General features: G+C 45.0%; 1 protein-coding gene across 1 annotated transcript; it reads left to right on the top strand.

The window, feature by feature from the left end:
* The first annotated feature begins 91,259 nt into the window (after window positions 1-91,259).
* On the top strand, window positions 91,260-265,889 carry GPR139 (G protein-coupled receptor 139). Its single transcript, XM_073645724.1, has 2 exons — window positions 91,260-91,778; window positions 262,268-265,889. The coding sequence occupies exons 1-2, from the start codon at window positions 91,667-91,669 to the stop codon at window positions 263,200-263,202; spliced, it is 1,047 nt and encodes a 348-aa protein (XP_073501825.1). The 5' UTR covers window positions 91,260-91,666; the 3' UTR covers window positions 263,203-265,889.
* Window positions 265,890-288,358: the final 22,469 nt, after the last annotated feature.

The following is a 288,358-nucleotide window of genomic DNA, read 5'->3' as shown; positions in this document are numbered from 1 at the left end:
CCACTCTGAACTCCACGTCTCTTCCAAGGGTAATTAAAACCGTCTTGTTAAGCTACTGTGACCTCCACGTCTCTTCCAAGGGGCATTAAAACCGTCTTGTTAAACCACTCTGAACTCCACGTCTCTTCCAAGTGGCATTAAAACCGCCTTGTTAAGCCCCTGTGACCTCCACATCTCTTCCAAGGGGCATGAAAACTGTCTTGTTAAACCACTTGAACTCCACGTCTCTTCCAAGGGGCAATAAAACCATCTTGTTAAGCTACTGTGAACTCCACGTCTCTTCCAAGGGGCATTAAAACCGTCTTCTTAAACCACTCTGAACTCCACGTTTCTTCCAAGTGGCATTAAGATCATCTTGTTAAGCTACTGTGACCTCCACGTCTCTTCCAAGGGGCATTAAAATAGTCTTGTTAAACCACTCTGAACTCCACCTCTTTTCCAAGGGGCATTAAAACCGTCTTGTTAAATCACTCTGAACTCCACGTCTCTTCCAAGAGGCATTAAAACATCTTGTTAAGATATTGTGACCTCCACGTCTCTTCCAAGGGGCATTAAAACCGTCTTGTTAAACCACTCTGAACTCCACGTCTCTTCCAAGGGGCATTAAAATCATCTTGTTAAGCTACTGTGACCTCCACGTCTCTTCCAAGGGGCATTAAAATAGTCTTGTTAAACCACTCTGAACTCCACTTCTCTTCCAAGGGGCATTAAAACCGTCTTGTTAAATCACTCTGAACTCCACGTCTCTTCCAAGGGGCATTAAACCGTCTTGTTAAGCTACTGTGACCTCCACGTCTATTCCAAGGGGCATTTAAACCGTCTTATTAAACCACTCTGAACTCCACGTCTCTTCCAAGGTGCATTAAAACCGTCTTGTTAAATCACTCTGAACTCCACTCTCTTCCAAGGGGCATTTAAAACGTCTTGTTAAACCACTCTGAACTCCACGTCTCTTCCAAGGGGCATTAAAACCGTCTTGTTAAATCACTCTGAACTCCACGTCTCTTCCAAGGGGCATTAAAACCATATTGTTAAACCACTCTGAACTCCACGTCTCTTCCAAGGGGCATTAAAACCGCCTTGTTAAGCTACTGTGACCTCCACATCTCTTCCAAGGGGCATTAAAACCGTCTTGTTAAACCACTCTGAACTCCACGTCTCTTCCAAGGGGCATTAAAAGTGTCTTGTTAACCTACTGTGACCTCCACGTCTCTTCCAAGGGGCATTAAAAACGTCTTATTAAACCACTCTGAACGCCACGTCTCTTCCAAGGAGCATTAAAACCATCTTGTTAAGCTACTGTGACATCCACGTCTCTTCCAAGGGGCATTAAAATAGTCTTGTTAAACCACTCTGAACTCCACTTCTTTTCCAAGGGGCAATAAAACCGTCTTGTTAAATCACTCTGAACTCCACGTCTCTTCCAAGGGTGATTAAAACAGCCTAGTTAAGCTACTGTGACCTCGACGTCTCTTCCAAGGGGCATTAAAACCGTCTTGTTAAACCACTCTGAACTCCACGTCTCTTCCAAGGGGCATTAAAACCGCCTTGTTAAGCTACTGTGACCTCCACGTCTCTTCCAAGGGGCATGAAAACCGTCTTGTTAAACCACTTGAACTCCTCGTCTCTTCCAAGGGGCAACAAAACCATCTTGTTAAGCTACTGTGAACTCCACGTCTCTTCCAAGGGGCATTAAAACCGTCTTGTTAAACCACTCTGAACTCCACGTTTCTTCCAAGTGGCATTAAAATCATCTTGTTAAGCTACTGTGACCTCCACGTCTCTTCCAAGGGGCATTAAAATAGTCTTGTTAAACCACTCTGAACTCCACCTCTTTTCCAAGGGGCATTAAAACCGTCTTGTTAAATCACTCTGAACTCCACGTCTCTTCCAAGAGGCATTAAAACATCTTGTTAAGATATTGTGACCTCCACGTCTCTTCCAAGGGGCATTAAAACCGTCTTGTTAAACCACTCTGAACTCCACGTCTCTTCCAAGGGGCATTAAAACCGTCTTATTATGCTACTGTGAACTCCACGTCTCTTCCAATTGGCATTAAAACAGTCTTGTTAAGCTACTGTGACCTCCACGTCTCTTCCAAGGGGCATTAAAACCGTCTTGTTAAACCACTCTGAACTCCACGTCTCTTCCAAGGGGCATTAAAACCGCCTTGTTAAGCTACTGTGACCTCCACGTATCTTCCAAGGGGCATGAAAACCGTCTTGTTAAACCACTTGAACTCCACGTCTCTTCCAAGGGGCAATAAAACCATCTTGTTAAGCTACTGTGAACTCCACTTCTCTTCCAAGGGGCATTAAAACCGTATTGTTAAACCAATCTGAACTCCACGTTTCTTCCAAGTGGCATTAAAATCATCTTATTAAGCTACTGTGACCTCCACGTCTCTTCCAAGGGGCATTAAAATAGTCTTGTTAAACCACTCTGAACTCCACTCTTTTCCAAGGGGCATTAAAACCGTCTTGTTAAATCACTCTGAACTCCACGTCTCTTCCAAGGGGCATTAAACCGTCTTGTTAAGCTACTGTGACCTCCACGTCTCTTCCAAGGGGCATTTAAACCGTCTTATTAAACCACTCTGAACTCCACGTCTCTTCCAAGGGGCATTAAAACCGTCTTGTTAAATCACTCTGAACTCCACGTCTCTTCCAAGGGGCATTTAAACCGTCTTGTTAAACCACTCTGAACTCCACGTCTCTTCCAAGGGGCGTTAAAACCGTCTTTTTAAATCACTCTGAACTCCACGTCTCTTCCAAGGGAAATTAAAACAGTCTTGTCAAGCTACTGTGACCTCCACGTCTCTTCCAAGGGGCATTAAAACCGTATTGTTAAACCACTCTGAACTCCACGTCTCTTCCAAGGGGCATTAAAACCGCCTTGTTAAGCTACTGTGACCTCCACATCTCTTCTAAGGGGCATTAAAACCGTCTTGTTAAACCACTCTGAACTCCACGTCTCTTCCAAGGGGCATTAAAAGTGTCTTGTTAACCTACTGTGACCTCCACGTCTCTTCCAAGGGGCATTAAAAACGTCTTGTTAAGCTACTGTGACCTCCACGTCTCTTCCAAGGGGCATTAAAATAGTCTTGTTAAACCACTCTGAACTCCACCTCTTTTCCAAGGGGCATTAAAACCGTCTTGTTAAATCACTCTGAACTCCACGTCTCTTCCAAGAGGCATTAAAACATCTTGTTAAGATATTGTGACCTCCACGTCTCTTCCAAGGGGCATTAAAACCGTCTTGTTAAACCACTCTGAACTCCACGTCTCTTCCAAGGGCATTAAAATCATCTTGTTAAGCTACTGTGACCTTCACGTCTCTTCCAAGGGGCATTAAAATAGTCTTGTTAAACCACTCTGAACTCCACTTCTCTTCCAAGGGGCATTAAAACCGTCTTGTTAAATCACTCTGAACTCCACGTCTCTTCCAAGGGACATTAAACCGTCTTGTTAAGCTACTGTGACCTCCACGTTTCTTCCAAGGGGCATTTAAACCGTCTTATTAAACCACTCTGAACTCCACGTCTCTTCCAAGGGGCATTAAAACCGTCTTGTTAAATCACTCTGAACTCCACGTCTCTTCCAAGGGGCATTTAAACCGTCTTGTTAAACCACTCTGAACTCCACGTCTCTTCCAAGGGGCGTTAAAACCGTCTTGTTAAATCACTCTGAACTCCACGTCTCTTCCAAGGGGCATTAAAACCATATTGTTAAACCACTCTGAACTCCACGTCTCTTCCAAGGGGCATTAAAACCGCCTTGTTAAGCTACTGTGACCTCCACATCTCTTCCAAGGGGCATTAAAACCGTCTTGTTAAACCACTCTGAACTCCACGTCTCTTCCAAGGGGCATTAAAAGTGTCTTGTTAACCTACTGTGACCTCCACGTCTCTTCCAAGGGGCATTAAAAACGTCTTATTAAACCACTCTGAACGCCACGTCTCTTCCAAGGAGCATTAAAACCATCTTGTTAAGCTACTGTGACATCCACGTCTCTTCCAAGGGGCATTAAAATAGTCTTGTTAAGCCACTCTGAACTCCACTTCTTTTCCAAGGGGCAATAAAACCGTCTTGTTAAATCACTCTGAACTCCACGTCTCTTCCAAGGGTGATTAAAACCGCCTTGTTAAGCTACTGTGACCTCCACGTCTTTTCCAAGGGGCATTAAAACCGTCTTGTTAAACCACTCTGAACTCCACGTCTCTTCCAAGGGGCATTAAAACCTCCTTGTTAAGCTACTGTGACCTCCACGTCTCTTCCAAGGGGCATGAAAACCGTCTTGTTAAACCACTTGAACTCCACGTCTCTTCCAAGGGGCAACAAAACCATATTGTTAAGCTACTGTGAACTCCACGTCTCTTCCAAGGGGCATTAAAACCGTCTTGTTAAACCACTCTGAACTCCACGTTTCTTCCAAGTGGCATTAAAATCATCTTGTTAAGCTACTGTGACCTCCACGTCTCTTCCAAGGGGCATTAAAATAGTCTTGTTAAACCACTCTGAACTCCACCTCTTTTCCAAGGGGCATTAAAACCGTCTTGTTAAATCACTCTGAACTCCACGTCTCTTCCAAGGGGCATTAAACCGTCTTGTTAAGCTACTGTGACCTCCACGTCTCTTCCAAGGGGCATTTAAACCGTCTTATTAAACGACTCTGAACTCCACGTCTCTTCCAAGGGGCATTAAAACCGTCTTGTTAAATCACTCTGAACTCCACGTCTCTTCCAAGGGGCATTTAAACCGTCTTGTTAAACCACTGTGAACTCCACGTCTCTTCCAAGGGGCGTTAAAACCGTCTTGTTAAATCACTCTGAACTCCACGTCTCTTCCAAGGGTAATTAAAACCGTCTTGTCAAGCTACTGTGACCTCCACGTCTCTTCCAAGGGGCATTAAAACCGTATTATTAAACCACTCTGAACTCCACGTCTCTTCCAAGGGGTATTAAAACCGTCTTGTTAAGCTACTGTGACCTCCACATCTCTTCCAAGGGGCATTAAAACCATCTTGTTAAACCACTCTGAACTCCACGTCTCTTCCAAGGGGCATTAAAAGTGTCTTGTTAACCTACTGTGACCTCCACATCTCTTCCAAGGGGCATTAAAACCGTCTTGTTAAACCACTTGAACTCCACGTCTCTTCAAAGGGGCATTAAAATAGTCTTGTTAAATCACTCTGAACTCCACCTCTTTTCCAAGAGGCATTAAAACCGTCTTGTTAAATCATTCTGAACTCCACGTCTCTTCCAAGAGGCATTAAAACATCTTGTTAAGATATTGTGACCTCCCTATCTCTTCCAAGGGGCATTAAAACCGTCTTGTTAAACCACTCTGAACTCCACGTCTCTTCCAAGGGGCATTAAAATCATCTTGTTAAGCTACTGTGACCTCCACGTCTCTTCCAAGGGGCATTAATATAGTCTTGTTAAACCACTCTGAACTCCACGTCTCTTCCAAGGGTAATTAAAACCGTCTTGTTAAGCTACTGTGACCTCCACGTCTCTTCCAAGGGGCATTAAAACCGTCTTGTTAAACCACTCTGAACTCCACGTCTCTTCCAAGTGGCATTAAAACCGCCTTGTTAAGCTCCTGTGACCTCCACGTCTCTTCCAAGGGGCATGAAAACTGTCTTGTTAAACCACTTGAACTCCACGTCTCTTCCAAGGGGCAATAAAACCATCTTGTTAAACCACTCTGAACTCCACGTCTCTTCCAAGGGGCATTAAAACCGTATTGTTAAACCACTCTGAACTCCACGTCTCTTCCAAGGGGCATTAAAACCGCCTTGTTAAGCTACTGTGACCTCCACATCTCTTCCAAGGGGCATTAAAACCGTCTTGTTAAACCACTCTGAACTACACGTCTCTTAAAAGGGGCATTAAAAGTGCCTTGTTAACCTACTGTGACCTCCACGTCTCTTGCAAGGGGCATTAAAAACGTCTTATTAAACCACTCTGAACGCCACGTCTCTTCCAAGGGGCATTAAAATCATCTTGTTAAGCTACTGTGACCTTCACCTCTCTTCCAAGGGGCATTAAAATAGTCTTGTTAAACCACTCTGAACTCCACGTCTTTTCCAAGGGGCATTAGAACCGTCTTGTTAAATCACTCTGAACTCCACGTCTCTTCCAAGGGGCATTAAACCGTCTTGTTAAGCTACTGTGACCTCCACGTATCTTCCAAGGGGCATTAAAACCGTCTTATTAAACCACTCTGAACTCCACGTCTCTTCCAAGGGGCATTAAAATCGTCTTGCTAAGCTACTGTGACCTCCACATCTCTTCCAAGGGGCATTAAAACCATCTTGTTAAACCACTCTGAACTCCATGTCTTTTCCAAGGGGCATTAAAACTGTCTTGTTAAATCACTCTGAACTCCACGTCTCTTCCAAGGGGCATTAAAACCGTCTTGTTATGCTACTGTGAACTCCACGTCTCTTCCAAGGGGCATTAAAACCGTCTTGTTAAGCTACTGTGACCTCCACGTCTCTTCCAAGGGGCATTAAAATAGTCTTGTTAAACCACTCTGAACTCCACGTCTTTTCCAAGGGGCATTAAAACCGTATTGTTAAATCACTCTCAACTCCACGTCTCTTCCAAGGGGCATTAAACCATCTAATTAAGCTACTGTGACCTCTACGTCTCTTCCAAGGGGCATTAAACCCGTCTTATTAAACCACTCTGAACTCCATGTCTCTTCCAAGGGGCATTAAAATCGTCTTGCTAAGCTACTGTGACCTCCACATCTCTTCCAAGGGGCATTAAAACCATCTTGTTAAACCACTCTGAACTCCACGTCTTTTCCAAGGGGCATTAAAACCGTCTTGTTAGTTCACTCTGAACTCCACGTCTCTTCCAAGGGGCATTAAAACCGTCTTGTTATGCTACTGTGAACTCCACGTCTCTTCCAAGGGGCATTAAAACCGTCTTGTTAAACCACTCTGAACTCCACGTCTCTTCCAAGTGGCATTAAAATCATCTTGTTAAGCTACTGTGACCTCCACGTCTCTTCCAATGGGCATTAAAATAGTCTTGTTAAACCACTCTGAACTCCACGTCTATTCCAAGGGGCATTAAAACCGTCTTGTTAAATCACTCTGAACTCCACGTCTCTTCCAAGGGGCATTAAACCGTCTTGTTAAGCTACTGTGACCTCCACGTCTCTTCCAAGGGGCATTTAAACCGTCTTGTCAAGCTACTGTGACCTCCACGTCTCTTCCAAGGGGCATTAAAACCGTATTGTTAAACCACTCTGAACTCCATGTCTCTTCCAAGGGGCATTAAAACCGCCTTGTTAAGCTACTGTGACCTCCACATCTGTTCCAAGGGGCATTAAAACCGTCTTGTTAAACCACTCTGAACTCCACGTCTCTTAAAAGGGGCATTAAAAGTGTCTTGTTAACCTACTGTGACCTCCACGTCTCTTGCAAGGGGCATTAAACCGTCTTGTTAAGCTACTGTGACCTCCACGTCTCTTCCAAGGGGCATTAAAACCGTCTTATTAAACCACTCTGAACTCCACGTCTCTTCCAAGGTGCATTAAAATCGTCTTGCTAAGCTACTGTGACCTCCACATCTCTTCCAAAGGGCATTAAAACCATCTTGTTAAACCACTCTGAACTCCATGTCTTTTCCAAGGGGCATTAAAACTGTCTTGTTAAATCACTCTGAACTCCACGTCTCTTCCAAGGAGCATTAAAACCGTCTTGTTATGCTACTGTGAACTCCACGTCTCTTCCAAGGGGCATTAAAACCGTCTTGTTAAGCTACTGTGACCTCCACGTCTCTTCCAAGGGGCATTAAAATAGTCTTGTTAAACCACTCTGAACTCCACGTCTTTTCCAAGGGGCATTAAAACCATATTGTTAAATCACTCTCAACTCCACGTCTCTTCCAAGGGGCATTAAACCATCTAATTAAGCTACTGTGACCTCCACGTCTCTTCCAAGGGGCATTAAAACCGTCTTATTAAACCAATCTGAACTCCATGTCTCTTCCAAGGGGCATTAAAATCATCTTGCTAAGCTACTGTGACCTCCACATCTCTTCCAAGGGGCATTAAAACCATCTTGTTAAACCACTCTGAACTCCACGTCTTTTCCAAGGGGCATTAAAACCGTCTTGTTAGATCACTCTGAACTCCACGTCTCTTCCAAGGGGCATTAAAACCGTCTTGTTATGCTACTGTGAACTCCACGTCTCTTCCAAGTGGCATTAAAACCGTCTTGTTAAGCTACTGTGACCTCCACGTCTCTTCCAAGGGGCATTAAAACCGTCTTGTTAAACCACTCTGAACTCCACGTCTCTTCCAAGTGGCATTAAAATCATCTTGTTAAGCTACTGTGACCTCCACGTCTCTTCCAATGGGCATTAAAATAGTCTTGTTAAACCACTCTGAACTCCACGTCTATTCCAAGGGGCATTAAAACCGTCTTGTTAAATCACTCTGAACTCCACGTCTCTTCCAAGGGGCATTAAACCGTCTTGTTAAGCTACTGTGACCTCCACGTCTCTTCCAAGGGGCATTTAAACCGTCTTATTAAACCACTTTGAACTCCACGTCTCTTCCAAGGGGCATTAAAACCGTCTTGTTAAATCACTCTGAACTCCACGTCTCTTCCAAGGGGCATTTAAACCGTCTTGTTAAACCACTCTGAACTCCACGTCTCTTCCAAGGGGCATTAAAACCGTCTTGTTAAATCACTCTGAACTCCACGTCTCTTCCAAGGGGCATTTAAACCGTCATGTTAAACCACTCTGAACTCCACGTCTCTTCCAAGGGGCGTTAAAACCGTCTTTTTAAATCACTCTGAACTCCACGTCTCTTCCAAGGGTAATTAAAACCGTCTTGTCAAGCTACTGTGACCTCCACGTCTCTTCCAAGGGGCATTAAAACCGTATTGTTAAACCACTCTGAACTCCACGTCTCTTCCAAGGGGCATTAAAACCGCCTTGTTAAGCTACTGTGACCTCCACATCTCTTCCAAGGGGCATTAAAACCGTCTTGTTAAACCACTCTGAACTCCACGTCTCTTAAAAGGGGCATTAAAAGTGTCTTGTTAACCTACTGTGACCTCCACGTCTCTTGCAAGGGGCATTAAAAACGTCTTATTAAACCACTCTGAACGCCACGTCTCTTCCAAGGGGCATTAAAACCGTCTTGTTAAATCACTCTGAACTCCACGTCTCTTCCAAGGGGCATTAAACCGTCTTGTTAAGCTACTGTGACCTCCACGTCTCTTCCAAGGGGCATTTAATCCGTCTTATTAAACCACTTTGAACTCCACGTCTCTTCCAAGGGGCATTAAAACCGTCTTGTTAAATCCCTCTGAACTCCACGTCTCTTCCAAGGGGCATTTAAACCATTTGTTAAGCTACTGTGACCTTCACCTCTCTTCCAAGGGTCATTAAAATAGTCTTGTTAAACCACTCTGAACTCCACGTCTTTTCCAAGGGGCATTAGAACCGTCTTGTTAAATCACTCTGAACTCCACGTCTCTTCCAAGGGGCATTAAACCGTCTTGTTAAGCTACTGTGACCTCCACGTCTCTTCCAAGGGGCATTAAAACTGTCTTATTAAACCACTCTGAACTCCACGTCTCTTCCAAGGGGCATTAAAATCATCTTGCTAAGCTACTGTGACCTCCACATCTCTTCCAAGGGGCATTAAAACCATCTTGTTAAACCACTCTGAACTCCATGTCTTTTCCAAGGGGCATTAAAACTGTCTTGTTAAATCACTCTGAACTCCACGTTTCTTCCAAGGGGCATTAAAACCGTTTTGTTATGCTACTGTGAACTCCACGTCTCTTCCAAGGGGCATTAAAACCGTCTTGTTAAGCTACTGTGACCTCCACGTCTCTTCCAAGGGGCATTAAAATAGTCTTCTTAAACCACTCTGAACTCCACGTCTTTTCCAAGGGGCATTAAAACCGTATTGTTAAATCACTCTCAACTCCACGTCTCTTCCAAGGGGCATTAAACCATCTAATTAAGCTACTGTGACCTCCACGTCTCTTCCAAGGGGCATTAAAACCGTCTTATTAAACCACTCTGAACTCCATGTCTCTTCCAAGGGGCATTAAAATCGTCTTGCTAAGCTACTGTGACCTCCACATCTCTTCCAAGGGGCATTAAAACCATCTTGTTAAACCACTCTGAACTCCACGTCTTTTCCAAGGGGCATTAAAACCGTCTTGTTATATCACTCTGAACTCCACGTCTCTTCCAAGGGGCATTAAAACCGTCTTGTTATGCTACTGTGAACTCCACGTCTCTTCCAAGTGGCATTAAAACCGTCTTGTTAAGCTACTGTGACCTCCACGTCTCTTCCAAGGGGCATTAAAACCGTCTTGTTAAACCACTCTGAACTCCACGTCTCTTCCAAGTGGCATTAAAATCATCTTGTTAAGCTACTGTGACCTCCACGTCTCTTCCAATGGGCATTAAAATTGTCTTGTTAAACCACTCTGAACTCCACGTCTATTCCAAGAGGCATTAAAACCGTCTTGTTAAATCACTCTGAACTCCACGTCTCTTCCAAGGGGCATTAAACCGTCTTGTTAAGCTACTGTGACCTCCACGTCTCTTCCAAGGGGCATTTAAACCGTCTGATTAAACCACTTTGAACTCCACGTCTCTTCCAAGGGGCATTAAAACCGTCTTGTTAAATCACTCTGAACTCAACGTCTCTTCCAAGGGGCAATTAAACCGTCTTGTTAAACCACTCTGAACTCCACGTCTCTTCCAAGGGGCAATAAAACCGTCTTGTTAAATCACTCTGAACTCCACGTCTCTTCCAAGGGTATTTAAAACCGTCTTGTTAAGCTACTGTGACCTCCACGTCTCTTCCAAGGGGCATTAAAACCGTCTTGTTAAGCTACTGTGACCTCCACGTCTCTTCCAAGGGGCATGAAAACTGTCTTGTTAAACCACTTGAACTCCACGTCTCTTCCAAGAGGCAATAAAACCATCTTGTTAAGCTACTGTGAACTCCACGTCTCTTCCAAGGGGCATTAAAACCGTCTTGTTAAACCACTCTGAACTCCACGTTTCTTCCAAGTGGCATTAAAATCATCTTGTTAAGCTTCTGTGACCTCCACGTCTCTTCCAAGGGGCATTAAAATAGTCTTGTTAAACCACTCTGAACTCCACCTCTTTTCCAAGGGGCATTAAAACCGTCTTGTTAAATCACTCTGAACTCCACGTCTCTTCCAAGAGGCATTAAAACATCTTGTTAAGATATTGTGACCTCCACGTCTCTTCCAAGGGGCATTAAAACCGTCTTGTTAAACCACTCTGAACTCCACGTCTCTTCCAAGGGGCATTAAAATCATCTTGTTAAGATACTGTGACCTCCACGTCTCTTCCAAGGGGCATTAAAATAGTCTTGTTAAATCACTCTGAACTCCACGTCTCTTCCAAGGGGCATTAAACCGTCTTGTTAAGCTACTGTGACCTCCACGTCTCTTCCAAGGAGCATTTAAACCGTCTTATTAAACCACTCTGAACTCCACGTCTCTTCCAAGGGGCATTAAAACCGTCTTGTTAAATCACTCTGAACTCCACGTCTCTTCCAAGGGGCATTTAAACCGTCTTGTTAAACCACTCTGAACTCCACGTCTCTTGCAAGGGGCGTTAAAACCGTCTTGTTAAATCACTCTGAACTCCACGTCTCTTCCAAGGGTAATTAAAACCGTCTTGTCAAGCTACTGTGACCTCCACGTCTCTTCCAAGGGGCTTTAAAACCGTATTGTTAAACCACTCTGAACTCCATGTCTCTTCCAAGGGGACATTAAAACCGCCTTGTTAAGCTACTGTGACCTCCACATCTCTTCCAAGGGGCATTAAAACCGTCTTGTTAAACCACTCTGTACTCCACGTCTCTTCCAAGGGGCATTAAAAGTGTCTTGTTAACCTACTGTGACCTCCACGTCTCTTCCAAGGGGCATTAAAAACATCTTATTAAACCACTCTGAACTCCACGTCTCTTCCAAGGGGCATTAAAACCGTCTTGTTAAGCTACTGTGACCTCCACGTCTCTTCCAAGGGGCATTAAAATAGTCTTGTTAAACCACTCTGAACTCCACGTCTTTTCCAAGGGGCATTAAAACCGTCTTGTTAAATCACTCTGAACTCCACGTCTCTTCCAAGGGGCATTAAACCGTCTTGTTAAGCTACTGTGACCTCCACGTCTCTTCCAAGGGGCATTAAAACCGTCTTATTAAACCACTCTGAACTCCACGTCTCTTCCAAGGGGCATTAAAAACGTCTTGCTAAGCTACTGTGACCTCCACATCTCTTCCAAGGGGCATTAAAACCATCTTGTTAAACCAATCTGAACTACACGTCTTTTCCAAGGGGCATTAAAACCGTCCTGTTAAATCACTCTGAACTCCAAGTCTCTTCCAAGGGGCTTTAAAACCGTCTTGTTATGCTACTGTGAACTCCACGTCTATTCCAAGGGGCATTAAAACCGTCTTGTTAAGCTACTGTGACCTCCACGTCTCTTCCAAGGGGCATTAAAACCGTCTTGTTAAATCACTCTGAACTCCACGTCTCTTCCAAGAGGCATTAAAACATCTTGTTAAGATATTGTGACCTCCACGACTCTTCCAAGGGGCATTAAAACCGTCTTGTTAAACCACTCTGAACTCCACGTCTCTTCCAAGGGGCATTAAAATCATCTTGTTTAGCTACTGTGACCTCCACTTCTCTTCCAAGGGGCATTAAAATAGTCTTGTTAAACCACTCTGAACTCCACGTCTCTTCCAAGGGTAATTAAAACTGTCTTGTTAAGCTACTGTGACCTCCACGTCTCTTCCAAGGGGCATTAAAACCGTCTTGTTAAACCACTCTGAACTCCACGTCTCTTCCAAGGGGCATTAAAATCGTCTTGCTAAGCTACTGTGACCTCCACATCTCTTCCAAGGGGCATTAAAACCATCTTGTTAAACCACTCTGAACTCCACGTCTTTTCCAAGGGGCATTAAAACCGTCTTGTTATATCACTCTGAACTCCACGTCTCTTCCAAGGGGCATTAAAACCGTCTTGTTATGCTACTGTGAACTCCACGTCTCTTCCAAGTGGCATTAAAACCGTCTTGTTAAGCTACTGTGACCTCCACGTCTCTTCCAAGGGGCATTAAAACCGTCTTGTTAAACCACTCTGAACTCCACGTCTCTTCCAAGTGGCATTAAAATCATCTTGTTAAGCTACTGTGACCTCCACGTCTCTTCCAATGGGCATTAAAATTGTCTTGTTAAACCACTCTGAACTCCACGTCTATTCCAAGAGGCATTAAAACCGTCTTGTTAAATCACTCTGAACTCCACGTGTCTTCCAAGGGGCATTAAACCGTCTTGTTAAGCTACTGTGACCTCCACGTCTCTTCCAAGGGGCATTTAAACCGTCTTATTAAACCACTTTGAACTCCACGTCTCTTCCAAGGGGCATTAAAACCGTCTTGTTAAATCACTCTGAACTCAACGTCTCTTCCAAGGGGCATTTAAACCGTCTTGTTAAACCACTCTAAACTCCACGTCTCTTCCAAGGGGCAATAAAACCGTCTTGTTAAATCACTCTGAACTCCACGTCTCTTCCAAGGGTATTTAAAACCGTCTTGTTAAGCTACTGTGACCTCCACGTCTCTTCCAAGGGGCATTAAAATCGTCTTGCTAAGCTACTGTGACCTCCACATCTCTTCCAAGGGGCATTAAAACCATCTTGTTAAACCACTCTGAACTCCACGTCTTTTCCAAGGGGCATTAAAACCGTCTTGTTATATCACTCTGAACTCCACGTCTCTTCCAAGGGGCATTAAAACCGTCTTGTTATGCTACTGTGAACTCCACGTCTCTTCCAAGTGGCATTAAAACCGTCTTGTTAAGCTACTGTGACCTCCACGTCTCTTCCAAGGGGCATTAAAACCGTCTTGTTAAACCACTCTGAACTCCACGTCTCTTCCAAGTGGCATTAAAATCATCTTGTTAAGCTACTGTGACCTCCACGTCTCTTCCAATGGGCATTAAAATTGTCTTGTTAAACCACTCTGAACTCCACGTCTATTCCAAGAGGCATTAAAACCGTCTTGTTAAATCACTCTGAACTCCACGTCTCTTCCAAGGGGCATTAAACCGTCTTGTTAAGCTACTGTGACCTCCACGTCTCTTCCAAGGGGCATTTAAACCGTCTGATTAAACCACTTTGAACTCCACGTCTCTTCCAAGGGGCATTAAAACCGTCTTGTTAAATCACTCTGAACTCAACGTCTCTTCCAAGGGGCAATTAAACCGTCTTGTTAAACCACTCTGAACTCCACGTCTCTTCCAAGGGGCAATAAAACCGTCTTGTTAAATCACTCTGAACTCCACGTCTCTTCCAAGGGTATTTAAAACCGTCTTGTTAAGCTACTGTGACCTCCACGTCTCTTCCAAGGGGCATTAAAACCGTCTTGTTAAGCTACTGTGACCTCCACGTCTCTTCCAAGGGGCATGAAAACTGTCTTGTTAAACCACTTGAACTCCACGTCTCTTCCAAGAGGCAATAAAACCATCTTGTTAAGCTACTGTGAACTCCACGTCTCTTCCAAGGGGCATTAAAACCGTCTTGTTAAACCACTCTGAACTCAACGTCTCTTCCAAGGGGCATTTAAACCGTCTTGTTAAACCACTCTAAACTCCACGTCTCTTCCAAGGGGCAATAAAACCGTCTTGTTAAATCACTCTGAACTCCACGTCTCTTCCAAGGGTATTTAAAACCGTCTTGTTAAGCTACTGTGACCTCCACGTCTCTTCCAAGGGGCATTAAAACCGTATTGTTAAGCTACTGTGACCTCCACGTCTCTTCCAAGGGGCATGAAAACTGTGTTGTTAAACCACTTGAACTCCACGTCTCTTCCAAGGGGCAATAAAACCATCTTGTTAAGCTACTGTGAACTCCACGTCTCTTCCAAGGGGCATTAAAACCGTCTTGCTAAACCACTCTGAACTCCACGTTTCTTCCAAGTGGCATTAAAATCATCTTGTTAAGCTTCTGTGACCTCCACGTCTCTTCCAAGGGGCATTAAAATAGTCTTGTTAAACCACTCTGAACTCCACCTCTTTTCCAAGGGGCATTAAAACCGTCTTGTTAAATCACTCTGAACTCCACGTCTCTTCCAAGAGGCATTAAAACATCTTGTTAAGATATTGTGACCTCCACGTCTCTTCCAAGGGGCATTAATACCGTCTTGTTAAACCACTCTGAACTCCACGTCTCTTCCAAGGGGCATTAAAATCATCTTGTTAAGCTACTGTGACCTCCACGTCTCTTCCAAGGGGCATTAAAATAGTCTTGTTAAATCACTCTGAACTCCACGTCTCTTCCAAGGGGCATTAAACCGTCTTGTTAAGCTACTGTGACCTCCACGTCTCTTCCAAGGAGCATTTAAACCGTCTTATTAAACCACTCTGAACTCCACGTCTCTTCCAAGGGGCATTAAAATCATCTTGTTAAGCTACTGTGACCTCCACGTCTCTTCCAAGGGGCATTAAAACCGTCTTGTTAAATCACTCTGAACTCCACGTCTCTTCCAAGGGGCATTTAAACCGTCTTGTTAAACCACTCTGAACTCCACGTCTCTTGCAAGGGGCGTTAAAACCGTCTTGTTAAATCACTCTGAACTCCACGTCTCTTCCAAGGGTAATTAAAACCGTCTTGTCAAGCTACTGTGACCTCCACGTCTCTTCCAAGGGGCTTTAAAACCGTATTGTTAAACCACTCTGAACTCCACGTCTCTTCCAAGGGGACATTAAAACCGCCTTGTTAAGCTACTGTGACCTCCACATCTCTTCCAAGGGGCATTAAAACCATCTTGTTAAACCACTCTGTACTCCACGTCTCTTCCAAGGGGCATTAAAAGTGTCTTGTTAACCTACTGTGACCTCCACGTCTCTTCCAAGGGGCATTAAAAACATCTTATTAAACCACTCTGAACTCCACGTCTCTTCCAAGGGGCATTAAAACCGTCTTGTTAAGCTACTGTGACCTCCACGTCTCTTCCAAGGGGCATTAAAATAGTCTTGTTAAACCACTCTGAACTCCACGTCTTTTCCAAGGGGCATTAAAACCGTCTTGTTAAATCACTCTGAACTCCACGTCTCTTCCAAGGGGCATTAAACCGTCTTGTTAAGCTACTGTGACCTCCACGTCTCTTCCAAGGGGCATTAAAACCGTCTTATTAAACCACTCTGAACTCCACGTCTCTTCCAAGGGGCATTAAAAACGTCTTGCTAAGCTACTGTGACCTCCACATCTCTTCCAAGGGGCATTAAAACCATCTTGTTAAACCACTCTGAACTACACGTCTTTTCCAAGGGGCATTAAAACCGTCCTGTTAAATCACTCTGAACTCCAAGTCTCTTCCAAGGGGCATTAAAACCGTCTTGTTATGCTACTGTGAACTCCACGTCTATTCCAAGGGGCATTAAAACCGTCTTGTTAAGCTCCTGTGACCTCCACGTCTCTTCCAAGGGGCATTAAAACCGTCTTGTTAAATCACTCTGAACTCCACGTCTCTTCCAAGAGGCATTAAAACATCTTGTTAAGATATTGTGACCTCCACGACTCTTCCAAGGGGCATTAAAACCGTCTTGTTAAACCACTCTGAACTCCACGTCTCTTCCAAGGGGCATTAAAATCATCTTGTTTAGCTACTGTGACCTCCACTTCTCTTCCAAGGGGCATTAAAATAGTCTTGTTAAACCACTCTGAACTCCACGTCTCTTCCAAGGGTAATTAAAACCGTCTTGTTAAGCTACTGTGACCTCCACGTCTCTTCCAAGGGGCATTAAAACCGTCTTGTTAAACCACTCTGAACTCCACGTCTCTTCCAAGGGGCATTAAAACCGCCTTGTTAAGCTACTGTGACCTCCACATCTCTTCCAAGGGGCATTAAAACCGTCTTGTTAAACCACTCTGAACTCCACGTCTCTTCCAAGGGGCATTAAAAGTGTCTTGTTAACCTACTGTGACCTCCACGTCTCTTCCAAGGGGCATTAAAAACGTCTTATTAAACCACTCTGAACGCCACGTCTCTTCCAAGGGGCATTAAAACCATCTTGTTAAGCTACTGTGACCTCCACGTCTCTTCCAAGGGGCATTAAAATAGTCTTGTTAAACCACTCTGAACTCCACTTCTTTTCCAAGGGGCATTAAAACCGTCTTGTTAAATCACTCTGAACTCCACGTCTCTTCCAAGTGTAATTAAAACCGTCTTGTTAAGCTACTGTGACCTTCACGTCTCTTCCAAGGGGCATTAAAACCGTCTTGTTAAACCACTCTGAACTCCACGTCTCTTCCAAGGGGCATTAAAATAGTCTTGTTAAATCACTCTGAACTCCACCTCTTTTCCAAGAGGCATTAAAACCGTCTTGTTAAATCATTCTGAACTCCACGTCTATTCCAAGAGGCATTAAAACATCTTGTTAAGATATTGTGACCTCCACGTCTCTTCCAAGGGGCATTAAAACCGTCTTGTTAAACCACTCTGAACTCCACGTCTCTTCCAAGGGGCATTAAAATCATCTTGTTAAGCTACTGTGACCTCCACGTCTCTTCCAAGGGGCATTAAAATAGTCTTGTTAAACCACTCTGAACTCCACGTCTCTTCCAAGGGTAATTAAAGCCGTCTTGTTAAGCTACTGTGACCTCCACGTCTCTTCCAAGGGGCATTAAAACCGTCTTGTTAAACCACTCTGAACTCCACGTCTCTTCCAAGGGGCATTAAAACCGCCTTGTTAAGCTACTGTGACCTCCACGTCTCTTCCGAGGGGCATGAAAACTGTCTTGTTAAACCACTTGAACTCCACGTCTCTTCCAAGGGGCAATAAAACCATCTTGTTAAGCTACTGTGAACTCCACGTCTCTTCCAAGGGGCATTAAAACCGTCTTGTTAAACCACTCTGAACTCCACGTTTCTTCCAAGTGGCATTAAAATCATCTTGTTAAGCTACTGTGACCTCCACGTCTCTTCCAAAGGGCATTAAAATAGTCTTGTTAAACCACTCTGAACTCCACCTCTTTTCCATGGGGCATTAAAACCGTCTTGTTAAATCACTCTGAACTCCACGTCTCTTTCAAGAGGCATTAAAACATCTTGTTAAGATATTGTGACCTCCACGTCTCTTCCAAGGGGCATTAAAACCGTCTTGTTAAACCACTCTGAACTCCACGTCTCTTCCAAGGGGCATTAAACCGTCTTGTTAAGCTACTGTGACCTCCACGTCTCTTCCAAGGGGCATTAAACCGTCTTGTTAAACCACTCTGAACTCCACTTCTCTTCCAAGGGGCATTAAAACCGTCTTGTTAAATCACTCTGAACTCCACGTCTCTTCCAAGGGGCATTAAACCGTCTTGTTAAGCTACTGTGACCTCCACGTCTCTTCCAAGGGGCATTTAAACCGTCTTATTAAACCACTCTGAACTCCACGTCTCTTCCAAGGTGCATTAAAACCGTCTTGTTAAATCACTCTGAACTCCACGTCTATTCCAAGGGGCATTTAAACCGTCTTGTTAAACCACTCTGAACTCCACTTCTCTTCCAAGGGGCGTTAAAACCGTCTTTTTAAATCACTCTGAACTCCACGTCTCTTCCAAGGGTAATTAAAACCGTCTTGCAAGCTACTGTGACCTCCACGTTTCTTCCAAGGGGCATTAAAACCGTATTGTTAAACCACTCTGAACTCCACGTCTCTTCCAAGGGGCATTAAAACCGCCTTGTTAAGCTACTGTGACCTCCACATCTCTTCCAAGGGGCATTAAAACCGTCTTGTTAAACCACTCTGAACTCCACGTCTCTTAAAAGGGGCATTAAAAGTGTCTTGTTAACCTACTGTGATATCCACGTCTCTTCCAAGGGGCATTAAAAACGTCTTATTAAACCACTCTGAACGCCACGTCTCTTCCAAGGGGCATTAAAACCATCTTGTTAAGCTACTGTGACCTTCACCTCTCTTCCAAGGGGCATTAAAATAGTCTTGTTAAACCACTCTGAACTCCACGTCTTTTCCAAGGGGCATTAAAACCGTCTTGTTAAATCACTCTGAACTCCACGTCTGTTCCAAGGGGCATTAAACCGTCTTGTTAAGCTACTGTGACCTCCACGTCTCTTCCAAGGGGCATTAAAACCGTCTTATTAAACCACTCTGAACTCCACGTCTCTTCCAAGGGGCATTAAAATCGTCTTGCTAAGCTACTGTGACCTCCACATCTCTTCCAAGGGGCATTAAAACCATCTTGTTAAACCACTCTGAACTCCATGTCTTTTCCAAGGGGCATTAAAACCGTCCTGTTAAATCACTCTGAACTCCACGTCTCTTCCAAGGGGCATTAAAACCGTCTTGTTATGCTACTGTGAACTCCACGTCTCTTCCAAGGGGCATTAAAACCGTCTTGTTAAGCTACTGTGACCTCCACGTCTCTTCCAAGGGGCATTAAAATAGTCTTGTTAAACCACTCTGAACTCCACGTCTTTTCCAAGGGGCATTAAAACCGTATTGTTAAATCACTCTCAACTCCACGTCTCTTCCAAGGGGCATTAAACCATCTAATTAAGCTACTGTGACCTCCACGTCTCTTCCAAGGGGCATTAAAATCGTCTTATTAAACCACTCTGAACTCCACGTCTCTTCCAAGGGGCATTAAAATCGTCTTGCTAAGCTACTGTGACCTCCACATCTCTTCCCAGGGGCATTAAAACCATCTTGTTAAACCACTCTGAACTCCACGTCTTTTCCAAGGGGCATTAAAACCGTCTTGTTAAATCACTCTGAACTCCACGTCTCTTCCAAGGGGCATTAAAACCGTCTTGTTATGCTACTGTGAACTCCACGTCTCTTCCAAGTGGCATTAAAACCGTCTTGTTAAGCTACTGTGACCTCCACGTCTCTTCCAAGGGGCATTAAAACCGTCTTGTTAAACCACTCTGAACTCCACGTCTCTTCCAAGTGGCATTAAAATCATCTTGTTAAGCTACTGTGACCTCCACGTCTCTTCCAAGGGGCATTAAAATAGTCTTGTTAAACCACTCTGAACTCCACGTCTTTTCCAAGGGGCATTAAAACCGTCTTGTTAAATCACTCTGAACTCCACGTCTCTTCCAAGTGGCATTAAAATCATCTTGTTAAGCTACTGTGACCTCCACGTCTCTTCCAAAGGGCATTAAAACCGTATTGTTAAACCACTCTGAACTCCACATCTCTTCCAAGGAGCATTAAAACCGCCTTGTTAAGCTACTGTGACCTCCACATCTCTTCCAAGGGGCATTAAAACCGTCTTGTTAAATCACTCTGAACTCCACGTCTCTTCCAAGGGGCATTAAACCGTCTTGTTAAGCTACTGTGACCTCCACGTCTCTTCCAAGGGGCATTAAAACTGTCTTATTAAACCACTCTGAACTCCACGTCTCTTCCAAGGGGCATTAAAATCGTCTTGCTAAGCTACTGTGACCTCCACATCTCTTCCAAGGGGCATTAAAACCATCTTGTTAAACCACTCTGAACTCCATGTCTTTTCCAAGGGGCATTAAAACCGTCTTGTTAAATCACTCTGAACTCCACGTCTCTTCCAAGGGGCATTAAAACCGTCTTGTTATGCTACTGTGAACTCCACGTCTCTTCCAACGGGCATTAAAACCGTCTTGTTAAGCTACTGTGACCTCCACGTCTCTTCCAAGGGGCATTAAAATAGTCTTGTTAAACCACTCTGAACTCCACGTCTTTTCCAAGGGGCATTAAAACCGTCTTGTTAAATCACTCTGAACTCCACGTCTATTCCAAGGGGCATTTAAACCGTCTTGTTAAACCACTCTGAACTCCACGTCTCTTCCAAGGGGCGTTAAAACCGTCTTTTTAAATCACTCTGAACTCCACGTCTCTTCCAAGGGTAATTAAAACCGTCTTGTCAAGCTACTGTGACCTCCACGTTTCTTCCAAGGGGCATTAAAACCGTATTGTTAAACCACTCTGAACTCCACGTCTCTTCCAAGGGGCATTAAAACCGCCTTGTTAAGCTACTGTGACCTCCACATCTCTTCCAAGGGGCATTAAAACCGTCTTGTTAAACCACTCTGAACTCCACGTCTCTTAAAAGGGGCATTAAAAGTGTCTTGTTAACCTACTGTGATATCCACGTCTCTTCCAAGGGGCATTAAAAACGTCTTATTAAACCACTCTGAACGCCACGTCTCTTCCAAGGGGCATTAAAACCATCTTGTTAAGCTACTGTGACCTTCACCTCTCTTCCAAGGGGCATTAAAATAGTCTTGTTAAACCACTCTGAACTCCACGTCTTTTCCAAGGGGCATTAAAACCGTCTTGTTAAATCACTCTGAACTCCACGTCTGTTCCAAGGGGCATTAAACCGTATTGTTAAGCTACTGTGACCTCCACGTCTCTTCCAAGGGGCATTAAAACCGTCTTATTAAACCACTCTGAACTCCACGTCTCTTCCAAGGGGCATTAAAATCGTCTTGCTAAGCTACTGTGACCTCCACATCTCTTCCAAGGGGCATTAAAACCATCTTGTTAAACCACTCTGAACTCCATGTCTTTTCCAAGGGGCATTAAAACCGTCCTGTTAAATCACTCTGAACTCCACGTCTCTTCCAAGGTGCATTAAAACCGTCTTGTTATGCTACTGTGAACTCCACGTCTCTTCCAAGGGGCATTAAAACCGTCTTGTTAAGCTACTGTGACCTCCACGTCTCTTCCAAGGGGCATTAAAATAGTCTTGTTAAACCACTCTGAACTCCACGTCTTTTCCAAGGGGCATTAAAACCGTATTGTTAAATCACTCTCAACTCCACGTCTCTTCCAAGGGGCATTAAACCATCTAATTAAGCTACTGTGACCTCCACGTCTCTTCCAAGGGGCATTAAAATCGTCTTATTAAACCACTCTGAACTCCACGTCTCTTCCAAGGGGCATTAAAATCGTCTTGCTAAGCTACTGTGACCTCCACAGCTCTTCCCAGGGGCATTAAAACCATCTTGTTAAACCACTCTGAACTCCACGTCTTTTCCAAGGGGCATTAAAACCATCTTGTTAAATCACTCTGAACTCCACGTCTCTTCCAAGGGGCATTAAAACCGTCTTGTTATGCTACTGTGAACTCCACGTCTCTTCCAAGTGGCATTAAAACCGTCTTGTTAAGCTACTGTGACCTCCACGTCTCTTCCAAGGGGCATTAAAACCGTCTTGTTAAACCACTCTGAACTCCACGTCTCTTCCAAGTGGCATTAAAATCATCTTGTTAAGCTACTGTGACCTCCACGTCTCTTCCAAGGGGCATTAAAATAGTCTTGTTAAACCACTCTGAACTCCACGTCTTTTCCAAGGGGCATTAAAACCGTCTTGTTAAATCACTCTGAACTCCACGTCTCTTCCAAGTGGCATTAAAATCATCTTGTTAAGCTACTGTGACCTCCACGTCTCTTCCAAGGGGCATTAAAACCGTATTGTTAAACCACTCTGAACTCCACGTCTCTTCCAAGGAGCATTAAAACCGCCTTGTTAAGCTACTGTGACCTCCACATCTCTTCCAAGGGGCATTAAAACCGTCTTGTTAAATCACTCTGAACTCCACGTCTCTTCCAAGGGGCATTAAACCGTCTTGTTAAGCTACTGTGACCTCCACGTCTCTTCCAAGGGGCATTAAAACCGTCTTATTAAACCACTCTGAACTCCACGTCTCTTCCAAGGGGCATTAAAATCGTCTTGCTAAGCTACTGTGACCTCCACATCTCTTCCAAGGGGCATTAAAACCATCTTGTTAAACCACTCTGAACTCCATGTCTTTTCCAAGGGGCATTAAAACCGTCCTGTTAAATCACTCTGAACTCCACGTGTGACACCCCAGGGGTCTGGTTGCCACAGTGATAGAGATATTATGTCTGAGAGCAGGTGGGAGGTCCTTTGGTCAGGGATCCTGTGCATGCCACACCTCCTGCCCAGTCTTGGGAGGGGAAGAACTTCCCCTGTATAAACCCGGGGCTGAGGCAGGGTGAGTCAGACAAGGAGAGTGGAGAAGAGAAGCAGCATAGGAAACAGCAGAGTTACAAGGAGTCAGGGGCTGGCAGCTACAGAGCTCGCCCTGACTAAGAAGATTCTTTACCGGACCCGGAGTCCGAGGCTGTGGGGACTAACTCCTACCCAGCAGCAGAATCCGTCGGGCAGGGGATTTCAGGTCCTCTGGCCCAGAAGCCCGAAGGCACGGTCACACGCGTGGGACCAGCACCGCCATCGTGGAGCGGAAGCCATTAGAAGGCCCCGAGTCACCGGCCATACGGGTGAGCACCACACGGTACACTCAGGGACGTGGGCTACTTACATCAGCTTCTAGCAAGGTAGCCAGAAGAGTACAGTCAGTTTGGGAGGCCTACAACTACGCCTGGCCAGGGGAGATCCCATCTGCTCAAAGACTGACCAGGCCCCGTTTGCTAGCAAGTACTCCGGGAGGGTCTGTCGTTGTTACCAGTAAAGACCCTGAACTACACCGTACCGTCTCTGAGTGATTCCTGCTACCCCCATCATCCACGTCGGCTGCCCTGAGGCCATACCCCTCCCGTTGGGGGTTATACTATCACGCTGCACAATCCTACCACCGGCCTCAGCGGTCTGCCCTGCAGCAGCAGCTTCCTGGCTGCACTCAACGGGTGGCGTAGTCATCAACTATTTACTACTAATAGACTGCCGTCTAGTTTGACTCCCTGGGCACGGACCAGGTCACCGCCACGAGATTACAACCCTCCACGGATCCGGCTCCGGGTAAGCTCCCGCGTGCGCACCGCAGCGCGACACAGGCCCAGGGGCGCGTCAACTTTGGCGTAGTCGGCAGGATTTCGTGCCCGCAACCACCGGGTACTGCGTGCCTGAAAAGCAAAGACTGTTCAAACTTACCAGTGGTGAAGGTTTCCCGCCATCCGGCGCCATCTTCTACCTTCTTCCCGCCATCCGCGAAGTTTTCCCGCCATCCGGCGCCATCTTCGACCTTCTTCCCGCCATCCGTGTTTTCCCGCCATTGGACGCCATCTTGAGGACGCCGCGCGGGAAGAAGAGGGGCGTGGACTCCGAAAGCGCGCGAGAACTGAAGCCCCGCCTCACGTCCGGACGTTGCGTAAGGTCCTGGAAGGAGCCCAGCAGACGCCGACGTCACAGGAGCGCGACGGAAGGTCCTCAACCCTGACGATCCACTGCGGAGCCGCGGCCTACGGAAGAGGATCATCGCAAGGTAGGCCACGGTCCACTAGGGGGGAGGAAGATGTCGGATACGGAGGAGAGCTTCACTGCCTCAACCCCCGCCAGCGCTACCGCTGCTGCAGTTATGCCCTTCACCATGCCCTATATCCCGGGAGCAGCTTGGCTACCCCAGTACTCAGGGGAGTCACATACCCTGCATGACTTTAGAGAAAAGCTGGATAGCCTCTTCCAGGTGTACCTACTCACAGAAGAGCAAAAAGTGAGCATCCTGGTGGCCCAACTAACCGGGGCAGCCAAAAGGGAAGTAAAATCCTGGCCACCTGGGAGGAAGACTGTCGCAGGGATACTAACCCGGCTGAAGGACACCTTTGATACCCGCACCTCAGCCGAGATTAAGCTTAGATTCTACGGGTGCAAGCAGCGAGCGCATGAGAGTATAAGGGACTATGCACTAAACCTACAAGAGGCCCTGAGGGCCATAAAGCAGACCGACCCTGATGGGGTGGGAAACGAGGACAGGCTGTTGACTGAACAATTTATAGAGGGTTTATATTGCAATGCCCACCGAACCCAGTTGCGGGCAATGGCCTTACAGGATCCCCATCTGGACTTTGCACAGTTCAAGGACAGAGCCATCCGGGTGCTCCGAGAACCGGCACCAGGTGGCGTTGTGACCCACAGACGCCCCACTACCACTTACTACCAGGAGGCGGCGCCCTTGTCAGCAGGGCCTGTGGGAGCTGATGCGCAGGCTTTGGACAATGACCCGGCTCCAGACCTACACCATCAGGTCCAAGAGCTAGTTAAGAGCGTTGCTGCGCTAACCCGAACTGTGCAGTCTTTACAGGTTTCCACCCCAGGGAAGATCCAGCTGGCATCCGGACCGGAGGACATCCCGTGGCGTCGACCAAGGAGGACCCCACCGGCCAGAGGAAGACCCAGTGACCGATACAGTGAGGACGGACGACCCATCTGCCGCCGCTGCAATCAACCCGGACATATGGCAAGGTACTGTTCTTTAAACGGGCACAACCTGGGGTAGAGGGCCAACCCCCAGGAAAAAGATCACCAGGCCCATCGAACTGGCGCGACAGATATGTGGGAGGACGTCCAGTCTTGCCTGTGGTACTGGATGGCATTCCCATGAGTGCCCTACTGGACACCGGGTCACAGGTCACCACCATCCCGTACGTGCTCTTCAAGCAGTACTGGAATGACTCGGATATTACCCGCTACCCCGACGACGACTTGAGTATCATCGCCAGCAATGGTCAGCCCGTGCCACAGATCGGATTTAAAGAGGTGACCATCAAAATTGGTAGAGTCGAACTGGCCGCACAGGGACTGATCATTGTAGATATCGATAAACATGAGAGTCACCCAAAAATAACTCTAGGAACTAATGTAATTGAAAATTGTCTTGCAGAGGTGATTTTCCTTTTACAGCAGGTTGCCAAGAATGCCAGCTCCGGCGAGCAGCGGGTGCTCCAGAAAGAGATCCGGGCACTGATGCAACGGCAACAAGTGGAACTCTCCGGCGGTGAGATTGGTAGCGTAAGAATGTGTGACCCTTTTCCTATTGCCATGCCCCCAAAAAGTGAAATGATGATTTGGTGCCGGGCAGCTATTGGTCTGAGAGGTAGAGATTACCAGGCAATGGTAGAACCAGTTTACTCAGACAGTAGGCCCACCATTTTGACAGCACGGGGGGTGGTCAATGTACGCCATGGGAGGGTGCCCATTCGCATAATAAATATCGGGGAGAGGGAAGTGTACCTGCCCCGGTATGCCACGCTAGCCAAATTATATACCACTAATCAAAGTTCTATACAATCTGTGGAACCCTTGCCTCCATCTCACCCGGAGGAAGGTAACGGCTCTAAGAAAGACATGGAGGACTGGTGTCAGCAACTACATTTGGGTACTGACTCCACTCCCTCACATCAGAAACAAGGAGTCTATCGGGTGGTTCAAGAGTATGAGAGAGTGTTTAGTAAACACCCGTTAGACTTCGGGCGAGTCAAGGGGGTAGAACATCGCATCCCCACGGGAGATCATCCTCCCATAAAAGAGAGGTATCGACCCGTACCCCCTGCACATTACCAACACGCCAAGGGGATGCTTAGAGATATGAAGGAGGCTGGGGTAATCCGGGATAGTTGTAGCCCCTGGGCAGCCCCATTAGTTTTAGTCAAAAAGAAAGACAACACCATGAGGATGTGTGTAGATTACCGGAAAATCAACCGTATCACACACAAGGATGCGTACCCCTTACCAAGGATAGAGGAGTCATTGGCTGCTTTAAGATCTGCTAACTTCTTCTCTACCTTGGATCTCACTAGCGGGTACTGGCAGGTTCCTGTAGCAGAGGCGGACCGGGAGAAGACCGCATTCACCACCCCGATGGGACTTAGCGAGTTCACCTGCATGCCGTTCGGACTCTGCAACGCACCAGGAACCTTCCAACGCCTAATGGAGTGTTGTCTGGGCCACAGAAACTTCGAGACGGTCCTGTTGTACCTGGACGATGTCATCGTATATTCCAAGACGTATGAGGACCACCTGAAACACCTGGCGGAAGTGTTCGAGGCTCTGGCGAGTTACGGCCTAAAGGTGAAACCCTCCAAGTGTCACCTCCTGAAACCAAAGGTGCAGTACCTGGGACACGTGGTGAGCGCTGACGGAGTGGCTCCCGACCCCGATAAGATCACCGCAATTAAGGGATGGCCAAGCCCCTCCAGCGTAAAAGAAGTGCGGCAGTTCCTCGGGTTGGTAGGCTACTACCGAAGGTTTATTCCCGGTTTCACCAAAAAGGCAGCACCTATGCAGGACCTCCTGATAGGCCAGTCCCGGAAGGCCAAGAACCAGAAGCCGCCCTTCAAATGGGAAGAGCTGGAAGAAGAGTCCTTCCGCCAGCTGAAGATGGCCCTCACGGGGGACGAAATCCTGGCGTACCCGGATTATAGCCAGCCCTTTATCCTCTACACCGACGCCAGTAACATCGGGCTAGGAGCCGTACTGTCCCAGATCCAGCAGGGGAAGGAACGAGTAATCGCCTACGCCAGCCGAAAACTGCGACCCACCGAAAGGAACCCCGAGAATTACAGCTCATTTAAGTTAGAGTTCCTGGCCGTAGTATGGGCAATCACTGAGCGCTTTAAGCATTACCTCGCTTCTTCCCGGTTCACCGTGTACACGGATAACAACCCGCTGACACACCTGGACACGGCAAGACTCGGTGCCCTGGAGCAGAGGTGGATGGCCCGTCTGTCCAACTACGAGTTCACAATTAAATACCGGGCAGGACGCTCCAATACCAACGCGGACGCCCTGTCCAGGATGCCCAACCTGCCGGACGGAGGAGAAGATCCGGAGGGACTGGAAGAAGTTGAACTCCCTGCGTTCCACCGTCATGGGACTATTCAGTATTCCCACCGGGTAAGGAGTAAGCAGGCTGCTACGTTGAACCCCTTACCCCACTACAACTGGGCGGAAACGCAAGACAGCGACCCTGCCGTCCGACTGGTGAAGGAGATGCTGACTCGGCCGGAGGCTCGCCTTGAACCAGACGCTCCGGAGGAAGCCAAACAACTATGGGCAGAGAAGAGTCGACTGTTCCTTTACAAAGGGAAGTTGTGCCGCAGAATGGTTAACTCCCGGACGCATGAATTACTCTGGCAAGTAGTGGTGCCACGAAGAGACGCAGCCATGGTGATGGAGGCATACCACGACGGAGCTGGACACTTTGGGTGGAAAAAGCTGGAGTTCCTGCTGCGCGAGCGGTTCCACTGGGTAGGCATGAGGGGAACCATCGAGAAGTGGTGCAGAGATTGTGGCCCGTGCAACCTGAGAAGGAAGGACCGAGCCAGCCAGAAGACTCCCCTGCAGTCCATCGTCACCCGGCAACCGTTGGAACTGGTAGCCTTGGATCATGTAAAACTGACCCCAAGCAGAAGTGGCTACGTCTACGCGTTAACCATCGTGGATCATTACTCCCGGTTCTTGGTTGTCGTCCCCGTCAAGGACTTAACGGCTCAAACAGCAGCTAGAGCCTTCCAGCAGCACTTCTGCCGTCCACACGGGTACCCGGACCAAGTGCTGACGGACCAGGGACCTGCCTTTGAAGCGGAGGTCTTTCAGGAATTCTGCAATCTGTATGGCTGCCGGAAGATAAGGACGACACCCTACCATCCGCAGACTAATGGACTTTGTGAAAAAATGAACCAGGTGGTAATGGATCTTCTAAAAACGTTGCCCCTGGAAGAACGCAGTCTATGGCCTGAAAAGTTGCCCGATTTGGTGGACCTATACAACCACATCCCGGTAGGTTCCACCAACTGTACCCCGGCTTACCTAATGAGGGCAAGACCTGGTAAGTTACCTGTTGACCTGGAAATGGGAGTCCTGACCCCCGAGGACACTTCACCAGAAACAGACTGGGACACAGAGAGGCAGCAGCAGTACCGGAGAGTACAGGAGAGCGTGGAGCGAAGTCTCTGTCAGGCTAGGGAAAGACAAGAGAAAATTTACAACCAGTATGCTCCCGCTGTTCCCCTGGTACCCGGAGAGCAGGTCTTGAAGAGGAAGAGACGGCTCCACAAGTTGGACGACCAGTGGGAGAAGGACCCGTACACCGTACTGCCCTCAAGCCACGAGAACCCGAAGGTCTGTACCATCAGTAAAGACGGAGGGGAAACCACAGCCATTGTATCCCGGGACCACCTGAAGAAGTGTCCCGAACAACTGAGGAACCCTGAAGAGGAACAAGAAGACCATCGACCCGTGGAAGAAAGGGGAGATATGGTTAGTACCGTGCTCGGGGACTTTCCTCAGTCTTGGACTCAAGTCAATGGTGCAGTTGTGGTACCCGTACTCACCTTCCTCCAACCATCATCCCAAGAACCTACGGAGCAACGGGTAGAGCTGGAAGAACAGCCGGTCCAGAAGGCAGAAGACTCCACACAAGCAGAACAGGAGAATCAACCCTCTGCTTATAGTGAGCCTGCCGTACCCCTAGTGAGACAAAGAGCCGGTAGACAGCTGCCCAGTTTACCCTTGACAGCTCCTACACCCTGTAGTTCAGGGCCAGACAGTCAGCTCCGTAGGTCCACTCGGGCCACTAGAGGCCAGTTACCCGCACGCTGGAGAATTTAAAGTGTATAAATTGTTTTATTTATGTTTTTCTGTGTCTTGTTGCTTGTGTATAATTTTGTGTTTCTAGTTATTTTTAGGAAACCTTGGTGGATTTACCGGGAATCCTTGTATATAGTTGGAGCGTAACCCAGGATGGACTAGAGACTGTTAAGGACTCGGGGTAGGACAGACCCCTACCTGGTTACGTCTCCCTGTGTTGGTGAAATGGACACCTTTGCTTTTCTTCAAAGACTGCATCCGGTTGCGGACACGCCGTAACCATCTTATGTGTTTTTCTCATAGTATTGTTATTGTTATACTTTGTTATGTTTTTCTAAATGTGTTTAGTCCCGGAGTACTAAATTTCACTAGGGGGGAATGTGACACCCCAGGGGTCTGGTTGCCACAGTGATAGAGATATTATGTCTGAGAGCAGGTGGGAGGTCCTTTGGTCAGGGATCCTGTGCATGCCACACCTCCTGCCCAGTCTTGGGAGGGGAAGAACCTCCCCTGTATAAACCCGGGGCTGAGGCAGGGTGAGTCAGACAAGGAGAGTGGAGAAGAGAAGCAGCATAGGAAACAGCAGAGTTACAAGGAGTCAGGGGCTGGCAGCTACAGAGCTCGCCCTGACTAAGAAGATTCTTTACCGGACCCGGAGTCCGAGGCTGTGGGGACTAACTCCTACCCAGCAGCAGAATCCGTCGGGCAGGGGATTTCAGGTCCTCTGGCCCAGAAGCCCGAAGGCACGGTCACACGCGTGGGACCAGCACCGCCATCGTGGAGCGGAAGCCATTAGAAGGCCCCGAGTCACCGGCCATACGGGTGAGCACCACACGGTACACTCAGGGACGTGGGCTACTTACATCAGCTTCTAGCAAGGTAGCCAGAAGAGTACAGTCAGTTTGGGAGGCCTACAACTACGCCTGGCCAGGGGAGATCCCATCTGCTCAAAGACTGACCAGGCCCCGTTTGCTAGCAAGTACTCCGGGAGGGTCTGTCGTTGTTACCAGTAAAGACCCTGAACTACACCGTACCGTCTCTGAGTGGTTCCTGCTACCCCCATCATCCACGTCGGCTGCCCTGAGGCCATACCCCTCCCGTTGGGGGTTATACTATCACGCTGCACAATCCTACCACCGGCCTCAGCGGTCTGCCCTGCAGCAGCAGCTTCCTGGCTGCACTCAACGGGTGGCGTAGTCATCAACTATTTACTACTAATAGACTGCCGTCTAGTTTGACTCCCTGGGCACGGACCGGGTCACCGCCACAAGATTACAACCCTCCACGGATCCGGCTCCGGGTAAGCTCCCGCGTGCGCACCGCAGCGCGACACAGGCCCAGGGGCGCGTCACACGTCTCTTCCAAGGGGCATTAAAGCCGTCTTGTTATGCTACTGTGAACTCCACGTCTCTTCCAAGGGGCATTAAAACCGTCTTGTTAAGCTACTGTGACCTCCACGTCTCTTCCAAGGGGCATTAAAATAGTCTTGTTAAACCACTCTGAACTCCACGTCTTTTCCAAGGGGCATTAAAACCGTATTGTTAAATCACTCTCAACTCCACGTCTCTTCCAAGGGGCATTAAACCATCTAATTAAGCTACTGTGACCTCCACGTCTCTTCCAAGGGGCATTAAAATCGTCTTATTAAACCACTCTGAACTCCACGTCTCTTCCAAGGGGCATTAAAATCGTCTTGCTAAGCTACTGTGACCTCCACATCTCTTCCCAGGGGCATTAAAACCATCTTGTGAAACCACTCTGAACTCCACGTCTTTTCCAAGGGGCATTAAAACCGTTTTGTTAAATCACTCTGAACTCCACGTCTCTTCCAAGGGGCATTAAAACCGTCTTGTTATGCTACTGTGAACTCCACGTCTCTTCCAAGTGGCATTAAAACCGTCTTGTTAAGCTACTGTGACCTCCACGTCTCTTCCAAGGGGCATTAAAACCGTCTTGTTAAACCACTCTGAACTCCACGTCTCTTCCAAGTGGCATTAAAATCATCTTGTTAAGCTACTGTGACCTCCACGTCTCTTCCAAGGGGCATTAAAATAGTCTTGTTAAACCACTCTGAACTCCACGTCTTTTCCAAGGGGCATTAAAACCGTCTTGTTAAATCACTCTGAACTCCACGTCTCTTCCAAGTGGCATTAAAATCATCTTGTTAAGCTACTGTGACCTCCACGTCTCTTCCAAGGGGCATTAAAACCGTATTGTTAAACCACTCTGAACTCCACGTCTCTTCCAAGGAGCATTAAAACCGCCTTGTTAAGCTACTGTGACCTCCACATCTCTTCCAAGGGGCATTAAAACCGTCTTGTTAAATCACTCTGAACTCCAAGTCTCTTCCAAGGGGCATTAAACCGTCTTGTTAAGCTACTGTGACCTCCACGTCTCTTCCAAGGGGCATTAAAACTGTCTTATTAAACCACTCTGAACTCCACGTCTCTTCCAAGGGGCATTAAAATCGTCTTGCTAAGCTACTGTGACCTCCACATCTCTTCCAAGGGGCATTAAAACCATCTTGTTAAACCACTCTGAACTCCATGTCTTTTCCAAGGGGCATTAAAACCGTCCTGTTAAATCACTCTGAACTCCACGTCTCTTCCAAGGGGCATTAAAACCGTCTTGTTATGCTACTGTGAACTCCACGTCTCTTCCAAGGGGCATTAAAACCGTCTTGTTAAGCTACTGTGACCTCCACGTCTCTTCCAAGGGGCATTAAAATAGTCTTGTTAAACCACTCTGAACTCCACGTCTCTTCCAAGGGTAATTAAAGCCGTCTTGTTAAGCTACTGTGACCTCCACGTCTCTTCCAAGGGGCATTAAAATAGTCTTGTTAAACCACTCTGAACTCCACGTCTCTTCCAAGGGTAATTAAAGCCGTCTTGTTAAGCTACTGTGACCTCCACGTCTCTTCCAAGGGGCATTAAAACCGTCTTGTTAAACCACTCTGAACTCCACGTCTCTTCCAAGGGGCATTAAAACCGCCTTGTTAAGCTACTGTGACCTCCACGTCTCTTCCGAGGGGCATGAAAACTGTCTTGTTAAACCACTTGAACTCCACGTCTCTTCCAAGGGGCAATAAAACCATCTTGTTAAGCTACTGTGAACTCCACGTCTCTTCCAAGGGGCATTAAAACCGTCTTGTTAAACCACTCTGAACTCCACGTTTCTTGCAAGTGGCATTAAAATCATCTTGTTAAGCTACTGTGACCTCCACGTCTCTTCCAAAGGGCATTAAAATAGTCTTGTTAAACCACTCTGAACTCCACCTCTTTTCCAAGGGGCATTAAAACCGTCTTGTTAAATCACTCTGAACTCCACGTCTCTTTCAAGAGGCATTAAAACATCTTGTTAAGATATTGTGACCTCCACGTCTCTTCCAAGGGGCATTAAAACCGTCTTGTTAAACCACTCTGAACTCCACGTCTCTTCCAAGGGGCATTAAACCGTCTTGTTAAGCTACTGTGACCTCCACGTCTCTTCCAAGGGGCATTAAACCGTCTTGTTAAACCACTCTGAACTCCACTTCTCTTCCAAGGGGCATTAAAACCGTCTTGTTAAATCACTCTGAACTCCACGTCTCTTCCAAGGGGCATTAAACCGTCTTGTTAAGCTACTGTGACCTCCACGTCTCTTCCAAGGGGCATTTAAACCGTCTTATTAAACCACTCTGAACTCCACGTCTCTTCCAAGGGGCATTAAAACCGTCTTGTTAAATCACTCTGAACTCCACGTCTAATCCAAGGGGCATTTAAACCGTCTTGTTAAACCACTCTGAACTCCACGTCTCTTCCAAGGGGCGTTAAAACCGTCTTTTTAAATCACTCTGAACTCCACGTCCCTTCCAAGGGTAATTAAAACCGTCTTGCAAGCTACTGTGACCTCCACGTTTCTTCCAAGGGGCATTAAAACCGTATTGTTAAACCACTCTGAACTCCACGTCTCTTCCAAGGGGCATTAAAACCGCCTTGTTAAGCTACTGTGACCTCCACATCTCTTCCAAGGGGCATTAAAACCGTCTTGTTAAACCACTCTGAACTCCACGTCTCTTAAAAGGGGCATTAAAAGTGTCTTGTTAACCTACTGTGATATCCACGTCTCTTCCAAGGGGCATTAAAAACGTCTTATTAAACCACTCTGAACGCCACGTCTCTTCCAAGGGGCATTAAAACCATCTTGTTAAGCTACTGTGACCTTCACCTCTCTTCCAAGGGGCATTAAAATAGTCTTGTTAAACCACTCTGAACTCCACGTCTTTTCCAAGGGGCATTAAAACCGTCTTGTTAAATCACTCTGAACTCCACGTCTGTTCCAAGGGGCATTAAACCGTCTTGTTAAGCTACTGTGACCTCCACGTCTCTTCCAAGGGGCATTAAAACCGTCTTATTAAACCACTCTGAACTCCACGTCTCTTCCAAGGGGCATTAAAATCGTCTTGCTAAGCTACTGTGACCTCCACATCTCTTCCAAGGGGCATTAAAACCATCTTGTTAAACCACTCTGAACTCCATGTCTTTTCCAAGGGGCATTAAAACCGTCCTGTTAAATTACTCTGAACTCCACGTCTCTTCCAAGGGGCATTAAAACCGTCTTGTTATGCTACTGTGAACTCCACGTCTCTTCCAAGGGGCATTAAAACCGTCTTGTTAAGCTACTGTGACCTCCACGTCTCTTCCAAGGGGCATTAAAATAGTCTTGTTAAACCACTCTGAACTCCACGTCTTTTCCAAGGGGCATTAAAACCGTATTGTTAAATCACTCTCAACTCCACGTCTCTTCCAAGGGGCATTAAACCATCTAATTAAGCTACTGTGACCTCCACGTCTCTTCCAAGGGGCATTAAAATCGTCTTATTAAACCACTCTGAACTCCACGTCTCTTCCAAGGGGCATTAAAATCGTCTTGCTAAGCTACTGTGACCTCCACATCTCTTCCCAGGGGCATTAAAACCATCTTGTTAAACCACTCTGAACTCCACGTCTTTTCCAAGGGGCATTAAAACCGTCTTGTTAAATCACTCTGAACTCCACGTCTCTTCCAAGGGGCATTAAAACCGTCTTGTTATGCTACTGTGAACTCCACGTCTCTTCCAAGTGGCATTAAAACCGTCTTGTTAAGATACTGTGACCTCCACGTCTCTTCCAAGGGGCATTAAAACCGTCTTGTTAAACCACTCTGTACTCCACGTCTCTTCCAAGTGGCATTAAAATCATCTTGTTAAGCTACTGTGACCTCCACGTCTCTTCCAAGGGGCATTAAAATAGTCTTGTTAAACCACTCTGAACTCCACGTCTTTTCCAAGGGGCATTAAAACCGTCTTGTTAAATCATTCTGAACTCCACGTCTCTTCCAAGTGGCATTAAAATCATCTTGTTAAGCTACTGTGACCTCCACGTCTCTTCCAAGGGGCATTAAAACCGTATTGTTAAACCACTCTGAACTCCACGTCTCTTCCCAGGAGCATTAAAACCGCCTTGTTAAGCTACTGTGACCTCCACATCTCTTCCAAGGGGCATTAAAACCGTCTTGTTAAATCACTCTGAACTCCACGTCTCTTCCAAGGGGCATTAAACCGTCTTGTTAAGCTACTGTGACCTCCACGTCTCTTCCAAGGGGCATTAAAACTGTCTTATTAAACCACTCTGAACTCCACGTCTCTTCCAAGGGGCATTAAAATCGTCTTGCTAAGCTACTGTGACCTCCACATCTCTTCCAAGGGGCATTAAAACCATCTTGTTAAACCACTCTGAACTCCATGTCTTTTCCAAGGGGCATTAAAACCGTCCTGTTAAATCACTCTGAACTCCACGTCTCTTCCAAGGGGCATTAAAACCGTCTTGTTATGCTACTGTGAACTCCACGTCTCTTCCAAGGGGCATTAAAACCGTCTTGTTAATCTACTGTGACCTCCACGTCTCTTCCAAGGGGCATTAAAATAGTCTTGTTAAACCACTCTGAACTCCACGTCTTTTCCAAGGGGCATTAAAACCGTCTTGTTAAATCACTCTGAACTCCACGTCTATTCCAAGGGGCATTTAAACCGTCTTGTTAAACCACTCTGAACTCCACGTCTCTTCCAAGGGGCGTTAAAACCGTCTTTTTAAATCACTCTGAACTCCACGTCTCTTCCAAGGGTAATTAAAACCGTCTTGTCAAGCTACTGTGACCTCCACGTTTCTTCCAAGGGGCATTAAAACCGTATTGTTAAACCACTCTGAACTCCACGTCTCTTCCAAGGGGCATTAAAACCGCCTTGTTAAGCTACTGTGACCTCCACATCTCTTCCAAGGGGCATTAAAACCGTCTTGTTAAACCACTCTGAACTCCACGTCTCTTAAAAGGGGCATTAAAAGTGTCTTGTTAACCTACTGTGATATCCACGTCTCTTCCAAGGGGCATTAAAAACGTCTTATTAAACCACTCTGAACGCCACGTCTCTTCCAAGGGGCATTAAAACCATCTTGTTAAGCTACTGTGACCTTCACCTCTCTTCCAAGGGGCATTAAAATAGTCTTGTTAAACCACTCTGAACTCCACGTCTTTTCCAAGGGGCATTAAAACCGTCTTGTTAAATCACTCTGAACTCCACGTCTGTTCCAAGGGGCATTAAACCGTCTTGTTAAGCTACTGTGACCTCCACGTCTCTTCCAAGGGGCATTAAAACCGTCTTATTAAACCACTCTGAACTCCACGTCTCTTCCAAGGGGCATTAAAATCGTCTTGCTAAGCTACTGTGACCTCCACATCTCTTCCAAGGGGCATTAAAACCATCTTGTTAAACCACTCTGAACTCCATGTCTTTTCCAAGGGGCATTAAAACCGTCCTCTTAAATCACTCTGAACTCCACGTCTCTTCCAAGGGGCATTAAAACCGTCTTGTTATGCTACTGTGAACTCCACGTCTCTTCCAAGGGGCATTAAAACCGTCTTGTTAAGCTACTGTGACCTCCACGTCTCTTCCAAGGGGCATTAAAATAGTCTTGTTAAACCACTCTGAACTCCACGTCTTTTCCAAGGGGCATTAAAACCGTATTGTTAAATCACTCTCAACTCCACGTCTCTTCCAAGGGGCATTAAACCATCTAATTAAGCTACTGTGACCTCCACGTCTCTTCCAAGGGGCATTAAAATCGTCTTATTAAACCACTCTGAACTCCACGTCTCTTCCAAGGGGCATTAAAATCGTCTTGCTAAGCTACTGTGACCTCCACATCTCTTCCCAGGGGCATTAAAACCATCTTGTTAAACCACTCTGAACTCCACGTCTTTTCCAAGGGGCATTAAAACCGTCTTGTTAAATCACTCTGAACTCCACGTCTCTTCCAAGGGGCATTAAAACCGTCTTGTTATGCTACTGTGAACTCCACGTCTCTTCCAAGTGGCATTAAAACCGTCTTGTTAAGCTACTGTGACCTCCACGTCTCTTCCAAGGGGCATTAAAACCGTCTTGTTAAACCACTCTGAACTCCACGTCTCTTCCAAGTGGCATTAAAATCATCTTGTTAAGCTACTGTGACCTCCACGTCTCTTCCAAGGGGCATTAAAATAGTCTTGTTAAACCACTCTGAACTCCACGTCTTTTCCAAGGGGCATTAAAACCGTCTTGTTAAATCACTCTGAACTCCACGTCTCTTCCAAGTGGCATTAAAATCATCTTGTTAAGCTACTGTGACCTCCACGTCTCTTCCAAGGGGCATTAAAACCGTATTGTTAAACCACTCTGAACTCCACGTCTCTTCCAAGGAGCATTAAAACCGCCTTGTTAAGCTACTGTGACCTCCACATCTCTTCCAAGGGGCATTAAAACCGTCTTGTTAAATCACTCTGAACTCCACGTCTCTTCCAAGGGGCATTAAACCGTCTTGTTAAGCTACTGTGACCTCCACGTCTCTTCCAAGGGGCATTAAAACCGTCTTATTAAACCACTCTGAACTCCACGTCTCTTCCAAGGGGCATTAAAATCGTCTTGCTAAGCTACTGTGACCTCCACATCTCTTCCAAGGGGCATTAAAACCATCTTGTTAAACCACTCTGAACTCCATGTCTTTTCCAAGGGGCATTAAAACCGTCCTGTTAAATCACTCTGAACTCCACGTCTCTTCCAAGGGGCATTAAAACCGTCTTGTTATGCTACTGTGAACTCCACGTCTCTTCCAAGGGGCATTAAAACCGTCTTGTTAAGCTAATGTGACCTCCACGTCTCTTCCAAGGGGCATTAAAATAGTCTTGTTAAACCACTCTGAACTCCACGTCTTTTCCAAGGGGCATTAAAACCGTATTGTTAAATCACTCTCAAATCCACGTCTCTTCCAAGGGGCATTAAACCATCTAATTAAGCTACTGTGACCTCCACGTCTCTTCCAAGGGGCATTAAAATCGTCTTATTAAACCACTCTGAACTCCACGTCTCTTCCAAGGGGCATTAAAATCGTCTTGCTAAGCTACTGTGACCTCCACATCTCTTCCCAGGGGCATTAAAACCATCTTGTTAAACCACTCTGAACTCCACGTCTTTTCCAAGGGGCATTAAAACCGTCTTGTTAAATCACTCTGAACTCCACGTCTCTTCCAAGGGGCATTAAAACCGTCTTGTTATGCTACTGTGAACTCCACGTCTCTTCCAAGTGGCATTAAAACCGTCTTGTTAAGCTACTGTGACCTCCACGTCTCTTCCAAGGGGCATTAAAACCGTCTTGTTAAACCACTCTGAACTCCACGTCTCTTCCAAGTGGCATTAAAATCATCTTGTTAAGCTACTGTGACCTCCACGTCTCTTCCAAGGGGCATTAAAACCGTATTGTTAAACCACTCTGAACTTCACGTCTCTTCCAAGGGGACATTAAAACCGCCTTGTTAAGCTACTGTGACCTCCACATCTCTTCCAAGGGGCATTAAAACCGTCTTGTTAAACCACTCTGAACTCCACGTCTTTTCCAAGGGGCATTAACACCGTCTTGTTAAACCACTCTGAACTTCACGTCTCTTCCAAGTGGCATTAAAATCATCTTGTTAAGCTACTGTGACCTCCACGTCTCTTCCAAGGGGCATTAAAACCGTATTGTTAAACCACTCTGAACTCCACGTCTCTTCCAAGGGGACATTAAATCCGCCTTGTTAAGCTACTGTGACCTCCACATCTCTTCCAAGGGGCATTAAAACCGTCTTGTTAAACCACTCTGAACTCCACGTCTCTTCCAAGGGGCATTAAAAGTGTCTTGTTAACCTACTTTGACCTCCACGTCTCTTCCAAGGGGCATTAAAAACATCTTATTAAACCTCTCTGAATGCCACGTCTCTTCCAAGGGGCATTAAAACCATCTTGTTAAGCTACTGTGACCTCCACGTCTCTTCCAAGGGGCATTAAAATAGTCTTGTTAAACCACTCTGAACTCCTAGTCTTTTCCAAGGGGCATTAAAACCGTCTTGTTAAATCACTCTGAACTCCACGTCTCTTCCAAGGGGCATTAAACCGTCTTGTTAAGCTACTGTGACCTCCACGTCTCTTCCAAGAGGCATTAAAACCGTCTTATTAAACCACTCTGAACTCCACGTCTCTTCCAAGGGGCATTAAAATCGTCTTGCTTAGCTACTGTGACCTCCACATCTCTTCCAAGGGGCATTAAAACTATCTTGTTAAACCACTCTGAACTCCACGTCTTTTCCAAGGGGCATTAAAACCGTCCTGTTAAATCACTCTGAACTCCACGTCTCTTCCAAGGGGCATTAAAACCGTCTTGTTATGCTACTGTGAACTCCACGTCTCTTCCAAGGGGCATTAAAACCGTCTTGTTAAGCTACTGTGACCTCCACGTCTCTTCCAAGGGGCATTAAAACTGTCTTGTTAAACCACTCTGAACTCCACGTCTCTTCCAAGTGGCATTAAAATAATCTTGTTAAGCTACTGTGACCTCCACGTCTCTTTCAAGGGGCATTAAAATAGTCTTGTTAAACCACTCTGAACTCCACGTCTTTTCCAAGGGGCATTAAAACCGTCTTCTTAAATCACTCTGAACTCCACGTCTCTTCCAAGGGGCATTAAACCATCTTGTTAAGCTACTGTGACCTCCACGTCTCTTCCAAGGGGCATTTAAACCGTCTTATTAAACCACTCTGAACTCCACGTCTCTTCCAAGGGGCATTAAAACCGTCTTGTTAAATCACTCTGAACTCCACGTCTCTTCCAAGGGGCATTTAAACCGTCTTGTTAAACCACTTTGAACTCCAAGTCTCTTCCAAGGAGCGTTAAAACCGTCTTGTTAAATCACTCTGAACTCCACGTCTCTTCCAAGGGGCATTAAAACCGTCTTGTTAAGCTACTGTGACCTCCACGTCTCTTCCAAGGGGCATTAAAACCGTCTTGTTAAACCACTTTGAACTCCACGTCTCTTCCAAGGGGCATTAAAACCGCCTTGTTAACCTACTGTGACCTCCACGTCTCTTCCAAGGGGCATGAAAAACGTCTTGTTAAACCACTTGAACTCCACGTCTCTTCCAAGGGGCAATAAAACCATCTTGTTAAGCTACTGTTAACTCCACTTCTCTTCCAAGGGGCATTAAAAAAGTCTTGTTAAACCACTCTGAACTCCACGTCTCTTCCAAGTGGCATTAAAATCATCTTGTTAAGCTACTGTGACCTCCACGTCTCTTCCAAGGGGCATTAAAATAGTCTTGTTAAACCACTCTGAACTCCACCTTTTTTCCAAGGGGCATTAAAACCGTCTTGTTAAATCACTCTGAACTCCACGTCTCTTCCAAGGGGCATTAAACCATCTTGTTAAGCTACTGTGACCTCCACGTCTCTTCCAAGGGGCATTAAAACCGTCTTATTAAACCACTCTGAACTCCACTTCTCTTCCAAGGGGCATTAAAATCGTCTTGTTAAGCTACTGTGACCTCCACATCTCTTCCAAGAGGAATTAAAACCATCTTGTTAAACCACTCTGAACTCCACGTCTTTTCCAAGGGGCATTAAAACCGTCTTGTTAAATTTCTCTGAACTTAACGTCTCTTCCGAGGGGAATTAAAACCGTCTTGTTATGCTACTGTCAACTCCACGTCTCTTCCAAGGGGCATTAAAACCGTCTTGTTAAACCACTCTGAACTCCACGTCTCTTCCAAGTGGCATTAAAATCATTTGTTATGCTACTGTGACCTCCACGTCTCTTCCAAGGGGCATTAAAATAGTCTTGTTAAACCACTCTGAACTCCACGTCTTTTCCAAGGGGCAATAAAACCGTCTTGTTAAATCACTCTGAACTCCACGTCTCTTCCAAGGGGCATTAAACCGTCTTGTTAAGCTACTGTGACCTCCACATCTCTTCCAATGGGCATTAAAACCGTCTTGATAAACCACTCTGAACTCCACGTCTCTTCCAAGGGGCATTAAAACCGTCTTGTTAACCTACTGTGACCTCCACGTCTCTTCCAAGGGGCATTAAAACGTCTTATTAAACCACTCTGAACGCCACGTCTCTTCCAAGGGGCATTAAAACTGTCTTGTTAAGCTACCGTGACCTCCACGTCTCTTCCAAGGGGCATTAAAACCGTCTTATTAAACCACTCTGAACTCCACGTCTCTTCCAAGGGGCATTAAAAACGTCTTGCTAAGCTACTGTGACCTCCACATCTCTTCCAAGGGGCATTAAAACCATCTTGTTAAACCACTCTGAACTACACGTCTTTTCCAAGGGGCATTAAAACCGTCCTGTTAAATCACTCTGAACTCCACGTCTCTTCCAAGGGGCATTAAAACCGTCTTGTTATGCTACTGTGAACTCCACGTCTATTCCAAGGGGCATTAAAACCGTTTTGTTAAGCTACTGTGACCTCCACGTCTCTTCCAAGGGGCATTAAAACCGTCTTGTTAAATCACTCTGAACTCCACGTCTCTTCCAAGAGGCATTAAAACATATTGTTAAGATATTGTGACCTCCACGACTCTTCCAAGGGGCATTAAAACCGTCTTGTTAAACCACTCTGAACTCCATGTCTCTTCCAAGGGGCATTAAAATCATCTTGTTTAGCTACTGTGACCTCCACGTCACTTCCAAGGGGCATTAAAATAGTCTTGTTAAACCACTCTGAACTCCACGTCTCTTCCAAGGGTAATTAAAACCGTCTTGTTAAGCTACTGTGACCTCCACGTCTCTTCCAAGGGGCATTAAAACCGTCTTGTTAAACCACTCTGAACTCCACGTCTCTTCCAAGGGGCATTAAAACCGCCTTGTTAAGATACTGTGACCTCCACATCTCTTCCAAGGGGCATTAAAACCGTCTTGTTAAACCACTCTGAACTCCACGTCTCTTCCAAGGGGCATTAAAAGTGTCTTGTTAACCTACTGTGACCTCCACGTCTCTTCCAAGGGGCATTAAAAACGTCTTATTAAACCACTCTGAACGCCACGTCTCTTCCAAGGGGCATTAAAACCATCTTGTTAAGCTACTGTGACCTCCACGTCTCTTCCAAGGGGCATTAAAATAGTCTTGTTAAACCACTCTGAACTCCACTTCTTTTCCAAGGGGCATTAAAACCGTCTTGTTAAATCACTCTGAACTCCACGTCTCTTCCAATTGTAATTAAAACCGTCTTGTTAAGCTACTGTGACCTCCACGTCTCTTCGAAGGGGCATTAAAACCGTCTTGTTAAACCACTCTGAACTCCACGTCTCTTCCAAGGGGCATTAAAACCGCCTTGTTAAGCTACTGTGACCTCCACGTCTCTTCCAAGGGGCATGAAAACCGTCTTGTTAAACCACTTGAACTCCACGTCTCTTCAAAGGGGCATTAAAATAGTCTTGTTAAATCACTCTGAACTCCACCTCTTTTCCAAGAGGCATTAAAACCGTCTTGTTAAATCATTCTGAACTCCACGTCTCTTCCAAGAGGCATTAAAACATCTTGTTAAGATATTGTGACCTCCACGTCTCTTCCAAGGGGCATTAAAACCGTCTTGTTAAACCACTCTGAACTCCACGTCTCTTCCAAGGGGCATTAAAATCATCTTGTTAAGCTACTGTGACCTCCACGTCTCTTCCAAGGGGCATTAAAATAGTCTTGTTAAACCACTCTGAACTCCACCTCTTTTCCAAGGGGCATTAAAACCGTCTTGTTAAATCACTCTGAACTCCACGTCTCTTTCAAGAGGCATTAAAACATCTTGTTAAGATATTGTGACCTCCACGTCTCTTCCAAGGGGCATTAAAACCGTCTTGTTAAACCACTCTGAACTCCACGTCTCTTCCAAGGGGCATTAAAATCATCTTGTTAAGCCACTGTGACCTCCACGTCTCTTCCAAGGGGCATTAAAATAGTCTTGTTAAACCACTCTGAACTCCACTTCTCTTCCAAGGGGCATTAAAACCGTCTTGTTAAATCACTCTGAACTCCACGTCTCTTCCAAGGGGCATTAAACCGTCTTGTTAAGCTACTGTGACCTCCACGTCTCTTCCAAGGGGCATTTAAACCGTCTTATTAAACCACTCTGAACTCCACGTCTCTTCCAAGGGGCATTAAAACCGTCTTGTTAAATCACTCTGAACTCCACGTCTATTCCAAGGGGCATTTAAACCGTCTTGTTAAACCACTCTGAACTCCACGTCTCTTCCAAGGGGCATTAAAACCGTCTTGTTAAACCACTCTGAACTCCACGTCTCTTAAAAGGGGCATTAAAAGTGTCTTGTTAACCTACTGTGATCTCCACGTCTCTTCCAAGGGGCATTAAAAACGTCTTATTAAACCACTCTGAACGCCATGTCTCTTCAAAGGGGCATTAAAACCATCTTGTTAAGCTACTGTGACCTTCACCTCTCTTCCAAGGGGCATTAAAATAGTCTTTTTAAACCTCTCTGAACTCCACGTCTTTTCCAAGGGGCATTAAAACCGTCTTGTTAAATCACTCTGAACTCCACGTCTCTTCCAAGGGGCATTAAAAAGTCTTGTTAAGCTACTGTGACCTCCACGTCTCTTCCAAGGGGCATTAAAACCGTCTTATTAAACCACTCTGAACTCCACGTCTCTTCCAAGGGGCATTAAAATCGTCTTGCTAAGCTACTGTGACCTCCACATCTCTTCCAAGGGGCATTAAAACCATCTTGTTAAACCACTCTGAACTCCATGTCTTTTCCAAGGGGCATTAAAACCGTCTTGTTAAATCACTCTGAACTCCACGTCTCTTCCAAGGGGAATTAAAACCGTCTTGTTATGCTACTGTGAACTCCACGTCTCTTCCAAGGGGCATTAAAACCGTCTTGTTAAGCTACTGTGACCTCCACGTCTCTTCCAAGGGGCGTTAAAATAGTCTTGTTAAACCACTCTGAACTCCACGTCTTTTCCAAGGGGCATTAAAACCGTATTGTTAAATCACTCTCAACTCCACGTCTCTTCCAAGGGGCATTAAACCATCTAATTAAGCTACTGTGACCTCCACGTCTCTTCCAAGGGGCATTAAAACCGTCTTATTAGACCACTCTGAACTCCACGTCTCTTCCAAGGGGCATTAAAATCGTCTTGCTAAGCTACTGTGACCTCCACATCTCTTCCAAGGGGCATTAAAACCATCTTGTTAAACCACTCTGAACTCCACGTCTTTTCCAAGGGGCATTAAAACCTTCTTGTTAAATCAATCTGAACTCCACGTCTCTTCCAAGGGGCATTAAAACCGTCTTGTTATGCTACTGTGAACTCCACGTCTCTTCCAAGTGGCATTAAAACCGTCTTGTTAAGCTACTGTGACCTCCACGTCTCTTCCAAGGGGCATTAAAACCGTCTTGTTAAACCACTCTGAACTCCACGTCTCTTCCAAGTGGCATTAAAATCATATTGTTAAGCTACTGTGACCTCCACGTCTCTTCCAAGGGGCATTAAAATAGTCTTGTTAAACCACTCTGAACTCCACGTCTCTTCCAAGGGGACATTAAAACCGCCTTGTTAAGCTACTGTGACCTCCACATCTCTTCCAAGGGGCATTACAACCGTCTTGTTAAACCACTCTGAACTCCACGTCTCTTCCAAGGGGCATTAAAAGTGTCTTGTTAACCTACTTTGACCTCCACGTCTCTTCCAAGGGGCATGAAAACCGTCTTGTTAAACCACTTGAACTCCACGTCTCTTCCAAGGGGCAATAAAAGCATCTTGTTAAGCTCCTGTTAACTCCACTTCTCTTCCAAGGGGCATTAAAAAAGTGTTGTTAAACCACTCTGAACTCCACGTCTCTTCCAAGTGGCATTAAAATCATCTTGTTAAGCTACTGTGACCTCCACGTCTCTTCCAAGGGGCTTTAAAATAGTCTTGTTAAACCACTCTGAACTCCACCTTTTTTCCAAGGGGCATTAAAACCGTCTTGTTAAATCACTCTGAACTCCACGTCTCTTCCAAGGGGCATTAAACCATCTTGTTAAGCTACTGTGACCTCCACGTCTCTTCCAAGGGGCATTAAAACCGTCCTATTAAACCACTCTGAACTCCACGTCTCTTCCAAGGGGCATTAAAATCGTCTTGTTAAGCTACTGTGACCTCCACATCTCTTCCAAGAGGAATTAAAACCATCTTGTTAAACCACTCTGAACTCCACGTCTTTTCCAAGGGGCATTAAAACCGTCTTGTTAAATCACTCTGAACTCCACGTCTCTTCCAAGGGGCATTAAAACCGTCTTGTTATGCTACTGTGAACTCCACGTCTCTTCCAAGAGGCATTAAAACCGTCTTGTTAAACCACTCTGAACTCCACGTCTCTTCCAAGTGGCATTAAAATCATCTTGTTATGCTACTGTGACCTCCACGTCTCTTCCAAGGGGCATTAAAATAGTCTTGTTAAACCACTCTGAACTCCACGTCTTTTCCAAGGGGCAATAAAACCGTCTTGTTAAATCACTCTGAACTCCACGTCTCTTCCAAGGGGCATTAAACCGTCTTGTTAAGCTACTGTGACCTCCACATCTCTTCCAATGGGCATTAAAACCGTCTTGATAAACCTCTCTGAACTGCACGTCTCTTCCAAGGGGCATTAAAACCGTCTTGTTAACCTACTGTGACCTCCACATCTCTTCCAAGGGGCATTAAAACGTCTTATTAAACCACTCTGAACGCCACGTCTCTTCCAAGGGGCATTAAAACTGTCTTGTTAAGCTACTGTGACCTCCACGTCTCTTCCAAGGGGCATTAAAACCGTCTTGTTAAACCACTCTGAACTCCACGTCTCTTCCAAGGGACATTAAAATCGTCTTGTTAAGCTACTGTGACCTCCACATCTCTTCCAAGGGGCATTAAAACCGTCTCAATAAACACTCTGAACGCCAAGTCTCTTCCAAGGGGCATTAAAACTGTCTTGTTAAGCTACTGTGACCTCCACGTCTCTTCCAAGGGGCATTAAAACCGTCTTGTTAAACCACTCTGAACTCCACGTCTCTTCCAAGGGGCATTAAAACCGACTTGTTAAGCTACTGTGACCTCCACGTCTCTTCCAAGGGGCATTACAACCGTCTTGTTAAACCACTCTGAACTCCACGTCTCTTCCAAGGGGCATTAAAACCGTCTTGTTAAACCACTCTGAACTCCACGTCTCTTCCAAGGGGCATTAAAACTGTCTTGTGAAGCTACTATGACCTCCACGTCTCTTCCAAGGGGCATTAAAACCGTCTTGTTAAACCACTCTGAACTCCACGTCTCTTCCAAGGAGCATTAAAACCGTCTTGTTAAGCTACTGTGACCTCCACGTCTCTTCCAAGGGGCATTAAAACCGTCTTGTTAAACCACTCTGAACTCCACGTCTCTTCCAAGGGCATTAAAACTGTCTTGTGAAGCTACTGTGACCTCCACGTCTCTTCCAAGGGGCTTTAAAACCGTCTTGTTAAACCACTCTGAACTCCATGTCTCTTCCAAGGAGCATTAAAACCGTCTTGTTAAGCTACTGTGACCTCCACGTCTCTTCCAAGGGGCATTAAAACCGTCTTGTTAAACCACTCTGAACTCCACGTCTCTTCCAAGGGGCATTAAAACCGCCTTGTTAAGCTACTGTGACCTCCACATCTCTTCCAAGGGGCATTAAAACCGTCTTGTTAAACCACTCTGAACTCCACGTCTCTTCCAAGGGGCATTAAAAGTGTCTTGTTAACCTACTGTGACCTCCACGTCTCTTCCAAGGGGCAGTAAAAACGTCTTATTAAACCACTCTGAACGCCACGTCTCTTCCAAGGGGCATTAAAACCATCTTGTTAAGCTACTGTGACCTCCACGTCTCTTCCAAGGGGCATTAAAATAGTCTTGTTAAACCACTCTGAACTCCACTTCTTTTACAAGGGGCATTAAAACCGTCTTGTTAAATCACTCTGAACTCCACGTCTCTTCCAAGTGTAATTAAAACCGTCTTTTTAAGCTACTGTGACCTCCACGTCTCTTCCAAGGGGCATTAAAACCGTCTTGTTAAACCACTCTGAACTCCACGTCTCTTCCAAGGGGCATTAAAACCGACTTGTTAAGCTACTGTGACCTCCACGTCTCTTCCAAGGGGCATGAAAACCGTCTTGTTAAACCACTTGAACTCCACGTCTCTTCAAAGGGGCATTAAAATAGTCTTGTTAAATCACTCTGAACTCCACCTCTTTTCCAAGAGGCATTAAAACCGTCTTGTTAAATCATTCTGAACTCCACGTCTCTTCCAAGAGGCATTAAAACATCTTGTTAAGATATTGAGACCTCCACGTCTCTTCCAAGGGGCTTTAAAACCGTCTTGTTAAACCACTCTGAACTCCACGTCTCTTCCAAGGGGCATTAAAATCATCTTGTTAAGCTACTGTGACCTCCACGTCTCTTCCAAGGGGCATTAAAATAGTCTTGTTAAACCACTCTGAACTCCACGTCTCTTCCAAGGGTAATTAAAAAAGTCTTGTTAAGCTACTGTGACCTCCACGTCTCTTCCAAGGGGCATTAAAACCGTCTTGTTAAACCACTCTGAACTCCACGTCTCTTCCAAGGGGCATTAAAACCGCCTTGTTAAGCTACTGTGACCTCCACGTCTCTTCCAAGGGGCATGAAAACTGTCTTGTTAGACCACTTGAACTCCACGTCTCTTCGAAGGGGCAATAAAACCATCTTGTTAAGCTACTGTGAACTCCACGTCTCTTCCAAGGGGCATTAAAACCGTCTTGTTAAACCACTGTGAACTCCACGTTTCTTCCAAGTGGCATTAAAATCATCTTGTTAAGCTACTGTGACCTCCACGTCTCTTCCAAGGGGCATTAAAATAGTCTTGTTAAACCACCCTGAACTCCACCTCTTTTCCAAGGGGCATTAAAACCGTCTTGTTAAATCACTCTGAACTCCACGTCTCTTTCAAGAGGCATTAAAACATCTTGTTAAGATATTGTGACCTCCACGTCTCTTCCAAGGGGCATTAAAACCGTCTTGTTAAACCACTCTGAACTCCACGTCTCTTCCAATGGGCATTAAAATCATCTTGTTAAGCTACTGTGACCTCCACGTCTCTTCCAAGGGGCATTAAAATAGTCTTGTTAAACCACTCTGAACTCCACTTCTCTTCCAAGGGGCATTAAAACCGTCTTGTTAAATCACTCTGAACTACACGTCTCTTCCAAGGGGCATTAAACCGTCTTGTTAAGCTACTGTGACCTCCACGTCTCTTCCAAGGGGCATTTAAACCGTCTTATTAAACCACTCTGAACTCCACGTCTCTTCCAATGGGCATTAAAACCGTCTTGTTAAATCACTCTGAACTCCACGTCTATTCCAAGGGGCATTTAAACCGTCTTGTTAAACCACTCTGAACTCGACGTCTTTTCCAAGGGGCATTAAAACCGTCTTGTTAAACCACTCTGAACTCCACGTCTCTTAAAAGGGGCATTAAAAGTGTCTTGTTAACCTACTGTGATCTCCACGTCTCTTCCAAGGGGCATTAAAAACGTCTTATTAAATCACTCTGAACGCCACGTCTCTTCCAAGGGGCATTAAAACCATCTTGTTAAGCTACTGTGACCTTCACCTCTCTTCCAAGGGGCATTAAAATAGTCTTGTTAAACCTCTCTGAACTCCACGTCTTTTCGAAGGGGCATTAAAACCGTCTTGTTAAATCACTCTGAACTCCACGTCTCTTCCAAGGGGCATTAAACCGTCTTGTTAAGCTACTGTGACCTCCACGTCTCTTCCAAGGGGCATTAAAACCGTCTTATTAAAATACTCTGAACTCCACGTCTCTTCCAAGGGGCATTAAAATCGTCTTGCTAAGCTACTGTGACCTCCACATCTCTTCCAAGGGGCATTAAAACCATCTTGTTAAACCACTCTGAACTCCATGTCTTTTCCAAGGGGCATTAAAACCGTCTTGTTAAATCACTCTGAACTCCACGTCTCTTCCAAGGGGAATTAAAACCGTCTTGTTATGCTACTGTGAACTCCACGTCTCTTCCAAGGGGCATTAAAACCGTCTTGTTAAGCTACTGTGACCTCCACGTCTCTTCCAAGGGGCATTAAAATAGTCTTGTTAAACCACTCTGAACTCCACGTCTTTTCCAAGGGGCATTAAAACCGTATTGTTAAATCACTCTCAACTCCACGTCTCTTCCAAGGGGCATTAAACCATCTAATTAAGCTACTGTGACCTCCACGTCTCTTCCAAGGGGCATTAAAACCGTCTTATTAAACCACTCTGAACTCCACGTCTCTTCCAAGGGGCATTAAAATCGTCTTGCTAAGCTACTGTGACCTCCACATCTCTTCCAAGTGGCATTAAAATCATCTTGTTAAGCTACTGTGACCTCCACGTCTCTTCCAAGGGGCATTAAAATAGTCTTGTTAAACCACTCTGAACTCCACGTCTTTTCCAAGGGGCATTTAAACCGTCTTGTTAAATCACGCTGAACTCCACGTCTCTTCCAAGTGGCATTAAAATCATCTTGTTAAGCTACTGTGACCTCCACGTCTCTTCCAAGGAGCATTAAAACCATATTGTTAAACCACTCTGAACTCCACGTCTCTTCCAAGGGGCATTAAAACCGCCTTGTTAAGCTACTGTGACCTCCACATCTCTTCCAAGGGGCATTAAAACCGTCTTGTTAAACCACTCTGAACTCCACGTCTTTTCCAAGGGGCATTAAAACCGTCTTGTTAAACCACTCTGAACTCCACGTCTCTTCCAAGGGGCATTAAAAGTGTCTTGTTAACCTACTTTGACCTCCACGTCTCTTCCAAGGGGCATTAAAAACATCTTATTAAACCACTCTGAACGCCACGTCTCTTCCAAGGGGCATTAAAACCATCTTGTTAAGCTACTGTGACCTCCACGTCTCTTCCAAGGGGCATTAAAATAGTCTTGTTAAACCACTCTGAACTCCACGTCTTTTCCAAGGGGCATTAAAACCGTCTTGTTAAATCACTCTGAACTCCACGTCTCTTCCAAGGGGCATTAAACCGTCTTGTTAAGCTACTGTGACCTCCAAGTCTCTTCCAAGGGGCATTAAAACCGTCTTATTAAACCACTCTGAACTCCACGTCTCTTCCAAGGGGCATTAAAATCATCTTGCTTAGCTACTGTGACCTCCACATCTCTTCCAAGGTGCATTAAAACCATCTTGTTAAGCTACTGTGACCTCCACGTCTCTTCCAAGGGGCATTAAAATAGTCTTGTTAAACCACTCTGAACTCCACGTCTTTTCCAAGGGGCATTAAAACCGTCCTGTTAAATCACACTGAACTCCACGTCTCTTCCAACGGGCATTAAAACCGTCTTGTTATGCTACTGTGAACTCCACGTCTCTTCCAAGGGGCATTAAAACCGTCTTGTTAAGCTACTGTGACCTCCACGTCTCTTCCAAGGGGCATTAAAATAGTCTTGTTAAACCACTCTGAACTCCACGTCTTATCCAAGGGGCATTAAAACCGTCTTCTTAAATCACTCTGAACTCCACGTCTCTTCCGATGGGCATTAAACCGTCTTGTTAAGCTACTGTGACCTCCACGTCTCTTCCAAGGGGCATTTAAACCGTCTTATTAAACCACTCTGAACTCCACGTCTCTTCCAAGGGGCATTAAAACCGTCTTGTTAAATCACTCTGAACTCCACGTCTCTTCCAAGGGGCATTTAAACCGTCTTGTTAAACCACTCTGAACTCCAAGTCTCTTCCAAGGAGCGTTAAAACCGTCTTGTTAAATCACTCTGAACTCCACGTCTCTTCCAAGGGGCATTAAAACCGTCTTGTTAAGCTACTGTGACGTCCACGTCTCTTCCAAGGGGCATTAAAACCGTCTTGTTAAACCACTCTGAACTCCACGTCTCTTCCAAGGGGCATTAAAACCGCCTTGTTAAGCTACTGTGACCTCCACGTCTCTTCCAAGGGGCATGAAAACCGTCTTCTTAAACCACTTGAACTCCACGTCTCTTCCAAGGGGCAATAAAACCATCTTGTTAAGCTACTGTTAACTCCACTTCTCTTCCAAGGGGCATTAAAAAAGTCTTGTTAAACCACTCTGAACTCCACGTCTCTTCCAAGTGGCATTAAAATCATCTTTTTAAGCTACTGTGACCTCCACGTCTCTTCCAAGGGGCATTAAAATAGTCTTGTTAAACCACTCTGAACTCCACCTTTTTTCCAAGGGGCATTAAAACCGTCTTGTTAAATCACTCTGAACTCCACGTCTCTTCCAAGGGGCATTAAAACCGTCTTGTTATGCTACTGTGAACTCCACGTCTCTTCCAAGGGGCATTAAAACCGTCTTGTTAAACCACTCTGAACTCCACGTCTCTTCCAAGTGGCATTAAAATCATCTTGTTATGCTACTGTGACCTCCACGTCTCTTCCAAGGGGCATTAAAATAGTCTTGTTAAACCACTCTGAACTCCACGTCTTTTCCAAGGGGCAATAAAACCGTCTTGTTAAATCACTCTGAACTCCACGTCTCTTCCAAGGGGCATTAAACCGTCTTGTTAAGCTACTGTGACCTCCACATCTCTTCCAATGGGCATTAAAACCGTCTTGATAAACCACTCTGAACTCCACGTCTCTTCCAAGGGGCATTAAAACCGTCTTGTTAACCTACTGTGACCTCCACGTCTCTTCCAAGGTGCATTAAAACGTCTTATTAAACCACTCTGAACGCCACGTCTCTTCCAAGGGGCATTAAAACTGTCTTGTTAAGCTACTGTGACCTCCACGTCTCTTCCAAGGGGCATTAAAACCGTCTTGTTAAACCACTCTGAACTCCACGTCTCTTCCAAGGGACATTAAAATCGTCTTGTTAAGCTACTGTGACCTCCACATCTCTTCCAAGGGGCATTAAAACCGTCTCAATAAACACTCTGAACGCCAAGTCTCTTCCAAGGGGCATTAAAACTGTCTTGTTAAGCTACTGTGACCTCCACGTCTCTTCCAAGGGGCATTAAAACCGTCTTGTTAAACCACTCTGAACTCCACGTCTCTTCCAAGGGGCATTAAAACCGACTTGTTAAGCTACTGTGACCTCCACGTCTCTTCCAAGGGGCATTACAACCGTCTTGTTAAACCACTCTGAACTCCACGTCTCTTCCAAGGGGCATTAAAAGTGTCTTGTTAACCTACTTTGACCTCCACGTCTCTTCCAAGGGGCATTAAAAACATCTTATTAAACCACTCTGAACGCCACGTCTCTTCCAAGGGGCATTAAAACCATCTTGTTAAGCTACTGTGACCTCCACGTCTCTTCCAAGGGGCATTAAAATAGTCTTGTTAAACCACTCTGAACTCCACGTCTTTTCCAAGGGGCATTAAAACCGTCTTGTTAAATCACTCTGAACTCCACGTCTCTTCCAAGGGGCATTAAACCGTCTTGTTAAGCTACTGTGACCTCCACGTCTCTTCCAAGGGGCATTAAAACCGTCTTATTAAACCACTCTGAACTCCACGTCTCTTCCAAGGGGCATTAAAATCATCTTGCTTAGCTACTGTGACCTCCACATCTCTTCCAAGGGGCATTAAAACCATCTTGTTAAACCACTCTGAGCTCCACGTCTTTTCCAAGGGGCATTAAAACCGTCCTGTTAAATCACACTGAACTCCACGTCTCTTCCAAGGGGCATTAAAACCGTCTTGTTATGCTACTGTGAACTCCACGTCTCTTCCAAGGGGCATTAAAACCGTCTTGTTAAGCTACTGTGACCTCCACGTCTCTTCCAAGGGGCATTAAAATAGTCTTGTTAAACCACTCTGAACTCCACGTCTTATCCAAGGGGCATTAAAACCGTCTTCTTAAATCACTCTGAACTCCACGTCTCTTCCGATGGGCATTAAACCGTCTTGTTAAGCTACTGTGACCTCCACGTCTCTTCCAAGGGGCATTTAAACCGTCTTATTAAACCACTCTGAACTCCACGTCTCTTCCAAGGGGCATTAAAACCGTCTTGTTAAATCACTCTGAACTCCACGTCTCTTCCAAGGGGCATTTAAACCGTCTTGTTAAACCACTCTGAACTCCAAGTCTCTTCCAAGGAGCGTTAAAACCGTCTTGTTAAATCACTCTGAACTCCACGTCTCTTCCAAGGGGCATTAAAACCGTCTTGTTAAGCTACTGTGACGTCCACGTCTCTTCCAAGGGGCATTAAAACCGTCTTGTTAAACCACTCTGAACTCCACGTCTCTTCCAAGGGGCATTAAAACCGCCTTGTTAAGCTACTGTGACCTCCACGTCTCTTCCAAGGGGCATGAAAACCGTCTTGTTAAACCACTTGAACTCCACGTCTCTTCCAAGGGGCAATAAAACCATCTTGTTAAGCTACTGTTAACTCCACTTCTCTTCCAAGGGGCATTAAAAAAGTCTTGTTAAACCACTCTGAACTCCACGTCTCTTCCAAGTGGCATTAAAATCATCTTTTTAAGCTACTGTGACCTCCACGTCTCTTCCAAGGGGCATTAAAATAGTCTTGTTAAACCACTCTGAACTCCACCTTTTTTCCAAGGGGCATTAAAACCGTCTTGTTAAATCACTCTGAACTCCACGTCTCTTCCAAGGGGCATTAAAACCGTCTTGTTATGCTACTGTGAACTCCACGTCTCTTCCAAGGGGCATTAAAACCGTCTTGTTAAACCACTCTGAACTCCACGTCTCTTCCAAGTGGCATTAAAATCATCTTGTTATGCTACTGTGACCTCCACGTCTCTTCCAAGGGGCATTAAAATAGTCTTGTTAAACCACTCTGAACTCCACGTCTTTTCCAAGGGGCAATAAAACCGTCTTGTTAAATCACTCTGAACTCCACGTCTCTTCCAAGGGGCATTAAACCGTCTTGTTAAGCTACTGTGACCTCCACATCTCTTCCAATGGGCATTAAAACCGTCTTGATAAACCACTCTGAACTCCACGTCTCTTCCAAGGGGCATTAAAACCGTCTTGTTAACCTACTGTGACCTCCACGTCTCTTCCAAGGGGCATTAAAACGTCTTATTAAACCACTCTGAACGCCACGTCTCTTCCAAGGGGCATTAAAACTGTCTTGTTAAGCTACTGTGACCTCCACGTCTCTTCCAAGGGGCATTAAAACCGTCTTGTTAAACCACTCTGAACTCCACGTCTCTTCCAAGGGACATTAAAATCGTCTTGTTAAGCTACTGTGACCTCCACATCTCTTCCAAGGGGCATTAAAACCGTCTCAATAAACACTCTGAACGCCAAGTCTCTTCCAAGGGGCATTAAAACTGTCTTGTTAAGCTACTGTGACCTCCACGTCTCTTCCAAGGGGCATTAAAACCGTCTTGTTAAACCACTCTGAACTCCACGTCTCTTCCAAGAGGCATTAAAACCGACTTGTTAAGCTACTGTGACCTCCACGTCTCTTCCAAGGGGCATTACAACCGTCTTGTTAAACCACTCTGAACTCCACGTCTCTTCCAAGGGGCATTAAAACCGTCTTGTTAAACCACTCTGAACTCCACGTCTCTTCCAAGGGGCATTAAAACTGTCTTGTGAAGCTACTATGACCTCCACGTCTCTTCCAAGTGGCATTAAAACCGTCTTGTTAAACCACTCTGAACTCCACGTCTCTTCCAAGGAGCATTAAAACCGTCTTGTTAAGCTACTGTGACCTCCACGTCTCTTCCAAGGGGCATTAAAACCGTCTTGTTAAACCACTCTGAACTCCACGTCTCTTCCAAGGGCATTAAAACTGTCTTGTGAAGCTACTGTGACCTCCACGTCTCTTCCAAAGGGCTTTAAAACCGTCTTGTTAAACCACTCTGAACTCCATGTCTCTTCCAAGGAGCATTAAAACCGTCTTGTTAAGCTACTGTGACCTCCACGTCTCTTCCAAGGGGCATTAAAACCGTCTTGTTAAACCACTCTGAACTCCACGTCTCTTCCAAGGGGCATTAAAACTGTCTTGTTAAGCTACTGTGACCTCCATTTCTCTTCCAAGGGGCATTAAAACGTTCTTGTTAAACCACTCTGAACTCCACGTCTCTTCCAAGGGGCATTAAAACTGTCTTGTGAAGCTACTATGAACTCCATGTCTCTTCCAAGGGGCATTAAAACCGTCTTGTTAAACCACTCTGAACTCCACGTCTCTTCCAAGGAGCATTAAAACCGTCTTGTTAAGCTACTGTGACCTCCACGTTTCTTCCAAAGGGCATTAAAACCGTCTTGTTAAACCACACTGAACTCCATGTCTCTACCAAGGGGCATTAAAACCGTCTTGTTAAACCACTCTGAACTCCACGTCTCTTCCAAGGGGCATTAAAACTGTCTTGTGAAGCTACTATGACCTCCATGTCTCTTCCAAGGGGCATTAAAACCGTCTTGTTAAATCACTCTGAACTCCACGTCTCTTCCAAGGGGCATTTAAACCGTCTTGTTAAACCACTCTGAACTCCACGTCTCTTCCAAGGGGCGTTAGAAACGTCTTGTTAAGCTACTGTGATCTCCACGTCTCTTCCAAGGGGCATTAAAACCGTCTTGTTAAACCACTCTGAACTCCACGTCTCTTCCAAGGGGCATTAAAACCGCCTTGTTAAGCTACTGTGACCTCCACGTCTCTTCCAAGGGGCATGAAAACAGTCTTGTTAAACCACTTGAACTCCACGTCTCTTCCAAGGGGCAATAAAACCATCTTGTTAAGCTACTGTGAACTCCACGTCTCTTCCAAGGAGCATTAAAACCGTCTTGTTGAACCACTCTGAACTCCACGTTTCTTCCAAGTGGCATTAAAATCATCTTGTTAAGCTACTGTGACCTCCACGTCTCTTCCAAGGGGCATTAAAATAGTCTTGCTAAACCACTCTGAACTCCACATCTTTTCCAAGGGGCTTTAAAACCGTCTTGTTAAATCACTCTGAACTCCACGTCTCTTCCAAGAGGCATTAAAACATCTTGTTAAGCTACTGTGACCTCCACATCTCTTCCAAGGGGCATTAAAACCATCTTGTTAAACCACTCTGAACTCCATGTCTTTTCCAAGGGGCATTAAAACCGTCTTGCTAAATCATTCTGAACTCCACGTCTCTTCCAAGGGGCATTAAAACCGTCTTGTTATGCTACTGTGAACTCCACGTCTCTTCCAAGGGGCATTAAAACCGTCTTGTTAAGATACTGTGACCTCCACGTCTCTTCCAAGGGGCATTAAAACCGTTTTGTTAAACCACTCTGAACTCCACGTCTCTTCCAAGTGGCATTAAAATCATCTTGTTAAGCTACTGTGACTTCCACGTCTCTTCCAAGGGGCATTAAAATAGTCTTGGTAAACCACTCTGAACTCCACTTCTATTCCAATGGGCATTAAAACCGTCTTGTTAAATCACTTTGAACTCCACGTCTCTTCCAAGGGGCATTAAACCTTCTTGTTAAGCTACTGTGACCTCCACGTCTCTTCCAAGGGGCATTTAAACCGTCTTAATAAACCACTCTGAACTCCACGTCTCTTCCAAGGGGCATTAAAACCGTCTTGTTAAATCACTCTGAACTCCACGTCTCTTCCAAGGGGCATTTAAACCGTCTTGTTAAACCACTCTGAACTCCACGTCTCTTCCAAGGGGCGTTAAAACCGTCTTGTTAAATCACTCTGAACTCCACGTCTCTTCCAAGGGTAATTAAAACCGTCCTGTCAAGCTACTGTGACCTCCACGTCTCTTCCAAGGGGCATTAAAACCGTCTTATTAAACCACTCTGAACTCCACGTCTCTTCCAAGGGGCATTAAAATCGTCTTGCTTAGCTACTGTGACCTCCACATCTCTTCCAAGGGGCAATAAAACCATCTTGTTAAACCACTCTGAACTCCACGTCTTTTCCAAGGGGCATTAAAACCGTCCTGTTAAATCACACTGAACTCCACGTCTCTTCCAAGGGGCATTAAAACCGTCTTGTTATGCTACTGTGAACTCCACGTCTCTTCCAAGGGGCATTAAAACCGTCTTGTTAAGCTACTGTCACCTCCACGTCTCTTCCAAGGGGCATTAAAACCGTCTTGTTAAACCACTCTTTGCTCCACGTCTCTTCCAAGTGGCATTAAAATAATCTTGTTAAGCTACTGTGACCTCCACGTCTCTTCCAAGGGGCATTAAAATAGTCTTGTTAAACCACTCTGAACTCCACGTCTTTTCCAAGGGGCATTAAAACCGTCTTCTTAAATCACTCTGAACTCCACGTCTCTTCCGATGGGCATTAAACCGTCTTGTTAAGCTACTGTGACCTCCACGTCTCTTCCAAGGGGCATTTAAACCGTCTTATTAAACCACTCTGAACTCCACGTCTCTTCCAAGGGGCATTAAAACCGTCTTGTTAAATCACTCTGAACTCCACGTCTCTTCCAAGGGGCATTTAAACCGTCTTGTTAAACCACTCTGAACTCCAAGTCTCTTCCAAGGAGCGTTAAAACCGTCTTGTTAAATCACTCTGAACTCCACGTCTCTTCCAAGGGGCATTAAAACCGTCTTGTTAAGCTACTGTGACGTCCACGTCTCTTCCAAGGGGCATTAAAACCGTCTTGTTAAACCACTCTGAACTCCACGTCTCTTCCAAGGGGCATTAAAACCGCCTTGTTAAGCTACTGTGACTTCCACGTCTCTTCCAAGGGGCATGAAAACCATCTTGTTAAACCACTTGAACTCCACGTCTCTTCCAAGTGGCATTAAAATCATCTTTTTAAGCTACTGTGACCTCCACTTCTCTTCCAAGGGGCATTAAAATAGTCTTGTTAAACCACTCTGAACTCCACCTTTTTTCCAAGGGGCATTAAAACCGTCTTGTTAAATCACTCTGAACTCCACGTCTCTTCCAAGGGGCATTAAAACCGTCTTGTTATGCTACTGTGAACTCCACGTCTCTTCCAAGGGGTATTAAAACCGTCTTGTTAAACCACTCTGAACTCCACGTCTCTTCCAAGTGGCATTAAAATCATCTTGTTATGCTACTGTGACCTCCACGTCTCTTCCAAGGGGCATTAAAATAGTCTTGTTAAACCACTCTGAACTCCACGTCTTTTCCAAGGGGCAATAAAACCGTCTTGTTAAATCACTCTGAACTCCACGTCTCTTCCAAGGGGCATTAAACCGTCTTGTTAAGCTACTGTGACCTCCACATCTCTTCCAATGGGCATTAAAACCGTCTTGATAAACCACTCTGAACTCCACGTCTCTTCCAAGGGGCATTAAAACCGTCTTGTTAACCTACTGTGACCTCCACGTCTCTTCCAAGGGGCATTAAAACATCTTATTAAACCACTCTGAACGCCACGTCTCTTCCAAGGGGCATTAAAACTGTCTTGTTAAGCTACTGTGACCTCCACGTCTCTTCCAAGGGGCATTAAAACCGTCTTGTTAAACCACTCTGAACTCCACGTCTCTTCCAAGGGACATTAAAATCGTCTTGTTAAGCTACTGTGACCTCCACATCTCTTCCAAGGGGCATTAAAACCGTCTCAATAAACACTCTGAACGCCAAGTCTCTTCCAAGGGGCATTAAAACTGTCTTGTTAAGCTACTGTGACCTCCACGTCTCTTCCAAGGGGCATTAAAACCGTCTTGTTAAACCACTCTGAACTCCACATCTCTTCCAAGGGGCATTAAAACCGACTTGTTAAGCTACTGTGACCTCCACGTCTCTTCCAAGTGGCATTACAACCGTCTTGTTAAACCACTCTGAATTCCACGTCTCTTCCAAGGGGCATTAAAACCGTCTTTTTAAACCACTCTGAACTCCACGTCTCTTCCAAGGGGCATTAAAACTGTCTTGTGAAGCTACTATGACCTCCACGTCTCTTCCAAGTGGCATTAAAACCGTCTTGTTAAACCACTCTGAACTCCACGTCTCTTCCAAGGAGCATTAAAACCGTCTTGTTAAGCTACTGTGACCTCCACGTCTCTTCCAAGGGGCATTAAAACCGTGTTGTTAAACCACTCTGAACTCCACGTCTCTTCCAAGGGCATTAAAACTGTCTTGTGAAGCTACTGTGACCTCCACGTCTCTTCCAAGGGGCTTTAAAACCGTCTTGTTAAACCACTCTGAACTCCATGTCTCTTCCAAGGAGCATTAAAACCGTCTTGTTAAGCTACTGTGACCTCCACGTCTCTTCCAAGGGGCATTAAAACCGTCTTGTTAAACCACTCTGAACTCCACGTCTCTTCCAAGGGGCATTAAAACTGTCTTGTTAAGCTACTGTGACCTCCATTTCTCTTCCAAGGGGCATTAAAACGTTCTTGTTAAACCACTCTGAACTCCACATCTCTTCCAAGGGGCATTAAAACTGTCTTGTGAAGCTACTATGAACTCCATGTCTCTTCCAAGGGGCATTAAAACCGTCTTGTTAAACCACTCTGAACTCCACGTCTCTTCCAAGGAGCATTAAAACCGTCTTGTTAAGCTACTGTGACCTCCACGTTTCTTCCAAAGGGCATTAAAACCGTCTTGTTAAACCACACTGAACTCCATGTCTCTACCAAGGGGCATTAAAACCGTCTTGTTAAACCACTCTGAACTCCACGTCTCTTCCAAGGGGCATTAAAACTGTCTTGTGAAGCTACTATGACCTCCATGTCTCTTCCAAGGGACATTAAAACCGTCTTGTTAAATCACTCTGAACTCCACGTCTCTTCCAAGGGGCATTTAAACCGTCTTGTTAAACCACTCTGAACTCCACGTCTCTTCCAAGGGGCGTTAGAAACGTCTTGTTAAGCTACTGTGATCTCCACGTCTCTTCCAAGGGGCATTAAAACCGTCTTGTTAAACCACTCTGAACTCCACGTCTCTTCCAAGGGGCATTAAAACCGCCTTGTTAAGCTACTGTGACCTCCACGTCTCTCCCAAGGGGCATGAAAACAGTCTTGTTAAACCACTTGAACTCCACGTCTCTTCCAAGGGGCAATAAAACCATCTTGTTAAGCTACTGTGAACTCCACGTCTCTTCCAAGGGGCATTAAAACCGTCTTGTTAAACCACTCTGAACTCCACGTTTCTTCCAAGTGGCATTAAAATCATCTTTTTAAGCTACTGTGACCTCCACGTCTCTTCCAAGGGGCATTAAAATAGTCTTGTTAAACCACTCTGAACTCCACATCTTTTCCAAGGGGCTTTAAAACCGTCTTGTTAAATCATTCTGAACTCCACGTCTCTTCCAATGGGCATTAAAACCGTCTTGTTATGCTACTGTGAACTCCACGTCTCTTCCAAGGGTCATTAAAACCGTCTTGTTAAGCTACTGTGACCTCCACGTCTCTTCCAAGGGGCATTAAAACCGTCTTGTTAAACCACTCTTTGCTCCACGTCTCTTCCAAGTGGCATTAAAATAATCTTGTTAAGCTACTGAGACCTCCACGTCTCTTCCAAGGGGCATTAAAATAGTCTTGTTAAACCACTCTGAACTCCACGTCTTTTCCAAGGGGCATTAAAACCGTCTTCTTAAATCACTCTGAACTCCACGTCTCTTCCGATGGGCATTAAACCGTCTTGTTAAGCTACTGTGACCTCCACGTCTCTTCCAAGGGGCATTTAAACCGTCTTATTAAACCACTCTGAACTCCACGTCTCTTCCAAGGGGCATTAAAACCATCTTGTTAAATCACTCTGAACTCCACGTCTCTTCCAAGTGGCATTAAAACCGTCTTGTTAAACCACTCTGAACTCCAAGTCTCTTCCAAGGAGCGTTAAAACCGTCTTGTTAAATCACTCTGAACTCCACGTCTCTTCCAAGGGGCATTAAAACCGTCTTGTTAAGCTACTGTGACGTCCACGTCTCTTCCAAGGGGCATTAAAACCGTCTTGTTAAACCACTCTGAACTCCACGTCTCTTCCAAGGGGCATTAAAACCGCCTTGTTAAGCTACTGTGACCTCCACGTCTCTTCCAAGGGGCATGAAAACCGTCTTGTTAAACCACTTGAACTCCACGTCTCTTCCAAGGGGCAATAAAACCATCTTGTTAAGCTACTGTTAACTCCACTTCTCTTCCAAGGGGCATTAAAAAAGTCTTGTTAAACCACTCTGAACTCCACGTCTCTTCCAAGTGGCATTAAAATCATCTTTTTAAGCTACTGTGACCTCCACGTCTCTTCCAAGGGGCATTAAAATAGTCTTGTTAAACCACTCTGAACTCCACCTTTTTTCCAAGGGGCATTAAAACCGTCTTGTTAAATCACTCTGAACTCCACGTCTCTTCCAAGGGGCATTAAAACCGTCTTGTTATGCTACTGTGAACTCCACGTCTCTTCCAAGGGGCATTAAAACCGTCTTGTTAAACCACTCTGAACTCCACGTCTCTTCCAAGTGGCATTAAAATCATCTTGTTATGCTACTGTGACCTCCACGTCTCTTCCAAGGGGCATTAAAATAGTCTTGTTAAACCACTCTGAACTCCACGTCTTTTCCAAGGGGCAATAAAACCGTCTTGTTAAATCACTCTGAACTCCACGTCTCTTCCAAGGGGCATTAAACCGTCTTGTTAAGCTACTGTGACCTCCACATCTCTTCCAATGGGCATTAAAACCGTCTTGATAAACCACTCTGAACTCCACGTCTCTTCCAAGGGGCATTAAAACTGTCTTGTTAACCTACTGTGACCTCCACGTCTCTTCCAAGGGGCATTAAAACGTCTTATTAAACCACTCTGAACGCCACGTCTCTTCCAAGGGGCATTAAAACTGTCTTGTTAAGCTACTGTGACCTCCACGTCTCTTCCAAGGGGCATTAAAACCGTCTTGTTAAACCACTCTGAACTCCACGTCTCTTCCAAGGGACATTAAAATCGTCTTGTTAAGCTACTGTGACCTCCACATCTCTTCCAAGGGGCATTAAAACCGTCTCAATAAACACTCTGAACGCCAAGTCTCTTCCAAGGGGCATTAAAACTGTCTTGTTAAGCTACTGTGACCTCCACGTCTCTTCCAAGGGGCATTAAAACCGTCTTGTTAAACTACTCTGAACTCCACGTCTCTTCCAAGGGGCATTAAAACCGACTTGTTAAGCTACTGTGACCTCCACGTCTCTTCCAAGGGGCATTACAACCGTCTTGTTAAACCACCCTGAACTCCACGTCTCTTCCAAGGGGCATTAAAACCATCTTGTTAAACCACTCTGAACTCCACGTCTCTTCCAAGGGGCATTAAAACTGTCTTGTGAAGCTACTATGACCTCCACGTCTCTTCCAAGTGGCATTAAAACCGTCTTGTTAAACCACTCTGAACTCCACGTCTCTTTCAAGGAGCATTAAAACCGTCTTGTTAAGCTACTGTGACCTCCACGTCTCTTCCAAGGGGCATTAAAACCGTCTTGTTAAACCACTCTGAACTCCACGTCTCTTCCAAGGGCATTAAAACTGTCTTGTGAAGCTACTGTGACCTCCACGTCTCTTCCAAGGGGCTTTAAAACCGTCTTGTTAAACCACTCTGAACTCCATGTCTCTTCCAAGGAGCATTAAAACCGTCTTGTTAAGCTACTGTGACCTCCACGTCTCTTCCAAGGGGCATTAAAACCGTCTTGTTAAACCACTCTGAACTCCACGTCTCTTCCAAGGGGCATTAAAACTGTCTTGTTAAGCTACTGTGACCTCCATTTCTCTTCCAAGGGGCATTAAAACGTTCTTGTTAAACCACTCTGAACTCCACATCTCTTCCAAGGGGCATTAAAACTGTCTTGTGAAGCTACTATGAACTCCATGTCTCTTCCAAGGGGCATTAAAACCGTCTTGTTAAACCACTCTGAACTCCACGTCTCTTCCAAGGAGCATTAAAACCGTCTTGTTAAGCTACTGTGACCTCCACGTTTCTTCCAAAGGGCATTAAAACCGTCTTGTTAAACCACACTGAACTCCATGTCTCTACCAAGGGGCATTAAAACCGTCTTGTTAAACCACTCTGAACTCCACGTCTCTTCCAAGGGGCATTAAAACTGTCTTGTGAAGCTACTATGACCTCCATGTCTCTGCCAAGGGGCATTAAAACCGTCTTGTTAAATCACTCTGAACTCCACGTCTCTTCCAAGGGGCATTTAAACCGTCTTGTTAAACCACTCTGAACTCCACGTCTCTTCCAAGGGGCGTTAGAAACGTCTTGTTAAGCTACTGTGATCTCCACGTCTCTTCCAAGGGGCATTAAAACCGTCTTGTTAAACCACTCTGAACTCCACGTCTCTTCCAAGGGGCATTAAAACCGCCTTGTTAAGCTACTGTGACCTCCACGTCTCTTCCAAGGGGCATGAAAACAGTCTTATTAAACCACTTGAACTCCACGTCTCTTCCAAGGGGCAATAAAACCATCTTGTTAAGCTACTGTGAACTCCACGTCTGTTCCAAGGAGCATTAAAACCGTCTTGTTGAACCACTCTGAACTCCACGTTTCTTCCAAGTGGCATTAAAATCATCTTGTTAAGCTACTGTGACCTCCACGTCTCTTCCAAGGGGCATTAAAATAGTCTTGCTAAACCACTCTGAACTCCACATCTTTTCCAAGGGGCTTTAAAACCGTCTTGTTCAATCACTCTGAACTCCACGTCTCTTCCAAGAGGCATTAAAACATCTTGTTAAGCTACTGTGACCTCCACATCTCTTCCAAGGGGCATTAAAACCATCTTGTTAAACCACTCTGAACTCCATGTCTTTTCCAAGGGGCATTAAAACCGTCTTGCTAAATCATTCTGAACTCCACGTCTCTTCCAAGGGGCATTAAAACCGTCTTGTTATGCTACTGTGAACTCCACGTCTCTTCCAAGGGGCATTAAAACCGTCTTGTTAAGATACTGTGACCTCCACGTCTCTTCCAAGGGGCATTAAAACCGTTTTGTTAAACCACTCTGAACTCCACGTCTCTTCCAAGTGGCATTAAAATCATCTTGTTAAGCTACTGTGACTTCCACGTCTCTTCCAAGGGGCATTAAAATAGTCTTGGTAAACCACTCTGAACTCCACTTCTATTCCAATGGGCATTAAAACCGTCTTGTTAAATCACTTTGAACTCCACGTCTCTTCCAAGGGGCATTAAACCTTCTTGTTAAGCTACTGTGACCTCCACGTCTCTTCCAAGGGGCATTTAAACCGTCTTAATAAAGCACTCTGAACTCCACGTCTCTTCCAAGGGGCATTAAAACCGTCTTGTTAAATCACTCTGAACTCCACGTCTCTTCCAAGGGGCATTTAAACCGTCTTGTTAAACCACTCTGAACTCCACGTCTCTTCCAAGGGGCGTTAAAACCGTCTTGTTAAATCACTCTGAACTCCACGTCTCTTCCAAGGGTAATTAAAACCGTCCTGTCAAGCTACTGTGACCTCCACGTCTCTTCCAAGGGGCATTAAAACCGTCTTATTAAACCACTCTGAACTCCACGTCTCTTCCAAGGGGCATTAAAATCGTCTTGCTTAGCTACTGTGACCTCCACATCTCTTCCAAGGGGCAATAAAACCATCTTGTTAAACCACTCTGAACTCCACGTCTTTTCCAAGGGGCATTAAAACCGTCCTGTTAAATCACACTGAACTCCACGTCTCTTCCAAGGGGCATTAAAACCGTCTTGTTATGCTACTGTGAACTCCACGTCTCTTCCAAGGGGCATTAAAACCGTCTTGTTAAGCTACTGTCACCTCCACGTCTCTTCCAAGGGGCATTAAAACCGTCTTGTTAAACCACTCTTTGCTCCACGTCTCTTCCAAGTGGCATTAAAATAATCTTGTTAAGCTACTGTGACCTCCACGTCTCTTCCAAGGGGCATTAAAATAGTCTTGTTAAACCACTCTGAACTCCACGTCTTTTCCAAGGGGCATTAAAACCGTCTTCTTAAATCACTCTGAACTCCACGTCTCTTCCGATGGGCATTAAACCGTCTTGTTAAGCTACTGTGACCTCCACGTCTCTTCCAAGGGGCATTTAAACCGTCTTATTAAACCACTCTGAACTCCACGTCTCTTCCAAGGGGCATTAAAACCGTCTTGTTAAATCACTCTGAACTCCACGTCTCTTCCAAGGGGCATTTAAACCGTCTTGTTAAACCACTCTGAACTCCAAGTCTCTTCCAAGGAGCGTTAAAACCGTCTTGTTAAATCACTCTGAACTCCACGTCTCTTCCAAGGGGCATTAAAACCGTCTTGTTAAGCTACTGTGACGTCCACGTCTCTTCCAAGGGGCATTAAAACCGTCTTGTTAAACCACTCTGAACTCCACGTCTCTTCCAAGGGGCATTAAAACCGCCTTGTTAAGCTACTGTGACTTCCACGTCTCTTCCAAGGGGCATGAAAACCATCTTGTTAAACCACTTGAACTCCACGTCTCTTCCAAGTGGCATTAAAATCATCTTTTTAAGCTACTGTGACCTCCACTTCTCTTCCAAGGGGCATTAAAATAGTCTTGTTAAACCACTCTGAACTCCACCTTTTTTCCAAGGGGCATTAAAACCGTCTTGTTAAATCACTCTGAACTCCACGTCTCTTCCAAGGGGCATTAAAACCGTCTTGTTATGCTACTGTGAACTCCACGTCTCTTCCAAGGGGTATTAAAACCGTCTTGTTAAACCACTCTGAACTCCACGTCTCTTCCAAGTGGCATTAAAATCATCTTGTTATGCTACTGTGACCTCCACGTCTCTTCCAAGGGGCATTAAAATAGTCTTGTTAAACCACTCTGAACTCCACGTCTTTTCCAAGGGGCAATAAAACCGTCTTGTTAAATCACTCTGAACTCCACGTCTCTTCCAAGGGGCATTAAACCGTCTTGTTAAGCTACTGTGACCTCCACATCTCTTCCAATGGGCATTAAAACCGTCTTGATAAACCACTCTGAACTCCACGTCTCTTCCAAGGGGCATTAAAACCGTCTTGTTAACCTACTGTGACCTCCACGTCTCTTCCAAGGGGCATTAAAACGTCTTATTAAACCACTCTGAACGCCACGTCTCTTCCAAGGGGCATTAAAACTGTCTTGTTAAGCTACTGTGACCTCCACGTCTCTTCCAAGGGGCATTAAAACCGTCTTGTTAAACCACTCTGAACTCCACGTCTCTTCCAAGGGACATTAAAATCGTCTTGTTAAGCTACTGTGACCTCCACATCTCTTCCAAGGGGCATTAAAACCGTCTCAATAAACACTCTGAACGCCAAGTCTCTTCCAAGGGGCATTAAAACTGTCTTGTTAAGCTACTGTGACCTCCACGTCTCTTCCAAGGGGCATTAAAACCGTCTTGTTAAACCACTCTGAACTCCACGTCTCTTCCAAGGGGCATTAAAACCGACTTGTTAAGCTACTGTGACCTCCACGTCTCTTCCAAGTGGCATTACAACCGTCTTGTTAAACCACTCTGAATTCCACGTCTCTTCCAAGGGGCATTAAAACCGTCTTTTTAAACCACTCTGAACTCCACGTCTCTTCCAAGGGGCATTAAAACTGTCTTGTGAAGCTACTATGACCTCCACGTCTCTTCCAAGTGGCATTAAAACCGTCTTGTTAAACCACTCTGAACTCCACGTCTCTTCCAAGGAGCATTAAAACCGTCTTGTTAAGCTACTGTGACTTCCACGTCTCTTCCAAGGGGCATTAAAACCGTGTTGTTAAACCACTCTGAACTCCACGTCTCTTCCAAGGGCATTAAAACTGTCTTGTGAAGCTACTGTGACCTCCACGTCTCTTCCAAGGGGCTTTAAAACCGTCTTGTTAAACCACTCTGAACTCCATGTCTCTTCCAAGGAGCATTAAAACCGTCTTGTTAAGCTACTGTGACCTCCACGTCTCTTCCAAGGGGCATTAAAACCGTCTTGTTAAACCACTCTGAACTCCACGTCTCTTCCAAGGGGCATTAAAACTGTCTTGTTAAGCTACTGTGACCTCCATTTCTCTTCCAAGGGGCATTAAAACGTTCTTGTTAAACCACTCTGAACTCCACATCTCTTCCAAGGGGCATTAAAACTGTCTTGTGAAGCTACTATGAACTCCATGTCTCTTCCAAGGGGCATTAAAACCGTCTTGTTAAACCACTCTGAACTCCACGTCTCTTCCAAGGAGCATTAAAACCGTCTTGTTAAGCTACTGTGACCTCCACGTTTCTTCCAAAGGGCATTAAAACCGTCTTGTTAAACCACACTGAACTCCATGTCTCTACCAAGGGGCATTAAAACCGTCTTGTTAAACCACTCTGAACTCCACGTCTCTTCCAAGGGGCATTAAAACTGTCTTGTGAAGCTACTATGACCTCCATGTCTCTTCCAAGGGGCATTAAAACCGTCTTGTTAAATCACTCTGAACTCCACGTCTCTTCCAAGGGGCATTTAAACCGTCTTGTTAAACCACTCTGAACTCCAGGTCTCTTCCAAGGGGCGTTAGAAACGTCTTGTTAAGCTACTGTGATCTCCACGTCTCTTCCAAGGGGCATTAAAACCGTCTTGTTAAACCACTCTGAACTCCACGTCTCTTCCAAGGGGCATTAAAACCGCCTTGTTAAGCTACTGTGACCTCCACGTCTCTTCCAAGGGGCATGAAAACAGTCTTGTTAAACCACTTGAACTCCACGTCTCTTCCAAGGGGCAATAAAACCATCTTGTTAAGCTACGGTGAACTCCACGTCTCTTCCAAGGGGCATTAAAACCGTCTTGTTAAACCACTCTGAACTCCACGTTTCTTCCAAGTGGCATTAAAATCATCTTGTTAAGCTACTGTGACCTCCACGTCTCTTCCAAGGGGCATTAAAATAGTCTTGTTAAACCACTCTGAACTCCACATCTTTTCCAAGGGGCTTTAAAACCGTCTTGTTAAATCACTCTGAACTCCACGTCTCTTCCAAGAGGCATTAAAACATCTTGTTAAGCTACTGTGACCTCCACATCTCTTTCAAGGGGCATTAAAACCATCTTGTTAAAGCACTCTGAACTCCACGTCTTTTCCAAGGGGCATTAAAACCGTCTTGTTAAATCATTCTGAACTCCACGTCTCTTCCAAGGGGCATTAAAACCGTCTTGTTATGCTACTGTGAACTCCACGTCTCTTCCAAGTGGCATTAAAATCATCTTGTTAAGCTACTGTGACCTCCACGTCTCTTCCAAGGGGCATTAAAATAGTCTTGGTAAACCACTCTGAACTCCACTTCTATTCCAATGGGCATTAAAACCGTCTTGTTAAATCACTTTGAACTCCACGTCTCTTCCAAGGGGCATTAAACCTTCTTGTTAAGCTACTGTGACCTCCACGTCTCTTCCAAGGAGCATTTAAACCGTCTTAATAAACCACTCTGAACTCCACGTCTCTTCCAAGGGGCATTAAAACCGTCTTGTTAAATCACTCTGAACTCCACGTCTCTTCCAAGGGGCATTTAAACCGTCTTGTTAAACCACTCTGAACTCCACGTCTCTTCCAAGGGGCGTTAAAACCGTCTTGTTAAATCACTCTGAACTCCACGTCTCTTCCAAGGGTAATTAAAACCGTCTTGTCAAGCTACTGTGACCTCCACGTCTCTTCCAAGGGGCATTAAAACCGTATTGTTAAACCACTCTGAACCCCACGTCTCTTCCAAGGAGCATTAAAACCGCCTTGTTAAGCTACTGTGACCTCCACATCTCTTCCAAGGGGCATTAAAACCGTCTTGTTAAACCACTCTGAACTCCACGTCTCTTCCAAGGGGCATTAAAAGTGTCTTGTTAACCTACTGTGACCTCCACGTCTCTTCCAAGGGGCATTAAAAACGTCTTATTAAACCACTCTGAACGCCACGTCTCTCCCAAGGGGCATTAAAACCATCTTGTTAAGCTACTGTGACCTCCACGTCTCCTCCAAGGGGCATTAAAATAGTCTTGTTAAATCACTCTGAACTCCACGTCTCTTCCAAGGGGCATTAAACCGTCTTGTTAAGCTACTGTGACCTCCACTTCTCTTCCAAGGGGCATTAAAACCATCTTATTAAACCACTCTGAACTCCACGTCTCTTCCAAGGGGCATTAAAATCGTCTTACTAAGCTACTGTGACCTCCACATCTCTTCCAAGGGGCATTAAAACCATCTTGTTAAACCACTCTGAACTGCACGTCTTTTCCAAGGGGCATTAAAACCGTCTTGTTAAATCACTCTGAACTCCACGTCTCTTCCAAGGGGCATTAAAACCGTCTTGTTATGCTACTGTGAACTCCACGTCTCTTCCAAGGGGCATTAAAACCGTCTTGTTAAGCTACTGTGACCTCCACGTCTCTTCCAAGGGGCATTAAAATAGTCTTGTTAAACCACTCTGAACTCCACCTCTTTTCCAAGAGGCAATAAAACCGTCTTGTTAAATCACTCTGAACTCCACGTCTCTTCCAAGGGGCATTAAACCATCCTGTTAAGCTACTGTGACCTCCACGTCTCTTCCAAGGGGCATTAAAACCGTCTTATTAAACCACTCTGAACTCCACGTCTCTTCCAAGGGGCATTAAAATCGTCTTGTTAAGCTATTGTGACCTCCACATCTCTTCCAAGAGGCATTAAAACCATCTTGTTAAACCACTCTGAACTCCACGTCTTTTCCAAGGGGCATTAAAACCGTCTTGTTAAATCACTCTGAACTTCACGTCTCTTTCAAGGGGCATTAAAACCGTCTTGTTATGCTACTGTGAACTCCACATTTCTTCCAAGCGGCATTAAAACCGTCTTGTTAAACCACTCTGAACTCCACGTCTCTTCCAAGGGGCATGAAAACCGCCTTGTTAAGCTACTGTGACCTCCACATCTCTTCCAATGGGCATTAAAACCGTCTTGATAAACCACTCTGAACTCCACGTCTCTTCCAAGGGGCATTAAAACCGTCTTATTAAACCACTCTGAACGCCACGTCTCTTACAAGGGGCATTAAAACTGTCTTGTTAAGCTACTGTGACCTCCACGTCTCTTCCAAGGGGCATTAAAACCGTCTTGTTAAACCACTCTGAACTCCACGTCTCTTCCAAGGGGCATTAAAATCGTCTTGTTAAGCTACTGTGACCTCCACATCTCTTCCAAGGGGCATTAAAACCGTCTCAATAAACACTCTGAACGTCACGTCTCTTCCAAGGGGCATTAAAACTGTCTTGTTAAGCTACTGTGACCTCCACGTCTCTTCCTAGGGGCATTAAAACCGTCTTGTTAAACCACTCTAAACTCCACGTCTCTTCCAAGGGGCATTAAAACCGTCTTGTTAAGCTACTGTGACCTCCACGTCTCTTCCAAGGGGCATTACAACCGTCTTGTTAAACCACTCTGATCTCCACGTCTCTTCCAACGGGCATTAAAACCGTCTTGTTAAACCACTCTGAACTCCACGTCTCTTCCAAGGGGCATTAAAACCGTCTTGTTAAACCACTCTGAACTCCACGTCTCTTCCAAGGGGCGTTAAAACCGTCTTGTTAAATCACTCTGAACTCCACGTCTCTTCCAAGGGTAATTAAAACCGTCTTGTCAAGCTACTGTGACCTCCACGTCTCTTCCAAGGGGCATTAAAACCGTATTGTTAAACCACTCTGAACCCCACTTCTCTTCCAAGGAGCATTAAAACCGCCTTGTTAAGCTACTGTGACCTCCACATCTCTTCCAAGGGGCATTAAAACCGTCTTGTTAAACCACTCTGAACTCCATGTCTCTTCCAAGGGGCATTAAAAGTGTCTTGTTAACCTACTGTGACCTCCACGTCTCTTCCAAGGGGCATTAAAAACGTCTTATTAAACCACTCTGAACGCCACGTCTCTCCCAAGGGGCATTAAAACCATCTTGTTAAGCTACTGTGACCTCCACGTCTCCTCCAAGGGGCATTAAAATAGTCTTGTTAAATCACTCTGAACTCCACGTCTCTTCCAAGGGGCATTAAACCGTCTTGTTAAGCTACTGTGACCTCCACTTCTCTTCCAAGGGGCATTAAAACCATCTTATTAAACCACTCTGAACTCCACGTCTCTTCCAAGGGGCATTAAAATCGTCTTACTAAGCTACTGTGACCTCCACATCTCTTCCAAGGGGCATTAAAACCATCTTGTTAAACCACTCTGAACTGCACGTCTTTTCCAAGGGGCATTAAAACCGTCTTGTTAAATCACTCTGAACTCCACGTCTCTTCCAAGGGGCATTAAAACCGTCTTGTTATGCTACTGTGAACTCCACGTCTCTTCCAAGGGGCATTAAAACCGTCTTGTTAAGCTACTGTGACCTCCACGTCTCTTCCAAGGGGCATTAAAATAGTCTTGTTAAACCACTCTGAACTCCACCTCTTTTCCAAGGGGCAATAAAACCGTCTTGTTAAATCACTCTGAACTCCACGTCTCTTCCAAGGGGCATTAAACCATCCTGTTAAGCTACTGTGACCTCCACGTCTCTTCCAAGGGGCATTAAAACCGTCTTAATAAACCACTCTGAACTCCACGTCTCTTCCAAGGGGCATTAAAATCGTCTTGTTAAGCTATTGTGACCTCCACATCTCTTCCAAGAGGCATTAAAACCATCTTGTTAAACCACTCTGAACTCCACGTCTTTTCCAAGGGGCATTAAAACCGTCTTGTTAAATCACTCTGAACTTCACGTCTCTTTCAAGGGGCATTAAAACCGTCTTGTTATGCTACTGTGAACTCCACATTTCTTCCAAGCGGCATTAAAACCGTCTTGTTAAACCACTCTGAACTCCACGTCTCTTCCAAGGGGCATGAAAACCGCCTTGTTAAGCTACTGTGACCTCCACATCTCTTCCAATGGGCATTAAAACCGTCTTGATAAACCACTCTGAACTCCACGTCTCTTCCAAGGGGCATTAAAACCGTCTTATTAAACCACTCTGAACGCCACGTCTCTTCCAAGGGGCATTAAAACTGTCTTGTTAAGCTACTGTGACCTCCACGTCTCTTCCAAGGGGCATTAAAACCGTCTTGTTAAACCACTCTGAACTCCACGTCTCTTCCAAGGGGCATTAAAATCGTCTTGTTAAGCTACTGTGACCTCCACATCTCTTCCAAGGGGCATTAAAACCGTCTCAATAAACACTCTGAACGTCACGTCTCTTCCAAGGGGCATTAAAACTGTCTTGTTAAGCTACTGTGACCTCCACGTCTCTTCCTAGGGGCATTAAAACCGTCTTTTTAAACCACTCTAAACTCCACGTCTCTTCCAAGGGGCATTAAAACCGTCTTGTTAAGCTACTGTGACCTCCACGTCTCTTCCAAGGGGCATTACAACCGTCTTGTTAAACCACTCTGATCTCCACGTCTCTTCCAACGGGCATTAAAACCGTCTTGTTAAACCACTCTGAACTCCACGTCTCTTCCAAGGGGCATTAAAACCGTCTTGTTAAACCACTCTGAACTCCACGTCTCTTCCAAGGGCATTAAAACTGTCTTGTGAAGCTACTGTGACCTCCACGTCTCTTCCAAGGGGCATGAAAACAGTCTTGTTAAACCACTCTGAACTCCACGTCTCTTCCAAGGGGCAATAAAACCATCTTGTTAAGCTACTGTGAACTCCACGTCTCTTCCAAGGGGCATTAAAACCGTCTTGTTAAACCACTCTGAACTCCACGTTTCTTCCAAGTGGCATTAAAATCATCTTGTTAAGCTACTGTGACCTCCACGTCTCTTCCAAGGGGCATTAAAATAGTCTTGTTAAACCACTCTGAACTCCACCTCTTTTCCAAGGGGCTTTAAAACCGTCTTGTTAAATCACTCTGAACTCCACGTCTCTTCCAAGAGGCATTAAAACATCTTGTTAAGCTACTGTGACCTCCACATCTCTTCCAAGGGGCATTAAAACCATCTTGTTAAACCACTCTGAACTCCACGTCTTTTCCAAGGGGCATTAAAACCATCTTGTTAAATCATTCTGAACTCCACGTCTCTTCCAAGGGGCATTAAAACCGTCTTGTTATGCTACTGTGAACTCCACGTCTCTTCCAAGGGGCATTAAAACCGTCTTGTTAAGATACTGTGACCTCCACGTCTCTTCCAAGGGGCATTAAAACCGTTTTGTTAAACCACTCTGAACTCCACGTCTCTTCCAAGTGGCATTAAAATCATCTTGTTAAGCTACTGTGACCTCCACGTCTCTTCCAAGGGGCATTAAAATAGTCTTGGTAAAGCACTCTGAACTCCACTTCTCTTCCAATGGGCATTAAAACCGTCTTGTTAAATCACTTTGAACTCCACGTCTCTTCCAAGGGGCATTAAACCTTCTTGTTAAGCTACTGTGACCTCCACGTCTCTTCCAAGGGGCATTTAAACCGTCTTAATAAACCACTCTGAACTCCACGTCTCTTCCAAGGGGCATTAAAACCGTCTTGTTAAATCACTCTGAACTCCACGTCTCTTCCAAGGGGCATTTAAACCGTCTTGTTAAACCACTCTGAACTCCACGTCTCTTCCAAGGGGCGTTAAAACCGTCTTGTTATATCACTCTGAACTCCACGTCTCTTCCAAGGGTAATTAAAACCGTCTTGTCAAGCTACTGTGACCTCCACGTCTCTTCCAAGGGGCATTAAAACCGTATTGTTAAACCACTCTGAACCCCACGTCTCTTCCACGGAGCATTAAAACCGCCTTGTTAAGCTACTGTGACCTCCACATCTCTTCCAAGGGGCATTAAAACCGTCTTGTTAAACCACTCTGAACTCCACGTCTTTTCCAAGAGGCATTAAAAGTGTCTTGTTAACCTACTGTGACCTCCACGTCTCTTCCAAGGGGCATTAAAAACGTCTTATTAAACCACTCTGAACGCCACGTCTCTCCCAAGGGGCATTAAAACCATCTTGTTAAGCTACTGTGACCTCCACGTCTCCTCCAAGGGGCATTAAAATAGTCTTGTTAAATCACTCTGAACTCCACGTCTCTTCCAAGGGGCATTAAACCGTCTTGTTAAGCTACTGTGACCTCCACTTCTCTTCCAAGGGGCATTAAAACCGTCTTATTAAACCACTCTGAACTCCACGTCTCTTCCAAGGGGCATTAAAATCGTCTTACTAAGCTACTGTGACCTCCACATCTCTTCCAAGGGGCATTAAAACCATCTTGTTAAACCACTCTGAACTGCACGTCTTTTCCAAGGGGCATTAAAACCGTCTTGTTAAATCACTCTGAACTCCACGTCTCTTCCAAGGGGCATTAAAACCGTCTTGTTATGCTACTGTGAACTCCACGTCTCTTCCAAGGGGCATTAAAACCGTCTTGTTAAGCTACTGTGACCTCCACGTCTCTTCCAAGGGGCATTAAAATAGTCTTGTTAAACCACTCTGAACTCCACCTCTTTTCCAAGGGGCAATAAAACCGTCTTGTTAAATCACTCTGAACTCCACGTCTCTTCCAAGGGGCATTAAACCATCTTGTTAAGCTACTGTGACCTCCACGTCTCTTCCAAGGGGCATTAAAACCGTCTTATTAAACCACTCTGAACTCCACGTCTCTTCCAAGGGGCATTAAAATCGTCTTGTTAAGCTAATGTGACCTCCACATCTCTTCCAAGAGGCATTAAAACCATCTTGTTAAACCACTCTGAACTCCACGTCTTTTCCAAGGGGCATTAAAACCGTCTTGTTAAATCACTCTGAACTTCACGTCTCTTTCAAGGGGCATTAAAACCGTCTTGTTATGCTACTGTGAACTCCACATTTTTTCCAAGCGGCATTAAAACCGTCTTGTTAAACCACTCTGAAATCCACGTCTCTTCCAAGGGGCATGAAAACCGCCTTGTTAAGCTACTGTGACCTCCACATCTCTTTCAATGGGCATTAAAACCGTCTTGATAAACCACTCTGAACTCCACGTCTCTTCCAAGGGGCATTAAAACCGTCTTATTAAACCACTCTGAACGCCACGTCTCTTCCAAGGGGCATTAAAACTGTCTTGTTAAGCTACTGTGACCTCCACGTCTCTTCCAAGGGGCATTAAAACCGTCTTGTTAAACCACTCTGAACTCCACGTCTCTTCCAAGGGGCATTAAAATCGTCTTGTTAAGCTACTGTGACCTCCACGTCTCTTCCAAGGGGCATTAAAACCGTCTTGTTAAACCACTCTGAACTCCACGTCTCTTCCAAGGGGCATTAAAACCGTCTTGTTAAGCTACTGTGACCTCCACGTCTCTTCCAAGGGGCATTAAAACCGTCTTGTTAAATCATTCTGAACTCCACGTCTCTTCCAAGGGGCATTAAAACCGTCTTGTTATGCTACTGTGAACTCCACGTCTCTTCCAAGGGGCATTAAAACCGTCTTGTTAAGATACTGTGACCTCCACGTCTCTTCCAAGGGGCATTAAAACCGTTTTGTTAAACCAATCTGAACTCCACGTCTCTTCCAAGTGGCATTAAAATCATCTTGTTAAGCTACTGTGACCTCCACGTCTCTTCCAAGGGGCATTAAAATAGTCTTGTTAAACCACTCTGAACTCCACTTCTCTTCCCATGGGCATTAAAACCGTCTTGTTAAATCACTTTGAACTCCACGTCTCTTCCAAGGGGCATTAAACCTTCTTGTTAAGCTACTGTGACCTCCACGTCTCTTCCAAGGGGCATTTAAACCGTCTTAATAAACCACTCTGAACTCCACGTCTCTTCCAAGGGGCATTAAAACCGTCTTGTTAAATCACTCTGAACTCCACGTCTCTTCCAAGGGGCATTTAAACCGTCTTGTTTAACCACTCTGAACTCCACGTCTCTTCCAAGGGGCGTTAAAACCGTCTTGTTAAATCACTCTGAACTCCACGTCTCTTCCAAGGGTAATTAAAACCGTCTTGTCAAGCTACTGTGACCTCCACGTCTCTTCCAAGGGGCATTAAAACCGTATTGTTAAACCACTCTGAACCCCACGTCTCTTCCAAGGGGCATTAAAACCGCCTTGTTAAGCTACTGTAACCTCCACATCTCTTCCAAGGGGCATTAAAACCGTCTTGTTAAACCACTCTGAACTCCACGTCTCTTCCAAGGGGCATTAAAAGTGCCTTGTTAACCTACTGTGACCTCCACGTCTCTTCCAAGGGGCATTAAAAACGTCTTATTAAACCACTCTGAACGCCACGTCTCTCCCAAGGGGCATTAAAACCATCTTGTTAAGCTACTGTGACCTCCACGTCTCCTCCAAGGGGCATTAAAATAGTCTTGTTAAACCACTCTGAACTTCACGTCTTTTCCAAGGGGCATTAAAACCGTCTTGTTAAATCACTCTGAACTCCACGTCTCTTCCAAGGGGCATTAAACCGTCTTGTTAAGCTACTGTGACCTCCACTTCTCTTCCAAGGGGCATTAAAACCGTCTTATTAAACCACTCTGAACTCCACGTCTCTTCCAAGGGGCATTAAAATCGTCTTACTAAGCTACTGTGACCTCCACATCTCTTCCAAGGGGCATTAAAACCATCTTGTTAAACCACTCTGAACTCCACGTCTTTTCCAAGGGGCATTAAAACCGTCTTGTTAAATCACTCTGAACTCCACGTCTCTTCCAAGGGGCATTAAAACCGTCTTGTTATGCTACTGTGAACTCCACGTCTCTTCCAAGGGGCATTAAAACCGTCTTGTTAAGCTACTGTGACCTCCACGTCTCTTCCAAGGGGCATTAAAATAGTCTTGTTAAACCACTCTGAACTCCACGTCTCTTCCAAGGGGCATTAAAACCGTCTTGTTAACCTACTGTGACCTCCACGTCTCTTCCAAGGGGCATTAAAACCGTCTTATTAAACCACTCTGAACGCAACGTCTCTTCCAAGGGGCATTAAAACTGTCTTGTTAAGCTACTGTGACCTCCACGTCTCTTCCAAGGGGCATTAAAACCGTCTTGTTAAACCACTCTGAACTCCACGTCTCTTCCAAGGGGCATTAAAATCGTCTTGTTAAGCTACTGTGACCTCCACATCTCTTCCAAGGGGCATTAAAAACGTCTCAATAAACACTCTGAACGCCACGTCTCTTCCAAGGGGCATTAAAACTGTCTTGTTAAGCTACTGTGACCTCCACGTCTCTTCCAAGGGGCATTAAAACCGTCTTGTGAAACCACTCTGAACTCCACGTCTCTTCCAAGGGGCATTAAAACCGTCTTGTTAAGCTACTGTGACCTCCACGTCTCTTCCAAGGGGCATTACAACCGTCTTGTTAAACCACTCTGAACTCCACGTCTCTTCCAAGGGGCATTAAAACCGTCTTGTTAAATCACTCTGATCTCCACGTCTCTTCCAAGGGGCATTAAAACCGTCTTGTTATGCTACTGTGAACTCCACGTCTCTTCCAAGCGGCATTAAAACCGTCTTGTTAAGCTACTGTGACCTCCACGTCTCTTCCAAGGGGCATTAAAATAGTTTTGTTAAACCACTCTGAACTCCACCTCTTTTCCAAGGGGCAATAAAACCGTCTTGTTAAATCACTCTGAACTCCACGTCTCTTCCAAGGGGCATTAAACCATCTTGTTAAGCTACTGTGACCTCCACGTCTCTTCCAAGGGGCATTAAAACCGTCTTATTAAACCACTCTGAACTCCACGTCTCTTCCAAGGGGCATTAAAATCGTCTTGTTAAGCTACTGTGACCTCCATTTCTCTTCCAAGGGGCATTACAACCGTCTTGTTAAACCACTCTGAACTCCACGTCTCTTCCAAGGGGCATTAAAACCGTCTTGTTAAACCACTCTGAACTCCACGTCTCTTCCAAGGGGCATTAAAACTGTCTTGTGAAGCTACTATGACCTCCAAGTCTCTTCCAAGGGGCATTAAAACCGTCTTGTTAAACCACTCTGAACTCCACGTCTCTTCCAAGGAGCATTAAAACCGTCTTGTTAAGCTACTGTGACCTCCACGTCTCTTCCAAGGGGCATTAAAACCGTCTTGTTAAACCACTCTGAACTCCACGTCTCTTCCAAGGGCATTAAAACTGTCTTGTGAAGCTACTGTGACCTCCACGTCTCTTCCAAGGGGCATTAAAACCGTCTTGTTAGACCACTCTGAACTCCATGTCTCTTCCAAGGAGCATTAAAACCGTCTTGTTAAGCTACTGTGACCTCCACGTCTCTTCCAAGGGGCATTAAAACCGTCTTGTTAAACCACTCTGAACTCCACGTCTCTTCCAAGGGGCATTAAAACTGTCTTGTTAAGCTACTGTGACCTCCATTTCTCTTCCAAGGGGCATTAAAACCGTCTTGTTAAGCCACTCTGAACTCCACGTCTCTTCCAAGGGGCATTAAAACTGTCTTGTGAAGCTACTATGACCTCCATGTCTCTTCCAAGGGGCATTAAAACCGTCTTGTTAAACCACTCTGAACTCCACGTCTCTTCCAAGGAGCATTAAAACCGTCTTGTTAAGCTACTGTGACCTCCACGTCTCTTCCAAAGGGCATTAAAACCGTCTTGTTAAGCCACTCTGAGCTCCATGTCTCTACCAAGGGGCAATAAAACCGTCTTGTTAAACCACTCAGAACTCCACAGCTCTTCCAAGGGGCATTGAAATGTTGTTTTTAACTAACTCTAACCTCCACGACTCTTCCAACGGGCATTGCATTTCCTCCTAATTTTAGTTAGCTTTTGCTTTTCAATGCATAGGCTAACACTAAGGGAGACCCACTCCCCAATAATGGGTAGAAGGTTTTTAGTACACTGTAATCCACTTCTGTTTCAAGGGGCATTGCAGTTCCTCATAATTTTTGGAAAGCCTTCCATTCACTGCTTAGGCCAACAGTGTACCGGAGACCCAGTTGCTATAAATGGAAAAAACGGTTTAGTTAAGGCCCTCTGACCTCTATGTCACTTCCAAGGGGCATTGGAGTGCCTCGAAATTTTTGGTAGGCATTGCACTCACTGTATGCTCTATACAGTGGGTACGAAAAGTATTCAGACCCCTTTAAATTTTTCACTCTTTGTTTCATTGCAGCCATTTGGTAAATTCTAAAAAGTTCATTTTTTTCTCATTAATGTACACTCTGCATCCCATCTTGACTGGAAAGAAACCAGAAATGTAGAAATTTTTGCAAATTTATTAAAAAAGAAAAACTGAAATATCACATGGTTATAAGTATTCAGACCCTTTGCTCAGACACTCATATTTAAGTCACATGCTGTCCATTTCCTTGTGATCCTCCTTGAGATGATTCTACTCTTTCATTGGAGTCCAGCTGTGATTAATTAAACTGATAGGACTTGATTTGGAAAGGCACACACCTGTCTATATAAGACCTCACAGCTCACAGTGCATGTCAGACCAAATGAGAAACATGAGCTCAAAGGAACTGACCGAGGAGCTCAGAGACAGAATTGTGGCAAGGCACAGATCTGGCCAAGGTTACAAAAGAATTTCTGCAGTACTCAAGGTTCCTAAAAGCACAGTGGCCTCCCTAATCCTTAAATGGTAGAAGTTTGGGACCACCAGAAGTCTTCCTAGACCTGGCCGTGCAGCCAAACTGAGCAATCGTGGGAGAAAAGCTTTGGTGAGAAAGGTAAAGAAGAACCCCAAGATCACTGTGGCTGAGCTCCAGAGATGCAGTAGGGAGATGGGAGAAAGTTCCACAAAGTCAACTATTACTGCAGCCCTCCATAAGTCGGGCCTTTATAGCAGAGTGGCCCGATGGAAGCCTTTCCTCAGTGCAAGACCTATGAAAGTCCACATAGAGTTTGCTCAAAAACACATGAAGGATTCCCAGACTATGAGAAATAATATTCTCTGGTCTGATGAGACAAAGATAGAACTTTTTGGTGATACTTCTAAGCGGTATGTGTGGAGAAAACCAGGCACTGCTCATCACCTGCCCAATACAATCCCAACAATGAAACATGGTGGTGGCAGCATCATGCTGTGGGGGTGTTTTTCAGCTGCAGGGACAGGACGACTGGTTGCAATTGAAGGAAACATGAATGCGGCCAAGTACAGAGATATCCTGGATGAAAACCTCTTCCAGAGTGCTCTGGACCTCAGACTTGGCCGATGTTTGACCTTGACAAAGACCCTAAGCACACAGCTAAAATAACAAATGAGGGGCTTCAGAACAAATCTGTGACCATTCTTGACTGGCCCAGCCAGAGCCCTAACCTAAACCTTATTGAGCATCTCTGAAGAGACCTGAAAATGGCTGTCCACCAACGTTCACCATCCAACCTGATGGAACTGGAGAGGATCTACAAGGAAGAATGGCAGAGAATCCCCAAATCCAGGTATGAAAAACTTGTTGCAACATTCCCAAGAAGACTCATGGCTGTACTAGCTCAAAAGGGTGCTTCTACTCAATACTAAGCAAAGGGTCTGAATACTTATGACTATGTGATATTTCAGTTTTTCTTTTTGAATAAATTTGGAAAAATTTCTACATTTCTGTTTTTTTCAGCCAAGATGGGGTGCAGAGTGTACTTTAATGAAAAAAAATGAACTTTTTATAATTTACCAAATGGCTGCAATGAAACAAAGAGTGAAAATTTTAAAGGGGTCTGAATACTTTCCGTACCCACTGTAACTGTAGCCGAACCGCTCCTTTTGGTACAGAAATATATCCTACAAGACATGTGTGGTTGACTAGCCTGATATTGATGTGAATGGTCCCTGTTCCTCATGCTTTCTCCTTTGCCACCACTTCATCCATCATTCATCACCTGAAGCTTTGTTTTAACGGGAGTCATAGAACTGGGATAGTAGCAGGAAAACATTCAGCAATCCTCCGAGGAGGTAGGATATGCGCCAAAACGCTGACCACCTCAGGCCTAGCCGCTACTACATACATGCGCTTGCATTCCAAGGAACAGAAAGCTAAGGAGATGGATGGCCTCATGATCATGAATAATTTACTCGTTGTGTAGGAGGCCGACCACTGCTGCTGTCTACCTTCTGAACTTTGTGTTGAAGCCTGATTGACCCAGGACCCGCAATCCTCTATGTCTGGAGGACGTGTTGCATCCCAGGGTCCATCTGTGTCCCGGCTTCCACAATATGAACTCTGTGTGAAGGTGTCAGTGAGATGGACCATCCCAGGCCACATTCACTTGTCCACGTGTTTGTGGTTAGGCTGTCCTTCCCACTAAATGCACTGGGGAGGGCACAGGTAATGTTTTGGTATGCGCGCTTGTGTATAAGGCGCACCGGGACAAATAGGGGCAGCTGGGGACCGTTTATGGACACCCGGCCGCCCCCAGGCGGCTGGGGACCGTGTGTGGGCGGCCGGGGACCCAGTATGGACACCCGGCCGCCCCCTGACGGCTGGGGACCAAGCGTGGACACCCGGCCACCGGGCGGCTGGGGACTGAGTATGGATACCAGGCCGCCGACGCAGCCATGACGCGGTGGCCAGATTCTGCCTCCACATGCCTAAAAGGCCCAATTTCATGTGCAAGCAAGCAGTATGGTATTGCAGCCTGGGGGTGGGTGGGTGGTTGGCTGCATACTTGTGCTTGCATTGCAAGGAATGGGGGAGGTACAATTGAACACTGCCCTGGGACAAGCACTTGCACGGGGATAGTCGCAAGTCTGCATCTTCTGATGCGGCAAGGATCACTTCTGATGGGCACTCTTTTAGGCAGTGACCTGGGTGTCAGAGATGCTTCCAGGGGTCTTCCCTATTCTGTTCCCATGTCTTTTCAGCACTGTATGCATGTGTCACACAGCACATGGCCAGATAAGGTTGTAAAATGTTAAAATGACATTTCCCGGTGAATGCATTTGTCACAGTTGAAAGCAATACAAAAGTGCAAAAACGCATAAAAAATACTACTTGTGAACATAGCCCAAGGTGTGGAGGAGTATTTTTGTTTTTGGTTATTTATTTTACCTTATACACAAGTCTTTACCCTGGAAAAGAAATTCCTTAACATATTTCACAGGAAAAAAGTTTCACTTTCGTTTTTGTACATTTTATTGTGAGCCCGTAAAAGTGGCTTAATACCTCTGACCACGTTGTTGACAGCAGTGACCTGGGGGTCAGAAATGCTTCCTGGGGCGATCCCCATGCTGTCCCCATGTCATTTGAGCACTGTCACTATTGTTTTGGGCACTTTTTAGGCTTTCTACAGACTGCCGGGGGTGCTGCCGCAAAAATGCTCGGGTCTCCCTTAGACTAACATTGGGTTCATTGCTCGGGTCGAGCACCCGAGTATCACGGTGAGCTCGGCCCGAGCTTCGAGCACCCGAGCATTTTAGTGCTCGCTCAACACTAATAATAATAGTTCTGCTTCTCATCACTTGTCTCATCTATTGCATTATTCCTGTTGTGTATAAATATGTGACTCTTCAGATTTTGTGTTTATACTATGCCTGATGAAGAAACCTGAGTAGTCTCGAAAGCTTGCAATTTGTTACCATGTTTTCAGTTGGCCGTTGAAAAGTAACAACCACTGAGGACTCTCAAATCTTAATATTTTTCTATATTTTTTGTACATCTAGTTATAATAAAGAAATCCCCAAAATAAGGCATTCATTACAAACTCAAATTCAAATGAGGTTATCTTCTGCTAGACTTGTAGGACTCACTATTGAGTCTGGTCCCACAAAAGAATTATCATTGATAGAAAATTGTAGAAAACTGTAAATAATTACATCTTGAACCTTAAGGGGAATCTGTCACCAGATTTTGCTTCCCATCTGAAAGCAGCATGATGTAAGAGCAGAGACCCTGATTCCAGCGATATGTCACTTACTGGGCTGCTTTCTGTAGTTTTCATAAAATCACTGCTTTATCTGCTGCAAATCAAGCAGTTCTCTGAATTCTGAGCTCTGTATAACTCCACCCACCCCACTGATTGGCAGCTTTCTGTGTACATTATGCAGAAAGCTGCCAATCAGTGGTGAGGGCGGGGTTATGCAGAGCTCATGAATATGGAGGACTACCTGGCAGCAAGTTTAGTAGTCATCTAGTGATAATCTCCTGCTGATAAACCTTTTTATCAAAACTGCAGCAAGCAGCCTAGACAAGGTCTCTGTCTCTACATTATGCTGTTCTCAGATTAGATGGCAAAATCTTCATGACAGGTTGCCTTTAAAACTTGAAATACAGAAATATAGGTAAAAGTACAATATACACATACACTGTATAGTGACATTGTAGTTGTAATACAAAGAGTTTCATAATATGTAGGCGAAAAGAAGAAAAAAGGGTTTCCCTTTGTGGATACCTAACAGCTCCTGTGGCAATAATAGCATACAACTTAGCAAATGTTGTCTGATAAGCCATTAAAGGGGAATAATATTTTTTAAATACCTCAGACCCCTCAAATACTAAAAGAAATCCTAATCACCAGTCAGAACAAATGTCTAGAAGCTCCCATTGTAGTGATTACCTAGTCTCCGTTGATCTCTGCTTTTCGGTTCTATTCTTTAACATACTGGAAATAGCCAGAAATACCCATTCAGCCCTTCTGTCCTTTTCTGTGGTATCACAGATGGGACCAGGAAGCAGAGACCAATAGGGACCAGGTAAGTCCCAGAACAGGACCTGTGAGAGTCAGGGAGGATGAGTATAATTTCTTTTACTAAGTTAAAGTAGTTGGAGGAAATTAAACAAAAATATTTAGTAGAACACCTCATTAGGTATGCAGGGCAAGGGTCTTCTTTTAAAGCAGAATCAGTTGTGCATGACTTGTGTGAACGTAGCTTAAAGCAATCTCTGAATAGATTCTACAATAAAACTGCTAAATAGATCTTTTAGACTTAATGAGGCCAGTGTACTTACTTTGAAAATCAATGTCATAATCCTTTATGAAAGTTTAGGTTCAGTAAGAGAAAGTAAGACAGTTCATGAGTCTAAGTTGTTTCATTAGCTAAACCCAATCTCCACCAACCTGGTCTGATTGACAGCTCCTCATTGTCCCTCCTCCCTGCTATGGAAATCTCACAGTGCTCAGTACAAGCTGCAGTTCTGAGACTAGGTGACAAAGATATTAAGTTTAGCTGTGTGATTATGACGCGCCCCCTGGGCCGTGTGTGGGGGAATACCCGGAGACGGGTCTCTGTGTAATGTCAGGGGTTGTAGTCTCCGAAGCGGCGACCCGGTCCCGTGGCTCAGGGTGGTCAAACCAGTGGCGGATCTGTTTACTTGGTTTTTAGTGTTGAAATGTCCGACTACGCCACCCGTGGATTGCGGTCACTGAGAACCGCCGCTGCGGGGCAGACCACTGAGGCTGATGTTGTGTGCGCAGCAGAGGGTAGTATAACTCCCCACGGGAGGAGTATAGCCTCAGGGCAGTGAGTGCAGATGGTGAGGGTTGTGGTGCATGGGCGCAGCAGAAATGACTCAGAGTCCGTGCAGTGCAGTTCAGGGCCTTTACTGTTGGTAATGAAGAAGGCCCTGCCGGGAGTACTGGCTAACATTAGAGGCCTGGTCAGTCTGTGAGCGAACAAGAGTCCCCCTGGCCAGGAGGAGGTGTAGGCCTTCCCGTCTGACTGCACTCTTCCTGGCTACCCTGCTGTAGTCGTGTAGTAGCCCACGTCCCTGAGTGTACCGTGTGGTGCTCACCCGTATGGCTGGTGACTTGGGGCCTTTGGTGCCTTCCGCTCCTCGATGGCGGTGCCGGTCCCTTGCGTGTGACTGAGCCTCCGGGCTTTCTATGGCCAGAGGACCTGAAATCCCCTGCCCGGTGGTTTCTGCTGCTGGATGTGGATATCCTCACAACCTCGGACTCCGGTGTCCGGTTCTCTGCGTCTTCTGCTGGGAGGAGCTCTATCAGCTCCAATCCCTGGCTTTCAGCTCCTGGCTCCTACAGAGCTCCTTGCTCCTCCTCTGTCCCTTCCTCTGGAACTACTCCACCCAACTCTCTAACCCCGCCCCAGATCCAGTTTATAAAGGGCAGGTTCCTTCCCTCCCTGGACTGGGGCAGGAGGCGTTGCACGCAACAGTGCTCCTGACCAGGAATACCCATGCTCGCTCTCAGACATGGTATTTCTACCACTGTGGCAACCAGACCCCATTTACACTTGCATTCACATATTTAAAATGGATTATAATATGCAGACATTCTGACATGAATTGTCAAGTACACCAGCCTCATCAGGTTTAAGAAGTCTGTCTCACTACATTTCCTATTGTGGGTAATAGAATGAGAATAGAATCAGGGGCATAACGATCGCGGTCGTAGAGCATGTGCTGGATGTGCGTCCTCCGGGTCTCTGTGCTGCAATACAAGTCGCCAGCCAATCAGAGGCCAGCAGCTGATCTCGGCACGCCAGGCATTGGTGTCGCATGACAGTGACGTTATGAGTCTCCATAGCAGGCACTTCGATGTGAGCTGCTGGCCTCTGTGCCGGCTACAGAAGAGGACGCCACATGTCTAGGGACCAGGGGAAGGTGAGTAGAATGTTTGGGGATTTTTATGCAGAGGCAGAAAGGGGAACCTATATACCAGAAAGGGGCCAAGGATGGGAGACATATATACCAGGATGGGCGACATATATACCGGGATGGGGACACATATACCAGGAAGGGGGACATATATGAGGATGGGGGACATGTATACCAGCAAGGGTCCCAGGAATGGGGACATATATGCCAGGATAGGGGACATATACCAGGATGAGAGACGTATATACCAGGATGGGTGGGGTCCAGGACTGGAAACATATATACCAGGATGGGGGCATATACATCAGGATGGTAGACATACATACAAAGAAGTGGGACATACATAGCAGGATGGGGAACATATATACCTGGAAGGGGCCCAGGATTGGGGACATATATACCAGGATAGGGGACATATATACAAGGAATTGGCCCAGGATGGGGACATATGTACCAAGGAGTGGCCAAGGATGGAGAACGTATAAACTAGGATGGAGGGCATATATACCAGGATGAAAGACATATATACCAGGAAAGGGGACATATATACCAGGATGGGGAGCAAATATACGAGGATGGGTGCCAGAATGGGCTCTATGTCTTTATAGGATTTAGAAAGCTACAAGGACCAATACATTTGACGAACATGCAGTGGGAATCTAGGTCCAAATTTTGCATTGGGGCCCATCTGACTCTAGTTACGCCACTGAAAAGAATCAGGATACTTCATAAAATTAGCAGCTTCTCAAGTATATTTTCGCTAAGTTTCCTACGTGATTCTGAGCAGAGTGAGGAAAAATGTGAGAAAAGTAATTCTCCTTGATATTTGAATAGTAGATTGAAACGTGTTGGGTGCAATTGTAAGATATGTGTTATGTGCCAACACTTGAAGAATGTGTTCACTGTTAGTACATGGAAAAAGGTGATTTGACCAACTAGAGGCTAGTCTATAGCATATGGCTATAGCAATTCAATTATATGCTGGCATTAAAACCATCTGCAGGAGGAGATTATGCTTAGGTTTAGTAAAATATCCTCATTTTTAAGGCTCGCTCCCCTCAGTACATACAGTGGTGGCCAAAAGTATTGGCACCCCTGCAATTCTGTCAGATAATACTCAGTTTCTTCCTGAAAATTATTGCAATCACAAATTCTTTGGTATTATTATCTTCATTTAATTTGTCTTCAATGAAAAAACACAAAAAGAATTGTCCTAAAGCCAAATTGGATACAATTCCACACCAAACCTAAAAAAGGGGGTTGACAAAAGTATTGGCACTGTTTGAAAAATCATGTGATGCTTCTCTAATTCGTGTAATTAACAGCACCTGTAACTTACCTGTGGCACCTAACAGGTGTTGGCAATAACTAAATCACACTTGCAGCCAGTTAACATGGATTAAAGTTGACTCAACCTCTGTCCTGTGTCCTTGTGTGTACCACATTGAGCATGGAGAAAAGAAAAAAGACCAAAGAACTGTCTGAGGACTTGAGAAACCAAATTGTGAGGAAGCATGAGCAATCTCAAGGCTACAAGTCCATCTGCAAAGACCTGAATGTTCCTGTGTCATCCGTGCGCAATGTCATCAAGAAGTTTAAAGCCCTTGGCACTGTGGCTAACCTCCCTAGATGTGGACGGAAAAGAAAAATTGACGAGAGATTTCAACGCAAGATTGTGCGGATGGTGGATAAAGAACCTCGACTAACATCCAAACAAGTTCAAGCTGCCCTGCAGTCCGAGGGTACAACAGTGTCAACCCGTACTATCCGTCAGCGTCTGAATGAAAAGGGACTGTATGGTAGGATACCCAGGAAGACCCCACTTCTTACCCCGAGACATAAAAAAGCCAGGCTGGAGTTTGCCAAAACTTACCTGAGAAAGCCTAAAACGTTTTGGAAGAATGTTCTCTGGTAAGATGAGACAAAAGTAGAGCTTTTTGGGAAAAAGCATCAACATAGAGTGTACAGGAAAAAAAAAGAGGCATTCAAAGAAAAGAACACGGTCCCTACAGTCAAACATGGCGGAGGTTCTCTGATGTTTTGGGGTTGCTTTGCTGCCTCAGGCACTGGACTGGTTGACCGTGTGCATGGCATTATGAAGTCTGAAGACTACCAACAAATTTTGCAGCATAATGTAGGGCCCAGTGTGAGAAAGCTGGGTCTCCCTCAGAGGTCATGGGACTTCCAGCAGGACAATGACCCAAAACATTCTTCCAAAAGCACTATAAAATGGTTTGAGAGAAAGCACTGGAGACTTCTAAGGTGGCCAGCAATGAGTCCAGACCTGAATCCCATAGAACACCTGTGGAGAAATCTCAAAATGGCAGTTTGGAGAAGGCACCCTTCAAATATCAGGGACCTGGAGCAGTTTGCCAAAGAAGAATGGTCTACAATTCCAGCAGAGCATTGTAAGAAACTCATTGATGGTTACCGGAAGCGGTTGTTCGCAGTTATTTTGGCTAAAGGTTGTGCAACCAAGTATTAGGCTGAGGGTGCCAATACTTTTGTCTGGCCCATTTTTGGAGTTTTGTGTGAAATGATCAATGATTTGATTTTTGCTTCATTCTCTTTTGTGTTTTTTCCTTGCAAGCAAATTAAATGAAGATAATAATACCAAAGAATTTGTGATTGCAATCATTTTCAGGAAGAAACTGAGTATTATCTGACAGAATTGCAGAGGTGCCAATACTTTTGGCCACCACTGTATATGGCATTTGCATGAAAATCTTCTTTCTTTCATTGGTAATTTAGTGCTTCATAAATATTCTGTCCTTGCTATAAATAAAATCAGTTCTCAAAGCACTGACTTCCTGATGGGCATGTGCCTATAGACAGTAGCCAATCCTAGGAGCCTAAGCTCTAATGGAGAGGGAGAAAGCAGTAGCCAGAACAATGAGGAGAAAGAAGGTATATCTTAGACTACCTCTAGATCATATATGTCAAATTCTGGCCCGTGGGCCAAATCTGGCCCGCAGGGTGGTTATGTTTGACCTGCGATACCAGAACTGACACCCCTAACTGGGGCCATTATTCTGTATGGAGGACTATGTGGGCCCATTATTCTGTATGGAGGACTATGTGGGGCCCATTATTCTGTATGGAGCACTATGTGGGGCCCATTATTCTGTATGGAGGACTATGTGGGGCCATTATTCTGTATGGAGCACTATGTAGGGCCAATATTATGTATGGAGGACTATGTGGAGCCATTATTCTGTATGGAAGACTATGTGGGGCCCATTATTCTGTATGGAAGACTATGTGGGGCCATTATACTGTATGGAGGACTATGTGGGGCCCATTATATTGTATGGAGGACTATGTGCTGCCCATTATAATGTTTGGAGGACTATGTGGGACCCATTATTCTGTATGGAGAACTATGTGGGGCCCATTATTCTGTATGGAGGACTATGTGGGGCCATTATTATGTATGGAGGACTATGTGGGGCCCATTATTCTGTATGGAGGACTATGTGGAGCCATTATTCTGTATGGAAGATTATGTGGGGCCCATTATTCTGTATGGACTTCTTAAAGCTTAGTGAGGGTTGTTTTTGGCCATCCTCACTTTAGCCATAGCATCTCTTACCTGCTCTAAGCCACACCAACAACCATTACCCATGCAGGCCATTGGTGCAAATTTGATCTAAAATGATGAATGATGAAATTTACCTCTTTACCATTTTCTATCAGCACACACATTTTGCATTTATTCATATTTCCTCTGAAAAATTACAGAGTAAACTCTATATTCCAACGCAGATAAATGTTGCCTGCATTTTCCCTACATATTAAGAATTCATGCCTGTAAGCTGGGTATAAATATATGGTTAACTGGTTGGTGAGCCGCCAGAATCTCTCTGTAATGCATATTAATTTAGATATTTATTACAGAAGCTTTCGATAGTTTGCTTAGTGTGTTATACAAACATTCTCTCTCAGGGGTGTACTATGGAGGAAACAATATGCTTTCCAACATTGCATAAAAATGAGACATGGTCATAATATGTTGCAAATTTTCATAATTAATAAGATGCCATGTTAGAAAATTTAGTATTTTCTGTTTTCCACCCACAATACGGAGGCGATAACATTGTTTTCTAAAATACTTAGTAACTATAAAATTCACATTACACACAGTCACATTTTTGAAATGTTGAGAGAGGTGCTAATTATCAACAGCTCCCACTCTACTGGACTCAACCCATGCATGGTCTCCATGTAAGGCCTCTTTCAGACGTCCGTTTCTTGCGTACGAGTGCTATCCGTGATATTCACGGATAGCACTCGCATCTATGATGGTCTATGGGGCTATTCGCATGTCTGATTTTTCCTCGGACTGAGTGATCCATGGAAAATATCTCTGACATGACCAATTTGTATCCGATTTTGCTTTTGCAAGGATTCAGCTAAATGGTAGTCGCTGTTCACCATTTTTTCTAAACCATAAAGAGACCATCATAATGATAAGAATTTTTTTAAAAATTCCTCCGTTTCACCTGTCCGGTCCTCTATGCATCTTCATATCGCTTCTGCAAGCGCAAGTAAGATCATGGCGTCATAACTTCATGACGTGCGTCATGACCTTGCGTTCGCTTGTGCAGAATTCTCCCTCATCATTCTCAGACATCCATTGTTTAAGAGAACTGAATGGAACTGTGTTGTAGTTTTAAGCACAATACACTTCAGGGAAAACCCTTGGTGCACAATCGAAGGGTGTATTAGGAGTCAACTCTTAATGATGGAGATGCAACAGCAAAAGTCTAAAAGGCAGACTAGCAAAGGTTCTGGTCTGTCCTATGGTACAGTAGCTTATTGGCTATTGTTGTTTTGTTGCAGCACTGGGGTCCTTCAAATCTAAACAGGTTAACATTTACATGAAGTTTGCATATTCTCAATATGTTGGCATGTGGGAACCACAGTTTAATTTCAAGCTCCAAAAATTCATAAAGAGGTCAATTAGTTTCCTATGAAAATAATCGGAGTGCATCTAAAATTGAAAAAATAAATTAGGATCCCCATTGTGAGGAGGGCCGACACTTATGTGATGGTAAAACCAAAGAAATAAGCCGGAGAATAAGTTGGTATACATGCACTGTGTAGGAAAACGTTCTCACTGTGGCCATTTCAGACAAAACCCAAGAAAAAAAAACAAAATGAGCAAATACCCTGTAGTAAGTAAATGAGTCAATAATAATAGTACATGTAAATAAAATAGGGTACTTAGTTGACATTATTTTGATCAAAAAAGTGTAAAACCAATCCCACCACGACAAGGTGACCCAATTGGGATGGTCCTATCTCTAGTATTAAAACCTTACCTGTCAGCCGACCTTAACATAGATAAGGGTAATGTGATGGTTCTCATTATTGTACAGCACTGTGGAATATGTTGGTTTAACTTAAGCAATATTGTGGAAAAAGCATCTAAAAGGCAGACTAGCAAATTCTCCAGATTGTCAAATGTCATGGTTGCTCATTGCGTATCATTGTTTCCCGGCAGCGGTGGGGTTATGGGTTTTAAACCATACAGGGCGACATCTGAATAAAGTGTGTATATTGTGTTTATGTTTACCTGAAGTTACCCCAGTTCACTCCTTAATTCCAAATAATTATTTAATTCAAAATAATTATAATTACTAAGAGGTCAGAATTTTTTCATAAGCAATTTATCTTTTGTTCTTTTGTGCGTCTATAATATGGAAAAATAGAGCTCTGTTGCAGGTTAGAGAATTATGTGAGAGACGTCCATTGTTGTAAAACACTGAGGAATATGTTGGTGCAATATAAAATGGATAAAAAGTATAACCTTTTCTCGTAAAAAAAAATAGAGAAAATATTTCTTATAAATAAAGAAGAGAAAAAAAAGCATAACGAGCACTGCACTCATTATTTCTGACTCTGTTTTGTGAGATTCTAGATTTATTTTTTGCGAAAAGAAAGTTTTGGACTACGATGCAAAAAAAAAAAAGAAAAATAAAGTCATTTTCAGTGCACTGTCTCTTATTTGCCTAAAATGATCTGGTGAATATTAACATTATCCACATTCAATCTCCAGTATTGATAATGTACATACATAATAACAAAAATAAATTATTGATACGTCGTATATTATTAAAACAAGGTTGTATTATTTTCCAATTAATTTGATTTCCACCGGCATGGGAATATTATAATAATTACAGACATAAATTTCTGAGTAGCAGCGAACAGATGAGTGGGGGATGGTAGCATGAAAATTCATTATCACCACTTGAACCTAGTTGTTCTCCAACTGGTGCAGAGGTGGCTGCTTTCCTGCCTTTCTTCTGACAGCTCACACACACACACACACACACACACGCTCTCTTCTCCCCCACCGATGTTCATATCCACCGCACAGAACTGCTCGCTCATCCACAATTCACTCTATAAATTGGTCTTCCTAAGGACTGCTCAGCTCTTTCCTCCCGAGTGTGAAGAAGCATGCAGCTTGCAGCAGAACCACTGCACTTTCTCTTAATTATTACATTGAGCAGCAGGTGGAGGGAGTCCTGGGATACGGGGATGCTCTGAAGGACAAAGCCGCCTGCTGGAAGAGCAGCTCTCTTTAAGAGGGGGGACCGGCATCTTTCTGATTCTTTCACTTATGCTTTGAAAGAACAGAATCCAAGAAACCTTGAAAAAGCAAGTAAATGGAGCACAATCATATCTACAACAGCTCTCTCCTGTCTCACAAGTATGGCTGTGGATTGGGATATGTACCCGTTATCTACTACAGTCTCTTGCTTTGTCTAGGATTACCAGGTAAGGGGCATATTTTAGATTTTTTTATATGGGGGGGGGGAAATATTTCTCCGGTACGTATGTTTCAGATCCATAGTAACTCTTTGTGCTGTGATAGATAATATCTGCAAGGAACAGTTGCATCTACAGGAGGTTAGAGAACAAAAATGCTAAAGAGATCATTCATTTCATGAAATTCTTCGAATAAATATCATCATCTACCATTTTCAGATTTGATCGGATAAATCGATATTATTTGCATGTTTTTATCTGTGAGGTAGAAAGGATTCTCAAAAATGAGCCTTAGAGGGATTTTACAATATAAGAAGCAGTAAACCACCATCAAATCTGGAACAAGGGGTTCCCATCATCCAGTTTTGGTGGAGATGTGGTCACTCTTCGAGTTATAAAAGGCAACTTTTTATCTGCGAGGTAGAAAGGATTCTCAAAAATGAACCTGAAAAGGGGTTTCTCAACATAGCAGGCAGAAACCACTATTAAGTTTGCATCAAGGGGTTCCCAACCCCAGTTTTGGTGGAGATCTGGTCACTCCTCAAGTTATGAAAGGCAACTTTTTATCTGTGAGGTAGAAAGGATTCTCAAAAATGAGCCTTAAAAGGGGTTTCTCAACATAGCAAGCAGCAATCACCATCAAGTCTAGATCAAGGGGCTCCCAACTCCAATTTTGGTGGAGATCTGGTCTTCAAGTTATAAAACGTAACTTAGTTGCCTAACTACACAAATCCAACTAATGGGTCATAAAAGTTTTTCATTAGTAAAATATTATGGGTCAGGGTCAGGTATTTCTCTCGAATTGCAAAATGACTGCTAGTTTGATAATTTTGATAATTTTCAGTGATATGGTTTAGTAACACTATGACATCTGTGGCACCACAAATCCAACTAATAGGTCATAAAAGTTCTTTATTAGTAAAATATTATGGGTCAAGTTATTTCTCCCGATTTGCAAAAACCCAGTTAGATTGATAATTTTCAGTGGTATGGGTTAGTATCACTATGACATCTCTGCTACCAATAGTATAAGGAGTTACTGCCAGTTGGGTGCCACATGCTGAGGCCCCGGTAGTCACAAGTGGGAGCCAATAATTCATGATAGGCATAATAATCTATCAATACTGTGCATACAAAGACATATCCATTAATTTTATGCATCTAAATGTAAAAAACATGAGCTCTAAGAGAACAGTGGGGTTCCGGATTTGAGATGTTGTTATTACAGTTTACGCTAATATCTTGATGTATTAGTGGGGTAAATGAATTTCTGCACCAGCCATGACATGAAGATTAAAAATCAAGCCCCACACGTTACTCCTTTCAATTTTCTGCTTCCTTGCTCTGAAAGAGATTATGGAGACAAGTCAAGAAAACACCATCCTTGATACGTTTTGCAGAGATCCTATAGAGAAGTAATTTAACCATAGCATCTACAGCGAGCACGCTCCTGATTGCCTTGTACTCACTCATGTTTTACAGTATATTGATCATTTCACACACAATGTCTGAAGTTTATCCCTATCTCAGTGATATACTTAGTTATGTTTTGCTCAGGGATTCAGTCAGTAAACTCCAAAATCTTGAGGAAATTAGATGGACCACATCAGGTCAATTATGTCTTCTCACATGGGTTTTTACCTTGGATTTCTCTTGACTATTTCCAGTCAAAAAATACTTGACGCAATAACCACATAAATGCAGTTGCTTCATAGTCACCTTAGGTGTGTTTGTCCCGTTACTTCATGTCTCTAGAAATGTGGGCCTTTCTTCTATGGTCTACAGGTGGTAGAACATGGTATCTGGGATGGCTGGGTGCAGCAATGTGGCTCAGTGGTCAGAACCTTTCCCTTACCGTACTTGGGTCCTGGGTTCAAATCTCACCAAGGACAATATCTGGAAGGAGTTTTTATGTTCTCCTCATTCGGCCATGGGTTTGCTCCGGTTTCCACCCACATCTCATTTTGACATGGGTTTGCTTCAGTTTTTCTCCCAATTCTCCTCATTTTGACATGGGTTTTCTCCAGTTTCCCTGCACTTCTCTTCATTTAGGCATGGGTTTGATTCAGTTTCCTCCCACTTCTCCTCATTTTGGCATGGGTTTGCTCCGGTTTCATTCCACCCACTTCTTCTCATTTTGGCATGGGTTTTCTCCAGTTTCCTACCACACCCCAAAGAAATACTGATAGGGAATTTATATTGTGAACCCCAATGGGGACAGTGATGATGATGTCTGTAAAGCTCTGAGGAATATATAGGCGCAATATAAGAAAACATAAGAAATAAATCTTCATACACCATGTAGGCCTAATGTAATTGGGGTAGATGACTAACTAATGGTACGGTAGATATAAAAGAGTTGTTTAACTCCTTTAAGTGATATATTCTCCATGTTGGGAGGAGATTCTTTTTGAGTTAACCCTTTAATGATTCACAATTATGCATCTTTTATTATTGTTTGGACCATTGGCTCGTGATCTACAATATGAAGGACGTCATTGTATGTAAAATATCTGGTTGCTTTGACTCTCATCCTAAGAATTTGCTATGCACAGACTGGTTAGTTTTATCCATGCGTAGTATTAGTTCCTGACACTGAAATTTCTCTGTGTGAGATTCCATATTCATCCATTATTACTGATATTATTCTTTCTTCTTCCTGCCTCTGATGGTCACTGCATTTTCAAACAATGTGATCTCATATAATAGACACTGTAGTAAACAGTCTGCAAATCACGTTACATAAAAAATGTTGTTTTACACTACAAAGAGTCGGCCATTGTGGTGTCACCGTTCTAACATTCTGTCCACTGCCTGTTGTCAAGTTTAATTTTACTTTAGCAGCAGAGAAGCAGAGATGGATTACAAGAATTAGGAAGGGCCTTTGTCTCTTTGCTCTTGCACTCCTGTCTGTCAAACTGCATACAGTCTGTCAAAACTGACAGGAAGAAAGTTTTTGAACATAGGGTGCTGGCAGAATACTGATGAAGAGGAAACTCCACTCAACAAGAATGAATGACATGTTTTAGACTATGTGAATCAAAATATGCAAATATCAGAACAGACCCTTTTTATGATTCGGAAATTGCCTCTTCACATCTTTTGCACAGCTAAGTAATGACATCCATTAGAGGAAAGAATTCCTGAACCTGCAAGTAAAAGTAAAAGTTAAGCGAGACAAACTATGCTAATTATGCAGCGCCAGACACTTTCTTCTAGGGTCCCTCTCGGAGACAATTGTACCCAATGTTTCATTAATAACCTAACCAGACTCTACATCCTACATTATTTGCATAGCCCATCCATTCTCATTCACTTTGAATAAGCCACATGCAACACACATACCGTAGGTGTGGTTCTGCAAAAATTGTAGTACTACTTCTGTTAAATAATACAGCTACTAGTAGAGATGAGCGGATTGATCCACAGAGGATAAAGTTTGAGTTGAATTTTGATTCTGAGATTCGATTCACAATTGGCAAAAAAACTTGCCAGGCACCATTTCCCACAACGCAGAAGCATCAGAGAGTGAGAAAATGTCATTTTGTATTGGTGCACAGGCCTCCCTATAACACCCGGCAGCTATCACATCTTACAGATTATCATACCTTATACAGTGGTGGTCAGTACCTGGGCCATCACAGATCAGCGGGGCACAGTTTGTATGTGAGAGTCGTTCTCCAGCTCCAGAGTCACTGGGTAAGTCTCTCTAGTAGAATGTAAGCTCTTATGGTCAGCAGGGCCCTCGCTTTCTCTGTCCTATAGATTGTAAGCTTTTTGGTCTGTGAGGTTCTATTTTTCTCTCTCCTGTAGAATGTAAGCTCTTATGGTCAATGGAGTCCTCTTTCTTTTGAAATGTCTAAGACCTTATGGTCAGCAGGGTCCTCTTATTCTCTGTCCTATAGATTGGAAGCTCTTATGGTCAGTGAGGTCCTATCTCTTTTGAAGTGTGTAAAATCTTATGATCAGCAGTGTCCTATAGGTTGTAAGTTCTTATGGTCTATGGGGTTCTATCGCTCTCTCTCCTGTAGAGTGTAAGTTCTTATGGTCTGTGGGGTCCTATCTCTCTCTATCCTGTAGAGTGTAAGCTCTTATGGTCAATGGGGTCCTATCTCTCTCTCCTGTAGAGTGTAAGCTATTATGATCATTGGGGTCCTCTCTCTTTTGAAGTATGTAAGATATTATTGTCAGCAGAGTCCTCTCATTGTCTGTCCTATAGATTGTAAGCTCTTATGGTCAGTGAGATCCTATTTCTTTCTCTCCTGTAGAGTGCAAGCTCTTATGGTCAATGGGGTCCTCTCTCTTTTGAAGTGTGTAAGATCTTATAGTCAGCAGGGTCCTCTCTTTCTCTGTCCTATAGATTGTAAGTTCTTATGGTCAGTGAAGTCCTATCTCTTTCTCTCCTGTAGAGTGTAAGCTCTTATGGTCAATGGGGTTCTCTCTTTTGAAGGGTGTAAGATCTTATGGTCAGCAGGGTCCTTTCATTCACTGTCCTATAAATTGTAAGCTCTTGGGTTTAGAAAAAAAAAATCCCTATAAAAAATATTTTTGATTTTTTTTACATTGAAAGAGAACCCGATATACTGACCCATAATTACAAAATACTGTAAGTGAAGACTCACTGAGGAGTTATTCTTACTACACTGTAAAATGGTAAATGATCTGCAAGAACATGTAAACTGTGTAGAAGATATATAAATAAAAGGTCCAACATGCACAGACACAGAGAAGGTGATCAGGTGGACCATGTAATAAACTGGACATCACCCTGTAAGATTCCAAATTATCTATCCCTGCCTAGCTGCAGGGTTTGGCCATCTAATCCTAGTAAATGCAATGGCGCTCCAACTCCTCCTTTTTGTAACCCTAATGTATCCCCTAGCTGGTGACTAAGTATTTGAGGTTCACTACAAATCAATTTGCTTAGAATCATTTTTTTTTTAAATTTGCCAAAGCTGACAAATTTAAATTGCCAAACATTTTCCTTATCTGTAATATTTAGATATAAATACATTGGATATTAAAAGTCTACACACCCCTGTTAAAATACTAGGTCATATAAAAAAAATGGTACCAAGAGGAATAATTGCAAAACCAAAGAAATTAGCCTTGCCTTGTGTTAAACGACCTCAATGTGAATAAGGGCAGAGCAGGACTGGGTCCAGACTGAGACACCCATCCATGGGAAGCTATATAGATGAAATACTTAGCTCAAAAAGGAGCCACGTCCTATTTGTAAAAAAAAGTACAAGAAATTACAGCAAAACCAAAATAATGAGCCGGACTATAAGCTGATATAAGAGCAAAATGTAAAAGCACGTTCACACTGTGGCCACTTCACAGACAAAACCCAAGGAAAAAACAAAATTGAGTATGTATCCTACAGCAAATAAATAAGTAAATAGTAACAGTCTTCAAAAATAGAAAAAAGGTAGCACTCATGTCCTTAGACTATACAGCAGGAGAATTATGTAGAAGCTGGACAGACAAGGGCCATTTCGCACTGACCGCGCTTCAATGTGTCTTATCATAGGACCCGTTGAAGCGTGGTCAGCTCAAAACGGCCATCGTCCATCCAGCTTCCACATAATTCTCCTGCTGTATGTTTTAAGGACATAAAATAAAGACTTTTTAAAGAGGACGATGAGTGTCACCTTTTTCTGTTTTTGAAGGATCATGCTATTGGCACTTTTTTCATGGTGAGAACCCGAGTTCACTGCAATCATAGTGTAATCCACCCGTCCTGAACAGGATTTCTTTGCTCCAGCATTAACCAGTCTCTGATGTCGGCTTTTTTTCTTTGTTTGCTATAGTAAATAGTAACAGTACATGCAAATAAAATAGGGTACTTAGTTAACGCTATTTTGATCAAAAAAGCATAAAAGCCATCCCACCACAACATGGTGTACCCATCAGAATGGTGCGATAGGTACACCTTGTGGTGGTGAGATGACTGTTATGCTTTTTTGATCAAAATAGCTTTAATTAAGTACCCTTTCAGAAGTTTTTATACCTTTTAATATCACCCTTAATCTGTTATGTTCTGCTACCAAAGCTAAGGAAAGAGAGGAGATCTGTCCCTACTATAAGACTCAGCTGAATCCCTACGATGTAACAGGGAACCTGATCCTGCGATCAGACCTGATAAAGTCCTAATCTAGTCTGTACGGAGACCTATAGATGTGGGGAGGGAATCCCTACAAGTACTAAGGACTGGGAGGAATATGGGACACCTCCTAACAGAAATAGTAGCAGACAGACGAACAAACAAAATAGATAGAACATAGAGGTCCGTAGACCAAGCAAACTAACAGAGTTAGATACAGAGCACAGGCTAGCTAGGAAGTAGATAAACAATGAAGTCCAGCAAAGCCAGAAGGGCGGAGCAGGATTAAATAGGCCAACAAGGTCATGTGACCAGCAAAGGAAAAAAAACCTAACAGCAAGGTTCTAACAGTACCCCCCCTTCTAAGAGGATCCTCCGGATCCCCTAGGACCAGGCTTATCAGGAAATCTCCTGTGAAACGCTCTGATAAGTCTGGACGCGGAAACATCATCTGACCTCACCCAAGAGTTATCCTCGGGTCCGAAACCTTTCCAGGCCACAAGATACTGCAAACTACCTCTATACCGTCTAGAGTCAAGGATGCGAGAAATTTCATATTCCCCGTCCTCCACCACCGGAGGAACAGAGGCAGAGGCGTCACCATCCGACACAACAGCTTTTTTTAACAGAGAGACATGAAAGACCGGATTAATTCTCCAGGAGGTAGGAACCTCCAACCTAACAGCAGATTGGTTGACAACCTGAAGCACCTTAAAGGGCCCTACAAACTTGGGACCCAATTTCTTAGAAGGAATCCTCAACCGCAGATTCCTAGAGGACAACCAAACCATGTCACCAACAGCGAACAAAACCTCCTGTCGTTTCCTATCAAAGTAGTCTTTAGATTTTCTGTTGGTCTCCTGAAGATTACCACGCACATCCGTCCAAACTCTTTCCAAATCACCGGAAAAATTCTCCTCCTCAGGCACGGCAGATCCCAACTTGGAGAACGACCCAAACGACGGATGTCTCCCAGAACAACAAAAAAAAGGCGAACAACCAGCAGAAGAAGATGTATGATTGTTAAGAGCAAATTCGGCAAGTGGCAGAAACTCAGACCACCCCTCTTGATTGTCTGCCACAAAACAACGCAAGAACTGCTCAACATCCTGGTTTTTCCTTTCTGTCTGGCCATTAGATTCAGGATGATATCCGGACGAAAACGACAAATGAATTCCCAACCTGTCACAAAAGGCACGCCAAAAACGAGCCACGAACTGAGGACCCCTATCAGAAACAATGTCAGTAGGAACGCCATGAAGTCTGACAATTTCCTTGACAAAGGCCTTAGCGAGAGTTTTAGCGCAGGGCAGTTTGACGAAGGGAACCAAGTGACACATCTTGCTAAAACGGTCCACGACCACCCAGATGACAGTAAAACCCTCAGAGGGGGGAAGGTCAGTTATAAAGTCCATAGCCAAATGTGTCCAAGGAGCACTGGGGACCTCCAAAGGACAAAGCAACCCCGCAGCAGGAGTATGTGAGGACTTAGATCTAGCACATATAGTACATTGGCGCACCCACTTAATGACTTCCTTCTGCCATCCAGGCCACCAAAAACTGCGACCCACCAGTCTCTTGGTCTCAGAGATTCCGGGATGACCTGCCAACCGAGATTCGTGACACTCAACAAACAAATCTCTCCTAAAGGTCCCAGGCACAAACAACCTCCCATGAGGAGTGTTAGATGGGGCATTCTCCTGAGCTTTAAGAATCTCATCTTCCAAAACGGAGTCTAAAGCAGCTATCACAACACCTTCTTGTAAAATGTTTTCCTCTTTCTCAGCACCGACTATGGGAGAAAAACTGCGAGACAAGGCATCCGCCTTAACATTCTTAGTACCAGGGATGTAAGTAACGGAGAAATTAAACTGCGAGAAAAACAGTGCCCACCTAGCCTGACGGGCATTCAGGCGCTTGGCAGCATCAAGATATATCAGATTTTTATGATCCGTAAGAACCTGAACGGGAAATTCCGCACCCTCCAAGAAGTGGCGCCAGTGTTCAAATGCGAGTTTAATAGCCAATAATTCCCGATTACCAATATCATAATTCAATTCAGTCTCCGAAAATTTTTTTGAAAAAAAGGCACAGGGATGTAATCCATCCCCGTTATCCTGAGACAATACTGCGCCAACCCCCACAGAGGAAGCATCAACCTCAACCAAAAACGGCCTAGTAACATCAGGCTGCATAAGGATGGGAGCAGAGGTGAACCTCTCCTTGAGATACACAAAAGCTTCAATGGCCTCAGAAGACCACTGAACCGCATCAGCACCTTTCCTGGTGAGATCAGTCAGAGGTTTGACAATACTAGAAAATTTTTTTATGAATTTTCTATAGTAATTGGCGAAACCCAAAAACCTCTGTATCGATTTCAAACCAATAGGCCTAGGCCATTCCTGCACAGCCTGAACCTTAACCGGATCCATCTCAAAACCTTTGCTGGAGATAATGTAGCCCAAAAAACTAATTCTCTGTACAGCGAACTCACATTTCTCCAGCTTAGCAAAAAGCGAATTGTCCATTAATAACTGTAATACCTCACGCACGCTCCGCCAATGAGACTCCAGATCTGGTGAATAAATCAAAATGTCATCCAAATACACAACCACATTTTTACCGATCAAAGGTCTAAGGATGTCATTAATCAGATTCTGAAAAAATGCAGGAGCATTAGTAAGACCAAAAGGCATAACCAGATTCTCAAAATGACCCACAGGAGTGTTAAAAGCAGTCTTCCATTCATCACCCTCCTTCATGCGCAACAGATTGTATGCCCCCTTAAGGTCAATTTTAGAGAACCACTTGGCCCCCAATAACTGGTTAAACAGATCAGGAATCAATGGCAGTGGGTAAGGATTGCGTACCGTAATTTTGTTAATCTCACGAAAATCCAGACAAGGACGTAAACCGCCGTCCTTTTTTTTTACAAAAAAAAATCCAACCGCCACAGGAGACTTAGAGGGCCTAATGTGACCGGCGGCCAAACTTGTCTGTATGTATTCCTCCAAAGCCTTCCTCTCAGGAATAGTAAGGTTAAATAAACGACTTTTAGGAAGAGTCGCTCCAGGGACAAATTCAATAGAACAATCATAGTCTCTATGGGGAGGCAAAACCTGCGATTCTTTCTCAGAAAAAACTCTCCAAAAATCCTGAATAGGAACAGGCAATTCTCCCCTATCCAAAGCTGCAATACGCCCGTTACAACACTTGTCATAACATTTATGGCTCCAGGATTTAATTTCACTGGTAGACCAATCCAGTACAGGATTGTGAAATTTTAACCAGGGCAAACCCAATATTACTGGAGAAGGCAAGTTATTCAACACTACCAAATCCAATTTCTCATGGTGAACACCATTAATAGTGAGAGGAAATTCACTGACCTTGAGAGTAATATTCTTCAAAGGGGAGCCATCCACAGAAACCACAGCAATGGGGGATGATAAAGGTTCAGGTTTTAAATTGAGTTTTTCCATGAATCCCCCATCAATTACATTCAGTGTAGACCCGCAATCAACAAACACCCGAAATTCCATTAATTTTTCCTGAGCAATCGTGGAAGCAGCTAAAAATATACCCTTGGAATTTAAACAGGCAATACGGGCGTGACTGACCATTTTTTTTTCTTTCTTCATACGAAGCTCACAGCCTTTAATCAAATGACCAGATTTTCCGCAATAGAAACACAAGCCTTCCGAAAAACGACGGTCTTTTTCTTGAGAGGGAGGTGCCACCGATCCAATCTCCATCGGTTCACCACTGTTAGTACACACATTATCATAACCAGAAACTGACATAGCAGAGGATTTGCTCTCATTAACCCTTGCACGCAGTCTCCTATCCACCCGTATAGCTAATTGCATAGCCTGTTGCAAATCCTCAGGTGTAGGATAAGCAATTAGCAGGTCTTTAACCCTTTCACTGAGCCCAGCAAGAAATAGACTTTTCAGAGCAGAATCGTTCCACCCTGTTTGAGTGGACCAACGACGAAAATAAGTACAATATTTTTCCACATTACCTGATCCTTGTTTTAAACGTCTCAACTCAGTCTCAGCTGATGCCACACGGTCAGGATCATCATATAATAGTCCCAAGGCAGAAAAAAAACTATCCACTGATCTGAAGCATGTATCACTAGGTTGCAAAGAAAAGGCCCACTCCTGAGGCTCTTTGCGCAAAAGTGACATTATGAACCCTACGCGCTGGGATTCATCCCCAGAGGACTTGGGTCTCAAACGAAAATACAATAAGCAAGCATTTTTAAATGAAAAAAATTCTCGATGTTCACCAAAAAATAAATCCGGCAAACATACCTTAGGCTCCAAGAAATATGCTCCAGGACAGTTACTCATGTGCTGACGGAGCTCGGCCACTTCCAGAGAGAGTCCCTGCAGGTGTTTAGCCAAATCCTGAACCGACACCATGATGGAACAAAAAAAATCTTTCCTTAGAGAATTTGCAGGCTTGACTTACTGTTATGTTCTGCTACCAAAGCTAAGGAAAGAGAGGAGATCTGTCCCTACTATAAGACTCAGCTGAATCCCTACGATGTAACAGGGAACCTGATCCTGCGATCAGACCTGATAAAGTCCTAATCTAGTCTGTACGGAGACCTATAGATGTGGGGAGGGAATCCCTACAAGTACTAAGGACTGGGAGGAATATGGGACACCTCCTAACAGAAATAGTAGCAGACAGACGAACAAACAAAATAGATAGAACATAGAGGTCCGTAGACCAAGCAAACTAACAGAGTTAGATACAGAGCACAGGCTAGCTAGAAAGTAGATATACAATGAAGTCCAGCAAAGCCAGAAGGGCGGAGCAGGATTAAATAGGCCAACAAGGTCATGTGACCAGCAAAGGAAAAAAAACCTAACAGCAAGGTTCTAACATAATCTGTACAAATCCATTGAAAAATAATTTTGAGGTGGAAATAGCAAAATTAAAATAATTTGGTTGCATAAGCATGAACACAATTATAATTGGGGGTGTGATTGTGTTCAGAATTAGCCTATCACATTTAAACTCATGATAAATAATAGTCACTACAAAGCTCCCATCATTTACAGTGATGCTGAAAAACCCCATATAATGTTTAGCGGTAGGATTTTTCTGACATTTTCTTTGTTGAATTTTACATCGAAAACCATAAACAGCTTACAACACAGCAAAGGGACCTCATTGTTGTAAGTTAGGAGTTGTAAGGAGAAAGGAACAAAAAAAATTCCAGGCATTAGATATAGCATGTAAAACTGTGAATATGGTTATCAAGAAATTGCTTAATTTTGGCACAACAGTAACATTACCTAGATCTAGGAGTTCTAAAAACTTGATGAAAAGACTACAAAGTCTTGATGAATATGAAAATTGGTTCAGGAGACAGCAACATTAAAGGAGCTGCAGGATTTTCTGGCAAGTGCTGGTTGTTTATTGCATGTGACAACAATCTCTATTTCTCAATTAAATTGTACAGATTATAAGTGACAGTAAAAATGAAAAAAGTTCTGAAATGATTATTTTTGGTATGAATTTTTTTGCATGATAAAAACTTGTCATTTTAACAGAGGTGTGTAGACTTTTCATATCCATTGTAGATAAATAGAAAATAGATAGATGGTAAATAGAAGATAGATAGATAGATAGATAGATAGATAGATAGATAGATAGATAGACATCAATTATAGACACAGATGGTGCAACATCTAATTCTAAAAGACTTCATATTTATTTCTTGCAGTTTATTGCACGAGGGTGATCAGATGTCCAAAGCAATCATTTTACAGTATGAAGCAATATGTACAATGCCAAGATTACATGTGTTGAATTTTGCTGAACCAAACAAAATAAAATCCTGAGAGCTTTCTAATCTGGGGCTAAAAGTGGGACATGTAAGCGATAAAATGAGAGCTTCCAAGGGCAGATAAATGATGTAACACCAGCGGTGTCATTGATACACTCGTTGGATGTACACTTGCAAGTGTTATCCATAACATACATGTGCTCATATACCTAGCTCATAGCCATTTAATGCAATTAGCTGATTGGGATACATCACTGAAAACTTGCAGAACAGGGTTTCGGAGCAATAACACAGAAGACGTTAACTCGGAAAATGTACACGTCGTGCAATGATGACAATCTGGAAGGCTTTTGTTAGGCGCCTTCAATGTAAGGAATCTTACTTAATTAGATATAGTGTTTAACGTTGCTCCCTGGTTGCCATTGATCACTGGTGTAGTCGCTACTATCTGTAGTCACTTATCCCCCAGGCTTTGTGAAAATAATAGAAATGTGTCTTCTAATCAGCAGCTTGCAATTGGTGAACCTACACAAGGACACGGCTATGCTATAATGCTCACAAGATGAGGGATGTGATGGGCTTCAATCTGCAAATTCTGTTTTCCTAACATTCCAATATTTAATCTTTGTTCAAAGATCTACAGTTCTGTAGTCACTGTGACACTAAGGCTATGCTCACACACAAAATTTCTGCTGAGTTTTATTTTCTGCCTCCAAAACCTGCTCTCTTGGCAGTAAAAACGCTGCTTTCAAAATACCTGTTTTTCTCTCTCTTACGTCCTCTCACGATCCAGATACACCACTATGTGGCTGCTGCATTCCCTGCTTCTGCTTTTATACAGGCTATGATAGTCCCTCTTGAATGGCTGTGTTATACTATGTTCTGTGATAGCTGCAAGGCATTGTGGGATACCACATTTGAGGTCATCTGATGCTTCCTTGGCTGATGCAGTTTTCTACAATGTATAAAATGTGTGTGGCCATTTTAGGCTACTCATGCAAAGCGAATTGTAAATTGTTTGATTTCTCCAGGTTTACCGATTTCCTAAAAAATCAATATGAATTCAATTTGCATTGAATCAATTCAGTCATCTCTATTAAGTTCCTCTTCATTAGCACAAGCCTAGTACTATAAGTGTTGAAAAGTCCTTTGCCCTCAATTCCTAGCATTCCTTGCTCCACAATTGTCTAATGGTTTGCTTGAAGTAAATGCAAGGCTTCTATCTGTGTTATGCCTGTATTTGGTTTGACAAACAGAAAAGAGCATCTCTGCTTCTAGAGACAGATTGTACTTAACAACAGGCAGTGCATAGCAGGCCATATTGCAGGTGTGGACCCACTATAGTGCTTCTAGTTAGTGTCCAAAAAAAATAAGAAGAGTCTACTGCTGTCCCCAATAATATTCCTTTATCCTATTCATCACCTGTGTTAAGGAGGACCATTCATAGTCAGGTTTTCATCTATTGTCATTTACGGCTTCCACTTATAGCAAGCTGTCGTTGCCACTTGTGGAATCTTGTGGAGGACTGTCACTGTTATAAAGGCTTTTGTGGCTGTCATAATTATGAGGTCCGTGGTTGTCAATTTTATGGAGTAATGTATTATCACTGCTATAGAGGTTAGTGGATGTCCCTGTTCTGGAAGACTGAGGCGGTGAATGTCAAAAAGTCCTGAGTCTATCACTGTTATGGAGGTTCTGCAAAAGTCACTATTATGAAGGGATTTGTGACACTTTAAGGGTATTTGGGGGACTAATATTTTTTTTCAATCTATGTATTGCATTGTAGGGACACATTACCTTTTTCTTCAAATTTGGAATAATTAATGACTGATCCACTCTGCCATGTTGCAACTTACTGTGACATCTCGTCAACAGAGCACTTCCTTCTTTTCTGCTCTGGTCTATCAATGGGACATCACAGCTGATGTTACCTTGTTAGGCGCCTTGGGTCAAGAGGAGGTTGTTTAATCTAGCACAAATGCAGGGGACAGAGGACAGAGGAGGAACAACATTAGAACACTGAGCATGGCTGTACACAGCTAACAGGGGCAGAGTAGATAAAGCTTAGGCAAATAAGCTCCCAGAGTCAGGGAAAGCCTCAACAACTGGAAGGGCTGTATGTAAGAAAAGAACTTGCAGCTTCAACCTGTGTGAGAAGGGTAAGCACAGTACAAATACTGAAAAAAAAACACTTCTGGGGACTTTATGGGGGTATTTTGACTACTAAAATGGCATATTTTAAAAATAACTTTGAATATTGGACAACCCCTTTAATATTTTGCACAGGTTTAAAACTAACACCATTAGTTAACCAAAGTTAGCCAAAGACTGTTATTTAAGCCTATAGTTATATGTAAAAGGTGTTCGGTGGTGGGTCTCCATTAGTTAACCAAAGTTAGCCAAAGTTTATAATTTTAGCCTATAGTTACTGTATATGTAAAAGGTGTTTGGTGGTGGGTCCCCATTTCAAAGAAGAAGGGACTAAAGAAAAAATGCTCCATTACTTTTTCACACAACAGTGACTCAAATTCCTGTTGGGTGAATACAAGTTAAGCCGCACATTATCCTGGATGGTTACAGGTCCCATAGGAAGACACAATATATTTGGTATTTGCAAGTTGTGTTAGTAGATTGCTCCACAGTCTTTCACACATATATCAACTTTCATTCTGGAAGGAACAATGTTAACTTCACAGAGACAAACTGCACAGACAAACTGGGTAACAGCCAACAGTTAACCTTACAGACTTCCCAGGGACAGAGATAATTTCCACACATCTGGCCCACTCGCAATACCCTGAGCACTAGCCCCTCAAACAACAACCATTAGTCCACTGATGTTCCAGGACTGAATTATCCAGGGAAGAGAGCTGGTATATCTTTTTTTATATGCTGTGCACTATAGTTGAAGATCCACTCACTCCCAACCTAACTTATATCCCCTCTCATGGATGAAGTCTTCCACATCCCAAACCACTTTGGCTCCTCTCTTGTCTGATGTGTGGCGCCACATAACTCCTAGAGCTGACACTTCCATAACTGACAACACTCTTATATCACCCTAGATATGCAAAGTTCCAAAAGCTATCATTTCTTAAGGCTGAAGATGCCCCAAGACCACTTTATGGTGACAGCAATTACATCATACAATTCACTGTCAGTTAGCTCTATGAGATTCTCCAGGCTATGCTATACCACCTCTCAACTATAGGTAGGCAAAACACTTTAGGCTACCTACTACACTGTTTTTATAGAATTCTCATCATTTTTTCCCAGCATACAGTCCACTAACAAGATAGGTCTCTATATACACACACACCCAGAGACCTGTCACTCCAGGGAAGAGAGTAGGAATGTTTTTCTCTGAAATGTTTCAGCATTTTGGAGTCAAACATACCTGGCTGAGATCATACTGCCCGTGGATCAGGAAGCATGTATCAGCAGTTAGGTTTCATTTAACAAACAGTCATATTGGTAAGACACAGAAAGGGCAGAGACAGACTGCTGTATAACTCGTGCGATGGCCGACACCTCCCCTGACCTGAACATGACAGTATGATGGATTTCTATGCAGCTGTCAAGCTCAGGTCAGGAGAAGTGCCAGCCAGTACGAGGTTTACGATGCGATCCTCGCACGAGAAATACAGCAGTGTGTCTCTGCCCTAAGTCTTACAGTGGTGTTACTAGAGTCCTATGGGCCTCAGTGTAAAATTTGGGCGTGGGCCCCCACCGCCATGATGGTCAGATGTACCCTACCCATATAGCGTTCTAGATCCTATAAAGACTTATGCCAATAATAAACCACATAAAGGGAATAAATATAGTTAAACAAAGACAATATATTATCACCACTTTGTGTCTGAGGATAACTACCATACTGAAAGATCCACTATACCAAGACCAATATACCAATAATATTACATGCCAGGTATATATACCTGAAAACCATGACCGGACCACATATTACCACCATATAGCAATTGAATAATACCACCATAGTGATCATTATCAAAAAAACACACTAAAATTACCACCAATGTCATTATACACATGAGCTCTGTAGATTGTTTAATGTATATGGTAAATCCAGTGACTTACTGGTAACTAGTGTTGAGCATTCCGATACTGAAATATCGTGTATCGACCGATATTCGCGGTATCGGAGTTCTGATACTGAGTTCCGATACTTTTAGAATATCAAATACCGGAATCAGAAGTTCCCATAATGCCTGCGCTCTGCAGTGTTTCTGAAGGATGACAAGCTGGATGGCAGCGCTCAGCTTACTGTACTTGTCATTTAGTGTTAAAGGATTTATTAAAAAAAATAATAGTGTTTTCATGCACTGTCTCTTTAAAAAAGCCGGCCGGCAATTCAGCATCGGTACCTGACAATTTAGAATAGAAATAATAGAGCATCACACATAGATTAGATAGATAGAAACATGTCAGTCACATATATAAGAAGTACAGTGACAGCGTTGATTACTGTACTTGTCATTTAGTGTTAAAAAAAGGATTTATAAAAAAAAAAATTGGCGTGGGGTTCCCCGTAATTTTAGTCTCTAGCAGAGGTTAAGCAGACGGCTGGGTCAGATGTTTGAAGCCTGGGAAGGGGGTAATACCCACGGACCTTCCCAGGCTACTAATATCAGCCCCCAGCTGAATACCTAGCCTTTACTAGCTATTAAAATGGGGGACCCAAAAAAAAATGACGTGGGGTCCCCCCTATTTTAATAGCTAGCAAAGGCTACGCAGACAGCTGGGGGCTGATATTAATAGCCCAGGAAGGGTGCCATGAATATTGGCCCCCTCCCAGGCTAGAAACACCAGCCGTCAGCCGCCCCAGAAATGGTGCATCCATAGGATGCGCCAATTATGGCACTTAGCCTCGCTCTTCCCACTGCCCTGTAGCGGTGGCAGTGGGGTAATAGGGCTGGGGTTGATGTCAGCTTATAATGCCAGCTGACATCAAGCCCAGGTTAGTAATGGAGAGGCGTCTATAAGACACCCCCATTACTAACCCCATAGTGAAAGTTAAAAAAAAACACAAACACCCAGAATAAAGTCCTTTAATTGAAATAAACACACAATTCTTTATTGTTCTAAATTAAACCATACTTACCATCACGCCCATTCCAGCTGAAGCCAATGTCTTCTGCAATAAAAGTAAAATAATAAAGCAACCTCATCCTTACCTTTCCATGGTTCCCAGGACAGCTTCAGCTCTGCTACATTCACATGACAGGCTGGATCGCAGCCGAAAGCTGCCATCCAGCTTGCCATGCCGCAGACACTGAGAAGCGCAGGCATGCTTGCGCTCCTCAGTGTCTGGCTGTGACGGCATAAAGATGAGCCGAGGTCATGTCCAATGAACTCAGCTCACCTCATGCACGTCACTGACAGCGTGGGAGAGTTCTACTGCGCATGCGGTGAGCATGAGAGAATTATCCTGCGCATGCGGTGAGCGCAGGAGAATTTTCCCACGCTGTCAGTGACGTGCATGAGGTGAGCTGAGTTCATTGGACATGACCTCGGCTCATCTTTATGCCGTCACAGCCAGACACTGAGGAGCGCAAGCATGCCTGCACTTCTCAGTGTCTGCGGCATGGCAAGCTGGATGGCAGCTTTCAGCTGCGATCCAGCCTGTCATGTGAATGTAGCAGAGCTGAAGCCATCCTGGGAACCATGGAAAGATAAGGGTGAGGTTGCTTTATTATTTTACTTTTATTGCAGAAGACATTGGCTTCAGCTGGAATGGGCGTGATGGTAAGTATGGTTTAATTTAGAACATTAAAGAATTGTGTGTTTATTTCAATTAAAGGACTTTATTCTGAATGTTTGTGTTTTTTTTTAACTTTCACTATGGGGTTAGTAATGGGGGTGTCTTATAGACGCCTCTCCATTACTAACCTGGGCTTGATGTCAGCTGGCATTATAAGCTGTCATCAACCCCAGCCCTATTACCCCACTGCCACCGCTACAGGGCAGTGGGAAGAGCGAGTCTAAGTGCCATAATTGGCGCATCCTATGGATGCGCCATTTCTGAGGCGGCTGACGGCTGGTGTTTCTAGCCTGGGAGGGGGCCAATATTCATGGCACCCTTCCTGGGCTATTAATATCAGCCCCCAGCTGTCTGCCTAGCCTTTGCTAGCTATTAAAATAGGGGGGACCCCACGTCATTTTTTAGGGGGTCCCACATTTTAATAGCTAGTAAAGGCTAGGTATTCAGCTGGGGGCTGATATTAGTAGCCTGGGAAGCTCCGTGGGTATTACCCCCTTCCCAGGCTTCAAACATCTGCCCCAGCTGCCTGCTTAACCTCCGCTAGAGACTAAAATTACGGGGACCCCCACTCCAATTTTTTTTTAATAAATCCTTTATTTTAACACTGAATGACAAGTACAGTAAGCAACACTGTCACTGTACTTCTTATATATGTGACTGACATGTTTCTATCTATCTAATCTATGTGTGATGCTCTATTCCTCCTGTTCTAAATTGTCGGGTACCGGTGTATGCCGCTGCTGAATTGCCGGCTTTTCATGTAATACATTCTACATTATTCTTAGTTGTTTTCCTTCATGTAGAATTAACCTACAAGGAAAGAAAGGGTTTATTTTCATTCCGATATTTGTGTCCCATTGACTTGCATTGGTTTCCGGTATCGGAATTGGCGATATCCGATATTTTTTGGGTATCGGTCCGATCCAATCCGATCTGATATTTCCCGATATTGGAAGGTATCGCTCAACACTACTGGTAACGCATCTAATTTAAGTCATCTGGTGCAGATCACAATGACTTCTTCCAGCCAGGGCTCATCTCTGCAGAAAGTAACACACAGACATACTGTATATGACTGACCTTTTCTACAGCACCCTCCACACTTTTTCCCCCACTTCTACACTGTACCAGATGGAGAAGAAAAGTGCCATAATACCATCCTGCTGCACCGCACAGTACTAGTATTTTCCTTTTGTTCTCCCCATAGTAACAGTATATACAAAAATAAAATATATTGCAGTAGTGATGTCTCACTTTGTGATCCCGCACAGTATAAATGCCCCCCTCTTTGGACCCCATAATACACATTTGCCCCTTTAGTACCGCTGTGCAATAGTAAAATTTCTCTTTGTGCCCATATTCAGTAATAATGTCCTTCTTTGTGCTCATATGTAACATTAATGCCCCCTCCCTCCTCATTGGCAGCAATACAATAGTAACGTATACCATTTCTGTACACATACAGTAATAGCTTCCACCTTTTATCCCTTGATACAGTTGGAATGTCCAAAACTGTGGCTGCATAAATTAATAATTAATAATGTATAGGTCACAATGGGGAATTTTATTAATTTCCTCCATTGTGGTGTAATAGATCCCCTTTTTTTGGTCCCCATACAATAATATTGTACCCCAGTTTGTCCCACACGGTAATAATATCCCACAATTGGCCTCCTAAAATAATGATGTCAACAACTTACCCCCATAAACAAATAATGCCTGTTTATCATTCAGGCCCCCATACAGTAATTATGTCATCCATCTTTTAATAATTTCTCCTATCCTAACCCCTATCCTCTAATAATGTCTCTCATCCTCTAATAATGTCCTCCATCCTGACCCCAATCCTGTAATAATGTCCTCCATCCTGGCCCCTCCCTGTAATAATGTCCTTCATCCTGGCCCCTTCCTGTTATAATGTTCTCCACCCTGGCCCCTCCCTGTAATAATATCCTTTATCCTGGCCCCTCCCTGTAATAATGTCCTCCATCATGGCCCCTTCCTGTAATAATGTCCTCCATCCTGGCCCCTCCCTGTAATAATGTCCTTCATCCTGACCCTTTCTGTAATAATGTTCTCCATCCTGGTCCCTCCCTGTAATAATGTCCTCCATCCTGACCCCTTCCTGTAATAATGTCCTTCATTCTGGCCCCTTCCTGTAATAATGTCCTCCATCCTGAACACAATTCTACAATAATGTCCTTCATCCTGGCCCCTTCCTGTTATAATGTTCTCCACCCTGGCCCCTCCCTGTAATAATGTCCTTTATCCTGGCCCCTCCCTGTAATAATGTCCTCCATCCTGGCCCCTTCCTGTAATAATGCCCTCCATCCTGGCCCCTTCCTGTAATAATGTCCTTCATTCTGGCCCCTTCCTGTAATAATGTCCTCCATCCTGAACACAATTCTACAATAATGTCCTTCATCCTGACCCTTTTATTTAATATTGTCCCCCAGTTACAACAGTGGACAGAGCCTGCACCGCCAAGCAACATTAGCCATTACTTCTCTTCTATCACCAGCGCCTCCTACAGGATGAATATGGCAGCACCTGGTGACCGAAGCAGACGTCGCTGGCTGAAGCTGATATTTAACAGTAAACAGCTTTAATTAATTGTTTTGTTAGCTAATAGTTACTATATATTGTCATAGAAAGCTTCATATGAATATCTGGAAGACAACCGAAGAGTTCAGACATAATTTTAATTTTTAAATTGAAACACCGTTTGAAAGCATTTCTTAACATGCACCTCCAGGCACATGGGGCGTGCTAAAGTAACCATGCGACACCAAGGGAGTATTGTGCATGGGTCCTATTAATTAAAATAGAACTTGAGTTTTGTGTGAAACTTATCCCCTAATATGTACTGTCCACTTATATACACCATGAATGGGGCCTTTGAGCTTTCAGACACCAGGGCCTGGTACCACTGACACCTGTGTACCCCCTAATAACTATGCCTTAGCCAAAATTTCCATGTTGTTGTAGTGGCAGACTGATCATAATCGGTCATAAAAGGCATTGGATAATTGGATTATTGAATAAGTATAGTACTTGTGTAATACGCTTTCCTTCTATTTTTTTATTTTGTTTGCTTAATGCACACCTTTATTTTCAACAGAAAATGTATTATAGTGCTGAACTTTGCATCATAATAATTTTTCTAAATTGCTTCATAAGAGTTTTTTGCTGGTACCCCACAGCAGGGACCACCTGAGCAGAGGGGTAGCTAGGGGTTCAGATCAGGGGGAGCAAAACTTCTGAGTAGGCCCCTAACCAGGTAACCATGTTTACAACTATGGTGGTACATCCAAATTTTGGATATAGGGAATATAGGGAACCTCAGCAAATGACCAGACTGTTATTAAAAAAATCTTTATACAAAGACCATCACCGATATTACCGCCATATGGAGACCATATAGTGGTAGATACCAGTCCTGCAGAACATCCAAGAGATTATAGTACAGTTATATATAGTGACTTACAGATGATGTTCTTTCTGATGGAGACGTTGACTTTTCCCATCTTTTCAATCTGGCCCAGACCGACATGACAACTTCTCCAACCAGGACTCCTCTGCAGAGTTTAAAACAAAGACACATTTGAATTCTCAACTTTCCAGTACCGTCCCCATGCATTCCCAACCTGCAGATACTCTTCATCCCACTGCTTTGTCCAATGCATCACTCTGCAGTTCTGCAGGGTTCAAGCGACCTGCGGCCTGCAGAACAGATAGCGGTAGTGCGGGGAGATCATGTCTCCATGATCTACCACAGAGCTTGGCTATACATGGCTGATATACACTGCTCAAAAAAATAAAGGGAACACTCAAATAACACAGCCTAGATCTGAATGAATGAAATATTCTCATTGAATACTTTGTTCTGTACAAAGTTGAATGTGCTGACAACAAAATCACACAAAAATCATCAATGGAAATCAAATTTATTAACCAATGGAGGCCTGGATTTGGAGTCACCCCCAAAACTAAAGAGGAAAAACACACTACAGGCTGATCCAACTTTAATGTAATGTCCTTAAAACAAGTCAAAATGAGGCTCAGTATTGTGTGTGGCCTCCACGTGCCTGTATGACCTCCCTACAACGCCTGGGCATGCTCCTGATGAGGTTGCGGATGGTCTCCTGTGGGATCTCCTCCCAGACCTGGACTAAAGCATCCGCCAACTCCTGGACAGTCTGTGGTGCAACGTGATGTTGGTGGATGGAGCGAGACATGATGTCCCAGATGTGCTCAATCGGATTCAGGTCTGGGGAACGGGCAGGCCAGTCCATAGCTTCAATGCCTTCATCTTGCAGGAACTGCTGACACACTCCAGCCACATGAGGTCTGGCATTGTCCTGCATTAGGAGGAACCTAGGGCCAACCGCACCAGCATATGGTCTCACAAGAGGTCTGAGGATCTCATCTCAGTACCTAATGGCAGTCAGGCTACCTCTGGCGAGCACATGGAGGGCTGTGCAGCCCTCCAAAAAAATGGCACCCCAAACCATTACTGACCCACTGCCAAACCGGTCATGCTGAAGGATGTTGCAGGCAGCAGATCGCTCTCCACGGCGTCTCCAGAACCTGTCACGTCTGTCACATGTGCTCAGTGTGAACCTGCTTTCATCTGTGAAGAGCACAGGGCGCCAGTGGCGACTTTGCCAATCCTGGTGTTCTGTGGCAAATGCCAAGCATCCTGCACGGTGTTGGGCTGTGAGCACAACCCCCATCTGTGGATGTCGGGCCCTCATACCACCCTCATGGAGTCGGTTTCTAACCGTTTGTGCAGACACATGCACATTTGTGGCCTGCTGGAGGTCATTTTGCAGGGCTCTGACAGTGCTCCTCCTGTTCCTCCTTGCACAAGTAGCGGTCCTGCTGCTGGGTTGTTGCCCTCGTATGGTCCCCTCCACGTCTCCTGGTGTACTGGCCTGTCTCCTGGTAGCGCCTCCAGCCTCTGGACACTACGCTGACAGACACAGGAAACCTTCTTGCACAGCTCGCATTGATGTGCCATCCTGGATGAGCTGCACTACCTGAGCAACTTCTGTGGGTTGTAGAGTCCATCTCATGCTACCACGAGTGTGAAAGCAAAACCAACATTCAAAAGTGATCAAAACATCAGCTAGAAAGCATTGGTACTGAGTTGTGGTCTGTGGTCCCCACCTGCAGAACCACTCCTTTATTGAGGGTGTCTTGATAATTGCCAATAATTTCCATCTATTGTCTATTCCATTTGCACAACAGCATGTGAAATTGATTGTCAATCAGTGTTGCTTCCTAAGTGGACAGTTTGATTTCACAGAAGTTTGATTTACTTGGAGTTATATTCTGTGGTTTAAGTGTTCCCTTTGTTTTTTGAGCAGTGTAGTTAAGGGTGGTGGTCGCTCCAGGTATGCCCTGTCAAATGAGGAGCCCAAGGCAACTGCCCCTCCAGTAGCTATCCTACTGGACCCGAGGTCTATTCTGTGAGCATTAATGTTCAGCTCATCGCTTTTATCTAATATCTTCAGTTCGGGAGAGAGAGTTGTACAATCCTAGAAAAATTACTATACTGCAGAGTTCCCAATATAAAGAAGGGGGCTGGAGGCAAGTGAAGCTAGAAGGAAGCCCCACATGACTGGGATTGGCCAGGAGGGTGCAATTTTTAAAAGAAAACAAAGGGGTTCAGGATTGGTTATAAGCATGGAGGGGGGGCATTTAAAGGGGGGGGGAGTATATTAAGGAAAGTGCGGGAAAATAATCAGTCCGGCAAGGGAGTCAGAAGAGAAAGTTCCCATCCACCCACCCCTTTTTTCTGGTTGATATCTTCTTGAGTATAGTTGTGAAGGAGTGGTGGTGTTGTGGAAGAAATAAAGCTGTAAAATAGATATGTCTATATTATATATATAAAAAAAAAATAGAGGAAAGGGGGTTGTCGCAGTGGCTTGGTGGGGGGTGGGGTTCTTGGAGTTGGCACAGAAGTGTCGGTGGAAAGAATTTGGTAAAATTACAGGCAGTTTGTTAATTGGAGCGGGGTGATCTGGCATTTGGTTTTGGGCTCTGGACGGGGTTTTACCCTGGGAGCTTTTGGAGCCCTTGAGCTCGTGATGGACGGCTGAGGGTAACATGGTGGTTCGAGTTCGGTTTAATTTATGTCAGATCTATTTTTAACTCCAAGAACCCTCCTTTCTTATTTATTTTATAACACTGTTAATATGTTAATGTTGTTTGTTAATAAAATGGCTGCTGTGGCCAAATTTATCCAAAGAAATACAGATGCAGTGTTTTTATTTGGTGGGAAAAGGTGAGTGCTGGAAGATGGGAGGGGCATTTCAAAGGGTGGAACCCGGGTTGGCCGTACACGGTCATGATTTTTCTGTTGAAAGTGAAGGTACGCTTTAAACGTTAAACAAAAGATTATTAGTTACCATGGTACAAGTAGTCTTAATTAAGCATACAATAATCTCTTCTCCAGATGTTTGTGATGTCATCACACTTTATTATCGCCATTCTTGGGAATAACCTTTGAGTATATTAGGTCTCTGGCATAAACATAATTAAAAGGAAAAGAAATGTGCGCAATTGATGCAATTATGTTTCCCACAATATGCATAATGCATTCCCTGTAAAAAAATCCAATCCAATAATGACGATATCTATACTATCTAGTCCATTCACTACATCTACACAGTGCACCACTCTAATGTTTAATATGGTTATATGACTTAACCACAAGAAAAGAAACCAGTGCTATATCTCAAGGCTCTTAACAGTGAATTCCATATAGTGCAAGGGCTCACCAGGTGAGAAGGATTCGATAAGCCTCTGGTCCAGGTGGGCACACGAACCCCAGGTGCAGTTTCCAGAGGACACGTGGAATCGTGAGGACTAGGACTGACTGGAAGCTCAGGAGCAGATGGACAGATGAATGGGAAGCCAGCAGGATAGAAGCGAGTTGAAACACAGTAGTACAGATAGCATACCAAACAAGGAACACTAGAGTCTCAATCCTATGACACAGGTGAGTGTGTCAATGGGCCTTAAATAGGTCTAGGGAGATGATGTAATTGATCGATGCCAGGCAACCTGCAAAATCCGACCTGGAGCCCAACAGAGGGCATTGGACCCAGGAACGGATGTGTGAGCCTGGGATACCTGGGACAAGTGTGTAACATATAGAAATAGGGGTCATGTGAATACAGCCATACTGTGGATCTGTACAACATCTAAGTTGTAGAGTGCTGAACTACCACACCTGCAGTTTATTATGGGGGCCCTATTATTTCATTCTTTGGCTTGGAATCTGGCCAAGAACCAACTGATTTTTATATTAGGGAACTTTTCACCTTTAAAGTCATCGATTGAAATGTAGAATAAGTTCACCACATTGAGTACTATCTAGTGGAGCACAGAAAACCTTTTTATTTTTACTAAACAATATAATGGACAATCGATCAACTGGTTTTAATCATAGAACTTACCCCATTAGGGATCAGCACATGATCATGAGTTTTTGATTCTATCCCTTCAGTCAAGTCCGACCCTTGGATACACTATACATCAGTTCTCGCCACCCTTCCCTGCTTTCGAAAGCTTACTTAATTTGCTTGATGTTCATTCTTGTATCAATCTTGATGGTATTCTTGATGTCATCCAGCCATAGGGCCTTTGGTCTCTGCTGTTTCCCCTTACCACTGACCATTCCAAGTTGCATCTCCTATTCTAATTGTTACATGCACGCCACTAGGTTCAGATAGGGGTGAGACAGGTTACATGAATTCTTTGGAATCCTGGGGGAACAGTTACTCAGGGACACCATACACCATGTGATGCAGCTTCTCTCAGGCACACAGGGGTATTGACCCTCAGGCACAGACATGTAGGTTGTTTCACTTGCTGACCAGACACACTTGACAAGAGTCCTCATAAATGGTAGAACAGTAGCATTTAATAAGAAGCCGCACAGCCAGTGCAAGTTAAGTCTTATGAGCAACAGGCTCAAGTGGCAAACAGTACAGTTTCCTTAGCAGCACAGCAGTTCAAAGTCTTCCCAGTAGTACAGGACAGCACAGTTCTAATGCAAAGGCACATTAATGAACACAGCATTCTTTACAGTAAAGTGAGATGGAGGAGGGGGGAGGGTTTGCTGAGGGAGATGATCCCTGTGACACCATTTCTTCCAGTCCTTATCTTTCTGCCTGACAATACTCTGCACTGTTAGTACAGGAACTTTACCTGACCTGTGCTTAGCTTTACTCCTGACTTGAATCCTTTTCACTTGCAAGGGCACTTTTGTGAGATACAGAACACACATACCACCTTTCTCTTCGGCTACAGCCAGACAGTAAACAATTTCCCCACAATCCCCCTGGGGCTCTGCTAAAACACTCCCCTTCTCCTATGACTGTGTTAACCCCTGTAGTTGCTGGATGCTTCTGGAGCACAACACTTCCTGTCTCATGTGCTTGTGTTACTTCTAATAGTTGCTGAATGCTTTTAAAGCAACAGCACTACTTCTGCATGTCACAGTCTGCAACAGCACTACTTCTGCTTGTCACATAATGAATTTGTACTCAACCATGTCCAAAATAGGTCAGTTTCTGTCTCGAGATCTTGACTTCCACAGATAATTTTGGGTTTATATAATGAAAAACATCTTTGTTCGTTCATGATCCTAGCTGTCCAAGGGATTAAAAAAAAGTCTTCTCCAGCTCCACAGCTCAAAGGCATAATTTTTCTACTTTCATGAGTATCTGCATTTCACAGGCATATGTCACAATTGAAGATATAATTGAAGTGATGTATTTGTTTGATGGTGACTGAGACGTTCTTGCACTTCTATATTTGGTCCATGCTCACCATGGCTGCACACCCCTAGATGCTTGATCTCTGCTGTTGCACTGCTATTGTGATTAATGAGGGTAAGGATATACAAACTGTTGCAAAATGGTGCAGCCATTGGTCACCTCAGGTGGGCAGAGTTAGAGATTTTGATAGGCTTCACTAGTAGAAATAGAATTTAAAGAGGTTTTCTCAGCTTACAAATTGGGTAAAATTGCGAAGTGTAAGTGACGCGCCCCCTGGGCCTAGGGGTACTCGGCAGCCGGGCCGGTCGGTGGTGGTGGTGTCACAGTGGCGGTGACCCGGTCCGTGACCCAGGGCGGTCAATAAAAGGGGATGTTGAGAAAAGGGGAATTAAAGTTTTATATATGAAACATTTGTGACGCCACCTGTGGTAGGCGGCTATATGGGGCCGCCGCTGCGGTGCAGATCCTCTGGAGCTGATGATGACACAGTAGAGTTGGTTCAGCTCTCCACAGGCAGAGCTTAGCTGCAGGGCAGGAAGTGGTGATGCTATAGATGTTGCTGTGCAGTGTAGTGCAGGGGATGGCGCAGTTAATAATCAGTCCACAACTTAATGGCGGTTTGCTCTTATCTTTACTTGAGTTGGTTAGGCAGACCGGGCACGGGTACTAGCTGGTAGTAGAGGTCCAGGCGGCCTGGAAGCAATTTGGGAATCCACCTCGCCAGGTGAAGTTGGAGGCCTTCCCTTTGCGCTAATCTCTTTGGCCCTGCTGCTTATAGCTATGCTGTGGCCCTCGTCCTTGAGTAAAACGTCTTTGTGCTCACCCGTATGGCAGGCAGCTGGGGCCTTCCTGGAGTGTCGCTCCCACGTGGCGGTGCTGGGCCCTATGTGCTGCTGAGCCTCCGAGCGTCTGATGGGGCCAGGAGACTTGCAGTCTCCTGCCCTCCGGTTTCTGCTGCTGGGCCTTCAGTGCCCCAAAACCTCTGACTCCGGTGTCTGGTTCTTCTACGCTCCTCTCTGGGGTGAACTGTCGTGCAGCTCCACTCCCCAGGTCTTTTCTCTTCTCTGTCCTGACTTCAACTCCTCTCACTAACTCTAACTAACCCCGCCTCCAAATCCCAGTTGCAAAAGAGAGGAGCTCCCCTTGCTGGTCTGGAGCCAGGAAAGTGTTGCATGCTAGTGGGACGGCTTGTATACTTTTTTTGATCAAAAATAGTTCACTAAGTACCCTATATTTAATATGCAACTTTGCTTTACATTTATATATAATGATGGTAGGGTATGAAATATATTTTTTGTCTTTTGTAGGTTTTGCTTCTTTTTGCTAGTGTGAACATGCTCCTATTTCTTGCATGTGTACCATCTTAGACCTCAGTTCACATTGCTTGGTTTTTTGTCTTGTTTGCATTCTGTGCAAATTAAGGGTGTGGCATCCCCTTTGTTGAGCTGATTAGTATATATGTAGCTTACCACGGGCCTAGGTGGTCTGAAGTTGGGACCCGGTCCTATTTGTCTACCCTTTTATATGCATTACTTCAACTTTGATATACAGTAAGGTTTTTAATATAGACAGTGTAGGTACCGTCCCAATTTAAGGTCACCTTGTTGCTGGTGGGACGGCTTGTATACTTTTTTTGATCAAAAATAGTTCACTAAGTACCCTATATTTAATATGCAACTTTGCTTTACATTTATATATAATGATGGTAGGGTATGAGATATATTTTTTGTCTTTTGTAGGTTTTGCTTCTTTGTGCTAGTGTGAACATGCTCCTATTTCTTGCATGTGTACCATCTTAGACCTCAGTTCACATTGCTTGTTTTTTTGTCTTGTTTGCATTCTGTGCAAATTAAGGGTGTGGCATCCCCTTTGTGGAGCTGATTAGTATATATGTAGCTTACCACGGGCCTAGGTGGTCTGAAGTTGGGACCCGGTCCTATTTGTCTACCCTTTTATATGCATTACTTCAACTTTGATATACAGTAAGGTTTTTAATATAGACAGTGTAGGTACCGTCCCAATTTAGGGTCACCTTGCTGCTGGTGGGACGGCTTGTATACTTTTTTTGATCAAAAATAGTTCACTAAGTACCCTATATTTAATATGCCACTTTGCTTTACATTTATATATAATGATGGTAGGGTATGAGATATATTTTTTGTCTTTTGTAGGTTTTGCTATACATAATAAGGCTACATTCCTGCATCTGTGTGCAGTGTCAGTGTGCTGCCCTGTTTTACTGACGCATTGAGCATGTCCTATTCTAATCCTCAATATCGGATCAGAACAGGACATTCTCTGACCCTCACAGATCTCATTCTCAGATCCGTGATTTTCATGGATGTGTGAATGGATCTATAAAACTGTACGAGTCTGTGGACCATCTGATAAAAAAATCTGGCAGCACACGGACATTTCACACAAATGTGAGAATGCAGCCTAAGAGATTTTACAGACAACATTATCACTCCAAGTCACACAGTGCAGATACAGAATAATATTTACATCCAGGCACTTACCGCTGATGTCTCATCTGATCAGAGTCGGTTTCTGCTGCTTCTTCTCCATCTGGTCAGACCTTCATGTCGACATCTCCCAGCCACGACTTGTCTTGTCACGATGATCTCCAGCCTAGAAAATAACAAGGTCACATATATTGTATATATACATGCTCCCCTGAATACAGATATGTACCCCCCTCATTAATATACTATTAGCCACTTAGTAATCAAAATATAAAGTGATAAGCAGCACTGTGCCCCCCATTAACTATAATCTCCACCAGCCAATAATATAAATTATTCAGTTTCTGTGACTCTCCCCAATTAACTGTAAGGCTATGTGCACACAGAAAATATGCAAGGCTTTACAGTACAAACGAAGAGACCCACATCATTGCTCTCTCCCAGCACCCCTGTCATTGCTCTCTTGGTATGTCCGCCCCTGGACTGCTATGGGGCCCTCTCGACTCACGGGCCCCATAGCAGCCGCGTGGTCTGCCGCCATTGGCGGTACGCCACTGCATGCTAGTATACCTGACTAGGGGATCCCTGCTTGCTTCCAGGCATGGCATCACCCTTTGTGAGGGAGGCAATGCCACTGTGGCAACCGGACCCCTGGGGTGCCACATTAGTAAAATCAAACACCTGTTCACTTTTCCTCATCTTAAAAAGCCTTTCTGTTCTCAAGTACAAAGAAATTTTTAATTCTATCATTTACTGCCTGCTGCCAAAGTTACCTGTGCAGAGGTGGCCAACGTAAGGAGCTCAGCGCTTACAAGCTTTTTGTTGTACAGCTTGTGTATTGCTGGATCCAGCTAGATCAGTGCAACGGTACTCCTCCAACGCTGCAGACACAGAGCTGCCTCTGTGTGCTGCGAGAAAGAGCACACAGTTCGGTACGTTCCACCGGTCCGAACTGTCAATCATTAGGAGCACACCACACCCCCAGCAAGCAGGAATTCGGTAAACTTCTGAAGATAGAACAAGGGATTAACCCTATAAAAAGGTTGTCTAAGATTGTTTAAAAATTCCTTAACACCAGCAAATGCAATGAAATAAAAAAAAAATTGTACCAGGTGTCTCCTAAACATGCTGACACAGTTGCCATTTACAAGACAGAAAAAGCTGCATATGACAACAAGTGAAATTTTTATGGTAGCCATTAGTGGGCATTTTGTGTCTGGCAATAAGCCACTCAACTCTATGTTACTTTTTACCCCAATATATTCCACGGTGCCATTCTAGCGGCATCAACGCTACTCTTCCTGGTGTGTGACATGACATTGTTGTGTCAAGTGACCGCTGCAGTCAATCAGCGGGCACTGACAGGCTACAGCCTTTACTATTTCGGCAGTGCTGATGTTTGATGACAGCTGTTGATCGACTGCAGCGGTCACATGACACAACAATTCCACATCAACCACCAGGAACGGTACTGCCAACATTAGTGCTGTTGCATGATGTAAATAAAGATTGTGTGTATTTTCTAATGGGCTCTGAATCGATTAAAGGCGTTGTCTGGTATTAAGCTCTGTCTGTTGTGAGGATTCTCTGGTGCCAGCACCGGGAGTGGAGGACGCGTGACCTCAAGCATGTGATTTGCATACAAACAGTCACATGCCGACTAGATGGCTACGGCCTCGTTTAATGCAACTTAATTAAGCAAGGTTGGATACAGTCTAGTCAGAATGAGACCAGAAGTATGCATAGCGCATACTTGTGGTTACATGACAGCCCGCTCCCGGCAAATACTCATAGCGTATAGTACGCACAATGTGAAGTTTCACAAGTCTGCAGTCACATAGAGTGACTGCAGAGTTGTAGCTTAAGGCCGGACAATCCCTTTAAGCTTAGGTTGTCTCATACCTTTAAATTATATTCACAGGATATGCCATAAATAAGTGAAAGGTACTTGCCCCATCTCATCGGAAGAGTAGGGTTCTTAACATTGGTAGCAGACATTTCTATTAAGATTAATACTCTCTTCATAAAGTCTAAGAGAAGAGCAAAGTAAGCAGGAATTATGGGACTCCTGACTAGTGTTGAGCCACCCCCGTAGTGTTCGGGTTCGGTTCGGTTCGTCGAACACCGGGATGTTCGAGGAACTGTTCGTCGAACTGTTCGTCGAACACCTTAGAACACCGTCGAACACCGTTAAAACCAATGGCAGGCAAACAAAAACACATAGAAACACATACAAAACACCTTCAAAGGTGTCCAAAAGCTGACAAACTGCTCAGAAGACGCTTTCTTTAAAAAAGCCGGCCGGCAATTCAGCAGCGGCATACACCGGTACCCGACAATTTAGACAAGAAGGAATAGAGCCTCACACATAGATTAGATAGATAGAAACATGTCAGTCACATATATATGAAGTACAGTGACAGTGTTGCTTACTGTACTTGTCATTTAGTGTAAAGGATTTATTAAAAAATATAATAGTGTTTTCATGCACTGTCTCTTTAAAAAAGCCGGCCGGCAATTCAGCATCTGTACCCGACAATTTATAACAGACAGAATAGAGCTTCACACATAGATTAGATAGATAGAAACATGTCAGTCACATATATATGAAGTGCAGTGACAATGTTGCTTACTGTACTTGTCATTTAGTGTAAAGGATTTATTAAAAAAAATAATAGTGTTTTTATGCACCGTCTCTTTAAAAAAGCCGGCCGGCAATTCAGCAGCGGTACCCGACAATTTATAACAGACAGAATAGAGCTTCACACATAGATTAGATAGATAGAAACATGTCAGTCACATATATATGAAGTACAGTGATAGTGTTGGTTACTGTACTTGTCATTTAGTATTAAAATAAAGGATTTATTATTAAAAAAAATTGGCGTGGGGTTCCCCTTAATTTTAGTCTCTAGCGGAGGTTAAGCAGACAGCTGGGGCAGATGTTTGAAGCCTGGGAAGGGGGTAATACCCACGGAGCTTCCCAGGCTACTAATATGAGCCCCCAGCTGAATACATAGCCTTTACTAGCTATTAAAATGGGGGACCCCCCCCCAAAAAATGACGTGGGGTCCCCCCTAATTTAATAGCTAGCAAAGGCTAGGCAGACAGCTGGGGGCTCATATTAATAGCCCAGGAAGGGAGCCATGAATATTGGCACCCTCCCAGGCTAGAAACACCAGCCGTCAGCCGCCCCAGAAATGGCGCATTCATAGGATGCGCCAATTCTGGCACTTAGCCTCGCTCTTCCACGCTGCCCTGTAGCGGTGGCAGGGGGTAATAGGGCTGGGGTTGATGTCAGCTTATAATGCCAGCTGACATCAAGCCCAGGTTAGTAATGGAGAGGCGTCTATAAGACACCCCCATTACTAACCCCATAGTCAAAGTTAAAAGAAAACACAAACACCCAGAATAAAGTCCTTTAATTGAAATAAAGACACAATCCTTTATTGTTCTAAATTAAACCATACTTACCATCACGCCCATTCCAGCTGAAGCCAACGATCTCCTGCAATAAAAGAAAAATAATAAAGCAACATCATCCTTACCTTTCCATGGTTCCCACGACAGCTTCAGCTCTGCTACATCGAGATGACAGGCTGGACCGCAGCAGAACGCTGCCATCCAGCCTGTCATCCCGCAGACACTGAAAAGCGCAGGCATGCTTGCGCTCTGCAGTGTCTCGCTGTGACGGCATCCAGATGAGCCGAGGTCATGTCCAATGAACTCAGCTCACCTCATGCACCTCACTGACAGCGTGGGAAAATTCTCCTGCACTCAGCGCTTCAGCGTGAGAATTCTCCCACGCTGTAAGTGACGTGCATGAGGTGAGTCGAGTTCATTGGACATGACCTCGGCTCATCTTTATGCCGTCACAGAGAGACAATGTGGAGCGCAAGCAAGCCTGCTCTTCTCAGTGTCTGCGGGATGACAGGCTGGATGGCGGCGTTCTGCTGCGGTCCAGCCTGTCATCTCGATGTAGCAGAGCTGAAGCTGTCGTGGGAACCATGGAAAGGTAAGGATGAGGTTGCTTTATTATTTTATTTTTATTACAGGAGATCGTTGGCTTCAGCTGGAATGGGCGTGACGGTAAGTATGGTTTAATTTAGAACAATAAAAAATTGTGTCTTTATTTCAATTAAAGGACTTTATTCTGGGTGTTTGTGTTTTTTTTAACTTTGACCATGGGGTTAGTAATGGGGGTGTCTTATAGACGCCTCTCCATTACTAACCTGGGCTTGATGTCAGCTGGCATTATAAGATGACATTAACCCCAGCCCTATTACCCCCTGCCACCGCACCAGGGCAGTGTGGAAGAGCGAGGCTAAGTGCCAGAATTGGCGCATCCTATGAATGCGCCATTTCTGGGGCGGCTGACGGCTGGTGTTTCTAGCCTGGGAGGGGGCCAATATTCATGGCTCCCTTCCTGGGCTATTAATATCAGCCCCCAGCTGTCTGCCTAGCCTTTGCTAGCTATTAAATTAGGGGGGACCCCACGTCATTTTTTTGGGGGGGTCCCCCATTTTAATAGCTAGTAAAGGCTATGTATTCAGCTGGGGGCTGATATTAGTAGCCTGGGAAGCTCCGTGTGTATTACCCCCTTCCCAGGTTTCAAACATCTGCCCCAGCTGTCTGCTTAACCTCCGCTAGAGCCTAAAATTAAGGGGAACCCCACGCCAATTTTTTTAATAATAAATCCTTTATTTTAATACTAAATGACAAGTACAGTAACCAACACTATCACTGTACTTCATATATATGTGACTGACATGTTTCTATCTATCTAATCTATGTGTGAAGCTCTATTCTGTCTGTTATAAATTGTCGGGTACAGATGCTGAATTGCCGGCGGCTTTCTTAAAGAGACGGTGCATGAAAACACTATTATTTTTTTTAATAAATCCTTTACACTAAATGACAAGTACAGTAAGCAACACTGTCACTGTACTTCATATATATGTGACTGACATGTTTCTATCTATCTAATCTATGTGTGATTCTCTATTCCTTCTATTCTAAATTGTTGGGTACAGATGCTGAATTGCCGGCCGGCTTTTTTAAAGAGACGGTGCATGAAAACACTATTATTTTTTTTGATAAATCTTTTACGCTAAATGACAAGTACAGTAAGCAGCACTTTCACTGTACTTCGTATATATGTGGCTGACATGTTTATATCTATCTAATCTATGTGTGAAGCTCTATTCTTTCGGTTCTAAATTGTCGGGTACCGGTGTATGCCGCTGCTGAATTGCCGGCTTTTCGTGTTTCACTGTGAGCACTGTTCCCATCGATTTGGGCAATCACTGTAATGCCACAACCACCATGGCTGTGGCATTACAGTGAGTGGCAGACAATCCCTGCATGATTGGTGCTCTAAATAGCACCAGACATGCAGGACACGCTTTTGGTGCACGAACAGTTATCGAACATAACCTCGAACAGCCGAATTTTTTGCAAATCGTTCGGGTTCGTCGAACAACTCGAACACCACCCAAAACAGCTCGAATTTGAGATTGGCGAACAGTTCTAGTCGAACACCGCTCATCTCTACTCCTGACACATATCTGTAGGAAAATAAATGAGTTTGGATTGCAATTACACAAATTCTATGATTTTGCAGGGTGATGCCATATATCCGTGGGGTCTTAGTCACAATAACAGCGTGTAATATTATCCTGCCTTCTCCCCTTTCCAAAATCACCAGATATTTAGGAAATTAGAAAATATTATGCAAAACATACTTATGGTCAAAGAAGCACATCCATCAACGTTTTTACCCTGTTGGGCTGCGTGCCCACTATGCGTTTTTCAAGCGTTTTTGCTGCGGAATTTCCGCAGCGAAAACGCTTAAAAAACGCTTGGTAATACGTGCCCCATGGTCCCCAATGATAATCCGCATGTGCTGTGCACATGCTGCGGAAATTTCCGCTGCGGATTATCATTGCGGAAAAATCCGCAGCATGTTCATTAATTTTGCGGAAACGCAGCGTAATTGCTGCCATTGACTTGCATTGAATCGCTTAATATCCATGTCAGAACATTTGCGCACACGGATATTAAGCGATTCAATGTGCGGATGGTACCCGGGTCTGGAGAAGAGGAGACTGTGCTCCCGAGCCGGGTACCATAGTACCTGTAAAAAAAAAGAATTTAATATAAAAAAATAAAGATTATACTTACCTTCCGATGTCCCCCAGCCTCCTCAGCGATGCGTCCGGTCTCTTGTATGGGTCGCGGTGGTGTGAGGACCTGCCATGACGTCATGCAGTCATGTGGCAGGTCACGTGACCGCTGATGTTGGCAGTCGCGTGACCTGTCACATGACTCAATGACGTCATGGCAGGTCCTCACACCACCGCGACCCATACAAGAGACCGGACGCATCGCTGAGGAGGCCGGGGGACATCGGATGGTAAGTATAATCTTTATTTTTTATTTTTTACCATTCTTATTCTTTTTTTTAAACTATTACTTGGTCACACAATATAAATCCATGCCGGTTGTATGGATTTATATAGTATGACCAAGTTGTCAAGCGCTTGATAACCCGCATGAAGAAATGCATGCAAAAACGCTTGACAAACGCTTCTACCTGCCGGGAAAAACGCATGTAAAATCCGCATGCGTTTTTCGTGCCAGGGAGAAGCGGAAAAAATTTACAGCATTACTGCATCGTGGGCATATAGCCTTAATATGTTGCAGTCATCCATATTATATAGCACTGTGTACTTACAATTGCTCATTTTGCCTTTCTACACCGTTAATTCTTCTCTTATCTCTATGTATAAACAATAAGTCTCTTTTCCCTATATCGGTCATCCCCCTCTTCAACTCCTGACCCAGCTGCTCCCTCTTCCACCTGCCAAGAATTAATAATAATATAATAATAATTTTTATTTATATAGCGCCTACATATTCCGCAGAACTTTACAATTAAGTAGGGACATGTACAGACAATATAAACAATTCAATGAATCACATTTCAACAGTTACATGAGGAGTGAGGGCCCTGCGCGCAAGCTTACAATCTATATGGAAATGGGAGGACACAATAGGTAGAACATGGTCATCAGCCAGTATCTGTCTAAGAGCTGTTACCGTGTGCTATTTGGTGCATGGAGGATGTGGAGACAGATGAATATCCAGGAGCAGATTAAGATTAATATTTAGGAGGGAACAGGGGAGAGCTAGGTTGGTGAGTTGAGGTGATAGGATTGTCTAAACAGATGTGTTTTTAAAGCACGTTTGAAGACAATGGGGCTAGATATCAGTCGGATCGTTTGGGGTAGTGCATTCCAGAAAACTGGCGCGGCACGAGGGAAATCTTGGAGACGGAGGTGTGAGGGTCGGATTAGGGAGAATGTTCGTTTTAGATCAGTTGCAGAACGGAGGGCACGAGAGGGGCAATAGACAGAAATGAGGGATGAGATATAGGGTGGTGCAGAACTGTGGAGAGCTTTGTGGGTGAGAGATATGAGTTTGTATTGTATTCTGTGGTGAATGGGTAACCAGTGCAATGACTGGTACATGGTAGAGGTGTCGGTGAAGCGACCTGATAGAAATACGACCCTGGCTGCTGCATTCAGAATGGATTGGAGAGGAGAGACTTTGTTTAGAGGTAGACCGAATAGAAGAGAGTTGCAGTAGTCCAGACGAGAGTGAATAAGAGCGACAGTAAGAGTTTTTGCAGTATCAAAGGTGAGAAAAGGTTGGATTCTGGAGATGTTTTTAAGGTGCAGGTGACATGAGCGAGTGAGTGATTAAATATGGGGAATAAAGGAAAGTTGTTTGTCCAATATGACTCCAAGACAGCGAGCTTGCTGCTTGGGAGTTATGGTGGCACCACCTAAGGAAATTGAAAAGTCAGGTATTGGTAGGTTAGTGTCACGCCAGGTGTGAATGTGACGCGCCCCCTGGGACATATTCCTTTTTGAGGGGAATACCCGGCACCGGATCAGATGGGGGGTTGTAGTCTCCGAGCGGCTGTGACCCGGTCCCGTGCCCAGGGCGTCAAGCTCAGTGTGATGTGGCAGTTCTACAGATGTTACTAAAGTTCTTTTGTGTCGACTACGCCACCCGTTGTGATGCGGTCACTGTGGCCGCCGCTGCAGCAGGGTCCGCTGAGGCTGATGGTGGGTGCGCAGCTTGATGAGATAACCCCCAACGGGAGGGGTATAGCCTCAGAGGGGACAGGCGCAGAGGATGGGGGTTGTGGTGGTGTAGTGCAGACGGCAGTGAAGACAGAGTCGGGTTGTGCAGTTAAGGGTGTTTACTTACTGCAGATGTTGTACTGGTCACTCCAGCTGCTAGTGACCACCCGAGCCGTGCTGCGTCCACCAGGTCCTGGATCCAGCCAACCCCCAAACAAGTCCGGAGCGTGGCCCTGAGCTCTCCCTCTGTCCTTTCTTCAGCCGTCCCCACCAGTGATCCACCTAGGTCCAGCTCCCTCGGGCCTTCTGTTGGGACACCCTTGGCCCTGGGTTCCCTGACCCTTCATGTGGTGTGCCTTCGGGGTGAATGTGGTGGGTGACCGTGACAGACACTGCCCACGGTCTCCGGTCTCTGGCTGGGGATTGTTTTTACCCCCACCAGCTTGGGTTCCGGTACCCTGATGCTGACTCCTCACCCGGTGCTCTGATTTGGGTTCTTGGGTCCCTTCTCTTCTGTGCTCTGGGTCTTTCTCTTTTCTCCTCTCTCACTCTGGGTCTTGGTCTTTCTTCTCTCCTCTGCTCCTGACTTGTTCTCTGCAGCTGATCCTCTCTGCATCTGATCCTCTGCATCTGACTTGTTCTCTGCAGCTGATCCTCTCTGCATCTGATCCTCTGCATCTGACCCTGATTCTAGTTGGTGCCCACCTTATATACACCCTCTATGTGTGAGCTCAGGTGACCAGCACCCAATGAGCTCCTATCTTTACCCAGGCTGCTCCCCCTATCTGCCCCTACACTACATGGGATGTACCACCCCCCTCCCACTCCAGCCAGGAACAGACTCGGTCGTACCTGCACATTTCTAAGTGGGAGTACCGTCGGCCTGTTCCTCGGAAATGGGATGTGTGTAGTGCATGCAGCCTACCGAGCTCAGTTCCACTCTCCATCCTTATCCGGGAGTGGAATATCACACCTCTGGGTTGAGGTGCAATACCCCTGTAGCAGCCGAATCCTCAGGGTGCTACATTCCCCCCTGGTAAATCACAGCACGTCCTCGGGCTGTAAGACATAAAACACCAAAACATACAAAATTTTTCATATAAACATATAAAACATATAAAAAAAACATTATATATATAAAACTTTTCATATAAACATTCTCGTCGTCTCTGGTTTCAGGTTCCTCCTCCGGACACTGTGCAACGTGTGTCCGGGAAAAGTACGACAGTCTCTTAGAAAAACTGGTTTTCCTATAAAACCGGTAGGGGGCGCTTTAGGACGCGCAACTATTTACAGGGGAAGTTGGCCGCTCTCAGTCCTCGGCCAGGTAGAGGGAAGGGAATGGCTGCTCACAGTCCTCAGCCTGTAGGATGAAGGGTAAACGGGTAAACAGTTCACTGGTCCCAACGGGGACTATTTTAGCAGCAACAGTTTCAGTTTCTTTATACCCCCATTGGGTAACTTATTTACAGCACCTGCTCTGCCGCACTCAACGGCGTCTTCCTCCTGCTCTTTGAACTTCAGACCCGTCCGGGTCCTCTTGCTCCTCCTCCTCGCACCGCAACTCCTCCTCCGTCAGGCGGTGTACGTGGAGGGCGTAAGGTCCTTTGGCACACTTGTGCCGGGTAAAGGTGACCTCATCTCCGATGTAGAGGTCACGACCTCTGTGCCCCTCCGGCAGATGGGACTCCACGTCTCTGCGCGTGACAAAGACGTCGCCGTGGGTGTTATTGTCTCGAATGAAGCCCCACCCGTGCTGCTGGTTGAACTTTATTACAGTCCCGGTGGTACGGGGACTGTGCGCTGCACGGGGGTCCCTCCTGGTCCGGCTCTTCTGCTCGGCGCTCCTTATTTGGGCCTGTTGTTCCCGGACCCGCCTCTCTCTCCGCTCCCTCGCAAACTCCTCGAGCTGTTGGCGGCAGCACTCCGCACGCTCTGCTGCAGCGGCCCTAGTTTCCTGAGTGAACCCCATTAGATCTTCTCCGGTGGGGTCCCACTCAAACTGCGCTTCCGCTAGCGGGGGCGAGATCCGTGCCACGGGCTTCGGAGCCGGAATCAGGGGTTCATCCAGGGGTCTTAGTTTCTGCTGCCGTTCCAGCTCATGGTATCCTTCGGGCCAGATGAAGGGCCGCCCGTCCGGCCATGTGAGCTGGCTGAACAAGTCCTCCCCCAGGTGTGGCACCCTTGGTATTGCGGGCGCGGGCGCGGTGGTGGTGGCGCCCGGGTTGCCCAGGCCTTGCGGCCAGGCCTGGGGCACCTGGAAGGTGAAGGGCACCGTTAGGACGGCGGCGCCCTGGGCTACCTGGCCTTGCGGCCAGGCCGGAGGCTCCGCGGAGGTAGGGGGCGCTGTTGGTGATGCGGCGCCCGGGGGTACTAGGCCTTGCGACCAGGCTGGTGGTATTTCCTGCTTTGTCACGCTCCGGGTCGAGGCGCGTGACGTCACAGGGGTCGCTGCGGCGGCTTCCGGTCGGGGCCTAGTCCATAGCGGTGACGTGGCGGCTACGGGCACAGCAGGGGGACTTTCGGGCTCTGCGACGGGGAGCTGGGGCAGGTGAGCGGTGTCACGGCTTGGGGTATAGGCGTCCCCTTTACCTGCCTCCATGCGTTCGGCTCCCTCCTCGGCGCCGTCTCTGGCCTTTGGTCCTCCCGCGCCATCCTCAGAGGCGGTCTGCTTCCTCTTCCAGGGTAGCGTGCTCCGTTGACTGGTCTCTGCTTGCTGGGCCATCTCCCGGCTCCACTCCGCCAGTATCTCACGCTGTACCCGGGCCATCCTCCGTGCGAGGCCCTCCAGGGCCGTTTGTGCACACTCCCGGTCTCGGGGGAGCTGCGCTAAGATCTCCGCTAGACCTAGCGGGGTTGTGGACTCTAGCAGGCTCCTGACCATCGGGTCGGTGCTGCTCTGCTCTGCTTCCGGCAGGCTCCTGGCCAGCGGGCCGGTGCTGCTCTGCCCTCCTTCCTCGGTCTCTAGCAGACTCCTGGCCAGCGGGCCGGTGCTGTTCTGCTTTCTCTCCATCTCCGGGTAAGCTCCTCCGCTACTCCTCGTTAGACCTCTTGCCTCCGGGTCCGCTCGCTCCAGACTACTCCAAGCGACACCCATCTTTTCTCTTCTCTTTCGTCTCCTCCCACTTCGAGGGCGGTCCCGGGGCAACTCGGTGACTGTCAGCTCCAGGGGTAGTTCTTTCACGCTGACAGACACCTCCAGCATCACAGTCTCTGTTGGTGGGGGCGGTTTCCACTTTTGGCGCCATTTTCTGTCCCGGCCCACGATGGGAGGTGGCCTCTTGCTCTCCTTTGGCACGCCCATAATGGCGTCCGCTGCTCTTCCAAGGCGGGAAATCTGCGGTTTTGGCGGGAAGCGTCGCCCAGTGGCGGGAAACTCTGCAGATGGCGGGAACAAGTTGGAAATGGCGGACAATCGGCGGGAAACGACTGGTGATGGAGTCCGATGGCGTGGACCCTCCGGAACCGGCGGGAGACTTCTTTCTGAGGTAAACTTGCACTTTTCTTCAGGCACGCAGTACCCGGGTGTTGCGGGCACGTCATCCTGCCGACTACGCCAAAGTTGACGCGCCCCCTGGGACATATTCCTTTTTGAGGGGAATACCCGGCACCGGATCAGATGGGGGGTTGTAGTCTCCGAGCGGCTGTGACCCGGTCCCGTGCCCAGGGCGTCAAGCTCAGTGTGATGTGGCAGTTCTACAGATGTTACTAAAGTTCTTTTGTGTCGACTACGCCACCCGTTGTGATGCGGTCACTGTGGCCGCCGCTGCAGCAGGGTCCGCTGAGGCTGATGGTGGGTGCGCAGCTTGATGAGATAACCCCCAACGGGAGGGGTATAGCCTCAGAGGGGACAGGCGCAGAGGATGGGGGTTGTGGTGGTGTAGTGCAGACGGCAGTGAAGACAGAGTCGGGTTGTGCAGTTAAGGGTGTTTACTTACTGCAGATGTTGTACTGGTCACTCCAGCTGCTAGTGACCACCCGAGCCGTGCTGCGTCCACCAGGTCCTGGATCCAGCCAACCCCCAAACAAGTCCGGAGCGTGGCCCTGAGCTCTCCCTCTGTCCTTTCTTCAGCCGTCCCCACCAGTGATCCACCTAGGTCCAGCTCCCTCGGGCCTTCTGTTGGGACACCCTTGGCCCTGGGTTCCCTGACCCTTCATGTGGTGTGCCTTCGGGGTGAATGTGGTGGGTGACCGTGACAGACACTGCCCACGGTCTCCGGTCTCTGGCTGGGGATTGTTTTTACCCCCACCAGCTTGGGTTCCGGTACCCTGATGCTGACTCCTCACCCGGTGCTCTGATTTGGGTTCTTGGGTCCCTTCTCTTCTGTGCTCTGGGTCTTTCTCTTTTCTCCTCTCTCACTCTGGGTCTTGGTCTTTCTTCTCTCCTCTGCTCCTGACTTGTTCTCTGCAGCTGATCCTCTCTGCATCTGATCCTCTGCATCTGACTTGTTCTCTGCAGCTGATCCTCTCTGCATCTGATCCTCTGCATCTGACCCTGATTCTAGTTGGTGCCCACCTTATATACACCCTCTATGTGTGAGCTCAGGTGACCAGCACCCAATGAGCTCCTATCTTTACCCAGGCTGCTCCCCCTATCTGCCCCTACACTACATGGGATGTACCACCCCCCTCCCACTCCAGCCAGGAACAGACTCGGTCGTACCTGCACATTTCTAAGTGGGAGTACCGTCGGCCTGTTCCTCGGAAATGGGATGTGTGTAGTGCATGCAGCCTACCGAGCTCAGTTCCACTCTCCATCCTTATCCGGGAGTGGAATATCACACCTCTGGGTTGAGGTGCAATACCCCTGTAGCAGCCGAATCCTCAGGGTGCTACAAATGCAATACAGGGGGGAAAGGTAAAGGGAGCCCAGACACTAGGGAAAGGGGAAGTGGTAACCTCCTAAACTGGACGTCACTCTGTCTTCCCCTAATGTCCCTATACAGCCTCCGCAGCTGTCGCCGATCACGTGCCTCGCCCTACTATCCCTGGCGTAAGGCTACAACTGGGGGTGGAAGGAGATGAGCACTAGTCAACCTCCACTAGCACTCTAAAGACAAAAGGGGAAGACAACACAGGGGAATTACAACTTAGCTTTAGAAGAAACTCCAACAGGGCACACGGCCTCAAGACTCTAATGAGGACGTGATGTTACTTCAGCCAAGCTCCAAATAGGAATGAGTATAACCGGTGACACCCACGTAGAGAGACCAGGTATATATACACCCAGGCCAGAGGCAGGTAGTCACTGGGTCCTAAAGACAACCTTCTATCTAGGAAGCTGTCTGCAATGCCAAATGTGGAGATCTCCTACAGACCACTGCAGGGCGACTGTCTGTCACCTCCGACACACTCGTGACAGTTAGTAGAGGAAGGAAAAATAAGGAGATCAGTTTTGCATAGATTCAGTTTCAGATAGAGGGAGGACATGATGTTAGAGATAGCAGACAGACAATCACTGGTAGTTTGTATTAGAGTGGGGGTGATATCAGGTGAAGAGGTGTATAGTTTGGTGTCATCAGCATAGAGATGATACAGGAAACCAAATCTGCTGATTGCTTGTCCAATAGGGGCAGTATACAAGGAGAAGAGGAAGGGACCCAGGACTGATCCTTATGGAACCCCCGATAGTAAAGGAAAGATTAGAGGAAGAAGAGCCTGCAAAAGATACCGTTAAGGAGCGGTCATAGAGATAGGAGGAGAACCAGGAGAGAGCTGTGTCCTTGAGGCCTATAGAGCGGAGCATAGTTAGGAGGAGCTGGTGATCCACAGTGTCAAAAGCAGCAGAGAGATCCAGGAGAAACAGCAGGGAGTACTGACCATTAGATTTAGCTGTTAGTAGATCATTAGAGACTTTAGTGAGGGCAGTTTCAGTAGAGTGTGAGGAGTGGAAACCAGATTGTAAAGGGTCGAGAAGAGAGTTATCTGAAAGATAGCAGATTAGACGGGAGTGGACCAAGCGTTCCAGGTGTTTAGAGATGAAGGGAAGATTAGAGACCGGTCTGCAGTTAGCAGTACAGTTCTCGTCCAGGGATGGCTTTTTAAGTAAAGGGGTTATGATGGCATTTTTGAATGAAGAGGGAAAGATGCCCGAAGAAAAAGAGAGGTTAAATATTTTAGCTAGGTGGGTAGTGACAGTTGGAGAAAGGGACTGAAGGAGATGTGAGGGAATAGGGTCAATGTTGTAGGTTGTAGGGCGAGAAGAAGCGAGGAGTCTGGTCACTTCTTCTTCTGTGACCGGCTCGAAAATGGAAAGTGAACTTGAGGTGTGGGAGGGAAGGGGATCCAGACTCTGAGGGGATTGTACATGAATGTCTTGACGGATATGATTGATTTTTTGTAGGAAATAAGTGGCCAGATCGTCAGCACTTAAGGTTGGTGATGGGGGTCTGTACTTTAGGGCTCAGCAGGGAGTGGAAGGTTTCAAAGAGTCGTTTAGGATTGTTGGCTAGAGATATGGAGTGGAAGGTTTCAAAGAGTCAATTAGGATTGTTGGCTAGAGATGTGATGAGGGTGGTAAAGTAGACTTGTTTAGCCAGATGGAGAGCAGTGCTATAAGTTTTGAGCATGAACTTATAGTGGATGAAGTCTTCTCCTGAAAGTGTTTTTCTCCACAGACGCTCAGCACTCCTTGAGCAGCACTGGAGAAAACGTGTTTCCATCGTGTGCCAGAGCTGCCGTTGATGCCGGATCATTTTGCGTGTAGCAGGTGCTGCTTCATCCAGGGCACTCTGCAATATGTTGTTATAGTGTGACAATGCTGAGTCTGGACAGGAGAGGTAGAAGATGGGAGCTAAAGATGACTGTAGATTGTTTATAAATTGCTGGGTATTAATGGCACGTAGATTTCTGTGTGTATGGTAAGTGGGGGTGAGGAGACAGTCCTTGACAGAGAAGAAAAGAAGGTTGTGGTCAGAGAGTGGTAGAGGGGAGTTAGTAAAGTCATGCAGCGACAATACCAGGTCCAGAGTATTTCCGTCTTCATGTGTAGGAGAGTTAGTAAGCTGTGAGAGGCCGAATGAGGCGGTTAGAGCAAGAAGATGAGAGGCAGGTGGGGAAAGCGGATTATCAATGGGTATGTTAAAATCCCCCATGATGAAAGTGGGAATACCACAGGATAGGAAATATGGAAACCAGGTGGCAAAGTGATCCAAAACTTATGGTAGGGGGCTGAAGGGCAATATACAACCGCCACTGGAAAGGAGAAGGGTTTGAAGAGCCTAACGGTGTAGACTTCGAAGGAAAGAAACATAAGGTCGGGAACCGGCTGGATGACCTGGAAAGCACATTGTGGTGAAAGGAACAAGGCAATACCTCCACCTTGTCTGCTCTCAGGTGTAGGGGTATGTGAAAATTGTAGCCCGTCATATGAGAGAGTAGCTGCGACGGTTGTGTCAGACTGCTGGATCCAGGTTTCAGTGAGATCCAGAAGGTTAAGGGAATTTGGAAGGTTAAGGGAATTAAGTATTCAGCTAGTCTGTTTTTAATCATGTGATGTCATAGACCTAATGAAAAGAGAATAAATAACTGGGTAGAAAGGCAACATGAGCAATTGTAAGTACACAGTGCTGTATAATCTGATTATTGCAATATATTAAGAGGATAAAACCTATGACGGGAGTGCTTCTTTAATGGTAAAGGCTCTTGGTCACCAGGATTTGGCATTTATAAGAACATGTGACATTTAGAATCATTGCTCAGAATATACACTTTATGCAATATACAGGCATATGGCAGTGATAAGCACTTTTATCGATAACACAACCAGACTCTGCCAGAAAACCAAGATGTGTTACACAATACTAGAAAAGATGTAAATGGCAGAATGATTGAAGAATCCAAAAGGTCAGAGACATCTTCTAAGAGTTACTGAGAAGAACAAAGTGTTTTCCACTTTGATCCTCTGGATACAAACAACAGTTATTGTCAGAATTTTTAATTCTCACCTTATCGAGAGCTGATGTTACAGCAGAGTAGGGCACATCTGACAGAGCCGTCTGATGGTTCAATCCTTAAAGATCAGTTTTCATTTCTGTTTGAAGCCATAGAATAATTAGCAGATCCTACTACTAAAATTTATTCCACCTCACCTCTGCCAGCCATAGTTGACTTATGCCAACATACAGCTACACCCTTCAGAACCAATTAATGAGCAGCATTAGAGAAGCACTTCTATCAAAATTTTTATCCTCTTAATATATTGCGGTCAACATATTATATAGCACCGTTTACTTACAATTGCACATTTTGCCCTTCTACCCAGTTAAAGGGAATCTGTCACCCCCTGGCACTTATCTGACCTCTAATATGGGCATACAGGTGACAGAAATGTGAATCTATACCTACCTGTATGCCTCATATTATAGGTCTTGTTGCAGAGAAATGTCTTTTTATTTTTTCAAGTTTCTAACGCTTGCAGGCCTGCGGACGGGAAGAAATCCCCGCCTCCTGTTTGAATTATAATTTTTCCCCCCTCCCGTGCATGTCACAGTGCTCTGTGATGTGCAGTTTCATAGGCAATATCCAGCACCTGCGTAATTTACCTTGAACGCAAGGCACACTTTATCCTCCTGTCCATGCTCAGGTATGTTCTGCACAGGTGCCAGGGAGTCACTGTGACTTCCGCTCCAGTGACCTCCGGCATGCGCAACACTAAGATCCGCTCCCCACTTCCTCCCGGCATCATCATCGTTAGGCACCATATTGTATATAGTGGATTTTACGGACTATAAGACTCACCGGACCAGAAGACGTACCTAGGTTTTAGAGGAGGAAAATATTAAAAAAAATGTAAGCAAAAAATGTGGTCATGATGCCCTGTTAAGGGTGAGGGGGTCTTCTGCTGACACTGTTATAGGGGAAATGTCCCCCCAATTCTGTTAATATCCTCCATCCTGGTATATATGGCCCCCTCCTTCCTGTCATACGTGGCCCTCATCCCCATCCTGATATGCATGGCACCCCAATCCACCATCCTGGTATGCATGGCCCCCTCATCCCTCTTCCTGATATGTATGGCACCCTTTATCCTGTTATGTATGGCCCCCCTCACACCCATCCTGGTATGTATGGCACCTTCATCCCTCTTCCTGGTATGTATGGTACCTTCATTCCTCTTCCTGGTATGTATGGCATTCTTCATCCCCGTATGTATGGCCCCCTTCATCCCTGTATGTATGGCCCCCTTCATCCCTGTATGTATGGCCCCCTCATCCTGATATGCTGCACAGAAAAAAAATAAACAATCATACTCACCTCCTCTCTCCTCCAGCGCTGTGTTCCGCTCTGTGCCGGAATAGTCACTGCTCCCCATGCCTGGACTGCGTATGCGTGGGGAGCAGTGACCATTCATTCTCCCTAATAGCGCGCACACGCTAGGCAGAACGAATGGTCACTGTTCCCCATGCACGCAGTCCAGGCGTGTGGAGCAGTGACTATTCCGGCACATAGCTGGATACAGCGCTGGAGGAAAGAGGAGGTGAGTATGAAAGTTTATTTTTTTTCTGTGCAGCGTGACGGGGATCAGGGGGTGCCAAGCATACCTGGATGAGGGGGGCCATACATACAGGGATGAAGGGTGCCATACATATCAGGAGCCGCGCTGTGGGCACAGTGTGCCGGTTATTAAGTAAAATTAATATTCACTGCTCCCCATGCCCATGGGTGTGGGGAACAGTAAATATAAATTTTCTTTAGTAGCGGGCACAGTGTAGACTGCAGCAAGCGGCTGCTGCTTCGTGTGCATCGCTACTCCGCCACTGTCACTTCCCCCAAATTGCCCACCACCCACAGCCACAGTATTTATGTATAACGGACTATAAGACGCACCCCCCACTTTACTCCAAAATTTTTGGGGAAAAAAGTGCATCTTATAGCCTGAAAAATACGGTATGTATACATGTGTGTATATATATATATATATATATATATATATCTATATATATATATATATATATTGGAGATGAGCGGTGTTCGACTCAAACTGTTCGCCGAACTCAAATTCGAGCTGTTTTAGGCGGTGTTCGAGCCGTTCGGCGAACACAAACAATTTGAAAAAAATCTGGCTGTTCGAGGTTATGTTCGATAACTGTTGATGCACCAAAATCATAACTGGATTTTTTCTCTGTAATGCTGAAAATTAATGTTAATACGCAGTTTGAGTGTACAGCGGGGCGGGGGGAGGGGCAGGGGATGGATCTCTGCAGGAATAATGAAGATCTCCATTTTTTTTTCTCTTTCCCGCATTTACAGTGGGGAGGTGCAGTCTGTCAGCCTATCAGCAGCGCACACACGGAGCGAACTGCTTTTTTTCACACAAGCAAGGGCATGTGTCATTGGCAGTGTATGTCACATGTCCTTGCCCTATAAGACCCAGCCATTTTCCCCGTCGCCACCATTTTCTCACTGCTGCAGCTGCGTGTTAGATGGCACCGCTGTTGCTGTGTGCGCTATACTTTGTTAATTTCAAGCCAATTTTCGCACAAATCTACAGATAGCTTGGGAGTAGGGAAGAGTTGTAATTGCAGTCCTTTTAAGGACTAGGTTACATCATTTCATACGACCTTTATCAGGCAGGTCTGTGCTCTTAAATAGATAGGTTGGGAGTAAAGACTAATTGTAATTGCATTCCTTTTCAGGGCTAGGTTACATCAGTTCCTATCACTTTTTGCCAGGCAGGTCTGTGCCAGTGCTGTGCAAGTTTTTTTCACAGCATTTGGGTAAATCTAGCAAAGCAAATCCTTTTTGGCCTATTGCAGAGTGTGTTAGTCAGTGAAGTAGCCTAACTGTGTTGCAAGCTACACCACCTGTGTATAGAATACAATTTTTTTTACTGCACCTAGTGAAGTAAAACCTTTTGGGCATAGCATCATTCTATTAGTCCATCTATACTAACCTCCACCAGGGTGCAAATTAAAAATATTTTTTTTCTGCATCTAGCTCTGAAAAAATATTTCAGCTTCTAGCAGTGTGTGGGACTTGGTCTATTAGTCCATCTATACTGACCTCCATCAGGTTGCAAATTCAATATAATTTTTTTCTGCATCTAGCTCTGAAAAAATATTTAGGCTTCTAGCAGTGTGTGGGACTTGGTCTGTTAGTCCATCTATACTGACCTCCACCAGGTTGCAAATTAAAAATAATTTTTTTCTGCATCTAGCTCTGAAAAAATATTTCGGCTTCTAGCAGTGTGTGGGACTTGGTCTATTAGTCCATCTATACTGACCTCCATCAGGTTGCAAATTCAATATAATTTTTTTCTGCATCTAGCTCTGAAAAAATATTTAGGCTTCTAGCAGTGTGTGGTACTTGGTCTATTAGTCCATCTATACTGACCTCCATCAGGTTGCAAATTCAATATAATTTTTTTCTGCATCTAGCTCTGAAAAAATATTTAGGCTTCTAGCAATGTGTGGGACTTGTTCTATTAGTCCATCTATACTAACCTCCACCAGGTTGCAAATTAAAAATATTTTTTTTCTGCATCTAGCACTGAAAAAATATTTAGGCTTCTTACAGCGTGTGGGACTTGTTCTATTAGTCCATCTATACTAACCTCCACCAGGTTGCAAATTAAAAATATTTTTTTTCTGCATCTAGCTCTGAAAAAATATTTCGGCTTCTAGCAGTGTCTGGGACTTGGTCTATTAGTGCATCTATACTGACCTCCATCAGGTTGCAAATTCAATATCATTTTTTTCTGCATCTAGCTCTGAAAAAATATTTAGGCTTCTAGCAGTGTGTGGGACTTGTTCTATTAGTCCATCTGTACTAACCTCCACCAGGTTGCAAATTAAAAATAATTTTTTTCTGCATCTAGCTCTGAAAAAATATTTTGGCTTCTAGCAGTGTGTGGGTCTTGGTCTATTAGTCCATCTATACTGACCTCCACCAGGTTGCAAATTCAATATAATTTTTTTCTGCATCTAGCTCTGAAAAAATATTTAGGCTTCTAGCAGTGTGTGGGACTTGGTCTATTAGTCCATCTATACTGACCTCCATCAGGTTGCAAATTCAATATAATTTTTTTTTGCATCTAGCTCTGAAAAAATATTTAGGCTTCTAGCAGTGTGTGGGACTTGGTCTATTCGTCCATCTATACTGACCTCCATCAGGTTGCAAATTCAATATAATTTTTTTCTGCATCTAGCTCTGAAAAAATATTTAGGCTTCTAGCAGTGTGTGGGACTTGTTCTATTAGTCCATCTATACTAACCTCCACCAGGTTCCAAATTAAAAATAATTTTTTTCTGCATCTAGCTCTGAAAATATATTTAGGCTTCTAGCAGTGTGTGGGACTTGGTCTATTAGTCCATCTATACTGACCTCCATCAGGTTGCAAATTCAATATCATTTTTTTCTGCATCTAGCTCTGATAAAATATTTAGGCTTCTAGCAGTGTGTGGGACTTGTTCTATTAGTCCATCTATACTAACCTCCACCAGGTTGCAAATTAAAAATAATTTTTTTCTGCATCTAGCTCTGAAAAAATATTTAGGCTTCTAGCAGTGTGTGGGTCTTGGTCTATTAGTCCATCTATACTGACCTCCACCAGGTTGCAAATTCAATATAATTTTTTTCTGCATCTAGCTCTGAAAAAATATTTAGGCTTCTAGCAGTGTGTGGGACTTGGTCTATTAGTCCATCTATACTGACCTCCATCAGGTTGCAAATTCAATATAATTTTTTTCTGCATCTAGCTCTGAAAAAATATTTAGGCTTCTAGCAATGTGTGGGACTTGTTCTATTAGTCCATCTATACTAACCTCCACCAGGTTGCAAGTTAAAAATATTTTTTTTCTGCATCTAGCTCTGAAAAAATATTTAGGCTTCTAGCAGTGTGTGGGACTTGGTCTATTAGTCCATCTATACTGACCTCCATCAGGTTGCAAATTCAATATAATTTTTTTCTGCATCTAGCTCTGAGAAAATATTTAGGCTTCTTGCAGTGTGTGGGACTTGGTCTATTAGTCCATCCATACTGATTTCCATCAGGTTGCAAATTCAATATATTTTTTTTCTGCATCTAGCTCTGAAAAAATATTTAGGCTTCTAGCAGTGTGTGGGACTTGGTCTATTAGTCCATCTATACTGACCTCCATCAGGATGCAAATTCAATATATTTTTTTTCTGCATCTAGCTCTGAAAAAATATTTAGGCTTCTAGCAGTGTGTGGGACTTGTTCTATTAGTCCATCTATACTAACCTCCACCAGGTTGCAAATTAAAAATAATTTTTTTCTGCATCTAGCTCTGAAAAAATATTTCGGCTTCTAGCAGTGTCTGGGACTTGGTCTATTAGTCCATCTATACTGACCTCCATCAGGTTGTAAATTCAATATCATTTTTTTCTGCATCTAGCTCTGAAAAATATTTAGGCTTCTAGCAGTGTGTGGGACTTGGTCTATTAGTCCATCTATTCTGACCTCCACCAGGTTGCAAATTAAAAATAATTTTTTTCTGCATCTAGCTCTGAAAAAATATTTCGGCTTCTAGCAGTGTGTGGGACTTGGTCTGTTAGTCCATCTATACTGACCTCCATCAGGTTGCAAATTCAATATAATTTTTTTCTGCATCTAGCTCTGAAAAATTATTTAGGCTTCTAGCAGTGTGTGGGACTTGGTCTATTAGTCCATCTATACTGACCTCCATCAGGTTGCAAATTCAATATAATTTTTTTCTGCATCTAGCTCTGAAAAAATATTTAGGCTTCTAGCAATGTGTGGGACTTGTTCTATTAGTCCATCTATACTAACCTCCACCAGGTTGCAAATTAAAAATATTTTTTTTCTGCATCTAGCTCTGAAAAAATATTTAGGCTTCTAGCAGTGTGTGGGACTTGGTCTATTAGTCCATCTATACTGACCTCCATCAGGTTGCAAATTCAATATAATTTTTTTCTGCATCTAGCTCTGAAAAAATATTTAGGCTTCTAGCAGTGTGTGGGACTTGGTCTATTAGCCCATCCATACTGACTTCCATGAGGTTGCAAATTCAATATAATTTTTTTCTGCATCTAGCTCTGAAAAAATATTTAGGCTTCTAGCAGTGTGTGGGACTTGGTCTATTAGTCCATCTATACTGACCTCCATCAGGATGCAAATTCAATATAATTTTTTTCTGCATCTAGCTCTGAAAAAATATTTAGGCTTCTAGCAGTGTGTGGGACTTGTTCTATTAGTCCATCTATACTAACCTCCACCAGGTTGCAAATTAAAAATATTTTTTTTCTGCATCTAGCTCTGCAAAAAATATTTAGGCTTCTAGCAGTGTGTGGGACTTGGTCTATTAGTCCATCTATACTGACCTCCATCAGGTTGCAAATTCAATATAATTTTTTTCTGCATCTAGCTCTGAAAAAATATTTAGGCTTCTAGCAGTGTGTGGGACTTGGTCTATTAGTCCATCCATACTGACTTCCATCAGGTTGCAAATTCAATATAATTTTTTTCTGCATCTAGCTCTGAAAAAATATTTCGGCTTCTAGCAGTGTCTGGGACTTGGTCTATTAGTCCATCTATACTGACCTCCATCAGGATGCAAATTCAATATAATTTTTTTCTGCATCTAGCTCTGAAAAAATATTTAGGCTTCTAGCAGTGTGTGGGACTTGTTCTATTAGTCCATCTATACTAACCTCCACCAGGTTGCAAATTAAAAATAATTTTTTTCTGCATCTAGCTCTGAAAATATATTTAGGCTTCTAGCAGTGTGTGGGACTTGGTCTATTCGTCCATCTATACTGACCTCCATCAGGTTGCAAATTCAATATAATTTTTTTCTGCATCTAGCTTTGAAAAAATATTTAGGCTTCTAGCAGTGTGTGGGACTTGGTCTATTCGTCCATCTATACTGACCTCCATCAGGTTGCAAATTCAATATAATTTTTTTCTGCATCTAGCTCTGAAAAAATATTTAGGCTTCTAGCATTGTGTGGGACTTGTTCTATTAGTCCATCTATACTAACCTCCACCAGGTTCCAAATTAAAAATAATTTTTTTCTGCATCTAGCTCTGAAAATATATTTAGGCTTCTAGCAGTGTGTGGGACTTGGTCTATTAGTCCATCTATACTGACCTCCATCAGGTTGCAAATTCAATATCATTTTTTTCTGCATCTAGCTCTGATAAAATATTTAGGCTTCTAGCAGTGTGTGGGACTTGTTCTATTAGTCCATCTATACTAACCTCCACCAGGTTGCAAATTAAAAATAATTTTTTTCTGCATCTAGCTCTGAAAAAATATTTAGGCTTCTAGCAGTGTGTGGGTCTTGGTCTATTAGTCCATCTATACTGACCTCCACCAGGTTGCAAATTCAATATAATTTTTTTCTGCATCTAGCTCTGAAAAAATATTTAGGCTTCTAGCAGTGTGTGGTACTTGGTCTATTAGTCCATCTATACTGACCTCCATCAGGTTGCAAATTCAATATAATTTTTTTCTGCATCTAGCTCTGAAAAAATATTTAGGCTTCTAGCAATGTGTGGGACTTGTTCTATTAGTCCATCTATACTAACCTCCACCAGGTTGCAAATTAAAAATATTTTTTATCTGCATCTAGCTCTGAAAAAATATTTAGGCTTCTAGCAGTGTGTGGGACTTGGTCTATTAGTCCATCTATACTGACCTCCATCAGGTTGCAAATTCAATATAATTTTTTTCTGCATCTAGCTCTGAAAAAATATTTACGCTTCTAGCAGTGTGTGGGACTTGGTCTATTAGTCCATCCATACTGACTTCCATCAGGTTGCAAATTCAATATATTTTTTTTCTGCATCTAGCTCTGAAAAAATATTTAGGCTTCTAGCAGTGTGTGGGACTTGGTCTATTAGTCCATCTATACTGACCTCCATCAGGATGCAAATTCAATATATTTTTTTTCTGCATCTAGCTCTGAAAAAATATTTAGGCTTCTAGCAGTGTGTGGGACTTGTTCTATTAGTCCATCTATACTAACCTCCACCAGGTTGCAAATTAAAAATAATTTTTTTCTGCATCTAGCTCTGAAAAAATATTTCGGATTCTAGCAGTGTCTGGGACTTGGTCTATTAGTCCATCTATACTGACCTCCATAAGGTTGCAAATTCAATATCATTTTTTTCTGCATCTAGCTCTGATAAAATATTTAGGCTTCTAGCAGTGTGTGGGACTTGTTCTATTAGTCCATCTATACTAACCTCCACCAGGTTGCAAATTAAAAATAATTTTTTTCTGCATCTACCTCTGAAAAAATATTTAGGCTTCTAGCAGTGTGTGGTACTTGGTCTATTAGTCCATCTATACTGACCTCCATCAGGTTGTAAATTCAATATAATTTTTTTCTGCATCTAGCTCTGAAAAATATTTAGGCTTCTAGCAGTGTGTGGGACTTGGTCTATTAGTCCATCTATACTGACCTCCACCAGGTTGCAAATTAAAAATAATTTTTTTCTGCATCTAGCTCTGAAAAAATATTTCGGCTTCTAGCAGTGTGTGGGACTTGGTCTGCTAGTGACCACCCGAGCCGTGCTGCGTCCACCAGGTCCTGGATCCAGCCAACCCCCAAACAAGTCCGGAGCGTGGCCCTGAGCTCTCCCTCTGTCCTTTCTTCAGCCGTCCCCACCAGTGATCCACCTAGGTCCAGCTCCCTCGGGCCTTCTGTTGGGACACCCTTGGCCCTGGGTTCCCTGACCCTTCATGTGGTGTGCCTTCGGGGTGAATGTGGTGGGTGACCGTGACAGACACTGCCCACGGTCTCCGGTCTCTGGCTGGGGATTGTTTTTACCCCCACCAGCTTGGGTTCCGGTACCCTGATGCTGACTCCTCACCCGGTGCTCTGATTTGGGTTCTTGGGTCCCTTCTCTTCTGTGCTCTGGGTCTTTCTCTTTTCTCCTCTCTCACTCTGGGTCTTGGTCTTTCTTCTCTCCTCTGCTCCTGACTTGTTCTCTGCAGCTGATCCTCTCTGCATCTGATCCTCTGCATCTGACTTGTTCTCTGCAGCTGATCCTCTCTGCATCTGATCCTCTGCATCTGACCCTGATTCTAGTTGGTGCCCACCTTATATACACCCTCTATGTGTGAGCTCAGGTGACCAGCACCCAATGAGCTCCTATCTTTACCCAGGCTGCTCCCCCTATCTGCCCCTACACTACATGGGATGTACCACCCCCCTCCCACTCCAGCCAGGAACAGACTCGGTCGTACCTGCACATTTCTAAGTGGGAGTACCGTCGGCCTGTTCCTCGGAAATGGGATGTGTGTAGTGCATGCAGCCTACCGAGCTCAGTTCCACTCTCCATCCTTATCCGGGAGTGGAATATCACACCTCTGGGTTGAGGTGCAATACCCCTGTAGCAGCCGAATCCTCAGGGTGCTACAAATGCAATACAGGGGGGAAAGGTAAAGGGAGCCCAGACACTAGGGAAAGGGGAAGTGGTAACCTCCTAAACTGGACGTCACTCTGTCTTCCCCTAATGTCCCTATACAGCCTCCGCAGCTGTCGCCGATCACGTGCCTCGCCCTACTATCCCTGGCGTAAGGCTACAACTGGGGGTGGAAGGAGATGAGCACTAGTCAACCTCCACTAGCACTCTAAAGACAAAAGGGGAAGACAACACAGGGGAATTACAACTTAGCTTTAGAAGAAACTCCAACAGGGCACACGGCCTCAAGACTCTAATGAGGACGTGATGTTACTTCAGCCAAGCTCCAAATAGGAATGAGTATAACCGGTGACACCCACGTAGAGAGACCAGGTATATATACACCCAGGCCAGAGGCAGGTAGTCACTGGGTCCTAAAGACAACCTTCTATCTAGGAAGCTGTCTGCAATGCCAAATGTGGAGATCTCCTACAGACCACTGCAGGGCGACTGTCTGTCACCTCCGACACACTCGTGACAGTTAGTAGAGGAAGGAAAAATAAGGAGATCAGTTTTGCATAGATTCAGTTTCAGATAGAGGGAGGACATGATGTTAGAGATAGCAGACAGACAATCACTGGTAGTTTGTATTAGAGTGGGGGTGATATCAGGTGAAGAGGTGTATAGTTTGGTGTCATCAGCATAGAGATGATACAGGAAACCAAATCTGCTGATTGCTTGTCCAATAGGGGCAGTATACAAGGAGAAGAGGAAGGGACCCAGGACTGATCCTTATGGAACCCCCGATAGTAAAGGAAAGATTAGAGGAAGAAGAGCCTGCAAAAGATACCGTTAAGGAGCGGTCATAGAGATAGGAGGAGAACCAGGAGAGAGCTGTGTCCTTGAGGCCTATAGAGCGGAGCATAGTTAGGAGGAGCTGGTGATCCACAGTGTCAAAAGCAGCAGAGAGATCCAGGAGAAACAGCAGGGAGTACTGACCATTAGATTTAGCTGTTAGTAGATCATTAGAGACTTTAGTGAGGGCAGTTTCAGTAGAGTGTGAGGAGTGGAAACCAGATTGTAAAGGGTCGAGAAGAGAGTTATCTGAAAGATAGCAGATTAGACGGGAGTGGACCAAGCGTTCCAGGTGTTTAGAGATGAAGGGAAGATTAGAGACCGGTCTGCAGTTAGCAGTACAGTTCTCGTCCAGGGATGGCTTTTTAAGTAAAGGGGTTATGATGGCATTTTTGAATGAAGAGGGAAAGATGCCCGAAGAAAAAGAGAGGTTAAATATTTTAGCTAGGTGGGTAGTGACAGTTGGAGAAAGGGACTGAAGGAGATGTGAGGGAATAGGGTCAATGTTGTAGGTTGTAGGGCGAGAAGAAGCGAGGAGTCTGGTCACTTCTTCTTCTGTGACCGGCTCGAAAATGGAAAGTGAACTTGAGGTGTGGGAGGGAAGGGGATCCAGACTCTGAGGGGATTGTACATGAATGTCTTGACGGATATGATTGATTTTTTGTAGGAAATAAGTGGCCAGATCGTCAGCACTTAAGGTTGGTGATGGGGGTCTGTACTTTAGGGCTCAGCAGGGAGTGGAAGGTTTCAAAGAGTCGTTTAGGATTGTTGGCTAGAGATATGGAGTGGAAGGTTTCAAAGAGTCAATTAGGATTGTTGGCTAGAGATGTGATGAGGGTGGTAAAGTAGACTTGTTTAGCCAGATGGAGAGCAGTGCTATAAGTTTTGAGCATGAACTTATAGTGGATGAAGTCTTCTCCTGAAAGTGTTTTTCTCCACAGACGCTCAGCACTCCTTGAGCAGCACTGGAGAAAACGTGTTTCCATCGTGTGCCAGAGCTGCCGTTGATGCCGGATCATTTTGCGTGTAGCAGGTGCTGCTTCATCCAGGGCACTCTGCAATATGTTGTTATAGTGTGACAATGCTGAGTCTGGACAGGAGAGGTAGAAGATGGGAGCTAAAGATGACTGTAGATTGTTTATAAATTGCTGGGTATTAATGGCACGTAGATTTCTGTGTGTATGGTAAGTGGGGGTGAGGAGACAGTCCTTGACAGAGAAGAAAAGAAGGTTGTGGTCAGAGAGTGGTAGAGGGGAGTTAGTAAAGTCATGCAGCGACAATACCAGGTCCAGAGTATTTCCGTCTTCATGTGTAGGAGAGTTAGTAAGCTGTGAGAGGCCGAATGAGGCGGTTAGAGCAAGAAGATGAGAGGCAGGTGGGGAAAGCGGATTATCAATGGGTATGTTAAAATCCCCCATGATGAAAGTGGGAATACCACAGGATAGGAAATATGGAAACCAGGTGGCAAAGTGATCCAAAACTTATGGTAGGGGGCTGAAGGGCAATATACAACCGCCACTGGAAAGGAGAAGGGTTTGAAGAGCCTAACGGTGTAGACTTCGAAGGAAAGAAACATAAGGTCGGGAACCGGCTGGATGACCTGGAAAGCACATTGTGGTGAAAGGAACAAGGCAATACCTCCACCTTGTCTGCTCTCAGGTGTAGGGGTATGTGAAAATTGTAGCCCGTCATATGAGAGAGTAGCTGCGACGGTTGTGTCAGACTGCTGGATCCAGGTTTCAGTGAGATCCAGAAGGTTAAGGGAATTTGGAAGGTTAAGGGAATTAAGTATTCAGCTAGTCTGTTTTTAATCATGTGATGTCATAGACCTAATGAAAAGAGAATAAATAACTGGGTAGAAAGGCAACATGAGCAATTGTAAGTACACAGTGCTGTATAATCTGATTATTGCAATATATTAAGAGGATAAAACCTATGACGGGAGTGCTTCTTTAATGGTAAAGGCTCTTGGTCACCAGGATTTGGCATTTATAAGAACATGTGACATTTAGAATCATTGCTCAGAATATACACTTTATGCAATATACAGGCATATGGCAGTGATAAGCACTTTTATCGATAACACAACCAGACTCTGCCAGAAAACCAAGATGTGTTACACAATACTAGAAAAGATGTAAATGGCAGAATGATTGAAGAATCCAAAAGGTCAGAGACATCTTCTAAGAGTTACTGAGAAGAACAAAGTGTTTTCCACTTTGATCCTCTGGATACAAACAACAGTTATTGTCAGAATTTTTAATTCTCACCTTATCGAGAGCTGATGTTACAGCAGAGTAGGGCACATCTGACAGAGCCGTCTGATGGTTCAATCCTTAAAGATCAGTTTTCATTTCTGTTTGAAGCCATAGAATAATTAGCAGATCCTACTACTAAAATTTATTCCACCTCACCTCTGCCAGCCATAGTTGACTTATGCCAACATACAGCTACACCCTTCAGAACCAATTAATGAGCAGCATTAGAGAAGCACTTCTATCAAAATTTTTATCCTCTTAATATATTGCGGTCAACATATTATATAGCACCGTTTACTTACAATTGCACATTTTGCCCTTCTACCCAGTTAAAGGGAATCTGTCACCCCCTGGCACTTATCTGACCTCTAATATGGGCATACAGGTGACAGAAATGTGAATCTATACCTACCTGTATGCCTCATATTATAGGTCTTGTTGCAGAGAAATGTCTTTTTATTTTTTCAAGTTTCTAACGCTTGCAGGCCTGCGGACGGGAAGAAATCCCCGCCTCCTGTTTGAATTATAATTTTTCCCCCCTCCCGTGCATGTCACAGTGCTCTGTGATGTGCAGTTTCATAGGCAATATCCAGCACCTGCGTAATTTACCTTGAACGCAAGGCACACTTTATCCTCCTGTCCATGCTCAGGTATGTTCTGCACAGGTGCCAGGGAGTCACTGTGACTTCCGCTCCAGTGACCTCCGGCATGCGCAACACTAAGATCCGCTCCCCACTTCCTCCCGGCATCATCATCGTTAGGCACCATATTGTATATAGTGGATTTTACGGACTATAAGACTCACCGGACCAGAAGACGTACCTAGGTTTTAGAGGAGGAAAATATTAAAAAAAATGTAAGCAAAAAATGTGGTCATGATGCCCTGTTAAGGGTGAGGGGGTCTTCTGCTGACACTGTTATAGGGGAAATGTCCCCCCAATTCTGTTAATATCCTCCATCCTGGTATATATGGCCCCCTCCTTCCTGTCATACGTGGCCCTCATCCCCATCCTGATATGCATGGCACCCCAATCCACCATCCTGGTATGCATGGCCCCCTCATCCCTCTTCCTGATATGTATGGCACCCTTTATCCTGTTATGTATGGCCCCCCTCACACCCATCCTGGTATGTATGGCACCTTCATCCCTCTTCCTGGTATGTATGGTACCTTCATTCCTCTTCCTGGTATGTATGGCATTCTTCATCCCCGTATGTATGGCCCCCTTCATCCCTGTATGTATGGCCCCCTTCATCCCTGTATGTATGGCCCCCTCATCCTGATATGCTGCACAGAAAAAAAATAAACAATCATACTCACCTCCTCTCTCCTCCAGCGCTGTGTTCCGCTCTGTGCCGGAATAGTCACTGCTCCCCATGCCTGGACTGCGTATGCGTGGGGAGCAGTGACCATTCATTCTCCCTAATAGCGCGCACACGCTAGGCAGAACGAATGGTCACTGTTCCCCATGCACGCAGTCCAGGCGTGTGGAGCAGTGACTATTCCGGCACATAGCTGGATACAGCGCTGGAGGAAAGAGGAGGTGAGTATGAAAGTTTATTTTTTTTCTGTGCAGCGTGACGGGGATCAGGGGGTGCCAAGCATACCTGGATGAGGGGGGCCATACATACAGGGATGAAGGGTGCCATACATATCAGGAGCCGCGCTGTGGGCACAGTGTGCCGGTTATTAAGTAAAATTAATATTCACTGCTCCCCATGCCCATGGGTGTGGGGAACAGTAAATATAAATTTTCTTTAGTAGCGGGCACAGTGTAGACTGCAGCAAGCGGCTGCTGCTTCGTGTGCATCGCTACTCCGCCACTGTCACTTCCCCCAAATTGCCCACCACCCACAGCCACAGTATTTATGTATAACGGACTATAAGACGCACCCCCCACTTTACTCCAAAATTTTTGGGGAAAAAAGTGCATCTTATAGCCTGAAAAATACGGTATGTATACATGTGTGTATATATATATATATATATATATATATATCTATATATATATATATATATATTGGAGATGAGCGGTGTTCGACTCAAACTGTTCGCCGAACTCAAATTCGAGCTGTTTTAGGCGGTGTTCGAGCCGTTCGGCGAACACAAACAATTTGAAAAAAATCTGGCTGTTCGAGGTTATGTTCGATAACTGTTGATGCACCAAAATCATAACTGGATTTTTTCTCTGTAATGCTGAAAATTAATGTTAATACGCAGTTTGAGTGTACAGCGGGGCGGGGGGAGGGGCAGGGGATGGATCTCTGCAGGAATAATGAAGATCTCCATTTTTTTTTCTCTTTCCCGCATTTACAGTGGGGAGGTGCAGTCTGTCAGCCTATCAGCAGCGCACACACGGAGCGAACTGCTTTTTTTCACACAAGCAAGGGCATGTGTCATTGGCAGTGTATGTCACATGTCCTTGCCCTATAAGACCCAGCCATTTTCCCCGTCGCCACCATTTTCTCACTGCTGCAGCTGCGTGTTAGATGGCACCGCTGTTGCTGTGTGCGCTATACTTTGTTAATTTCAAGCCAATTTTCGCACAAATCTACAGATAGCTTGGGAGTAGGGAAGAGTTGTAATTGCAGTCCTTTTAAGGACTAGGTTACATCATTTCATACGACCTTTATCAGGCAGGTCTGTGCTCTTAAATAGATAGGTTGGGAGTAAAGACTAATTGTAATTGCATTCCTTTTCAGGGCTAGGTTACATCAGTTCCTATCACTTTTTGCCAGGCAGGTCTGTGCCAGTGCTGTGCAAGTTTTTTTCACAGCATTTGGGTAAATCTAGCAAAGCAAATCCTTTTTGGCCTATTGCAGAGTGTGTTAGTCAGTGAAGTAGCCTAACTGTGTTGCAAGCTACACCACCTGTGTATAGAATACAATTTTTTTTACTGCACCTAGTGAAGTAAAACCTTTTGGGCATAGCATCATTCTATTAGTCCATCTATACTAACCTCCACCAGGGTGCAAATTAAAAATATTTTTTTTCTGCATCTAGCTCTGAAAAAATATTTCAGCTTCTAGCAGTGTGTGGGACTTGGTCTATTAGTCCATCTATACTGACCTCCATCAGGTTGCAAATTCAATATAATTTTTTTCTGCATCTAGCTCTGAAAAAATATTTAGGCTTCTAGCAGTGTGTGGGACTTGGTCTGTTAGTCCATCTATACTGACCTCCACCAGGTTGCAAATTAAAAATAATTTTTTTCTGCATCTAGCTCTGAAAAAATATTTCGGCTTCTAGCAGTGTGTGGGACTTGGTCTATTAGTCCATCTATACTGACCTCCATCAGGTTGCAAATTCAATATAATTTTTTTCTGCATCTAGCTCTGAAAAAATATTTAGGCTTCTAGCAGTGTGTGGTACTTGGTCTATTAGTCCATCTATACTGACCTCCATCAGGTTGCAAATTCAATATAATTTTTTTCTGCATCTAGCTCTGAAAAAATATTTAGGCTTCTAGCAATGTGTGGGACTTGTTCTATTAGTCCATCTATACTAACCTCCACCAGGTTGCAAATTAAAAATATTTTTTTTCTGCATCTAGCACTGAAAAAATATTTAGGCTTCTTACAGCGTGTGGGACTTGTTCTATTAGTCCATCTATACTAACCTCCACCAGGTTGCAAATTAAAAATATTTTTTTTCTGCATCTAGCTCTGAAAAAATATTTCGGCTTCTAGCAGTGTCTGGGACTTGGTCTATTAGTGCATCTATACTGACCTCCATCAGGTTGCAAATTCAATATCATTTTTTTCTGCATCTAGCTCTGAAAAAATATTTAGGCTTCTAGCAGTGTGTGGGACTTGTTCTATTAGTCCATCTGTACTAACCTCCACCAGGTTGCAAATTAAAAATAATTTTTTTCTGCATCTAGCTCTGAAAAAATATTTTGGCTTCTAGCAGTGTGTGGGTCTTGGTCTATTAGTCCATCTATACTGACCTCCACCAGGTTGCAAATTCAATATAATTTTTTTCTGCATCTAGCTCTGAAAAAATATTTAGGCTTCTAGCAGTGTGTGGGACTTGGTCTATTAGTCCATCTATACTGACCTCCATCAGGTTGCAAATTCAATATAATTTTTTTTTGCATCTAGCTCTGAAAAAATATTTAGGCTTCTAGCAGTGTGTGGGACTTGGTCTATTCGTCCATCTATACTGACCTCCATCAGGTTGCAAATTCAATATAATTTTTTTCTGCATCTAGCTCTGAAAAAATATTTAGGCTTCTAGCAGTGTGTGGGACTTGTTCTATTAGTCCATCTATACTAACCTCCACCAGGTTCCAAATTAAAAATAATTTTTTTCTGCATCTAGCTCTGAAAATATATTTAGGCTTCTAGCAGTGTGTGGGACTTGGTCTATTAGTCCATCTATACTGACCTCCATCAGGTTGCAAATTCAATATCATTTTTTTCTGCATCTAGCTCTGATAAAATATTTAGGCTTCTAGCAGTGTGTGGGACTTGTTCTATTAGTCCATCTATACTAACCTCCACCAGGTTGCAAATTAAAAATAATTTTTTTCTGCATCTAGCTCTGAAAAAATATTTAGGCTTCTAGCAGTGTGTGGGTCTTGGTCTATTAGTCCATCTATACTGACCTCCACCAGGTTGCAAATTCAATATAATTTTTTTCTGCATCTAGCTCTGAAAAAATATTTAGGCTTCTAGCAGTGTGTGGGACTTGGTCTATTAGTCCATCTATACTGACCTCCATCAGGTTGCAAATTCAATATAATTTTTTTCTGCATCTAGCTCTGAAAAAATATTTAGGCTTCTAGCAATGTGTGGGACTTGTTCTATTAGTCCATCTATACTAACCTCCACCAGGTTGCAAGTTAAAAATATTTTTTTTCTGCATCTAGCTCTGAAAAAATATTTAGGCTTCTAGCAGTGTGTGGGACTTGGTCTATTAGTCCATCTATACTGACCTCCATCAGGTTGCAAATTCAATATAATTTTTTTCTGCATCTAGCTCTGAGAAAATATTTAGGCTTCTTGCAGTGTGTGGGACTTGGTCTATTAGTCCATCCATACTGATTTCCATCAGGTTGCAAATTCAATATATTTTTTTTCTGCATCTAGCTCTGAAAAAATATTTAGGCTTCTAGCAGTGTGTGGGACTTGGTCTATTAGTCCATCTATACTGACCTCCATCAGGATGCAAATTCAATATATTTTTTTTCTGCATCTAGCTCTGAAAAAATATTTAGGCTTCTAGCAGTGTGTGGGACTTGTTCTATTAGTCCATCTATACTAACCTCCACCAGGTTGCAAATTAAAAATAATTTTTTTCTGCATCTAGCTCTGAAAAAATATTTCGGCTTCTAGCAGTGTCTGGGACTTGGTCTATTAGTCCATCTATACTGACCTCCATCAGGTTGCAAATTCAATATCATTTTTTTCTGCATCTAGCTCTGATAAAATATTTAGGCTTCTAGCAGTGTGTGGGACTTGTTCTATTAGTCCATCTATACTAACCTCCACCAGGTTGCAAATTAAAAATAATTTTTTTCTGCATCTAGCTCTGAAAAAATATTTAGGCTTCTAGCAGTGTGTGGGTCTTGGTCTATTAGTCCATCTATACTGACCTCCACCAGGTTGCAAATTCAATATAATTTTTTTCTGCATCTAGCTCTGAAAAAATATTTAGGCTTCTAGCAGTGTGTGGTACTTGGTCTATTAGTCCATCTATACTGACCTCCATCAGGTTGCAAATTCAATATAATTTTTTTCTGCATCTAGCTCTGAAAAAATATTTAGGCTTCTAGCAATGTGTGGGACTTGTTCTATTAGTCCATCTATACTAACCTCCACCAGGTTGCAAATTAAAAATATTTTTTATCTGCATCTAGCTCTGAAAAAATATTTAGGCTTCTAGCAGTGTGTGGGACTTGGTCTATTAGTCCATCTATACTGACCTCCATCAGGTTGCAAATTCAATATAATTTTTTTCTGCATCTAGCTCTGAAAAAATATTTACGCTTCTAGCAGTGTGTGGGACTTGGTCTATTAGTCCATCCATACTGACTTCCATCAGGTTGCAAATTCAATATATTTTTTTTCTGCATCTAGCTCTGAAAAAATATTTAGGCTTCTAGCAGTGTGTGGGACTTGGTCTATTAGTCCATCTATACTGACCTCCATCAGGATGCAAATTCAATATATTTTTTTTCTGCATCTAGCTCTGAAAAAATATTTAGGCTTCTAGCAGTGTGTGGGACTTGTTCTATTAGTCCATCTATACTAACCTCCACCAGGTTGCAAATTAAAAATAATTTTTTTCTGCATCTAGCTCTGAAAAAATATTTCGGATTCTAGCAGTGTCTGGGACTTGGTCTATTAGTCCATCTATACTGACCTCCATAAGGTTGCAAATTCAATATCATTTTTTTCTGCATCTAGCTCTGATAAAATATTTAGGCTTCTAGCAGTGTGTGGGACTTGTTCTATTAGTCCATCTATACTAACCTCCACCAGGTTGCAAATTAAAAATAATTTTTTTCTGCATCTACCTCTGAAAAAATATTTAGGCTTCTAGCAGTGTGTGGTACTTGGTCTATTAGTCCATCTATACTGACCTCCATCAGGTTGTAAATTCAATATAATTTTTTTCTGCATCTAGCTCTGAAAAATATTTAGGCTTCTAGCAGTGTGTGGGACTTGGTCTATTAGTCCATCTATACTGACCTCCACCAGGTTGCAAATTAAAAATAATTTTTTTCTGCATCTAGCTCTGAAAAAATATTTCGGCTTCTAGCAGTGTGTGGGACTTGGTCTGTTAGTCCATCTATACTGACCTCCATCAGGTTGCAAATTCAATATAATTTTTTTCTGCATCTAGCTCTGAAAAATTATTTAGGCTTCTAGCAGTGTGTGGGACTTGGTCTATTAGTCCATCTATACTGACCTCCATCAGGTTGCAAATTCAATATAATTTTTTTCTGCATCTAGCTCTGAAAAAATATTTAGGCTTCTAGCAATGTGTGGGACTTGTTCTATTAGTCCATCTATACTAACCTCCACCAGGTTGCAAATTAAAAATATTTTTTTTCTGCATCTAGCTCTGAAAAAATATTTAGGCTTCTAGCAGTGTGTGGGACTTGGTCTATTAGTCCATCTATACTGACCTCCATCAGGTTGCAAATTCAATATAATTTTTTTCTGCATCTAGCTCTGAAAAAATATTTAGGCTTCTAGCAGTGTGTGGGACTTGTTCTATCAGTCCATCTATACTAACCTCCACCAGGTTGCAAATTAAAAATAATTTTTTTCTGCATCTAGCTCTGAAAAAATATTTCGGCTTCTAGCAGTGTCTGGGACTTGGTCTATTAGTCCATCTATACTGACCTCCATCAGGTTGCAAATTCAAAATAATTTTTTTCTGCATCTAGCTCTGAAAATATATTTAGGCTTCTAGCAGTGTGTGGGACTTGGTCTATTAGTCCATCTATACTGACCTCCATCAGGTTGCAAATTCAAAATAATTTTTTTCTGCATCTAGCTCTGAAAAAATATTTAGGCTTCTAGCAATGTGTGGGACTTGTTCTATTAGTCCATCTATACTAACCTCCACCAGTTTGCAAATTAAAAATATTTTTTTTCTGCATCTAGCTCTGCAAAAAATATTTAGGCCTCTAGCAGTGTGTGGGACTTGGTCTATTAGTCCATCTATACTGACCTCCATCAGGTTGCAAATTCAATATAATTTTTTTCTGCATCTAGCTCTGAAAAAATATTTCGGCTTCTAGCAGTGTCTGGGACTTGGTCTATTAGTCCATCTATACTGACCTCCATCAGGATGCAAATTCAATATAATTTTTTTCTGCATCTAGCTCTGAAAAAATATTTAGGCTTCTAGCAGTGTGTGGGACTTGTTCTATTAGTCCATCTATACTAACCTCCACCAGGTTGCAATTTAAAAATAATTTTTTTCTGCATCTAGCTCTGAAAAAATATTTCGGCTTCTAGCAGTGTCTGGGACTTGGTCTATTAGTCCATCTATACTGACCTCCATCAGGTTGCAAATTCAATATCATTTTTTTCTGCATCTAGCTCTGATAAAATATTTAGGCTTCTAGCAGTGTGTGGGACTTGTTCTATTAGTCCATCTATACTAACCTCCACCAGGTTGCAAATTAAAAATAATTTTTTTCTGCATCTAGCTCTGAAAAAATATTTAGGCTTCTAGCAGAATGTGGGTCTTGGTCTATTAGTCCATCTATACTGACCTCCACCAGGTTGCAAATTCAATATAATTTTTTTCTGCATCTAGCTCTGAAAAAATATTTAGGCTTCTAGCAGTGTGTGGGACTTGGTCTATTAGTCCATCTATACTGACCTCCACCAGGTTGCAAATAAAAAATAATTTTTTTCTGCATCTAGCTCTGAAAAAATATTTCGGCTTATAGCAGTGTGTGGGACTTGGTCTATTAGTCCATCTATACTGACCTCCATCAGGTTGCAAATTCAATATAATTTTTTTCTGCATCTAGCTCTGAAAAATTATTTAGGCTTCTAGCAGTGTGTGGGATTTTGTCTATTAGTCCTTCTATTCTGACCTCCATCAGGTTGCAAATTCAATATAATTTTAATCTGCATCTAGCTCTGAAAAAATATTTAGGCTTCTAGCGGTGTGTGGGACTTGGTCTATTAGTCCATCTATACTGACCTCCATCAGGTTGCAAATTCAATATAATTTTTTTCTGCATCTAGCTCTGAAAAAATATTTAGGCTTCTAGCAGTGTGTGGGACTTGCTCTATTAGTCCATCTATACTAACCTCCACCAGGTTGCAAATTAAAAATAATTTTTTTCTGCATCTAGCTCTGAAAAAATATTTCGGCTTCTAGCAGTGTCTGGGACTTGGTCTATTAGTCCATCTATACTAACCTCCACCAGGTTGCAAATTAAAAATAATTTTTTTCTGCATCTAGCTCTGAAAAAATATTTAGGCTTCTAGCAGTGTGTGGGTCTTGGTCTATTAGTCCATCTATACTGACCTCCACCAGGTTGTAAATTTAATATAATTTTTTTCTGCATCTAGCTCTGAAAAAATATTTAGGCTTCTAGCAGTGTGTGGGACTTGGTCTATTAGTCCATCTATACTGACCTCCATCAGGTTGCAAATTCAATATAATTTTTTTCTGCATCTAGCTCTGAAAAAATATTTAGGCTTCTAGCAGTGTGTGGGACTTGGTCTATTAGTCCATCTATACTGACTTCCATCAGGTTGCAAATTCAATATAATTTTTTTCTGCATCTAGCGCTGAAAAAATATTTAGGCTTCTAGCAGTGTGTGGGACTTGGTCTATTCGTCCATCTATACTGACCTCCATCAGGTTGCAAATTCAATATAATTTTTTTCTGCATCTAGCTCTGAAAAAATATTTAGGCTTCTAGCAGTGTGTGGGACTTGTTCTATTTGTCCATCTATACTAACCTCCACCAGTTTCCAAATTAAAAATAATTTTTTTCTGCATCTAGCTCTGAAAATATATTTAGGCTTCTAGCAGTGTGTGGGACTTGGTCTATTAGTCCATCTATACTGACCTCCATCAGGTTGCAAATTCAATATAATTTTTTTCTGCATCTAGCTCTGAAAAAATATTTAGGCTTCTAGCAGTGTGTGGGACTTGGTCTATTAGTCCATCTATACGGACCTCCATCAGGTTGCAAATTCAATATAATTTTTTTCTGCATCTAGCTCTGAAAAAATATTTAGGCTTCTATCAGTGTGTGGGACTTGGTCTATTAGTCCATCTATACTGACCTCCATCAGGTTGAAAATTCAATATAATTTTTTTCTGCATCTAACCCAGCCAATACTTTTGGCCTAATACCACAGTTTGGCCACTCAGCTCTGCTCGGTTCCCATCCATTGTTTTTTTGTGCAAACAACTCCAAAGTTGTGAATTAGTTAACCTCCAAAATGAGTGGAAAAATACCTGCTGCTGGTGGAAAGGGGAATAGGCGTGTTGGGAAGGGGAAAAAAGGTTGTGTCCGTGGAGTAGGTGTTAAAGCAACAGTAACATCTGCAGAAGAAAGACCATCTTCCAGCCAAACTAAAATGTCTACTTCTTTTAGTGGACAATGTGATAAGATCCCTTTCTTACGGCTGCGCCGATCGCTACAAATTCCAGATGAGGCACAAAAACAGCAGGTGCTTCAACGGATATCAAATGCTCCTTTAAGTGGGCTCTCCTCCACCTCAACTTCAACATCACAAATACTCCAGTCCTCAGAGGTGTCACCCCAATCGCACTTGCTTCCTCACAGCTCCCAAGTCTCCAGCTGCCCATCTGAGTATGGGATAGAACAGAAGGTTGAGTCTGCAGAGCTGTTTACTCATACAATAGCCTGGGAATCAGAGGTCGGCTCCAGAGCTTCTGTGAATCCAGACGAGGAAATGATCTGCACTGATGCCCAGAATCTTTATGAGTCGGATCCAGGACCAGACGCAGAAGGTTCTGACCATAATGTAGACCCTCGTTCCCTAACTGTAACTCCTGTTGGTGGAGACAATGAGGAAGACGATGATGAGACTCAAATACCTGTTGGAGCGACAACTTTAGTTTTTTGTCAGGGCAGGAACAGGTTGGCTCTGAGGACGACGGGTGTGATAACACACAGGGTGATGATGATGAGGTTGGAGATCCCACTTACTGTCAACCCACAGTCAGCCAAGAGATGAGGTCAGCAGAGGAGGTGGAGGAGAATGCTAGTGACGACGAGGTCAGGTTGCGCCTTCCTGGACAGAGACGTAGTACTGGAAGTACGTCAACAACTGCATCCTCAAACACAACTCTGCCTCTGACCACAAGTCGTGGTGGCTCTTCAGGTCGCATGGGTGCTAAGCCTTGCATAGCCTGGGCATTTTTTCAGATCGATAAAGATGACCCAACTCGTGTTATCTGTAACATTTGTCAGCAAAAACGAAGTAGAGGCCAAAAAATACATAGTTTGAGTACTTCATGCATGAACCGGCACATGGATATGAAGCATAAGTTGCAGTGTAGCTACAGGGGTATTGCACCTCTGCCAGAGGTGTGGTATTCCACTCCCAGGTAAGGATGGAGTATGGATCAAGACTCAGTTAGCTGCATACAGCACACACACCCCATTTCCGAGGGACAGCTCAACAATGCTCCCACTAGACAGAAGTGCAGGCACGACCGACTATGTCCCTGTCTGGAGTGGGGAGGTGGGTGGAACACCCAGTGCTGTAGGGGCAGATAGGGGTTGGTTCCTGAGCGTAGGAAGGAGCCCATTGGTTGCTGGTCACCTGGGCTCATGGTCAGAGGGAGGTATAAAAGGTGGGCACCATCTTAGCTCTGGGAGAAGTTCTGTCCAGAGAGGAGAAGACAGGGAGTAGAGGCTATGTAGGAGCTCTACTCCAGGAAAGCCTAGTGAGAGGCCGAGGAGGAGGTGAGGGGGAGCTGTGGTGTCACCTCAGCCCAGCTCCACGAGAAGGGAGGAGAAGAAGGAACAGGAAAGAAGGAGGAGAGACAGAGAAACAGAAGGGCTCAGGGACAAGAAGGCAGAAGGGACCCTAAGAACCCACGAGAATACAGGGTGAAGGGTCAGGCAGATTAAGGGTGCCGGATCCCAAGTTGGTGGAGGAGAAACTACCCTCAGCCAAAGACCGGACGTCGTGATCATTTATTGGTGCGACACCTCATCAAACCTGCTAGGAAGGCACCATATAGGACAGCGGAGGATGGGGCCGTTTAACCGCACAAGTCCGCGGTAGCTGGACAAAAGTGGGTCACTGGTGAGGCAGGCCAGAGGAAGGATTGAAGGGGGTCCTGATCCATGCTCCTGAGTTGCCTGGGAGTTGACCGAGCCCCTCACCTGGTGGACGCAGAACGGCTCGGGCAGTCATTGCCAGCTGAAGTGACTTGGATATTAACCGTGAGTAAAGACCCTGGACTGCAGTACGTTGTCTGTGTGCTTTTTCGCTCCTCCGGCACTACCGGTACTGGGACTCTCACCACCATCACTCCCACCATCCACTACACTGTCCTGGGGCCGCACTCTTCCTGTGGGGAGTCACACCATCCCAGCTGCATACATCATCGGCCCCGGCGGTCTGCCTTGCAGCGGCGGTTCCTAATGACCGCAGTCCACGGGTGGCATAGTCGGACATTATCTAAAACATCTAAAAGGCTGCCACTGGTTTGACCACCCTTTGCCACTGGACAGGGTCGCCACTACTACCCCCATCGTCTCCTTATTGCCCGGTTCCGGGTGCCCCGCAGCCCAGGGGGCGAGTCAGCAGTGGGAAGTTCACTGTGCTACAATGCGGCCTAGCCGGCCGGGCCAACCACCGTCTGCCACATCTTGTGCATCCGCGGCCTCTTCATCCTCTGTGACTGGGGGGACAGCGGTCACACCTGTTTTGAGACGCAGACCTGCCACCTCTTTACCCGCAACAGCCAGCGTGATTGGCAGGTCATCATTTTCTTTGGAGGTGGAAACACCAGCTGGTGTTCAGCGCTGTCCGACATCGATAGCACCACCTTTGGATCAAGGCAACCTAACATGTCCGCCTGTATCTTCCTCACAGAACGGCAGTTTGCCGGGGACACCCTTCTCAACCTCGTCTAAGCACAACAGCCAGCCCTCGGTCCCTCAGATGTGGACAAGTAAAAGACCATTTCCTCCTAGCCATGAGAAAGCTAAGAGGTTGAATTTCACCATCTGCAAGCTCTTGGCTACAGAAATGCTGCCTTTCCGCCTGGTAGACACAGAGGATTTTCGAGACCTTATGTCCGTCGCAGTACCCCAGTACCAGATGCCGAGTCGGCACTACTTCTCAAAGAAAGGTGTGCCTGCGCTCCACCAGCATGTCGCACACAACATCACCGCTTCTTTGAGAAACTCTGTGTGTGACAGGGTGCATTTCACCACAGACACTTGGACGAGTAGGCATGGACAGGGGCGTTACATGTTGCTGACTGGGCACTGGGTAACTATGGTGACAGCAGGACAAGTGGCTGCTGTCCAAGTCTTGCCGTCCCCACGAGTTGTGCATCAATCCTCTTTATCTCAAAGTTCCTCCACTGCTTCTGCCTCCTCAACCTCCTCTCAGTCCTCCACCTGCACCCAAAGCCTGTCTGGTCATGCCACAAGCTTTCTAACTGCGCAGAAGGGATCCTGCACACCTCCTTACTATGCTGGCAGCAGGGCTCAACGTCATCAGGCGGTTTTTACTTTGAAATGTCTGGGAAATGTGAGTCACACAGCTGAGGAGTTGTGGTCAGCTCTGGAGAACCAGTTTCATGAATGGTTGTCTCCACTGGACCTGAAACCAGGGAAGGCCGTGTGCGACAATGCTGCAAACCTGGGTGCGGCCCTTCGCCGGGGCAGTGTCACACACGTTCCTTGTATGGCTCACGTGTTGAACCTGGTTGTCCAGCAATTTTTAGCCCACTATCCCGGACTAGATGGCCTTCTGCAGAGGGCACGGTCGCTGTGTGCTCACTTCCGCCGTTCGCATCCCGCAGCTCAGCGACTTACATCTCTACAGAAGTCGTTGGGCCTGCCACTTTACCGGCTAAAATGCGATGTGCCTACCCAGTGGAATTCAACTCTGCACATGTTGCAGCGACTGTGGCAGCACCGACAAGCCCTGGTGCAATACGTTCTGACTTATAGCCTGGGCCAACGAGATCCAGAGGTGGTGCAAATCACGCTAGAGGAGTGGTCTCAGATCAGGGACCTATGCACCCTTCTGCACAGTTTTGAAATGGCGACGAAGATGTTTAGTGCTGACGATGCCATTATCAGCATGACTATTCCGGTGATTTACATGCTGGAGCACATGTTAAACAGAATTCGGAGTCAGGTGGTGGCACAAGAGGAGGTGGAGGAAGTAGAGGAGGAGGAGTTGTATGCGGAAGGGCTAACATCTGCAAGGTCCAGACGGTCGGCAGCACCAAGGCGGCAGGCATGTGAGAGTGGGGGAGATGGTTTTACCAGGGCGCATGGTAGCAGCCAAACTAGTGAGGAAGGTGCAGGAGCCCAGGAAGTAGTGGAGGACGAACTGATGGAAGACGCATCAGATGAGGGAGACCTTGATCACATTTCTGTTGTGCGAGGTTGGGGGGAGAGGACAGAGGAAGGAAGCATGATTGTTACCTCGCCACCAACACAACAGGGACTTGGTGCTCCTGGATGCGCAAGACACATGAGTGCCTTCTTGCTGCACTACCTGCAACATGACCCTCGAATTGTGAGAATTAGAAATAATCCTGACTACTGGGTTGCCACACTGTTAGATCCCCGGTACAAAAATTTGGAGAAATTATTCCTGCCTAGAAAGGGATGCACATATGCAGGAGTATCAGCAGAGACTGTTGCAGAATCTTACATGTGCTTTTCCACAAAACACCAGTGGTGCACGTAGTGAATCTCACAGTTCCAACTTGCCAACCGGGGGACCGTCGAGTGTTCAGCACTCAAACCGTAACAGAAACACAATATCTGCTGGTAACATCAATTTTGCGGAATCATTTCACCACTTTTTTAGCCCATCCTTTGCAAGGTCACAGGAGACAAGAAGTCTGACACATAGTCAACGCCTAGAGACGATGGTACAGGAGTATCTCCAAGTAAACATTGAAGACATGACTGTGTCACTAGACCCTTGCTCTTTTTGGGCTTCCAATCTGGATAAATGGCCGGAGCTCGCCACTTACGCCTTGGAGATCTTGTCATGCCCCGCAGCCAGCGTTCTGTCTGAACGTGTGTTCAGCGCTGCTGGTGGTGTGCTGACAGATAAGCGCACGCGGCTCTCCACTGATAATGTAGACAGACTCACGTTCATAAAGATGAACAAATCATGGATCCGTAACGACTTTTCTACCCCTGTGTCATCCTGGGGAGAGTAAAAGCTTGATGATTTGTTAAAATCACCTCACCAACCGTTTTAAGCTTTAAAATTACTAATCATGTTTATCTGTATCTTGGCTGGAAAATAATTTGGGCTTTGTAGCAGTGTGCAGTACTGATTCTATTAGGCCATCTATACTAAGCTCCACCAGATTTAAAATTAAAAATAATTTTTAGCTGCATCTAGCCCGGAAAATAATTTTGGGGCTCCTAGATGCGCAAGACACATGAGTGCCTTCTTGCTGCACTACCTGCAACATGACCCTCAGATTGTCAGAATTTGAAGTAATCCTGACTACTGGGTTGCCACACTCTTAGATCCCCCACACTCTTCGATCAACCTTTTCATTTTAATAAAGAACAAAAAAATGGTCATTTTTGAAATTATAAGCATTAGCAGGTTATTAGAAACTGAAATCAAACAGTTTTCAACTCAAAACTTTATTATACGTGATGTTACATTTGCACATAGGACCCCTTGTTCGAAAGGAGCTTCTGAACTGTCTCGTCCATTGAATTTGTCAGGTTTTGGATGGTTTCTGCTTCAATTGTTTTGCATGAGGACAGAATACCCTCCCAGAGCTGTTGCTTAGATGTGAACTGCCTCCCGCCATCATAGACACTCCTTTTGATGATGCTCCAGAGGTTCTCAATGGGGTTGAGGTCAGGGGAGCATGGGGGTCACACCATAAGTTTGTCCCCTTTTATGCCCATATCAGCCAGAGATGCAGATGTGTTATGTGCAGCATGAGACGGTGCATTATCATGCATGAAAATGATCTTGCTGTGGAATACACGGTTCTTCTTCTTGAACAATGGCAGGAAGTGCTGTTTGAGAAACTCCACATACATTATGGAGTTCATCTTTACCCCTTCAGGGATCCTAAAGGGGCCGACAATCTCTCTCCTATTGATTCCAGCCCAAAACATTACTCCACCTCCTCCTTGTTGGCACCGTAGCCGTGTTTGCGTGGGGTGTCCATCAACCAGCCATCCTCCACTCCATCCATCTGGACCATCGAGCGTTGCATGGCACTCATTGGTGAACAAAACAGTTTTGAAGTCAGTCTTCATGTATTGTTTGGTCCACTGGAGCCGTTTCTGCTTGTGTGCAGTGGATAGAGGAGGTCGACAAGATGGCTTACGCACAGCTGCAAACCTCTGAAGGACTCTGCATCTTGTTGTTCAGGGGACGTTGGAGGCACCAGCAGCTTCAAAAACTTGTCTGCTGCTATGACAAGGCTTTTTTGCCGCTGCTCTTTTAACCTGACGTAATTGCCTGTAGGAAAGAGTCCTCAATTTTCCCTTATCAGCACGCACACATGTGTACTGTGAATCAGCTACATACTTCTTGATTGTGCGATGATCAGGATGAAGTGTCTTGGCAATGTTGATTGTAGTCATGCCTTGACCTAAACTGTTAGAACCTTGCTCTTAGGTTTTTTTTCCTTTGCTGCTCACATGACCTTGTTGGCCTATTTAATCCTGCTCCGCCCTTCTGGCTTTGCTGGACTTCATTGTATATCTACTTTCTAGCTAGCCTGTGCTCTGTGTCTTGCTCTGTTAGTTTGCTTGGTCTACTGACCTCTATGTTCTATATATTTTGTTTGTTCGTCTGTCTGCTACTATTTCTGTTAGGAGGTGTCCCATATTCCTCCCAGTCCTTAGTACTTGTAGGGATTCCTTCCCCACATCTATAGGTCTCCGTACAGACTAGCTTAGGACTTTAGCAGGTCAGATCGCAGGATCAGGTCCCCTGTTACATCGTAGGGATTAAGCTGAGTTCTATCGTAGGGATAGATCTCCTCTCTTTCCTTAGCTCTGGTAGCAGAACATAACAGTAAGTCCAGCCAGCAAATTCTCTAAGGAAAGATTTTTCTGTTCCATCATGGTGTCGGTTCTGGATTTGGTTCATCGCCTGCAGGGACTCTCTCTGGAGGTGGCCGAGCTCCGTCAGCACGTGAGTAACTGTCCTGGAGCACATTTCTTGGAGCCTAAGGTATGTTTGCCGGATTTATTTTTTGGTGAACACCGAGAATTTTTTTCATTTAAAAATGTTTGCTTATTGTATTTTCGTTTGAGACCTAAGTCCTCTGGGGATGAATCCCAGCGCGTAGGGTTCATAATGTCACTTTTGCGCAAAGAGCCTCAGGAGTGGGCCTTTTCTTTGCAACCTAGTGATACATGCTTCAGATCAGTGGATAGTTTTTTTTCTGCTTTGGGACTATTATATGATGATCCTGACCGTGTCGCATCAGCTGAGACTGAGTTGAGACGTTTAAAACAGGGATCAGGTAATGTGGAAAAATATTGTACTCATTTCCGTCGTTGGTCTACTCAAACAGGGTGGAACTATTCTGCTCTGAAAAGTCTATTTCTTGCTGGGCTCAGTGAAAGGGTTAAAGACCTGCTAATTGCTTATCCTACACCTGAAGATTTGCAACAGGCTATGCAATTAGCTATACGGGTGGATAGAAGACTGCGTGCAAGGGTTAATGAGAGCAAATCCTCTGCTATGTCAGTTTCTGGTTATGAGAATGTGTGTACTAACAGTGGTGAACCGATGGAGATTGGATCGGTGGCACCTCGCTCTCAAGAAAAAGACCTTCGATTTTCTGAAGGCTTGTGTTTCTATTGCGGAAAATCTGGTCATTTGATTAAAGGCTGTGAGCTTCGTATGAAGAAAGAAAAAAAAATGGTCAGTCACGCCCGTATTGCCTGTTTAAATTCCAAGGGTATATTTTTAGCTGCTTCCACGATTGCTCAGAAAGAATTAATGGAATTTCGGGTGTTTGTTGATTGCGGGTCTACTTTGAATGTAATTGATGGGTGATTCGTGGAAAGACTCAATTTAAAACCTGAACCTTTATCATCCCCCATTGCTGTGGTTTCTGTGGATGGTTCCCCTTTGAAGAATATTACTCTCAAGGTCTGTGAATTTCCTCTCACTATTAATGGTGTTCACCATGAGAAATTGGATTTGGTAGTGTTGAATAACTTGCCTTCTCCAGTAATATTGGGATTGCCCTGGTTAAAATTTCACAATCCTGTACTGGATTGGTCTACCAGTGAAATTAAATCCTGGAGCCATAAATGTTATGACAAGTGTTGTAACGGGCGTATTGCAGCTTTGGATAGGGGAGAATTGCCTGTTCCTATTCAGGATTTTTGGAGAGTTTTTTCTGAGAAGGATTCGCAGGTTTTGCCTCCCCATAGAGACTATGATTGTTCTATTGAATTTGTCCCTGAAGCGACTCTTCCTAAAAGTCGTTTATTTAACCTTACTATTCCTGAGAGGAAGGCTTTGGAGGAATACATACAGACAAGTTTGGCCGCCGGTCACATTAGGCCCTCTAAGTCTCCTGTGGCGGTTGGATTTTTTTTTGTAAAAAAAAAAGGACGGCGGTTTACGTCCTTGTCTGGATTTTCGTGAGATTAACAAAATTACTGTACGCAATCCTTACCCACTGCCATTGATTCCTGATCTGTTTAACCAGTTAATGGGGGCCAAGTGGTTCTCTAAAATTGACCTTAAGGGGGCATACAATCTGTTGCGCATGAAGGAGGGTGACGAATGGAAGACTGCTTTTAACACTCCTGTGGGTCATTTTGAGAATCTGGTTATGCCTTTTGGTCTTACTAATGCTCCTGCATTTTTTCAGAATCTGATTAATGACATCCTTAGACCTTTGATCGGCAAAAATGTGGTTGTGTATTTGGATGACATTTTGATTTATTCGCCGGATCTGGAGTCTCATTGGCGGAGCGTGCGTGAGGTATTACAGTTATTAATGGACAATTCGCTTTTTGCTAAGCTGGAGAAATGTGAGTTCGCTGTACAGAGAATTAGTTTTTTGGGCTACATTATCTCCAGCAAAGGTTTTGAGATGGATCCGGTTAAGGTTCAGGCTGTGCAGGAATGGCCTAGGCCTATTGGTTTGAAATCGATACAGAGGTGTTTGGGTTTCGCCAATTACTACAGAAAATTCATAAAAAATTTTTCTGGTATTGTCAAACCTCTGACTGATCTCACCAGGAAAGGTGCTGATGCGGTTCAGTGGTCTTCTGAGGCCATTGAAGCTTTTGTGTATCTCAAGGAGAGGTTCACCTCTGCTCCCATCCTTATGCAGCCTGATGTTACTAGGCCGTTTTTGGTTGAGGTTGATGCTTCCTCTGTGGGGGTTGGCGCAGTATTGTCTCAGGATAACGGGGATGGATTACATCCCTGTGCCTTTTTTTCAAAAAATTTTTCGGAGACTGAACTGAATTACGATATTGGTAATCGGGAATTATTGGCTATTAAACTCGCATTTGAACACTGGCGCCACTTCTTGGAAGGTGCGGAATTTCCCGTTCAGGTTCTTACGGATCATAAAAATCTGATATATCTTGATGCTGCCAAGCGCCTGAATGCCCGTCAGGCTAGGTGGGCACTGTTTTTCTCGCGGTTTAATTTCTCCGTTACTTACATCCCTGGTACTAAGAATGTTAAGGCGGATGCCTTGTCTCGCAGTTTTTCTCCCATAGTCGGTGCTGAGAAAGAGGAGAACATTTTACAAGAAGGTGTTGTGATAGCTGCTTTGGACTCCGTTTTGGAAAATGAGATTCTTAAAGCACAGGAGAATGCCCCTTCTAACACTCCTCATGGGAGGTTGTTTGTGCCTGGGACCTTTAGGAGAGATTTGTTTGTTGAGTGTCACGAATCTCGGTTGGCAGGTCATCCCGGAATCTCTGAGACCAAGAGACTGGTGGGTCGCAGTTTTTGGTGGCCTGGATGGCAGAAGGAAGTCATTAAGTGGGTGCGTCAATGTACTATATGTGCTAGATCTAAGTCCTCACATACTCCTGCTGCGGGGTTGCTTTGTCCTTTGGAGGTTCCCAGTGCTCCTTGGACACATTTGGCTATGGACTTTATAACTGACCTTCCCCCCTCTGAGGGTTTTACTGTCATCTGGGTGGTCGTGGACCGTTTTAGCAAGATGTGTCACTTGGTTCCTTTCGTCAAACTGCCCTGCGCTAAAACTCTCGCTAAGGCCTTTGTCAAGGAAATTGTCAGACTTCATGGCGTTCCTACTGACATTGTTTCTGATAGGGGTCCTCAGTTCGTGGCTCGTTTTTGGCGTGCCTTTTGTGATAGGTTGGGAGTTCATTTGTCGTTCTCGTCCGGATATCATCCTGAATCTAATGGCCAGACAGAAAGGAAAAACCAGGATGTTGAGCAGTTCTTGCGTTGTTTTGTGGCAGACAATCAAGAGGGGTGGTCTGAGTTTCTGCCACTTGCTGAATTTGCTCTGAACAATCATACATCTTCTTCTGCTGGTTGTTCGCCTTTTTTTTGTTGTTCTGGGAGACATCCGTCGTTTGGGTTGTTCTCCAAGTTGGGATCTGCCGTGCCTGAGGAGGAGAATTTTTCCGGTGATTTGGAGAGAGTTTGGACGGATGTGCGTGGTAATCTTCAGGAGGCCAACAGAAAATCTAAAGACTACTTTGATAGGAAACGACAGGAGGTTTTGTTCGCTGTTGGTGACATGGTTTGGTTGTCCTCTAGGAATCTGCGGTTGAGGATTCCTTCAAAGAAATTGGGTCCCAAGTTTGTAGGGCCCTTTAAGGTGCTTCAGGTTGTCAACCAATCTGCTGTTAGGTTGGAGGTTCCTACCTCCTGGAGAATTAATCCGGTATTTCATGTCTCTCTGTTGAAAAAAGCTGTTGTATCGGATTGTGACGCCTCTGCCTCTGTTCCTCCGGTGGTGGAGGACGGGGAATATGAAATTTCTCGCATCCTTAACTCTAGACGGTATAGAGGTAGTTTGCAGTATCTTGTGGCCTGGAAAGGTTTCGGTCCCGAGGATAACTCTTGGGTGAGGTCGGATGATGTTTCCGCGTCCAGACTTATCAGAGCGTTTCACAGGAGATTTCCTGATAAGCCTGGTCCTAGGGGATCCGGAGGATCCTCTTAGAAGGGGGGGTACTGTTAGAACCTTGATCTTAGGTTTTTTTTCCTTTGCTGGTCACATGACCTTGTTGGCCTATTTAATCCTGCTCCGCCCTTCTGGCTTTGCTGGACTTCATTGTATATCTACTTTCTAGCTAGCCTGTGCTCTGTGTCTTGCTCTGTTAGTTTGCTTGGTCTACTGACCTCTATGTTCTATATATTTTGTTTGTTCGTCTGTCTGCTACTACTTCTGTTAGGAGGTGTCCCATATTCCTCCCAGTCCCTAGTACTTGTAGGGATTCCTTCCCCACATCTATAGGTCTCCGTACAGACTAGCTTAGGACTTTAGCAGGTCAGATAGCAGGATCAGGTCCCCTGTTACATCGTAGGGATTAAGCTGAATTCTATCGTAGGGACAGATCTCCTCTCTTTCCTTAGCTCTGGTAGCAGAACATAACATAAACACTCCACAATTTGTTGCTTCTCAGCAGCCGACACATCCTTTTTCTTTCCCATTTTGGCAGAAAATGTAGGCTGCTTAATAATGTGGGACAACCTTCTTAAGTAGTCTTGCCTTTCATTGGACACACCTGCCAAACTAATTAGCACAGGTGTCTGCAATTGCTTACAGTGATATAAAGAGCCCTGACACACATCACCATCAATGAGTTTAACTGACAAACAAACAAATTCTTCCCTTATCATTCCTAAACACTTTGTGCATAATAATTTGGAACACAGTGTACATGTGCTTTTCCAAAAAACACCAGTGGTTCACGTAATGAATCTTACTGTTCTAACTTGCCAACCTTGGTCTGTATGGAGTTGTTCAATAAAGGGCCCAAAATTAAGATAACATAGACGGGAGAGGTCTCTATGAATAGGAATTCCTAAGTATTTGATACCCTGTGAGGGCCAGGCTAAGGGAAAGTTGGACTGGATGTAATCCTGTATAGATTTGGGGAGGGAGACATCGAGGGCCTCAGACTTCGCTGCATTGATTTTAAAATTTGACCATGTAACAAAGTGATCTATTTCAGCCATAACAGCAGGGATGGATATATGTGATTGAGTGATATATACTAGGACATCATCAGTAAATGCAGAGCACTTGTACTCGGTGCCTCCCACCTCAATCCACCTAATATTAGGGTTATTGCGAATTAATGAGAGCAGGTGCTCCTTCACTAGGATGTATAAGAGAGGGGACAGAGGACATCCCTGCCTTGTCCCATTGGTGATTATGAAAGGTGATGAAAATGTTCTGACGCGCCCCCTGGGCCTTGGGACACCCGGAGCCGGGCCCTTTTTGGTGGATGCTGGTGGTTGTAGTCTCCGTGGCAGCGACCCAGTTCCGTGGCTCAGGGCGGTCAAACCAGTGGCGGAACTATTTATGTGGTTTTGATGTTTAAATGTCCGACTGCGCCACCCGTGAACAGCCGCTGCAGGGCAGACCGCTGAGGCTGGTGTTGTGGGTGCAGCAGAGTGTAGTATAACTCCCCATGGGAGGAGTATAGCCTCAGGGCAGTGTATGCGGAGGATGGGGGTGATGGTGCAGGGCAGCAGCAGTAATGACACAGAGTCAGTGATGCAGTCCAGGGCCTTTACTCACAGTTCTTATCATCCAGACCACTTCTGCAGGTAACGGCTGCCCACGTCGTACTGTGCTCACCAGGTGAGCGGCTCAAACAACTCCCAGATAACTTTGGAGCGCTTCACAGGACCCCCTTTGTGTGTCCTTTGTCTGGCCTTTGTTACCAACGCTTCTGTCCGGCTGCCTCGGGCCTCCTCTTGGTAAACTTGGCGCCAGTTTCCCTGACCCTATGTGGTGCCTTCCTAGCGGGTGTAGCGAGGGGCTGCGCCACATAAAATGTCACAGCCTCCGATTTATAGCTGAGGGTCGTTTCCCGCCTCCACTAGTTTCGGGGACCGGTCTCCCCCTTTGGCCTGACCCCTCCACGCAGGTGGATTCGGGCGTGCGGTGGCGACTCGCCCGTCCGCACCCCTGGGATCCCTTCGTTCCTCGTTCCTGGAGCCTTCTCAGCTCCTCTTCCTTCCTTCTCCCTCTTCCAGGCCTGGGCCTCTATTACTAAGCCCGCCTCCGGAGCAGAGCTCATGCAGAGCCCCTGCTGCCTGTCACTTCTGCTCAGACTTCTCTGCACTGAACTAAGATGGTGCCCACCTTTTATAATCCCTTCTCAATGCACCCAGGAACTGCTTCCTCCCTGCTCCTGCACTACAGGGTTCCCCTTCCTCGTTATTCCCTCCCCCCACTCCAGCCAGAGACAGGGACTGTCGTGCCCATCTCAGGGGCATATTGGTTGCCCTGCCCCACAGCAATGTGGTGTAATGCATGCAGGTGTCGGGGTCCTGATCCACACTCCATCCTTACCTGAGAGTGAGATATCACACCTCTGGGTGAGGTGCAATACCTCTGTAGCAACCGAGCCCTCGGGGTGCTACAGTTCCATTTATCTTCAGCCTAGGTGATGTATTGCGATACAGGGCCGTGATTTTGGCTATAAAAGGGTCCCCTAGACCCCTACCCCAAGCTTTTTAAGAGAATAATATATGGCATGCCAGGAGACTCTATGGAATGCTTTCTCTGCATCCAACGAGAGTATCTAATTACAAATTTTTAACTGCATGTAGCCCAGGAAATACTTTGTGCCTAGTAGCAGTGTCTGCTAGTCAGCGGATTATCCCAGCTGTTAAGCAAGATACACCACCTGTAGTTTGGACACTTAATTTTTTCAAAGGAAATGCTTTGGGCCCCCGGGATACTCAGTGAAGAGCATCGGGAGGCACCCCAAGGCATAGGGGCTGGGACTGGCGGTAGGACGCCTTGTGGTGGACCGCCGAGCTCGATCCTTATAAAAGCTTTTTAACTGCAGCAGCTTTAGTGGACGCTACTGGAGCTGGAATTACTCGGCTGCTGGCATGAGACTTTCCCTCCAATAGATCCTTGTAAAAGGATTTAAAGTGTATTCATTCAAATTAGAGAGACAATTTAAATTAAAAAGCTTAGACCTGCCTCCACCACAGGGGGGCTCGCTCGACCCACCAGCGGACAGGCACCAGTATTGCGAGAGGGGGGCTGGTCGTCAGGGTCCACCGCAGCTCTGGCACAAACCCGGCGACACGGAGGTCGCACAGGCAGGAACGGTCTGGCCGTATCGGCTTCGTACTTTTTTGGTTTTAGAAGGGCAGGACATGCCTATATCTGTGTCTCCCCCTCCTTTTACTCCTCCACCTCTTTTCTTTTCGCATGACTATATATACTTGTCACTTTTCCATGTGTTAGTTGTGTCTTCTGAGCAATTTGTCAGCTTTTGGACACCTTTGAAGGTGTTTTCTATGTGTTTGTATGTGTTTTAGTTTGCCTGCCATTGATTTTAACTGTGTTCGAAGGTGTTCGACGAACAGTTCAGCGAACATACGGGTGTTCGATGAACCGAACCGAACTCGAACACTACGGGGGTGGCTCAACACTAATATATACATCTGTTTTTAATCCAAGGGGTTGTATAAGTCTGATTTTTACTTATAAAAAGCACCCTGTTGTGTCCGCTATTCCAGCTCATCCCAATTCAAATGAAAAGACCTAAGTTGTAGTACCAGCCATAGCCTATGGTTTATAGTGGCGCTGTTTCTAAAAAATATATATACATACAGTACAGACCAAAAGTTTGGACACACCTTCTTATTTAAAGATTTTTCTGTATTTTCATGACTATGAAAATTGTACATTCACACTGAAGGCATCAAAACTATGAATTAACACATGTGGAATTATATACTTAACAAAAAAGTGTGAAACAACTGAAAATATGTCTTTTATTCTAGGTTCTTCAAAGTAGCCACCTTTTGCTTTGATGACTGCTTTGCACACTCTTGTCATTCTCTTGATGAGCTTCAAGAGGTAGTCACCAGAAATGGTCTTCCAACAATCTTGAAGGAGTTCCCAGAGATGTTTAGCACTTGTTGGCCCTTTTGCCTTCACTCTGCGGTGCAGCTCACCCCAAACCAACCGATTGGGTTCAGGTCTGGTGACTGTGGAGGCCAGGTCATCTGGCGTAGCACTCCATCACTCTCCTACTTGGTCAAATAGCCCTTACACTGCCTGGACTTGTATTTGGGGTCATTGTCCTGTTGAAAAATAAATGATGGTCCAACTAAACGCAAACCGGATGGAATAGCATGCCGCTGCACGATGCTGTGGTAGCCATGCTGGTTCAGTATGCCTTCAATTTTGAATAAATCCACAACAGTGTCACCAGCAAAGCACCCCCACACCATCACACCTCCTCCTCCATGCTTCACGGTGGGAACCAGGCATGTAGAGTCCATCCGTTCACCTTTTCTGCGTCGCACAAAGACACGGTGGTTGGAACCAAAGATCTCAAATTTGGACTCATCAGACCAAAGCACAGATTCCACTGGTCTAATGTCCATTCCTTGTGTTATTTAGCCCAAACAAGTCTCTTCTGCTTGTTGCCTGTTCTTAGCAGTGGTTTGCTAGCAGCTATTTTACCATGAAGGCCTGCTGCACAAAGTCTCCTCTTAACAGTTGTTGTAGAGATGTGTCTGCTGCTAGAACTCTGTGTGGCATTGACCTAGTCTCTAATCTGAGCTGCTGTTAACCTGCGATTTCTGAGGCTGGTGACTCTGATAAACTTATCCTCAGAAGCAGAAGTGACTCTTGGTCTTCCTTTCCTGGGGCGGTCCTCATGTGAGCCAGTTTCTTTGTAGTGCTTGATGGTTTTTGCAATTGCAATTGGGGACACTTTAGAAAGTTTGCCCAATTTTTCGGACTGACTGACCTTCATTTCTTAAAGTAATGATGGCCACTCATTTTTCTTTACTTAGCTGCTTTTTTCTTGCCATAATACAAATTCTAACAGTCTATTCAGTAGGACTATCAGCTGTGTATCCACCAGACTTCTGCACAACACAACTGATGGTCCCAACCCCATTTATAAGGCAAGAAATCCCACTTATTAAACCTGACAGGGCACACCTGTGAAGTGAAGACCATTTCCGGTGAATACCTCTTGAAGCTCATCAAGAGAATGCCAAGAGTGTGCAAAGTAGTCATCAAAGCAACAGGTGGCTACTTTTAAGAACCTAGAATAAAGATATATTTTCAGTTGTTTCACACTTTTTTGTTAAGTATATAATTCCACATGTGTTAATTCATAGTTTTGATGCCTTCAGTGTGAATGTACAATTTTCAAAGTCATGAAAATACAGAAAAATCTTTAAATGAGGTGTGTCCAAACTTTTGGTCTGTACTGTATAATTAAAAAAAATGGAAAATTGTTTTTACATATCACAATTTGTAATAAAATTGAAAATATTGCAATTTTCATACTGCAAACTGGGGCTTTTTTAGATCTAACTTCTTGTTGTGTCAGGAAACAACATATGTACATAGACACAGACACTATCTTTTGCATTGAAGCTGTTAGAACCCTCCTGTTTGTTTTTTCCATCTTGTGTTTTGCAGTCACATGACCATCTGCCTTTATATTCCAGCTCCACCTTTTTGGCTGTGCTGGACTTCAGTGTTGTTTGACTGTTTTGCTAGCCAGGTGCTTTTGTGCCTATCTCTGTCAGTTCGCTTGGTCCTTCTGGGACCTCTAGTTCCTTTTTTGTCAGTTTATCTTTTTGTGTTCTGCAACAGCGTTCTCTGTTCAGGAGGTGTCCTATTTTTGTTCCAGTCCTTAGTTCTTTTAGGGGCCCCTTCCCTTTATTCTATAGGTCTTCACTCAGACTAGCCGAGGACTTAGGCTGGTCCGTTCGCTAGGAACAGGCAGCCCGCTACATCATAGGGATTCAGCTTAGTCTTACTGTAGGGAAAACTATCCCATTCTTTCCTTAGTACTTGTTGCAGATCATAACAGTAAGTCCAGCCCAAAAAAAAAATATTTATACGAGGATCAGTATGGCTTCCATCCAGGATTTGGCTCAACGCTTGCAGGGGTTGACTCTGGAGGTGGCCGAGCTCCAGCAACACGTGAGTAGCTGTTCTAGAGCGCATTTTTTGGAACCCAAGGTAGGACTGCCGGATGTTTTTTATGGTAAACAGCAAGATTTTTTTTCCTTTAAAAATGCTTGTTTGTTATATTTTCGTTTGAGACCAAGGTCCTCTGGGAATGAATCACAGCGCATTGGTTTTATTATGTCACTTTTGCCCAATGAACCACAAGGGTGGGCCTTTTCTCTTCAACCTAATGACCCATGCTTGAGATCGGTAGAAGAGTTTTTTTCTGCTATGGGTCTATTATATGACGATCCTGATCGAATCTCATCTGCTGAGGCAGAACTCAGGCGTTTGAATCAGGGGTCAGATGATGCTGAGATTTATTGCACTCACTTTAGAAGGTGGGCTTCTGAAGTTAGATGAAATGATCCTTCTCTGAAATGTCTATTTTTTGCTGGTCTGAGTAAAAGGGTTAAGGATTTGCTTATTGCATTCCCCGCACCTGAGACTCTGCAGGATGCCATACAATTAGCTGTTCGTGTGAATAGAAGGCTGAGATCTAGGCAGAATGAGGTAAGGACTCCTGTAATGCCAGGTCCTAGTCCCCAGAAAATCTGCTCAGACCGCAGAGAACCGATGGAGATTCGGGCGATGTCACTCCGCTCTCAGGAAAGAGACCGGAGGTTCGCCAAGGGATTGTGTCTTTATTGTGGTAAAGCTGACCATTTGATTAAGTATTGTGAACTTCGTTTAAGTAAAGAAAAAAAAAAGGTCAGTTACGCCCGTATAGCTTGTTTACACTCTGCAGGAGTATTTCTTTCAGGGAGTACTACTTTGCAGGAAAATTTGATTGAATTTCAGGTATTTGTGGATTGTGGTTGAACACAATGTGATTGATAAAGGGTTTTTGGAAAAACGTAAATTGAAATCCAAACCTTTGTCATCACCTATTTCTGTGGTTGCAATTGATAACATTCCCTTGAAATGTATTACTCACAAGGTTGCTGCATTTCCCCTCACTATCAATGGACTTCACCAAGAAATTTTGGACTTGGTTGTATTAGATAATTTACCCTCTCTGGTCGTTCTAGGATTGCCTTGGTTAAAACTGCACAATCCTTTGCTGGACTGGTCTACTAATATGATAAAGTCTTTGAGTCCGAAATGCTATGATAAATGTTGTAATGGTCGCATTGCGGTTGTGGGAAAAGGGGAATTACCTGTGCCAATTCAAGATTTTTGGAGGGTTTTTTCGGAGGAGGAGTCGCAAGTTTTACCTCCTCATAGGGATTATGATTGCGCCATTGAGTTTATTCCGGGAGCTACTCTTCCCAAGAGTCGCTTGTTTAATCTAACTATCCCTGAAATAAAGGCCTTGGAGGAGTACATACAGACTAGCCTGGCTGCTGGTCACATTAGACCTTCTAAGTCGCCTGTGGCAGTTGGATTTTTCTTTGTTAAAAAAAAGGACGGGGGTTTGCGTCCTTGTCTGGATTTTCGTGAAATTAATAAGATTACTGTACGCAATTCCTACCCATTGCCGTTAATTGATGACTTGTTTAACCAGTTAGTGGGGGCCAAGTGGTTCCCTAAGATTGATCTCCGGGGGGCATACAATTTGTTACGAGAGAAGGAGGGTGATGAATGGAAAACTTCTTTTAACACTCCGGTAGGTCATTTTGAGAATCTGGTGATGCCTTTTGGTCTTACCAATGCACCTGCATTTTTTCAGAACCTTATTAATGACATCCCGAGACCTTTGATTGGTAAGAATGTGGTTGTGTATTTGGATGACATTTTGATTTATTCATCAAAAGAAAAAGAGAAAGGGCGCATGTGTAGACACACAGGGCTGTTTGTATAAATTAAAAGTGCCAATGCACTCACCTATAATGGTTGTGTACGTCTACACAACCAAGATTAAGCGCGTAGTTAGAAGGGCTCCGGGTCGCCTCTCACTGTTTATAATGCCGTCCTGTCAGTGTTTGTGTCGCAACTCCGTGCTCCTCGGATGGTCACACGATCCTGCCGGACCAGATACCACGTCACCGCAGGTCCTCAGTCGTTTTTCCCGGTGGCTGGGTAACCGCAGGTCTTCAAACCTCCAAATATGCCAGGCTGCTCCTGCCGCTTAGGCTCCGTGTGGAGATGTCTCACATGTAAACAATGGTACAGCGGTCTCAGGGAGCGCCAAAGGAATACTGGACAAGTAAATGGATAACAACCGACCTTTATTCTTCCTCCAATTCCACTGCCACAACTCGTTTCGATGGTCTAAGCCGTCTTCATCAGGTGAAGACGGCTTAGACCGTCGAAACGCGTTGTGGCAGTGGCATTGGAGGAAGAATAAAGGTCAGTTGTTATCCATTTACTTGTCCAGTATTCCTTTGGCGCTCCCTGAGACCGCTGTACCATTGTTTACATTTTGATTTATTCGCCAGATCTGGAGTCCCATAGGCAGAGTGTATGTGAAGTTTTGCAGTTATTGAGTGATAATTCACTCTTTGCAAAGCTGGAGAAATGTGAGTTCGCTGTGCAGAAAATTAGTTTTTTTGGCTACATTGTCTCCAGCGAGGGCTTTGAGATGAACCCAGTGAAGGTTCAGGCTGTGCAGGAATGGCCTAGGCCTATTGTTTTGAAATCTATACAGAGATTTTTGGGTTTTGCCAATTATTACAGGAAATTCATTAAGAATTTTTCTGTAATTGTTAAGCATCTAACCGATCTCACCAGGAAAGGTGCGAATACGGTCCAATGGACCACTAATGCCATTGAAGCGTTTAAGTATCTCAAAGAGAGGTTCAGTTCAGCCCCTATCCTTATGCAGCCTTATGAGACCAAGCCTTTTTTGGTCGAGGTCGATGCTTCGTCGGTGGGGGTCGGATCAGTTTTGTCTCAGGAGAACAAGGATAGAGTACATCCCTGTGCCTTCTTTTCAAAAAAAATTTCGGAAACCAAACTGAATTATGATGTTGGAAATCGGGAGTTGCTGGCTATTAAACTCGCTTTTGAACATTGGCGTCATTTCTTCGAAGGCGCTAGATTTCCCATTCAGGTTTTCACAGATCATAAGAATTTGATCTCTCTTGATGCTGCCAAGCGATTGAATGCCCGTCAAGCTAGGTGGGCACTTTTTTTTTCTCGGTTTCATTTCTCTGTTACCTATATCCCTGGTACTAAGAATGTTAAAGCCGATGCTTTATCTCGCAGCTTCTCTCCTGCGGTCGGTGCCGAGGAGGAGGAGAGCATTTTACAGAAAAGAGTTGTGGTGGCGGCATTGGACTCCGTTTTGGAGAATGGGATTCTGAAAGCTCAAGATGATGCTCTATCTAACACTCCCCATGGGAGGTTGTTCGTGCCTAGAACCTTTAGGAGAGACTTGTTTGTGGAGTGTCATGAGTCTCGGTTGGCAGGTCATCCAGAAATTTCTGAGACTAAGAGACTTATCAGTCGCAGTTTTTGGTGGCCTGGATGGCAGAAAGAAGTCGTCAAGTGGGTGCGTCAATGTACTGTGTGTGCTGGTCAAAAGCTTCACATTCTCCTGCTGCGGGGTTGCTTTGCCCTCTGGAGATTTCTAGTGCGACTTGGACGATTCTCACAATGGATTTTATTACTGATCTGTCCGTGTCCAAGGGTTTTACTGTCATCTGGGTGGTCGTGGACCATTTTAGTAAGATGTGTCATTTGGTTCCATTCATTAAGTTGCCCTGCGCCAAGACACTTGCTAAGACGTTTGTTAAGGAGATTGTCAAGCTTCATGGCGTTCCCACGGATATTGTTTCTGATAGAGGACCTCAGTTTGTGGCTCGCTTTTGGCGTGCTTTTTGTGACAGGTTGGGAGTCCATTTGTCATTTTCGTCTGGGTATCATCCTGAGTCTAATGGACAGACTGAAAGAAAGAACCAGGATGTAGAACAGTTTTTGCGATGTTTTGTGGCGGACAATCAAGAGGTGTGGTCTCAGTTTCTGCAGAATTTGCTCTTAACAATCATACATCCTCCTCAGCTGGGTGTTCTCTTTTTTTTTTATTGTACTGGGAGACATCCGTCTTTTGGTTTGTTCTCCTAATTGGGGTCGGCGGTGCCGGAGGAGGAGAATTTTTCCGGTGATTTGGAGAGAGTTTGGACTAATGTACATTACAACCTTCTAGAGGCTAACAAGAAGTCCAAGAAGTGTTTTGACAGGAAACGTAAGGAGGTTTTGTTTACTGTGGGTGACATGGTTTGGTTGTCCTCAAGGAATCTGCGGTTGAGGATTCCCTCTAAAAAACTGCGTCCTAAGTTTATGGGTCCATTTAAAGTGCTTCAGGTTGTTAACCCGTCTGCGGTTAGGTTGGATGTCCCTACTTCCTGGAAGATTAATCCTGTGTTTCATGCTTCCTTGTTGAAAAAGGCGGATGTATCTGATAGGGATTCCACTGTCACAGTTCCTCCTGTGGTGGAAGACGGCAAATGTGAAATTTCACGCATCTTGAATTCTAGATGGCATAGAGGGAGATTACAGTATCTTGTCTCCTGGAAGGGTTTCGGTCCCGAAGATAACTCCTGGGTAAGGGCGAATGATGTGTGGCACCCCAGGGGTCTGGTTTCCACAGTAATAGCGATATTACGTCTGAGAGCAGGTGGGAGGTCTCTTGGTCAGGAATCCTATGCATGCCACACCTCCTGCCCAGTCCTGGGAGGGGAAGAACTTCCCCTATATAAAACTGGGGCTGAGGCAGGGTTGGGGAGTTTTAGAAGAGGAGAAGAGGAGTCCCAGACAGAGACATAGTCTGGTCTGGAGAGGAGCAGCTATAGGAAAGAAAGATCAGGAGCTCAGTGGGAGCAGTGCTACAAGGAATCAGGGGCTGGCAGCTGTAGAGCTCGCCCTGATTGAAGAATTATCACCGGACCCGGAGTCCGAGGCTGTGGGGACGAATCCTTACCCAGCAGCAGAAACCGACCGGCAGGGGATTTCAGGTCCTCTGGTCAAGAAACCCGAAGGCACGGTCACACGCGTGGGACCAGCACCGCCGTCGTGGAGCGGAAGCTACCAGAAGGCCCCGAGTCACCGGCCATACGGGTGAGCACCACACGGTACACTCAGGGACGTGGGCTACTTTTACCCGCCTCTAGCAAGGTAGCCAGAAGAGTACAATTAGTTGGGGAGGCCTACAACTCCGCCTGGCCAGGGGAAATCCCATCTGCTCAAAGACTGACCAGGCCCCGATCGCTAGCCAGTACTCCGGGAGGGTCTATCTTTATCACCAGTAAAGACCCTGAACTACACCGCATCGTCTCTGAGTGGTTCCTGCTACCCCCATCATCCACGTCGGCAGCCCTGAGGCCATACCCCTCCCGTTGGGGGTTATACCATCTACGCTGCACAATCGTACCACCGGCCTCAGCGGTCTGCCCTGCAGCGGCAGCTCCATAGCTGCATTCAACGGGTGGCGTAGTCGTCCAACATCTACTGCTAATACTCAGCCACACAGTTTGACTCCCTGGGCACGGACCGGGTCACTTCCACGAGACTACTACCCCCAACAGGCCCGGCTCCGGGTAGTCCCCGCGTGCGCAACGCTACACCAAGTAGGCCCAGGGGCGCGTCAACTTTGGCGTAGTCGGCAGGATTTCGTGCCCGCAACCACCGGGTACTGCGTGCCTGAAAAAGACTGTTCAAACTTACCAGTGGTGAAGATTCCCGCCATCCGGCGCCATCTTCTACCTTCTTCCCGCCATCCGCGAAGGTTTCCCGCCATCCGGCGCCATCTTCTGCCTTCTTCCTGCCATCCGTGGAGTTTTCCCGCCGTTGGACGCCATCTTGAAGACGCCGCGCGGGAAGAAGAGGGGCGTGGACTCCGAAAGCGCGCGAGAACTGAAGCCCCGCCTCACGTCCGGACGTTGCGTAAGGTCCTGGAAGGAGCCCAGCAGACGCCGACGTCACAGGAGCGCGACGGAAGGTCCTCAACCCTGACGATCCACTGCGGAGCCGCGGCCTACGGAAGAGGATGATCGCAAGGTAGGCCACGGTCCACTAGGGGGGGGAGAAAGATGTCGGATACGGAGGAGAGCTTCACTGCCTCAACCCCCGCCAGCGCCACCGCTGTTGCAGTCATGCCTTTCACCATGCCCTATATCCCGGGAGCAGCCTGGCTACCCCAGTACTCGGGGGAGTCACATACCCTGAATGACTTTAAAGAAAAGCTGGATAGCCTCTTCCAGGTGTACCTCCTCACAGAAGAGCAAAAAGTGAGCATCCTGGTGGCCCAACTAACCGGGGCAGCCCAAAGGGAGGTAAAGTCCTGGCCACCTGGGAGGAGGACTGTCGCAGGGATACTAACCCGGCTGAGGGACACCTTTGATACCCGCACCTCAGCCGAGATTAAGCTTAGATTCTATGGGTGCAAGCAGCGAGCACATGAGAGTATAAGGGACTATGCACTAAACCTACAAGAGGCCCTGAGAGCCATTAAGCAGACCGACCCTGACAGCGTGGGAAACGAGGACAGGCTGTTGACCGAGCAATTTATAGAGGGACTATATTGCAATGTCCACCGAACCCAGTTGCGGGCCATAGCCTTACAGGATCCTCATCTGGACTTTGCACAGTTCAAGGACAGAGCCATCCGGGTGCTCCGAGAATCGGCACCGGGTGGCGTGGTGACCCACAGGCGCCCTACTACCGCTTACCACCAGGAGGCAGCGCCCTTGTCGGCAGGGCCTGTGGGAGCTGACGCGCAGGCTTTGAACAATGACCCGGCTCCAGACCTGCACCATCAGGTCCAAGAGCTAGCTAAAAGCGTTGCTGCGCTAACCCGAACTGTGCAGTCTTTACAGGTTTCTGCTCCAGGGAAGATCCAGCTGGCATCTGGACCGGAGGATATCCCGTGGCGTCGACCAAGGAGGACCCCACCGGCCAGAGGAAGACCCAGCGACCGATACAACGAGGACGGACAACCCATCTGCCGCCGCTGCAATCAACCCGGACATATGGCAAGGTACTGTCCTTTAAACTGGCACAACCTGGGGTAGAGGGCCAACCCCCAGGAATAAGATCACCAGGCCCATCGAACTGGCGTGACAAATATGTGGGAGGACGTCCAGTCTTGCCTGTGGTACTGGATGGCATTCCTATGAGTGCCCTACTTGACACCGGGTCACAGGTCACCACCATCCCGTACGTGCTCTTCAAGCAGTACTGGAATGACTCGGATATAACCCGCTACCCTGACGACGATTTGAGTATCATCGCCAGCAATGGTCAGCCCGTGCCACAGATCGGATTTAAAGAGATGACCATTAAAATCGGTAGAGTCGAACTGGCAGCACAGGGACTGATCATTGTAGACATTGACAAGCGCGAGAGTCACCCAAAGATAACTCTAGGAACTAATGTGATTGAAAATTGTCTTGCAGAGGTGATTTTCATTTTACAGCAGGTTGCCAAGAACGCCAGCTCCGGCCAGCAGCGAGTGCTCCAAAAAGAGATCCGGGCACTGATGCGACGGCAACAGGTGGAACTCTCCGGTGGTGAGATAGGAAGCGTGAGAATGTGTGACCCTTTCCCTATTGCCATGCCCCCGAAAAGTGAAATGATGATTTGGTGCCGGGCAGCTATTGGTCTGAGAGGTAGAGATTACCAGGCAATGGTAGAACCAGTCTACTCAGACAGTAGGCCCACCATTTTGACGGCACGGGAGGTGGTTGATGTACGCCATGGGAGGGTGCCCGTTCGCATAATAAATATCGGGAAGAGGGAAGTATACCTGCCCCGGTATGCCACGCTAGCCAAATTGTATACCATCGACCAAAATTCTGTACAGTCAGTGGAACCCTTGCCTCCATCTCACCCAGAGGAAGGTAACGGCTCTAAGAAACCAATGGAGGACTGGTGTCAGCAACTACATTTGGGAACTGACTCCACTCCCTCACACCAGAAACAGGGAGTCTATCGGGTGGTTCAAGAGTACGAGAGAGTGTTTAGTAAACACCCGTTAGACTTCGGGCGAGTAAAGGGGGTAGAACACCACATCCCCACGGGAGACCATCCTCCCATAAAGGAGAGATACCGACCCGTACCCCCTGCACACTACCAACACGCCAAGGGGATGCTTAGAGACATGAAGGAGGCTGGAGTAATCAGGGATAGCTGTAGCCCATGGGCAGCTCCACTAGTCTTGGTTAAAAAGAAGGACAACACCATGAGAATGTGTGTAGATTACCGGAAAATCAACCGTATCACACACAAAGATGCGTACCCCTTACCAAGGATAGAGGAGTCTTTGGCTGCTTTAAAATCTGCTAACTTCTTCTCCACTTTGGATCTCACTAGCGGGTACTGGCAGGTTCCTGTAGCAAAGGCGGACGGGGAGAAGACCGCATTCACCACCCCGATGGGACTTAGCGAGTTTACCTGCATGCCGTTCAGACTCTGCAACGCACCAGGAACCTTCCAGCGATTGATGGAATGCTGTCTGGGACACCGAAACTTTGAGATGGTCCTGTTATACCTGGACGATGTCATCGTCTATTCCAAGACCTACGAGGACCACCTGAAACACCTGGCGGAAGTGTTCGAAGCTCTGGCAAGTTACGGCCTAAAGGTGAAACCCTCCAAGTGTCACCTCCTGAAGCCAAAGGTGCAGTACCTGGGACACGTGGTGAGTGCTGACGGAGTGGCTCCCGACCCTGATAAGATCACCGCAATTAAGGAATGGCCAAGCCCCTCTAGCGTAAAGGAAGTGAGGCAGTTCCTCGGGTTGGTAGGCTACTACCGAAGGTTCATTCCCGGTTTCACCAAAAAGGCAGCTCCTATGCAGGACCTCCTGATAGGCCAGTCCAGGAAGGCCAAGAACCAGAAGCCACCCTTCAGATGGGAGAAGCTGGAAGAAGAGTCCTTCCGCCAGCTGAAGATGGCCCTCACGGGGGATGAAATCCTGGCGTACCCTGATTATAGCCAGCCCTTTATCCTCTACACCGACGCCAGTAACATCGGGCTAGGAGCCGTACTGTCCCAGATCCAGCAGGGGAAGGAACGGGTAATTTCTTACGCCAGCCGAAAACTGCGACCCACCGAAAGAAACCCTGAGAATTACAGCTCATTTAAGCTAGAGTTCCTGGCAGTGGTGTGGGCAGTCACCGAACGCTTTAAGCACTACCTCGCTGCTTCCCGGTTCACCGTGTACACGGATAACAACCCGTTGACACACCTGGACACTGCAAGACTCGGTGCCCTAGAGCAGAGATGGATGGCCCGCTTGTCCAACTATGAGTTTACAATCAAATACCGGGCAGGACGCTCCAATACCAATGCGGACGCCCTGTCCAGGATGCCGAACCTACCGGACGTAGGGGAAGACTCAGAGGAACTGGAAGAAGTTGAACTCCCCGCGTTCCACCGTCATGGGACTATCCAGTATTCCCACCGTGTAAGGAGTAAGCAATCCGCTACGTTCAACCCATTACCTCATTACAACTGGGCGGAGACACAAGACAGTGACCCTGCTGTCCGACTGGTAAAGGAGATGCTGACTCGGCCAGATGCACGCCTTGACCCAGACGCTCCGGAGGAAGCCAAGCAACTGTGGGCTGAGAAGAGTCGACTGTTCCTTTACAAGGGGAAGTTGTGCCGCAGAATGGTTAACTCCCGGATGCATAAACTAATCTGGCAAGTAGTGGTGCCAAGAAGAGACGCAGCTATGGTGATGGAGGCATACCACGACGGAGCTGGGCACTTCGGATGGAAGAAGCTGGAGTTCCTGCTGCGCGGGCGGTTCCATTGGGTAGGCATGAGAGGAACCATCAAGAGGTGATGCAGAGACTGTGGCCCATGCAACCTAAGAAGGAGGGACCGTGCCAGCCAGAAGACTCCCCTGCAGTCCATCATCACCAGACAGCCGTTGGAACTGGTAGCCTTGGATCATGTAAAATTGACCCCAAGCAGAAGTGGCTACGTTTATGACGCACCCCTGGGCCTGTGTCGCACAGCGTTGCGCATGCAGGAGCTTACCCGGAGCCGGATCTGATGGGAGTAGTAGTCTCGTGGCGGTGACCCGGTCCGTGCCCAGGGAGTCAAACTGAGCGGCGCTGTATTAGCGGTAGATGTTGGACGACTACGCCACCCGTTGAATGCAGCGAAGGAGCTGCCGCTGCAGGGCAGACCGCCGAGGCCGGTGGTAGGATTGTGCAGCGTGATAGTATCACCCCCAACGGGAGGGGTATGGCCTCAGGGCAGCCGACGTGGATGATGGGGGTAGCAGGAACCACTCGGAGACGGTACGGTGTAGTTCAGGGTCTTTACTGGTGACAAAGATAGACCCTCCCGGAGTACTGGCTAGCGATTGGGGCCTGGTCAGTCCTTGAGCAGATGGGATCTCCCCTGGCCAGGCGGAGTTGTAGGCCTCCCAAACTACCTGTACTCTTCTGGCTACCTTGCTAGAGGCGGGTATAAGTAGCCCACGTCCCTGAGTGTACCGTGTGGTGCTCACCCGTATGGCCGGTGACTCGGGGCCTTCTAGTAGCTTCCGCTCCACGACAGCGGTGCTGGTCCCATGCGTGTGACCGTGCCTTCGGGTTTCTTGGCCAGAGGACCTGAAATCCCCTGCCGGTCGGTTTCTGCTGCTGGATAGGAGTTAGTCCCCACAGCCTCGGACTCCGGGTCCGGTAAGAAATCTTCTCAGTCAGGGCGAGCTCTGCAGCTGCCAGCCCCTGACTCCTTGTAACACTGCTCCCACAGAGCTCCTGTTGTTTCTTCCCATAGCTGCTTCAGGCCTGGCCCTGGAGCTGGGCCCAGCCGGAGCCACAGCTCCCTGTCAGCCCTCCTGGCTGAACTCTCCCTCTCAACTCTCTAACCCTGCCTCAGCCCCAGGTTTACATAGGGGAAGTTCTTCCCCTCCCAGGACTGGGCAGGAGGTGTGGCATGCATAGGATTCCTGACCAAGAGACCTCCCACCTGCTCTCAGACATAACATTGCTGTTACTGTGGAAACCAGACCCCTGGGGTGCCACATTTACGCGTTAACCATCGTGGATCACTACTCCCGGTTCTTGGTTGTCGTCCCCGTCAAGGACTTAACGGCTCAAACAGCAGCTAGAGCCTTCCAGCAGCACTTCTGCCGTCCGCACGGATACCCGGAGCAGGTGCTGACGGACCAGGGGCCTGCCTTTGAAGCGGAAGTCTTCCAGGAGTTCTGCACCCTGTATGGCTGCCGGAAGATAAGAACAACACCCTATCACCCGCAAACTAATGGACTTTGTGAGAAAATGAACCAGGTGGTGATAGATCTTCTGAAAACATTGCCCCTGGAAGAACGTAGTCTGTGGCCTGAAAAGCTGCCCGACCTGGTGGACCTATACAACCACATCCCTGTAGGTTCCACCAACTGTACCCCGGCTTACCTAATGAGGGCGAGACCTGGTAAGCTTCCTGTTGATCTGGAGATGGGAGTCCTGACACCCGAGGACACTTCACCAGAAGCAGACTGGGATACAGAGAGGCAGCAGCAGTACCGGAAGGTACAGGAGAGCGTGGAGCGAAGTCTCTGTCAAGCTAGGGAAAGACAAGAGAAAACTTACAACCAGTATGCTCCCGCTGTTCCCCTGGTGCCCGGAGAGCAGGTCTTGAAGAGGAAAAGACGGCTCCACAAGTTGGACGACCAGTGGGAGAAGGACCCGTACACCGTACTGCCCTCAAGCCACGACAACCCAAAGATCTGTACAATCAGTAAAGACGGAGGGGAAACCACAGCCATTGTATCTCGGGATCACCTGAAGAAGTGTCCCGAACAGCTACGGAACCCTGAAAAAGAACAAGAAGACCCTCGACCCGCAGAGGAAGAGACAGAGACGGTCCGTACTGTACTTGGAGACTTCCCCCGGTCTTGGACCCAAGTCAATGGTGCTGTTGTGGTACCCGTTCTCACGTTCCTCCAACCAGCATCCCAAGTGCCTACGGAGACACAGGTAGAGCTGGAAGAACAGCCGGTCCAAGAGGCAGAAGACCCCACACAAGCAGACCAGGAGAATCAACCCTCTGCTTATAGTGAGCCTGCCATACCTCTAGTGAGCCAAAGAGTCCGTAGACGGCTGCCCAGTTTACCCTTGACAGCTCCTACACCCTGTAGCTCAGGACCAGTCAGTCAGCTTCGTAGGTCCACTAGGGTTACTAGAGGCCAGCTGCCCATACGTTGGAGGATCTAAGTGTTTAGACTGTATTATTTGTATTCACTTGTTTTCTGTTACTTGTAAATAATTATGTGTTTCTAGTTATTTCATAGGAGTCTTTGGTGGATTTACCGGGAATCCTTTATGCATATGGTTGGAGCGTAACCCAGGAACGGACTAAAGACTGTTAAGGACTCGGGGCAGGACAGACCCCTACCTGGTTACGTCTCCCTGTTTTTGGTGAAATGGACACCCTTGTTTTCTTGAAAAACTGCACCCGGTTGCGGACACGCCGTGACCATCCTAATGTTTTTCTTTATTGCGTTGTTTCTGTTTGTAATTTGTTGTTACAAAAATATGTTTAGTCCCGGAGTACTAAATTTCACTAGGGGGGAATGTGGCACCCCAGGGGTCTGGTTTCCACAGTAATAGCGATATTACGTCTGAGAGCAGGTGGGAGGTCTCTTGGTCAGGAATCCTATGCATGCCACACCTCCTGCCCAGTCCTGGGAGGGGAAGAACTTCCCCTATATAAAACTGGGGCTGAGGCAGGGTTGGGGAGTTTTAGAAGAGGAGAAGAGGAGTCCCAGACAGAGACATAGTCTGGTCTGGAGAGGAGCAGCTATAGGAAAGAAAGATCAGGAGCTCAGTGGGAGCAGTGCTACAAGGAATCAGGGGCTGGCAGCTGTAGAGCTCGCCCTGATTGAAGAATTATCACCGGACCCGGAGTCCGAGGCTGTGGGGACGAATCCTTACCCAGCAGCAGAAACCGACCGGCAGGGGATTTCAGGTCCTCTGGTCAAGAAACCCGAAGGCACGGTCACACGCGTGGGACCAGCACCGCCGTCGTGGAGCGGAAGCTACCAGAAGGCCCAGAGTCACCGGCCATACGGGTGAGCACCACACGGTACACTCAGGGACATGGGCTACTTTTACCCGCCTCTAGCAAGGTAGCCAGAAGAGTACAATTAGTTGGGGAGGCCTACAACTCCGCCTGGCCAGGGGAAATCCCATCTGCTCAAAGACTGACCAGGCCCCGATCGCTAGCCAGTACTCCGGGAGGGTCTATCTTTATCACCAGTAAAGACCCTGAACTACACCGCATCGTCTCTGAGTGGTTCCTGCTACCCCCATCATCCACGTCGGCTGCCCTGAGGCCATACCCCTCCCGTTGGGGGTTATACCATCTACGCTGCACAATCGTACCACCGGCCTCAGCGGTCTGCCCTGCAGCGGCAGCTCCATAGCTGCATTCAACGGGTGGCGTAGTCGTCCAACATCTACTGCTAATACTCAGCCACACAGTTTGACTCCCTGGGCACGGACCGGGTCACCGCCACGAGACTACTACCCCCAACAGGCCCGGCTCCGGGTAGTCCCCGCGTGCGCAACGCTACACCAAGTAGGCCCAGGGGCGCGTCAGATGTCTCTGCTCCTAGGCTTGTTAGAGCTTTCCACAAGAGGTTTCCGGATAGGCCTGGGCCTGGAGGATCCGAAGGGGGTACTATTAGAACCCTCCTGTTTTTTTTTCCATCTTGTGTTTTGCGGTCACGTGACCATCTGCCTTTATATTCCAGCTCCGCCCTTTTGGCTGTGCTGGACTTCAGTGTTGTTTGACTGTTTTTCTAGCCAGGTGCTTCTGTGTCTTTCTCTGTCAGTTCGCTTGGTCCTTCTGGGACCTCTAGTACCTTTTTTGTCAGTTTATCTTTTTGTGTTTTGCAACAACTTTCTCTGTTCTGGAGGTGTCCCATTTTTGTTCCAGTCCTTAGTTCTTTTAGGGACCCTTCCCTTTAATCTATAGGTCTTCGTTCAGACTAGCTGAGGACTTAGGCGGGTCCGTTCGCTAGGAACAGGCAGCCCGCTACATTGTAGGCATTCAGCTTAGTCTTACTGTAGGGAAAGCTTTCCCCATCTTTCCTTAGTACTTGTTGCAGATCATAACAGAAGCATGTAGTAAGCATGTACAAAGGTCATTGTGAAGAGAGTGGGAAGAAGTGAGCTGTGACATCAGCTTATGTAAATGGTGGATCCTATGTTACCAGTTGTGTATAGAGGGGTTACGTGTCAGTATAATCCTGCCTCTGATATGGAATTTTGATGTAAATCTTTACTGAAAGAACAATTACAGGATGTGTGATTCTAAATAAAAGCCCCACTGACCTGTGTGAAAATTGCAAGATTACTTAGTTTGTTTTCAAGACCTGGGCTATACTGTGACTTTTTGTAGAGCTACTGATTGATTTTAACTATTTAGCTACCACTGCAGTCCAAAGCAATACATTGAGATGTGTGAAACCACGTGGACTGAAGATTCGACTTAATAGTTAAAATCAAGCCCAGGCCTAATAAGGATCATAATAGGAAAAAAAATTGTCAAAATGCAAAAAATAAAAATGCCAAAAAATCCTTGATTTAAACAGTAGTGTTGAGCCACCCCCGTAGTGTTCGGGTTCGGTTCGGTTCGTCGAACACCGGGATGTTTGAGGAACTGTTCGTCGAACTGTTCGTCGAACACCTTAGAACACCGTCGAACACCGTTAAAACCAATGGCAGGCAAACAAAAACACATAGAAACACATAGAAAACACCTTCAAAGGTGTCCAAAAGCTGACAAACTGCTCAGAAGACGCTCTCTTTAAAAAAGCCGGCCGGCAATTCAGCAGCGGCATACACCGGTACCCGACAATTTAGACAAGAAGGAATAGAGCCTCACACATAGATTAGATAGATAGAAACATGTCAGTCACATATATAAGAAGTACAGTGACAGTGTTGATTACTGTACTTGTCATTTAGTGTAAAGGATTTATTTAAAAAAATAATAGTGTTTTCATGCACCGTCTCTTTAAAAAAGCCGGCCAGCAATTCAGCATCTGTACCCGACAATTTAGAATAGAAGGAATAGAGAATCACACATAGATTAGATAGATAGAAACATGTCAGTCACATATATATGAAGTACAGTGACAGTGTTGATTACTGTACTTGTCATTTAATGTTAAAATAAAGGATTTATTAAAAAAAAAATGGGCGTGGGGTTCCCCGTAATTTTAGTCTCTAGCGGAGGTTAAGCAGACGGCTGGGGCAGAGGTTTGAAGCCTGGGAAGGGGGTAATACCCACGGAGCTCCCCAGGCTACTAATATCAGCCCCCAGCTGAATACCTAGCCTTTACTAGCTATTAAAATGGGGGACCCCCCCCAAAAAATGACGTGGGGTCCCCCCTATTTTAATAGCTAGTAAAGGCTAGGCAGACTGATATTAATAGCCCAGGAAGGGTACCATGAATATTGGCCCCCTCCCAGGCTAGAAACACCAGCTGTCAGCCACCCCAGAAATGGGGTCGCGGCCGATATTTAAATGTGGCGCCCAAATCGGTGATTGGTCGCGGTCTTGGCGCGCGACCAATCACTGATCTTGCCGCCAAAGTTAAACACTACCGTGCTGATTGGTCGCGGACGCTGCCCGCGACCAATCACCGATTTGTGCGCCAAATTTAAATATCAGACCAATCAGCACAGTAGTGTTTAACTTTGGCGGCAAGATCAGTGATTGGTCGCGGTCAAGACGGCGACCAATCACCGATTTGTGCCGCACATTTAAATAGCGGCCGCGACCAATTGGATGTCAGCGCCGCTCCCCGGTCCTCCCTTCACACCCTAGCCGCATGGATGTCAGCGCCGCTGCCTGTGCGGATACTTCCGCTGCGAGAACCCGGGACATGAGCGGGCGCTCGCAGCAGAAATATCCGGACCCGCAGCGCCGCTCCCCGGTCCTCCCTTCACACGCTAGCCGCTGATGTCCCCACAGTATCCGCATGGTGTTACAAAGGTCCGGACATTTGTGTTAAAAATCGCTGATTGGTCGCTGGCGCTGCCCGCGACCAATCACCGATTTGGGCGCCAAATTTAAATATCAGCCGCGACCAATCACCGATTTGGGCGCCAAATTTAAATATCCTCCGCGACCAATCACCCATCTTGGCTCCACATTTAAACACCGCTGTACTGATTGGTCGCGGACGCTATTTAAATGTGGCGCCAAAATCGGTGATTGGTCGCGCCCAGCGTCGGCGACCAATCAGCACAGCGGTGTTTAAATGTGGAGCCAAGATTGGTGATTGGTTGCGGACGATATTTAAATTTGGCGCCCAAATCGGTGATTGGTCGCGGGCAGCGCCCGCGACCAATCAGCGATTTTTAACACAAATGTCCGGATCTTTGTAACACCATGCGGATACTGTGGGGACATCAGCGGCTAGGGTGTCAAGGGAGGACCGGGGAGCGGCGCTGCGGGTCGGGATACTTCTGCTGCGAGCAGTCGCTCATCTCCCGGCTTCTCGCAACGGAAGTATCCGACCAGGCAGCGGCGCTCCCCGGTCCTCACCAATACGATTAGCTGATTGGTCGCGCTCTCCGCACGCGACCAATCAGTGATCTTGGCGCTAAAGTTAAACACCGCTCTGCTGATTGGTCGCGGACGCTGCCCGCGACCAATCACCGATTTAGGCGCCACATTTAAATAGCGGCCGCGACCAATCAGCGAGCTTGGCGCCAAATTTAAACAACGCTCTGCTGATTGGTCGCGGACGCCAGACGCGTCCAATCAGTGAGATTGGCGCCAAATTTAAACAACGCTCTGCTGATTGGTCGCGGACTCCAGCCGCGACCAATCAGCGAGATTGGCGCCAAATTTAAACCCCGCTCTGCTAATTGGTCGCGGATGCCGGCCGCGACTAATCAGCATTATTGGCGCCAAATTTAAACACCGCTCTGCTGATTGGTCACAGTTGCCTTCCGCGACCAATCAGCGATTTTGACGCCAAATTTAAACACCGCTCTGCTGATTGGTCGCGGCCAGCGATTGCGACCAATCAGCATTATTGGCGCCAAATTTAAACCCCGCTCTGCTGATTGGTCGTGACCGCCGGCGCATGCCTGCGCTTTTCAGTGTCTGCGGGATGACAGGCTGGATGGCAGCTTTCTGCTGCGGTCCAGCCTGTCATCTCAATGTAGCAGAGCTGAAGCTGTCCTGGGAACCATGGAAAGGTAAGGATGAGGTTGCTTTATTATTTTACTTTTATTGCAGGAGATCGTTGGCTTCAGCTGGAATGGGCGTGGTGGTAAGTATGGTTTAATTTAGAACAATAAAGGATTGTGTCTTTATTTCAATTAAAGGACTTTATTCTGGGTGTTTGTGTTTTCTTTTAACTTTGACTATGGGGTTAGCAATGGGGGTGTCTTATAGACGCCTCTCCATTACTAACCTGGGCTTGATGTCAGCTGGCATTATAAGCTGACATCAACCCCAGCCCTATTACCCCACTGCCACCGCACCAGGGCAGTGGGAAGAGCGAGGCTAAGTGCCAGAATTGGCGCATCCTATGGATGCGCCATTTCTGGGGCAGCTGACGGCTGGTGTTTCTAGCCTGGGAGGGGGCCAATATTCATGGCACCCTTCCTGGGCTATTAATATCAGCCCCCAGCTGTCTGCCTAGCCTTTGCTAGCTATTAAAATAGGGGGGACTCCACGTCATTTTTTTGGGGGGGGTCCCCCATTTTAATAGCTAGTAAAGGCTAGGTATTCAGCTGGGGGCTGATATTAGTAGCCTGGGAAGCTCCGTGGGTATTACCCCCTTCCCAGGCTTCAAACATATGCCCCAGCCGTCTGCTTAACCTCCGCTAGAGCCTAAAATTACGGGGAACCCCACGCCAATTTTTTTTAAAATAAATCCTTTATTTTAACACTAAATGACAAGTATAGTAATCAACACTGTCACTGTACTTCATATATATATGACTGACATGTTTCTATCTATCTAATCTATGTGTGATGCTCTATTCTTTCTGTTCTAAATTGTCGGGTACAGATGCTGAAATGCCGGCCGGCTTTTTTAAAGAGACAGTGCATGAAAACACTATTATTTTTTTTAATAAATCCTTTACACTAAATGACAAGTACAGTAAGCAACACTGTCACTGTACTTCATATATATGTGACTGACATGTTTCTATCTATCTAATCTATGTGTGATTCTCTATTCTTTCTATTCCAAATTGTCGGGTACCGCTGCTGAATTGCCGGCCGGCTTTTTTAAAGAGACGGTGCATGAAAACACTATTATTTTTTTTGATAAATCATTTACACTAAATGACAAGTACAGTAATCAACACTGTCACTGTGCTTCATATATATGTGGCTGACATGTTTCTATCTATCTAATCTATGTGTGAAGCTCTATTCTTTCGGTTCTAAATTGTCGGGTACCGGTGTATGCCGCTGCTGAATTGCCGGCTTTTCATGTTTCACTGTTGGCACTGTTCCCATCGATTTGGGCAATCACTGTAATGCCACAACCACCATGGCTGTGGCATTACAGTGAGTGGCAGACAATCCCTGCATGATTGGTGCTCTAAATAGCGCCAGACATGCAGGACACGCTTTTGGTGCACGAACAGTTATCGAACATAACCTCGAACAGCCGAATTTTTTGCAAATCGTTCGGGTTCGTCGAACAACTCGAACACCGCCCAAAACAGCTCGAATTTGAGATTGGCGAACAGTTCTAGTCGAACACCGCTCATCTCTATTAAACAGTTGTTCATTTTCTGATGATAGCTTTCTTATAAAGTACACTGGTCCTGTAGAAAAGCAAGGTTTTGCTACCCTCATACCCTACGACAAGTTCAAATTGCTTTTGGAGCACTTTCCAACCTAATACTTCCAGGAACTGCCCAGATTCCTCACTCTGTAACCTGCCATCAATTTACAGTAGTCTGAGTGAGTGACTTTTCTTAATTTTCAATTTGTCAGCACTATAGGTGCTGGAACTTTTTTTCTCACCTCCTGCCAAGCATTTCTCCTGCCATTGACCAATAGCTTTGAACTGAAAGCCTCCATCTCTGTTATATCTGTATGAAGTTTGACAGGCAGGAAAGCAAGAGCAGAGAAGCGAAGGCATTCACATCACACACCCTTCCTGTTATCCATTTTGACATCTCACCTGCTACAGATGGATAAACACATGTTAGCAAGGTAGACAGAAGATAGTCACTGGCACTTTGGTATGAATTTTTGTTTTTTTGGGGGAGGGGTAAAACAATATTATTTATTTTTTTTTATAAATATATATATTTTGTTATTTAAGCTTGTATAGCATATAGAAGGATTATTATTATTATTATAATGCCATTTATTCCATGGCCTTTACATGTGAAAGGGGTATACATAATAAAAAACAGGTACAATAATCATGAACAATACAAGTCAGCGACTGGTACAGGAGGAGAGAGGACCCTGCCCGCAAGGGCTCACAATCTACAAGGGATGGGTGAGGATACAATAGGTGAGGGTAGAGCTGGTCGTGCAGCGGTATTGGTGGAGCGAGGGTTACTACAGGTTGTAGGCTTGTCGGAAGAGGTGGGTCTTCAGGTTCCTTTTGAAGGTTTCCACGGTAGGCGAGTCTGATATGTTGGGGTAGAGAGTATCCAGAGTAGGGGGGGATGCAGGGGAGAAATCTTGTAGGCGATTATGGGAAGAGGATTACAACTTTTGGCATTAGAAGCAATAAAGTGATTTGCAGATTGTCTATTTATGAAATCATCTATCCAATTATCAGGATGTCTGAAACAACAGAGACTAGTGCTGAGCAAAAAATTCACAGGAACCTTGACCAACAGCTCCTAGTCCTTATTTGCCGTACTAGAGGCTTGGAAACCTTTTTCTACCTGTGGCATCTCGTGCAACTCTACTGATTAATAGGCAACCAAAATGTCACTACGTTACAGCATGCTGATGGTCCATTCATCAGAAAAGGTGCTGGGGATGTCTCAGGTAGAAAGAGGCTCTCAAGTCCCTGGTCCGGTGGCCACGGTCTACTGATGAGACCACTGTATCAGAGTCCTGTGAATCTTGTTCAACTGTAAGAGTGGCCATTTATGGCCAGATATGGGACGGACACACAGCACTTATTCCCATACAACTGATATGCCCCCTGCATCATGGGGTACTTGGTAGCCGGGCTTGTCGATGCAGGGGATATCACCTTGGCTGTGACCCGGTCCGTGACCAAGGGCGGTCTATTAAAGGGGAAAGTAAAAGGGGAATAAAGTTTTTATAGATAATGTTCGTGACGCCACCTGTGGTATGCGGCTATATGGGGCTGCCGCTGTGGTGCAGATCCTCTGGAACTGATGGTGACGCAGCAGAGTTGGTTCAGCTCTCCACAGGCAGAGCTAAGCTCCAGGGCAGGATATAGGGGTTTTATGAGGTAGATGTTGCTGGTGCTCTGTAGTGCAGGGCTGGTGATAGAGCAGCAATAATTTCAGGACACAGTGGGGTGTAGTCTTCAAGGTTTACTCACAGTTTGTTAAAGACTCCAGGTTACCGGGGCCAGTGTGTAACCTCCCACGTCGTCCTGTGTTCACCAGGGAAGGGGTTCAGCAACTGTCACGTCTCTCAGGAGTACTGAAACGGGATCCCGTTCTATGTTCCCTCCTTGGTCATCTTCCCTGCGCTGGCTCTCGCCCTCCTGCGCCTCACGATCAGTGTCCCAAACCGGTAGCCTCGGGTCTTGTCGGGCGATGTGCAGTCCCCTGGACCCTATGTGGCCACCTTTTCGGCAATATAATCATGGTGGTTGGCTACTGCACCTTGCAAATACAGCAGCCTCCGGTTATCTAGCTGAGCCTGATTATTCTCCACTAGTTTAGGGACCGATCCCCTCTGTGGCCTGATCCCTCCACATCCGTGTAGATTAGGGCACACGGGTGGCTTCCTGCACTCACCGTGCCCCTGGGATCCCCTCTGATTCTGGAGCCTTCCCTCTGCTCCCATCCTCTTTCTCAGTTTTTCTTCCTGGGCCTCTCAGACTGGGCCCTGCTCCTTTCTCCACTCCTCCTGAGCAGAGCTCCTCCAGAGCTCCTGCTCCCAGCTCTCTCTCCTCTGTACTGTCTCCTCACTCTGTCTGAACTGTCTGACTGCTTCTAGATGGTTCCCCCTTTTCTTATACCCTTCCTGACGGTGCTCCCCGGAACTGCTTCCTCCACCCACACCCACTACATGGCTCCACCCTCCAGCTAGGGACCAGGGACTGTGCTCTCCATTAGGAGCAATCTCGCCCTTCCCTACTGAGGTGGAGTGTGTTGGATGCGGGTGTGTGGGTCCCGGGTAGTACTCCCTCCTTACCTGAGAGTGGGGTACCACACCTCTTGGTGAGATGCAGTACCTCTGTGGCGACTGAACCCGCAGGGGCACCACACAAACATATTCCAGTGCCTCCAAAATGGTTTTATAATTCTCCCTGTCCAGATTTATTTCTTATATCAAATCTCATCCAGACTGAATGGACAATATTGGCCATGTCTCATTACATGCTTGGAGCGTTTTCACGATGATTTACTTTAAACCATCACTGTCAACATTTTACAGTAACATCTGACATTCCGAGTTTCATTTTAAGCAATTTACCAATTTCATATCTCTTTCCTCTTATCAGTGGCTACAGGGTAAACGTTACAGCACTTTTTGTGACAGTAAAAGAAACTTAACAACAAAACTCTGATAAGTTTCTTTCTAGCCGATAAGAAATATTGAAGATTTTCTGTTTATTTTTGCAAAGTATAAATACTGGATAGAATGTGACAAAAACAATTCACATAAAAAATAGGCATATCATATGAGGGTATCCAAAGAATTAAATAATACATGAGAAAAATTAAATAACACCTTTAAAAGTTGAAAAATCTTTATTGAAATATACTTAAAAACATCCAAAAAGGACCAAAACATTATACATATGTACTGTGAATCCTGATTCACCTAGACTAGCGATTATCTCGATGAGGTGGCACTGTGGAGTTAGATGCTCCTGTACGCCTCTTCATCGCCCTTGAGTGTCTGGCGAGTGGAGTGTGCCTTTGTGCACTGCACCAAAAGTCTTACTCCATTCAGGGACTGGAGGGAGATGTCCGGCGTACAGAATGCCACAGCTAGCCATGAATTAATCAAGCTATGTCTTCATGCTCGATGACGCGCCCCTGTCCAGCCCCAGCTCCATCCACTTCAGCAGAGTTGGGAAAAATTGGCGTGAAATAGCCAAAAGTTGCAAAATTTTTGTGCCCAAGTTTCGCGGGTTTTCAAAACTTTTACACTACTTTTTTGGATGAATATGAGTCATAGTGTTTATAGTGTTTTTGTCCTTTTTTATTAAGTATATTTCAATAAAAATGTTTCTACGTGACAAAAACAGTAAATAATATATAGGTATAATGACCTCTGTACAATGACCATCATGAGGGCATGCTAGTAGAAAATGGTAAAATTATTTTGGCTTGGAACCCTGCCTCTCTTATGACCCTATCATAGGGCAGGTGCAGACAGCTGTAGATTCTCTTATCCGAGAAAATTGGGTCAATTATGCAAATCACACTCTGATCATAATTTGATCCAATTCTCACGGATGAGGAGAAGATGGATAAAAACTTGCATGGCCAAGTGCGATACAAATATTGGATAAAACTTGGGCATGCAGTGATTTTTTCCCTGGACAGGCATTGTCCAAGGAAAAAATCTGACATGTGCATAGCCCCAGAGAGTAACATTGGTCCAAGTGCAAACCAATGTTTTGTCGAATTGCACTGTGGGCTGAAAATACACTTGTCTGCACCTGCCTTTGGGTTGAGCCTTCAAGGAGCCCTGTTCTCCTAGGAACAATTTAACTAGTCTTCTACCCTTTAATTATCAACTACCCTGTTGTAGTTTCAGGACTGGAGCACAGGTTTTGATTTTACCCAATGATCCAGTACTGACCTGCCATTTGGTGCTCCCTGTCTTTTTGTTTTCCTGTGGTCTAAGGAATAACGTGTCTCCTTGTGGAGAGTGACATGCCGGCCCTAGCATGCCAATGTAAGGAGGCTTATTGGGCATGCAATGCTCCTCTGGGAAATTAAATACGCAAATTGCCTCTTCAGAGAGGAAGAGGACTGGGACTCTATAGCGCCATCTGTTGGAAGCAGCGATCCTACAAGTCAGTATCGACCCTTTAACGAGCCTTGTAATATGACTTAGGATAAAAGCAAAATCAGAATCTCAATTTTCAGACATGGTGTTTCAGGTTATTGCCCCTCGTCAGTGCTAAGTATGAGATCTGATTTGGCTAGGTGAGAGGCTCAAGACTGAGGTCTAAAGGATATGTCACTCTCCACAAGGAGAAACGTTACCCATTAGACCTCAGTCCAGAGCCTCTTACCTAGCCAAATCAGATCTCATACTTTGCACTGATGAGGGGCAACAGCCCGAAACACTGTGTCCGCAAATTGAGATTCTGGTTTGGCTTTTATCCTAAGTCATATTGCAAGGCTCGTTAAAGGGTCAACAGTGACTTGTAGGATCGCTGCTTCCAACAGGTGGCACTATAAAGTTCTAGTCCTCTTCCTCTCTGAAGAGGCAATTTGCATATTTGTTTTCCTGTGGGCAACACAAGACTTACAGCTATCTTGTGTCATATTACTGGAATGATGGCTACCATCACCAAGCTGTAACGCAAGTAGTATGGCATGTGAACACTGTGACCACACACAGATCACCAGGAAATAGAATAAGGGATTACTCTTTCTTTTGTTTTGTTTTTTTATTACATCTGCAGCTGTTTTAAAAAAAAATACGTTACCCCTTTAAATTGGGCACCATTGGGAGAAATTGGGAGAAAGCTGTAATAAAAGCTATGATTCATTTTTTTTTTCACTTCATTCTTTCACCTCTATCACCTTCCCTCATTTATGAACCTCATGCCTTTTAGGATATACTATTGTGTATGGCTTTTCCTGCCTGTTACGCTGCGGGCACACATCATATTACAGTATTATCGTTCCCCCTTGAGATGTAAGGTAAGAATAATTCTGTTTCTTTTTCTCAGAACGTGGTAGTCACAAACACATAGTAAAATTATTATTCAAATATTCGTCCTGATAAAGTATTACCATCCCCAGGCGACCTTTCTTTTCTTCTCAAGTTCTTTTACAAAAACCAATAAAAACTTCTAAATGTGACCAAGCTGACAGCTGACTCTATTACAGTGATGTGTGATAATGATGCATTTTTTTTAATGAAACATAATGAAAAATATTCTGGGAACTAAATCTACTCCAGAGTAACCTGATTCTTCTGCCAAAATCTGCAATAATGCCATATTTGCCTCTAGACATTGGAGGTCCCTTGCCTAGGGTGGCAGATTGTGACGGGCCGAATGTTGCTGATAAAAATCACATCTTGAAAACAAAAAGCAGGGGAAGGGTGTGGAAGGGAGGGACCTAGGGGATACAATGTGTTAAACACATCTGAGTCTGCAGGGAGAGAAGGACGGTGATGAGACCTCTTCTTTACATTCTCAAGTGTTTGCAGTGTTGATTGGTAGAGCAGTAGGCAGTTGGTGTCGCTCCGCCATTCAGTGAGTTGGGTACACACTATTCATCCCGAGTGCCCCAGATCTGCTCAGGAGAAGAAGCTCTCTCACCCACTGCCAATCTCACATTACTGTCAAAGTAGTACCAGCCTATAGAATTCATACAATTCCTCATAGGATTCTAGGGGATTGGATTGGTAACTGGGAAAAGTAGGACTAAAAGAGGGAAGGTAGAGGAGGGAGGGAGCAGAGGCGTAGCTAGGTGTTCAGTTTAGGGGGGCGAAACATCTGAGTGGGCCCCTAACCAGGTAACCGTATGTACAACTACGGTGGCGCACCATAATCATAGGTATAGGGGAACCTCAGCAGATGACTATGCTGTTACTGAAAATCTCTGTACAAAGATTAACAATGATATTACAGCCATATAGTGACCATATATTTACCAGAATATTTACCCATTGTTTCCATCTGGCCCACATCGACACAACAACTTCTCCAGCCAGGACTCATCTGCAGAGATTACAACAAAGACACGTTTGGCTTCTCACATTTCCAACACCATCCACATCTATTCCCAACCTGCACAAACTCCTCATCCTGCTGATACCCCAATACTGAGCTGCTGCCATATGTATCCTTATTTCTGATCTTCTTAGTACCCTACATAATAATGCCCTCCCATCTTACAAAGTAAAATGCCTCCATTGTCCCCCGACTGTATGATGGCTCTCAGTAGTCCCCCCATACTGTATGATGGCCCACAGTAGTCCCTCCACACTATATGGATGGCCCCCAATAGTCGCACTACACTGTATGAATGGCCTTCAGTATTCCCCCCACACTGTATGGATGGTTCCCAGTAGTCCCCCACATTGTGTGGATGGCCCCAGTAGTCCCCCCACACTGTATGGATGGCACCAGAAATCCAGTAATCCCCCCAAACTTTATAGATAGTCCCCAGTAGTTCCCCCCACACTGTATGGATGGCCCCAGTAATCCAGAAGTCTCCCCACATTGTATGGATGGCCCCCAGTAATCCAGTATTCCCCTCACACTGTATGGATGACCCACAGTAGTCCCCCCCCCACTGTGTGGATGGTCTCCAGTAGTATCCCCACGAGCATTAGTAAATTAAAATATAAAAGCATCTGATACTATGGATCCTGAGGACTCCATCAGCAGACAGGACCAAGGCGTGGGAAGACCAACTCTGTGATCTCACCACGCCGGAGCACACAAAGGCCCAATGTGGCGCCCCTGAGGGTTCGGTCCCCACAGGGGTACTGCATCTCTTTAATGAGGTGTGGTATCTCTCCTTCGAGGTAAGGATGGTGCAACTGTCAGGACCTCACCTCTGTATCCAACACCACACCTCTCCCACCTGAGGGGGGGCTTATAGGCACTAGGGTGCTGCCCCAGCCAGGATAAGTGGAGATGGGGGAACCAAAGAAAGGGGGAACCTAGTAGTGGGTGAGAGTGGAGGACACACTTAGAGGTTACACAACAAAAATTCATATTTAATAGCCAGCCATCTTGGGCTCATGGTCTTTGATTGTGATCTTCATCACTGAACGTGGCTTTCTGTGTGAACCTGCAGTTGATGGGGACACGGTCCTCGTGCTCTGGCCTTGAGGCAAGGGTTAACAGCTGTCTCTACCCGGTCAAGGTCCCTACCCAAGAAGGCCTGGAGGAGAGCTTAGGAGTAAAGCTCCGCAAGCAAAAGGATCCCAGAGGGATGCAGATGGAGCGGTATACGCCACCTGTCCTCGCTATTCTGGCCTAGTCAGAGGGATTCCTGCTGCAAAAGAGGTACCGGCCCCCGATATCTGACTTTGTTACTCTATGTCTTAGTCGGAGAAGCCCGGAGGCTCAGTGGATTCCACCGGGTAACGAACGGAGCGGAGTCGCCGCCCGTACCCTTGCTCTGTGCATAGTCCAGAGGGAGACCCGGCCTTAGTACACGCACCACACACGGACAGGAGAGGACCTAGTGGGAAAGTCTAGGAACACTCTGGTGCGGGGTCCTGACCAAAGCACCTGAACTACCAGGAGGTTGTCGGACTCCCGGTCCTGGTGGCCGCAGCGCGCCGTGAGGAGCAGGGAGAAGCCTTGCAGCTGTGCATACTACCGCGAGTAAAGCTTGGAAGACTACCCCTATGGCCTTCGGTTTCTTATTACAATGCGGCACCGCACCACATCGCCCCACATCTCCCACTACGACTCCCATCCTCCTGTTCTCTCTGCCCTGAGGCCCTGCTCCGCCTGTGGGGAGTAGTATCATCTCCGGCTGCCACTACATCCTGCCTCAGAGGACTGAACGCAGTGCTGGTGGGGAATCACCAGACACCATAGGTGGTGTAGTCAATACAACCACTCGATTAACACCAACCCTGAAAGCCCATTACACCCTTTTTAAATGTGACAGCCCTGGGCACAGAACGGGTCCAGGCCACGGCTACAACCCACCAAACATCTGACCCGGCTCCGAGTACCCCCATCTCTCAGGGCAGGGCTGCGAGCGTCACACCAGCATGATGACATCATCATGCCGCTCTACTCTCAACTCGTCCATGCATCTCTCTGCTTTTCTATAGACTGCAGGCTTAAATCGACCTGCGGTCTATAGAACGTGGAACAGTAGTTAATGGAACAAAGACGCTGATTCCAGCGATGTATCACTTACTTGGCTGCTTACCATAGTTTAAAATCAGAGTTTTATCAGCAGGATATTATCACTAGAGGACTAGTAAACCTGCTGCCATGTAGTCCAACCCCACGGCCCACCTCTGATTGGAACCTTTATGCCTATGCACTGTGTACACAGAAAGCAGCCAATCAGTGGTGTGGGCGGGGTTATACAGAGCTCAGCATTCAGAGAACTGCTAGATCTGCAGCAGATAAAACAGATATTTTATCAAAACTGCAGCAAGCAGCCTAGTAAGTGACACATCACTGGAATCCATGTCTCAGCCCCTATATTTTCCTGCTCTTAGATGTGGTAGAAAAAACCTGGTGACAGATCCCTTTAAAATAAGATATTTAGTTAAAAAAAGAAAAATGCAGCAAATTAGCCTCAAAGTTGAATATGCAAAATTAATATTTGCGATGTTCCCACAGTAATCTATTACTGTGGGAACATAGTTAATGTGGTTTTTACATATTTATGTGCTGGTAGGTTTAATAATAATAAGCTACAATATCACAAGTGAACCAGACGTAATTACTATAATTACCAAGTCTTCTTCACAGTCTCTAGTAAAATGTAAATACTATGGATGGACTGATGTAGAATTTCTATGGGTCCTTCATTTTTAAGCCTCTCATTAGTAACAGCCTATTATAATTAACCAATTGCTTGAAGATCTGCCATGACTGCAAATAGCTTTCAGGAGATCACACTTTCTGGCACAGCATAGCCTCAATATTTGCCAAAAGATATTGGAAAAAATTCTTTAGTATGGTTTACTTACATTTTTGTAGCATTTTTTGGCATGTTGCAACCAGATTATTGGCTGTAAGTTAATAAAAAAACACATTTTTTGCGTACTGTTTTTGTTTTTCTTGTTTGTGATCCTTTTTTTCTCTAGGTTTGACCCTTTTTTATGTGCTTTCCAGATATTTCCAATAGGCATTAATGCATAGGGCATTAATATGGCATTTTTTCCCTTTATTAACTTAAAGGGAACCTGTTGACAGGTTTTTAGACCCAAAGTAATGTAATCTATGTGAAGTCCCTGTAATGTTGATGACGTCTATACCCGTGTTTTATAATTCCTTGCTTCCGTTTTATAAAAATCCATTGGCATGCAAATAAGCCGCAAGCTCAGGGGGCTTGGCCATGCACTTACAGCTCTCAGGCCTCTCACCCTCTTTACCTGGCCGCCAACTGCCTTCTGTCAGGGTCTAACAGGTCACTCTTTTTTTCTGTGACCTGCTTCCCCACCTGAGATCCAAGGGGGTGACACATGCACAGATCGATACTCTTGCTCTCGAACATCATCAGGACCTTACTCTGCATGCGCCACTCCAGGAATGAAGGTGCTTGCGTGAGATCTTGGGTGGGGTTGGTCACTGACAGGTGGCTGGTAGCAAGTGGGGAAAGAGGGCAAGAGGCTGGAGAGCTGTAAGTGCAGGCCAAGCCCCCTGCACTTAAGGCTCATTTACATGACAATTCACCTATGGATTTCTATAAAATTGAGGAACCGACTTAGAAAACAAAGATATGGACATCAACATTACAGGGAGTGTCGCGCCAGAGCAAGGAAATGTCTGGTGTACAGTGCAAAGGAGGGAAAGAAGGTAAAGGGTACACTGATGATAGGGAAAGGAGAGACCCTTAAACACTCACCTGAGACTGCACCCTGCGCTCCCTATTGTCCCTAGATGGGACCCTTCTCCTGTGCGTGAACACGTGCCTATGTCCTAGCTGGCCCTGAGCTAGCCCTAACTAGTGAGTAGGGCAGCAAGACACTAGTCTCACTAATAAAGTAAGGAAACACAAGGAGGGAGACAAACAGGGAGAAATCAAACAACAACTGGAACACCACAGCTTAAACTGGAACAATTTATCCAGGGAGGTCAGCAAAGGAAACCTATAACCGGCACAGGAGAGAGTTTAAATAATAGAAGGGAGTGGCAGCAAATTGCAGCAGCTGAGATTAGAGCCATATGGAATCCCAGCAGGATCAAAAAGAATCTCTTAACCCCTTCCACACCAAGTGAAAATCAATCTGTTCCACTCAAGTTAAACGCTGAGTGGACTTCAAAGGGGACCTGTGATCTGCCATTCGCTGCGACCTTCTGATCCTAGATACCCCAAAGGTCTCAGCAGGATTCAGCACATTCCAGTTTACATAGATAATGTTAGTTTAGGGTCTTAAAACCTACAGACAGGTTCCCTTTAATTGTGTGTATTTTTGGCTGTAATCTGAACACGTCCTTAGAATAGTTTTTTTCTCCAGAAACAAGGCGTAAAGACACTGATGAATTGGGGCCATAGTCTAGCTTTAATCAGAGCTCTAGAGGACGGTCAATTTAAAACTGAAAAATGTTCTGCGTTAGTGCGCGCTTTAGTTTCTTTTCCTATGTGTTAAAATTTGCAGAAAAGTGTCTCACTATTAAATTTAGGAATTTGATTTCCATGATCACTGTAAAATAAATGAGGAAGGGGGATGACAGTGGATTTACCGAAACTGGTGCAAAAAAGGGTGGAGAAGTTGTCATGATTAACCAATCAGTTGCAGGGAACCCGGTGAGGTATTACACAGCCCATATGTAGAGGTAGTAACACCATCCTGAGCTGGGCCACCTCTATGACCTTGATGGTAATTATATAAGTAATGAATGGAGACTAGAATTCTCCAAAAATCAATAATCAAATTCTGACCCAGATCAATAAACGTCCCTCTATATTATGCAACCCTTAGGCACATGCCTCTTGCGTTCAATAGACGATCCAGCCCTGATGTTCACTCGATTTTCTTTGAGTCTACAGAAGACCAGTGAAGGAAACAACATAATACTGTATGCTCCTTTACAACTTGCTGTTATAGAAAATACATATACATCAGGCAGAGACGTCCTTTGATAGAGGATCATCTTGCCTCTCATGTCTAGTGGTTCTTCAAGTAGTTATGTGACAGAGATGAAATCTCATTTTATGAAGTGGTTTTGACTCAAACACAACAATGGTTTGATGTCTCTTCGATATGCAGCGCTGAATGTCGGAGCCGCTTCACAGGCAAATATGTATTGACTAATGTTAAAATCAATAAGATGACAAATCCCAAAGCAAAGCTTTTCTGTACAGTAGAAAACGAGTAGACAGGAGTCTAGGGAAACGTGAAACCTCCATAACTCATCTGACTGAATAATTCAAGGACATTATGCTTGGTTATCAAAGTCATTCAAGTCTAGCAATAAAACTCAACCAGCGTCTATGAACAGTGGCATGCCGACCATCGAACAGGGTGGAAGCGTCACTGCTATGAGGTCAGAGGGATGTAGTGCTGGAGTATTTCCTTTTATCTGCATAGCAGTGTGTAGAAAAGGATGGTCTGACTGTCTTCCTATATCAAGTTAACCAGCATTTGGTGTACATACATGTCCAGGAACTGTCCTGATTCTAATGTTCTGTAATTTGCCATCCACACTTGTCTTCAGCATTCTGACAGCACAATAGGAGTGGGAACTTCTTTTCCCTTCCTTTCCCAGCATGCATTACACAGATGCCATTGCCAATGACTTGACTGCCCTTCACTGATGGCAAGCCTCTTTGTTATGCCAGTACAAACAGTAAAGCAGGAGCAGAGAGACAAAGACCAGCCACCACTTCCTGTAATCTGTCTCAGCATCTATTTTGTTTAAGGAGTAGTCTAGTACGTATAATGCCCTTTATAAATATATATCTTTAAGATCTAACCACTCTTCTAATTTGCTTTATTATACAATTACCTATCATTCTCCCTAGACAGCTAATCGCTATGTTTTTTTTTCTCTACCTCCTGTGATGTTACATTTGAGAGCAGTCTCAGACGGGATATCACAGGAGGACGGCAGTCATTTCTCTAAAGCTTCTATCCCTCTCTTACCCCAAAACATCATGTCATAAGGGGTGGTGCTGCGGTCATTTACCACAGCTTCTATCACCGCCATCCCGTGATGACTTGGTGGCTCAGTATCGGTAATCGCAGCTTCAGTGGCCACCACTACCATTTTAAGTGGCTGCTCTCAAACTTCTGCCCCCAATGCCTGCATCTCCAATAGCTGCCACCACTTTCTCTGCTTCTGACACTGATAGCTATTTCTCTGAAATGAGACCTCATCAGGATGATTGAAGCAGAGTGGGTTACAGCAGGATCGCACCACAGCTTCTATCACTGCCCTTAAAGGGGTTTTCTCACAAACAAAAGTTGATTTTAATCAATAGATCTTTCAATAATAATAAGTTTCACAATTGGATGTGATTAAATAAAATGTTCCTGTGCTGAGATAACCTTATACATGTTCCCCTGCTGTGTACTGTGTAATGGCTGGGTCTGACCGTGCAGGAACACAGTCTGATCGTACCACATCTCCTGAGCAGGGGGGAGAAAAAAAACTATACAGATAATGGTAGAAATAGGCAGCTAGATTGTTAGCTCGTTGGCCAAGTGAAAGAAAGCAAAGGACTTAACTGTCAGAAAAGATAGATCTACAAATACACAGTATATATAGTCTTAGTTGCTATAGCCTGATTTTTCATCTTAGCCTCCATATCTATTATTAGACATGCTATAGTCCTAAGATTTCTCTGCACCCACTTTGAACTTTTTCATCTTATTCCTTCTCATAAAAAGGTTGCCATGAATACTAACTACTATGAAAACAACATTTTATGAGATATTTTCATAAAGTCTTTTTAACAAACATTTTTCCTATTTCTGTTAATTTTATCATTTTATTTATAAAATAATATTAAATAATAATTATTAATAATATAAATTATTATTATAAAATATATTATGTTAAATTATTATTATTATATACATTTTAGGGTTGTTAGAAATGTATTCTTTTTATCAACAGCATATAGAGTCTGAGTTTGCATTTTAAAGGTATTGTCCGGTCCAAATCAATAAGTCTGCAGTCACTCTGTGTGACTGCAGAGGTATGAATCCCCCCAACGCACACACTGGGATTCGCCGGTTTCTGAGCAAGCGTTATGCGTACTTCTGGCCAGGGCCCGTTCAGTGGGCGTGGCCTCTCTCCATACACTTGTATGGAGTGAGGCCACGCCCTGTAGTTGGCCATGCCTACTGGGCGGGGCCTCACTCCATACAAATGTACTAGACGAGTCCTGGCCAGGAGTATGTATACCTCATACACACCCTCCGGTCCCGGGTCAGAAACCAGCGAATCCCCACAGTGCACAGTGCATGTTCTGGGGGGATTCACAAGTCTGCAGTCACACAGAGTGACTGCAGACTTATCAATTTGGTCCGGACAACCCCTTTAAGGACCTAGCTTGCAAGTCAATAACACAAATATTATAATATCTATGGGCCCGACCCTATCAAGTAACACTTTCAGGAATTTATTTATCCTAGTTTAACACTCCTTTAGAGCTACCACAGTACACTGGGTGTTATGGGAGGTCTCACCTCTCTAGGGCGCAGTGCCTCCACCCGAATCTTGATTGGAGCTCTCTCTCTCTGGGACTGCAGAAGGACTGTTATCTTCTGCCAGGGGCTGACTCGGGAAGCCCCTGCCACAGCTCAGTACACACTCACAGGGAACAGGAGTAGAACCGTTTAACAGGTTTATTGCTATGCAGCAGAATTGAGGTGGGTTTAAAGGAATAACATACAATGCAAGTAACTATGCTGTGTAAAAGTCCTATACACATCACAAGTTATTTCTACTCCGACCCTGCAAATATAACGTAGCAGGTTTTCCTTTCTTGTTTTAACTCAGTCCAAACGTTGGGGCCCAGTTGCCGTGGATGTTGGCGCGCAAGTTAGAACAGTTGGTGCACTTAGATGAATATTAATGTCAATAGACTAGGTTGTAGTGTACTCACTGTAAATAGCGCTGGTAGAACCACAAGTCTCAGAAGGGCACTCACTGTGTGTCTCAAACAGTCGGATGGTTCTCTGGACACCAGCTGGGTGCGGCAGGATTCAGGCCTTTATACGGTGGGAGTGCCGGTAGAACTTTCCGAGTCCTTGATGTAACTTGTTTCAGAGGGTGTCAAGACCGCGCTCTCTCCAGCAGCGCGGGTATATCAGAGGGGACAGCAACACTCTGCAGCGTAGAGGAATGCAGATCCGCAGCGCTCAGTCTCTCACAGCAAGTTGCCACGCTCCTCTCCCTCTGCACTTTCGCTTTCACTTCCTCCCCAGCTCCCTCCCCCAAGTCCCTCCTCATCCAGTTCACTCTCTCTCCTTCTATCCTTCCAGGCTGTGTCATCTGACTGAAACAAGGGTCCCTGGGAATTGTAGTCCACTGCAGCTCAGGGGAAAAACTGTTAATGTCTGTAGGTCCCTGTTTAACAGCAGCTGCAAAGCTCTTCTTAGTGTCTGTAAGTCCCAGTATACCAGTAGCTGCCCTGACAGTTCCCTGTGCAGGTGTTACACTAGCATATATATTTTTTCCATTTCTCGAATAGATAGATATGACTTAGTGATCATAATCATCGTCTACCTGTTGAAATCTATTCGTAGTTGCTAGAACACTACTCTTAGACTAAATCTGCTTGGAAAACCAGCCATCTGTAGATCTGCATAATGAATGCATATGTTAAAACTTCAAACATATGCTTCCATATGGTTCTGAGCATCATGATGATGTAAAGAGTTAATTACACAACATTAAACTTGGAGCCGGACCAAAAATGTTCCTTTATTTTTTTATTTTACTTTATTTTCCATGAAATTCAACTCCCAGGGCTCTAAGCCAGGCATCAAATAATAATTGACCTACAGGTAGAAATTCTTCTTATGCAGATATATAGGCTTGGCAGCCATATACAGTATATAGCTTTGAGAAGGTGACTATGATGCTGTTTACAGTTATATGTACTGTATATTAGACAAACAAGTCATTATACAGTATATTAGTAAATTAAACATGAACATAAGATATACCAACATATAAAGTCATTGGTATCAAGAACTGAATATAAAGAGGTTTTCGTTTAAGCAGTTGTTTAAAAGGGCTGTATAAGATTAGAAAATAATGGCTGTTATCTTTAAAATTGTTTTTATTAGGAGATTTTTACAGTATAGGGAACAAGGGGCCAGGAAAGGGATGCAGGGAAAGGAAAGGCTACCAAATAAAGGAAAAGAGAAAATGGGGTAGGGAGGAAGAGTAGAGAAGAAGAGAGAGAAAAAAGAAAAAAAAAAGGAATAATGGCTGTTTTCTTCCAGATACAACATTACTTGTGTTCATAGGTTGTGCCCCATTCAATTAATGCTGCAAAAAAAAAAGCCCTGTCCGGTTCCTAAGATCCCCCCAATCCCTCACTAGTCTATGATCTGCATATGTTAATTATTAATTTATTACATATTAAACTAGCATATATAAATTATGGGACTACTGGGCTTGGGTAATAACCACAGGGAAACAGAGGTGGCAAAGGATCATTCAGTTCACCCAGACATTGACGCAATAAAGTGTCACAGAGTGCATCTTCTTACAGTCACCACTGTACTTACGAGAGCTTCAATCAGCAAGATATCTTGAGTAAACAGTATTTACTTCATACTGGTTAAACATGAGATACAATTCAGAGTCACACAGTCTGTGTGCTGCTGACATAACACATTCAGGAAAAAGAAAGAAAACACAGGAAGTAAAAACAACCAACAATTGAAAGCTTTCCTCCCCCACATTACAGCAAGCATATAACTTTACACACTATCGCCATCTGCTGTCTGGTTAGTATAAAGTCCTCCTTTCACTTATAATAAGTCCTAATCTGTTGCATATGCCAACATAAAGAACTTAAAGAATCAGCAGAAGGCAACCCCATTTAACGCTGAACTTGCCAATTACTTTCCACTAGGATCTGTTTTTATAGTTTGATGGTAGATATAATAGATATGACTTATGTGAAAATACCGACATTTCAATAAACAACATTTTTGACATTTAAATGGAATCTGTCAGAAAGTATTTGCTATGCAATCCGAAAGCCGCATGATGTATTGGCAGAGACCCTGATTCCAGCAATTTGTCACTTACTAGGCTGTGTGTTGTTGTTTCAATAAAATCAGTGTTTTGTCAGCAGAAGATTATCAAAAGAGGACTAGGTGTCTTCTGCCATGTAGTCCTCTTTCTCTGTTTAATCCCGCCCCCAACACTGATTGGTATCTTTCTCCCAATGTACATAGAAAGCTGCCAATCAGTGCTGTGGGTGGGGTTTTGGAAGGCTCAGAATTCAGAGTACTGCTTGATCTGCAACAGAGAAAACGGTGGTTTAATCAAATTGACATCAAGCAGACCAGTAAGCGATACATCGCTGGAATCATGTATCTGTCCCTACATTATGCTGCTCTTAGATAACATAGTAAAAATGTCGTGACAGATTCCATTTAAGCCCTGAACAGGCCAGCAGTGCCCCTTTTGGAACAGCAATATAATTTCTAATGAGTCCAAACTCTGACCATGATCACAATAAATAATGAAAAGGTAGAAATTATATAGAAACGTCATGATATGGGTCTTGACTCTGTGTCTGCAGTTCAATATCCAAACTATACTCATCCTCCTTTGCACTCAGTTTATCTCTCCGCATCCATCATTTCTAAACCATGTGACAAACCAAGAATAAAAGAACTGCTTTTTTTTCTAAAAACAGCCAAGGAACACCAAAATAGGACTGATCTCCAATTACAGTCACAGCCTACAGACAACAGTGGCACTGTTTCAGGCAAAAAAAAAACAGATATATTGTAATTTAACACAGGCATACATAATTATACACAACCTCTTTAAAGGTCTCTTAAAGGGAATCAGTCAGCAGGTTTTTGCTATATAATATGAGGACAGCATGAGGTAGAGAATGAGACACAGATTTCAGGGATGTGTTAGTTATTAGGCTGTGTGCTGTTGTTTACATACTATGAAGGTTTTAACACTAGGAGCTAATCACTGCTTGGACCAGAGGGCACATGAGCCCTGGTCCGACCATGCCCCCTCCTCTGATAAGCAGCTTACTCTCAATAGACAATGTACACAGAAAGCTGTAATGTGGGCGGGATTAGCTTTCTGAGCTCTGCTGTATTCTACATATAAAGGGTCACAACTGCTTTTTGAGCCCCTCATCTGCTGATATCAGAGATCCCTGCTGTCCTAGATGTTATGGCCATGGTCTAATGACTTTCAATGCTGCCTATAGTGCATTACTTACAGTAGAACATATATTACATGTACCTTTATCTCTTGAACACCGGCGTTGTCAAAAACGCATGAAAAAGGAGGTCATCACTTATGAGATAAGTCAAGTTAATGTCAATTCAGCTTGTAGGAAAGATAAATCAGCATATCATTATACCGCTGTAGTCCACTGTCTCTATGAGAGATGTGCCATAAATAGGCTAATAAATGAAACTGCTATGGCTTCATGTCTCTCCTTAGCACCTAGTTATTAAGCTCCCATTCTGTAATGTTCAATTTATGGTTTCCAGATTCTAACGAAGACATCATTCCTATCTGGCTGTCTCATATATTTGCCATTGAAAAGGTCATCCATTTGACTTTATTGCAGGCAGTAGTTGGAAAATCTTATAACTTGATCTTTATCTGAAAAGGATTTGATCTTACTTTACAGCCTAAAAAAATATATGATGTTGTAGCCGAAGGATAAAATGGTTTATTACAGAAGAAAATACCTGGAAAGGTTTCTTGGAAGGAGAAGCTGCAAAGGTAAGGTAGGGCAGTAAGATGGCTTAATGGAAATTTGACATGAGTTGTATTAGGAGGAGTAATTGCATCATGTATCATAAGGCTGTGACCTTACTAGCATTGTGGCTTCTGTTGATGATGGAGCTGTGACAGCTATGATGAATCTGTTTGAATCAATCCCTATGGATCTTGATGGATCCCATTGACATTTAATGAAGTCTGGCAAGCTTCTGTTAGAGGTATGTGGCACCCCAGGAGTCAGGTTGCCACAGTGGCATTGCCTCCCTCACAAGGGGTGATGCCATGCCTGGAAGCAAGCAGGGGTCCCCTAGTCAGGTATACTAGCATGCAACACTTTCCTGGCTCCAGACCAGCAAGGGCAGCTCCTCTCCTTTGCAACTGGGATCTGGAGGCGGGGTTAGTTAGAGATAGTGAGAGGAGTTGAAGTCAGGACAGAGAAGAGGAAAGACCTGGGGAGTGGAGCTGCACGACAGTTCACCCCAGAGAGGAGCGCAGAAGAACCGGACCCCGGAGTCCGAGGTTGTGGGGCACTGAAGGCCCAGCAGCAGAAACCGGAGGGCAGGAGACTGCAGGTCTCCTGGCCCGATCAGACGCCAGGAAGCTCAGCAGCACCATACGGCCCAGCACCGCCACATGGGAGCAACACTCCAGGAAGGCCTGAGCTGCCTGCCATACAGGTGAGCACAAAAACATTTCACTCAGGGACGAGGGCCGCAGCACAGCTATAAGCAGCAGGGCCAAAGAGATTAGCGCAGAGGGAAGGTCTCCAACTTCACCTGGCGAGGTGGATTCCCAACTTGCTTCCAGGCCGCCCGGACCTCTACTACCAGCTAGTACCCGTGCCCCGGTCTGCCTGAGCACCGCAAGTAAAGATAAGAGGAAACCGCCATTAAGTTGTGGACTGGTCATTATCTGCGCCATCCCCTGCACTACACTGCACAGCAACATCTATAACATCACCACTTCCTGCCCTGCAGCTAAGCTCTGCCTGTGGAGAGCTGAACCAACTCTGCTGCACCACCATCAGCTCCAGAGGATCTGCACCGCAGCGACGGCTCCATATAGCCTCATACCACAGGTGGCCTCACGAATATTATATATATAAAACTTTAATTCCCCTTTTACTTCATTTCCCCTTTAATTGATCGCCCTGGGTCAGGGACCGGGTTACCGCCACTGTGACACCCCCAGCATCGACGGCCTGGCTACCGAGTACTCCACGGCCCAGGGGGCGCATCAGGTATAGTATTGTTAAAGTAAAAATAAGACTGCAGATTGCACTATTCTTGCACTATTTTTGCTGTTGTATCATAGAGATCAGAAGTTTTTATTGGTGGAATTTCTGGGGTATAAACACCAGTGATAGCTAAAATGAATTGGTAGAAGTGTTCTGTACCTCTCTTTCTGATTAGCTCTTCCTGGTTCTTCCAACAGACAGTATACAGATATTCTATAAATTGTACACCACTCGTTTACTCTTAAATGGAATCTGTCAGCAGGTCTTTGCTACCTCATCTTAGAGCAGCATAATGAAGGAAAAGAGACCCTGAATCCAACGATGTATCAATTAGTTTATCGGGTGCAGCCATTTTGACACAGAGCTTTTAGATTTAGAAGTGAAGCAGAGCTGAGGAAGCTAACCCCGCCCACATCAGGCTCTCTATATACAATGTGACAGAGACAGTGAACTGCCCATCACAGAAGGGGGCAGAGTTGGACTTGGGCTCACAGGCAGCTGTGTCCAAACAATGATAAGCTTCTGGTGCTAAAACAATCATTGCAAGTAAACAACAGGACAGAGCTTGATAAAAGAGGCATCACTAAAATCTGTGTTTTAACCCCTACCTCATCCAGTCTTCAGATTACATAGCAAAACCCAGTTTACAGATTCCCTTTAAGCCCCATATACACCTTAGATGGCTGTCAGACAAACCATGCTTCAGCCATCAGACATCTCAGCCGTCTCTCTTGTTGTTCAGTTGAGTGCTCCGGTGTTCTTTATGAAACAGCCACTACTAGTCATATCTGGTGTCATATCTCTAGAAGAACAAAAGGATTAGCTGTCTGAAATCAGACAAGCTTGATCCTTACCTCCCACGGCCGTCAATCATCTGCCAAGGCCCACATGCATATTAGACTTTTGGACAAATCTGTTGATATTGGTGGATTCTGCCAACGTCAATTTTTACCGGGGCCCCCACAGCACGTTGGTCAGGTCTATGGACTATTGTAAAATTGTCTTCTGTCCTTGCGCCTATCCTGTAGTTATGTCCCCCTGTCTGTATTCATGTTCACCATCCTTTAATAATGTTCCCCATTCTGGGCCCTTTCTTGTAATTATGTCCCCCACCCTCAGGCCCCTTCCTGTAATAATGTCCCCCATCTTGTAGTAATGTCCCCTGTCCTGTAATAATGTCCCTCATCCTGGCCCCTTCCTGTAATAATATTCGCCATCCTGGCCCCTTCCTGTAATGATGTTCCCAATCCTGGAGTAATGTTACCCATCCTGTAATAATGTTCCCTGTCCTTTAGTTTGTCTGACATTCTGGACCCCTTCCTGTAATAATGTCCCCTATCCTGTAATAATGTCCCCCATCCTGTGCCCTTTCTTGTAATTATGTCTCCCATCCTCAGTCTCCTGTCCTGTAATAATGTCCCTCATCCAGGCCCCTTCCTGTAATAATGTCCCTCATCCAGGCCCCTTCCTGTAATAATGTCCCTCATCCCGGTCCCTTCCTGTAATAATGTCCCCTATCCCATAATAATGTCCCCTGTCAGGTTAAAATGTCCCCGTTAGGTAATAATGCCCTTTATCCTGGCCCCATTCTGTAATAATGTCACTCATCCTGGCCCCTTCCTGTAATAATGCAATCTTCTATTCAGGTCTTTGGGTTCCCCAATGGTCCAATGGTGGTTTCAAGGTTACTGCAATATCACTAATCAATATTTTTTCCCTTTAAAAGTGTTTTCCTATGTGGAAAACTGTTATAAAATGAGGGCATGATGGTGACTAGCAGACTCAATATGCTCAAGTATTCACTCAGCGAAAGCTTAGAATAATCCTGGGCTAATAAATAATTCTCATTGATCCCAATTTATTTAAAAAAAGGGACATCTAAATAGTGAGAAAATAAATTCAAAAGATAATGGTGCACTTTTCATCACATAATTTTCATAGCAATAACCTTGAAAAATTTAGCCTGAGTTTGGAAATATAGATTATTGAAGTACTCAGAAACAGGTGCTTAGGCCTGGCGAGACCACAACCTCCTGGTTATCAAGGAGAAGCTGTACAATAGATAAGTGGATTATACAATTATGCAATCACTCTGGAAGAAATAAATCACTTTAAAAAAAAAAATACTTCATTATTATTTATATCAAACTAGGGTTCCTTGAGCCTCGCAGAAGAAATCATTAAGATCAAATGCATATTGTAAGGACGTTCAGTCAGTGGTCACCTGACAACTCCAAAATGGCTTAGCAGGCTTACCAGATCCCAGGGGTTCACCCTTTAACCCCTGTACAGGGATCTTGACTTAAATAGGGACCTGGGTTAGGGCCACATACTAAGCTGCTATTCGGTGGTTCAGGCTGGCAGGAATGGTCAGGTAGCTGGGTCAGAACCAAGAGAGCAGTAAAAGTCCAAAATCAGAATACGTAAGAAAGTCAGAAACACAAGCCGAGGTCAAAACAAGGAATAGTAATACTACAAAGCACTAAACAGACATAACTAAACCAGAGGAGCACAATACTATATCTGGCAGCGTCCAGCAGTAAGCTGGAAGCTTAAGTAGGGTGTGGTGCTCTCCAAATGGCTGGAGCAACGAGCTGGTAACTCCAGCTTGACAGCAAGTCTACCCACAGTGTTAGACTGGACACCACTGCAGTACCAGTCTTCCTAATCTGGACTGGACAGTGCTTCTGCCGCCCAGAGCTTCTGCTTCCAATGTCTCTTCTATCACCAGCGCCACAGGCAGAATGAATACGGTGGCGCCTGGCGACAGAAGCAGACGTCGCAGGAGCAGGTCCTGGTGGAAAAGTTACATACATCTATCGTACTTTAAAATGCATGGTAAAATAAATTTTTATAGAGTTTTGTGAGTCTACTTGAAAGAGCCTAGTAGAATATGGCCACAAAGTCTGCTTCAAAGGGTGTTTGTCCTCTGCAGGACCCTATGGGCCCATTGTTGTACCTTAACTGACCAGAAGATCCTCTTGTATTCTGATGGCCCAGTTTGAGTCTTAGCATATATACCATCTAACACCATCTAACACTGCAGCATATGATAACTCTGGAGGTTATATGGTAAGACAAAACATGGTCTTCACATAAGGGACATTCCAGCAATGTCAGTGCTAAGTCTCCTGAGGCCATGACATTGTTATACCACACGAGCCCTTCAGGAATAAGTGGCCACTATTGTATGAAACCAAAATAATTTTCCAATTGGAACAGTCACAGTTTTACAAGTAATGTACCCAATAAAGGAAAAAATGAAGAAAATAGGGGAAAACAAATATATAACAGTTAAATAGAAAAACTCTATTAATAAATGTATACAAGTAAATACATAGTAGGTCATTATAAAAGACAAACATCAGAAAATATAGATGGCAGTAATGACCCGTGCTTGAGCCCTAAATCACTCCTTGAAGAGACAAGAAAAACACCTTCATCCCTCTTTGTAATATTAGAATATATATGAATCATACAGGAAACATATAAATAAACCTAATATAGAAAACACTGGAGAAAAAGCATGAAAAAATATAGACTAAATTCTAAATAATATGCTCAATAAAAATGCATAATAGCTTTATATAAGAACAAATCCCATGGCAATGTAAACCTATAGAAAGTTATGTCTAGAATACAAACCATGCGATAATAAAAACCCTATATAATGCTTATAGACACAAGGGAGAATGAGGAGTGGATAGGCAGTTCAATGTGCGTTTCACCAACACTGGGCTTCATCAGGGGGAGCTATTGTGCTGCTGCGCTCTCACTTCTTCCACTCACTCGACATTCGTCCAAGAGAAGCGAAAAAGCAGCCATCAGAGACATGGAGGGAGTCAGTGTCATTACAGGAGGGGACTATCTGTTATTTTTATTTTACAAGGGGGACTGCTTTAATGAAAAAGGAGTTGTCCAAGTTAACCACAGAGCTACTCCTTGAAGAATTCTATGTTGTCTTCTTTTACTGTAGATGAGACAAAATCTCAGTTTAAATGATAAAATAATAGATTATGAAAAGAAAGTTGAAATGTGCATGTCTCATTCATAGTTCAGTAAGTAGCACTGATGGAATTTGTTCTATAATGATTCTTCATTGCATTTCTGCTCCTCTAAATAGAGCATGACAGCCCATTTTATCTGGTTGTATAGACTGGGTGACCTTCCCTGTGTCCTCCTTATTTCACTATCACTGCATATTTATGTGCTCACAGGATGCATTAACCGCAGTTCCTGAAAGTAATGGACAGAAATACCGCCATGTTTAATACTGCTGAAACATTGGTTTATGTACAGAAATATTGATTGTGCTTATAAAAGCATGGAAACACAAATAATAACGGCTTTCAATCTATATGAATAGCTGAGATGTTTATTAAGCATCTTCTCTATCTTTTTTGAATGGAGTAAATATTATAAGTTAGTGGTATAAAGAGTACCCGTCATATATTTTGACATGTTTCACTTTGTAAAAAATATATATATAATCCCCATGAAAAAAACAATTCTGGAGCATCTTTCTTTATAACACTATGTTCTATTGGTTCAAAAGATATATACCACTGGAGTATGTAAAGCTGATTAAAAGAGAACACCAGAAGTGGTGGTGCTCAACTGTGCAGAAATACAATCTTCAAAAATTACAGAAAAAGAAGAAAAAAATAAGTGGCACTCACCACTGGTGCAGTATTTTGTGTTTTTTTATTCAAAGTTCACATGAGAATACAGACTGAAGATACACAGACTGGGTTACAGCTGTTTCACATCTAATAATGCTTCATCTGCCCCAATGAGGGCCAGATGAAGCGTAAGTAGATGAAAAACATCTGTAGCCCAGTCTGTCTTCACTCTGTATTCCCATGTGATCTTACAATAAAAAATCACAAAATAATACCCAGTAGTGGTGAGTGCCACTTATTTTTCTTCTTTTCTCACAATCTATGTTCTCTTATTTCTCTGTTATTTCTCCTAGAAATGCATGAATACATTGACAATTGGGTGTTTTCAATTTGGTGTGTGTCCCTAAACAATCTGAAATAGTCCAATCAGTGCTGACATAGACAGGGACACACCCTATTGTCAAGAGAACTGATAACAATAGAAACATAAATATTTAGAATGAAGAACAGTGGAAGAGCACAAAGCAGATTCTAAATGTAGCACCCTGAGGATTCGGCTGCTACAGGAGTATTGCACCTCAACCCAGAGGTGTGATATTCCACTCCCGGGTAAGGAAGGAGTGTGGAACTGAGCTCAGATAGACTGCATGCACTACATACATCCCATTCCAGAGGAGCAGGCCGACGGCACTCCCACTTAGAAATGTGCAGGTGCGACCGAGCCTGTTCCTGGCTGGAGTGGGAGGGGGGAGGAACATCCCATGTAGTGTAGGGGCAGATAGGGGGAGCAGTCTGGGTAGTGGTAGGAGCTCATTGGGTGCTGGTCACCTGAGCTCACACATAGAGGGATATATAAGGAGGGCACCAACTAGGATCAGGGTCAGACGCAGAGAGGAAGTCAGATGCAGAGGACAAGCCTGCAGCAAGAGAGAGAGAAAGAAACAACAGCCCTGGAGAGAGAGTGGAGTGCAGAAAGACCCAGAGGGGGACAAAGAAGGGACCCAAGAACCCAAATAAGAACACCGGGTGAGGAGTCAGCAGAAGGGTACCGGAACCCAAGCTGGTGGGGGCAAAGACATTCCCCAGCCAGAGACCGGAGACCGTGGGCAGTGTCTGTCACGGTCACCCACTACATTCACCCTGAAGGCACACCACATGGAGGGTCAGGGAACCTGAGGCCAAAGGTTGCCCAACAGAAGGCCCGAGGGAGCTGGATTTAGGTGAATCACTGGTGGGGACGGCTGAAGGAAGGACAGAGGGAGAGCTCAGGGCCACGCTCCGGACTTGTTTGGGGGTTGGCCGGATCCAGGACCTGGTGGACGCAGCACGGCTCGGGAGGTCACTTGGAGCTAGAGTGACCAGGAACATCTGCAGTAAGTAAAGACCCTTAACTGCACAACCCGAGTCTGTCATCATTACCGGCTGCACCGCACCACCACAACCCCCATCCTCTGCGCCTGTCCCCTCTGAGGCTATACCCCTCCCGTTGGGGGTTATCCCACCAAGCTGCGCATCCACCATCAGCCTCAGCGGACCCTGCTGCAGCGGCGGCCACAGTGACCGCATCACAACGGGTGGCGTAGTCGACACAACGAACTTTAATAACATCAGTAAAGACTGCCACATAACACTGAGCTTGACGCCCTGGGCACGGGACCGGGTCACAGCCGCTCGGAGACTACAACCCCCCATCTGATCCGGTGCCGGGTATTCCCCTCAGAAAGGAATATGTCCCAGGGGGCGCGTCAACTTTGGCGTAGTCGGCAGGATTACGTGCCCGCAACACCCGGGTACTGCGTGCCTGAAGAAAAGTGCAAGTTTACCTCAGAAAGAAGTCTCCCGCCGGTTCCGGAGGGTCCACGCCATCGGACTCCATCACCAGTCGTTTCCCGCCGATTGTCCGCCATTTCCAGCTTGTTCCCGCCATCTGCCGAGTTTCCCGCCACTGGGCGACGCTTCCCGCCAAAACCGCAGATTTCCCGCCTTGGAAGAGCAGCGGACGCCATTATGGGCGTGCCAAAGGAGGGCGAGAGGCCACCTCCCATCGTGGGCCAGGACAGAAAATGGCGCCAAAAGTGGAAACCGCCCCCACCAACAGAGACTGTGATGCTGGAGGTGTCTGTCAGCGTGAAAGAACTCCCCCTGGAGCTGACAGTCACCGAGTTGCCCCGGGACCGCCCTCGAAGTGGGAGGAGACGAAAGAAAAGAGCAAAGATGGGTGTCGCTTGGAGCAGTGTAGAACGAGCGCACCCGGAGGCAAGAGGTCTAATGAGGAGTAGCGGAGAAGCTCACCCGGAGTCGAGGAGAGAAAGAGTGGACCCGGGAATGGAGCGGCAGCAGAGCAGCACCGGCCCGCTGGCCAGGAGCCTGCTGGAGGAAGAAGGAGGAGAGCAGAGCAGCACCGGCCCGCTGGCCAGGAGCCTGCCGGAAGCAGAGCAGAGCAGCACCGACCCGATGGTCAGGAGCCTGCTGGAGTCAACAACCCCGCTAGGCTTAGCGGAGATCCTGGCGCAGCTTCCCCGAGATCGGGAGTGCGCGCGGAGTGCCCTGGAGGGCCTCGCGGGAAGGATGGCCCGAGTGCAGAGGGAGATCCTGGCGGAGTGGGGCCGGGAGATGGCCCAGCAAGCTGGAACCCGTCCACTTAACCCGCTCCCTTGGAAGAAGACATCGACTGCCTCTGCGGATGACGCGGGAGGACCCAAGGCCGGAGACGGCGCAGAAGAGGGAGCGAGACGTATGGCAGCAGGTAAGGGGGATGCCTATACCCCATACCGGAAGACCGCTTACCTGCCCCAGCTCCCCGTCGCAGAGCCCGAAGGTCCCCCGGCCGTACCCGAGACCGCCATGACATCGCCACCGACTAGGCCCCGACCGGAAGCCGCCGTCGCGACCCCGATGACGTCACGCATCGTGACCCGGAGCGTGGCGCCGGAAGAGGAGCCTCCGGCCTGGTCACAGGGCCTAGCATTTCCGGGCGCCGCATCCAATGCAGAGCCATCTACCTCCGCGGAGCCTCCGGCCTGGTCGCAAGGCCAGGTAACCCAGGGCGCCGCCGTCCTAACGGTGCCCTTCACCTTCCAGGTGCCCCAGGCCTGGCCGCAAGGCCTGGGCAACCCGGGCGCCACCACCACCGCGCCCGCGCCCGTAATACCTAGGGTGCCACATCTGGGAGAGGACCCCTTCAGCCAGCTAACGTGGCCGGACGGTCGGCCTTTCATCTGGCCCGAAGGATTCTTGGAGCTGGAGCGGCAGAAGCAACTAGGTCCCCTGTGTGAGCCCCTGATCCCGGCTCCAAAGCCCGTGACTCGGGTCTCGCCTCCCCTAGAAGAGGCTCAATTTGCGTGGGACCCCAAGGGAGAAGATCTGATGGGGTTCACCGGAGAGACTCGGGCAGCTGCAGCAGCGCGCACAGAGTGTTGCCGTCAACAGCTGGCAGAGGTCAAGAGAGAGCGGGAGGAGAGGCAGGCCAAAGAGCAATGGGCCCAGACCCGCAGCGCGGAGCAAAAGAGTCGGACCAGAAGGGACCCCCGTGCAGCAGATCGTCCCCGTACCATCGGGACGGTAATAAAGTTTAATGCGCAGCATGGGTGGGGCTTCATAAGGGACCGGAACACCATGGGTGACGTCTTCGTTACACGACGGGACGTCGAGTCCCACCTGCCAGAGGGTCACAAAGGCCGTGACCTCTACGTCGGTGATGAGGTAACGTTCACCCGGCACAAGTGTGCCAAGGGACCTTACGCCCTCCACGTGCATCGCTTGACGGAGGAGGAGTTGCGGTGCGAGGAGGAGGAGCAAGAGGACCCGGACGGGTCTGAAGAAACCACCAGCCATAAGATAAGAGCAGGAGGCAGACGCCGTTGAGTGCGGCAGAGCAGGAGACTGTATATAGTTGCCTGTCGGGGCACAGTGAATCGGAACTGAAACTGAAACTGGAACTGTTGTTGCTGCTAAAATAGTCCCCGTTGGGACCAGCGAACTGTTACCTGTAACCCTTTCCATACCAGGCTGAGGACTGTGAGCAGCCATCCCTTTCCCTTTACCTGGCCGGGGACTGAGAACGGCCAAAATTTCCCTGTACATAGTTGCGCTTGCTAAAGCGCCCCCTACCGGTTTTATAGGAAAAACCATTTTTCCAAAAGACTGTCGCACTCTACCTGGTCACGAGTTGCACGGTGACCAGAGGAACAGAAGAGAGAAAGAGACGACGAGAATGTTGTTTACCTGAAAAAGTTTATATATATATTTATATAGTATTTCGTATAATATTTAATATGTTTTACATGTTTATAAAATGTTGTATGTTTTGGTGTTTTTTGTCTTTGCAGCCCGAGGACGTGCTGTGATTTACCAGGGGGGAATGTAGCACCCTGAGGATTCGGCTGCTACAGGAGTATTGCACCTCAACCCAGAGGTGTGATATTCCACTCCCGGGTAAGGAAGGAGTGTGGAACTGAGCTCAGATAGACTGCATGCACTACATACATCCCATTCCAGAGGAGCAGGCCGACGGCACTCCCACTTAGAAATGTGCAGGTGCGACCGAGCCTGTTCCTGGCTGGAGTGGGAGGGGGGAGGAACATCCCATGTAGTGTAGGGGCAGATAGGGGGAGCAGTCTGGGTAGTGGTAGGAGCTCATTGGGTGCTGGTCACCTGAGCTCACACATAGAGGGATATATAAGGAGGGCACCAACTAGGATCAGGGTCAGACGCAGAGAGGAAGTCAGATGCAGAGGACAAGCCTGCAGCAAGAGAGAGAGAAAGAAACAACAGCCCTGGAGAGAGAGTGGAGTGCAGAAAGACCCAGAGGGGGACAAAGAAGGGACCCAAGAACCCAAATAAGAACACCGGGTGAGGAGTCAGCAGAAGGGTACCGGAACCCAAGCTGGTGGGGGCAAAGACATTCCCCAGCCAGAGACCGGAGACCGTGGGCAGTGTCTGTCACGGTCACCCACTACATTCACCCTGAAGGCACACCACATGGAGGGTCAGGGAACCTGAGGCCAAAGGTTGCCCAACAGAAGGCCCGAGGGAGCTGGATTTAGGTGAATCACTGGTGGGGACGGCTGAAGGAAGGACAGAGGGAGAGCTCAGGGCCACGCTCCGGACTTGTTTGGGGGTTGGCCGGATCCAGGACCTGGTGGACGCAGCACGGCTCGGGAGGTCACTTGGAGCTAGAGTGACCAGGAACATCTGCAGTAAGTAAAGACCCTTAACTGCACAACCCGAGTCTGTCATCATTACCGGCTGCACCGCACCACCACAACCCCCATCCTCTGCGCCTGTCCCCTCTGAGGCTATACCCCTCCCGTTGGGGGTTATCCCACCAAGCTGCGCATCCACCATCAGCCTCAGCGGACCCTGCTGCAGCGGCGGCCACAGTGACCGCATCACAACGGGTGGCGTAGTCGACACAACGAACTTTAATAACATCAGTAAAGACTGCCACATAACACTGAGCTTGACGCCCTGGGCACGGGACCGGGTCACAGCCGCTCGGAGACTACAACCCCCCATCTGATCCGGTGCCGGGTATTCCCCTCAGAAAGGAATATGTCCCAGGGGGCGCGTCATAAACAACGTTGATTCAGAATTATAATTTTATATGGAATACAAGTGGTTAGTAAGTAAGGCTTGCCAGGAGAGATAATGGGTCAATTTTAAATCTCGAATTAACCTAAAATTTGTATATTGATTGGATTTAAAGGGAATTCTACACAGAAGAGATCTAATGATATGTCATCAGTAAGAGTCTAAAGATCAACATCTGTGGGGTCTTTAAAACTGTACATCCACTGTTTAAAAAAATGTACCGTACCTTGCCCAACCTATTAATGACTGCATACATTACGAAAGCAAGGACATTAACATGTAAAGCACTTTACTTAAAATATCATGTCAGAGAACTTCGGTAACCGATCTCAGAGCAGGATATCTATAAAGATGTACAGTATCTTCAGCCTTGATATTACTGCTAGTCTAGGCTCTGTAGGATGGCTAATGGTTGCATAGTCGATGGGGGGTATGTCTCACAGAGATAGCTGTCCTCTGTGATGTAACCCGGAGTGTTTCTCTAGTGCACGTAACAACTAAGAGGATCGTTTGGTGCACCTGGGACCGGGTTATTGGTAGCTAGGAGAGTTGGGCGGATCCAAATACCCACATACCTCACCTCTGGGTGTGGTTAACTGCTTTTAAAATGGTTGCCATTGCTTGACACATGGTCTGTGTGTTTGGAGGGAGAATGCCTCCTGTGTATGGTTGTCTCCAGACCAAGCCAGGATACTGGACACTACCCTGCCTGTGTGCCACACAGGCCTGGCTGAGCACAGACCTGCTAAGGACACTTTACTTTTTTTGCCTGAACCAAAGGAACTTTCCTGAACTTTTAAAGGAACATGCTTCCTGTTTTCCTCCCGTCGCACCCAAGTGAGTAAAACCCCAACAGCTCATAAAGTCTTCTGACATGTATTTCTGCCATGTCAGTCAGCTGATAATTCTTAGCTTGTTTCCCTAAACGCATCTGTGGCACCCCAAGGGTCTGGTTGCCACAGTGGCATTGCTTCCCTCAAAAGAGGTAATGCCATACCTGGAAGCAAGCAGGAGTTCTTTTAGCCAGGTACACAATACATGCAACACTTCCTGGCTGTAGACCAGCAAGGGGAGGACCCTCCCCTTGGCAACTGGATCTGGAGGTGGGGTTAGTTGAGCTTAGTGCAGGGAGTTGAGTTTAGGACATTGAAGAGAGAGGAGCTAGGGACTGGAGCTGGAGATAGCTCGTCTTAGCCAGAATACACAGAGAACCGGACACCGGAGTCTGAGGCTGTGGGGGATTCCAGACCCAGCAGCAGATACCGTAGGGCAGGAGATTGCAGGTCTCCTGGCCCCCATCAGACACCCAGAGGCTCAGCAGCACCGAGGGACCAGTACCGCCAAGGAGGAGCGAGGCATCCACAAGGCCCGAGTTGCCAGCCATACGGGTGAGCACAGCACATTACACTCAGGGACGTGGGCTACAACACAGCTACAAGCAGAATAGCCAAAGAGTATAGTGAGAATGGCAGGCCTACAACTCCACCTGTCCAGGAGGACTCTATGCTTGCTCCCAGACTGACCAGACTCTTATCTCTAGCCAGTACTCCAGTCCAGGCCTGTCTAATTGCTACCAGTAAAGACCCTGGGACTGCACTATATGGACTCTGTGGTTATTTCTGCACCGCGACACCCTGCACAACCACCATCATCCACACACACTGCCCTGAAGCTAACTCCTCCTGTGGGGAGTTATACCGCCTTTGCTGCTATACCACCGGCTTCAGAGGACTGTTCCGCAGCGGCGGTCTCTATTAACCGCACTCCACAGGTGGCGTAGTCGGACATTATATAACCTATATACATCTACTACCCTTGGATTGACCACCTGGGTCATGGACCGGGTCACCGCCACAGTGACTACAATCCCCCAGCATCTACAGGCCCGGCACTGGGTACCCCACGGCCCAGGGGGCGCGTCACATCATTCTCTAGTCATTGTCAAGCCCTGTTCACCGGAAGTCCAGAAAACCAAAATCTTGTCCATATGAGAACTCTGTTATAGGAGAGCCTCTATATCTCTGTGTTCCTGCAGAACCGATATATAGGGCAGTTGGTTTATATTGAGGGTGTTTCTAGGTTTAATTTGAAACTTTCTTTTTCAACCTAACACTTTTTTTCCAGAAATTAGAATTTTCTAAACATGAGGTTCAATGTATTAGATCCACTTCCATCTGTGTTCTGCATCATTTAGATCAGAGGTCCCCAACCGCCGGTCCGCGGACCAGGACCGGGCCGTTGGGGTTTTTCAGCCGGTCCGCGGGGAGAGGGGGCCCCTCCAGCCTCCAGCAGGGCCGCCATCAGGGCATGACTGCCCTGACTCCAGTATGGGGCCCGGCCGGTAGGAGCCCCCTCGGAGCCCCCCTCTTGTGCGTCTCTCTCCTCATGGGGCCCCCGGCCGCATGCTAAGCGCCGGGTCCGGGACATCTTAGCGCTGCGCTGCTGCGGCAGCACCTTCATGATTCCCCTGACTTCCGGTCATGTGACGGCGCCGTCACATGGCCGGAAGTCAGGAGAACCTGGTGTCAGCGATTTGGACGAGCGCCAGGATTCTGCAGGGATCGCATGGGGGTAAGTATAACAAGTTTTATTTTTTTTTAAATACAATTAACTAGGAGTGGGGGGAATGGGAGATGCACATGGGGGGAGGGGAGAGATGAGAGATGCACATGGGGGAGGGGAGAGATGAGAGATCCACATGAGGGGGAGGGGAGAGATGAGAGATGCACATGGGGGAGGGGAGAGATGAGAGATCCACATGGGGGGGAGGGGAGAGATGAGAGATGCACATGGGGGAGGGGAGAGATGAGAGATCCACATGGGGGGGAGGGGAGAGATGAGAGATGCACATGGGAGGGAGGGGAGAGATGAGAGATGCACATGGGGGAGGGGAGAGATGAGAGATGCACATGGGAGGGAGGGGAGAGATGAGAGATGCACGGGGGGGTGAGAGATGCACGGGGGGGTGAGAGATGCACGGGGGGATGAGAGATGCACGGGGGGTGGATGAGAGATGCACGGGGGGGTGAGAGATGCACGGGGGGGATGAGAGATGCACGGGGGGTGGATGAGAGATGCACGGGGGGGGTGAGAGATGCACGGGGGGGTGAGAGATGCACGGGGGGGATGAGAGATGCACGGAGGGGATGAGAGATGCACGGAGGGGATGAGAGATGCACGGGGGGTGGATGAGAGATGCACGGAGGGGGATGAGAGATGCACGGAGGGGGATGAGAGATGCACGGAGGGGGATGAGAGATGCACGGGGGTGAGCTGCACATGGGGGGGTGAGAGATGCACATGGGGGGGTTATGTTTACATAACTTTGTTGCCTTATGAAGGGCGGGGGGGGCCCCCAAAAGTTTCTTGCACAGGGGCCCACTACAGTCTGTGTCCGCCCCTGGGATGAAGTAAATGCAGCTGAACAGCAGCTGTCAGGACAGCTGCCCTGTCCTGCTGCAGGGCGTGATGGGGCCTCAGTGATGCGGCTCCTGGCACAGCACATTATGTGGGGCTCCTGGCATAGCTCCTGGCGGGGACCTGGTCTACACTATATGATAAGTATGCACTAAACTCCAAATCCCTCCATTACCCCGCCCCATATGACCAAAGCCCCGCCCACCCCACCCCCTCCTTGCTGGGCCATGGAAAAATGAGCTTGCTTCAAGCCGGTCCCTGGTGCAAAAAAGGTTGGGGACCACTGGTTTAGATGAATCATGTCCAGTCAAATGATTAGGATAAATCTCAAGTCATGGAGAGAACTGGTGAATCAGGAGCTTATTTCTCTTTCAGTCATGCTGTCCTTAAGGCCGTGTAAAAATAACTTCCATCTTTCACTCTAACAATCAAAGAAAAATATGACTCAGCTTTCACGGATACAAAGAACATATTGGTTACAAACAAGATTTACCCAAAGAGTCCATTTATATGACATCCCATAAATGTGACTTCTCCATTCTACTGTAAAGTTTAGGAAATACTAAAAAAAAAAAAAAAAGTTTGGCAGATAAAACTTTTTTAATTCCACAAAATATATGTGGACTTTGATGATTAGTCTATATTTCTGTGTGTGTTTGTATTTATAATAATTTAATAGTCCAATACTAAACTTTAAAGTTTTGCAGGGAAATTATGCAAAATAACACAAGGGCCTGCCAACATTCAGATTTTTTAAAAAGTTACAACAGCAAGTAAAAAGCTCCAGCTGCTGTAACTTAATTATCTATATGGACATGTGACTCGCCCCCTGGGCCGTGGGGCACTCGGATCCGGGCAATAGGGAAACGGTGGGAGTAGTAGTGGCAACCCGGTTCCGTGGCTCAGGGTGGTCAGGCCAGTGGTAGTCCGTTATGTGCTGATGATTATGTCCGACTACGCCACTCGTGGATTTGCGGTCATTAGGAACCGCCGCTGCCAGGCAGACCGCTGGGGCTGATGATGTACTCAGCTGGGATGGTGTGACTCCCCACGGGAAGAGTGCGGCCCCAGGGCAGTGTAGTGGATGTTGGGAGTGATGGTAGTGAGAGTCCCAGTGCTGATAGTGCTGGAGGAGCAAGGAGCAAGCAGACAACAGGTTGCAGTCCAGGGTCTTTACTAGAACAGGTAAATTGACCCATAAACAGTCCCAGCTAGGAGGGGACCTGGATGTCTGAGAGCAACGGGGAAATTGGCCCTGGTCAGGGTGAGGGTGTAGGCCTACCGTGCTTTCTGCGCTCCTTCTGGCTATCTCCTCGTTATAGGGTAACAGCCCACGCTTCCGAGCTCTCCGTGTATTCTCGCCTGTATGACCTGCGACGTGGGTTCCTTTCTGCTCCCAGCCTTGTACGGCTTTGCTGGTCCCTTCTGTTGTGGCAGGGCCTCCAGGCTTCTTAGGCCAAGGAATATACAGTCCCCTGAGGACTGGTTATCTGCTGGGGGATGTGGAATCCTTCCAGCCTCAGACACCAAAGTCTGGTAAATTAAGTCCGTTATCTGCCAAGACAGGCTCTCTTCGCCTCTTGTCTCTGGCTTGTGGCTCTTCTACTGCCACACTTCCTCTTAGGTGCAATACAGCTGTCCCTCTCTGCTCTGGGACCTGAATCCTCAGACAGGTCGTCCAGCTCTCTCTAACCCTGCCCCCAGTACCAGCTTTTATAGGGGCAGCCAGCTCCCCCTACTGGCCTGAGACAGGAGGCATTGCATGCTAATGTTCCCCTGACTAGAGAACCTCCCCCTTGCTCTCAGACACAGCTTTATTACATTTTGTGGCATCCAGGCCAGGGTGACACACATGCAGGTCACAAAAAGTTCAAAAAATTATATCTGGATATCTGTGATCCCATGTTTTATTCCAGAGAAATCCACATTTCTTAATATGTAAATGAGCTGTTAAGATCTATGGGCCGGATCTAGATCTCCCTGAGAATCTGCCTCCAGTGATTATTTTAAATGAAAGGGGGAGTTACCAGTGTAAGACATGTAGATCAGGAGAGCAGACTGTCAGTCATTACTTGTCTCACACTGGTAAAAGAGAAAAAAAGAGAACAAAAAGAGAAGCATAAAAATAGGTGTGTGTTGTCAGGGAGGAACCAAAAAGTGGGCCACACAAGGTCATATGATAACTGCATCACAGCTAAGAATTAGAAAAGGACCAGAGGAGGAGAGAAGGTGAGGAGTCAACAGCTGAACTTGTATCAGGACAGATGTATGGAAGGAGCTGAGCTGGCTTATAGTCACAACTACCAGCATGGGCCAGACCAGTGAAGTGAAGCCTCAGCCCTGAGTAAGGAAGAGAGAGAAACAACCAGAGGTATCGATATGGATCGAGAAAGAGAGTCAATCAGTGGAATCGAGAGAGAGGGAGCTGACCAAAGGGATCTAAGAGAGAGAGCTGACCAGAGAGATCTGAGTGAGAGAGCCTACCAGAGGAAATGAGACGACCTGAGAAAGAGAGCTGATCAGAGGAATGAAGGGGGAGAGACAACCAGAATGATCTGAGACAGAGAGCCGACCAGAGAGATCTGAGAGAGAGAGACTACCAGAGGAATTGAGATGACCTGAGTAAGAGAGCTGATCAGAGGAATGAAGGGGGAGAGACAACCAGAGGGATCTGAGACAGAGAGCTGACCAGAGAGATATGAGAGGGAATACCAGAAGAATCGTGACGACCTGAGAAAGAAAGCTGATCAGAGGGATGAAGAGGGAGAGATGGCCAGAGGGATCTGAGACAGAGAGCTCACCAGAGAGGTCTGAGAGGGCCTACAAGATGAATCGTGACGACCTGAGAAAGAAAGCTGATCAGAGGGATGAAGAGGGAGAGATGACCAGAGTGATCTGAGACAGAGAGCTGACCAGAGAGATATGAGAGGGAATACCCGAATAATCATGACGACCTGAGAAAGAAAGCTGATCAGAGGGATGAAGAGGGAGAGACGACCGGAGGGATCTGAGACAGTGAGCCGACCACAAAGATCTAAGAGAGAGAGCCTACCGGAGGATTTGCAATGACCTGAGAAAGAGAACTTATCAGAGGACTGAAGAGGGAGAGATGACCAGAGGAACTCAGGCGAGTGCGGTGTCATTTATAGTACAGAGGGAACCTGAGGCTGTGCTTCAGAAGACGGAGGCGGCCAGAGTAAATGCATCTCTGAAGAGACTAGTCTATAAGAGACTTGCGGCCTAATGAAGTAGTACCACTGACTTCCGTTCGGGCCTGCACTGTGATTTGTTACTGTCAACGTACTGACTAAGTGACGATGGTGAAGAGCACAACACTCAATGTGACGCACTATAGACCAGGGCATTAGGACCGAGACGCCGTTACCCATCATTATCGTTTATTATCATGTATGATAGAGTTTTATTGTTGGGCTACGTTCACCCACTCAGTATTTGGTCAACATTTTACATCAGTATTTGTAAACCAAAACCAGGAGTGGAACAATCAGAGGAAAAGTATAATAGAATCACGTCACCACTTCTGTATTTATCACCCACTCCTGGTTTTGGCTTACACATACTGAGGTAAAATACTGACCAAATACTGAACGTGTGACCGTGGCCTTAGAACTGTTATAGCAACTTCCTCTCCCAAAAGTGGTATACCCTTCTATTGTAAAATACTTCACTGCATTTCAACCATTTCAATCCTTCTTAATTCTGTATCCTTATCACCTAAACTGTTGTTTTAGATTAATAAATAGTCATTGGTTAAGTTACCACTGTGTCTTCATCTTCTGCGTCGTTGCATCCATGCACCTGTTTACAGCTGCTTTAGTATTCAAGGAAATAACTGTACAGCAGTAGTGTCAAGAACATCTGTATCTCCCAGCTTACAATTTCCAGCTTATTGTGCTGAGTTGTTAAGTAGATGGAAAGAAGAAGGTCATTCCACTTTCTAGAAATGCTTCCAGTGATTTTCTCCAAGCCTCGGTTTAATTACCCTCTTGAGATTGTGAAAGTTTACAAGAGCCTCTCTCTGTAAATGATAGAATTCCCATTCATTTGATATCTGTATCTCGTTGCACTTGACAGCTTGCCCGCAAATTGAATACCACGTGATCCATTGTGTAAAAAATCATCTTGGGCAATAAGACTGTCAACCTCAGAAATGATTATGAATTGAAGACATTTTTCAGCATTTTATGGAACGTTGCCCATTTCGGGCAACATCTACTTGCTTATAATGAATTTACCACTCTGTTTCCTATTGCTGGAGCATGTAGTGATCAGAGTATTGAGCATTAAAAATTACATCAGCACTTAAGCACTAGAGATGAGCAAATCAATTCGATGCAATTAAAATTTGTGTCAGATTTTAGGAAATGTGCTGGGTCTGGCGAATTCGAACAATTTGCCAAAAATGACTACCGTTACTTTACAAAATGCAGAAGAATGAATCAGGTACGTTCACATAACCTCAGGTGCAACCAGACGAGTTTCCAAATAATGCCTTGCAGTTATCATATTACATAGTATAGCACAGTCTATCGAAGCCGGTAAAAAAGCAAAGGCAGGGAATGCAGTACAACAACCATTTTGCAGTGAATCTGTTTAGCGAGAAGAGTATTTGTGCATTCTCGTTGCTTTCTCTGGTAAAAAAAAAAAACTCTGCAAAAATGCTTAAAGAATTGACATGCTGCAGTATTCCAATTCAGTCAGGAAAAACAAAACAAGTGTGTACATGAGTTTTCCGAAATCTCATAGCTTTTGCTGGTCCTGTATAAAGCTGCCTTTAATTTGCATAAAAAAGCAGCAAAAAAACATTGCAAAAAGTCAATGTGGGAACATAGCCTAACAGTCCCTGAAAAATGGACAGCACTCAGATGGCACCCCTCTATCTTACACCTCCTGCACCCCTCTATCTCACACCCCCTGTACACCTGTATCTCACACCCCCTTGCACCCCTCTATCTCACACCATCTTGAACCTCTCTATCTCACACCCCCTGTACCCCTCTATCTCACACCCCCTGTACCCCTCTATCTCACATCCCTGCACCCCTTTATCTCACACTCCCTTGAATCACTCTATCTCTCACCCCCTGTACCCCTCTACCTCTCTATCTCTCACCCCCTGTACCCCTCTATCTCTCACCCCCTGTACCCCTCTACCTCTATCTCTCACCCCCTGTACCCCTCTACCTCTCTATCTCTCACCCCTTGTACCCCTCTAACTCACACCCCCTGCACCCCTCTATCTCACATGCCCTTGAACCCCTCTATATTACACCCCCTGTACCACTCTACCTCACACTCCCTGCAACCCTCTATCTCACACCCCCTTAAACCCCTCTATATCACACCCCTGCACCCCTCAATCTTACACCACCTGCACCCCTCTATCTTACACCCCCTGCACACCACTATCTCACACACCCCTGTACTTATCTATCTCACATCCCCTTGCACCCCTCTATCTCACTCCCCCTTGAACCCATCTATCTCACACCCCCTGTACCCCTCTATCTCACACTCCCTGCACCCCTCTATCTCACACCCCCTTGAACTCCTCTATATCACATCCCCCATAATCCCTCTATCCCACACCCCCTTACAACCCCCTATTTCACACCCCCTATGGTTCCTCCCCCTCAAGTCACATGATCGTGACATCATCACAGGTCCAGTACCATTGGTAAGTATTTTCTTCCATTTAGGCAGGGAGCTAATTAAAGCTCCTCTGCCCCTGCTGTGCTCTTGCATATCGAATTCCCCCTCCCCCTTAAAAAAAAATGCCAGTTTTGATACTTGGACCGGCCAAGGAGAAGGGGGTTTTAAAAAAAATAAAAAATTTGTTTTTTTTCTTTCAAGATGGTGCGGCCCCTTTAACCTGCCGCCCTAGGCACCCGCCCTCAAGTGCCTATTGACTAATACGGCACTGAATATAATAATAAGAATAGGACCAAAATTGATTATATAATGCCACGCATAGAAAACCCCAGAATAATGAATAAAGAAAGACACGATATCAAGATATCAAAGTATATGCATAATACAGACCAGAAGAGCACACCATACACCCCTCTCAACACTTCAAAGTGCGTTTCGCTTCCGCTTCATCAGGGAGTGTGGTACAGGGGAATTGGCCAGTTAATATTGTGTGGATTCAGCTGCCGCAAATATGGGGGGTCTAATTAAAACTTCTGCTGTAGGGCCCAATGATTTCTATGTGTGACCCTATTTGCTTTATTCATTCTAATCACTTAGTCAGATAAAGTCACTTTTCCTCATGGGTCTTCCTGCCACTCAAACACTCTCTCCTCCCAATATTCTCATTGTGCACATATACTGAATGTTTGACTGGACCTATGCCTATAAATTGTCAAACATGATCTGGCCTTAGTGACAAATGTTCATTTTACTTTAAAAGTAAGTAGATTTTTCACCCTAATTTAAATCAATGAAACATATTTATTTTTTTGTAAGGCATCTGAAAATATGCTTTCATGGAGTACAATTATCAACCTGACGACAAAGATAATGATGTCAAAACAGAAATAAAACATGATGGACAGCGTACTTTACAGTGTATAGTAAAGTCACAGACACATAAAATGTGAGCTGTAAAATAGATAAAATATGAATTACTACTTTTAAAATGGTCAAACATAACACAAAAATGTGCAGCAACAGCCTAAAATAACATTATTCATGTGTGAGATAACGCAGGATAATCTATAACATAGGATGACTTTTATTTCAGCATCTGTTACATTTAAAACTGATTTTATTGCAAAAGTAACTGTTTCTCCAGATTTTTATATAAGGCGTTTATTTTATTTATCTTTGGATCAGGAAGTGCAGGATACATAGAATTTCACGTCATTTTTTCTTTTCTTTTTTTCATTCGTAATGTTCATCTTTTTTTTCTGTCTAAATAATTAATTTTATAAATATAATATTTCATTAGGTAAGTAGGGAAAGTGGGAATGTCCAGATAATGTCCATGGGGGCCTCCTGATCCTCCTCAACAGAGGAAACATGACCACTAGGGTTTAGTATGGAAACAGAGACATTCAGGGGGAAATTAAATGAATGACTGTACATCCAAAAATGGGTGGACATACCGCCTGAGCAGCCGGTTCAGCTGCACAAGACCCATGGTGGAGAGAGGACTCAATTTACAGAAAGGAGAAGAAAAGGATCCTCCAGCGGAGCAGCACGTAATGGTAGCCAAACCTTCACTTTTTATGTGTCATAAAATCATGGCGGTTCCTCTAATGTGAACAAAACCAACACGTTTCGGCTAATGAGCCTTACTCATGACACCATGATGCTCTGCTGGAGGATACTTTTCTTCTCCTTTCTGGCTGTTACGCCTGGACCCGGGTGGCTCCGTGTGAGAGCTTCAACCCTGTCTCCTGCTGCTGTGTGACCGGTGAGCTGACTACCTCCCCTTCCTCCCTCTCCTTCTGAATTTTTTAATGATCAATTTACAGTGGCTTGAAAAAGTATTCATGCCCCGTGAACTTTTCTGCATTTTTTACCATTACACCCACAAACTTAAATGTGTTTTATTGGGATGTTATGTGATATACCAACACAAAGTAGTAAGTATTTGTAAAGTATGAAGAAAATGACCCATGGTTTGCTAAATATTTTAAAATATAAATCTAAAAATTGTGAGGTGAATTTATATTCAGCGCCACTGAGTCAATACTTTGTAGGACCACCTTTTCCTGCAATAACTGCTCCAAGTGGGGGATGTATCCACCAGCTTTTCTAGAGGTGACATTTTTGCCCATTATTCTTTGCTCACTCGCTCTAACTCAGTGAGATTGGATGGAGGCATCTGTGAACAGCAATTTTCAAGTCTTGCCACAGATTCTCTATGGGGTTTAGGTCTGGACCATGACTGGGCCATTCACACACATGAATATGCTTTGATCTAAACCATCCATTGTAGCTCTGAACCTATTTTGATAGCAGTGCTTCTTCAAAGCCCCTATGCACATTATAGTACTGTCAGCTACATCCACTAGTATCGACAGGTTTGGCCGACAGTCCAATGTGTATGGGGTCATCAGCCAACTGATTATCGAAGGAGATGTTGATCAGGCATGTCCAATTTCAGATTGCCGACCACATTGTTCTCCTTGAGATAAGCTGCTGGCAGAGATATCTGTTGGAAGTTTTTTCATAAAGAACACAGGAACAATCAGACGAATAAGTGTTCCAGTGTATGGGTAAGCCAGATATGATGTCTGTAGGTCAAACCATCATTTGGCTGACAGCCATCTAATGTCTATTGAGGCTTGAAGTGTTTTAGAATACACCACATTCATTCATGAAGTTTAGTGTGAAAGCAGTTGGATAATCATTATACTTTGGGCATCAGGATATCTTGCGTTTGAGATAAAACCATAGTTTTGAGGGTTCAGACTAAATTGGTGGGATCAAACTACGTTAATCTACTTAGAATTTTTCTTCAAATTTTTCTTTGGTACAGAAGAAAAATTAGAAGTAGATAAACAGGTCAAGGGAGAAAAGCATCAGGCAGTTGGATTTTATTATGGCCGATCCTTTTGTTCTCAGATGTACAGGGTGGGCCATATATATCCATTATATGGATACACCTAAATAAAATGGGAATGGTTGGTGATATCAACTTCCTGCTTGTCGCACATTAGTATATGGTAGGGGGAAAACTTTTCCAGATGGGTAAAAAACTCATGAAAGAATAAAGTTACGTTAAAACCAAGCACACCATTGTTTTTCTTATGAAATTCTCAGTAAGTTTGATGTGTCACATGACCCTCTTCCCATTGAAAAAAATAAAGTTGGATCCAAAATGGCCGACTTCAAAATGGCCGCCATGGTCACCACCCATCTGGAAAAGTTTTCCCCCTCCCATATACTATTGTGCCACAAACAGGAAGTTGATATCACCAACCATTCCCATTTTATTTAGGTGTATCCATATAAATGGCCCACCCTGTAGATAAGCCACCATAAGAGGTGCCGGGTAGTGGCTTATTACCTTCTCCCTATTAAGAACACATGAATACTAGGACGGTCCAAGCATTGTTGTGTATAAGAAGAATAGCTGTCAGCCAAACCAGGCAAATAATCAGTTTTACTATCCTTCAGTTAATACTTGCTATTTATACAATATGTGAACCAGCTCGCTAGTCTTCGGCACAGAAGAAACCACTTCTTCCCGGTGTGGTAAAATAAAGATCAAGGTAAGAAGTCCTCCAGCCATATTATGGATAAAAAATACATACTGTATAGAAGTTTTATTCCAACAAGATTAAAAATGTACATCTCCAAGTAGATCCAAAATAATTTTGGTTTTCCTTTTCCTATCCATTTCAGACTGTAAGTCAGTCCTTATTAATGGATAATACTCACACAGTTATTGGACTGAGTTGCAGTCTGAAACGAGTAGGAAAAGGAAAGTCAATATTATTTTGGATGTACTCTGGGATGTCCATTTTTTAATCTTTTTGGAATAAAGATTACATATATTTTTTAGCCAGAATATAGATAACAGGACTTGTATTTGGTATGTGCTGTATTAGGTAGCACTTACGGTAGTTACTGGGCTTTTTTCACACATAATGTGGCAATGGCATTTATTAATAGTGACCGTCATCCTCTCTGTCCCCCAATGCTGCATTATGTCAAATTTTATTTTTCTCTCTGGTCATTCTCTTCATGTCATCCTACAAGCAGAGTATTTATGAAGGCATTTGGGATCATTTCTATCATTGAATCATTGCAATGACTCTTAATGAAGAGTGGGAAAACACCTTCACGAAGCATAAGCATGTGATTAATGCCAGACGAGTACAACATGCTGTTATGACACAATATGTCAAATGTGAAACTGATATATCTATTTAGCAGAAATCCCCCGCACTGGAGTAAATGTAACCAGCAGGATCCATTGGCTCCACGTATACATTCAATTATTTCCTATGTTTTGTTCCTTAATGCATGCTACAAACCGAGCATTTGTTTAACGCACTGTGACACTTATTAGTCACCCGGGGCAAAAATTGGGCTGGTTGAGTGCAAAGGTCTTACAAGAAGAGAAAGCTACAATTTATTTCAGTTGGATTCCTTTTATTTGATGTATTTGCTACAGCTTTGTTCAATGATTTGGGGCTTTTTAGCCTTTTGTTTTTTTTCTCTCTCTTCCAAAACATTAGTAGACGGACCCCTGAGTCAACAAAGTCATTCTTGGCCACGTTCTCCTGTTGAGTCTAATAACTACTGAGAGTGTCTGGCTGCTACACGCTTGTGTCTACATTCTAAATGGGCCATTTAAGTCATTTTAAAGAGAAATGGCACCTTTAGCAAGAATATTAAAAACATCCAAAGGACATTAGAAAAGTTCTGCAAGCACGGAAATGTCATGAACTAGTGTGCTTCGTGTGTCGGCTTACAAGACAATCTATTATTTTCCCCCACCAAGTACAATAAAAAGGGCACTGCTGAATAAGTTCTTCTAAGTTCTTTGAAATATACTTTGTATAGATGAATAAAAAGTCTTAGGTTCCTTTATTGTAAAAAATGAACAAGATTTTGACACCGCAATATTGAATTCTACTTGTCTATGTACTGTTGAAATACTACTAGTGTTGAGCCACCCCCGTAGTGTTCGAGTTCGGTTCGGTTCGTCGAACACCCGTGTGTTCGCCGAACTGTTCGTCAAACTGTTCGTCGAACACCTTCGAACACCGTTAAAACCAATGGCAGGCAAACAAAAACACATAGAAACACATAGAAAACACCTTCAAAGGTGTCCAAAAGCTGACAAACTGCTCAGAAGACATAACTAACACATGGAAAAGTGACAAGTACATATAGTCATGCGAAAATAAAAGAGGTGGAGGAGTAAAAGGAGGGGGAGACACAGATATAGGCATGTCATGCCCTTCTAAAATCCAAAAAGTGAGAAGCCGACACGGCCAGTCCGCTCCTGCCCGTGCCACCTCCGTGTCGCCGGGTTTGTGCCAGAGCCGCGGTGAACCCTGACGGCCAGCCCCCCTCTCCCAATACTGGTGCCTGTCCGCTGGTGGGTCGAGCGAGCCCCCCTGTGGTGGAGGCAGCTCTAAGCTTTTTAATTTAAATTGTCTCTCTAATTTGAATGAATACACTTTAAATCCATTTACAAGGATCTATTGGAGGGCAAGTCTCATGCCAGCAGCCGCGGTAATTCCAGCTCCAGTAGCGTCCACTAAAGCTGCTGCAGTTAAAAAGCTTTTATAAGGATGGAGCTCGGCTGTCCACCGCAAGGCATCCTACTGCCAGTCCCAGCCCCTATGCCTTGGGGTGCCTCCTGATGCTCTTCACTAAGTATCCCATGGTCCCGAAGCATTTCCTTTGAAAAAATTAAGTGTCTAAACTACAGGTGGTGTAGCTTGCTTAACAGCCGGGATAATCCGCTGACTAGCAGACACTGCTACTAGGCACAAAGTATTTCCTGGGCTAGATGCAGTTAAAAATTTGTAATTAGATACTCTCGTTGGATGCTGATTCTCTTAAAAAGCTTGGGGTAGGGGTCTAGGGGACCCTTTTATAGCCAAAATCACGGCCCTGTATCGCAATACGTCACCTAGGCTGAAGATAAATGGAACTGTAGCACCCTGAGGGCTCGGTTGCTACAGACGTATTGCACCTCACCCAGAGGTGTGATATCTCACTCTCAGGTAAGGATGGAGTGTGGATCAGGACCCTACACCTGCATGCAATACACCACATTGCCGTGGGGCAGGGCGACCAATATGCCCCTGAGATGGGCACGACAGTCCCTGTCCCTGGCTGGAGTGGGGGGAGGGAACACTGAGGAAGGGGAACCCTGTAGTGCAGGAGCAGGGAGGAAGCAGTTCCTGGGTGCATTGAGAAGGGAGTATAAAAGGTGGGCGCCATCTTAGTTCAGTGCAGAGAAGTCTGAGCAGAAGTGGCAGGGAGCAGGGGCTCTGCATGAGCTCTGCTCCGGAGGCGGGCCTAGTAACAGAGGCCCAGGCCTGGAAGAGGGAGAAGGAAGGAAGAGGAGCGGAGAAGGCTCCAGGAACGAGGAATGAAGGGATCCCAGGGGTGCGGACGGGCGAGTCGCCACCGCACGCCCGAATCCACCTGCGTGGAGGGGTCAGGCCAAAGGGGGAGACCGGTCCCCGAACTAGTGGAGGCAGGAAACGACCCTCAGCTAGAAACCGGAGGCTCTGACATTTTATGTGGCGCAGCCCCTCGCTATACCCGCTAGGAAGGCACCACATAGGGTCAGGGAAACTGGCGCCAAGTTTACCAAGAGGAGGCCCGAGGCAGCCAGACAGAAGTGTTGGTAAGAAAGGCCAGACAAAGGACACACAAAGGGGGTCCTGTGAAGTGCTCCAAAGTTATCTGGGAGTTGTCTGAGCCCCTCACCTGGTGAGCACAGTACGACGTGGGCAGCCGTTACCTGCAGACGTGGTCTGGATAATAAGAACTGTGAGTAAAGGCCCTGGACTGCATCACTGACTCCGTGTCGTTACTGCTGCTGCCCTGCACCATCACCCCCATCCTCCGCATACACTGCCATGAGGCTATACTCCTCCCGTGGGGAGTTATGCTACGCTCTGCTGCACCCACAACACCAGCCTCAGCGGTCTGCCCTGTAGCGGCGGTTCACTCTGACCGCAATCCACGGGTGGCGTAGTCGGACATTTAAACATCAAAACCACATAAATAGTTCCGCCACTGGTTTGACCGCCCTGAGCCACGGAACCGGGTCGCCGCCACGAAGACTACAACCACCAGCATCCACCAAAAAGGGTCCGGCTCCGGGTGTCCCAAGGCCCAGGGGGTGCGTCAGAACATTTTCATCACCTTTCACAATCACCAATGGGACAAGGCAGGGATGTCCTCTGTCCCCTCTCTTATACATCCTAGTGACGGAGCACCTGCTCTCATCAATTCGCCATAACCCCAATATTAGGTGGATTGAGGTGGGAGGCACCGAGTACAAGTGCTTTCTATTTGCTGATGATGTCCTAGTATATATCACTCAATCACATATATCCATCCCTGCTGTTATGGCTGAAATAGATCACTTTGTTACATGGTAAAATTTTAAAATTAATGCAGCGAAGTCTGAGGCCCTCGATGTCTCCCTCCCCAAATCCATATAGGATTCCATCCAGTCCAACTTTCCCTTTGCCTGGCCCTCACAGGGTATCAAATACTTAGGAATTCCTATTCATAGAGACCTCTCCCATCTATGTTATCTTAATTTTGGGCCCTTTATTGAACAATTCCATACAGACCACGGTTGGCAAGTTAGAACTGTAAGATTCACTACGTGAACCACTGGTGTTTTGTGGAAAAGCACATGTACACTGCGTTCCAAATTATTATGCAAAAGGTGTTTAGGAGTGATAAGGGAAGAATTTGTTTGTTTGTCAGTTAAACTCATTGATGGTGATGTGTGTCAGGGCTCTTTATATCACTGTAAGCAATTGCAGACACCTGTGCTAATTAGTTTGGCAGGTGTGTCCAATGAAAGGCAAGACTACTTAAGAAGGCTCTCTCACATTATTAAGCAGCCTACATTTTCTGCCAAAATGGGAAAGAAAAAGGATGTGTCGGCTGCTGAGAAGCAACAAATTGTGGAGTGTTTAGGTCAAGGCATGACTACAATCAACATTGTGCGATGATCAGGATGAAGTGTCCTGGCAATCAAGAAGTATGTAGCTGATTCACAGTACACACGTGAGCGTGCTGATAAGGGCAAATTGAGGACTCTTTCCTACAGGCAATTACGTCAGGTTAAAAGAGCAGCGGCAAGAAAGCCTTGTCATAGCAGCAGACAAGTTTTTGAAGCTGCTGGTGCCTCCAACGTCCCCCGAACAACAAGATGCAGGGTCCTTCAGAGGTTTGCAGCTGTGCATACGCCATCCTGTCGACCTCCTCTATCCACTTCACACAAGCAGAAACGGCTCCAGTGGGCCAAACATTACATGAAGACTGATTTCAAAACTGTTTTGTTCACGGATGAGTGCCGTGCAGCGCTCGATGGTCCAGATGGATGGAGTGGAGGATGGCTGGTTGATGGACACCCCACGCAAACACGGCTACAGCGCCAACAAGGAGGAGGTGGAGTAATGTTTTGGGCTGGAATCATGGGGAGAGAGATTGTCGGCCCCTTTAGGATCCCTGAAGGCGCTAAAGATGAACTCCATAATGTATGTGGATTTTCTCAAACAGCACTTCCTGCCATGGTTCAAGAAGAAGAACCGTGTATTTCACAGCAAGATCATTTTTCTGCATGATAATGCACCATCTCATGCTGCACATAAAACATCTGCATCTCTGGCTGATATGGGCATAAAAGGGGACAAACTTATGGTGTGACCCCCATGCTCCCCTGACCTATACCCCATTCAGAACCTTTGGAGCATCATTAAAAGGAGTGTCTATGATGGCGGGAGGCAGTTCACATCTAAGCAACAGCTCTGGGAGGGTATTCTGTCCTCATGCAAAACAATTGAAAAAGAAACCATCCAAAACCTGACAAATTCAATGGACGAGAGAGTTCAGAAGCTCCTTTCGAACAAGGGGTCCTATGTGAAAATGTAACATCACCTACAATAAAGTTTTGAGTTGAAAACTGTTTGATTTCAGTTTCTAACAACCTGCTAATGCTTATAATTTCAAAAATGACCATTTTTTTGGTCTTTATTAAAATGAAAAGGTTGATCGAAAAGTTTGGGGGATCTAAGAGTGTGGCAACCCAGTAGTCATGATTACTTCGAATTCTGACAATATGAGGGTCATGCTGCAGGTAGTGCAGCAAGAAGGCACTTATGTGTCTTGCGCATCTCGGAGCCCCAAAATTATTTTCCGGGCTAGATGCAGCTAAAAATTATTTTTAATTTTAAATCTGATGGAGCTTATTATAGATGGCCTAATAGGATCAGTGCTGCACACTGCTACAAAGCCCAAATTATTTTCCAGTCAAGATACAGATAAACATGATTAGTAATTTGAAAGCTTAAAACGGTTGGTAGGGTGATTTTAACCAATCATCAAGCTTTTACTCTCCCCAGGATGACACAGGGGTAGAAAAGTCGTTTCGGATCCATGATTTGTTCATCTTTATGAACGTGAGTCTGTCTACATTATCAGTGGAGAGCCGCGTGCGCTTATCTGTCAGCAAACCACCAGCAGCGCTGAACACACATTCAGACAGAACGCTGGCTGCGGGGCATGACAAGATCTCCAAGGCGTAAGTGGCTAGCTCCGCCAAAATTGATGTTACCAGCAGATACTGTGGTTCTGTTACGGTTTGAGTGCTGAACACTTGACGGTCCCACGGTTGGCAAGTTGGAACTGTGAGATTCACTACGTGCACCACTGGTATTTTGTGGAAAAGCACATGTAAGATTCTGCAACAGTCTCTGCTGATACTCCTGCATGCGTGCATCCCTTTCTATGGCAGGAATAATTTCTGCAAATTTACTTTTGTACCGGGGATCTAACAGTGTGGCAACCCAGTAGTCAGGATTATTTCTAATTCTCACAATTCGAGGGTCATGTTGCAGGTAGTGCAGCAAGAAGGCACTCATGTGTGTTGCGCATCCAGGAGCACCAAGTCCCTGTTGTGTTGGTGGCGAGGTAACAATCATGCTTCCTTCCTCTGTCCTCTCCCCCCAACCTCGCACAACAGAAATGTGATCAAGGTCTCCCTCATCTGATGAGTCTTCCATCAGTTCGTCCTCCACTTCTTCCTGGGCTCCTGCACCTTCCTCACTAGTTTGGCTGCTACCATGCGCCCTGGTAAAACCATCTCCCCCACCCTCACATGCCTGCCGCCTTGGTGCTGCCGACCGTCTGGACCTTGCAGATGTTAGCCCTTCCGCATACAACTCCTCCTCCTCTACTTCCTCCACCTCCTCTTTTGCCACCACCTGACTCCGAATTCTGTTTAACATGTGCTCCAGCATGTAAATCACCGGAATAGTCATGCTGATAATGGCATCGTCAGCACTAAACATCTTCGTCGCCATTTCAAAACTGTGCAGAAGGGTGCATAGGTCCCTGATCTGAGACCACTCCTCCAGCGTGATTTGCCTCACCTCTGAATCTCGTTGGCCCAGGCTATACGTCAGAACGTATTGCACCAGGGCTTGTCGGTGCTGCCACAGTCGCTGCAACATGTGCAGAGTTGAATTCCACCGGGTAGGCACATCGCATTTTAGCCGGTGAAGTGGCAGGCCCAACGACTTCTGTAGAGATGTAAGTCGCTGAGCTGCGGGATGCGAACGGCGGAAGTGAGCACACAGCGACCGTGCCCTCTGCAGAAGGCCATCTAGTCTGGGATAGTGGGCTAAAAATTGCTGGACAACCAGGTTCAACACGTGAGCCATACAAGGCACGTGTGTGACATTGCCCCGGCGAAGGGCCGCACCCAGGTTTGCAGCATTGTCGCACACGGCCTTCCCTGGTTTCAGGTCCAGTGGAGACAACCATTCATGAAATTGGTTCTCCAGAGCTGACCACAACTCCTCAGCTGTGTGACTCACATTTCCCAGACATTTCAAAGTAAAAACCGCCTGATGACGTTGAGCCCTACTGCCAGCATAGTAAGGAGGTGTGCAGGATCCCTTCTGCGCAGTTAGAAAGCTTGTGGCATGACCAGACAGGCTTTGGGTGCAGGTGGAAGACCGAGAGGAGGTTGAGGAGGCAGAAGCAGTGGAGGAACTTTGACATAAAGAGGATTGACGCACAACTCGTGGGGACGGCAAGACTTGGACAGCAGCCCCTTGTCCTGCTGTCACCATAGTTACCCAGTGCCCAGTCAGCGACATGTAACGCCCCTGTCCATGCCTACTCGTCCAAGTGTCTGTGGTGAAATGCACCCTGTCACACACAGAGTTTCTCAAAGAAGCGGTGATGTTGTGTGCGACATGCTGGTGGAGCGCAGTCACACCTTTCTTTGAGAAGTAGTGCCGACTGGGCATCTGGTACTGGGGCACTGCGACGGACATAAGGTCTCGAAAATCCTCTGTGTCCACCAGGCGGAAAGGCAGCATTTCTGTAGCCAAGAGCTTGCAGATGGTGAAATTCAACCTCTTAGCTTTCTCATGGCTAGGAGGAAATGGTCTTTTACTTGTCCACATCTGAGGGACCGAGGGCTGGCTATTGTGCTTAGACGGGGTTGATAAGGGTGTCCCCGGCAAACTGCCGGTCTGTGAGGAAGATGCAGGCGGACATGTTAGGTTGCCTTGATCCAAAGGTGGTGCTATCGATGTCGGACAGCGCTCAACACCAGCTGGTGTTACCACCTCCAAAGAAAATGATGACCTGCCAATCACGCTGGCTGTTGCGGGTAAAGAGGTGGCAGGTCTGCGCCCCAAAACAGGTGTGACTGCTGTCCCCCCAGTCACAGAGGATGAAGAGGCCGCGGATGCACAAGATATGGCAGACGGTGGTTGGCCCGGCCGGCTAGGCCGCATTGTAGCACACTGAGCTTCCCACTGCAACTTATGCTTCATGTCCATGTGCCGGTTCATGCATGAAGTACTCAAACTATGTATTTTTTGGCCTCTACTTAGCTTTTGCTGACAAATGTTACAGATAACACGAGTTGGGTTATCTTTATCGATCTGAAAAAATGCCCAGGCTATGCAAGGCTTAGCACCCATGCGACCTGAAGAGCCACCACGACTTGTGGTGAGAGGCAGAGTTGTGTTTGAGGATGCAGTTGTTGACGTGCTTCCAGTACTACGTCTCTGTCCAGGAAGGCGCAACCTGACCTCGTCGTCACTAGCATCTTCCTCCACCTCCTCTGCTGACCTCATCTCTTGGCTGACTGTGGGTTGACAGTAAGTGGGATCTCCAACCTCATCATCATCACCCTGTGTGTTATCACACCCGTCGTCCTCAGAGCCAACCTGTTCCTGCCCTGACAAAAAACTAAAGTTGTCGCTCCAATCAGGTATTTGAGTCTTATCATCGTCTTCCTCATTGTCTCCACCAACAGGAGTTACAGTTTGGGAATGAGGGTCTACATTATGGTCAGAACCTTCTGCGTCTGGTCCTGGATCCGACTCATAAAGATTCTGGGCATCAGTGCAGATCATTTCCTCGTCTGGATTCACAGAAGCGCTGGAGTCGACCTCTGATTCTCAGGCTATAGTATGAGTAAACAGCTCTGCAGACTCAACCATCTGTTCTACCTCATACTCAGACGGGCAGCTGGAGATTTGGGAGCTGTGAGGAAGCAAGTGCGATTTGGGTGACACCTTTGAGGACTGGAGTATTTGTGATGTTGAAGTTGATGTGGAGGAGAGCCCACTTAAAGGAGCACTTGATATCCGTTGAAGCACCTGCTGTTTTTGTGCCTCATCTGGAATTTGTAGCGATTGGCGTGGCCGTAAGAAAGGGATCTTATCACATTGTCCGCTAAAAGAAGTAGACATTTTAGTTTGGCTGGAAGATGGTCTTTCTTCTGCAGATGTTACTGTTGCTTTAACACCTACCCCACGGACACAACCTTTTTTCCCCTTCCCAACACGCCTATTCCCCTTTCCACCAGCAGCAGGCCTTTTTACACTCATTTTGGTGGTTAACTAATTCACAACTCTGGAGTTGTTTGCACAAAAAAACAATGGATGGTAACCGAGCAGAGCTGAGTGGCCAAACTGTGGTAGTAGGCCAAAACTATTGGCTGGGTTAGATGCAGAAAAAAATTATATTCAATTTGCAACCTGATGGAGGTCAGTATAGATGGACTAATACAACAAGTCCCACACACAGCTAGAAGCCCAATATTTTTTCAGAGGTAGATGCAGAAAAAAATATATTCAGTTTGCAACCTGATGGAGGTCAGTATAGATGGACTAATACAACAAGTCCCACACACAGCTAGAAGCCCAATATTTTTTCAGAGGTAGATGCAGAAAAAAATATATTCAGTTTGCAACCTGATGGAGGTCAGTATAGATGGACTAATACAACAAGTCCCACACACAGCTAGAAGCCCAAATATTTTTTCAGAGGTACTGTAGATGCAGATAAAAATTATTTTGAATTTGCAATCTGATGGAGGTCAGTATAGATGGACTAATAGAGAAAGTCCGACACACTGCTAGAAGGCCAAATATTTTTTCAGAGCTAGATGCAGAAAAAAATTATATTCAGTTTGCAACCTGATGGAGGTCTGTATAGATGGATTAATAGAACAAGACCCACACACAGCTAGAAGCCCAATATTTTTTCAGAGGTAGATGCAGAAAAAAATATATTCAGTTTGCAAACTGATGGAGGTCAGTATAGATGGACTAATACAACAAGTCCCACACACAGCTAGAAGCCCAAATATTTTTTCAGAGGTACTGTAGATGGAGATAAAAATTATTTTGAATTTGCAACCTGATGGAGGTCAGTATAGATGGACTAATAGAGAAAGTCCGACACACTGCTAGAAGGCCAAATATTTTTTCAGAGGTACTGTAGATGCAGATAAAAATTATTTTTAATTTGCAACCTGATGGAGGTCAGTATAGATGGACTAATAGAGAAAGTCCGACACACTACTAGAAGGCCAAATATTTTTTCAGAGCTAGATGCAGAAAAAAATTATATTCAGTTTGCAACCTGATGGAGGTCAGTATAGATGGACTAATACAACAAGTCCCACACACAGCTAGAAGCCCAATATTTTTTCAGAGGTAGATGCAGAAAAAAATATATTCAGTTTGCAACCTGATGGAGGTCAGTATAGATGGACTAATACAACAAGTCCCACACACAGCTAGAAGCCCAATATTTTTTCAGAGGTAGATGCAGAAAAAAATATATTCAGTTTGCAACCTGATGGAGGTCAGTATAGATGGACTAATACAACAAGTCCCACACACAGCTAGAAGCCCAAATATTTTTTCAGAGGTACTGTAGATGCAGATAAAAATTATTTTGAATTTGCAACCTGATGGAGGTCAGTATAGATGGACTAATAGAGAAAGTCCGACACACTGCTAGAAGGCCAAATATTTTTTCAGAGCTAGATGCAGAAAAAAATTAGATTCAGTTTGCAACCTGATGGAGGTCAGTATAGATGGACTAATAGAATGATGCTATGCCCAAAAGATTTTACTTCACTAGGTGCAGTAAAAAAATTGGTATTCTATACACAGGTGGTGTATCTTGCAACACAGATAGGCTACTCCACTGACTAACACACTCTGCAATAGGCCAAAAAGGATTAGCTTTGCTAGATTCAGCCAAATGCTGTGAAAAAAACTTGCACAGCACCTGCACAGACCTGCCTGGCAAAAACTGATAGGAACTGATGTAACCTAGTCCTGAAAAGGACTCCAATTACAATTAGTCTTTACTCCCACAACCTATCTAAGAGCACAGACCTGCCTGATAAAAGTCGTAGGAAATGCTGTAACCTAGTCCTTAAAAGGACTGCAATCACAACTATTCCCTACTCCCAAGCTGTCTGTATATTTGTGCGAAAATTGGCTTGAAATTAACAAGGTATAGCGCACACAGCAACAGCGGTGCCGTCTAACACGCAGCTGCAGCAGTGAGAAAATGGTGGCGACGGGGAAAATGGCTTGGTCTTATAGGGCAAGGACATGTGACATACACTGCCAATGACACATGCCCTTGCTTGTGTGAAAAAAAGCACTTCGCTCCGTGTGTGCGCTGCTGATAGGCTGACAGATTGCACCTCCCCACTGTAAATGCGGGAAAGAGAAAAAAAAATGGAGATCTTCATTGTTCCTGCAGAGATCCATCCCCTGCCCCTCCCCCAACCCCGCTGTACACTCAAACTGCGTATTAACATTAATTTTCATCATTACTGAGAAAAAATCCAGTTATGATTTTGGTGCACGAACAGTTATCGAACATAACCTCGAACAGCCGAATTTTTCTCAAATTGTTCGTGTTCGCCGAACGGCTCGAACACCGCCCAAAACAGCTCGAATTTGAGATTGGCGAACAGTTCGAGTAGAACAACGCTCATCTCTAAATACTACATGCCAATTAAAACATTACCACAAGGGATGAGCGGACCCATGGAAGTTCCGGTTCTGGTACCCGACCTGAGCTTAATTCCAAAGTTCGGTCCGGGTACCAGAACTGTCCCCGAACTTGAACTAGAAAACTAGAACCCGAACTCCATTGAAAACAATGGTAACCGGAACGTTTGAGCTGGAAAACTCTCTCTCCGGACTTCCCTCGGAACTCCGAACATTGAAACGGACTTCCGGGAAAAGTCCATGTTCGGCGATAAGCACTGGACACTAACTGTCCGGTATGAACCCCGAACTTTTAAGTTAAGGTTTTGCTCATCTCTAATTACCACCACATGGTCACCGTGAAAATATCTGTCCATAAGTAATATTAGGACACTTGAATGTTACAGAGAAGGTTCCTAGCACAGAACGTCCATTTATTACCCAGACTTAAAAGCCTTTAAAAAAAAGTCTTTCCCAGTCAAAAGGACCTTACTGCTACTGCTCCACTGATTCTCAAACCGTTTTTCTTTTTATTTTGTGTCCCTCAGCTCCAAAGTTATGCCTCTTGGTAATATAGTTGCAAAACTTCCCTTCAACCAACAGGGCTGATACCATAGAACTTTTCTGTGTTTTAATTTGTCAGTGTCAAAAGGAGTAAAAGCACACGCCCACAGGGATTTCTGTGGTATACGCCCAGTTATTAAAGGGAAAATATTCATCTGGGGAGGCATAACTTTGGAACAGAGGGGCACAGAAGAAAAAGAGAAAACTGTTCCAGAATCGGGGAAACAACAAATGGAGGATGCACTCAGTATGAATAAAAAAAATCCATTGATTTCTTTAAACCCAATGCACATATTACATAATTAGCCATTTACATAGATAGAAAACTATCTCCTGTAGTGTCCAATGGTTTAACTTTAGCAAAAGAGGATTTGTAGCAATGAGCTTGGAAGAGCAGTTTCAGATTTTTGCAAAATTAGTCATAACATAGGAAATGCTATAAAATAATAATAATACTGATGTTGTCTCTGGTCTGTTTCATTAACCTGACTGTGGCAACCAATCACTGAACTTAGCAGTCATGTACTGGGAATGCAAATTAATTTTCATTTTAAATGCTTATCTATTTAATGCCATAAACTATTTTATATATACTTTCATTAAAAATTCCCTATCCTTCCGTGCAATGTGCACAATGACAGTGCGCTCTCTCGCTGGCTGAGATCAGTAGTAATGAGCCAGCAACAGAGCACACTGTCAGTGCGTTTTGTAAGAATACCCGGCATGCAGAGACCAGTGCCGCCCCCGCAAGTGACATCATTTGCATAGGAGACGCTGGTCTTTGCAAGACGGATATTTGTCTTACATCGTGCACTGACAGTGTGCTGTGTTTCCAGCTCATTACTACTGAGTCAGCACATCCCATGATGACAGAGCAAGGATGAGCCCAGCCCCTAATATGAAGGTCACTAATGACTCTCTGTGTCAGGGGGCAGAGGCCCATGATGACACTTTGTTTGAATATCCCAGCATGCATTGCAATTCTCAAAGGAAGTGTCATCAAACAAGCAGTTAGATAGGATAGGTTTGGGAATTTTTTATTAAAGGATATTAGAAAATAGAATAGATTATTTCAGTAAATAGATATGCATTTAGGATGAAAATTAATTTGTATTTCAGACCACCTCTTTAAGATTAAAACTTGTTCACAATGTTTATTTCAACAGCTTGAAATTCCAGATTCAGTGAAACTGGCATGAAAACATCCACCTACGCGTTTCAGATATAACACTGTCCTTAGTCATTGTATGTGCTCCTATAACTCAAAGATCATTTGAGAAAAAAATAAGAGGACAATCCACGTCTAGGTGGGCGAAGAGAGAGAGAGAAATGCAAAGGTGCCATCTGAAAGGCTGAACTGATGACACCTGGGGAAAACTCTCTACTACTAATCTCAATCTACACAATTCTCATTTATCAATCTCCTGCACATAGCAGTATATATCATATTTTTTGGATTGTAAGACTCACTTCTTTTCCCCAAAGGAAAATGGGGGTGAGTCTTATAGTCCGAATGTAGTTTACCTGGCTCGCTGTGGGGGGAGGGCGGTGGAGTTGGGTGACAGAAGGCAGGAGCAGGGTCACCACACCAGGAAGCCAGCGGTGGTCTCCAGCAAAATGACAATGACGCATGCGCAGATCAAGATCTCGGCTCCATTTTGCTGGAAACCGCTGGAGGTTAATCTGAGCATGCGCCGCCCCTGGCGCCATGTTGCTGTAGAATGCAGGGACATGAATGTGCGCAAGCGTTGCCCATGGCAAGGGTGGCGCTAGTGTGAAATTTAAAAAAGGAGGCTTATACAAATCGCGATGGCAGGTTCTGTCTTCATGACTTGTATAAGCCTCCTTTTTTAAAATCCAGTGCAGGGCCACCTATCAAAGTGGCCCTGCAGCTATTGCAAAACTACAACTCCCATCATGCTTGGACAGGTTGGGATGATGGGAGCTGTAGTTTGGCAACAGCTGCAGAGCCACACAGGTTGTGCAAAACTGCTGTCCCTATACAAGAGTGTTGCACAACCTGTTGCCCTCCAGCAGCAGATCTCCCCCATAACACTGTCAGCAGAATTGTTATTAAATATTTTACCACATTTTCCTCCTCTAAAACCTAGGTGCATCTTATAGTCCGAAAACAAATGGTAGTTAAAGGACTGCAGTGCAAGTCTGAATAGCATTTAGAAAAAGTCTCTTTTTGTGAATACTTCTGTATATGCAATTTCATGACCCTAAATGGTGGCCAACACCAGGCTGGAAAACAAGTAGTTGCTTCTCATCTCATTGTCATGAACAAGTAGTCGCTGCTCTTCATCAAGGAGAAAGCTCTGAGAAAAAGAGTAGGTGCCAATGTTTGTAAGGCTAGGGTCACTCCACCATATTTTCTCTCATCCGAGATAATCGGGCTGGTCATGCTAACCACAGTCTGATTGTGATCATAGTGTGATCCGATTTTCTTGGATGAGAAGAACATGGAGAAAAAAATGTCTCCATCTTGTCCATTCTGACAGTCAGTGAAAATCGGAAGGAACTAAGATGCCATCTGAATACAGTCTGATTTTTTTCCATGGACTCATTGACTTGCATGGCTGAGTACGATCTGAATATTGGATGCAAATTGTGCACGCTGTGATTTTTTTCCGAGGATAAAAGTCGGACGTGTGAACGGCCCCATGGAATCAACCATATTGATATGGAGTGCACCAAAAATACCATGGGCATACACATGAATTATATTTTGGGAACGGGTGCTACATCCTGCATTGAATCAATGCACGGAGGATATGCACACCTAATATAAAAAATGCACAATTTTATTAGTACAAACAAACACACATAGGAGCCATAAAACCACTTATAAACATATAACCATACAAAAAAACATATCCATATAGACAATATGCTAGTCCAGCCAATGAAATGATGTAACAATATGAAATGTGATCATCTGGGTAAACTGGAGACAAGAAATTGCTATCTGCCCTCATAACATGTGGAAAAATATTCGGAAATATACTGTATACAATTTAGGTATTGATACCAATGTAAAGAGATAAAGGGAAAACTCTAAACCTTGCGTCCAAAGGGGTCCAACAGTCCGGTATGCAACAATAAGTACAGGCTTTAACTCCAGGAGTCCCTGATTCCTATGAGTGTTTGTACTAATAAAATTGTGCATTTTTTATATTAGGTGTGCATATCCTCTGTGCATTAATTCTTTTTTTGTCCCTCTATCATGGCCCCATAGAGGAAGGCTATGTCTACACACATTGTGTTTTTTTCTGCTGCAAATCTGCTGCTAACTTTTCTCTGGCAGGAAAACAGCTGTGTTAAAAATGCAGGCTATGTTCACACACGTTGGGTTTTGCAGCATATTTTCCTGAAGATTTTTATGCAAATTTTCAGCTTTGTTTTTCAGTACCAGCAAAGTCTATGAGAAACCAGAATTCTCTGTTCACACATGTTGTTTATTTTGCTGCGCATTTTGCGACTTGATTGTGTTTTTGGAAAATAGAGCATGTCACTTCTTTCAGCGTTTTTGCAGCGTTTTTTCACCCATAGGAAGTAATTAGTGGTCAAAATGACGCAGCAAAAATATTGCAAAAAACGCACCAAAAAACGCACCAAAACATGTGTTTTTAACGCAGCAGTTTTCCTGCCAGAGAAAAGTTAGCAGCAGATTTGCAGCAGAAAAAAAACACAATGTGTGTGAACATAGCCTTACATTCGTCTGGGTGCGATCCGATGCTTTGTGCGATCGGACTGAAAATACGGTGGTCTGCACGAGGTGTATTCATGATGTGTTTTGCAGTATTTATCAGAGGTTTATGTATCTGAAATCTGTTTTTAAATTCTGCAGATTATTTTGTTTTTTACTAGACACTAGTGTTGAGCGAGTATGTTTTGTTAACCCTTTCGCCGAGTATGCTCGGGCGAGCTCCAAGTATTTACAGCTGCTCGGTGATATGTGTGAATGGCTCCCGTGTGCATGATTTGTTACTGTTTGACAGCTTTAATACATGTGAGGAATGTGTAAGAAATAGACATTCCAGCTGTAACTACTCGGTGCTCGCCCGAGCATACTCGGCGAAAGGGTTATCAAAACATACTCGCTCATCACTACTAGACACCAATGGCCAAAAGAACACTTTCCTGGCATTCACCGCGTGTAGCCAAGGATTAGTGTTGAGCGAGTATGTTCTATTAACCCTTTCGCCGAGTCTTCTCAGGCCGAGTTCCGAGTATTTATAGCTGCTCAGTGATAAGGTTAAATCGCTTCCGTGTGCATGATTTGCGACTGTTTGACAGCTTTATTACATGGGAGGAATGTCTATTTCTTACACGCTCCTCACATGTAATAAAGCTGTCAAACAGTTGTAAATCATGCACACGGGAGCGATTTAACCTTATCACCGAGCAGCTGTAAATACTCGGAGCTCGGCCCGAGCATACTCGGACAGAATAAACTCGCTCAACCCTATTAAGGATATTTTTGCCATATGCACTGGGAGCTTTCCCGTCGGATGTAGGCAACAGTAGCCTACAAGTAATGAATATACTGTATATAATGGAATTAGGGTTTCAGCAAATTATCTGCAATTACTTAACAACTTTTTATGCTTTCACTTATGATCACTTTTACGTCCCCAGTGCAAAATCAATAATCCTGAATCTTGGTTATGCGAAGCTTTTAGAATACATGATTTTTCCCCTTTGTCCAGTTCACTTGTCCAACAAAATTAGAGGGTATATTAATTTTGTAGCCTAAGTTAAAGCCAGAGATGAGCACTGCACTTTCGTTAATGCAAGTACAGGCTTGGAAAGGAAGACTGGATCTTATTCAAAAGAAGCATTAGATTTAAAAGGTTGAACCCAAGCCGGCATAAGTAAAGGGAGCAATACACTTAACTTGTCAGCTGGGCATCACTGACATTTTAATTTGGTAAGGTTTGCTGCTAGGTTATATTCAGGGTCAACTACTTTAAGGAAATACTGCACAGTGATCAATAAGTCATGATGAGCTTCAATGATTATTCTTCACCCGGTATTTTCTTCATTTTTTTTTATTGTATGACTTTAATATTTCAAATTCCAAGGGCAATAAGTGAAGAAGCAGAAAAGGAGAAGAGAAATCAATTTGAAGAATATGATTTTTAACAAAAAGGACAAATCAGGAACCTTAAGCATATTTGCTGGTGACTTTTTATAGATTGTTTTTATTTCATTTCCTATTTTTAGGTAACATAATATTTGATTTATTTTTCTTCTGATTGTAAAATATGGATCATGAAATAACAAGCAAGACTGCAAACATTTCCAATTATTCTCTAAATATGCTAAATTTTCTAATTGACTTTGAGGCAGAAAAGGAGCATGAAGCTTCTGGAGTACAAAGCAAAACCAGCCTTGATAAACAATATATAATAGCTGTCCAGTTATTTAGCAGAGGTGTCATAGGGTGCCTTATAACAACCTCTGGCCCCTACAGCTACTGTATATTGATGCCTTGAACTATTTTTAAAAATTATTTACTTGTAAAATTTGGTTCTCAGTTATGTTCTTCCATTAGTGGGTAAGACTTTCCGATCGTACCACTACCAGCAATGGTCTGCGTTGCAATTAGTTAAAGGGGTGGTCCGGCACCTAAAATGTATTTTCTAACTTGTTATCCTAACACCCTAAATACTTTTGTAATTTTCTTTATTACACAATGCCCTACACTTTTCCCTATCTGCCTAATCTATAAATGTGTTTTTTTTTACAGTACTTCCTGTGACATTTTGTTTGAGAGAAGTCTCAAATGTGACATCACAGGAGGCTGGGGCTGCACTTACTCTTCGTAGCGTCCATCTCTCCTCCTGAAACAGGACATCACAAGGGTAAACGCTGCAGTTACTCGCTAGTTTGTTGCCTCGCTGCCCCCTCTGAAGATATCCTTGATTCTGGGTGATGGGTGCAGTGGGAGATGTGAGTGCAGCACCAGCTCTCTGCTTCTGTTTCCACCATCGCTATAGCTTCTAACTGTGAAAGACATCATCAGGGGGCAGAGATAGAAGCAGTGAGTCACAACAGCACTGCCATCTGCTGATGATTCATTTTAGGGTGGTGCTGGAAGCCGTGGGGCGGTACTGATGTCACTCACTGCTTCTATCTCTGCCCCCTGATGACACCTTCTTTCATAGAAGCTACAGCAACAGTGGAGCTAGAATCAGAGTGCCGGCGCTGCACTCACATCAGCCCCAGTATCTATTATCCAGGATCCCGGATGCCTTCAGAGGGGGCAGTGATGCAAGAAATTAGTGAGCAACTGCAGCGCTGCCCTCTGTAACGTCCTGTTCTAGAAGAGGCCACGGACACTGCAGGGAGTGAGTGCAGCCCCAGCCTCCTGTGACATCATATTTGAGACTCCTCTCAAATGAAAAGTCACAAGAAGTACAGTAAAAAACACATTAAGAGATTAGGTAGATAGGGAGAAGTGTAGAGAATTGTGTAATAAAGTTAAAAGTTGTTAGGGTGTAAGAAAAAATAGTTAGATAATACATTTTAGGTACCGGACTACCCCTTTAAGTTTAGTTTTTGGTTGTCTGTCCCCATTCAAGCGTGTATTCTTAATCCTTGGCTGACAGAAGTGAAACCAGATTTGTCCTTCAGCGTTATTGCCAGCTTTGATATGTTCCACCTGGACATTCTTCTACATGGGTTAGATCTGTACCGCAGAGATGTTATCCGGCATAAAACTATTGCAGTTCATGGACATGGTTATTTGAATTTCTATTGTCTTCTTGTTAGCTTGATCAAGTCTGGCATTTTTATACCAGAATTGGAAATCATGTGTTGATCGTTTTTGAGCACACCATTTCCTGTAAAAACAAACGGCAAAATTAATACCTGAAATTTATTAGATGAATCAAACATAACCCCAAAAAACAATGGCAGAATTGCATTTTTTTTTCAACATTTCATTAAACCTGGAATTTTCCACCATTTTTCAGTAAGTAAATTGAATGGTGTAATTCAAAACCACAAAAAAAAAATGAAGAAACGTTATGGCTTTTGGAAGAAGGGTAGAAGGAAAGGAAATCGCAAAATATGAAAAATCACCAGGTCCTTAAGGAATTAAAGCGGCAATATTGGCTTTTAGGATTGCTCCAATAGGTAGCAATAGAGTTCCTATCATTTTCCTCTCTGGAAGGGCTATTTGCATATTTATACTGCCAGTGGAACATTGAATGGCCTATAAGTCTCCCTATGCCGACTTGACACTTTCCACTAAGAGCTTTATCTCTTAGCCCTTTGTTAAAGGGAACCTGTCATGTGAAAAAATGCTAATAATCTGCAGATATGGGGTTAATCTGCACTGGCTGACATCTGGCCCTAATCCTGAGCCTCTGTCAGTCAGTGCTGGGAGCGTAGTTACACCTGCCACTCTCTATACACAGAGCAGTGACTGAACCCGTGCCGGCACCACCTCTGTGACTGAAACGGGAAACCTGCCGGGAGGAAAAAGTTAATTTCCTCCCAGCAGCAGGGGTCTAAGTGTGGGCACCGGGCAAGTTCAAAACACTGTTAATCTGCAGATTAACGCCATATCTAGGTAAATAACATTTTTTTCACATGACAGGTTTATTTTAAAGTCTCTCACCCAGCCAACTAGATTTCACACTCTGCATTGATGATGGGTAAAAGCCCTGAAACACGTGTATTCAAATAGAGATCCTGGTTTGGCTTGTTATCCAAAGTCATGTGGCAAAGCCCTTTGACTTCTAGGTGTCACAAGTTTACCGTGACAGAGAGGGGCCAGAAGACCTGTCTGATTTCACGTACTCCTGCACTGATTAGAAGCACTTCACCATCATATTAAACAGTGCAGGTTTCTTCTAACAGTTCCGGGGTTAATCTGTTCAGTTGAGAGCTTCTGGAGCTTTCCTGCTTTGATGGTCTCAGCTGTTCAGCGTTGGCCACTCCCCACTGCTACATATACTCGCCTCTGGCGATCAGGGATTGCCAGTGTTAGTTTTATACTGCCTGGTTCTGGAGTTGGAGGTCTTTGTTGTTTGAGGAGGCGTTTGGTGTTTTATTCTAAAGACTGTTGCTTGGTGATTTGTCTGTGCGCATATCCTCATCCTCTCCTATTTGTTTTTTTGCTTCCTTTACTTCCCAGTGTTCCACTCGGTTGTTTGTGAGTGCATGTTTGTATGATTGGTATTTTCATTTATCCCTGTACGTCTTCCCTTGTTAGTTTGGTTTGTGTATTCTATTCTTATATACAACTACACCCCACTTCTCTAGGTGGGGAGGGGACAGATAAGGGCTGATTTAGAAGTTCAGCAAGGCATGTGGCCCCGGCGTCTTCACAATTAAAAGTAAACCAGGGACCAGGGATAGCTAGGGTTTCCCTAGCTTTAGGGATAGGGAAGGAGCCCCTAGCCCCGGGATATCAAACAACAGTGTCGTGACACTAGGATTGCTACCTCCAATAGGTGGCGCTAGACTTCCTGTTCTCATTCTCTCTAAAGTGAGTATTTGCATCCCTGTAATATAGTGATGTTTGATTTTTGTATATAACAAATGCAATTTCCACATGCATGGCCATGAATGTATATTCTGTTTACCCTAAATATAAATGCTGTGCTGTTTTTCATGGAGAGCAGAATATATCACTATGTTGGTCAGTAATTAAAACCATTGCAAGACTATAACTAATATGCAACTTAAGAAGCTTCACTAATGAGATGGTTTTAAATGTTATTAGTATTTGCCATCCCTGATTAATGAGTCAGTAGATCAGCAGCGAGCAGCTCATCCATAATAAGAAAAGGAAAGGGAAATTGTTAAAAAGAAAAAACACCAATTACATCCAATCATTGTACATCTGATACTTGTGCACTTGAGACATACAGTGTTTCAGCCATATTTTCAGTATGTGAAATATTTGTATCATCCACTTTAGATCCACACATTACTTCTATCAGTAAGGCTATGTTCACATGTTGCATTTTTGCTGTGTTTTTTTTTCTGCATCCAAAACCAGCTCCCTTGGTAGGAAAAATTCTGCCTTCAAAACGCCTGTTTTTCAGCATTTTTTGTGGCATTTTTGCTACATCTTTTTAAGCGTTTCACGGGTGTAGATTATATATTTGCTTTGTCTAAAGTACATGTTTAATAAAATTAGTTTTATTCACCAAAAATGCTTCAAAAATGCAGTGAAAACAGCAGAAAAATGCAATTGTGTTTTTTTGCTGAATTTTTTCACACTCTCATTGTTTTCAATAGGTGAAAAAATGCTGGAAAGAAAGAATTTACATAATGCAGATTTCAAAACCTCAGCAGTTTTCCAATTTAGTCAGGAAAAGAAAACAAGCGTGTGAATGTGATTTCTGATATCTCGTAGCTTTTGCTGGTACAGTAAAAAGCAACATTTAATTTGCATTAAAAAAAAGTAGAAAAAAACCCCTGCAAAAACGCAAGGTGTGAACATAGCCATAGAAGAAAATCTATTGTGTTTAACAATTCAAGTAAAGTGGATGTGATTTCATTAAAACTCCTGCTCACTGTGCGTTTAAAGACGCTGTTGAATTGCATAATTTTAGTGCGTTTTTTCTCCCCTATAGACTTCTATGGGGAGCCTAATAATGCAGCTGCATTTTTAAGTGCAGAATTCAAGCATTTCTACACCAAAAAAAGATATAAAAATTCTACATAAAATCTGAACCAAAAACACATACAAAGGCAGAAAATGCAGCAAAAAAAGCTTAGTAAAAACCCAATAATCAGTGCAGATTTCAAGGGTGTATTTTGGTGCAGACACCTGCAGAAAAAATGTAAGTGTAAAAAATGCATATGGGAACATGGCCTTACAGATACATATAACATTGTTTTTTTCCCATAGTAATTAATCATGTTGCTTTGTATATTCCCACAATAAAAGCATTTCTTGCATGATAAAGGAAAAGAGTGACTTACTGCTTGAGTACTATGAATTATCATCATTATATTCCAAAGTCACCCAAGTTTACTATACTTTTTTTAATGGATCCCACCAATTTAGGAGAAATTTTCCCAGAATATACATTTTAGAAAGGAATTATCACCAATTTGAGGTGACCAGTTTTTACTCTTATTTTATTCCCACTGCTTTGCTGAGTATTCAATTTTTTGGTATTTTTAAATCCATCAAACGGTTTCAGTAGCTTTTTTTATGTAGTGCTAGTTTTTTATGGTCTTTATTGATAACTGGATTCTCCGTGGGCATGTTATTAGGCTATTCTGTATTATTACCCTGTGAGCAACCCCCATTTGGTAACAATTATAAAAATTAGCACTGAATTAAAAGGACCATATCTATAGAACCGTATCGCGGATTTAATTAAAAAATATATACGTATACATGGGATCATCATAAAATCATAACAAAAACTGGCTGCTTTTGATTGATTGATAGATCCTCTTTAGAAGAAAATCTGTAACAAATCCTGCCCTACCGAACATTTTTCATAGTGGAATCCTATATACAGTTGAAGAGGTATACAGTATTATACGATATAAGCAAAGTCCACCTTATATTAGATATAGGTACTGTATAACTGCCTAACAAGTTATTATTGTTATATATTTTAATAGTAGATCCACATGCTAGTGATCAACCAGGATAAGGTTAAACTGTAAAATCAGTTAAGCTCAACATCGCTCTGGAGCCTTTCCACTGTGCCTGTATTGTCTGGATCATCGTCTAGCACCAGTGGGCACATTTATTCATCTGATCAGGAATCATTCAGAGTTAGGAAAAAGTGAAAAATAAATAAGTAATGAGGAAAAATGTACTTAAAATATTGCACCAGGAAGGAATAGAAAAGTCAACTCTTTCCTTCACACCAAAAATCCCCAACAAATGGTTTCCGGGTCCTATGCATGTGCGTTGGCCTACTGTCGACAACTGCAGATATTATTGTACCTAGTGTTTCAGTGATGCCATGATGTTAATAGCACTTAAAGGGGTTTTCCCACAAATAAAGTACACTTTCATTAATTTATCTTGTAATAAAAAAAAATTCCACAATTGGATGTATTGAAAAAAAATGTTCCTGTGCTGAGATAATCTTATAAATGTGCCCCTGCTGTGTACTGTGTAATGGCTGTGTCTGACCGTACAGGAACATGGTCTGAATGTACCATGTCTCCTGGGCAGGGGAGGAAGCAAGAGAGAGTATACAGACAGGACAGCACAGGATCACAGCTGATTCTTTTTGTGAAGCAAAACATTTCCCTGCCTGTTTTTAAGCAATGTTTTACTTCAAAGAAATAATATTGAGCTGTAATCCCGTGCTGTCCTGTCTGTATACTCTCTTTTGCTTCATTCTCTGCCCAGGAGATGTGGTATGATCAGACCATGTTCCTGCACGGTCAGACACAGACATTGCACAGTACACAGCAGGGGCACATATATAAGATTATCTTAGCACAGGAACATTTTTTTTAAACACATCAAATTGTGGAAATTATTATTATTCAAAGATCTATTGATTAAAATGTTAATTAAAGTTAACTGTGTTCATGGGAAAACCCCTTTCAAAATGGGGCCAAACCAAATCACTAGTAGATAATTTGGTTTTCCAACCTATTTGTTTTAAAAGAACTAATCATATAAAATATCTAAAAGAGTAATACTTTAATACTCCCATGTCAATTCAATACTGATGCTTCACTGACTCCTCGCCAGTCTCTGTTCTTTTGATTCCAGGAATGTTGACCTTAAAAACAGCTGATTGACATTGCATGCTGTCATTTAGTCTGTAATCTACAAGTACACCCAGATCCTTCTCTGCAAATGACTCTCCTAGTTTTACTCCTCCTAGAACATTAGATGCCTGCACACTATTAGTAACAAGATGCATAACTTACATAATTGTATGTATTATATATATAAAATTAATAAATATATTTAGAATACTAACCGGGACCTAACACCATTTATTGTATTTGAAAGTGGCTCATGACCTACATAAGATTGGAGACCTCTGCACTACAGGTTTCAATAGAAATCAATATAGCTGCCAGCCAGGAATAAAACTACATGGAAACATTGAGGTTTCAGCAAGTAAATGTGTTATTTTCTATATATCCTGAGGCAAATAGCATGATGAGCTTTTTCCCTCATTCATTTTAAAAAATAAAATACATTTCCAATAAAATAATTGATTAGGCAGAAATACAATATGTAAGAAATCAGAATTCAGGCTTCACTAATCAAATCGTATGGAAATGACTAGGATTGAATCCTAGAGATTCATATACTGGAATCTGAATTTCAATGAGTAGGGAAAGCCGACACTTCGTACTTCTTGAGAAACTGTGTTTATTGTAACTTTTTAATCCATGTGCTCAGACCACTGAACACACAGATCCTCAAACTCCTGACACTCAAAACTATGAATAAGGAAGTGTTTTCTGAAACGCGTGAGTGATTGAGGATCTGTGTTTCAGTGGTCTTAGCATATGGGTTAAAAAGTTACAATAAATACAGTTTCTCAAGAAGGACGGAGTGCCGGCTTTCCTTATTCATTGATATCAACATGCTTTGCTCAAGCTGTTGAGCACCCTGGTTGAATTGATTTCAGGTGTGGTGAGTCGTTTTGGCTTTTTTTGTGTTGGAAGCTGAATATGTTACAATTTTGTATAAAGCTAAAACAAATCTCCTCCTATTCTTTCTCTACAGCAAATATTCTGACGGTGATCATCTTATCTCAGCTTGTGGCCAGAAGACAAAAGTCCTCCTACAATTATCTCTTGGCTTTAGCTGCAGCGGATATTATGGTACTTTTCTTCATTGTGTTTGTGGACTTTCTTTTAGAGGACTTCATCCTTCACAAACAGATGCCTCAAGTACTGAACAAGTTGATTGAAGTCCTGGAGTTTTCTTCCATCCATACATCCATTTGGATTACAGTCCCATTAACCATTGATAGATATATAGCAGTTTGCCACCCTCTGAAATATCATACTGTTTCCTTCCCAGCTCGTACAAGGAAAGTTATTGTAAGTGTATACATCACTTGCTTTTTGACTAGCATCCCCTACTATTGGTGGCCCAACATCTGGACCGAGGATTACACAAGCACATCTCTACATCACATCCTTATCTGGATACATTGTTTCACAGTCTACTTGGTTCCATGTTCCATTTTCTTTGTTCTGAATTCCATCATCGTCTACAAGCTCCGTAGGAAAAGCAATTTTCGACTTCGAGGATACTCCACAGGAAAAACCACTGCTATTTTGTTTACAATAACATCCATCTTTGCCATCCTTTGGGCACCGCGAATAATTATGATACTTTACCATCTCTATGTATCTCCTATAGACAATAGTTGGCTTGTGCACATAGTAACGGATATCGCCAACATGTTAGCCCTTCTAAACACTGCAATTAATTTCTTTCTCTATTGCTTTATAAGTAAAAGATTTCGCACAATGGCCGCCGGGACACTCAAGGCATTTTTCAAGTGTCAGAAACAGCCGGTTCAGTTTTATACGAATTATAACTTCTCAATAACTAGTAGCCCTTGGATTTCACCTGCCAATTCTCACTGTATTAAAATGTTCGTCTATCAGTATGACAAGAACGGTAAACCGGTGAAAATTTCGCCGTGATGCGCTCACGTAATGTTGGTTTGAGAATATAGCTGATTGAAAAAGCTTGTTACAATTCTTTTTTTGCACTCAAGTGCGTAGGCGCTTTCCAAAGGCCATATCATTTGACGTCACCGTGGCAGAAAACGCGTGAGTGACGGTTGAAGTGATCTTGAGATCCAGGATGAGGCTAAGGGCACTAAGTGGAATGTATGTTTGAAGCCCGGCATTACTCCAGTAGATAATGTGACAGGAGTTTGAAGGTTTCACTTTACTTGCAGAATTATTTAGATTTATGCCATTTACATGAAGTAGTGCAATACAACGTTCTCGAGACTCCTCGAAAAGACACTCGATGGTGCTTAGTTTAACCAATAAATCCATAGAGTTAACAGCTACTTTCCTATATTCTATCTAACCAGGTGAATATTTGGGATTAGAAATATTAGTTAGCTATGTGATCTTGCATTACAAGATGTTACACTGATATAGCAACTAGAACATATGCTGTAAACCCACTGGAATGTTTGTATAGAATAATTAATGTTTTAGTATATTGCTTTTGGCAGCTTTTTGTTGATATGTCGGATGTGACAGTGTGTTTTGTATATGCTTTGACCTGCTACTTTATGCTGTACAATACCCAATGTAAGCTATGTGTGCATATGAGCTGCAGAAAATATTCAGCAGTGCAATCATCTGTACATTTTATCGACTTGAATTATTCATGAAGGTATTATTTAAAACAAGAGGGGAAAAGGACATTTACTTCAGTGCAATCCATTAATGTTGCCGCACTTTTCATTACTTCCTCTGGTGCATACACAGTACAATTTCGACTGGTTGTTAAACATGCCTTAGTAAGGTCAAAATCAATCTCTTTCTCTTTAATAGTGATTGCAAAAACACAAGCACAACGAGCAAAAATTAGCTTTTTTTTTCCACTGAGAACAATCTGCAATATCTATTCTAGGTGTATTTTTAGGATTATATATATTTTTTACTATTCTTATTATTAAAAGTTGAAACATAAGGGCTAACTATGATCTTAGCCCTTAAAGTGGGACAGCCACAATTAATTTGTACAGTTTTCTTTCGAAGTCAGGTTTAATATGTGCACATTGCATTTGTTCCAAAAAAAATACTTTTGACATTTCATTCTTTTTGCTTCTCATCCACGGGCGATACATCGATGATTGCTTTTCTAGGTGTATATATAACAGCTTGCTCTGGAGTAAAGAAAAATAGACATAAAAAAGTTGGAAATTCCTGCTATAGGCCTTACTTTATAGCTATATTTTAGGCCTTATATTGTGCTATAGGTCTTACAGTACCTTATGTGCAATCTATAGACCTTACCATTTAGGCCTTACATTACTGTATCGGCATACTCTGCCTTTTACTTTTTTGTTTTCACTTATATTATTGATTTGAGCTCTTTTTACCTTTTGCTCCTTACCAATCATATATTTTTTACTTACAACCATTTGGGAATGGTTTTTGGGCAAAACAATTTGGTAATGTAATATTTATAGGAGCCTTCTTTTAACCCTATTGCAACTTTACTGTAGTTCTGTATATTCTTAATCTTTTTACAGTTTTAGTTATTTGTGGGCATACTTTGAAGAGCAAATTAGCGCTGTAAGTTTCAATGGTTAACTTATTATTACTTGCGTTATAGCTTTAGTACATAATATGTGCTGCAAACCAAAATAGTGAAATGCACTTTGAAATATGTAGTTAAAAAGCCACTGGTAATGTGTTTGTTGTGGATGTTAGATAAATAATTTAACAATTCTTAAAGTGACTGTTCAGTCGTGAGTTTAAACAAGATGTGTAAGGCAGTATTGGAATAGCTGCTATTATTTTTGTTTTTCCTGAAAACTAGCACCTTCTTTGCATTTTAGCTCACTCATTAGGGCAGAGTTGTGATCTGTGACTACAGTTTTAACTACAGTGCCTACAGAAAGCCTGAAATAGTCTGAGACACACCCCCTGTGTGTTATGATTGGTTGAGGATGCTGTTGTCTGCCTCCTCACAGAGGCTCTGGCTTTTCTGATTGGCTGATGTGTATAAACACAAGCTAGCAGTGCACTGAAGGCAAAATGATAATAAAGAGACTATTAAACTGCCAGTGACATATACTAATTATATGTCCACTAATTATATGTCCACATCATCTAGTAGAGGCAAACATGTTCTAACTGGTGTGTATTGACATAAAATGTAGAGAGAAGAGTGGAAGGGGATCCAGCAGCTGCAAAAATTATGTAAGTTAAAAGATCAAAATTTTTAGAACATTAAAGAAGCACTCCCATCAAAGGTTTTATCCTCTTAATATATTGAAATCATCATATTATATAGCACTGTGGACTTACAATTGCTCATTTTGCCTTTCTACCTAGTAAATTCTTCTCTTTTCTCTGCTCTATGTAGAATCAAGAAGTCTCTATTCCCAGAAAAAAATCATTGCCCTCTTCAAGTCCTGACTCAGCTGCTACACTCCTCCTCCTGCCATGGACCTTTGCAGTGATTTATGACTCATACAGGGGAATATTGACCTCCTGTTTCTACATAGAGTTTAGAAGGATTCAGCTAGTCAGTTTTTAATCACGTGATGTTATAGACCTAATGGAAAAGAGAAGAATTAACTGGGTAGAAAGGCAAAATGAGCAATTGTAAATACACAGTGCCATATAATATGATGATTGCAATATATTAAGAGGATAAAAACTTTGATGGGAGCGCTTCTTTACAACCAAGGGAAAACTAAAATCATAATGAATGAGAATAAAGATAGTGGCACCAGGTCTACGCTTGTCACTCGAAACGCATAGACCTGGTGTCTCTCTCTTATTCTCATTTCTTATGATTTTATTTTTCCCTTGGTTTTAATGTTCTATTAAATGTTATGTCTTAACTTACCTAATTTTTGCGGTTGCTGGATCCCCTTCCACGCTTTGTATCATCCAGGAACTGAATTGGGGTCTCTGTGCACCACACGCATTATGGAAAACCTCCTATACCGGTGAGCTGATGTTTTTGCTTTTTTTCTTATTACTATAAAATGCCTGATACCAATGATAATCGGTACCATAAAAGTGCACATAAAACATTGTGAGTGGCATTGAAATACTGGCAATAATGCATTTTGCAAAAAAAATATACCCACCCATGTAAGTAATATATTGTCTAATAACATCAACATCTCACCTTCAGCAGCAAACAATTGTATGTTCCATTTCCCCCATGAGCGCTAACGAACCGTCACACCCATGTCCTTTACTGATGGAATATAAGCTATTAGACAGCGTTATAGGGGCCGTATTTATGTAAGAGAATGTGAATGTTATCTAGATGTAAATACTTATTACATTCAGTGCAATATATCACTGCACTGCCGACAATTTTTGTAAACCGTATAACCTAGTAATTATAAATGATGTATCTATACTTTAATTTGATTCTGTATAAAATAGGAATGTAAAAGAAAAATTACTATATGATGTGCAATTTTACCGAGATGGAATGCAATCTTATAAAAACCTTGACTAGTCTCTTTCTTTCTTCTTACAGATTTCATAGATACATTTTTTTTGTATTGAATATATTTAAGTGTTTTAAACAATTTTTTTTTTTTCGAGGATTTTAGCTTGAAAACATTCTCCTTAGAGAGACTTTTATTAATTTCAGGGAATTTAGGGCTTAAGTATGTTGCCTGTTTTCACTTGTGTGAGCTTAGTAGTATGTCTGGAATTACAATTAAAATCTACTTTTCTAATAGAATTTGAGTAATAGTTGTCTTATTTCCTTATAATTAACAGAAGATCCTGCTTCAAATATTATAAAATGGTTTATCTGTAAACAGGCATGGACTGGCCCACTGGAGAACCGGAAAATCCTCCAGTGGGCCCCTGTGAAAGAGCAATACAATACAAAGAGCAATATGAGCAATACAACTGAACAATCTACCCAGTTCATTGATATATAAATTTGTGATTGAGGATAATGTAACATTTGTATGTTATAAAGTGGGGCCTTGGAGTTACTTACTGGTGGGCCCTTGGCACCCCAGTCCGACACTGTCTGCAAATCATTTAGAGGCTCTCCCCTGCTCCAGAGGACATCACATGTCTATGAATTATAAGGACATGCCATTGACATCAATAAAAAGTGGTTTAGCTAGCCATGTACTGTAACTGCGGAATAAGACTACACAAAGGATTTGTTTAATAATCAAAAATGTGGAAATATAGGGATGAGAATTAGAGGAAGATATAAGCCCCATAGTAGGACTAAATGTATTAGGGACTACCGAAGTACATAATATAGAAGACAAAGAAAAGAAAAAACTTCGAAAAAACGTCCAATAGTAGAAAATTTATATACTTTATTAGCAAAAAAGGAAATACAAATGGATCACAATAAGAATATAAAAACACAAGAGGAGGGAAACATATGTGCGAGCAAGGACGAACGGCTAGCATAGACAAAGAGCAACCTCATGAGTAACACTTATAACAAAAAAATGCAGATCATGAATCTATATATCCAGTAATAGAAGGTCAATGGAAAAGTTGGGGTTAATTAATTCTGGTCACAGGTATCTAAATACCTTAATAAACAGCATGTCAAAACCATCCCAATATTAAACCCTTGGGGATGTAATGTAATTGTGGTTTGACAAGAGAACTTGAGTAATATCACAGTATAATATGGATAGAACATTTGACCAGCGAAATTGCCCCAACCAAAGGTAACTCAAGCAGAGGTAAGTATTATTCAAAGTCTATGTAGAAATTGACAATGTGGGCGCTGAAAGGATATAATAAATAGGTGCAAGTACTAATCATTATATCTAGTAAGCCATCTGCAGATGTACCAGTCCAGATCTACAACTAATATCCCCAAAAGGGGAAAAGGGGGGGGGATGATAAATACATGTGTATCAAAATCAAAGTCAGATGTAAATGCAGCTATCATGGAGAAAAATGACAGAATCTGCAGTCTAGCAGCAAATCCCACGTGTGGGTCACATACTCACAATGTAGGGCTGGAGCTGAAGCCTCGTGCTCACACACCACCCTCTACCCTACGCGCGTTTCGGCTGGGGATGCCTTCATCAGGTCATTTTCCCCTTGAAAAACGTGCGTAGGGGCACGGGATTTTGAATCAGCAGTGCAGACACGCAGGGTAGGTAAACGTGATATGGAGATTTCTCCATTCTGTGACTAGCATTATGTTTAACTACCTTTGAGTTTGAATTTGGGACCTGGCATTTTTAGCATGCTCTATGAAATTCGTGTTTTAATAATAGAAACTATTTTCTGCCTATATCCTGAGTCTCTTCAATATTATATATGCAATATGCAACTTATAGGCACAACTGTGATGTAGGGTATATGGCAGATATCGAGTGCTGTGTGACTTATTAGGCCCTTTGAATCCTCTTTCCTCTTTCCTCCCTGCTCAACTGTGACTTGCACTGCATTTTCTGTGGAACCTTTATCCGGACCTCGCTTTAAAACTTTATGGGTAACTTTACTCTTGCTCTGATGTTCAAATGATCACAGTTCTCTTACTGTATTTGTATGTTTAATATTTAATAAAATTGGGTTTATCTTTAAAACTACTGACTCTTTTTGGATCTTATCATGACTCTTAGGTGTCATATTGTAGAATTTATGAGTCTTGATCCACAATGAAAGCTGTTGCCCTCAACTAGTTTTGGTTCTATTTATACAACCTTCTGTAGACAGACCCTGCAGTCATTCTCAATCAGTCTTCAACTTCTCACCAACCTACATTTATATATTTTGGTAAGGAGTAGAAGTAGTAAGAAAATGATTTTTTATAGTCTGGGTACAAATACACTGTCATACCCGCAGATGGCGCACGTGGTTCGTGGAACTACTGTGCCACACGGCAGGCTTAACTAGGAAGGGGTATAGCTAAGTAGCTACCTAGTGTTCACTGGAGCTTCAGGTCAAGCTTGAGCTGAAGGGAGCCGCCAGGTACCACTCCAAGGCAGTACCCGGTACTGCAGCTGCTGACCCCAAGGGCCAAGTTCGCTGACACAGATACGGACTCGGGCTCCATTCAGACTATTAATTTCTGGATCCTCTGGCAGAACGGTTACTGACACTGACACAGACTCAGGCTCCATTCAGACTACTAGGATCTGGATCCTCTGCATAATGGGTACTGACATGGAATCTCAGACAGGGCTGATTCGGAGACTGGTTTTAGCAGTCCGGATAGGATTACATGGATAGGCATACGTTCAGACACATGGGTCTCGGCTATAGCTTCAGGTACCGCCAGAGCGGCTTCAGGGTTCAGGACTGGCCACACAAGGGCCAGGGGACCTAACAACTCCCTAGTTCTACTACACACTAAGGAAACAATATTGCTTCGGCTCCTCCATATTGAGGAAGGTGCCTTTTATACTAAATGCCTCCCAGCGATTGACTGGGGGCATTTTACTATGTGTGTACAATGACCCTTTAAGAGCAGGGGAGAGAGCACTAGGCGTGCCGCCGAGGAGTGCGACACGCACAGCACAAAGAAGCAGGGAGCACACTGGGGACCACGCAGCACGGCCGGAGTGGTGAGTATGCCAGCGACCCTGCATGAAGGGGGAAGGGGAACTATGTAGGGGGGCCACCAATAGCGCTACACACTGGGGCCTTCACAAACAAAGCAAACCCATACTAGTTAAAATGGACACCTGCATACCTTTTACAATTAATACATATGACAATAAATAATCTGTGCTCCTGGATGCCATAAACTGGGACCCATTGGTACATATACTTAGGCCCTGAATGATTGCAAGCTGCTTTAGCACATTATTGCAGTGTAGACAAACACCACATTGGACCACTGAGGCATGGGAGCACCTGGAGATTTAATAGCATTTTAACAATTACAAATAAACTTTATCACCAGAAATTATGCATGCACAGGGATGACTATATAAAGAGAATTCATCCAAGTCCAGACACTCCTTGACGAAGAAAGACAAACATTTCCGAAATGCGTTGGAGAAGTTCTGGACTCCCGCCATCAGAGACCACTACTAGTAATGAGCGAGCATGGTCTGTTAAACCTTTCAGCGAGCATGCTCAGGTGCTCGCCGAGTATCTTTAGCGTGCTCGGGTGTTATGTTTGAGTCATCCTGTGTGCATGATTTGCGACTGTTTGACAGCTTTAATACATGTGAGGAATGTCTAAGAAACAAGCATTCCTCACATGTATTAAAGCTGTCAAACAGTCGCAAATCATGCAGACAGAGTGACTCAAACATAACACCCGAGCACGCTGAAGATGCTCGGCGAGCACCCGAGCATGCTCGTAAATCTCGAGTAACGAGCATGCTCGCTCATCACTAGCCGATACCAAACAGGCTGTGATTGTACCAGGAGCTTTCTCTTTCTCCTATTCCTTGCTACTGGCTATAGAATGACTCCCTTTCTTTTATGCAAGATTTTCTCCAACATTTGCAGTCCTAACAGGTTCGTACCTTCGGTTTTGCCAACTAAACTGGACATCAGGGTAATTATGCAAATCACACTGTGATCAAACTCTGATCAGAGTTTGATCAGAGTGTGATTAATTGATTAAATTTTCTCGGATGAGTAGAAGATGGAGAGAAAAATTTCTCCATCTTCTCCATTCTGTCAGTCCGTGGAAATTGGACTACGCTCAGATGTCATCCAAGCTTAGTCCAATGGTTTCCACAGTCTCATTGACCCTTACTGCCAAATACGATCTGATAATTATCGGATGTAACTCAAGCATCTTGCGATTTTTTCCTTGGACCGACCGAAAGAATAAAGTCATCTAATCACATATACCGCACAAGGAAAATATCGGACATGTGCACTGCCTCATTGAATAACATGAGGAAAAGTGGATACCACTGGTCCAATTATTATTGCGCAAGAGCCAGAAGGGTCACAAATAATGGAATCCATGAGCACAAATTATTTTATTGCCCTTTTTCTTTTTTAAGTTTGTTACCATGGAAACATCTATGTCTGGCCAGGAGCTGTATACACAAAACGGGAAAATATTCTTAACAAAGTCTAATTGCACTTTTGATTACTCATTTCTTTTATCCGCTTTGCAACAATGATTGCAAATGTGGACCTAGACTTTAATATACATAGCAAGTGTAAATTGTGTCATGACCCTTAATATGTTTAAAGATCGTAATGACAAAGTCATTACAAACCCCTTAATTAACAATGGGATAGGCATGAATATTAAATTCTTGTTGCCTATAGTAACCAATCAAGCTCTGATTTCCGCTACATGCAACAAGACCATTTTTTTTTCTCTAAAGCAATTTTCATACATGGTTCCTAAAGTTTATTATAGGAATTGTGTATGCATGTTCACGTCCCGGTCGCCTGGGGATAAGGCAACAAGTTCAGCATCCTAATTACATTAATACAAAGAAGAAATAAATCGCTTGAGAAGTCGCAGTTCAACTGCACTGTTTTGTAACATTTTAATTCAGACCCTCACGAGACGCTTTGTGACTACAATCCCCTCTGTCTTTCAGTTTTTGAAAAGCGGCTACTCAATGACAGTACATTGTATGCCTTACTCTGGGTTAAGCATCCTTCGAGGATGTGCAGCTCGTGAGATTTAAAGAAAATGGGCAGAATGTAATACTAAACTGAGAATATTTTTGCTACATTTTTGCTCTTGTTCTCAAGGTTAAATTAATTATCTTTGTGTTTATTAAAGGTATTTTGTTATGTGTTTATGTTCCAGTTGTCCTCGCCAGTCCTTCAGCATCAATCTTTCATGTGACCTCTGCAGCCAATCACTGGCCCCATTGGTGATGTCGGCATGGACAACACACAAGTCCAGTGATTGTCTGCACAGATCATGTCAATGATGGATTTAAAAAATTGCTGTAAGACTGTCAGGAATGACAGGAAAGGAAGCACTGGTGTTAAGTGGAGAAGATGTCTGAACACTCTGAAGACTCCTGATATAATATTTAGTGTTTTATGTACTGTACATATACTCATGTAGGATGCAGTTTCCTGTGATTCAGGGGTGACAGGGTTAACTGAAATGCCAGCCCTTGGTTTGGGAACAGTTAAGTGGGCACTAGGAACTGAGTTCCTGTTTCTAGGCAGTTGGTAAGAATGTTCTAAAGAAGAAGTAATCTCCATACTGCAGACCAGCAAAGTTCTGGGTTGTGTGCAGAAGAGAAGAGATAGAGCAATCTGGAGTACTCAGGTAGCAAGTCCTGAAAGCAACCAACTAAAGAGAGACAGAAGTTCCTCATACAGCAGGCAAGTGGGCACCTATAGATTAGTGATTACTATATCCAATATCCAAAAAAAATCAAGAAAATCACATTGTATAAATTAGATAAATGTATTTGCATTTTGCAGTGAGAAATAAGTATTTGATCCCCTACAAACCATTATGAGCTCTGGCTCCTACAGACCAGTTAGACACTCCTAATCAACTCGTTACCTGCATTAAAGACAGCTGTCTTACATAGTCACCTGTATAAAAGACTCCTGTCCACAGACTCAATCAGTCAGACTCTAACCTCTACAACATGGGCAAGACCAAAGAGCTTTCTAAGGATGTCAGGGACGAGATCATAGACCTGCACAAAGCTGGAATGGGCTACAAAAGCATAAGTAAGACGCCGGATGAGAAGGAGACAACTATAGGTGCAATAGTTAGAAAATGGAAGAAATACAAAATGACTGTCAATCGACATCGATCTGGGGCACCATGCAAAATCTCACCTCGTGGGGTATCCTGATCATGAGGAAGGTGAGAGATCAGCCTAAAACATGGGGGAAACTTGTTAATGATCTCAAGGCAGCTGGGACCACAGTCAACAAGAAAACTATTGGTAACACATTACACCTTAAAGGTTTAAAATCCTGCCTGCAAGGTCCCCGTGCTCAAGAAGACACATGTGCAGGCCCATCTGAAGTTTGGCAATGAACACCTAGATGATTCTGTGAGTTATTGGGAGAAGGTGCTGTGGTCAGATGAGACAAAAATTGAGCTCTTTGGCATTAACTCAACTCGCCGTGTTTGGAGGAAGAAGAAGGATGAGTACCACCCTAAGAATATCGTCCCAACCATGAAGCATGGTGGGGGAAACATTATACTTTGGGGATGCTTTTCTGCAAAGGGGACATGATGACTGCACTGTACTGAAGGGAAGATGGATGGGGTCATTTATTGAGAGATTTTGTCCAACAACCTCCTTCCCTCAGTAAGAGCATTGAAGATGGGTCATGGCTGGGTCTTCCAGCAAGACAATGACCCAAAACATACAGCCAAGGCAACAAAGGAGTGGCTCAAAAGGAAGCACAGTAAGGTCATGGAGTGGCCTAGCCAGTGTCCAGACCTTAATCCCATAGAAAACTTATGGAGGGAATTGAAGATCCGAGTTGCCAAGCAACAGCCTCAAAATCTTAATGATTTAGAGATGATCTGCAAAGAGGAGTGGACCAAAATTCCTCCTGACATGTGCGCAACCCTCATCATCAACTACAAAAAACATCTGACTGCCAACAAGGGTTTTGTATTAACTGTTGTTTGCCAGAGAGATCAAATACTTAATTCTCACTGCAAAAGCAAAAAAATGATCTAATTTATACAATGTGATTTTCTTGATTTTTTTTTGGATATTCTCTCTCTCAATGTTAAAATTAACCTACCTTTAAAATTATAAACTGTTCAGGTCTTTGTCAGTGGGAAAACTTACAAAAACAGCAAGGGATCAAATACTTATTTCCCCCACTGTACATCAGAATCCCGTTTTGCGAAGGGGTGCGGTTGCAAGCCTCGACAGGACCCACGAACGTGCAGAAAAGCGCAATGTGAAAGCTCCCTTACTGTCTTCTACATGTGGCTGTGGTAGCAGAGCTGTATGAGATAATCAATAAATAGATAGATACTGCTATGAGAGGAAGAGTGGACTTATGAAACATCACATTAAAATGCTGTAGGACATAAGGGTGTATGTTAAATGGAGGAGATCCATACAGCTTCCATGGGTTCGCTTAAAGAGAATATTTTACCAGTTTTTGCTACACCATCTGAGAGCAGCATAATGTAGGGGTAGAGATCCTGATTCCAGTGATGTATCAGTTACTGGGCTGCTTGCTGCAGTTTTAATAAAATCACTGTTTTCCCTCCTGCAGATCTAGCAGTTCTCTGACTGCTGAGCTCTGTATAACCCCACCCACATCACTGATTGGCAGCTTTCTGTGTACACTATGCATAGGCAGAAAGTAGCCAATCAGTGGTGGGGGTGGGGTTATACAGAGCTCATGAATATACAACAGACAGCATATTTACTAGTCCTGTAGTGATAATCTCCTGCTGATAAATCAGTAATTTTATCAAAACTACAGCAAGCAGCCCAGTAAGTGACATATCGCTGGAATCAGGGTTTCTGTCTCATTATGTTACTCTCACATTAAGTGGCAAAAAACGGGTGATAGATTCCTTTTAGGGGCCGGTTTTCTCCTCCTCATGGGTGTCCTTCTCCTCCAGTGTTGCCAACTTGATTTTTCAATTTTTTCTGGACAGCTTATACAAAAATTACATACAGCCAACATGTTTTACTGACACATTGGAAAATCATAGTAAACCGTTAAGGAATGCATGTCTACCACACAAAAATTCAGTTATGAAAACTTTAGCTGCATTCACTGTAAAATGATGGTGATAACTACAGTCATAATAATCTGTACAAGCTGCTCCAGCTTCCAGACAATTTATTGGACCCATTACTTTTATTATTTTTATGTATAGGGGGATAAAAGTTCCCTTTTTTATGGAACGTCCAGGAATTTCTGGATGGTTATCAGCTCGGTATTACTATATGGTCACCCTTCCGCCATGTTGCCATAGCATGTTCTTGCTAACTGGATCCCAACAATTAGCATCACATTCTCTTGACAGGAGAGTAATCCCTGACATTCCAATCCTCATGGCGTTCACTTTAACATCCTGACAATTTAGTTGTTTTCAGATCATTGGATTTTCGAATATTTCAAAAGAGAAAAATGCAGCTATTTCTGTAGCACAGCATGACCGCACCATTACTTCTTTTAGACTCCTGAGGCAGCCACGTGTGTTGGTGCATTTGAAGGACTGTCACTGAGAGGTTGGTCACAGTCTCCAGAGTTCTGCCGGCTGTAGACTGTGGTTAAATGTATGAATAGAATCACAGAGGAGGTCATTTGCAATGGATGAAATTTCTTTTTAGGCTCATTTATGTCAAATAGCATCTCAATTGCTGTGAAGTCTGTGGCTTTCGGAATGAATAATAACTTTTGCAGAGTTGTGTATAAGGACTATGAGCAGGGACGGAGATAGGAGGACTATTGAGTCCTGAGTGCTGGGTGCCAGGGTAGTTACCGACAAACCTCTTAGTCTTTTTAAAGAAGCACTCCTCCTCCCATCAAAGTTTTTATCCTCTTAATATATTGCAGTCATCATATTATATAGCGCTGTGGACTTACAATTGCTCATTTTGCCTTTCTACCCAGCTAATTCTTCTCTTTTCTCTGCTCTATGTAGAAACAGGTCCATAAGTCTCTTTTCCCCTCATGAGTAATCCCCCTCTTGAACTCCTGACCCAGCTACTGCCTCCTCCCCCTTGCCAGTGACTTATGACTCATACAGGGAAAATCGACTTTCTGTTTCTACATAGAGCTTAGATGGATTCAGCTAGTCAGTTTTTAATCACATGATATCATAGTCCTAATAGAAAAGAGAAGAAATAACTGGGTAAAAAGGCTAAATGAGCATTTTTTTTATATACAGTACAGACCAAAAGTTTGGACACACCTCATTTAAAGATTTTTCTGTATTTTAATGACTATGAAAATTGTACATTCACACTGAAGGCATCAAAACTATGAATTAACACATGTGGAATTATATACTTAACAAAAAAGTGTGAAACAACTGAAAATATGTCTTATATTATTGGTTCTTCAAAGTAGCCACCTTTTGCTTTGATGACTGCTTTGCACACTCTTGGCATTCTCTTGATGAGCTTCAAGAGGTAGTCACCGGAAATGGTTTTCACTTCACAGGTGTGCCCTGTCAGGTTTAATAAGTGGGATTTATTGCCTTATAAATGGGGTTGGGACCATCAGTTGTATTGTGCAGAAGTCAGGTGGATACACAGCTGATAGTCCTACTTAATAGACTGTTAGAATTTGTATTATGGCAAGAAAAAAGTAGCTAAGTATAGAAAAAAGAGTGGCCATTATTACTTTAAGGAATGAAGGTCAGTCAGTCCAAAAAATTGGGCAAACTTTGAAAGTGTTCCCAAGTGCAGTTGCAAAAACCATCAAGCGCTACAAAGAAACTGGCTCACATGAGAACTGCCCCAGGAAAGAAAGACCAAGAGTCACCTCTGCTTCTGAGGATAAGTTTATCCGAGTGACCAGCCTCAGAAATCGCAGGTTAACAGCAGCTCAGATTAGAGACCAGGTCAATGCCACACAGAGTTCTAGCAGCAGACACATCTCTACAACAACTGTTAAGAGGAGACTTTGTGCAGCAGGTCTTCATGGTAAAATAGCTGCTAGGAAACCACTGCTAAGGACAGGCAACAAGCAGAAGAGACTTGTTTGGGCTAAAGAACACAAGGAATGGACATTATACCAGTGGAAATCTGTGCTTTGGTCTGATGAGTCCAAATTTGAGATCTTTGGTTCCAACCACCGTGTCTTTGTGCGACGCAGAAAAGGTGAATGGATGGACTCTACATTCCTGGTTCCCACCGTGAAGCATGGAGGAGGAGGTGTGATGGTGTGGGGGTGCTTTGCTGGTGACACTGTTGGGGATTTATTCAAAATTGAAGGCATACGGAACCAGCATGGCTACCACAGCATCTTGCAGCAGCATCCTATTCCATCCGGTTTGCTTTTAGTTGGACCATCATTTATTTTTCAACAGGACAATGACCCCAAACACACCTCCAGGCTGTTCAAGGGCTATTTGACCAAGAAGCAGAGTGATGGGGTGCTACGCTAGATGACCTGGCCTCCACAGTCACCAGACCTGAACCCAATCGAGATGGTTTGGAGTGAGCTGGACCGCAGAGTGAAGGCAAAAGGGCCAACAAGTGCTAAGCATTTCTGGGAACTCCTTCAAGATTGTTGGAAGACCATTTCCAGTGACTACTCTTGAAGCTCATCAAGAGAATGCCAAGAGTGTGCAAAGCAGTCATCAAAGCAAAAGGTGGCTACTTTGAAGAACCTAGAATATAAGACATATATTCAGTTGTTTCACACTTTTTTGTTAAGTATATAATTTCACATGTGTGACACCCCAGGGGTCTGGTTGCCACAGTGATAGAGATATTATGTCTGAGAGCAGGTGGGAGGTCTCTTGGTCAGGGATCCTATGCATGCCACACCTCCTGCCCAGTCCTGGGAGGGGAAGAACTTCCCCTATATAAACCTAGGGCTGAGGCAGGGTTAGGGAGTAGAGAAGAAGTAGAGAAGAGAAGCAGCATAGGAAGAAACAACAGGAGCTCTGTGGGAGCAGTGCTACAAGGAGTCAGGGGCTGGCAGCTGCAGAGCTCGCCCTGACTGAGAAGTTATCACCGGACCCGGAGTCCGAGGCTGTGGGGACTAACTCCTATCCAGCAGCAGAAACCGACCGGCAGGGGATTGCAGGTCCTCTGGCCCAGAAACCCGAAGGCACGGTCACACGTGTGGGACCAGCACCGCCGTCGTGGAGCGAAAGCTACTAGAAGGCCCCGAGTCACCGGCCATACGGGTGAGCACCACACGGTACACTCAGGGACGTGGGCTACTTATACCCGCCTCTAGCAAGGTAGCCAGAAGAGTATCGTTAGTTTGGGAGGCCTACAACTCCGCCTGGCCAGGGGAGATCCCATCTGCTCAAGGACTGACCAGGCCCCAATCGCTAGCCAGTACTCCGGGAGGGTCTATCTTTGTCACCAGTAAAGACCCTGAACTACACCGTACCGTCTCCGAGTGGTTCCTGCTACCCCCATCATCCACGTCGGCTGCCCTGAGGCCATACCCCTCCCGTTGGGGGTTATACTATCACGCTGCACAATCCTACCACCGGCCTCAGCGGTCTGCCCTGCAGCAGCAGCTCCTTCGCTGCATTCAACGGGTGGCGTAGTCGTACAACATCTACCACTAATACAGCGCCACTTAGTCTGACTCCCTGGGCACGGACCGGGTCACCGCCACGAGACTACAACCCTCAACAGATCCGGCTCCGGGTAAGCTCCCGCGTGCGCAACGCTGCGCGACACAGGCCCAGGGGTGCGTCAACTTTGGCGTAGTCGGCAGGATTTTGTGCCCGCAACCACCGGGTACTGCGTGCCTGAAAAAGACTGTTCAAACTTACCAGTGGTGAAGATTCCCGCCATCCGGCACCATTTTCAGCCTTCTTCCCGCCTTCCGTGGAGTTTTCCCGCCGTTGGACGCCATCTTGAAGACGCCGCGCGGGAAGAAGAGGGGCGTGGACTCCAAAAGCGCGCGAGAACTGAAGCCCCGCCTCACGTCCAGACGTCGCGTAAGGTCCTGGAAGGAGCCCAGCAGACGCTGACGTCACAGGAGCGCGACGGAAGGTCCTCAACCCTGACGATCCACTGCGGAGCCGCGGCCTACGGAAGAGGATCATCGCAAGGTAGGCCACGGTCCACTAGGGGGGAGAAGGATGTCGGATACGGAGGAGAGCTTCACCGCTTCAACCCCCGCCAGCGCCACCGCCGTTGCGGTCATGCCTTTCACCATGCCCTATATCCCGGGGGCAGCCTGGCTACCCCAGTACTCAGGGGAGTCACATACCCTGCATGACTTTAGAGAAAAGCTGGATAGCCTCTTCCAGGTGTATCCCCTCACAGAGGAGCAAAAAGTGAGCATCCTGGTGGCCCAATTAACCGGGGCAGCCCAAAGGGAGGTAAAGTCCTGGCCACCTGGGAGGAGGACTGTCGCAGAGATACTAACCCGGCTGAGGGACACCTTTGATACCCGCACCTCAGCCGAGATCAAGCTTAGATTCTACGGGTGCAAGCAGCGAGCACATGAGAGTATAAGGGACTATGCCCTGAACCTACAAGAGGCCCTGAGAGCCATTAAGCAGACCGACCCTGACGGCGTGGGAGACGAGGACAGGCTGTTGACTGAACAATTTATAGAGGGTTTATATTGCAATGCCCACCGAACCCAGTTGCGGGCAATGGCCTTACAGGACCCTCATCTGGGATTTGCACAGTTCAAGGACAGAGCCATCCGGGTGCTCCGAGAACCAGCACCAGGTGGCGTTGTGACCCACAGACGCCCCACTACCACTTACCACCAGGAGGCGGCACCCTTGTCGGCAGGGCCTGTGGGAGCTGATGCGCAGGCTTTGAACAATAACCCGGCTCCAGACCTGCACCATCAGGTCCAAGAGCTAGCTAAAAGCGTTGCCGCGCTAACCCGAACTGTGCAGTCTTTACAGGTTTCCACTCCAGGGAAGATCCAGCTGGCATCCGGACCGGAGGACATCCCGTGGCGTCGACCAAGGAGGACCCCACCGGCCAGAGGAAGACCCAGCGACCGATACAACGAGGACGGACAACCCATCTGCCGCCGCTGCAATCAACCCGGACATATGGCAAGGTACTGTCCTTTAAACTGGCACAACCTGGGGTAGAGGGCCAAACCCCAGGAAAAAGATCATCAGGCCCATCGAACTGGCGCGACAGATATGTGGGAGGACGTCCAGTCTTGCCTGTGGTACTGGATGGCATCCCTATGAGTGCCCTATTGGACACCGGGTCACAGGTCACCACTATCCCGTACGTGCTCTTCAAGCAGTACTGGAATGACTCGGATATCACCCGCTACCCTGACGACGACTTGAGTATCATCGCCAGCAATGGTCAGCCCGTGCCACAGATTGGATTTAAAGAGGTGACCATTAAAATCGGTAGAGTCGAACTGGCAGCACAGGGACTGATCATTGTAGACATTGACAAACACGAGAGTCACCCAAAGATAACTCTAGGAACTAATGTAATTGAAAATTGTCTTGCAGAGGTGATTTTCCTTTTACAACAGGTTGCCAAGAACGCCAGCTCCGGCCAGCAGCGAGTGCTCCAGAAAGAGATCCGGGCACTGATGCGACGGCAACAGATAGAACTCTCCGGTGGTGAGATTCTTAGCGTAAGAATGTGTGAACCTTTCCCTATTGCCATGCCCCCAAAAAGTGAAATGATGATTTGGTGCCGGGCAGCTATTGGTCTGAGAGGTAGAGATTACCAGGCAATGGTAGAACCAGTTTACTCAGACAGTAGGCCCACCATTTTGACAGCACGGGGGGTGGTCAATGTACGCCATGGGAGGGTGCCCGTTCGCATAATAAATATCGGGAAGAGGGAAGTGTACCTGCCCCGGTATGCCACGCTAGCCAAATTGTATACCATCAATCAAAATTCCATACAGTCCGTAGAACCCTTGCCTCCATCTTCCCGGGAGGAAGGTAACGGCTCTAAAGAAACAATGGAGGACTGGTGTCAGCAACTACATTTGGGTACTGACTCCACTCCCTCACACCAGAAACAGGGAGTCTATCGGGTGGTTCAAGAGTACGAGAGAGTGTTTAGTAAACACCCGTTAGACTTCGGGCGAGTCAAGGGGGTAGAACACCACATCCCCACGGGAGACCATCTTCCCATAAAAGAGAGGTATCGACCCGTACCCCCTGCACACTACCAACACGCCAAGGGGATGCTTAGGGACATGAAGGAGGCTGGGGTGATCAGGGATAGCTGTAGCCCCTGGGCAGCTCCACTAGTCTTAGTCAAAAAGAAAGACAACACCATGAGGATGTGTGTAGATTACCGGAAAATTAACCGTATCACACACAAGGATGCGTACCCCTTACCAAGGATAGAGGAGTCTTTGGCTGCTTTAAGATCTGCTAACTTCTTCTCTACCTTGGATCTCACTAGCGGGTACTGGCAGGTTCCTGTAGCAGAGGCGGACCGGGAGAAGACCGCATTCACCACCCCGATGGGACTTAGCGAGTTTACCTGTATGCCGTTCGGACTCTGCAACGCACCGGGAACCTTCCAACGATTAATGGAGTGCTGTCTGGGCCACAGAAACTTCGAGACGGTCCTGTTGTACCTGGACGATGTCATCGTATATTCCAAGACTTATGAGGACCACCTGAAACACCTGGCGGAAGTGTTCGAAGCTCTGGCAAGCTACGGCTTAAAGGTAAAACCCTCCAAGTGTCACCTCTTGAAACCAAAGGTGCAGTACCTGGGACACGTGGTGAGCGCTGACGGAGTGGCTCCCGACCCTGATAAGATCACCGCAATTAAGGAATGGCCAAGTCCCTCCAGTGTAAAGGAAGTGCGGCAGTTCCTCGGGTTGGTAGGCTATTACCGCAGATTCATCCCCGGTTTCACCAAAAAGGCAGCTCCTATGCAGGACCTCCTGATAGGCCAGTCCCGGAAGGCCAAGAACCAGAAGCCACCCTTCAGATGGGAGAAGTTAGAAGAAGAGTCCTTCCGCCAGCTGAAGATGGCCCTCACGGGGGATGCAATCCTGGCGTTCCCTGATTACAGCCAGCCCTTTATCCTCTACACCGAAGCAAGTAACATCGGGCTAGGAGCCGTGCTGTCCCAGATCCAGCAGGGGAAAGAACGAGTAATCGCTTACGCCAGCCGAAAACTGCGACCCACCGAGAGAAACCCTGAGAATTACAGCTCATTTAAGCTAGAGTTCCTGGCAGTGGTGTGGGCAGTCACCGAACGCTTTAAGCACTACCTCGCTTCTTCCCAGTTCACCGTGTACACGGATAACAACCCGTTGACACACCTGGACACGGCAAGACTCGGTGCCCTAGAGCAGAGATGGATGGCCCGTCTGTCCAACTACGAATTCACAATCAAATACCGGGCAGGACGCTCCAATACCAACGCGGACGCCCTGTCCAGGATGCCAAACCTACCGGACGTAGGAGAAGATCCAGAGGGACTGGAAGAAGTTGAACTCCCCGCGTTCCACCGTCATGGGACTATCCAGTATTCCCATCGGGTAAGGAGTAAGCAAGCCGCTACGTTTAACCCCTTGCCTCACTACAACTGGGAGGAAACGCAAGACAGTGACCCTGCCGTCCGACTGGTGAAGGAGATGCTGACTCGGCCAGAGGCTCGCCTTGACCCAGACGCTCCGGAGGAAGCCAAGCAACTGTGGGCTGAGAAGAGTCATCTGTTCCTTTACAAGGGGAAGTTGTGCCGCAGAATGGTTAACTCCCGGACGCATGAACTAATCTGGCAAGTAGTGGTGCCACGGAGAGACGCAGCCATGGTGATGGAGGCATACCACGACGGGGCTGGACACTTCGGATGGAAGAAGCTGGAGTTCCTGCTGCGCGGGCGGTTCCACTGGGTAGGCATGAGGGGAACCATCGAGAGGTGGTGCAGAGACTGTGGCCCGTGCAACCTAAGAAGGAAGGACCGTGCCAGCCAGAAGACTCCCCTGCAGTCCATCGTCACCCGGCAGCCGTTGGAACTGGTAGCCTTGGATCATGTAAAACTGACCCCAAGCAGAAGTGGCTACGTTTACGCACTAACCATCGTGGATCACTACTCCCGGTTCTTGGTTGTCGTCCCCGTCAAGGACTTAACAGCTCGAACAGCAGCTAGAGCCTTCCAGCAGCACTTCTGCCGTCCACACGGGTACCCGGACCAAGTGCTGACGGACCAGGGACCTGCCTTTGAAGCGGAGGTCTTCCAGGAATTCTGCAATCTGTATGGCTGCCGGAAGATAAGGACGACACCCTATCATCCGCAAACTAATGGACTTTGTGAGAAAATGAACCAGGTGGTAATGGATCTTCTGAAAACGTTGCCCCTGGAAGAACGCAGTCTGTGGCCTGAGAAGCTGCCCGATCTGGTGGACCTATACAACCACATCCCGGTAGGTTCCACCAACTGTACCCCGGCTTACCTGATGAGGGCAAGGCCTGGTAAGCTACCTGTTGACCTGGAGATGGGAGTCCTGACACCCGAGGACACTTCACCAGAAGCAGACTGGGACACAGAGAGGCAGCAGCAGTACCGGAAAGTACAGGAGAGCGTGGAGCGAAGTCTCTGTCAAGCTAGGGAAAGACAAGAGAAAACTTACAACCAGTATGCTCCCGCTGTTCCCCTGGTACCCGGAGAGCAGGTCTTGAAGAGGAAAAGGCGGCTCCACAAGTTGGACGACCAGTGGGAGAAGGACCCGTACATCGTACTGCCCTCAAGCCACGACAACCCAAAGGTCTGTACCATCAGTAAAGACGGAGGGGAAACCACAACCATTGTATCCCGGGATCACCTGAAGAAGTGTCCCGAACAGCTACGGAACCCTGAAGAGGAACAAGAAGACCCTCGACCCGTAGAGGAAAGGCAAGACATGGTTAGTACTGTGCTCGGAGACTTCCCTCGGTCTTGGACTCAAGTCAATGGCGCAGTTGTGGTACCCGTACTCACCTTCCTCCAACCAGCATCCCAAGCACCTACGGAGCAACAGGTAGAGCTGGAAGAACAGCCGGTCCAGGAGGCAGAAGACTCCACACAAGCAGAACAGGAGGATCAACCCTCTGCTTATAGTGAGCCTGCCGTACCCCTAGTGAGCCAAAGAGCCGGTAGACAGCTGCCCAGTTTACCCTTGACAGCTCCTACACCCTGTAGTTCAGGGCCAGACAGTCAGCTCCGTAGGTCCACTAGGGCCAGTTACCCGCACGTTGGAGGATTTGAAGTGTTTAAATTGTTTTATTTGTGGTCACCTGTCTGTTACTTGTAAATAATTATGTGTTTCTAGTTATTTTTAGGAGTCCTTGGTGGATTTACCGGGAATCCTTGTACAATTGGTTGGAGCGTAACCTAGGAATGGACTAAAGACTGTTAAGGACTCGGGGCAGGACAGACCCCTACCTGGTTACGTCTCCCTATTTTGGTGAAATGGACACCTTTGTTTTCTTCAAAACTGCACCTGGTTGCAGACACGCCGTAACCATCTTTATGTGTTTTTTCTTATTGTATTATTATTGTTTATACCTTGTTATGTTTTTCTAAAAGTATGTTTAGTCCCGGAGTACTAAATTTCACTAGGGGGGAATGTGACACCCCAGGGGTCTGGTTGCCACAGTGATAGAGATATTACGTCTGAGAGCAGGTGGGAGGTCTCTTGGTCAGGGATCCTATGCATGCCACACCTCCTGCCCAGTCCTGGGAGGGGAAGAACTTCCCCTATATAAACCTAGGGCTGAGGCAGGGTTAGGGAGTAGAGAAGAAGTAGAGAAGAGAAGCAGCATAGGAAGAAACAACAGGAGCTCTGTGGGAGCAGTGCTACAAGGAGTCAGGGGCTGGCAGCTGCAGAGCTCGCCCTGACTGAGAAGTTATCACCGGACCCGGAGTCCGAGGCTGTGGGGACTAACTCCTATCCAGCAGCAGAAACCGACCGGCAGGGGATTGCAGGTCCTCTGGCCCAGAAACCCGAAGGCACGGTCACACGTGTGGGACCAGCACCGCCGTCGTGGAGCGAAAGCTACTAGAAGGCCCCGAGTCACCGGCCATACGGGTGAGCACCACACGGTACACTCAGGGACGTGGGCTACTTATACCCGCCTCTAGCAAGGTAGCCAGAAGAGTATCGTTAGTTTGGGAGGCCTACAACTCCGCCTGGCCAGGGGAGATCCCATCTGCTCAAGGACTGACCAGGCCCCAATCGCTAGCCAGTACTCCGGGAGGGTCTATCTTTGTCACCAGTAAAGACTCTGAACTACACCGTACCGTCTCCGAGTGGTTCCTGCTACCCCCATCATCCACGTCGGCTGCCCTGAGGCCATACCCCTCCCGTTGGGGGTTATACTATCATGCTGCACAATCCTACCACCGGCCTCAGCGGTCTGCCCTGCAGCAGCAGCTCCTTCGCTGCATTCAACGGGTGGCGTAGTCGTACAACATCTACCACTAATACAGCGCCACTTAGTCTGACTCCCTGGGCACGGACCGGGTCACCGCCACGAGACTACAACCCTCAACAGATCCGGCTCCGGGTAAGCTCCCGCGTGCGCAACGCTGCGCGACACAGGCCCAGGGGTGCGTCACATGTGTTAATTCATAGTTTTGATTCAGTGTGAATGTACAATTTTCAAAGTCATGAAAATACATAAAAATCTTTAAATGAGAAGGTGTGTCCAAACTTTTGGTCTGTACTGTATTTAAAATTTAAATCAAATTTATTAACCAATGGAGGCCTGGATTTGGAGTGACCCCCAAAATTAAAGTGGTAAACACACTACAGGCTGATCCAACTTTGATGTAATGTCCTTAAAACAAGTCAAAATGAGGCTCAGTATTGTGTGTGGCCTCCATGTGCCTGTATGACCTCCCTACAACGCCTGGGCATGCTCCTGATGAGGTTGCGGATGGCCACCTGTGGGATCTCCTCCCAGACCTGGACCAAAGCATCTGCCAACTCCTGGACAGTCTGTGGTGCAACATGACGTGGATGGAGCGAGACATGATGTCCCAGATTTGCTCAATCTGATTCAGGTCTGGGGAACGGGCGGGCCAGTCCACAGCTTCAATGCCTTCATCTTGCAGGAGCTTCTGACACACTCCAGCTACATGAGGTCTGGCATTGTCCTGCATTAGGAGGAACCCATGGCCAACCGCACCAGCATATTGTCTCACAAGGGGTCTGAGGATCTCATCTCGGTACCTAATGGCAGTCAGGCTACCTCTGGCGAGCACATGGAGGGTTGTGCGACCCTCCAAAGAAATGCCACCACATACCATTACTGACCCACTGCCAAACCGGTCATGCTGAAGGATGTTGCAGGCAGCAGATCGCTCTCCATGGCGTCTCCAGACTCTGTCACGTCTGTCACATGTGCTCAGTGTGAACCTGCTTTCATCTGTGAAGAACACAGGGCTCCCGTGGCGACTTTGCCATTCCTGGTGTTCTGTGGCAAATGCAAAGCGTCCTGCACAGTGTTGGGCTGTGAGCACAACCCCCATCTGTGGACGTCGGGCCCTCATACCACCCTCATGGAGTCGGTTTCTAACCGTTTGTGCAGACACATGCACATTTGTGGCCTGCTGGAGGTCATTTTGCAGGGCTCTGGCAGTGCTCTTCCTGTTCATCCTTGCACAAAGGCGGAGGTAGCGGTCCTGCTGCTGAGTTGTTGCCCTCCTACGGCCCCCTCCACGTCTCCTGGTGTACTGGCCTGTCTCCTGGTTGCGCCTCCAGGCTCTGGACACTACGCTGACAGACACAGCAACCCTTCTTGCCACAGTTCGCACTGATGTACCGTCCTGCATGAGCTGCACTACCTGAGCAACTTCTGTGGGTTGTAGAGTCCGTCTCATGCTACCACAAGTGTGAAAGCACAACCAACATTCAAAAGTGACCAAAACATCAGCCAGAAAGCATTGGTACTGAGATGTGGTCTGTGGTCCCCACCTGCAGAACCACTCCTTTATTGAGGGTGTCTTGATAATTGCCAATAATTCCCATCTATTGTCTATTCCATTTGCACAACAACATGTGAAATTGATTGTCAATCAGTGTTGCTTCCTAAGTGGATAGTTTGATTTCACAGAAGTTTGATTTACTTGGAGTTATATTCTGTTGTTTAAGTGTTCCCTTTATTTTTTTGAGCAGTGTATATATATTTATATTCACTATATATATATATATATATATATATATACGTATATATATATATATATACTGTATATATAGTGTTATATAATATGATGTCTGCAATACATTAGGAGGATAAACATTTTGAATGGAGTGCTTCTTTAATTTAGGTAGAGGCATAGGCTAGAAAACTGCACTTTTTTGTGGATGCTGTCAGTCTGACAATTTTACATGTGCCAATCAAAGGTGCATGAGAACTACTGAGAGGAAATAAAATAAACAAATCACCAGGACCTGATGGCATACACCCACGGGTACTAAGGGAACTAAGTAATGTGATAGACAGACCGTTATATCTTATATTTAAGGACTCTGTTGAGACTGGGTCTGTGCCACTTGATTGGCGACAGGCGAATGTAGTGCCAATATTCAAAAAGGGAGCGAAAAGTGACGCCGGAAACTATCGGCCGGTGAGTCTGACGTCCGTTGTGGGCAAAATTTTTGAAAGCTTCATTAAAGAGGCAATTACGGAGCATCTTGATGCTAATAATCTTTTAATCCCGAACCAACATGGATTCATGAGGAATCGCTCCTGCCAAACAAACCTGATTGACTTCTACGAGGAGGTTAGCTCTCGAGTAGATCAGGGGGAACCAGTGGATGTCGTGTATCTCGACTTCTCAAAAGCGTTCGATAGCGTGCCACATAATAGGTTGGTATACAAAATGAGAATGATGGGGCTGGGGGAAAATGTCTGCAAGTGGGTAGCTAACTGGCTAAAGGATAGAAGGCAGAGGGTGGTTATAAATGGAATATACTCAGATTGGGTAAGCGTCACTTGTGGGGTACCACAGGGGTCTGTACTAGGCCCAATGTTATTTAATATCTTTATTAACGACATAGTCAACGGGATAAATAGTAAAATATCAATATTTGCAGATGACACAAAGTTATGTAAAACAATTAATACAAAAGAGGACAGTGCAGACCTACAGAGGGATTTGGATAAGCTGGGTAGGTGGAGCATTAAATGGCAAATGAGGTTTAACGAGGAGAAATGTAAGGTCATACATATGGGAAGGAAAAATGGAAGTCACCAGTACTCACTGAATGGGAAATCATTGGGGAATTCAGAGATGGAGAAGGACTTGGGCATCTTGATTGATAGCAAACTAAATTGGAGTACCCAAAGTCAGGCCGCTGCTGTAAGGGCAAACAGGGTAATGGGATGTATCAGAAGAGGTATAGCTGCAAAGGATGAGAACATTGTTCTTCCACTGTACAAAGCACTGGTCAGACCACACTTGGAATACTGTGCTCAGTTATGGGCCCCAATATATAGAAAGGATATAAATGAGCTTGAAAAGGTACAAAGGAGGGCAACAAAATTAATAAAGGGAATGGAGGGACTGCAATACCCAGAGAGGTTGGCAAAACTAGGACTATTCAGCCTGGAAAAGAGAAG

Source organism: Phyllobates terribilis, unplaced genomic scaffold (assembly GCF_046119375.1).
Source record: "Phyllobates terribilis strain yellow unplaced genomic scaffold, ASM4611937v1 Scaffold_9__5_contigs__length_417890890, whole genome shotgun sequence".
NCBI classification, from domain to species: domain Eukaryota; kingdom Metazoa; phylum Chordata; class Amphibia; order Anura; family Dendrobatidae; genus Phyllobates; species Phyllobates terribilis.
Note: the sequence above shows the minus strand (reverse complement) of the source record. Positions and strands in the feature narration are given on the sequence as shown.

Bases quoted from the DNA above. Each gene is read 5' to 3' on its own strand.
- GPR139 (XM_073645724.1), top strand. From the start codon at position 91,667: ATGGAGCACAATCATATCTACAACAGCTCTCTCCTGTCTCACAAGTAT. The intron at 91,779-262,267 runs GTAAGGGGCATA...CTTTCTCTACAG, and splicing joins GCTTTGTCTAGGATTACCAG to CAAATATTCTGACGGTGATC.